General features: G+C 37.4%; 1 non-coding gene and 1 pseudogene across 1 annotated transcript; one reads left to right on the top strand and one right to left on the bottom strand.

Annotated features, from left to right (window-relative positions):
* The first annotated feature begins 13595 nt into the window (after positions 1-13595).
* LOC122100528 lies at positions 13596-15254 on the top strand (annotated as a pseudogene).
* Positions 15255-253800: 238546 nt separating this feature from the next.
* LOC122100532 lies at positions 253801-253907 on the bottom strand. Its single transcript, XR_006146191.1, has one exon. It is a non-coding gene; the product is annotated as a U6 spliceosomal RNA (small nuclear RNA).
* Between the last annotated feature and the right edge of the window lie 34451 nt (positions 253908-288358).

The raw sequence follows: 288358 nt of genomic DNA, 5'->3' as shown, positions 1-288358 counted from the left end.
AATACAGAGTATCTTGTAGGTATCGTTTTAGAACTCTAAAATCAATGACTAAACCAGCTCTGTCATTATTTTTATGTACCTCACAAATTGATAGGAATCATTGTATACAATGACCCAGATTTTCTTCAGCTAAGACATAGAATAAAGTATCTGGATTGGCTGCCTAAAAATAAAGCAATATCATTTCCCTATTTACATTATTAGTGTTAGTCCTGAAAATTCACCGTATAATATTTTAGTAATAAAATTATTTAGCAATTTTGTGATGATACAGAATTATTTGATGAATGGATCAAGAAAATGTGGTATATATACACAATGGAGTTCTATACCTCCATCAGAAAGAATGACATTGCCCCTTTGTTAGGAAATGGAAAGACTTTGAAAAAATTATATTAAGTGAAGTAGTACAGGTGCAAAGAAACATAGGTCCCATGGTTTCCCTTATTTGCCATAACTAAGATATGTCTGAGACATATGCAGAAAAGGTCAGATAAGTTGATGTTAGGTGAAATGAACCCCAAGATAAGTATTCAATTTTTTTTTCTTTCTTGCCATTGTTTCTAACATATTTACAGAATTATTTAAATTTACACAGTTTTAAGTTGTTTACTTCTCTGGAATGGTTCCCACACTTGTCCATTTTTAAATTAAAAGAACGTTTAGAATTCGATTGGATATAGGTTCTACTTGAAAACTTAAAAAAATGTAAGGTGGATGCCAATTCTCATTCCTGTAATCACAAGCTTATAATATCGTGGTTCCAACGCAGCCCAAGAAGGAAAGCCAGTGAGACTCTTATCTCCAATTAACCATCAAAAACACAAAAGTAAAGCTATGGTTGAAGTGGCAGAGCACTAACCTTGAGGACAATAGGTCAGAGAAAGTGTCCAGGACCAAAGTTTAAGCCCCTGGAAAGCTATACCCTCACCAAAAACAAAATCATACACAGGGCTGGGATTCAGCTTAGCAGCTTAACATGCATGTGTTTTGATCCCTAAAACAAGGAAAGGGAGGGATTGTGGAAGCGATTGGGGGAGGGAAGAGAGAAGGAGGGAGGAAAGGAGAGAGATAACTGCATATAGAAAAGAGGGTAGCTCTGCATAATAAATGATGTTCACTAGGGAAAAAGGTCAGGCAAACATTTTCTGTAAAGATCAGAGTAAGTATGTCCAGACTTTGGGAGCCACATGGTAAGCTGTCAGTATTCCATTCTGCTGTAGCAGTATGACAGAGGACACAGATAGAATGAATGCATTAAAACTTTACTAACATTCTCTGAAACTTGAATTCTATTTTTATTTGAAATATGGCTATTGAAACTGAGTGAATGTTTGGTTTTATGTATTTTGCTTACTTGAAGTATTGTCACTTACAGCTTTGTGGCTGGCTATTCAAGTGATTATAACATGTCTGGCTTCTGATGAAGTCTCTAAAGCACCTCAAAAGTCAGCCATCAATAGAAGCCATTGAAGTCACTCAGCTTTTTGGTAGTCACAATAAGAAAAACTAGAATAACAAATAAATAAAAGCCTACATTTAACAACACCAAGGGAGCTTTTATCAAAATTCAGCATAAATTATCTTGTATTTAAACCATAATCCTCAGATCAGCATTCTGAGTAGCTAGGATTACAGATGTGAACCACTAGCATGTGATTGTTAGTTTTCTTAAATACCAACACAGCATTGTATTTTATATTGGACTCATCTCCATTCCTGCACTCAGCCATCACTTGGACCTAAGAACTACTGTAATGGATGAGGAACTCTAGGCCTACTTTGTAGTTGGTAGGAAATACAAGAAGTAGAGAAATCAGATAGAACGCACCAAAAGAAAATAAATGAGGAAACTGGGTGCAGGTGGCTCACACATGTAATCCTAGCTACTAGTGAGGCTGAGATCTGAGGATTGCAGTTCAGAGCTAGCATAGGTAGGAAAGCTAATGAGATTCTTATCTCCAATTAACCACCAGAAAACCAAAAGTGGGCATTGGTTCAAATGATAGAGCACTTGACTTGAGCTGAAAAGCTCAGGGACAGCACTAAGACTGACAAAAAATTAAATAAAAGAAAACAAATCGGCGCCCATAGCCAATGGCTCACATCTGTAATTCTAGCTTGTCAGAAGTTTGAGATCTGAGGATCAAGGTTCAATACCAGACTGGGAAGAAAATCTATGAGATTCTTATTTCCAATTAAGCACTGAAAACCATAAGTGGCAATGTAACTCAAAGTGGTAGAGCACTAGCCTTGAGCACAAAAGCTCAGGGACAGGATCCAGGACCTGAGTACAAACCCCACACCCAACAAAAAAGGAAAACGAATGAGAATCCACCTTAAAGAAATAGCTAGGCGAGTAAAATATAAAGAATATCTTATTAAAAAACTAATTTAGGATATTTTGACTTAAAGGGCAGTATCATGAAAAGGAAAGACTGGGGTGGCATGTTATTTTATTTTATTTTAATTTACTTATTTACTTTGGGAGTGGAATAGGGCTTGAAATCTGGGCTGGGCACTGTGACTAAGCTATTATGCTCAAGTCTAGTGCTCTACCACTTGACCCAAACCACCACTTCCGCTTTTCTGGTGGTTTATTGGAGAAAAAAGTCTTACGAACTTTCCTGCCTGGGCTGGCTTTGAATCACGATCCTCAAATCTAAGCTCCTGAGTAGCTAGGATTATAGGCATGAGCCACCAATGCCTGGCTGGGATGATATTTTAGAGTACTAAAAACAAAAGAGACATAACAACATGAAATGAACCCTAATGAAAAATTAATTTGAAAATTTAATTTGAAAAATAGCAAGAATAATATCTGTCTCAAACAAGGAGATGTGTATCTGTATTTGATATAATAACAGTATTATGAAAATATCATTAATTTTCTTAAGTATAATGAAGGTATAATGGTCTATAATGGAAGAATATTCTTAAAATTTAACTTTGTTCCATAAGCTTCTGTGTGTTTATATAGGAACATACAGATAAAAAAGTAAGGAAAAAAATGTCAAAAATTTTAAAAAGAACCAAGGCACTTTTTTGGTGGCTTTATTTTATTATATATATATATATATATATATATATATATATATATATATATATATATATATATATTTTTTTTTTTTTTTTTTTTTTTTTTTTTTTACCAGTACTGGGTCTTGAATTCAGGTCTGCTTGCTCCTGCTTGGTTTTGTCACTCAAGGATAGCACTCTATTTTCTGAAACACAACTCTGTTTCAAACTTTTTATGCTTAGCTCAATATAAGACCCTAACTCTTGCAGGGTCTGGCTTTGAACCTTTATCTTCAGATCTCAGTATCCTGGCCAGTGACAATTACAAGCATGAGTGACCAAATGCCTGGCCTAAGTATGATTTTTAAGAACCAAGTATGTGAAGGACTGTGCTCACTATGATCAGAAAGGAGGAATACCTAGCCCCTGCCTACAAATTCACAGAATTTCTTGTTTGGGCTAGCTTTGAACCCAGCCTCCTGAGTAGCTAGGATAACAGATTTGAGCCACCATAACCTAACTTAATATGTGACTTTCAACTTCATAAAGGCATGATAGTTTTTGAAAGAGAATGAGTTCATTTTGGTGGTTTGCAAATGCCAAATTACTACAAAATGAAAAAAAAACATAATTTATTGTTATTATTAAGGTATTGTAAGGTGTTCACAATTCAGGAAATGTATACATTTCTCTGTTTCCCCCTAAAACCCAATGAAGAGATATTTTAAAAATAAATTTCTGAGCAAGGCAGCAGTGGCTAAGGCCTGTGATACTAGCTAGCAAGAAGGCTGAGATCACATAATCTAGGTTTAAAGCCAGACCCAGAAGAAAACTCAGGGAGACAATTATATCCAATTAATTATTTTAAAAAAACAGGAATTGTAGCTCTGTCTCAAGTATTAGAGCACAAAAGTCCAGGTAATGACCCAGAACATGAGTTCAAGTCCCAAGACTGGTTGAATAAATAAATAAATAAATAAATAAATAAATAAATAAATAAATAAATATATTTGGCCAATTACCTATAACCCTAGCTACTTAGGAGGCTAAGAGCTGGGCGTATATTTTCAAAACCATCCTGGGCCAGAACATTTGTTAATAATCTTTATTTCCAATTATCCATTAAAACCTGGAATGGGAGTGGTTGATCAAGTAGTAAGTGCTTACCATTGTACCCTCAGTTCCAGTCGTAGGATTGGCACCAAAATAAATAAGTAAATTTATTTATTTTTGAGTTTTGAATCTTAGTCAGCATGGTAGATTTTTTGAAAGTCTTTCAGATAATAATGATGTGCATATATGTTTATTAACTCAAAATTGAATTCATGCTGATATTTTCCTCAGTCATTTGAGTAATAAGTAAGCATTATCAAGTTTTTACTTGTTGAAATAGTTGTCATACAATCTCACTTTTCCATCATCAGTTCAAAAAGCCCAACAAACCTCTTTGTCTGGGTGCCAGCACCTAGAATGGAGTTTCTGGGCTGGGAAGGTGGCTCAGTGGAAGCGTGTTTACCTTGCATGCATGAGCCCCTGGGTTCGATTCCTCAGCACCACATAAGCAGAAAAAGCTGGAAGTGGCACTATGGCTCAAGTGGTAGAGCACTAGCCTTGAGCTGAAGAGCTGAGGGACAGCGACCCATGACCATAAATAGAGTTTCCCATACAAACTTCCTATACTGAACCAAGAAAATATCAACAAACTAAACAAAGGAATAACATAAAAGTAAACAGAAGTCTTCCAACAAGATAGAGCCCAAGCCCAGATGGATTCATTACTCAATTCTATAAAACATTTTATTTTGTCCAGTCTTAGGGCTTGAACTCAGGGTCTGAACCTGTCCCAAAGCTGTTTTTGCTCAAGGCTAGTTTTAGTACTAGTGGTATATCACTTGAGCAACCATGCCATTTCTGGCTTTTCTGTGTATGTGGCATTGAGGAATGGAACACATGGCTTTATGTATACTAGGCAAGCATTCTACCACTAACCCATCTTCCAAGCCCACTATAAGGCTTTTAAAGATGAAGTAATACTAATCCTCCTCAAGCTTTTCAGTGAAATAGATGCAATAGGGAGCAAACCCAAACTCATTCTATGAATCCAATATTACACTCACCCCAAAACTAGGTAAGGATCCAACAAAACAAGCGAATGAATGATCAATTTCTCTGATGAACATAGATGCAAAACTCCTCAATAAAATATTAGCCAACAGAACCCAGAAACAAATACAAGTCATAAAAATATGAAGATGTGTCTGCAAGGAGTCCTTAGCTGGGTTCAGCAAAGAGAGGCCAGCGCAGGTGGGCAGAGCACTTCCATAAAGCTGCCTGTGGTGGATAGATGGCTTCTGATTTGACATCGACAACAGAATAAGGGACTGCAAGTTCAATGAATAGTCTCTGGCCAGAGAAACAAGGTCAAACGCTTGTTTCTGTACTTCCAGTGGTTCCTGGTATTTCCAGCTGAGAGGACATCTTTCTGTGACCAGTGGGTGCCACAGCACCTTCTGCGGAGTCTGCGTGAGAGATTGTGTTGGACAAAGAGCTTCAAGGAAGAATGCTCCCAGGAAGGAGGTGTTGGTTCAAGGCTTCTCATATACTTGGCTGCACCTTTATAGCCTCTACCTTTATTCTTACTATATTCTTCTTGGCTGTACATTCATTGCCTTTATTCTCATTTTGGCTATTTTTCTATTGATCCACGAACAGAGCATGTTGTATTTTTCCAGTCCAATAGAGATGGCTTCTCTAAGTAATAAAGACTAAGGCCAAAGATTAAATGTGGGCAATCCCCCAATCAATCTATCATCTGATGTGACGTTGCCTCCAGAAACTCCTACAACTTCACAAGCGGTTTTACAGCTCACGCATAGTAAATATAGAGACTTAAATTTTTCAGATATGTCCAACAGACAAAATCAATAAATTAAACTAAGTTAGAAAGAGTTATCCTAGTAGTTTAGAGAGTTCTAAAAAAGAAGAGACCTCTGATTATATAAGAAAAAGAAGGATTCTCCCAACAGTTATGATTAAGTTTAGTCCAACTTACCTTATAGGGAATAGATGGTGTTTTCACACAAAATATAAAGTTAGTAACATATTTCCTGAACCAACCAAGAACCATTTCCTTATACAGGAGCTTATAAAGATGAAATTAGTTGGATAAAAATAAAATTAAAAAGAGTATAATGTAAGTACAGCCTTGTCTTAGGTTTGTTAATTATTAAACATAAAAAGGCTGAATAGATGATGTATTCTATTAAACAATATGCTAGACTTGTTTCGCACCACTTAGCTTAAACAGTTGGTGGGATAGTCATTAATTTTCATGTAATTCATCAATGCTTTGCCTTTAAAAAAAATTTGATTACGTGCTTAAATAAACAAAGAATCTATATCACAATCAAACACTGTATAAAAATGTTAATTCTCCTCAATAAAGATACACTCAGATGCAACTCTTTTGAGTCTGTGTCTGTTTGTCACTTCGCCGACTCCTTTGCCCACCTATCCCGAGATCCCTGTCCCATCGGTCCCAGTGCTCCAGCCGAGCTGGTTTGTCGCAGAGATCCAATAAAGTGAATGTTTGCCTAGGCTAGCCTTAAATCCTAATAATCCTCTCTGCAGCTAGCAATTCAAGTGTGAGCTACCATGCCTGTCCTAAATTTCTGGTGACTAAAACATATGAACAATGTTTTAATATTTATAATGTTGAATTTGGGGACAATGAGTGCTTTTACTTGCCTAGTTTCAAATTTCACCAAAAAACCCAAGTATTAACTTTTGGTTTCCTACATAACATTAAATAAGCAGATAAACTTTAAAAAGTAATTAACTATTTAATGAAAAAAAGCTAAACAATAATCATCCTTACCACTGTAACTTTGGCCTTAACAAATTGTCAAACATTGTTTACATCATAATTGTTTTTTCTGGGCAGTATTTTTGATAAACAGATCATTCCACCCCCAAGGTGGATGGCCAAACAGCCTATATCCACAGGAGTGAAAACCAGGCCATAGGCCAACACACTAAAGGAAGACATGGTCCGGAAGTATTGTAGGTGGCAATGTCCCAACATATGGGACAGCTTAAATAGAGCTTTTTCTTAGGAAAGATACTCTATTAAGCCATACCTCTTCTTCTGGGTTTATCACTGCTTAATTGTAGACAAGTCTCATGGACTTTGTTGCGTGGGCTAGTCTGAAATCATGATCCTCAGATCTCAGGTTCCTAAGCAGCGAGGATAATAGGCATGAGCCAGCAATATCTAGATTACTTATTCCTTTAATAAAAATAAAATGGCTACAGCATGGTTTAACAGAGAGCTTGAATCCTTTCCTGAGTCTTAGAGATCTTCTGACTAGAAGCAGAACAGCAAACTGACATGTGGGAAACTGAGTCTACCATATGAAACCATTTTCCAAAAGAGTATCTGGCTCATCAGTTTGGCTTCTGGACTCACAAAATTAACATTCAATTCTCCACTGAAGTAGAGGGTATCCATTGCATGCTCTGCAGCATCATAAATCACTTGCTGGTCATTAAAAACCCCTCTTTTCAATAGGAAATGCTCAAAAAATTCTGTTCACTGAATAATCATGACAACCTTAGGAGATGGGAAATACCAGTATCCAATTGTATATTGTGGTGCTTGAACTCAGGTCCTGTTCCTGATTCACTTTCTAGAACTCTACTTCTTGAACCACAGCTCCATTTCTGTTTTTGTTTTTGTTTAAATGGTCATGGAGCTTGAATTCAGGGCCTGGGGGCTCTCCCTGATCCACTTTCTAGCACTCCACCACTTGAGCCACAGCTCCATTTCTGTTTTATTTTGTTGTTGTTGTTATTCTTGCTAGTCATGGGGCCTGAACTCTGGGACTGGGTGCTGTGTCTCATCTCTTCAGGTTAAGGCTAGCATTCTACCATTTGAGCCATAGTGTACTTCAGGCTTTTTCTTCTTATGTGATTCTGAGGATTCCAACCGAGGGCCTCATGCATGCAAGGAAAGCACACTTCTACTGAGCCACCTTCTCAGCCCACTTATGGTTTTTGAGGGATTAATTGGAACTAAGACTCTCATATGACCTTTTCTGCCTGGGCTGGCTTTGAAACACAATCCTTCCATCTCAGCCTCCTGAGTAAGAGTGTAGGCATGAGTCACCTGTTCTTGGCTCCATTCACATTTGTATACAAGTGAATAAAGCTCAGTGATATAGTGTCTTCCTCTTTAACCAAAAGCAGGTAAGAAACCATAATTTTATTTGAAATTCAGTTGAATCTGAGTCTATATTCTTAACAACCAAGTTGTAAGTTATTTGATCTTTGCACGAGAGTGTTAGTAGATATAGAACACATGTCATGATTTTTCTATTTCAAATGGCCCGTGACAGATAGTTGGGCATGGTGGTGTAAGCCTGTAATTCCATCACTTGGGAGGCTGAGGCAGAAACACATTAAGTTCAAGGCTGTCTTGGCTATGTAGTGAGATGCCATCTCTGAAGGGCAGAAAGGAAATGGCTCCTGACTATATAAGCCTTAGCAATTACTTTCCCATCTTCTGTGTCAACAAAGAAAAGCCTAAGACTCTCCAAGGCCAAACAGAAAGCATGGCCAAAAAGAATTTCCCAAAATACCTGGATACCAGCTGTGTCGACTCACTCTTGGGCCAATACAGTGCCATCCAAAGGCATTTTTGAACAGTTGGATCTATGACCCCTTCTCCCTCTCTTCAGAAAGCACTTAAGACATTGGCAACTGTAATATTAAGTGACTAGCAAGTGTCACATGGTACCTGAAGACACTAATGGTTCATGGTATACATTCTGTGAATTAGAACTTATTAAGTTTGCTGCCAAAGCTGCAGCAGGTGCAGTACCAGTTGGGAGAGGACAGCAGGCTCCATAGCTTGAGCCCTATGACCTACTGAGTGCACCATTGAACCCAGCAGCCCTTCACAAAAGGCCAGGAGAGAAGGCTGGATTGACCTAGAACCATACCTTCCTTCTCAGGGGGCCACCATGGTTCGTGAGGCTCCTTTGGTGTGGCATGCTACCGTCACCTCACTTCTGCTTCCTGGAAGGATAAGTCTGACCACATGCCTGTGTCACTTCACTCCCACTTCCGGTCTGGGTGGGTAAGGCCATTTGACTGCACCACCTCACTCCTGCTTCTGGTCTTGGTGAGTGTGGGCTGTGGGCTTTCACCACAACACTCCTGCTTCTGGTCTGGCTGGGTAGTTGCCATTGTCTGTGTCACCTTACTCCTATGTTCCCTCTGGATGAGTGGGGGCCGCATGCCTGTGTCACCTCACTCCTCCTTCCAGTGTGAGTGAGTTGGGGCCTCATGCTTGTGTTACTTCACTCCTGCTTCTGGTCTGGGTGGGTCCAGATTGGCTTTCAGCTTCTTAATCCCTGTAGATGCTGTTTACCCGCATGGATTGCAGCCCAGGCAAAGCATGACATCAAGGGATTAGAATGGCACCTTGTTAGGTTTGAGAACTCTGTTATAAAATTGTGTGTGTGTGTGTGTGTGTGTGTGTGTGTGTGTGTGTGTGTGTGTGTGTGTATGCACATCATGTGTGTACCCGTGTTCACTGATCTTGGGGTTTGAACATAGTGACTGAGGTCTATCCCTGAGGTATTTGATCAACATAGAGCTCTACTGATTGAGGCACAGCTCAGCATACAGCTTTTTTGTGGTTAATTGGGATGAAAAGTCTACCAGATTTTGCTGTCTGGGCTGGCTTTGAACGACTATCCTCAGATATCAGACTTTTCTGTAGGTATTATGTATAGGTGTGAGCTACTGGAACCTCTCTCTTTGCTCAATTGCTATCCAGAGAGAAATGTGCATGGCAAGCATTCTGGAGGAAAAAGAATTGAATTCTTCCAATGAGCAATGGTGAAAATACTCAGGTTCTAGCCCAGTGTTGGTGGATCAAGCCTGTAATTCTATCAATTCAGGAAGCTGAAATCTGAGAATTGCCGCTAGAAAGTGTGTGGAGGACTGAGTCCTTAAGACTCTTTATCTACAATGAACCATCACAAAACCGGAAGTTGAACTGTAGCTCCAAGTTGTAGAGAGCCAACCTTCCATGAAAAAGCTCAAGGAAAGCACTCAGGTTGTGAGATCAAGCCCAGTGACTACAAAAAAAATGAGAAATATACCTGGGTATTCGGTATAAGTTTACCATTTTAAATATCACTTTCCCATTATATTTAGCTCTGTCATAGGTGCATGAATCAAAGGGGAATAAGAAGCTTGGCTAAAAAATATAGGCAGCATTGTGCGGGGGAGGAGGGCAATGCGTGCGTACATGCACATTTGGCAGTCCTGAGGCTTGACCCTAGGGTTTTCATCTCTTGCTTGGCTTTTTATCCATCAAGTCTGGTATTCTGCCACTTGATCTAAAGCTCTATTCCCAGATTTGTTTTTATTGTTAATTGGAGATAACGGTTGTACATACTTTCCTGCCTGTGGTGGCTTATTCTAAAACATGACTATTTTGAATCCTGCTGTAAAAAATGTGTGTGCACACAGCTCTACTATAACGCTGACTTAAATTTCTTCAGGTGTATATGTAGGATTTCCTGGGTGGAATTTCCACACTGATTTCTGTTGTGGTTACATTGATTCACTTAATTGCCAACACTGTGTAGAGTGTCTTTCCCCACCTCTTTGCCAGTATTTGTGTTTTCTTTGATAATAGGCATTCTCATTATGCAGAGATGGAACTTCAACATATATTTGATTTGCATTTCCTTGATTGCTAAAGACATTGAATATTTTTCGTGTATTGTGTAGACATCTATATTTAATTTGGGACCTATCTAGTCAATTCACTTACCTATTTATTGATAAGATTATTTGTTCTTTTCCCTTAATGTTCTTTGTGTGCTTCATATTTTGAGTCTATACATTCTAGACGTTAGGATTTCTTCTGTTACTCGAAAGGCAGGAGTTTAGGCTTATTTCACTTATTCTTACCAAAAGACACCTTCTAAGCTTCAAGTTATTTAATCTATGATTGATTTAAAAATGAGCTAACAGAATTAACTCTCAGAGTGACTGCCAACAAGTACAAGTTTTGAATTCAGAATTCAGTGTCTACAAAGAGAGATATATTTTAGTATTTTAAATAAAAAAGAGATGTATATTAGTATTTTAAATCAATAAAAGCTAATCAGCTACATTTTCTCAAAATATGTAATTCTAAATATTTCACTACTCTTCAAGGTAAAACTATTGCAAATTTTAGCACAAATTAACAATTTTACGTTCTATTTATTTCCTTGGCAATCATTCAAGCTAGCCAAATTAAAAAAAATACTATTTTGACCAGTTGCTGGTGGCTAACATCTGCAATCCTACTACTGAGGAAGCTGAGATCTGAGGATTTCAGTTCAAAGCCAGTCTTCAAGAAACTCTGTGAGACCTACTTCCAAAAAACCACCAGAAAACCAGAAGTGGTGCTGTGGTTCAAGTGGTAGAGCGCTCTCCTTGAGCTAAATAACTGAGGGACTGCCCCCAGACCAAAAGGTCAAGGCCAACAACCAACCAAAACAAACAAAACAAGAAGAAAAAAAGAAAAAAACCAACTGTATGAAGAGGAATAATCTCCAAGTTTTTATTCAAATTTTTAATGCTTGTGGCAACTGTTTTCATTTGGTAAAAAGTGGACAGCTTATATATGTCATTGTGATAAATTTGCTACTATGTGGTTGCTTTTCTCCTATTTATAGTTTTATTCATCTAACATTATTGAAGATGAAAAATCCATGAAGGGCAAGACATATTATTTGGCAAAACTAGTCAGTTAAAATGACTAGTACATTCTAGTACTTTGGCAAAGAAGCTGTCATTTTTATTCCCTCCCCAGGATTTGAACAATGAAAAAAAATGTCTTGACTTTTCCAAAAAGTGAGTAAGACAGCTCATATTGAAATAATTAGAAGATAGTGAAAAGAAAGTTTAGGGTGCATAATATGTTTAATTTTTAACCTTTCTCACAAAAAACTTCCAAGAAACTTAACACACATTTGTTGTAGATATTTATATCAAAGAGCCCACTGCAGGTGCCTGACACCTATAGTGTGCAACTCAGGAGGATGCGATCTGTGATTGAGATTGGAGCCAGCCTGGAAAAGCAATAATTGCATGGATGATGCCTCCTACTATTATATCATGTCTTTTCCTCCAATCCTCAAAGTGAAGCTGTCTCCCCACATGACCATCCTTCTGATTTATTGACATTAACTTTTTGATTTATGGTTTTCTCCAACAGCATGACATGTGCATGGAGGCAGGCCATTCACATCTGTATTCACATCTTTCTCTCTAGTTGCCTACAATAGTGCCTGGTCCTCAGTGCTTAGTAGTCTTGTGTGGAGATGAGCCTGTTCTGCTCATGAAATCTCAAAGTTCAATCAGGAAAGCTCATCAAGCTGTGGTCTTATGGTAAATCATCATTTCTTCTAAATATTATGTTTTTCTCCTTGTGTATCTAAGTCCACCTAAGGGTGAGATCAGTGCCTGACACCTATCGGTTGTGATAGCAAAGGTAGCTATGACATCATAGAAATTTATTGTGAAGCTTCAGGAAGACCTGATAACTGAAGCACCCAAATTGGTAGGTTCCCACATCCTGGACTACATTCCACATATCTGTAATCAAACCATCATTCATTCTTTGCTGGGCTCAGACTCATCATATGTTTCCCTTCTCTATTTAAACTAACGAAAAATGTGTTTTTGATATGTTATTGAATTATTGAAATGTGCCTCCAACCAAAAAAATAATTCCATTAGTGGAATGTAAATATAAGGCATGGATAAAAACAATCATAAAAACTCCTAGGGAAAAGATCAAAAGTGGCAGCTACTACAAAAGTTGTTTCTTAATCTCAGCACTGGTGTCTCACACCATAATCTTAGTATAATGTAAACTAATGAAACTTTTCTTTTTGTACCAGTCCAGGGGCTTGAACTCGTGGCCTGGGCTCTGAGATCATTTGATGAAGCCTAGCACTTTACTACTTGAGTCATAGCCACACTTCTAGTATATTTGGTAGTGTAGTGGAGATAAGAATTTCACCCACTTTTCTACCTATGTTGGCTTCAAACTGTGATCCTCGATGTCAGCCTCTTGAGTAGGATTACAGGCATGAGCCACCAGTCCCCAGCTAAAAGTTATTTTTGTAAGATATAAAAGTTTACTTATACAGGGGAAGAAAGGGGGAGGGCGACAGCGGTAGGGGAGGGCGAGGGCGAGGGCAGAGCCTGAGTGTTCCACACATCCCGCACCAGTGCCTCGTGGCACGCCCCACTCTCCTCCCATGGCTGGGACGGCTGCAGTCCTCTTGGTCCTCACGGTCCTCAGGGGCCTGTGCAGGAGCAGCGGCAGCAGCAGGCAGCCAAAGCGGCCCACCTACCCTGCAACCCAGGCCTGGCCAGCGCGACAGCAGGTGATGGAGTAGCTGGCCGCCAGTGTAGCAGAGAAGCACTGAATGAGCCAACCCTGCCGTCCCAGAGGAGCGCACTCCAGTGCCGCATCCATCAGGCCCGCCGGCTCAATGAGTGAACAGAGTATCTGTCAGGGAAGAGCTACTGCATTGGTTTGTGATGATGCCAATAAAAGTGGGTGCCAGCTGTGGTTCAACTGGGTTCAGCAGAGTTCATATCTATCACCATACAGGCAACAACACATTCAGAGTGCTTTGCAGGAAGATCCAGGATCATCAGTTGGTGTTCAGCTGTGCCATCCCCAAAGGATTAAAGTATAATCAAGCAACACAGACCTTCCACCAGTGGCGAGATGCCAGGCAGGTGTACAGTCTTAACTATGGCAGCAAAGCAGATGCTAATGTCTTCGCAAGTGCAATGATGCATGCCTTAGAAGTGCTGAATTCACAGGAGGCAGGACCAAAATTGCCTAGATAAAATTCACAACTGCCTGATCAAGTTCAAAATGGCCCATCCCAAGAAGAGTTGGACATGCAAAGAAGACAACTGCAAGAACAGAAACGTCAGAAGGAGTTGGAGAGGGACAGGCTGGAGAGAGAAAGAATGGAGAGGGAAAGACCAGAGAGAGAAAGTTAGAGAGAGAGAGGCTGGAGAGACTTTAGAAAGAGAGAGGTGGAGAAGCTGGAGCAGGAGCAGATGGAGCAGCTGGAGCAAGTGGAATGGGATCAAGAGAGCAGAGTGCCGAGTAATGCCACCTTTGCCTTTGTGGAGACCCCTGTAAACTCTGAGCTGGGAGACCCCTCTGCTTCTGAGCCAGGCTTTCAGGAAGCCTCTCAGCTGTAGGAGGCTCCAGCCCCACAGGGTGTTATGTTGGGACCACCTGCACCTCCATCTCCTCCAACACTCCCACCAGGTCCAGCCCAGGCCTCTGTATTCTCTCCTCCCCCAGAACCTCCTCCTTCAGCCCCACTGCTATCCTCTGGCCCTCCTCCCCCACGCCCTCTTCCTAATCAAGCCCCTCTCCTGTACCACCTCCTGCCCCTCCCTTCCTGCATCCGGATTTTTTTTAAGGATCCTTTTCAGAAGACAATCGTCCTTTAACTGGACTTGCAGCTGTGATTGCTGGAGCCAAGCTTAGGAAATTGTCACGGGTGGAAGATGCCTCTTTGCACGGTGTTCACAGATGTGAACTCCTTGTCAGCTAAAACAGACATGGGTGGTGGAAATGGACCCGTTCCCTTGGCAGGTAGCAGCTTAATGGAGGAAATGAGTCTCCTGATAGCCAGAAGGAGGAGAATGGCCGAAAAGGGATCAACAATAGAAGCAAAAAATGAAGAATCAGAACCTGTAACTTCTAAGGTCTCATCAACAAGTACACCTGAACCAACCAGGAAACCTTGGGAAAGAACAAATACAATGAATGGCAGCAAGTCACCCGTCATCTCCAGATGAGATTCTCCAAGGAAAAATCAGATTGTTTTTGACAACAGGTCCTATGAGCCATTATAAGTCCACACCCTTGTCCCAGCCCAGTGCTGACCGGGTCCAGACAGAAAGCCTTGACTGTGACACACTGAAGCAGGATATTTTAGATGAGATGAGAAAAGAACTAACCAAGCTGAAAGAGGAGTTCGTTGATGCAATCAGGCAGGAGCTGAGCAAGTCAAATACTGCATAGAGAAGCAAACTAAGCAGAGATAAGACTTGAATCTGGAGAAAAACAAAAATTCCTACAAACAACTGTCAACATCACCCCTACAGTTACGAGCTATCAGAAGAAGGTGGAAAAGGAGTCAAGGGAAAATCCCCATCCTCTGAAACCTTCTTAAGTTGTGACTCTGGCGATCATCTGTTTTCATCTCCGTTTGCTGCTGCTTTGACCTTTACTGCAGGATGAAAAGCGAGTTATGTATGAGTTTCCATAGCATTTATGCAGAAAATATAAACCCATCAGGCAAGATCGCCATGCATTGAGATATTTTCATGTTGAAATAAAACCACACATTTCCCACAAACCCACTGCTAAAATAAAGAGTAGAAAGGCTCATGAAGTTCTCCCACCCTTCCACATCCTCCCCTCTTTGAGTGCTGAGGAACTGAGCAAGCTCTGCTTTTGTATTGCATGTCTCTCTCTCAGGTTTGTCTTCCTATCGTATTTGGTATTCCATGACTAATTGAGATCAGCGCTATGTAGGTTTAGATCTTAAGATGAGGAACAAATAGAATTGTACATGTTTTCAAAGGATGACATTTACAAGAAAGTGTCTGTAGATGACCAGGTCAGTCGTGAGTGATTGTACAGTGATAGGAAGTCCAAGTTAGCCTTTAGTGGTTAAATAGAGAAGAGAGCATTAAGGACTTTCTTCAATTTTCAGCCTCCTGAATCTGGCATAGCTCTTCTCTCCAATTAACTTTCCCACAAAAGCTAAACGTTATGGTTAGTCCCATGTATGCACTGAGAGAGCATCTGAAATTCAATTTCTACTCCCAGGCCAAGCAAAAATGAAAAAATAATAAAAATAAAAGGAGGTGGAAGCAAGCACATATTAAAGTTTTAAAATGACCCAAATGTTGCTGGTCATGTGTGTAATCCTTACTACACAAGAGGCTGACATCTGAGGATTGCAGTGTCAAGTCAGCCAGGGGAGGAACCTGCTTGAGACTCTTATCTCCAGTTACACAGCACAAAACCTTGAGCTGTGGCAGAGGTGTTAAAAACACCAGCATTGATTGTGAAAGCTAAGATATAGGTCCCAGAGTCAGAGGTGAAGCCGCAGGATCAATAAAATTTTAAACGGAGAGAGGATGAATAGAGGATGAAATCTGAGGAGCATGCGTCAAAGTTAGCCCATACAAGAAAGTCCATAAGGCTTTCTCTCTGTGTGCATCTGTGTGCTATCCTATGGCTTGAAAATGTTTTGTTCAAAGATAGAGCTCCACCACTCCCAACTTTTCATTGATTAATTGGAGCTAAAAGTCTCATGGACTTTCCTGCCCTGGGTGGCTTTGAACCATGATCCTCAGATTTCAGGCAACTGATTCATTCGGGGCTTCGCATAAGGCTCATCTCCTATTAACTACCAAGAATTAAAAAAAAATGGAGTTGAGCTGTGACTTAAATGGCAAACTGGGTAATCACTTTTTAGGACAGCACCTAGGGCCTTAGTTCAAGCACCAAGACAAAACAAGTATATCTACAAGCTTTCCTTTGTCTCATTTGGTAAGCCACTAGTCTTGAAGGTAAAGCTCTGGCATTGTATCCAATCTCTGATTTGTAGCCCCATGACTAGCACATATACAATAAAAATTTTTAAAAAATGCAAAAAAAATTTTAAGTGGAAAAAAGAACATATTAACATTTTAAAATGAGCAATGGTTTTATGGTTCATGTGTATAATTGGAGTACCTCAGGAATCTGAAATCTGAGGATCAGTTTGTAGCCAGACTACACAGAAAAGTACATTAGAATCTTATGTCCATAAGCCAGAAAAAAAGCTAAAAGCTGAGCTGTGGAAGTTGTAAAATATTATCCTTGAGCCAAAAAGCTAAGAAACACAAGGACACTTGTGGTTCTGTCTTGTAATCCTAGCTACTCAGGAGGCTGAGGTATGAAGATCACGATCAAAGCCTTCCTGGGAAGGAAAGTTCATGAGACTCTTATGTCCAATTAACCACCAGAAAACCTTAAGTGACACTGGGGGTGAAGAACTCGAGCATTCACCTTAAGCTGAAGAGCTCAAAGACAGCACTCAGGCCAAGAGTTCAAACCCTACCCTCCGTAAAAATAGGTAAGAAACAGCAATGAGGCCCAAAGATTAGGTCTACTGACCGCAATAAAAAAGCATTGAGGTTGAAAGGAAGAGCTGGTTAAAAATATTAAAATAAGACAGAGGCTGGTTGCTTATGCCTGTAAATCCTAGCTACCCAGGAAGCTGAAATCTAAGGGCTGCAGTTCAAAGCTAGACCTACCAAATGTCCATGAGACTTGTGCATGTAATTACCAGTATGAGGAATTGAACTTGCCCTGTTTTACTCAAGGCTAGAGTCCTACCACTCCAGCATTTTGGTGATTAATTGGAGATAAGAATCTCAGACTCCGGCTGGGAAGTTGGCTCAGTGGTTGAGTGCTTGCCTTGCATGCATGAGATGTGGATTTGTTTCCTCAGAACCACATATACAAAAAAAGCCGGAAATGGTGTTGCAGCTCAATTGATAGAGCGCTAACCTTAAGCTGGAATGCTGAGGGACAAAGCCTAGGCCTAGAGTTCAGGCCCCACAACCAATGGAAAATAAAAGAACCTCAGACTTTGCTGCTCAGACTGGCTTCAAACCAAGAGCATCAGATTTCAACTTCCTTAGTTGTGCTGGGCTTTGCCTGAGACTTTTCAAAAAGAAAGAAGCTGGAAGTTGCGCTGTGACTCAGTTGGCAGAACTGAGCAAAATCTCTGAGGCAGTGGCCAGTCTCTAGATTGAGAAAAAAAAAACCATAAAAACTTTCAAAAATAAATAACACAATGTAATACAAAAAATGTTAATATGATGCAAAGGAAAACTATGTTTCTTTTAAATGCAGCAAACAAGAACACACTACAAAATTTCAAAATAATATACTGAAAGTAAGGGGAAAGGAAAAATTTTTAAAATTCATGCAAATATTAAATCTAAACTGACATGACCAAAATCTAATGTTATCAGAAACTTATCTCTTACTTTTCTCTCACTTGTAAATGCTTACAAGCAATTGTCCCTCCAGTTTCAGCACTAGTATGGTGATTTGGAAATGACCTTTCTATGCAGCCTTGTCTGAATAGGGATCTTCCTTCTTTAGCCTCGAGTTAAACTACAGCCACTGCCCTCATTTTAATTCACAAATCCTTTAAAACTCAACCTCAATATTCAAATGATAGGTCATATGTAAAAGAATGAATAAACATCAGAGATCCACCAGAGATCCTCTGAGGAATACAATCATAACAGTAGAAGAGCACCGACCACTCAAGGCAGGTAACAGAAGGAAGATTTAGCATTTCTTTTTTTGGATGTGCAGAGGGTTGAAAACAGGGCCTTATGATTGCTAGGAAGGAATACAATTCAGTGATATTAATTATATCCACACTACTTTGTAACCATTACCTCTGTTCGTGAACTTTCTTTTCAATAATGATGGAATCCACACAATCATTGAGTATTAATCACCCCCAATGGCCTGCCCCAGAAACTTTTAATCTCCCATTTTTCTCTTATGAAATGGTTTAGTCAATATATTTCACATAATAGATTATTTTTGTGTCCATCGATGACAGATATATATTAATTGCAGCCTTTTGTGGATGAGTCATCATTTATGCATACCTCACGTTTTATAAACCTATTCATCTGATAGACACTCCAGGTGTTTACAACTCCTGACTATTGTAAACATTGCTGATGTTATCGTTGGCATGTGAGCTATTGGTTTTTGTTTGCAGTTCTTTTGGGTATACAATGAGCAACGGAATTGCTGGGTCATGTGGTAATGCTATGCTATGTTAGAAGAATGTGTCAAATTCTAACATAATTGCTATATCACTTTCATCACCACAGAAATGTACAAATGGTCAGTAAAATGTACAAAAGTTTTTCAAATCTTCCACAGCTGTGCCCAAAAGGATCATTTTTTTTTTTTTTTTACTTTTTACTTGGTCTTATTTAGGCCATGCAGGTCTTGAACTATGTAGCATTGTCTAGAGCTGAAGTGAGAACAATACCAAATGCCACTGACCCAGCCTCCAAAAACATTTATTCTGGTAGTCATTTTTTCTAGAGATAAATTTTAGTGATTATATGCATGTTAACTCTTTTAAAATAAGGTTTTGAATTTTAAAATGACATATAATTGTAATGACTCTGTGTACCATCTTTATTATAAAAAAATATATTTACTAAAACTATAAAAAGACAAAAAGGGTTTGAACTATCTGAGTTAGATGTCAGCTTCCCAGCAGAAAAATACATTACAATCACAGTCTGATAAAGACTCAAGCGAAATAACACAATAAGAGCTCATCTAAAGTAAAATGAAGAGCAAGGACTGGGGCAGGAGTAGAGCACTTGCTTACCAAGCAGCCTCTGAATCAAAACCCCAGTACTGCCAAGGGATAAATAAAATATTAACACTTAAGAAAAGGTGCATATTATAGTATGATGGATGACATGGAGGTACACATCTGTACCTAGGCAGTAGAATTATGAAGTTAAGAACAGTCTTGGCTACATAATGAGACTCATCTTGAATAACATAGAATAAAATAAATCAAACTACATTTTTAAAGACTAAGGTGTAGTTTAAATATAATTCAAATCGTTTTGCATGTGCAAGGAACTGATATAATGCACAAAAATTATATGCTTTAATAACTACAATGTCAGTTTATCAGTGCAGTACAAGGTGCCCCTTGTCTGGAATCCATCCTAAGACAGTTGGTCCACCTGTCTTCTGGGATAGACTGAGGGCGTTGCTGGGCAAACTATATTTTGATCTCCATTCTTGGGTCCCACTTACAAATCTTTTTTTAGTAGACCCCCTACAAATCTCTCCCATCCCAATAACAGCCTCCTGGCTTTCAAGTGAGGTTATCTTTGATATCTCTTAGGGCTCTCCACTCTTGGCTGGAACTGCTCTGTTCCTAGGCCCAAATTCAGCAGCTTGTTCTGAGAAGAGTGGTAGCTATTTTGCTAGCCAACTCTGTCCTCTGCCATCTCCTCCTCAAATTAGTCTTTGGTATCAGTATGAATCTGCTCAGATGGTAGAGCCAACCTGGGCTGGCTTTGAACCCTGATCCTCAGATCTCAGTCTCCCTTGCACCTGGCATCATTTCTTCCTTCGAGGAATATTTCAGGGGGACAGAATAGCACAGCACCACATACATTTGTTAGGAATTGCCCCGGGGTGAGCCAGATGCTGAGACTCAAACCACTGACCTTGATATTGCCTTTGGTGTCCAATAGGATGTTGTTGGACTTAAGGTTGTGTGTGATTCTGTTTTGGTATAGGTGGTGAACAACACTTACAATTTGTATGATGAGCCTCCTGGTTTAATCCTCATATTGATGGCAGGATTTTCAGATCCACCCCAAGAGGTATCCCCTAATGGCCAGTTCCATGATGAGACATACATACTCTTCCTTTTCCATCACTTAGTACAACCTAATGATGTGTTTGTGCCGTACCGTCTTAAAAATGTTCACTTCATTCTTTATCCAATGATGAGGACTCTCACTTCTAGAGTATTTTAAATGCCACATCCTTGTCTGTGAGTTGGGGATGTGCCAGCTTCACTTGTCCATAGGTACCTTTGTGGATGAGCTCTTTCATCTCGTACTGTTCGGTGATCTCTTCCTTCAAGGAGCTTGAGCTTGATTCTTTGTGTTCTTCCATCCTTCTGCTATTATGGCAGGTAGCAACCCTACCTAAAATAAACTAAATAAAATATTGGAAAACCTAGAAACAGTAAAAAGAAATACCAAAATCCAAACAACAACCAGTCCCCACAAGCAAAACAATCAGCTTTGAGTCAGTCCAGCGGGTCCTCAAGCAAGATCTCCCAGATCTGTTAACTGACATAGGTTGGAACATGGTGGCTTCCTATATATCCTGCATGGCCTCACACCTTGGAGCAATCACAACCAGGCATAGTGATATCATGGAGGAAATGGACCAATCAGAGTCTGGGCCAGTGAGGTCCAAGAAATAGTGGACCAATCACAGCCTGCCAAAATTGACACTCTACCTCTTAGGCCTCAAAGACTGTTACTAAGGAATCCAGGTGGGTTTGAAGTTGCTCTGATCTTTATCATGGCATTTCTGAAACCACTAGGACAGTGGTCAAAATCCTCTGATTTTCTAGAGGACTACTGCATATTATAAATTGCTTCAGTGGTGACACTAGCTAATAGCCTCCATTCTTGATGGCCACCTTATCCTATGTCTTGTTCCAGCAATGGCCCTGCACAAGGCCTCCCTCCTTCTCAAGGACACCTGTGTCCTACAACTTCCTCCTGAGAGACAAGTTCCAGGCTGGATTTGAGCCACAATCCTCACAATTCACCTTCCTGAGTAGTTAGGATTATAGGCCTTAGCCATCGGTAGGTACGTAGCTCATCTCTTACATTTGGAAGAAGTATATTTGTTAGAAAGGTGGGTTTTCGATATGTCCTTTTAGCACTTTAAATTTGTTGCCCTTGCTGTCCAATAGTTAACCTATTTTCTCATAAGAAATTTTTCATAATATCATTGAAGGTTACTTGGGTGTGATGAGTTGTCTCTGTGCTTTGGGAAGTTTTCTGTCTTTATTTAATTAAAATGTGTCTTGGTGTGGACCTGGTTAATAATGTTAATTGACTTTTTGAGCTGCTAGATTCCTGCATAGAAGGGTTCATGCGTTCAATCAAAATTGGGAAGGTATTGGTTAGTATTCCTTCAAATACTATGTATTACTTTTTTCCCTCTGTATTTTAAACATATATATATTATACATATATATTCAAATTGTATATTTTAATATACATATACATACCTACATATTTATATTACATATACATTTATATACATACATTTATTATCACACAGTTTCCACTTTTGTGATTGTTCATGGTAGGAAGTTTAATTGATCTATATTAGAGTTCAAAGTTTTCCTCTTTATTTCTAGATAAAAGTATGCTTTTCTTGGCAAGGATATTGAAACAGCATCAAAGCACAGCTAGACTCTCTCTCTCTCTCTCTCTCTCTCTCTCTCTCTCTCTCTCTCTGATTTCCCACCTCTGTCAGGTTTTTGAGCACAGGGTCATTGCTTATTGGTTCTTCTAGTGTGTGCTGTGATCTTTTGCAATGTCATGATCTGATTCAAAGGCCACGAGGTCTGTACCTGGAAGTGGAGCTGCTCCAAAGTCAACCTGCATAGATGTTGCCTGCCCCTGTCTTGATGTCAGAGCCCCTGTATCCACTTGGGAGGCCTTAGCAGATGCCCCTTTGACAGGACTGTTGGCTAGTGACTGTGGACAGCACAAGGACAGCCTCTTGTTTTACCTATCAGAAGTCTGCAGTGGAGCCTGGGGGTGTTCTTCTGTTGGAGGATATGCTTGGAGCAAGGCAGGGGTTGAATAAGCCTCACTGTGGCCTGACTTCTGGGGCACAAAAAAGGTCAAGTATTTCTCTGGGCTCTTTTCAGAATATATAGGCAGGTTCGGGAGCAGAACCTGAGCTCAGGGGGCCCCTAAACACAGGATGGGCAATGAAGCTGGGAGGGGAAGGGCTGTCCAGGTTGGCACGGGGCAGATGATGAGCCTGTGTTAGTAGTCTGCTGGCTTACAAATGAAAAGTGATGCGTGCTTGCTACCCAGACATATCCCACTAAGACTGGTTGCACCAGAGAGTCCCATGCTTGTGGGGGAAAACAGCTAAAGACAGCAGTAGATGGACCAGGAGCAGTTGGCGCTCTTTGTGGGCAATTCAACACTGGCTCTGGCAGGGGGAATCTGAAGGTTCCCTAACTCTGCAGATCTAGGGATACATGAACCCAAGCAGACACCAGGCTTGGCCAGCTGCACACTGGGCAGGCTGGTAGGTGAAACCTTGCTGGTTGGCTTTGCAGAGTCCTCAACCTGGCACACCTGGCAGCACAAAAAACTGCCTAGCATCTCCTGAATCATAGAACTTGGAGACAGCACCTCTCCTAACTTGGACATGCAGTGTCCAGCTGTCTAGAAGCTGCTGTGGTCAGTGCAGGTCTGGGAGGAATGGCAGGTCTGCTGCTGGAGGGAGCAGATGCCCCTTCCAAGGCATCTAGGGGGAAGGGGAGCCCCTGGAAATAGGCTGGTCTGTCCTGCCCAAAGAGAACACCTCCAGTTTGTTTGACTGTTTGGTTGGATGGAGGGTCTCCCCTTGGGGACAGTGGTATTAGGAGACTGTGTTGTTGAGATTATCCCAAAATTAAACCAGTCGCTGAGGGAGCAAAAGAGTAAAGCTTGCTGAACTGCCCATGGCAGGTGGAGTTAAGATCATGACAGCTTCTCTCTTGAAAGATCCCGAGGCTTTGTCACCAGAAGACAAGTAACATCATGCTAGCATGGAGTCTAATGGTTTTAGGAAATTTATCAGAGAGTCTTACTTGGCTTGTATGTCACTCAATTGGGCTCACACTGGGTGGGAAGTTTGGGCTTTAGAGCTGGGCATGACAGCTTGATCTTTTTGATCCAACACCTTCTGGAAGGTGTTGGAATTTTAGGAGGTCTGAGTACATTATGAGATTATGTGTGTTCCTCTGAGCTTCATCCTTGGTTTGTGACAGGGATGAGCCCTCCCTTCCTGCTGTCATGGTGCCCTCAGGGTGTGGGTTGGTTTCTGGAAGGTAGAAAAGATTAATGTGCCTTCTAATCCCTGAGGCTCACTAGGAAGGGCTGTTGTTTGCAGGGAGGATTGTGTCATTGGGAGGTCTTTATGTTCTTTGAGTAAGGGAATCTACATACTTCAGAGCACATCTTGGCTTTCTCTCTAAATGTTTAATTTCTGTGGAAGACTGGTATCTAAAGGCCTAAAAGTTTAAGGCTACAGAGGCTTTCTAGGTTTCCAGACATATCCAGGGATCCAGGGCTTGTTCTTTTTCATCTTACAAAGACAGCTCTAACATCATCCCTTAGTCATGGTATACTGAGCCCTTTGGCTCTGGCATAAATGAGGAAAGACAGGCAGGGCTGTTGCTAAGGAAAGCAGACAGGGCTGCATTGTTGCTGAGAAAAGGCAGGCAGGCCCTCTCTTATTGCATAGTTTCATTTTATTTCCCATTGTTGGTAAATAAAGCCTCCTGATTGGACTTCAGGAACTGTCCACAATCATTTCTCCATTACTTTTCCCTGCTCTTACCATACTGCCTTTCCATTTAAATTCATTTTTACTTTTAATTTTTGTCAGAAGCAAAGAGGCAATTAAAAAAATCTATATGTAATGTTAATTTTTATTCTTTTTTTGGAGGGGGAAATCGTGGGCTTGAACTCCGGGCCTGGACGATGTCCCTCAGCTCTTCACCTCAAAGCTAGAGCTCTACCACTTGAGCCACAGAGCCACTTTCGGGCACTTTTCTGCTTATATGGTGCTGAGGAATGGAACCCAGGGCCTCATGCATGCAAGGCAGGCACTCTACCACTGAGCCACCTTCCCAACCCATAGTTTTTATTCTTGAATTACTAAAATTCATGCAGAACATGTCAATTCAAGCAGCATAAAATGGCAGACAGCATGAGTTTGATCTCTGTCCCTCTCCTGTGGCTCTCTTGCTCTACCCTAGGTTGACCACTCCTACTAGTTAGTTATGTATCTCTGCATTTAAACCAAATGTGCACAAAGGAGAAGCTATTAAAAATAGACTAGCCCACAGTTACCCAAGGTCCTCCAAACCTATCTTACTAAGAGGCCAAATTTCCAATTCATACTATGGAGAGTCAAACTTCTACACTCAGGTTCAAAGACCTGAACCAAGTCTGTGCTGGAACCACATGACTGAAGTTGGTAGCTCATTGTTCACTACGGAAGAAGTCTGCAATAGCTGGAAATCTGCTCTCTGCCTTTCCCACTAAGTCACAGTGTCAGGTATGAGAACTAAGGAGTTACACAGGCCATTTAGAGGTTACTAGACTTTCGTTTTAAGTTTTGTAATTCCAAGTTTCACTTCAGATCAAATATTGGGCCTGCACAGCAGCAGCCCAAGAGAAAATGATGTCCAGAACTTTTATAAGTGTCTCAGAATATTTGAATTTGCTTTTATTGATTTATCTTTTTTCCTACAATGCACACCTGTGGTCAAATAGGGGCTTTCTTACGGCTTAAGGAATTTTTTATAACATCACAATGAAATTGAAATACACAGCTATAACTCTTTCTCTAAAGGAATACTGATGGATTTGGCCGTAGGAGAGTTCAAGCTGATGACCTCCAATATTCTAGGCAGGGGTTCTATTACATAAGTTCCCTACTCCAACCTTTGTTTTTCACTTTGAGCATATCAGCACACTGCCTTATGGATTTCAAGAATGCAGATGTAAACTCTCTGTTAAGAAACTGTCTTTGGAAATGATGATGCTCTCTTTTCTCTCACTCTTATAGATGTTAATAACCCGTTTCATGGAGCTGTATGGCATAAGGCATTTTGCTACAGTATCAGATGATTCTGAAGTGATATCACTATTCTTTTAACATCAATCATTCTAGATTTAAAGAAAAAGACCTTGAATATCTTGAGTAAATTGATGAGGTCTTTAAAATCCAAAAGTTAGAGCAGCTGTTCAGATTTTGGATTCCATGAAGTATCCTACTGGATTTAATTTTTAAGTGAGAAAACAGCTGCTTTCATGACCCACCTAACTATAAAACTTTCTTGGTCTTAGTTACATTGCATTTTAAGGTAAATGACAAAAGTGCCAACTTATTGACTTTATAAGGGACTCAGGATTACATAATTAAGTAGTTGTCAAAATTTACTGAGTTGAATAGAGAACGCGCTTAATTTATATTAAAGTAGTAATGTATTGCCATTAATACAAGGATGGATTTTATTAGTAAATATTGAAAAGGAAAAAAAGTATTTCTATAGGGGATTCATTCTGGCAATAGTCACTTTGCAGTAGGCTGATCCTTCCTGCCTTCTTTCAAACGCATGTTATTGTTATATGTTATTATTCAAACGTGTGTTATTGTTTTAGTTCCTCTCAAGAGCTATAGGGCTAATCTTGGATTCCATTAAGAAAACACCAAAGTGCATACTGATATTATAACTTTTTATTTTTTTTTGTTGGTCATGGGGCTTGAACTCTGGGGTTAGGAGCTATCCTTCAGCTCTTCAGCTCAAGGCAAACACTCTACCACTTGATCCACAGTGCCACTTCCGGTTTTTTGGTGGGTTATTGGAGAAAAGAGTCTCACGGACTTTCCTGCATATTCTGGCTTTGAACCGTGATCTTCAGGTATCAGCCTCCTGAGTAGCTAGGATTGCAGACGTGAGCCACCAGTGGCCGGCTCTGATATTACGATTTTTAAAGTCCAAAAATGATCTATTGTATGTTTCCAACAATACATAAAGTCCATAACAAATAAAGACTTTAATGTTATTTTAAGCAGTTGTGTAAGGGGGTTATAATTCAACAAATACGGACACCTCATATGCCTTAACTAATTCTTTGAATTTTCTCTTTATTGTCAAGTTAAAAAAAAATCTGGATCCACTTTAGTGAAAATTTCCAATTGGACCCTTTGTCATGTACCCTCTGCACCTAAAAATACATAAGAATTCACTTTGTTTTTAAATTGTTGGAGCAAGTTCCAAGACCTGCACATATGTTGAATGGAAGCCACTGCTGTATGTTTGGCTCCTGCACATGGCCAGCGTTCTAACAGGATCACACATGAGGACATGGATAGTACTGAAGGACAAAATTTTGGGATCAAACACTAGGACCTGGCAGCCACTAAGGACAGAAGTCATTGGCTGATGCCCTTGTATTTCCTGCAACACTGCCATGGCTGTAGCAATGGCATCATTCTGTGCGCCTCGCATACCTGTAGAAACCTTGGCAACAGTCCTACAGGCTCAAGACTAAAAGAGCCAGTGGGTTCATGCCAACCTGTGATTGGTCCATTGCAGCCATTGTAGGTGGTCTCTGCAGTCCATTAAAGTGCTGAGATTTCCTGGTGACCTGCTGGACTCAGTTCTACATTGAGTGTGTGGTATTTTTTTTTATTTGGAGGGGGGCTATGTTTTGTTTGGGTTTGAGTATTTCCTTTTGGTTATTGCTCTGGGGTTGTTATTTGCTTAGCTAAATTTAGGTAGATTTACTTCTTGCCATCCTAGCAAAAGATGGGGGAACACAGTGAATTATCCTCAAGCTCTTAGGAAAAGGAGATTTTCACTGAACAAGACAGTATGAAGGAGATTATTGGCTACAGCAGGAGATTTTCCCTGGACAATACAGTGTGAAGGAGGAGATCATTGACTATGGTAGCTATGGATATGTAAAGTTGGCCTAGCACCACCTCATAGACACTAAGGTGGTAATGAAAATAATCCTAAAAGGAGAGTTCAACAATTGTCAGATCAAATATGAGATGGACAGGCCAGGATTGTGGATCAGTGGTAGATGTTTGCCTCGCATCCACAAGAACAGAAAAAGCTGGAATTGGTGCTGTCGCTCAAGTGGTAGAGCACTAGACTTAAGCTGAGGAGATCAGCCACAGTGCCTAGGCCCAGACTTCAAGCCCTAAGACCCACAAAAAAATAAAAAAATTAGATGGATATTATTACATTTTTCCATCACTCACACATGATTAGGTCATACCAGGTGAGGGAAAAGGATGAGCATAAATACCTGGCAGTGGAACTGACCATCTAGAGACCTCCTGACATATATGTGAAAATCATAACACCTATTCAAGAATGAAGTCACGAGATTGTTCAGATTGTGAGTACTGTGCATTACTTTAATGAATATATAAATGAACACTGAGACATTAAACCCAATAACATCGTTTTGGATGACAAAGGCAATGTGAAGGTCAATGACTTTAGCATGAGCATGAGGATTTCCCAAGGGTAGTTGCTGAAGGACATATTTGGTACCTTAATTTTGTCCCTATAAAATATTCCTGCATGGAAATTACAATGGTTGCAATGTAGACATCTGGTGTTTGGCAGTCCTCATTTGTATTCTATGGGGATGGCACATTTCCCATTTGAATATATGAATTTTAGCCAGATAGAGGTAATTGTCTTGGAGGTCACATACATTTCTCCATTCACTTGTCTCCAAAAGAACAAAATATTATCTTGAAACTGAAAACTGCAGACCCAAAGGAGAGGCACAGTATGGAACAAACAATAAAGATTGGCTCAACCAAGTTGAGGAATATTTCCTCTGTCCTGATGAGCTACTATGAAATAAGCTAAACCCTATTATTCTTGCACTCATATGTGATGGGGTACAGCCTGCCTGATATGTACAAATCTATATTGGACAGGACATTCAAGGAAATCATTAAAGTAGAATGACAGCAGTGAAATTAAATCAGTGCCTTCAATTGTTTCAGTGTGCCCATCTTCTGCAGATATATAGTATGTACATATGTATATATTTCACAAATATATTGCATATTAAATATGTTATATGTAATTATATATGCGTAAATATACATAATTTTGGAGATGGAGTTTCATGGAATTCTCTGCTTTTGCTTCAAGCCAACATTCTCCTCATCTGAGCCTCCTTAGGTGCTAGGATTATAGACTGGGGCCAGGCAAAACATTTCCTAATAAATGCAACAGAGAGCCTGTCTTTAACTTCCAAGGAACATTAGAAAGTGAAAGATAGTAGAATGATGAATGTAACATAAAAGACTTAAGTCCTTGCAAAATTTCCAAAACTTATTTCATACAAACATTAGGGGACAGTGTTACTAGATTTATCGTTTACAAAAAGATTAATAAAAACTTAAACACAGATACAGATCCCAGGTGGAAGTGTGAAAGTAAGTGGAAGGCCCATAAATTCAAGTCCTAGTACTGACCCATTACCATATATAAAATTAATTTTCAATGTGTTTTATTATAAAAATACTGTACAGAGGTGTTTCAGTTACATGAGCAAGGTAATGAGTACATTTCCTATCAAGCATTGTTGCCTCCTCCTTTTTTTTTCCCCTACCATCCCTTCCCTCCCACCTAAACAACTACCACTCCCAAAGTTGTAAAGGTCATTTTCAAGGTAGTGTCTTGTACATCAAATTTTTACAATGGGTCAACCTGTATCCTTAATTAACTATTTTGTGTTTTCCCTTACCGTCCCCGAATTAGAGAAGTATATGTACAAGATGCAGGTTACCAGAATCAAATATAGTGAAAACAGGGTTTATACCATAGGGGAGGAATATACAAAGCAACCAAAAATCACATGATACCTTATAAATAGGTTAGAAACAATATCAAGAAAGGAAAAACTCCTTGCTTCCCTATCTTGAGGTTTATTTCACTTAACTTCATCTTATCTAGTCATATGTACATAGATTTTGACCTTTTCTGCTTGTCCTAGACATGTACTAGTTATTGCAAATAAGGGAAACCATGGGACCTATGTTTCATTGGACATGCCTTACTTCACTTAATATATTTTTATCTCAAGACTTTCCATTTCCTAACAAATTGGGCGATGTCATTTTTTCTGATGGAGGCATAGAATTTATATATATATATATATATATATATATATATATATATATATATGACATTTTCTTGATCCATTCCTCTACTGAAAGGCATCTGGGTTGGTTCCATATCTTAGCTATGATAAATAATGTTGCAATAAACATAGCTGTGCTGGTAGCTTTAGTATGGCCTTATTTGTGATCAGTTGGGTAAATGACCGAAAGTGGGATGGCTGGGTCATAGGGGAGCTCTATGTGGAATCTTTTGAGGAAACTCCATACTGTTTTCGAAAGTGGTTGAACAAATTTATATTCCCACCAACAATGCAGTAGAGTTCCCTTTTGGCCACATCCCTTCCAGCATCTATTATTATATTTCTTATTTATAGCTATTCTAACAGGGGAAAGGTGGAATCTCAATGTTGTTTTGATTTGCATTTCTTTTATGGCTAGAGAAGTTGAACATTTCTTCATGTGGCTATTGGCCATTGTTATTTCCTCTTCAGAGAATTTTCTCTTTAAGTCTTTAACCCACTTATTTATCAGGTAGTTGTTTATTTGAGGATTTGTTGTAGGGGTATTTAATTTTTTGAGTTCCAAGCATGTTTTAGATATGGGACCCTTGTTTGTTGTATGGCTAGTGAAGATTTTCTCCTAATCCACGAGATTTCTATTGATTTTGCCAGCTATGTCCTATGCCATGCACAAGCTCTGCACTTTCATGCAATCCCCATTTGTGCAACCTTTCTTTGATTTGTTCTGTTTCTGGGTCTCTATTAAGAAAATTTCAGCCTGTGCCAAGGAGAACTAGGGTTTCTCCTATTCCTTCCAGTAATGTTTTCAGGGTGTGTGCTTTGACTCTGAGGTTGACAATTAATTTTGTAGGCCAGAACTTATTTTTTCCCCATCCTTTGTGTTCATAGGATTGTCTGTATTATGTGTAAACAGGCTGCTCTGCAAGGTATCTTTCCATGTCATACAGTAGGTATTACATGGCTCTATGTAAGTATTGTATAATGACATACAGCTTTCTAATGACTTACCTATAAAATCTATTAATGTTAATTAAGTGTCATGAAGAATGCCAAACCTCCATTTTTGTGTCCATCTCCGTCCTTGTTCTCCCTATTGTTTAACAGCTTATATCACACTCAGCATAACAAGCTGGCACATGGAACAGACATGAACTCGATGGATCCTAGCTGTGAGATGGCCCCAAATACAGAAAATATCAGAATCAAAGAGATTGAAGCAGTTGTCCAAGGTGCCTAGTTTATGAATGACTTCGGCTTCCAATGGTCGCACCTGCCTCTGTCGGAAGCCTGTTGATGGTCTGTCACCATCAAATCTCACACTGAAGTTTAACTTCTCAATGTAGCAGTGTCAGGAGGTGGAACCTTGAAGAGAGGTTTCAGTCATAAATAGATTAATGTTATCTCATCAATTCTGAAGGGACTAACATCATCCTCATTCTAGCACATGCCATGATGCCAAGGTCCTCTGTGATATGATGCACCTAGGGGGCCATAGCCCATGTGCTAGCATGCTATTTAGACATTGCATCCACTATTATTGTGATTGAAATAGACCTTTTTTCCGTATGAAGTATACAGCTTCAAGGATTTTGTTAAACCATGACAAAATGGACTGAGATGCTATTCTTTTTGTCTTTTTCATGGAACTGAGGAATAAACTGAAAGCCTTACACTTACTAGGAAATACGCTACCATTTGTGCCTGCATTTCCCCAACCATTTTTTTTTTCTTTTTCAGTTGGCTTTTTATATAGTTTTGTGCTAACTTCACTCAAGCCACCCTCATTACCCCATCCTCCTATACCTCTAACTCTCAATATCTGGGATTAGAGCCTGTGACACCACAATTTAACCCTTAGAATATACTATTCCTTTGGGGAAAGAGATACAGACCCCTGAAAAGCTTATGTGTGTTTGTTTGTGTGCTTGTGTGTGTGTGTGTGTGTATTCGTGAACTGGTCTTGATGATTTATTTTGTACTGAGGGTGAATCTTTCTGATGATTCTGCATTCTAATTCCTTTCACTGAAAAAGAAATGGTTCTCTGCGTGCTAGTGGCTCACAACTGTAATCCTAGCTCTTCAGAATGCTGAGATTTTGAGATAACACTGTTAAGCCAGGTGAGTCAAGAAAAGTCCATGACACGCTTATGTCCACTTAATCACCAAATATGTCAGAAGAGGAGCTGTGGCTTAAGTAATACAGTAATATTCTCGAGGAAAAAATAGGAATAGCACCTAGGCTCTTATCAAGGTTAAGGACCAGCACCCATACAAAATCTACAGATAACACTTGTGCTATTACAATGAGCTCTTGTGCTATTTAGAGTCACAATTATGTCTAATGGATTATCTGTACAGGACAGTTGCAGTAAAATTCTTGTATTTCTCCATAAGATATGTTCTCTCTGGACCATTTTTATGCTCCATTTTTGTCTCTGCAATGATGTCTTGATTTTGAAATAGAGGAAAAATTCAGTGATGAATTTGTTCTCTGCATCCCTCTCTCATCCATTATTAACATGTTCTCTCTTTTTATTTTTTGACAATCCTGGGGCAGGAACTCAGGGCCTGGGCATTGTCACTAAGCTTCTTTTTTGCACAAGACTAGCACCCTATGACTTGAGACACAGTGCCACTTATGGCTTTTTCTTTTTATGTGGTACTATGTAATTAAACCCAGAGCTTCATGCATGCTGGACAAACACTCTACCACTAAACCACATTCTCAGCCACATAATCTCTTTTTAAAATATATCTGTCATGTTTACCTCTGTCCCATCTCTGAAGTCACTGCCACTGCTCTTGAATCTATCCTCAGTTTTACTCCTAACTGCCTTTCATTCCCTATAACTGCTGAATTGTTTTCCACTCCACCAAAGGAACTATCTTTCCTTTTCTTAAATTTCACACTTCATTGGCTAAAAATCAAAGAATAACTCAACATTACCAGTGTCTGAAATTGAGGACACTTAGAATAGTAAATAGCTTTTTCTACGTAGGTTTTAAGCCGTGGAGCTTCAACTCTGGGCCTGGGCGCTGTCCATCAGCTCTTCAGCTCAAGGCGAGTGCTCCACCACTTGAGCCACAGTGCCATTTCCAGTTTTCTAAGTGGTTTGTGGGAGATAATAGTCTCTCAGCCTTTCTTGCCATGGCTGGCTTTGAACCGGGAGCCTCAGATCTCATCCTCCAGAGTAGCTAGGATAACAGGAATGAGCCACCGTTGCCCAGCTAATAAATAGCTTTTTATGTGTATCAAGTGATACACAAGTCAGAACCTTGGGATATCTTTTATTTTCCAGTCTGGGAAGGATCTAACCCCACAATATGCCCTGCTAGACAACAAAATTAAAGAGATTCTACAAATGTAATTAGTTCCCACAAGATTTGGGTGTGAGTTACTTCCAAGGAGTGAGTGCAAAATAAGGCCTTTCTAGAAGTCAGTGACGCCAACAGAATGAATCAAACAGTAAGGAGAATATGTTTGTCAATAAAGTATGGAGGTGTCTAGGAGCTGACAAAAGTGGTTGTATGATAGGGGACCAGAAACACAGACTCACAACCACAGATCCTAAAGCATACCAGGCATCCCTTAAGCTTGGAAGAGATCCCTACATTCCATGAGAGACTATAGCCTGGTGTCCCCTGGTAGAAAGTGAACAGCTGCTAGAGACAAACTACACCCAAGCTAACAAACTTATGTCCTACTATTGTTGGTATTTAATGGACAAACAAATACATTTGTGGTGATTTGCCACATATCATGACTAAATGAATGCATTTCTCAGAGTACTGGTGCCTCACACCTGTAATCCCAGCTACATAGGAGGCGGAGATCTGAGGATTCAGATTCGAAGAGATCTCAAGCAGCAAGCAGCAATATCTGTGATATTCATATTGCCAATAAAAAGCAAAAATACTGGAAATGGTAGTATGGATTAAGTAGTACGGCACCAGCCTTAAAGGAAAAGCTAAGTAAAACACAAGACCCTAAGTTGAAACTCCAATACCAGCACATACACAAAAAAGAATGGAAAAATGAGAGCATTTATTGAAGACCATTTGGTATTTTCTCTGCTCTGTGTAAAACTCTAACATCTCTCACACTTTTTCTTGTGCTTGAAGAAATTTATTAAAATCTATAACACCACCTTAATGATATCTAACTACACAACTACACAAACATGTTGGTCACACACTTTACAATATAGCATATTGTAATTGTTATTGCAAACAAAGTACCTTTCCTACTAATTTAATCTAATTAATCTCAGAAACTGGATTTGTATATTGATACTTCTCACAATACTTTATCTGAAATCAAACTTAAACTTCGTAACTCATCAAAAGGGAAAACTTATACTGTATCTTCAGGTATATTCCTTTCTGCCACTTTTCCTACACATGAAAATTGATTCCAGCACTTAAAAATCCTACATCCCAAATTAATAGAAGACTCTGGTTAAAAAAAAAAATTTAAAGTGTTTTCAATTTCTGTTTAATTTGGACAAAGTATTTAAAGATATCTTTGGACTTCCATAGATATATCATATCCAAAACTTCATCCATACCATATAAATAAGTTCCCTAAAGGCTGTCTATAAATTCACATAGATGTTGCTCAATTCACTAGAGCAAAAGAACTATAAATTCTGACTTACAACTATAAACATCCCATGACAATTTCTAGATCATTCCATTTTTCTCAGAACAATGAAGGCTGCCAAGAAACTCACTAATGGTGAGAGGAGAAAAAAGAGCAAGTTTTCAATGGCTGATATTTTACAAAAGCCTTATTTGCATGTGGGCACACACAGAAAGCTATACAATGTTCAGCGTTACGTGAAAAGAAAAGGAACTCACCCTACACAGAGAGAAAAACCCTTGGCAGGAGAAAGATAGACTGAAGAATTACCTGAATGAATGTCTTCTCATATATTTCCCTCAATGTGCTTCATTGAGTTTTCTCTGGGACTCAATGCTCAATAAGGCAGACCTCGGTCATCCCAGCAAAAGCACAGACAGCCAAGACTCAGGTAACAGCCATTTCTTTGCTCTCCCTGTGGAAACATCACCAACCGAATGAAAAATAAAGCAAAGTGGATTTCAGGGGCACATAAAGAGAACCATAGTGCTTTGGGGACAAAGAAAACATGTGTGTGTGTGTGTGTGTGTGTGTGTGTGTGTGTGTGTGTGTGTGTGTGTGTGTGTGTGTGCTTGTGTGCTTGTGTGTGCTTGTGTGTTGGTACTGGTACTTAAAATCAGGACTTGGAAACTATCCTTTAGGAACTACACATTAATACACTTTAGCTTCTTTGCTCAATCCTGGTGCTCTACCACTTGAGCCACACTCAACTTTTGGCTTTTTAGTCATTAATTGAAGACAAGAGCAACAAAATCTCTCCTGGCCAGGATGGATTTGAACCTTTATCCTCAGATCTCAGCCTCCTGATTAGCCTGAATCACAGGAATGTGCGCCATCAATGCTGGCATTAGTGACAGACCAATGTACTGATTTCAAGCCCCAATACCAGCACAAAAAACTGAAACCAAAATCATACATCATAGCCTATAAATATACTGATAGCATATGAAACCAATATAATGAAATGTGGAGAAATGTGAAGGACATCAGAAAATGATTATTATTATTATTAGCTTTTCTAATTCTTAAAAACCTAAAATTATTTATAATTTTAAAAACCTAAAATTATTTATTTATAAAATGTAAACTGACTACAGAAGGCCCTTGTACAAGGTGTATGTCTCAAATGAGATAGCAGATGAGGACAAACAGAAAATGCTAAGGAAAACAAATAATTTTAGAATTCAGTGATTATTACACAGAAAATATACTTGAGTATCTGTACTTTGAAACTGTTTCAAGTAAGCTACACTAATGACAAAAACTACTCTTCTTCTCATTAATACTCCTCATGAAAAGAGGTTTACTTTATTCCCTTTATCTAGGAATGCTATGAATATTTGATTCACTTTTCCCAAAATGACACTAAAGAGACTCAGTTTTTCCACAAATCCAAATTTTATATCTTAACACTTAAATCAAGTATATCAGGTATCTTCTTTGGGTTGGGAGTATTATAACAACTTTTAAGTTGTTCTTTTACCTTTGATGCCAGGGGGGTGTGTATTTTCACAAAAGAGGACAGGAAAACACTCAATAGATCACCTGAAGGCTGAAATCTGAGGATCATGGTTGAAAACCAGGTCAGGCAGGCAAAAAAGAGACTCTTACCTCCAACTGAAAACCAAAAAGCTGGAAGATGTGGCTCAAGTGAGAAGGTGCCAACCTTGAGCAAGCAAAAACAAAAGGAGGGGTGGGGACAGAGGACAGCATCCAGGGCCAAACTTCATATTCAAAGACAATCTCACATATACACAAATAAATCTGACAACAATTCAGTTAACATCATCTGAACTCCCTAATGAGAAGTGTGCATGAGAATTTAAAAATATTTCTATTTTTAAGAAACACATTTAAGGAGTTCTGGGAAGATGGGAGAGGAGAACCTGGAGGATAAACAAGCTCTCACATAGGAAGCAGTTTTAGTGTTCCAGTGAACACTCCTAAGCCAGAGAATTTCACCAAGTGTGCCATTACAGTACAGAGAGTTTGGCCAGAGAGGGAAAATCGAGGCAAGGAGACAGATCTGAGCACTTGCCAGAGGCCATGGCTGCTGCTGTGGCGGCAGCTGCAACGATGGCTGTAGCCGCCATACCTACAACACAAAGGGTCCGGGACAAAGGCACCAGAGGCAGCAGGTGAGTGAATTCTATTCAATACCAGCAAGAACTGACAAGGGGCAGATATCGTCATCCTGCAGATTGCAGACCAGAGACGACCCAGGAACCAAGACTGAAAAATTAAAAAGTAAAATTTTTTTTAAAAAATTAAAAAGTTAAAAAAAAGGTACAAAAGATTTCTTTCATTTTTTTGCGGGATGGGAAGATCCTATATCCCCTTGTGTCCATAGCCAGTATACTGTTGGAGTCTCTGGTCTGCTTGTGGTGTTTGGTTTTCCTGGGGCTTGATTGGTTACTTAAGTCAGTTTGTTTGGACAGGCAGAAAAATGCACTACTTTACCCAGGATTTTGTGATCCTCATCCCAGGCTAGTTCAGTGGGAGGGAGATCTGCTTTTTCGTTCTTTTTTGCATGACTTAATTGCTGTTCTGCTCATCCCCAGATATACCCGACATTGATTATTAGAACTTATCCCATGTTGTGTACACACATAATCCAAAAATTTATTACTCAATTCAAAACCTCTTAGATTTAAATTCCTTATTAGCAGTATTACCTCTTTATACCTATAAAATATTTTAAACATTTTTTATTTTTTAGTTTTTCATGTCTCCTTTCTATCCCTCACCTCCTCTCTTCCTATCCCCGTTCTCAGAATACTACTTCTTTAAACTTGCATAATTTTAAGTGTTTCACTTTTTAATTTTAAATTTTTGTTTTTCCATTTTTTCTTGTATTTTTTTCTTTTTCTTCTTGTTTTCTCTCTACTATCATCCTGTCCATCCATTTTCCTCTTTGAGATAAGTACTTGGTTAATTTCACTCTCCCTTTACCTTTCCACATCTCTAATCCTATTTTTACCCACATTTCTCCCTAATTTCTGCCAAATTCTTCTTTGCTGTTTGTGGACCATTAATACATAACTGTTTGATATTGAATAAATTGTATCTGTTGAATTAGATTGTATCTGCAGAATTTTGACTGTGCAACTAAGGACATTGGTTGATGGTTGCCTTAAAATAGTGTTCTACCACAAAGCTGGTGTTACTCTTATCCCAAATGGGCAGAACAAGCTGGAAAAAAACACAAGAAAAATGGCAAGTCCAGGGAGCTCAACTCCCACTCATTATAATCAGGGAGCAGAACAGATAATGAATAATCCACAAAAAAACTCTACAAATACTACTGGTAAACATGGTAAATGAAAAGATTGAAAACCTGCAAAGGACTCAGTGAGAGCATGATACGGAGAAAGAGAAGGCAAGCCAAAGATCAATAGAGGAATCTCATTAGCGTTAGGATGTTACTCAAAGACTGATACAGGAATTACATGAGCAGATTGAGAAGACTAAAAGAGAAATAAAGGAATTGTGTGAGCAGGCTGAGAACAGAAAAAGAGAAAATCAGGAATGGAGTGAGCATGCTGAGAACACTTAAAGGAACTACAGGAATTGGGTGCATGTGAGGAAGCTAATCAGAGTAATAGAGGAATTGAGAGAGTGGGACGAGAATAGACGAATATCAATAGAGGCATCCATGGAATCCATAAACAGAGAGCTCAAAGAAGTCAGGGAGACTACAAAGGGAATGCTGAATGGAACCCAACAGAATGAATAGGAGTCCAAGGAAACCATAACCAATCAACTAAGTGATTTGAGAATAAACACTGAACACCAAATTGAGGAAGTAAAATGGTTCATACAAGTTCTATAACAAAGATCCAACAAAGAACTTGAAGCCATAAAAGGCGACCAATTAGAAGGAATAGACAAAAAAAAAGTAGAAATTTTTGACTGTAGGTGAGACCATTCAGAAGATTGAATCTTGGGGATTGAAGACAGCCTGGATATTATAGATTAAGAACCTACAACCATCGAAGACAAATCCAAGATCTATGATAGATCTATTCAACATTTGGAAGACACCATCATAAGCATAATGGTTGAAGGCGAGCACCTTTAGACAGAAATTAATGGTCTAGGAAATTTTTTTTAACAGGATCCTAGCAAAGAACTTCCCAAACATGCAAAGAGATAGGCCTATTCAGATACAAGAAGCTTTTAGAACTCCAGGTATACCAGACCAGAAGAGGCCATCCCACTGTCACATTATAATCCATACAAGATCAATTCAGACCGACTAAAAGATCCTTAAAGCTGTCAAGGAGAAAAGATTAACAATCTATAAAGGGAAACCAATCAGAATCACCTCAGATTTCTTTTTTCTTATTTTATTTGTGAACATACTGTACAGAGGGGTTACAATTACATGGGCAGGATAATGCATACATTTCTTACCAAGCATTGCAGCCTCCTCCTTTGTTTACCCTTCACATCCCTTCCCAGCCTCCCCACTCCCATCCCACCCAACCCTTCTCCCCCACCCCCCGCACCGACCTTGTAAAGCTCGTTTTCGACATGACAACTTGTACTTCTTATTGATGCAACAGGTATACCTGTATCCTTAAACGACTTGTTTTTCCCCATCTCCTCCACAAGTTATACTGATATCAAATATAGTGAAAGCAGGGTTATACTGTGGGGTAGGGACATACAAAGCAACAAATAAATAATTTTATAAATGCATTAGAAACACATGCATGAAAGAAAAAAACATTAAAATACATATCTAAGGGTTCATTTTCCTAACATCACATTATCTGACCTTTTCCGCTTGACCCATACGTATACTAGATATTGCAAATAAGGGAAACCATGGGACCTACATTTCTTTGGGCCTGGATTACTTCACTTAATATAATTTTTCCAAGTTTTTCCAATTCCTAACAAATGGGGCAATGTAATTCTTTCTGATGGAGGCATAGAATTCCATTGTGTATATATACCACGTTTTCTTCATATACTGAGGGGTATCTGGGTTGGTTCCATATCTTAGCTATGGTAAATAATGCTGCAATAAACATAGTTGTGCTGGTAGCTTTAGTGTGGTCTTGTTTGTAAACATTTGGGTAAATGCCCAAAAGTGGGATTGCTGGGTCATAGGGGAGCTCTATGTGAAGTCTTTTCAGGAACCTCCATCCTGATTTCCAAAGTGGTTGAACAAGTTCACACTCCCACCAACAATGAAATAAGGTTCCCTTCTGTCCACATCCCCTCCAGCATCTGTTGTTAGAGTTCTTGATATTTGCCATTGTATCTGGAGTGAGGTAGTATCTCAATGTTGTTTTGATTTGCATTTCTTTTATGGCTAGGGAGGTTGAGCATGTCTTCATGTGTCTATTGGCCATCCTTCTTTCTTCTTCAGATAAGTTTCTCTTCAAGTCTTTAGCCCACTTATTTATTGGGCAGCTGTTTCTTTGAGGATTTGATGTTGGGGGATTTAATTTTTTGAGTTCCAAGTATATTTTAGGTATGAGGCCCTTATCCGTTATTTGGCTAGTGACGATCTTCTCCCAGTCCGTGGGCTTTCTATTGATCTTGCTAGCTATGTCCTTTGCCATGCAGAAGCTCTGCAACTTTATGCAATCCCATTTGTCCAACCTTTCTTTGATTGGTTGTGTTTCCGGGTCTCTGTTCAGAAAATTTTGGCCTGAGCCAAGGAGACCTAGGGTTTCTCTTATTCCGTCCTGTAATGTTTTCACAGTCTCTGCTTTGACTTCGAGGTCTTTAATCCATTTGGAGTTAATTCTGGTGCAGGGTGATATATAAGGATCTAGCTTTAGTTTTCTACAAGTAGTTAACCAATTTTGCCCGCACCATTTACTGAAGAGGCTGTCTTTCTTCCATTCTATTCTTTTAGATCCCTTATCGAAGATTAGATGGGTATAGGTCTGTAGGTTCATTTCTGGAATTTCAATTCTATTCCATTGGTCCTGAGGTCTGTTCTTATGCCAATACCAAGCTGTTTTGATTATTATAGCTTTATAGTAGAGTTTGAAATTTGGTATTGATATTCCTCCAGCAGTGTTTTTCTGTTGAGGAGCGTTTTTGCTATTCGGGGTTTTTATTGTCCCATATGAATTTTTGGATTGCCTCTTCTATTTTCTTGAAGAATGAGGTTGGAATTTTGATAGGTATCGTGTTGAATTTGTAGATAGCCTTGGGAAGTATTGCCATTTTCACGATGTTAATGTTTCCAATCTAGGAGCATGGGAGATTTTGCCATTTTTTAAGTTCTGTGTTGATTTCCTTTTTCAAGATTTTAAAGTTTTCATCATAGAGGTCCTTCACTTCTTTGGTTAAGTTAGTTCCTAGGTATTTTATTTTTTGTGGGGCTAATACAAATGGAGTTTCTTTCCTAATTTCAGCCACACTTTTCTCATAGTTGGCATACAGAAAAGGCATTGATTCTTGGGGGTTAATTTTATATCTTGCTACTTTGCCAAAGTTTTGAATCACCTTGAGTAATTTGGGAGTGGATTCTAAGGGATTCTTTAAATACAAGATCATGTCGTCTGCAAAGAGGGAGAGTTTTATTTCTTCTTTCCCTATTTGGATACCCTTTATGTCTGCATCTTGTCTTTTTTTTTTTTTAGTCGTGGGGCTAGAAATCTGGGCCTGGGCACTGTCCCTCAGCTCTTCAGCTCAAGGCGAGCACGCTACCACTTGAGCTACAGCGCCACTTCTGGTTTTCTGGTGGTTAATTGGAGATAGGATTCTCATGGTCTTTCCTGCCCCAGCTGGCTTTGAACCGCGATCCTCAGATCTCAGCCTCCTGAGTAGCTAGGATTACAGGTGTGAGCCACCAGCGCCCGGCTGCATCTTGTCTTATTGCTGTAGATAGGCATTATAATGCTAGATTGAAGAGCAGTGGAGACAGTGGACATCCTTGTCTTGTTCCTGAGTTAAGAGGAAATGGCTTTAGTTTTTCACCATTAAGTATAAAGCTGGCTGTCGGTTTGTCATATACAGCCTTTATTGTATTGAGGAATGTTCTATGGATTCCTAGTTTTTCCAAAACCTTCATCATAAAGGGGTGTTGGATCTTGTTGAAAGCTTTTTCTGCATCTATTGAGATAACCATGTGGTTCTTATTCTTGCTCCTGTTCATGTGATGAATAATATTAATTGATTTGCGTATATTGAACCAGCTTTGCATCCCTGAAATGAATCGTGTTTGATCATGGTGTATGATTTTTTGGATGAATTGATGAAGTCGATTAGCCAAAATTTTGTTGAGAAGTTTTGCATCAATGTTCATCAAAGAAATGGGTCTATAGTTCTCTTTCTTTGATGAGTCCCTGCCTGGTTTTGGGATGAGGGTTATGATGGCTTCATAGAATGTGTTCGATAGTGACCTTTCTCTTTCAATTTCATTGAAGAGTTGGAGGAGTATTGGTGTGAGCTCTGCTTTGAAGGCCTTGTAGAATTCCGCTGTAAAACCATCTGGTCCTGGACTTTTCTTAGCTGGAAGGTCTCTTATTGCTGTTTCTATTTCAATGCTTGATATGGGCCTGTTAAGATGGTTTAACTCATCTTGGTTTAGTTTTGGCATGTCAATATTTGCTAGGAAAAGATCCATTTCTTTCAAGTTCTCAAACTTATTAGCATAAAGTTTTGAGAAGTATTCCCTTATAATGTTCTGAATCTTGGTTGTTTCCGTGGTGATGTTTCCATTCTCATCTCTGAGTTTATTAATTTGGGTGTGTTCTCTTCTTTTTCTGATAAGATTTGCTAAGGGTCTGTCAATTTTGTTAATTTTTTCGAAGAACCAACCCTTTGTTTTGTTGATTCTTTCTATAGTTTTTTTGGATTCTAATTCATTTAATTCTGATTTAATGTTGATTATTTCTTTCCATCTACTGGATTGGGGTTTATCTTGCTGCTCTTTTTCAAGGAGGTTTAGATGTGTCATTAAATTGTTGGTTTCAGATCTCTCTAATTTGTTGATGTTGGAGCTCAGAGCTATCAACTTGCCTCTGAGTACTCAGAGTACTCAGTGCCTTTGCTGTGTCCCAGAGGAGCTGGTAATTTGTGTGTTCATTTTTGTTGAATAGCATGAACATTTGAATTTCCTTTCTAATCTCTTCCATGACCCACTCATAATTCAGCAGTGTTTTGTTCAGCCTCCATGTAATACCGGATTTTCTTTGGTGGCTTTTGATGTTGAGTTCTAATTTTATTCCCTTGTGGTCAGAGCGAATGCAAGGTATAACTTCAATGTTTCTGAATTTAGACAAGTTTGCTTTGTGGCCTAAAATGTAGTCTATTTTAGAAAATGTTCCATGTGCTGCTGATTAAACTTGTATTTTGATGCTGCTGGATGAAATGTTCGGTAGATGTCTTTTAAGTCTAGTTGATCTATGCTGCTGTTTAGATCTGCGATTTCTCTGTTGAGTTTTTGTCGAGTTGATCTTTCTAGTGGGGAGAGTGGTGTGTTAAAATCCCCAAAAATTAATGTCTTTGGATCTATATAGGAATTGAGAGAAAGGAGTGTTTCTTGGATAAATGTGGGTGCTCCATTGTTTGGTGAATAGATATTTAGAATTGTAATATCCTCCTGAAGGAGAGATCCCTTAATTTGTATGTAGCGACCTTATTTATCAATTCTCACGAATTTTAATTTGAAGTCTATTTTATCTGATATTAGGATTGCAAATCCCGCCTGTTTATGGGGGCCGTTTGCTTTGTAGATTTTGTTCCAGCCTTTAAGATTGAAACTATGTTTGTTTTTACGGGCAAGATGTGACTCCTGCAGGCAGCAGATAGAAGGGTCTGGTTTTTTAATCCAACTAGACAGTCTATTTCACTTAATTGGAGAGTTCAGTCTGTTAATGATAAGAGATGACTTAGAGGTATTTGGGAGTTCCTGCCATGTTATCCACCTTCTTGGGGGTAGCGAAAACTGGGTTCTTCCTATGGTTCTTGGATTCTCAGTTTCGGTGCAGTTTCTTGGCCTTTATTGTGGTCTTGTTGGTTTTCTATGTGTAGGACATCTTTAAGAATCTTTTGTAGGGCTGGTTTGGTGGAGATGTATTGTTTCAATTTTTCTTTGCTATGGAAGCTTTTTATTTGGCCTTCAGTTATGAAGGAGAATTTAGCTGGGTACAGTATTTTTGGTTGATAGTTGTTTGTTTTTAGGGCATGGCATACATCATTCCAGGCTCTTCTTGCTTTGATTGTCTCTGCTGATAAATCTGAGTTGATTCTAATTGTTTTCCCTTTATAGGTGATTAATCTTTTCTCCTTGACAGCTTTAAGAATCCTTTCCTTGGTTTGAGTTGATCCTGTGTGGATTATAATGTGACGGTGGGATGTCCTATTCTGGTCTGGTCTATTTGGGGTTCTAAAAGCTTCTTGTATCTGAATAGGCCTATCTTTTTGTATGTTTAGGAAGTTCTCTGCTAGGATCCTGTTAACAAATTTCCTAGACCACTAACTTTTGTTTCTAGGTGCTCCTCTACACCCATTATCCTTAGATTAGGCCTTCTGATGGTGTCTTGGAAGTGATGGATAGATCTATCATATTTCTTGGACTTGTCTTGGATGGTTGTATATTCTTTCTCTATAATATCTAGGCTGTCTTCAATCCCCGAGATTCGATCTTTTGCATGGTCTAACCTGCTGTCAAGACTTTCTACTTTGTTTTTTTTTTTTTATCTCTTTTCCTTCTAATTGGTCAGCTTTGATGGCTTCAAATTCTTTGCTGAAGCTCTTTTCGATCTTGTATGAATTTCATTACTTCCTTAATTTGGTGTTCAGTGTTTATTCTCAACTCACTTAGTTGATTGGTTATGGTTTCTTTGGAATCCCATTCCTTCTGTTGGGTTCCATTCAGCATTCCCTTTGCGGTCTCCCTGACTTCCTTCAGCTCTTTGTTAATGGATTCCATGAATGCCTTTAGTGATCTTTGTGTGTTCTCTACCTGGTCTCTCAATTCCTGTATTACTCTTTGATTAGCTTCCTCCCGTTCGTGGGATTCCTGCAGTTCTCTTTGAGTGTTCTCAGCCTGCTCACGCCATTCCTGCCTTTCTCTTTGAGTATTCTCAAGCTGCTCATGCAAATCCTGTATCAATTTTTGAGTAGCTTCCTCACGCTTATGATATTCTTGTATAAATTTTTGGATTGCCTCCTCTCTCTCCCTATCACTCTCATACAGAGTCCTTTGTATGTTTTCTATCTTTTCATTTATCATGTTTACCAGCAGTGTTTTTAGAGCTATTTGGGTACTCTCCTCTGGATTATTCATTATCTGTTCTGTCCCCTGATTAACAAGATTGGGAAATGAGATACCCGCATTTGCCCTTTTTCTTGTGTTTTTCCGGCTTACTCTGCCCGTTTGAGATGAAAATAGCACCAGTTTTGTGCTCGAACACTATCTTAAGGCAACCATCAACCAAAGTCTGAATTTGTACTGTCAATAGTCTACAGATACAATCTAGTTCAGCATATACATCTATTCAACATCATACAACTATATGTTAATGGGCTTCGAACCGCAGAGAAGAATTTGGAAAACCAGAAAATATTAGGGTTAGGGAGAGATGTGGGTAAAAAATAGGAATAGATTGGTGTGGGGAGGCACAGGGAGAGTTAAATAAGTCCTAATCTCAATGTAGGAAATGGGTTGGGTAGGATGAATGTAGAGAGAGAGAAAAAATGAAGAAAGGGAAAGGGAAAACAAAAGAGACCAGAAAAAATAGAAAAGTAAAAATTAATAATGTTATTGGTTATCAAAAACAATCTATTTAGAGAAGAACGTGTATATAGTGAGAGAAGGGGAGGGATATAGAGGAGATGTGAAAAATTTAAAAATAAACATGCTTAAAATATTATATAGGTATAAAGAGGTAGTACTGCTATTAAGGAATTTAAGTCTCAGAGGTTTTGAATTGAGTAATAAATTTGTGGATTAAGTGTGTACACAATGGGGTATAGGGTCTACTAGTTAACTACAGGTTTATCTGTGGATGTGCAGGACAAGAGTTAAGTCACATAAAGAAGAACAAAAGAGAGGAAAAGGTGAAAAGGATAAGAAAGGGAGAAAAAAAGATCAGAAGTTCAGTAGAGCTAAACAAAAAACAAAAAAAGATTAAAAAAGAAAAAAACAATAGAAAGAAGACAAGAAAAAAAAGAAAAATGCACATTCACGTATCCCTAAAATAAAAATTATAAGAGGAAAAAAAATTTACTGAAAAACAATTTTTTTTCAAAAAAGGCAAAAATTAAAGATTAATAAAAGTTTTAGAAAAGAAAAAAAAATTTATGTATAAGGTACCAAAAAAAAAAAAAGAAGAAGAAGAGAAAAAGTTCTTTGATATTTTTTTTGAATTTTTTTTGGGAGGGGTCGGAAAAATCCTGTATCTCCCTTGTGTCTGTAACCAGTCTCTTATTGGAGTCTCTGGTCTGCTTGAGGTCCTTTGGCTTGATTGGTTTCTTAAGTCAGATTGTTCCAACAGGCAGAAAAATGCTCTGCTTTACCCAAACTGCAAACTGCAGGATGAAGATGTCCGCACCTTGTCAGTTCTTGCTGGTGTTGAGTAGAATCTGCTCACCTGCTGCGTCTGGCTCCTTCGTCCCGGACTCTCTGTGGCTCAGGTATGGTGCCCTGCAGTCACCATTGCAACGGCTGCCGCCGCCGTGGCGGTGGCTGACAAGCGCTCAGATGTGTCTCCTTGCCTTGGCTTCCTCTCTCGTGCCTAACTCTCTGTCCTGTGATTGCACACTTCGTGTGATTCTCTGGCTTAGGACTGTTCACTGGAACTCTAAAACTGCTTTCTATGCGAGAGCTTGTTCAGATTCCAGCTTCTCCTCCGCCATCTTCCCGGAACTACAAACAATCTTTCATACACATATCATTGCATAACAACCTATGCATGCAAGTGCTAAAATGAAAAACAGTTTTAAATATTGACATGTTCTTTTATATTGTTAGGGCATCCATCATTTCAAATAGTCAATTTGTATAAGTTTTTATCCTGGCAGATTTCTGATGGATTGTTCATATAATCCTTGCTATTCAAAAGGCTGAGATCTGAGGATCAAAGTTTAAAGCCAGTCTGGGCACGACAGTCTGAGAGATTATTATTTCCAACTAAACACTGGAAAAATACAAGTGGACCTGTGGCTTAAGATGGCAGAGTACGATCAAATTGTTTAAATAAAGATACAGTTGGACCCATGGCAACAATGAGATGTACAGGATGTTATGTCGAAAATGAACTTTACAACTTTGGGGTGGGGTGTGAGATGGGAAGGGATAGTAAGGGGCAACAAAGGATGAGGCAACAATGCTTGATAAGAAATGCACTCATTATCTTGCCCATGTAATTGTAAGCCCTCAGTACGGTATTTCCACACAAAAAAAGAAGGGGTGTTCCTAAATCAAAACCATTGTCCCAGAGGAAAAACAAAAACAAAACAAAACAAGAACAACAAAAGCATTATCTCCCTAGGTAGATCATCAGGTGACCTCCAGTTCTCTCCTCTCTATAGCATGTTTGATGAAATGAACAACTTCACATTTCTATAAAATGGTCCTATATATTTCCTTCTCCTCATTACACACTATGTGAATAGTATAACGTTACATTTCTAAATGGACTATTTAATTTACTTATTGCTCTTGTTGTTAGATGCTATGTAGACTACAATTAATAACCATTAATTAGATATATACTTGGCTATATTACTTTGAAATATGAAGGTGAATGAACCTACCTGTAGGTAAAATAGCAATCATCACTATGTTTGAAATATATTTGCACAGTAAACTCATTTAGTTCATAGAGTTGAATTGAATTCAACTAATATATTTATGTGTTTTATTGCCAATTAATTTCTGCATACATGCCATCAAATTCGTTAAAAATCAACAGATGGATGCAATTATCCACAAGCATGAAAGCACATTGCTAAGAATGTTATGGTTGTTAATTATGAGAATAGAAAGCTTAGTTACTCTCATCAGAAAAATTGTTAGCATGGTAGTTTTTCATAACAATATTAGAAAGCAAATTCCGAAAGTTCACTGAGGAAACATCTATAGAAGCATTAAACATATTAAAAAAGTAATTCCATTCCATCTAATTAGTCAAAGAATTTGGCATTATGAATTGCTTCCTGCACAAGTGAGAATTAGATGGCCTCAGATGACTTAAAGCCATTGACATAGAACATGGTCCAATTTACACAGCTTTGTGTGAACTGGATCTGTTTTACACCTTCAAACTTAGTTACTTCTCACCTTTCTCTTTATTCTCCACTAATGTAGACAAATCAGCATGAAATCTCTAACACAGGCTGCAGTAAATAACACAACTGAAATGATCTTGCAGTATACTTGGATTAACTACTTTTTTAAGTAGTATCTTCAAAGTGTCAGCCTTCCTCTCTCTAACATAAGTTATAGTTGAAAAATATTTCTAACCAATTCCCATTAACTTTTCTGCTAAATTATAATGTAACATTAGGATGTTTTTCAATAGGTTCATGAATGAGTGCTTTGATTTATACAATGAGATACATACTGAAACCTTAGTATGAACTAGAGCTAGTTTCATAATAGGAAAATCAAACTATTATTTTCAGATAAAGAACAACAGGTGATCAGTACTCACACACATTCATTCACATTTATTAGTTCATGCAGTGATAATGGGGGATGAGTAAAAATAATCAGAGTAAGATTGTATGTGGAGAATAGGGTACTAATTTACATGTGTTAGTAAATAAAGTGAGTTAAAGATTCTATTGGAAAGAAGAGCAATCCAGTTTGAAGGAAAAAAAAACACAACTGTGAAGTGATAAAGAAGCATTAGGTAGCTTCCCATAGAGTTTTTATTGTAGTTTACATGAAAGAGAAACCATTAGAATGTCTTAAAGAGAAGAATGTCAAAATCTAAAGTAGAATTATACATGGTGGCTCATATCTGATGTAAACATAGCCACTCAAGAGGCTGAGTCAGGTCTGAGGACTGAGGTTAAAAATTAGCTCTGCAAAAAATTAAAAATACAAGTCCACAAGTTACTTGAGTTAATTAGGTAAAAGTCAGGTGTGGGTCTGTGGCTCAAGTAGTAGATGACTCAAGGACAAGAACCAAGTCCCAAGTTTAAGACCCAGTGTCTAGTGCAGATTTTAAAGACATATTTCCTTGAGAGAATTTTTGAAGGTAGATTAACACAATTATCTGATTGAAATGAATTTTTGGACGGAAGTTGGTAGGTAGGAGTGAGACTGGTGAACAACTCTCAGTGGTATTTACTGGTAGTTTGCATGTGAAATCTTGCAGAGATAGGTCAGAATTGGGGGTATGGACACTAGGCAAAATTGCAGTCATCATTCTATAGGGTGTTATAAATTTGGGATATGAAGATAAATTAATTTGTTTAGATTAAACTACTTATTAAAAGAAATAGCAACACCTATTTAACAAGATAGTCAATGAAAATTTTCCCCACCTCAAAAACGACCATCTTAACTACATCACAAAAGCTTATCGAACACCCAACAAGCAAGATCCCAGGAGAAACACTTCTAGGCACATAATAGTAACAATGATGGATCTGAATAATAAGGAAACAATCCTGCATGCAGCAAAAATGAAGAAGGAGCTATACTACAACGGGAAAAAAATTAGAATCACTGCAGATCTCTCCACACAAACAATGAATGCAAGAAAAGCCTGGGAAAGCACCATACGAGCCCTGAGAGCCAATAACTGCCAACCCAGACTGATATACCCGGCAAAGCTAGCATTCACATTCGATGGAGAACTGAAAACTTTTAATAGCAAAGAAAAACTAAATGAATACATAAACATTAAGCCAGCATTACAAAGAATTCTAAGAGGGGGGACACAACCTGAAGAAAGCAACCAGGAACTGGGACCTGCCCCAAACAGGCATTACTCAAAGTCTAACTGAGCAAGCACAGGAGGAAAGGAAAGAAGAAAAACTTAGGAAAACGGAATGGCAGGGACAACAATGCATCTCTCTATACTTTCTCTTAATATAAATGGGCTGAATTCGCCAATTAAAAGAAAACGAACTGAGGACTGGATCAGAAAACAAGACCCATCCATCTGTTGCCTTCAGGAGACCCACCTCTCAGCCAAACATACAAACAAACTCAGAGTGAAGGGGTGGAAAAGGATCTACCAATCAAATTCCCCCAATAAGAAAGCAGGTGTAGCTATCCTGATATCTGACAAAATAAACTTTTCATTAAAATCAGTACAGAAAGACAAGGACGGACACTACATATTAATAAAGGGAACAATCCAAGAAGAGGATATAACCATCATCAACTTATATGCCCCAAATATTGGTGCACCCAGATATGTTAAACAAATGCTCTCAAACTTACAGAATAAAATAGATCCCAATACGATAATACTAGGAGACTTTAACACGCCACTCTCACCAAAGGACAGGTCTACCAACCAGAGGATTGGCAAAGAAGCTACCGAATTAAGTGAGGCCATACTTCAAGCGGAATTAACTGACATCTACCGAGTATTTCACCCTAAAACAACACAGTACACATTCTTCTCAGCAGCTCATGGAACTTTCTCCAAAATAGACCATATCATAGTTCATTCAAGGAACTTAAGCAAATACAAAGGGATCGACATAATCCCCTGTATCCTATCTGACCACAGTGGAATCAAGCTAGCTCTCAATAACAAAGCATACCGCAGAAATTTCTCTAATACATGGAAATTGAACAGCACACTCCTTAACAAGGCCTGGGTAACAGAAGAGATCAGAGAAGAAATAAAGCATTTCCTACAACTCAATGAAAATGAAAACACCTCACAAAGAAACTTGTGGGACACAGCAAAAGCAGTCCTGAGGGGCAAATTTATTGCCCTCAGTGCCCACATCAAGAGAATGGAGACAGACCAAGTAAATAATCTCATGTTGCAACTAAAACAGCTAGAAAAACAAGAAAAAATGGGACCTAAAGCTACTAGACGAAGCCAGATAACCAAATTGAGAGCAGAGATTAACCAATTAGAAAATCAGAAAACCATAACCAAAATAAACCAAACAAAAAGCTGGTTCTTTGAAAAAATAAACAAAATTGATGGCCCGTTGGCAAGATTAATTAAAAAAAGAAGAGAGGAAACCCATATTAATAGGATTAGGGATGCCACGGGAAACATCACAACACGTACCCAAGATATCCAAACAATTCTAACAGACTACTTTCAAAAGCTATACTCTCTAAAGGAAGAAAATCTGGCGGAAATGGATGCATTTTTAGAGAAATACAAGTTACCCAAACTGAGCAAAGAAGAAGTTAACCAATTAAATAAGCCAATATCCTATAATGAGATACAGGAAGCTATCAAAAGTCTTCCAACAAAAAAAAGCCCAGGACCAGATGGATTCACAGCAGAATTCTATAAGACCTTTAAAGAAGAACTAATACCCATACTCCTCAAGCTCTTCAGAGAAACAGAGAAGGAGGGAGCTATCCCAAACTCATTCTACGAAGCCAATATCACACTCATCCCCAAACCAGGCAAAGACCCAACCAAAAAGGAGAATTACAGGCCAATCTCCTTGATGAACACAGATGCAAAGATCCTTAACAAGATTCTAGCTAACAGAATCCAGAAACACATAAAAAAAATAATACACTATGATCAGGTAGGCTTCATCCCAGAGACACAGGGATGGTTTAACATACGTAAGTCAATAAATGTAATCCAGCATATCAACAGAGCCAAGGTCAAGAATCACATGATTATCGCCACAGATGCAGAAAAGGCCTTTGATAAAATTCAACATTCATTCATGCTAAAAGCTCTGGAGAAAATAGGAATAGAAGGAACATTTCTAAAAACAATAAAAGCCATTTATGACAGACCAACAGCCAATATTATACTTAATGGGGAAAAGCTACAACCAATCCTCCTAAAAACAGGAACAAGGCAAGGATGTCCACTGTCTCCACTCCTCTTCAACATAGTCCTAGAACCCTTAGCCAGGGCAATAAGGCAAGAAAAAGACATTAAAGGGATCCGCATAGGGAAAGAAGAAGTGAAACTCTCCCTTTTTGCAGACGACATGATACTATACCTCCACGATCCCAAAAACTCCATCCCCAAACTTTTAGAAATCATAAGTCACTTCGGCAAAATAGCAGGATACAAAATAAACCCACAAAAATCAGTTGCCTTCCTATACACTGATAACGCACAGGAAGAGAGGGAAATAAAGGGAGCAACCCCATTCACAATAACCTCCCAAAAAATAAAATATTTAGGAATTAACCTAACCAAAGATGTAAAAGAACTATTTAATGAGAACTATAAAAAGTTAAAGAAAGAAATTGCAGAAGACACTAGGAAATGGAAAGACCTCCCATGCTCCTGGATAGGCCGACTTAATATAGTAAAGATGGTGATACTTCCAAAACTAATATACAAATTCAATGCAATTCCTATTAAAATCCCAATGACGTACATCACTGAAATACAGAAAACAGTCCAAAAATTTATATGGAACAACAAAAGACCTAGAATAGCCAAAACAATTCTAGGGGATAAAGACAATATGGGAGGGCTATCCATGCCGAACTTCAAACTCTACTACAGAGCTATAATCACAAAGACAGCATGGTACTGGCACAAAAACAGACCCGAAGACCAATGGAACAGAATAGAAGATCCAGATATAAATCCACAGGCCTACAGCCAGCTGATATTCGACAAAGGAGCCAAAGACATACAATGGAAGAAACACAGCCTCTTCAACCGCTGGTGCTGGGAAAACTGGGCAGCCACATGCAGAAAACTAAAAGTGGACCCCAGCCTATCACCATGTACCAACATCAACTCAAAATGGATTAAAGACCTTAACATTAAACCTGAATCTCTGAAACTACTGCAGGACAGAGTAGGAGAGACACTTGAACTAATAGGCACAGGAAGGAACTTCCTGAACAGAGTCCCAGGGTCACAACAAGTTGGAGAGAGACTCGACAAATGGGACTACCTTAAAATAAAAAGCTTCTGCACAGCTAAATCTATCGCAACTAAGCTAGAAAGACAACCAACTAATTGGGAAAAAATATTTACCAGCAATATATCAGACAAGGGGTTAACATCCTGTATATACAGGGAACTCAAGAAACTAATCCCTCCCAAACCTAACAAACCAATTACTAAATGGGCAAGGGAACTAAAGAGGGACTTCTCAGATGAAGAAATAAAAATGGCAAAGAAACACATGAGGAAATGTTCATCATCCCTGGTGGTGAAGGAAATACAAATAAAGACAACCCTGAGATACCACCTTACCCCAGTCAGAATGTCCCACATCCACAAATCAGCCAACGACAAATGCTGGAGGGGATGTGGAGAAAGAGGAACCCTATTACACTGCTGGTGGGAATGTACACTTATACAACCTCTTTGGAAAGCAGTCTGGAGGGTCCTTAGAAAGCTAAAGATTGACCTCCCTTACGACCCAGTCATACCACTTCTAGGCATCTACCCTGAACAACAGGAACCAATATACAAGGACACGTGCACCTCCATGTTTATTGCAGCACTGTTCGCAATAGCTAGGATATGGAAACAACCTAGGTGCCCCACCACAGATGAATGGATCCAAAAATTGTGGTATCTATACACAATGGAATATTATGCAGCCATTAGAAATGACAAAATAATGGCATTTGCAGGGAAATGGATGGAGCTAGAAGGAATCATGTTGAGCGAGGTAAGCCAAGAACGAAGAGACAAACGGTACATGGTCTCCCTCATAAGTGGATGCTAAATCCAAAAGGTTAGGTGATACGACAGAACTAACAGGACTTAAGAAACAAAGAACTCCCGCTCATCTGGTTGAACCACTACTAAATATCCTCATGCTGCTGATCACCAATATGGTATCTAACATGTGAACACTGTTATATATTACAGACTGTGGTAGACAATTTGCTCCAGGGAAGTTAGAATGAACTTGTGACTTTGAAATTATGTAATCATTTAATCACAATCAAAAAAAAAAAAAGAACCTCGGGGAAGGGAGGGAGGGAGGGGATGGTAGGGGGAAAACAATGGAGGGGGGTAACAATAAAAAAAAAAAAAAAGAAATAGCAAACTATTTTAGTATGAGAGCTCTCTGAAGGACATTTGTGAGATACTGAAAATAATGTGAAAATGAGGTAAGAACCTCCTTAGGTGCACGCTGATGACAGCAAGGGACTAATTAATATCCTGAGAAGCAGGACAGACAACTGCAGGTAGAGTTAATGAGCAGATGCTAGGAAAGGATACCCAGTGCCCAGGAGCAAACATGGCTACACACAGATGTGCTGGCACTTCCTTCAACCTTTACTTTTTTGATCAATATGGTATTCCAGATATAGGGCAGTTGCTAGCTTTCTTGGTGAGAATGCTGAGTGTTCTGCTGGGCACCAGTAGTTTACACCTACAACTCTAGCCAATTGGGAGGCTGAGATTAGAGAACTCTGACTCAGAACAAGCCCAGGCAGACAAATCCATGGATAGGACTCTTATCTCGGAATAAACAGCAAAAAGCTGGAAGAGCAGGTGTGGCTCCAGTGGGAGAGTGAAAGTTGTGAGGAAAAAGCAAAGCAAGGGTGTAAGGTCGTGAGCTATAACACAAGTATGGACAATAATAATAAAAATTCTCCTCCTCCTCCTCCTCCTCCTCCTCCTCCTCCTCCTCCTCCTCCTCCTCCTCCTCCTCCTCCTCCTCAACATCATCATCATCATCATCATCATCATCATCATCATCATCATCATCATCATCATCATCTTGTCTGAGAATTAAGGACAATAATATGATGTCAAAGGAGGAGGAGGTACAAAATAGGGATTAGGAAGATTCTCTGGCTGGATAAAAGCAGTCATTTTGTTATACTTCAACCAAGAGAATACTTAACTCAGTGATTATCACCATAAATTGTTAATAGTCAACGAAGTTGAAAACTTATACCTACCTCTACATTTTTTAAAATTGTATTGTCAAGGTGATGTACAGAGGAGTTATAGTTACACATTAAGGAAATGAGTACATCTTCACTTTTTAAAATATATTTTTATTCAAAGATATTGTACAGAGGGGTTACAGTTACATGAGTAACATAATCAGTCCATTTCCAATCAAGCATTGTTACCCTCTAATTTGTTTTTCCCCTACCATCCCTTTCCTCCCTACCTCCCCAACTCCTCCCTCCACCTACTCCCCACAAAGTTGTAAACTACATTTTCAAAATAGTTTCTTGTACACCTCATTGTTACAATGGATCATCCTGTATACTTATTTCATTTCAGCATTTTATTTCCCTTCCCCTCCCCAAATTAGAAAAATGTATATACAAGATACAGGACACCACAATTAAATTCAGTGACAATAGAGGTTATACCATGGGGGAAGAACATAAAAGAAACAAAAAAAATCACATAGTACATTAAAACAAACAGTGAGAAAGATAAAACCTCTTCTTTCCCTATCCTGGGGTTCATTTCACTTAGAATCATCTTATATGATCATAAGTACATAGCTTTTGACCTTTTCTGCTTGTCCTAGACATATTATAGTTATTGCAAAAAGGGAAACCATGGGACCTATGTTTCTTTGGGCCTAGCTTACTTCACTTAAGATAATTTTTTCCAAGTATTTCCATTTCCTAACAAATGGGGTAATGTCAATCTTTTTGATGGAGGAATATAATTCCATTGTATGTGTATATATATATAGATATATATTCATATATGTGTATATCTATACCACATTTTCTTGATCTATTCATCTACTGAGGGGCAACTGGGTTGGTTCCATATCTTAGCTATGGTAAATATTGCTGCAATAAACATAGTTTTTCTGGTAGCTTTAGTATAGCCTTATTTGTGAATATTTGGGTAAATGCCCAAAAGTTGTATTGCTGGGTCATAGGGGAGCTCTATGTGGAGTCTTTTGAGGAACCTCCATACTGCTTTATAAAGTAGTTGAACAAGTTTACACTCCCAATAACAATGTAGTAGGATCCCCTTTTGGCCACACACACTCCAGCATCTGTTGTTATTATATTTCTTGATTATCGCCATTCTAATTGGGGTGAGGTGGAATCTCAATGTTGTCTTAATTTGCATTTCTTTTGTGGCTAGAGAAGTTGAACAGTTCTTCATGTGGCCATTTGGCTACTTTTTATTTCCTCTTCAGAGAAGTTTCTCTGTTAAGTCTTTAGCCCACTTATTAAGGAGGCAGTTGTTTCTTTGAGGATTTGTTGTTGGGAGATTTATTTTTTTTTTGAGTTCTCAGTATATTTTAGATATGAAGCCCTTGTCTGTTGTATGGCTAGTGAAAATCTTCCACCAATCAGTGGGCTATCTATTGATCTTGCTAGTTAGGTCCTTTGCCATGCAGAAGCTCTACAATGTTGTTCAGTCCCATTTGTTCAACTTTTTTTTGATTTGTTTTGTTTTGGGGTCATTATTAAGAAAATTTTGGCTCATGCAAAGGAGTCCTAGAGTTTCTCCTATTCGTTCCTGTAATGTTTTCAGGGTGTCTACTTTGACTTTGAGATCTTTGATGCATGTGCAGTTGATTCTGTTGAGGGTGATATATAGATTTAGTTTTCTACAGGTGTTAAACCAATTTTGCCAGCACCATTTACTGAAGAGGCTGTCTTTCTTCCATTCTATGTTTTTAGCTCCCTTATTGAGGATGAGGCGGCTATAGGTCTTTGGGTTTATTTCTGGGTCTTCAGTTCTATTCCATTGGTCCTGAGGTCTGTTCTTGTGCCAGTACCAAGCTGTTTTGGTTACTATGGCTTTGTGGTAGAGTTTGAAATTTGGTATTGATATTCGTCCAGCACTGTTATTTCTTCTAAGAAATTTTTCTGCTCTTTGGGTTCTTTTATTGTTCCATATTAATTTTTGGATTGCTTCTTTAATTTCCTTGAAGAATGAGGTTGGAATATTGATAGGTATGTCATTGAATTTGTCAATAGTCTTTGGCAGTATTGCAATTTTCATGATGTTAATTTTTCTAATCCAGGATCATGGAAGGTTTTCCCACTTCCTTAGTTTTGCTTTAATTTTCTTTTTAAAGTTTCTAAAGTTTTCGTCATAGAGTTCCTTCCATTCTCTACATTAACTCATAGGTATTTTATTTTTGTGGGGCTATTACAAAAGGAGTTGCTCTTCTCATTATTGGCATACAGGAAATCCATTGATTTTTGAGGGTTAATTTTGTATCCAAAGTTTTGAATCAGCTCTACAAACTTGGGAGTTTAAAAGAACCTATGAGCTAGCTAGAGTGATAAGTTCATGGTTGCATCAGTTATGGATAAAAAATAGTAATAACCTCCCAACTATTTGAAGTACACTATATTTATGTCATAAATATCACAATTAAACACTTTTGCTAATAAAAATTATGAAGACATTTCTCCTCCATTAAAAGGTGATTCATTTAGTATAAGCCAATACAAACCAAGTAATGTGTGTGAAAAACCATGGGAAAATAGAAGTCAGTGAGAAGTTATTAAAGATCAACAAAATAAACATCCAAGCAGATCATATTATTTGGCATTTTATTAATACTCTAAACTGAGAAGGTAGACAGTATTGGAAATATTAGGATATTAGAATCAACAAAAAATGAAATGAGAATAATACCCGAGGAGAAAAAATGTAATTGCTATGCTATTGAATAAAGAAGAAGAGAGATGATAGTTTGTAAGTGACTGAAAAGGGTGAAGGGCAATTTAACATCCTGCATATATGAAGAACCAAAAAATTAAATACCAAAAATTATAAATGGGTAAATAATCAATGTACTTTCAAATGAAAAAAGTACAAATGGCCAGTAAATACACAAAGAAATGTACAATGTCATTAGCCATCAGTAAAAATGGGCAAATCAAAGCTACATTGAGATCCCATCACATCTCAGTCAGAATGGCTGTCATTTAAGCATCAAAAAAAGTAACCATTGTAGATTAGAATGTGGGGTGAAAAAAGACCTCTTTTTCATTATTGGTGCGAATGTAAATTAATTCAGGAATATACTTCACCTTTGTTAATTTAGATCTGGGTAAAGTTAGTAGGTTTAAGTGAATTGAGGACTTTTACAAATATCTCATAATTTTTGATGCGTTTAATAATTCAGAATATTGTAGAAAATTATAAGAAAAAGACATCTCCTTAATAATCAGAAGTTAACTCATACTTCCTCTTATATTGCTGTGGGTGTATGTGTAATTTAGTTGCATTAAACTGAAATAGCCACAGAATATAAAGTAATTAAACATGGCTTTTCCTGGGGTCTCTGAAATGCTGTGTACCTTGCAGGTTTCCTATTACCAAGACTTTCCAATCATGAGGACCAATTTCTTAACGTAAATGATTCTGTATTTACAGACACACACACACACACACACACACACACACACACACACACACACACACAAACCTTAATTTTGCAAAACAACATCATTTTTCCACATATTTTTAGCAGATATTTGACTACCATCACTGTAACTACATATAATTTGGAAACAATGTAAAAGCAAGAAATAAAAGTCATCTGAACAAAAGATAATAAAAAAATCATAATCAAAATGAATAAACTGTCCTGTAGCTTTCCCTTAGTTTTCATTTCATAAACAGAACTTTCCTATTGTTTTAAAGGTGTTCTTTAAAGGTGTTTTAAATGTGTTCTTACAATTTTTTCATACTTCATTATACAACAAATTGAAATATAGTAATGAGAAGAAAGGAATACAGTCAAAGATTTGGTATTTGTGATATGGCTAAGTGAAGCCATATCGCATTATACAGTTCTGTGTAACTCTCAGGGGTGGTAGAATTTACCTAGCTTACACACCAACTGTGACTAAACAAATCTCTTCTTTATTTTCCCCTGTAGGCTCCTTACCTATTCCACAATGAATACCCTTGGAGAGTAAAATGTTAATAGGAGACAGATTGCAGTTATCAAGGTATTGGTTTAATTCAACCCTTCCTAATTGGAGCCCAAGCAGCATTGCTCTGATAGATAAATAACTAGAAAAAAATAAAATAGCAACAAGTAAGACAGCATATGTTTGGAGGAGACAGGCTGCAAGAATAGAACATCCACATAGCCTCCAGCACCTGACCATGATGAAGGCTGTGAAGAGCTGATAACACCGGTTCTTTGGGGGCAGACACACTTACATTGGTCCCAAAGGCCAGAATTTAGATTTTAAATTAAATGGCAAACAGTTGCTACCAGTTGGAATGAAGAGGGCACTGCAGCAATCCGTGTAGTATTGGTATATATCTGTGACTCCATTTCAGCAGTCTGAAAAGTATCCAAGTGGGAAGATAAAATTCTGTGTAATCAGGTAGGGAAGTACACAGAATGAACTGCTCTGAAGCGCTGGCCAGGGGCAGCAAGGTGAGACAGGAAGGGGAAGAGGCTCTAAGGAAATCTAGGCCACCCCTCGGGTACCATTTAATCACAATGCCTCTGGAAACAGGTTATGATAACATTGTACACAGCAAAGATGACAGTTTGTACAAATAAAGCCTTGTTTGTTCTCAACTTACTTTAAAGATTGGGAATTTCCTTCCCCACTCTTGCTACAGTTATTTTATGATAAGCAATTCTGTTCTTCTGTGAAGTTCACTTTATCTGTGGCTTTTTCTCCCAACTAGTGGTGTCAGGATTGTCTAATGCTAGCAGCTTACGCTGTATTAAAAAGCTATGTGTATATCAGCGATCAAATCATTAGTTTTAAATGCAAACTATCTTTCTTGTTCTAATTTTTCCTAGTTATTTATCTAATAGATGAATCCATCTATAGGAATATTGAGTAAAATATTGAGTACTAGTCTCTATTCTTTATCTGGTAACTAGAAAATGAAGGAGGTGAAAGATATGACATCCATTTTGCATTTTTGAACCATTTCCCTAGGAACCAGTGAAAATTAAGAGGTCAAAGGAATGAATCATTTTTATAGTCAATATAAAAGTGCATTTGTCTACTATCAATGACATTTGCAACCATTTATAGGCTTTAATTTGTACAGCAATTGTTTCTTTTTTAAATCAGAAATACTCTTTCACAGTTGTAGTAGATCAATGCTAGAGGAATTCAGATCAAGATTATGCCTTATGACCCTTAACTAGACAGAATTTCCTTTCACATACAGACTTAAATAATACTATAGATTTTGTTGACAACTAAATGCATGTGATGAATTGTGGCCTGTCTTGAGAATCCACACCAAACAATGAGATGTCTTTTTTGTGTGTCTCTTCTATGGAGCAAGTACATATGCAGACTAGTTCTGAGAATTAACTTTGGAATAAAATTGTTTTTAAATCATTCTTTTGTGTTGTTGTTTGTTTTTATTGCCGAACTTGGGGCTTGAACTCAGGGCCTGGATGCTCTCCCAGAGCTTCTATTTTGTTCAAGGCTAGTATGCTACCACTTGAGCGAGTGCTACTTCTTGATTTTTCTGGGAGATTTATTGGAGATAAACATTTATCTGAATTAGGGAAGGGAAGGAGAACAACAAAAAGGTGAGACAAAGGACAAAGAGTAAACCAATGCAACCGTGATACTCATAAGAAAATATGTTGGAGATGGGGGAATAGAGGGGAAGAGAAAGTGGCAGAAAAATGAGGGAGGGGGTAATAAGTTCAACAAGAAATGTACTCACTACCTTACATATGTAAATGTAACCCCTCTGGCCATCACCTTGACAATAAAATTAAATTTAAAAAATGAAAAAAATGTCTCATGGATTTTCCTGCCTACACTGGCTTAAATCACAATCCTCAGATCTCTGCATCCTGAGTAGCTAGGATTATGAATCAACAGCAAGAGGCTTAAGTCACTCTTGTAGACATGCACTGCTGTGAGTTCTTGAGACAATTATTCAATTTATTCATGTTGTAGTGTTCTCATCCATAAATCACAAAGAATAATAGTAGTTAATGTATAATTTGTGAGAAGATTAAATAAGTAAATATGTATGTCTGTGTAATGTATGTGTGTTTATATATATAGATGTGCATATATAATGCATATGTGCATATATATACATACACAGGCCTATGCATTCATACATACATATGAACATACATATGCATTCTTATATTTTGAATTCATATATATTACATATGAATATTTATTTACTATACCCATGCACAAACAATACACGGACATAATGAGCACTTCACTCATGTGAACTCTTATTCCTGCAGTTTTCAGTATTTGTCCTTATTTATTTCATGGGCATCTCAGGCAAGTCTCCATCACCTTCCATCTAAGATTTTGCAATGAATTCCTCCCTAGTATATTCACACATTCTTTCCTCACCTTATATTCTGGCACAATTACCAGCATGACCTGGTAAAAAAATATTTGCTGAAATAATGAGCTGGCTATGTTCTCTGATTGAAGTTCTTCAAATTTCTCAGGTCTCCTTAAGAAGAAGTCAGTGCTACCCTAATAACACGAGTGTTGCTCAGAGATTTGACTGTATACTGAGTATTTATATTGATCATCTTTAACTAAATATTTCAGTCAAATTGAAAAATGAGTACCAGATTAAACAAATGATTACTGTGACTGTGAGAATGCCTTTCTTAGCATAGTGTGCTTAACTGTTGCATTATGCTGTTTATTTAACAATAAAGTTAAATGTATCCTTCTAAACTCATAATGCTTAAAATGTTCTCAATCCACCCTATCCATATATATTTTGTGTTTACCATCACCACATCATTAAAGCATTTTAGTGATTTTAAATGTTTTCATGTTGTTTTGAAATTGTTTAATGACCTCTCCACTGGTCTATGAAATATCTTACAATGTTAGATATGCTATTGCACAACTTTCAGACTCTATGTTAAAGGACCAAGCCATTGAACAAAGAAACTTAGTCTGCATGGTTCATAATTGTAAGGAGAAATGGAAATTCAACTTGGAGAAGTGATTGAGGAATGGTATTTGCGGAAGACAAGAAGACATGAAAAATTACCTAATCTTTGATGTGGGCTATTAAAATAATTAAAAATAGAGGCAACAAAAACCAATTGAATCAGTACCTCATCAATGCAGAAGGACAAATACTTACCTCTTCCAAAAACCCTGTATTGTACTATAGGCTTTTTTTGTTCTTAAATTGTTATGAATTTACAAATAATTAATGTATATATTTGAAGTAGTCAAAACATTACAATTACTTACTTTTTAAGATTATTACTCATTAACAGTTATTGAACAATAAGTAGTTACAGACAATTGTATAAAAAATGAATTTTACTGATCTTGGGACCGATGTCCTTAGCCATGTAGAAGCTCTGCAATTTCATGCATTCCCATTTGTCCAACCTTTCTTTGATTTCTTGTGTTTCTGGGTCCCTATTAAGAAAATTTTGGCCTGTGCCAAGGAGACCTAGGGTTTCTCCTATTCCATCTTGTAATGTTTTCAGAGTGTCTGCTTTGACTCTGAGGTCTTTGATCCATTTGGAGTTAATTCTGGTGCAAGGTGATATATAAGGATCTAACTTTAGTTTTTGACAAGTAGTTAACCAGTTTTGCCAGCACCATTTACTGAAGAGGTTGTCTTTCTTCCATTCTATTCTTTTAGATCCCTTATCGAAGATTAGATGGCTATAGGTCTTTAGGTTCATTTCTGGGTTTTCAAGTCTATTCCATTGGTCCTGGGGTCTGTTCTTGTGCCAATACCAAGCTGTTTTGATTACTGTGGCTTTGTAGTAGAGTTTGGCAAAGGACATAGCTCTAAGATCAATAGAAAACCCACGGATTGGGAGAAGATATTTTCTAGGCATAGAACAGAAAAGTATCCCATATCTAAAATATACCTAGAACTTAAAAAATTAAATCCCCCAAAAAGAAATTTTCAAAGAAACAACTGCCCAATAAATAAATGGGCTAAAGACTTAAAGAGAAACTTCTCTGAAGAGGAAAGAAGGATGACCAATAGACACATGAAGAAGTGCTCAACCTCCCTAGCCACAAAAGAAATGCAAATCAAGACAAAATTGAGATAGCACTTCACCCCAGTTAGAATGACTATAATCAAGAACTCTAATAATAACAGATGCTGGAGGGGATGCAGACAGAAGGGAGCCTTACTGCATTGTTTGTGGGAGTGTAAACTTGTTCAACCACTTTGAAAAGCAGTATGGAACTTCCTCAAAAGACTCTACATAGAGCTCCCCTATGACCCAGCAATCTCATTTTGGGCATTTACCCAAATGATCACAAACAAGACCATACTAAAGCTACCAGTACAACTATGTTTATTGCAGCTTTATTTACCATAGCTAAGATATGGAACGAACCCAGATGTCCCTCAGTAGATGAATGGATCAAGAAAATGTGGTATATATACACAATGGAATTCTATGCCTCCATCAGAAAGAATGGCATTGCCCCATTTGTTAGGAAATGGAAAGACTTGGAAAAAATTCTATTAAGTGAAGTAAGCCAGGCCCAATGAAACATAGGTCCCATGGTATATGTCTGAGTCCAGCAGAAAAGGTCAGAGAAGTTGATGTTAGGGGAATGAACCTCAAGATAAGTATTCAAAAATTTTTTAGCTTTTTTTTCTTTCATGCAATTGTTTCTATCATATTTATAAGATGATTTCTATGTTGCTTTGTATGTCCCTCCCCCACACTTTTACTGTATTTGATGTGGTATAATTTGTGGAAGGGAAGGGAAAAAAACAAGTCGTTTAACTTGGGATACAGGTGGACCCATTGCAACAATGAGATGCACAAGTCGTTATGTCGAAAAACAAACTTAACAACTTTGGTCGGGGTAGGGTGAGGATCGGGAGAAGAGGAGTATGTGGAGAGGAGTATGGGAAGGAATGGGATGGGGAAACAACGAGGAGGCAACAATGCTTGATAAGAAATGTACTCCTTATCTTGCCCATGTAATTGTAACTCCTCTGTATGGTATTCTCACAATGAAAAATTAATTAATTAAAAATAAAAAACACTTTTACTCATTACACATTGTAAAAAAAAAAAAGAATGAATTTTTAATGGCTTTTGTTAAATGTAGTCAAGTGCCATTAAAAAGCAAATTTTCCTGTTTATATATGGTTGATTTTTGTAAGCTTATACTACTAGAATATACATTGACTACTTGTCAAAATTAATTTTAATATTTGATTGAATGTTACCCATCTTTAAATGTTTTGTGCAAGAGAATATCTTTTCAATGAGTGATTTTGGATGCTTTTTCTTTAAACATGTATGATTTCAAGAGAGTTATAAAGCATTTACAGCTGTTCTTTAAAATTGTGCATATAAACAAAATTAGCTGGGACATAAAAAGGAGTACTTTAGTGAATGTGTATGTGTAGCAGAAAAATATAAAATTTATGTAAAATGGATGCTGTTTCTGGATAATTTTTTCATCTTTAGAATACTATGTATAATAGATAGGCTAATAAGGAACATATGACTTTTATCACTAAAAAATACACATTTTTATTGATGCATAAATTAAAATTTGTATATACATAATTATGTGTAATTGTTATATATCATGGAATTTTGAAAGATTTATATTCCAGGAAACCATCATCACTATCAGAAAAAATATTTTGCTCTAATATCAGAAAGTGTTTGCTCCTTTTGTGGTCATTCCCTGCTTCTCTCTGACTTAATATGTATTTATTTTATTGTATATTATCTTGCATCTTATTTATGTGCATAATTATATGTTATAAATTCATATATATAAATTCCTACAGTGGAGTCAAATGAGACAAATAAGTCTCCTTTAGACTTTCCACTCCTATGTAAAACATGAAACCAAACCGTACTTGGATTTCAAAAGTCATATTTTTATGAAGAGGAAAGAAAGCCTACTTGTACCACTAGATCAGTTCTTCTTCAGTAAACTAAATTCAGATCTATTTTTAGGTGAAAACATTTCCAGGACATGGCCAATTGCTATTTTGTGAATCATCACTAAGAAAACATATATGGACGCTGCATTGATTTCAACCATTTTTTATCGTGTATTTGTATATTTGGGTCAGTATTCATCTAGATTAAGGCACACTTTACTTCTCAAATGTTGTGTTTGGTCCCAGAGTCCCCCTGTTTTTGAGCTTATTAGAGGGTCATATAAATGAGACTAAAGATGATTCTCAGTGGATCTTTTTGATCTTTCTATGTAGATTAGGTTACATTATATAAAATCAATGATAGTTTAAAAAATCAAATTTCTTTCTCTGCTTTGAATGGCCCATTTAATAGTGCAACTCAAGGGTATTGTTGCAGGGTGATTATTGGCACTATCCTCCTCCTGTCTGAGGAGGTCCAGAAATCTTCAAGGCCTGAGATCATATGTACATGAGAAAATGAGAGGGAAAAACATCAAGAATTACTTTCAATACCTGAAAAATTATGAGTTTATTGTTTTGTTCCAAAAAACATTTTCAAAAACTTGCTTAGTAAAGTGTTTTGACAGGCAGTAGAAATTATAGGTAGGGAATTAATAGGATTTCTGAATTTAGCCAGAATATAATGCCTCTCTTTAATGTCTTATTAATATACTACAGCATTTTGACATCAACACAGGGGAAAAAGGAAACATATTTTATTTGAATTAAGACAGTTTTGCATTAATTTTATGTCAGAAGTATATGCAACTATCTACCATATGACATTAGGAAGAGGTTTTCATTAACCTATTGAACTGAAACTATCAATTTGAAGGTTTCTAATGATAGAATTGCTATAAGTTTAATTAAAAGGTAAAATAGGAGGGGAAGGAGGACCAGAAGTAAAAGGAAAATTATTAGTGAACTGAAAATTTATTGAAATGGCCATAGAGAAGCATACCAACAATACGCTTTCCAGTTAGTATTGTTCTGGTTTAGTTAGCAAAAAATGTATCTTCAAAGTAATAATTGATCCTTTTAAAGGCGTCTGTATCTCAGTCACTCTTGATTTTAGTGTCAAATATCACCAATCTCCATTTAGTCACTATTGCTTCTCTACAACACTCAAGTTTAGAGCACTTGTTTAAAGCATTTTTAGAAAACAGAGATATTGGCCGTCACTCTTCATGGAGTCTGTCCCTGTAATCTCAATGAAACCACTTTACTAATCCAGTTCATTCCAGTTCATTTCAGCAGGTATATACTAAGCACTTACAGGGTGGCCAACCGTGGGAGAGGGCAAGAAGATGAAACTAAACAGGAAAGCAAAAGGTCACTGCTCCTCTCATGGAGGATAAAAAATAATTTAAACAAGTAGAACTCCTCACAAATAGTGATAGGTGTTAGAAAACTAACACGATGTGGAGAAAGGTTGCCCATGTAAAGAGAGGGAAGACTTCATGTTGTGAGTAGAAGATAGCCATGAAAATGAGATGCAAAGCCAGTCATATATCTAAGGGAAAAAAATACTTGCTGGGAAAAGTATGTCCACCATCAAAGTTGTATTGTAGCAAGAAGATTTTTAAGTTCTTGGAAAGAAGCCAAGCCTAGGAGGGATTTAAAAAATCTAGTGAATAAATGGAAGGCTCAAGAAAGAAGAAATACAAGGGGAGGCCTCAAACTGTGATTCTGGGATCTCAGCCTTCTGTGCAGCTTGGATTACAGGCTTTAGCCTCAGGTGCCTGGTGTAATTAACGAATCTTTAGAATAGTCGAATTTTGTAACAATTGCTGACTGTAATTTTGATGTATTATAATCTACACTCTTTTATTTTACACTAATATACAAGCAATTCTGTAATAATATGATTGCTTATGTGGTATTACTTCATTAGCATGAAAACTGTTTTATCTATTTTCTTATATATATATATATATATATATATATATATATATATATATATATATATATATTTACATTTGTGACAGTATTGTGGCTTGAACTCATATCCCTATACTCACCCCTGGTTTTGTGATAAAGGCTGACATCCTACCACTTGAGCTATACCTAAGTCTCTATTGGTTAATTGGACATAGGAGTCTCAGAGTCTTTTTTAGTCTGGCCGGAATTGAATGACTGTCTTCAGATTTCAGCTTCCTGATTAGCTAGGATTACATACATGAGCTACCCATGTGAAAATCATTTGATATTAAAGAAACTTGTATTTTGAAATCTGGTCATTTTTACTCCAGGGTATCACAAGGTACTTTAATCTTCAACTTACAGAAAGGTCCATTCTTCATTTATATGTTCACTTAAATGTGTTCTGAAGATTTTGTGTCCTTAAAACTTATGTCATTTTACATATTACATGGTAATATTTTGAAGTACAGATGAGTACTAACTCTAGAAGACATGAAATAAAGTCTAGAAATAAGAGCCAGGTATTTCTTTTTTTTCAGCAACTCTTCTTGGTGAAGATAAAAGATTAGGGTTTATTTACATTTTTTCAAGTGAGAAAATTTATTTGAATATACTTTTAAGCATTTCAAACTTTATGGATATTCAGTTCACTTATGAGAAGTAAAGTCTGTATCTTATAGACAAATGTTAAGAAAAGTCAAACTTCAGAAAGATGGCAAATTGAATTTGATATTTTTCAAAGTACACATGTTGTATTATTATACACTAGTTTTTAAATATACGTGTTTTAATGCATATTGGCACCTATTTCCCTAAGTAACAAGTCTGTTTAGGTAGATTCTAAGAATTTAATAAAACACATTAGCAATTTATGTCATTTACGTCATTTGTTTTTGCATAGTTTTAAATATTAGAAGGAAAACTATGCATACAGAAGTCACTTACAATTCTTTCCATGGAAATTTCATAAATATTTTACTAGTGTTTTCAAATAGCATTTTTTTCAACTGCTGGTCAGTTACCAATTTTCAAAATATAGCCAGAAAATGACCGTGTTTTACTATATCCAAAATTACCTCCTTGTAAAGCACTTTGCCTTGGTTTACTAAAACTACAGTGAATATTTTCCCAATTTTAATCCTCACTTGCTAGAAGTTTATGTCTCATATTATCCAGAGATGAATACAAACTTTAAAATGAGTTAGAGTCGTACAGAACCTTACCCTTTATTTCTAGCCTACCTAAGTTCCAACTATTTGCTATCTCTGGCTCATCCTTTGTAATGTATAACAGTCCCTTGACTTAGCCCTATTTCTATTCTCCTTGTGTGGGGTCCTTTTCCTAATATAATTCATGCAAATTGTGTTTCTACTGAAAATCTCAGCTCAAACATTTTTTCCCTGGTAGTATAAATCCCCCTTAAAATTTCATTTTCCGTCATCTAAAAAGTCTATTTTAAGTTTGTTTTAATTCTTTTTCTTTGCATCAAATGTCACTAATATTACCATTTCCTAACTCCCCGCCCCCACACACACTTGCTTATTTTTACTTCTACCTCCATAAAATTTTAATTTCCAAATGAGGAAGAAAAAAATTATTAATTCTGGACACCAGAAAATTATGAGATCTTGAGGATTACTGTTGGGAACTGGCCTAGCCAAAGACTCCTGGGAGATTGTACACTATGCCCAGCTAAAAGCAGGCCTGAAGCTGTGGCTGAAGAAGAGCACCAGTGGAGATAACACGAGGAATGAGCATGAGGCCTTGAATTTAAACCCCAAGAACTACAATAAATTTATTGAAAAGAGATAAGAATATAGGAGTGTTATTATTTTATAAACCAGACCAAATTACTGTGCTTTTTGATCTTACGTGTACTATGATTTGATTATGTATTGAACTTCCAAATTCATGGAAGAATTAATCCAAGTCTTATTTCAGTGGCAAGAAGAGTATAGAAACTTTCTTCAGCTGTAATGCTTACCAATGAGGCATTAAGTAATAATTAGATTCGATTATTTTACTATAATGGACCTGTAACTATGTCTTGAAGAACATACGGATAGTAAAATACACACAGTTCCCTAGTGGATGTGGGAGCACAGGAGAGATTTCCCTTTGTAGTTTGGACATTGTATCTCTAGAATTGTGAGCCTAGAAATCCATAACTTTGTATATAATGATGCCTACCTCAGGTGTTTTATTACACTACAATATAATAATTTCATCCTGGAGGGAATATTTGTAAATCCACCTGAGTGGATGACATTTAATTTTAATGCACAAGTATTTGTGTAAAGAAACATTTCAATGACCAGTGAATGAGATATAAAATAGAAGTTGATAAAATGTTGCTTTACTAAATAACACATAAAATATGAAGTGGGGAAATATGTTAATGAATAAAGATACAGAAACTACTGACCTGCTTAAAATTATAGCATTCTGAAAAAATACAATTTAGTCTGATTGCCTGTTATGTTTTATATAAAATATAACTGTTAACAAAAAGCTGAAGTCATGTAATATAGTAATTTGCAGTACTGGTCCATTGATTAAGTCCCAGCTAGTGATATTAAAATCATATAAATAACTTTATAATATGTATGTTAATGTGTGATACTTCTATAATTTCTAATTAACAGGTATATTTGAGAGTTACTGCTTAAAAAACTAATTAGTATTTCCTAAAAGGTCTAGCTGCTAGTAGCACACAACTGTAATTCTAGCAACTCAGTGGTGGAGACTTTAAGGTGTACAATTTGAGATTGTTTGGGTAATCTGTGAGGTTCTTCCTACAAAACAAACAACATAAAAGAGAGATAAATATGAGGGTCATCACACGTTTTCACTGTATTTGATGTTGACAAAATTTGTGGAGGGGAAGGGAAAAATCAAATTGTTTAACAAGGAATACAGTTGGACCCATTGCAACAATAAGATGTACAAGATGCTATGTCAAAAACAAACTTTACAACTTTGGCAGGTGAGGGATTAGAGGGGATTGGGATTGTAGTCATCGAGGTGGGAGGGCAGGGATGGTACAGGATAAACAAAGGATGAGGCAAGAATACTTGATAAGAGATGTACTCATTACCTTGCTCATGTAATTGTAACCCCATGTACAGTATTTTCACAATAAAAAACTTACAAATAAAATATCTTTCTCAAAAAAATAAATATGAGAGTCAAGTAGTAGAGTGCCACAGCAAACAATCCAAGAGTTCATGAGGCCTTTAATTCTAATCCTAGTACCACATAAAAAATAAAAATACCAGAAGCCCAAGAACTCATACCATTCTTGAATAACACGAAAATAATTGTATTTTTTCTTGCACAAATGTTCCCAGCATTCATCATGATATCTCAGACACTATATTCCAGAGTTATGCTGAAGATACCCCCAGGTCCTTTTTATTTTACATTAAGTAGAACGTGGCTAATTTCTGTGGTAATAAAATATTCATGGGATTATCCCCAAACAATGTGTTTTGTCTTTTAGGTTATTTATTTATGTGTATATTTTTCCAAGTAGTGATTTGGGAACTTTTCTTCTTATTTTGTTGCAATAAGAGCCACTAAGTCTTCAAGATCATGAAGGTTATTTAGCAGAAAGAAAGAACAAAAAATATAGGTGATAAAAATAATACCTCTTGCCTGGGAGCTACTTTCTAAGAACACTAGTGAATGTTTGATACTGAAGGACATTGGACTCTCTTTATGTTATGGTTTTCACTCTATATTTATACCCTAGATTAATAATCATGTTTTTTTCTCAGAGGAAGAAAATCAAGACTTCTCTTTGGTATATCTGAGTTCTAAACATTTCTAACTTACTCCATCACTATTGTGGTATTTTTAAACTTCTACATCACTTCAGAAATATGAATAAGTAAACACAAGCCTCATGATATCAACCAGTAATCGGTTACTGAGATATGTCTTTAGTGACTGACAGGTTGGGAAACATATACTGTGTCTACATGGCAGGACCAGTGTGGTTGCATGGAACAGGTTAGTGTGAGATTTCATCATTTTAACTAGAACATCATGCAGTTTAATATTTATGAGAGAGGATGAATAGAATTGAGAGAGATGGAGGAAAATGACAGAGTCAGTGGCATTGATCAAGTAGCATCATACTCACAAATTGACATGTTAAAGTGAAACTCCTTGTACAACCACATAAATGTAATTTAAAAAATCAAAAGAGTTTAGTTCTAGATTTTTTCATTTCATAATTTCACACCTCAGTAGGCTGACACCAAATAGGTTGTCTACAAAAAACAGTTTAGGAGAGAGGCAAATCAAGTTTAATTACTTGGAAATGAGGATTTAAATTAAAGCCAACTTGCCTAAATGACGCCAGTGTTTAAACTTGAAGATACCAGATCTGATATGCTTGTTTACTATTGGGGCAGTGAGGGGAGAACAAAAATGGCCTTAATTTTTCAATTGCCTCTCAGGATAACTCATTTTACTTGGTTTGCCCAAGTAGCAACACATACTTGTGTGCTTGCTGTCTTGTTAGTTTCTCTGCTTTGTGTTGAATCACATCTGGCTCTCATTTTCCACTGTGTTGTAAGCCTTTGGACCTCATCTACTTGTGAGTTTAAATATCTTAGTTTTTAGAATGATAAATTTTATTTCATCTTCAAACTTGCAGGACTCAGAAAAAGTTAGCTTCATTTTCTTATTTCACTTTGATATGAGTCTTTACTTAGCTTGATCATGTTCCAACACACAACTTCAGTTTGTTTAACCACATTTGAGGGAGGCATGTACAAAGCCCTTTTGTAATTGTGTAATCACGTAGTCTGAAATCTAGACGCACACCCCCTTTCCCTTCCAGTTCTTTGATGTTACAGATTTTCGCATCCCACTCCGATGCTGTGGTGTCTGAGTACAGCAGCTCCTGTAGTGAGTACTGAGTATTTCCTTTAATTCTACATTGTGGAAGAAGAAATAAGAGTATTTGCAGGATAGATATCTTGTTTGACAAACCCTAAAACTTTATAAATGAAAGATGTACCTAGAGGGTGGTACAGTTGGTGCAAAATTGAGGATTTTTTGTTTCATTTTCTTTCATCCAATAGAAATAAACAAGTTCAAGATGAAAAGTCTTTATGTTTGCTGTATCATTCAGATACAATTGCCCATGGACAATTGGGTTTGACTTCTGATCTAGTCCAAACCTTGATTTTAAGGAGAGAGAAGTCTTTACAAAAGAAATAAAAACATCCCTCCAAGGCTTCTGAATAAGTTAACAATAAAACTAGGAAAAAGACTAGAAACAAGTCTAAATTCAAATTGAGCTTAATTCCTGTTACAAATTTCTATCACTGAATAATTTCTATTACTTTTTTGTTGTTATATACATATATAAAACATAATAACAATCCCGTGCACCTTTATACTTATTTTCCTATTTCTATGTAAGGTCTTTTTTGGTTATTTTATTTATTTTACATGAACTTGTATTTTTCTCTGTGTGTCTCTGAGAGAGAGAGAGAGAGAGAGAGAGAGAGAGAGAGAGTGTGTGTGTACTTTGCCAGTACTTTTAAAACTCAAATTGCCTCAGTTCTTGCCTGGCTTTTCCACTCACAGCTGGAGCTCTACCACTTGAACCACACCTCCACTTCTTGATTTTGTTGAATGAGATAAGAGTCTATTGGACTTTTCTCATCTGATTGGCTTAGGATCAGATCTCAGCTTTCTGTGTTGATGGTATTACAGGTATCAGCCAACATTGCTCATGTGTTCAAATATTTATTTTACTTAATCATTTGCCTCTTTTTATTATTGTCATTATAAAGGTGATATACAGATGGGTTACAATTATGTACATCAGCTGAAGAGTACATTTCTTTATGAAGAGTGTCATCACCTCTTTCCTCATTTTCTTCCAGGTTTTCCTTCCTGAACCCTGTCCCTCCCAAGTTGTATAGTTCGTTTTCAACATAGTATCTAGTGAGCATTACTGCTGCATTTGTTCACCCTTCGTCCCACAATTTCTGGATGCCCCTTTACCCTCCACAAGACAAATAAACTTATGTACAAGATACAAGGTACAGAAATCACAATGATAAACAAAGGATTGAAAACAAAAACTAAAAGCAAAATAACAAAATATAACCCTCTTTCTTCCATTTCTTGGATTTCATTTTGATAAAGATCATTTTTATATGGTCATATTGCCTTAGCTCTTGAGCCTTTGTGATTCTCTCCTAAGAATATCCATCACTGTGTGAATGTCTACGTAAAGTCTTGCATTATTTATCATATCCTAGTATATTTTTTCTCTTTTACCATCTATTGTTTTTAGTTGTAGATTTATAGGCACATTATAGTTACAACAAATGAGGGAACCCATGCAGCCTATGTTTCTTTGGGTCTGACTTACTTTTCTTAATATAATTTTTCCAAGTCTTTCCACGTCCTTACGAAGCCAAAAATTCCACTGTGTATATATACCCCATTTTCTTGACCCATTTGTCAAGGAGAATCTGGGTTGATTCCATTTAATACATTTGTTTCTTTTAATAAGATCACTAGGAATAAAGACTTTTCACTTCCTACATAACACAACTATTCTGAAGAAGCCATGAACGTATCATACAGTTATGGCCATAAGGGTGAACGTGTGATATAAGTCTGTTCCATCATTACATATAGCCATACCTGAGGCATTGCCTATGAGGATGAAATCTACCAACAAGAGAACTTCTTTGGAGATAAAGTATCAGGAGATCTGTCTGTTTACTCCACCTTCCTACCCTTTTGGTCAGGGTAATGTATTTTATGTGCTACCTCCACCTCATTTTCTATAATAGCTGAGACATAAACAAATCTTTCCTCTCTAACTCAGAATGGGACTGGTCTACGATGTACTTACTGAAACCATGGACCTCAGACACCAGGAATACAGCTTGGAAAAAAAAGAATGGCCCTGAGCAAGGTCACAGCCATGGGGATTGAGGACGAGCATCAACTTTGAACAAGTTTCCAGTGTAAAGACTGGTCACTGAGTTATATATAAACTCTGACACATATTTCCATGACCCCAGCTCCGTGAGGCAGTGTTTTAAGAGTAAGGAAGCCAGATGCAACACATTATGGAGAAAAAGACCCAATAAGAGGTAGAAAATGTCAGTTACTGTACCTTTATTTAGGATTTTTCAACCTGTGCCAAGGAGCTCTGGTGCTCTCCCTATCCTTTCCTGTAATATTTTCAGGTATTTGATCTTACATTGATATCTATGATGAATTTGGTATTGATTGTGGTACAGGAAGATATATAAGGATCTAACTTCAGTTTTCTATAAACGTATAGCCAATTTTGCCAGCATCATTTGTTGAAGAGAGTGATCCCGTAGTTCTACACCTGACATTTACCAAAAATAGCACAAACAAAGCCACACTAAAGCTACCAGCACAACTACTTTCACTGAAGCATTGTTTACCATAGGCAAGATGTGGAATCTATCCAGATTTCCTTCAGTAGATGAATGGATCTAAAAAATGTGATATACACAATAGAATTTTATGCTTCTATCAGAAAAAATCAAATCATCCCATTCAGAAAGAAATGGAAAGACTTGGGGAAAAATCATATTAATGAAGGAAGCCAGACTCAAAGAAACACAGGCTCCATGGCCTCACTCATTTGTAATAATTAGTATATGTGTAGCATATTCCTAGCAGAGGATCACAATAGCTCAATAGCTATGTACATATAACCATATAAAATGATGTTAATCAAAATTAGCTACAAGATATGGAAAAAAGAGGTTTTTTTTCTTTAGTGTACTGTTTGCATTTATTGCTTTTTTCTTTTACATTTTCCTTTGGCTTATTCCCTGTTGTCACTGTTTTTAATTTTGGTACCCTTTGTCTTGTATATAATTTATCCGATTCAGGGGGAAAAACTGAATATGAAAATGATGAGACAAAGGATAAAGGGTGAACCAACGCAACAGTGTCACTCACAAGACATTACATTGGATCTTTACAACTTGTGCAGGAGGGGAGTTGGGGGAAGGGAAAGTGGGAGAAACAAAGGAGGGAGTAACACTATTCAAAATGAAATATACTTACTGCCTTATTTAAGTAACTATAATCTTTACAATTTTTAGAAAAAACAAAAGAAAGAAAATGGCAATTACGCTGTTATAATCCCCTGAATTAGAACACTGGGAAAGTTAGGGCACTTTAAGAACCTAACAAATATACCTACACAAGTACATCCCGGTTCATACCTGGCTATGTGTCAAATATTAAGCAACATCAGTAACAGAGGAGAAAAGCAATGATGGCACATCTCTTCATAGAGAACTTCAGTAAAACCAAGTGAAGAAAAGATCATCCTGGGCAGTATGAAAGGGTGATAGTTCATCCTCTCTCTGTCCCTCAATACTAGAAAAGTACTCATGCATAAAATCTTCTTTTAGGTTTCTAGGACTGTAAGGTGCATTCAGATATCTAATATTAAATCTTAAGAGACTTTTTAAATTTGGTAACTAATTTCAAACTAAATGAGGTAATCTTTAAGGCAGTGAAGAGTGAACTTTGGAGTCAGTAGAATCAATGTCAAATTCACCTTGTCTACCCTAAAAATTTGCTGTTCCTATTTATTTACATTTTTTCTCCTATACCTTTGATTGCTTAATGTAGTTAAATATTTTTGGGGTCATATTGTACCTCAACAATTTGGTATCCAGTTCTCCCACTTGTTGGACAATTCTTCTGGGAGAACTTTATTGAGGACTCTTGTGAGTTCCATGATTCCTTGTCCTTCCCATACCAATGAGATTGGGGGCAAAATGGAATGAATAATAGGAGGAATTGAACCCTCAACAATGTAAACTTACCACTTATGTCAGGGAAATCTACCTGCTATATAATCTGAATTTTTCTTTTCTTGTCTTTTTTTTGCTCTTTAAGTTTTTATTTGTTTTTAGTGTTCAGTCAGCATTCTCTGCCTGGTCCATCCATGTGGAGAATGTGGAGTTTAGCCCTCATTGCTTTTTTTTTTCTTTTTCTATTCAAGGCTAGTGTTCTATATCTATATATACTCCTTGAGCCATACTTCTAGCTTTTTTTTTTTTCAAAAATTGGGCAAAGTAGCAGGGTATAAAATTAACCCTCAAAAATCAATGGTTCTTCTGTATGCCAACAATGAGAAAAGCGTGGCTGAAATCAGGAAAGCAACCCCATTTGGATTTTTCTTTTATATTTTTTCATCATTTGTGCAGATTATCCCTAAAAACCTACCATTTTAAATTTACCTCTATTTGAATTACTTCTATGATCCTGGATCAGTCTATAACATATATGCATATCAAAGTCCTTTCTTTGACAGAATATACCATAGCTGGTTAGTTGTGGAACCAATTTACTTCTCTTTCTCTTCACTAAAAATTTGACTGAATTTGTAACAATTGTTGTACATAATTATGACTATGTGACTCATTCTGGACTGTGGAACACGTTTGGGATAGATACGGGTCTCTTGTAAACTTGGACATAAATGCTTCAATATATGTTTAAACCATTTTCTATATTCTAGGTTTTTCATCTTTTGGAGGGATTTGCTGTACACAGCACAGACCTATAAGAGTGTATAGATGCAAAACAAAAAGGGACAATTGCTTTATCAAATTCAGAAGGCTGATTTTCCAACACTCACAGAAAGAGCATGAACAAAGCCTCTGAGACTTAATGATTTCAGCATTCTGACTGTAAGCAGAATTGGGTTGCATTTCTCCTCTAGTTATATTGTGTTCCATAAAATCAAAATATGTTCTGTACATTTAACTTTATTGTTTAGGCACAATCAATAAACACTTGAGAATTCTTTCCAAATTTATGATCTGTGGGACATTACCTGCCACCAGGGGGCAGCTTTACTTAGTGCCATCCATCAACCAAAAACTGTGAAGTGACTTGTTCAATATATAGGTCTCATAAAACTATCTGAATGCTTGTTCTTCGACTTCAGATTAATAGCCAATTGCTGTACAATTTTAAGATAAGCATGGATTAATTACTGATCTTGTTTTTCTTTCCAATCAAAACTGAGCAAAACAGATTCAGAAAATGTACCCTTTTTTGTAGAATTTATATACTTGTCATTTTACAGACTTGCTTTTGTGTCTATATGTATATAAAAATGTTGTTGCATATGTGCACATATATAAACATTTCTAGTCAGTATATATTTACATAATGAATGGTTGAAGATGTGAATAGGTCATTTTAGTCTCTGATAGCTGAAATGAGTCACCCTCAACTCCCAAATACACCTTTCTCAAGAAATCTAAAATTTTTATATATGTGTATGTATGTGTGTGTGTCCCTGTGTGTCTGTGTCTGTGTATTTCCATATGCACACATATTAAATACATAACAGAATTATGACCTACTATGCTTATACTGTAATTCTGGATACTTAAGAGGCTGAGATTGGAGGAACATGGCTAGAACCCAGCCCAGGTAGGAATATCTATGAGATTCCTATTCCCAATGAAACAGCAAATAGTCTGAAATGGATCTGTGACTCAAGTGGTAGAGAGCTAGCCTTGAACAGCGAAGCTCAGAGTCCTGAGTTCAAGCCTCAGCAACACACACACACACACACACAAATCTGTTCCTGTGATGGGCACTGGTGGCTTATCCCTACAATCCTAGCTACTGTAGAAACTGAGAAATTAGCCCTGTAGTTCAAAGCCAGCCCAATTAAGAAAGTCTTTGAGATTCTTTTCTCCAATGAATTAAAGGAAGTTGAAAGTGTAGCTCAAATAGTAGAGTTTCAGTTTTGCCTTAAAAAATCTAGACAGAGTGCAAATTCCTGAGTTTAATCATCAGTACTGGCACTAAAATTAAGTAAGTAAGTAAGTGCTCTTTAGAGCTTCTGTTTAATACAATGTAAAGCTTCTATTTAATGTAATGGTACACAAATGTCACCAGAGCTCTAGAGCAAATGTGTTATCTCCAGGCAGCTCCACAGATTAAGCTATACTACATGTCTCAAAGACAAAAGAGAAAAGAGCTTTAATTGTGGTCACGTTAGAAATAACTGATCAAAGTGTTCAGTTACCCCGGGCCTATCTGTGAAGGGCTGTCATAACTTTGACATTTTTTAAATTTTTTTATTTATTTTTATTTTTTTAATTTTAATTTTTTGTGAACATACTGTACAGAGGGGTTACAATTACATGGGCAGGATAATGCGTACATTTCTTATCAAGCATTGCAGCCTCCTCCTTTGTTTACCCTTCACATCCCTTCCCAGCATCCCCCCTATTGTAAATGAGTAACCAAAATTTAAAATTAGGGCTTTGTAGAGCTATTAGCTTTGAGAACGTGTTGTCTTCTCCAGCTATGATCTGCCTGACCATTGTCTCAGTCTTCAGGATGGATCTAGAGAATTCTGCATAGCTGTTAGCACTTGAGCTAGTGAGTAATCTGTGTCTCATAAGATGATTGTTTCTGCTGAGGGTGAAACCTGTTTCCATCCTGGGGCTATTGCTCTCCCTTGAGGAGAAATCTCATCATGGGAAGATTTGCCCCGTGACCCTTATGTTTGCTGACAGTTCTTTGTCATAAAGACATTTATCAATCACTGCAGTCATTCCTGAAATCTAAGGGAAATATTGAAGAAGAGACTTAAAAGGGGGAAAATTTTGAAGAGACTGAATGAAGACAGAGAGGGACAAAATGGAATTAAAAACTGATGAGCTGTTTCAAACACAGGTAAGTCATATTACAATTAGATGAGTGCCTCAAACTCCAATGCTTCAATGTTATATAATTCCATTATTGAGGCTTAATAAAAGAGCTTAAATCTGGGAGTCCCAATAGACAATGCAGTAATCCACAACTGAGTTCTTTCAAGGTCCTATCTATATATGTCGTGATGATCCCACCGACTGTTTAGCCTGAATGTAGAAAAATGGGCTGTTTCAGACAGAGCCAAAATTAACTTGGTTATCTTTTTGTCCCTTTAAATAGACATCTATTCTGAACCTTTGTTTCTGACCGAATATCATTGTGACTATTAAGTAACATTCTTAGGATGCATTGTTAAACTTAACAGACCAATGGCTTCTAAAAATGGAGTGTCAGGCTCTAAGCACAAACTCAAGGATTCTGTACATGTAGTCCACTAACCTGCTCTCTCTCTCTCTCTCTCTCTCTCTATACATATATATATATATATGTATAGAGAGAGAGAGAGAGAGAGAGACAGAGAGACAGAGAGACAGAGAGACAGAGAGACAGAGAGACAGAGAGAGGCAGAGAGAGACAGAGAGAGAGACACAGAGAGAGATGATATTACTAAAAGCAGGGAGAAGAAATGTATTACACAGCTGAAGAAGCCACAGGAAGATGGGAATTATGCACTTCAGCCAATCTTTAGCCACCTGAGATATAAGCTAGAGCTATAGGTTAAAATATGCAAAGAGGTAAGAGCTTATAGGAGAATGCTAGATGTAATGAATTAAAGGTCTCAGTTATGAGTATGGGCTGTTGACCATTATCTCATCCATATTCTTGGAGATTCTATAGAAGTGGCTATTGTTACTGGCATGACTTTAGTGATATGCACCAATGCCTGAAAGGTGACCTGCCCTGATATTGTAGCTGCTCTCTTCTTGTGGAATAGTTTATTCTATTCCATCCTTCCTTGCAATTTTCCTATCAAAATGACTGCTTAATGAAAGCACCACCATTTGCAAGAAACTGATTAAGTTAAGCAAAATCCTGTCAGAGGAATTATTCTCTCTAGGGCCTGAAGGTCTGCCTGACCAAAGTGACAGAGAGCCAGATGGGTAAGAATTATTTTTCTGATAAGTTCCTATTTTGGCTCAATGTTTGGTTGATTGCTCAGGTAAACATTAACATTTTTTTAAGTCAGCCAATAACAGAAGATTGTGAACCTAACCTCTGACTAATTATAATGATGGACAATAATGCACTAAGAAGTACCCACCCAGTACATTTTCTTATTCGGCTACTGTCCGTAGCACACCTTTCTGCAGGCATAAACTTCACCTTGTGAAGTTCTTTGGAGTTGATGTACTTAATCCTATGTGACATACAATATCCAGAGCTATTTCCTTGATTATTATTGTTTTTCTCAATGATGGGGCTTGAATTCAAGGCTAGGCACTATCCTTGAGCTTTTTTGCTCAAGGCTAGTGCTTTCCCACCTTAAGCCACAGTTCCACTTCCATTTTTGGGGGGTGGTTAATTGGTGATAAAAGTCTCACAGACTTTCCTGCTTGGGCTGGCTTTGAACCCCGACCTACTGATCACAACCTCCTGAGTTGCTAGGATTACAGGCATGAGCCATCAGTGCCAAGCCTGAAATTATTATTTTTTCACTATTTGGATTGTAATATTATAAGTTGGCTGAGATATTAACTAACTCTATTTGTATCGTGTTTTTTTTATTTTTTTTAATTTTATTTTATTTTATTTGTGAACATACTGTACAGAGGGGTTACAATTACATGGGCAGGATAATGCATAAATTTCTTACCAAGCATTGCAGCTTCCTCCTTTGTTTACCCTTCACATCCCTTCCCAGCCTCCTGCCTCCCCCCCAATCCCAATCCTTCTCCTCCCCTCTCCCGCCCCCTCCCCCGCACCGACGTTGTAAAGCTCGTTTTGGACATGACAACTTGTACTTCTCATTGTTGCAACAGGTCCACCTGTATCCTTAAACGACTTTTTTTCCCCCATCTCCTCCACAAGTTATACTGACATCAAATATAGTGAAAGCAGGGGTTATACCGTGGGGAAGGGACATACAAAGCAACAAAGAAATAATCTTATAAATGCGTTAGAAACAAATGCATGAAAGAAAAAACATTAAAATACATATCTAAGGGTTCATTTTCCTAACATCACACTATCTGACCTTTTCCGCTTGACTCATACATATACTAGATATTGCAAATAAGGGAAACCATGGGACCTATGTTTCTTTGGGCCTGGCTTTCTTCACTTAATTGAGATGAGAAAATTGATGGGATATTGACAAGATTAGAGCATTTCCTATCTTATATTCCCTGCTTCTTCTATACCAGGGGTGATTTTATTGAATGGAACTCATTACTCATCGTAAATATATTTCTCAGAGAATTATTTCTCCCTAAAATAGTGGCTTTTTGAACAGCACTAACTCATTGTCTTATAATCATATAGTGAAAAGTTTGGCATACATTGCAAATCTCAAAGTGCTAGTGACCTTGATTCATTTCTTATCTCCTTCTGTTTATCTCTGGCATTACTTCCCTACTGGTTATTTTCCTCCAACTTCAAAAATAACAAGTGTACACTAATTTCCTCACATGATCCGCCTGACCTGTGTTTCATTGTTACATCTCTTTCTGATCCACCAGCGTTAGATTCTCAACAATTAAGTTTTATAATTAGACTAGGCTCATCCCAGTTGTCCAGGTTAACTTTCCCATTTGAAGATGTTTAACCTTTGTCACATGGGCAAGGAAAATTTATCGTCACGTGCAAAGGAATTCACAGGTATGTGGGACTTACATATATATGTATCTCTGAAGAGCTCTTATTTCTATCTCCCACACAGGACCTTCTTAGCAATGGACAAGCTATTACAATACAATACAATTAAAAAAAGAAGTTACTGGTCAAAATTTCTAGAAACAGTTCTTTAGCTAGAAAATACTGAGGTTTATTAGACCCTTTCTGCTTGATTCTGCTCCCATCATTCTTCGTGAACTATAATCAGTTTAGCTAACCCTCTGAGAGCAGAGACAAGCACAGAAAAAGAGAAAACTAGAAATTACAGTATAGTCTCCAACCTGCTTACATTAGAAACTTCTATGTAAAGGAACAGATAATTCTTATTTGATTTGTTACTGTTTAATTTGGCTGCTTCATATAGCTTTTGGAAAAATTCCTAGTTAATGTATTCATCAAAGTAAAGCTGAGTTGGTCATTATAAAAGAGAAAGATCTATGGGGATTTCAGGATGCATTTCTTTTTTTAATTTTTATTTATTTTTTATTGTGAAAATAATGTACAGAGGGGTTACAATTAGATGGGCAAGATAATGAGTACATTTCTTATCAAGCATTGTAGCCTCCTCTTTTGTTTACCCTTCCCATCCCTTCCCAGCTTTCCTCCACCTCCACCACCAAATCCTCCCCCCCACCAAAGTTGTAAAGTGAGTTTTCGACATGACAACTTGTACTTCTCATTGTTGCAAAGGGTCCACCTGTGTCCTTATTTAAAGGACTTGTTTTTCCCCTTCTGTTCCACAAATTATACCGACATCAAATACAGTGAAAGCAGGGGTTATACTGTGGGGGAGGGACATACAAAGCAACAAAGAAAAAATCTTATAAATGCATTAGAAACAAATGCATGAAAGAAAAAAAAACATTGGAATACATATCTTAGGGTTCATTTTCTTAACACCTTATCTGACCTTTTCTGCTTGACTCATACATATACTAAATATTGCAAATAAGGGAAACAATGGGACCTATGTTTCTTTGGGCTTGGCTTACTTCACTTAATATAATTTTTTACAAGCCTTTCCATTTCCTAACAAATGGGGCAATGTCATTCTTTCTGGTGGAGGCATAGAATTCCATTGTGTATGTATACCACATTTTCTGATCCATTTTTCTACTGAGGAGCATCTATTTTGGTTCCATATCTTAGCTCTAGTAAATAATGCTGCAGTAAACATAGTTGTGCTCGTAGCTTTAGTGTGGTCTTGTTTGTAAACATTTGGGTAAATGCCCAAAAGTGGGATTGCTGGGTCATAGCTCTATGTGGAGCTCTATGTGGACTCTTTTGAGGAACCTCCATACTACTTTCCAAAGTGGATGAACAAGTTTAAACTCCTACCAACGATGAAGTAAGGTTCCCTTCTGTCCACATCCCCTCCAGCAACTGTTGTTATTAGAGTTCTTGATTTTTGCCATTCCAACAGTGGTGAGGTGGTATCCCAATGTTGTTTTGATTTGTATTTCTTTTATGGCTAGGGAGGTTGAGCATTTCTTCATGTGTCTATTGGCCCTCCTTCTTTCTTCTTCAGGGAAGTTTCTCTGTAAGTCTTTAGCCCACTTATTTATTGGGTAGTTGTTTCTTTGAGGATTTGTTGTTGGGGATTCAATTTTTTGAGTTTCAAGTATACTTTAAAAACTTGAAAAAGGAAATCAAAACAGAACTTAGAAAGTGGAAAATGCTCTCATGCTCCTGGATGGGAAAGATTAACATCGTGAGAATGGCAGTACTTCCCAGGATATCTACAAATTCAATGCGAAACCTATCAAAATTCCAACCTCATTCTTCAAGGAAATAGAAGAGACAATCCAAAAATTCATATGGAACAATAAAAGACCCTGAATAGCAAAATCCCTCCTCAACGGAAAGAATACTGCTGGAGGAATATCAATACCAAATTTCAAACTCTATTATAAACCATAGTAATCAAAAGAGCTTAGTACTGGCCCAAGAACAGACCTCAGGACCAGTTGAATAGAATTGAAAACCCAGAGATGAACCCATCGACTTATAGCCATCTAATCTTCAATAAGGGAGCTAAAAAATAGAATGGAAGAAAGACAACCTCTTCAGTAAATGGTGTTGGCAAAATTGGTTAACTACTTGTAGAAAACTAAAGCTAGATCCTTATATATCACCCTGCACCAGAATCAACTCCAAATGGATCAAAGACGTCGGAGTCAAGGAGGCACTCTGAAACATTATATGATGAAATAGGAGAAACCCTTGGTCTCCTTGGCACAGGACGAAATTTTCTTAATAGAGACCCGGAAACACAACAAATCAAAGAAAGGTTGGACAAATGGGATTGCATGAAGTTGCAGAGCTTCTGCATGGCAAAGGACATAGCTAGCAAGATCAATAGAAAGCCTATGGATTGAGAGAAGGTCTTCACTAGCCATACAAAAGACAAGGGTCCTGTACTTATTTTATTGGGCTTTGTCTTCAATTTTGTAAAGAACTATATTATTTGGGGTCTCCCTTCATTCTTTTATGTTACAAGTAATTCATTTATTTGTTTACTTATGAATTTATAGGCCCAATTTAGCTAGCACAAATGAGAGAAACTATGTAACCTGAGGTTCTCTAGGACTAGCTTACTTAACTAATAATATATATTTGAATATATATATGTATATATATATACATAATTGTAGTTATTATAGTACATTATTTTTGCTTTGAGTCAGGAGAAAAAACAAACAGAACATTTTACTTTTTACCAAAAATTTTACCAGTTAGAAATAACAATCACAAATACAAAATAATGACAGTGGAACAATCTCTTGAAAAATAATGAAAACTCAGAGAACCAAGTTGAGAAAAATGTTAGTAACTCAAAATATAAAATACCTTAATATCCCTGCAGAAAGCAGGTAGTTAAATATATTAGTATGTTACTCCAAATCATTCAGAACTTGCTACTAAAACATGACAATATTGTTTTTATATAAAATATAGATATAAAAAGTCGAGCTCTGAAAAAAATCTCAAATATGTCTGTATAATAAAGTTTATTCCAAAGAGGGAAATGCAACAGTTTGTTTCATATGATCACAAAGATGGAGAGTAATCTTAGATATTTTCTCCATATTTAATTGACAAATGTTGCTTGATTCTAAATTTCCTGTAGCATTTATAAGAGGTAAATTTTGTAAAGGTTTGTTTAAAGAACTATTACTAATGCTAGTGGAATCATTAAAGAAAGGAGTAACTTGCAAAAGAATCTACTAGTGTTTATAATTACCTATGTGGATTATAGTTATGCTATAATTTTCACATAGTGAGTGAAGAAAAACTCCTTGTGTTTCTTTTAGATAATGGTAAGGTTAGAACTTAAATAACATTCCTATTTTATTCAATTATATTTACATAAATCTATCTTAAAATTAAAATTTTAATATTGATAATGACTCTGACTATTTAATCAACATAATAAGGTAATTAAGCCAGGTGCAGGTGGCTAATGCCTTTAATCCTAACTATTTAGGAGGCTGAGATCTGAGGATAATGGTTCAAAGCCAACCTGGGCAGGTAAGTCTGTGAGACTCTTATCTCCAATAAACTACCAGAAAACTGGAAGTGGTACTGTGGCTCAAGTGGTAGAGCACTAGCCTTGAGCTAAAGAGCTGAGTGACAGCCCAGAGTTCAAGCCCCATGACCAACAACAACAAAAAAGAAAGGTCATTATTTATTATTGTCTTCATTATAAAGGGAAAAAACCTTAGAGTTAAGATTGATTCTAAAACCCACGCTAATATATCATTGACTGAATATCTTGTTATAGTTTATTAATGCCCCTAGATTTCTGTACATAAAGTTCTCCTGGATAGACAATTATGATGATATTATTAACTTACATCATTTACCAGTTCTGCATACAAGACTCCAGAAGGTGCTAAAATTGTTTCTATTGAATCTCTGGACACATGAGTAGTCGTGTATTGGTAAACTGGATTTTTATGCAGTGTTTCCAATATTTAGTCACAGATAATTCATCTTCTCAAGTTGTGAATCTTGTGAAATCAGTTATGAAGTGTCCAACTGTCAGTGAGCAGGGTTTAAGCACAGTTAAGAAAAGCATTAGCATAATAGAAATAAAAAAAATCCAAGAGAAATGGGGTACAGGTGGCTCACATCTGTAATTCTACCTACTCATGAGGCTGAGATTTAAGAATAACATTTCAGAGCCACCTGGAGTAGGAAAGTCAATGAGTCTCTCATTTCCAATTAATCACAGAAAAAGCTGGAAGTAGCTCTATGGCTCTAGCACACGAGTCTTTATTAAAAGGAGCTCAGGAACAGTGCCCAGGACCAGAGTTCTAGTCCCAGGACTAGCAGAAGAGGAAAAAAGAAAAAGAAGAAAGAAAGAATAAAAAACGTAGAAAAGAAAATCCAAAGAATTGTATGGACCAATGTTCGACAAGACATATACTCTTTACTATGTAACTGTAACCCTTCTGTACATTACCTTTAAAACAAAAGTAAAATTAAATACAAACGAATTGAATGGAAAGAAATATAAATAAGAATTTTATCTTTACTAATCAAGGTAACCTATTTTCCTTTACCTCCCACAGATGCTTATATGGGATAGATAAATGTTCATTTATTTTAGTTTGAGATTCTTATTTTTTGTTGTTCTAAGAAGGCTAAAGTCCAATTTTCTTCTCACATTATATTCATCCCATTATAAATCCATACTATATATGACTTGGGATAGCATAAGAAACAAATGCAACATCTCACTCCACTTGGGAAAATTACGTAATAATGGAATCTCTACGTGGACTTAGTTGGAAGAAGCATAAAGATTGACTCAAATGTTATACACAATTTAAAGTGCTATTGGATCACGCACACACATGCACATGCACACACACACACACACACACACACACACACACACACACTCCAAAGAAGTGCTGGCTTACATAATGCAACAGAGGAAAGATAAATCCCAGTTCTTGTTTTCAAAGAAATTTAGACCACAGTCTATTGTTTCTGGACCAGTGATAAAGCAAATGACCGTGGCTGAGCCTATAGAGGAGAGCAATGCTATTCACTTCAATCCAGATAGGAAATAGAGGGGGAAAATGCCCATGGACCAGGTACAAACTCCAAAATCATGCGTCTAATGACCCACTTCCTCCACTTAACTTCCAACCTTTTCATGACCTTCTGAACGGATATCATCAGCGAGAAACTACATGTTTAACACACGAGACTGTGGGCTGGGAAGAGAGGGCATGCATTATTCAAATTATAACCCCCAAGATAGCAATGGGTATGTGATAATAGAATAGATAAAGCAAATGTTTTAATTCTGTTTTTTTTCTATGCATTTAAGGAGATCGCTTATAAAACATATGTTGGCCAGGAATAAAACAGGTGGTCAGCTTAAAATGCTACTAACTTGTTGACTTGCAAAAGGACTGAGAATAGCTACCTCTAGTGGTTCATGCCTGTAATCCTCGCTACCCAGGAGACAGAGAGCTGAGGATCTCTGTTAGTAGCCAGCCCAGGCAAGAAAGCCAGTGAGATACATTAAAAAATAAAAATAAAAAATTGATGATATACAAAAGAGTTATAGTTATATAAGTCAAGTTTTTAATACATTTGAACGGTATCACCTCTTCCCTCATTTTCTCCAAATTTTTTCTCCTCCTCAACCCTCTTTCCCCATAAATTGTATAGTTTTCAACAGAGTTAAGTAAGTATCACTGCAGATAAAGTTTACCCTTTGTCCCACCATTTCTGTGCTTCCCTTTACTCTCCCCAAATCAGATATATTTACATACAAGAGAGAGCATTTTGAAGTAAAAAAAACACAGAAGATGCAAAGCAGAAAGAAAACAACAACAAAAATGCAAAAAATAAAATCCTTAACCACTATAAACTCCAGAAGCATAGCTGTGGTTCAAATGGTGGAACACTGGCCATGAGAACAGAAGCTCAGGACAGTGCTGAGACCCTGAGTTCAGACCCAGGACCAGTACAAAGAAAAAAAGGAAGAAAAAAACAACAGTACTAAGAGTAGAGGATCAGAAGATTGACAGCGATTATCATAATAAAAAATGTACGAGACATTACACAGTCCTGGATGGTAAGCTACAGATAGTAGAAGAGACCAATCTCCTGAAAGAAGCATAATATGATTACCGTGTAAAGTATTATTTTTTCCCAATCCTTCAGGGAGATAACTAATAATGCATTCTGACTGCTCAGGTTATTAATGGAGTCCTGCCCATGGTTCAGCTTAGGCCATGAATGCACTTACTATTTGTGTTCACAAGCCCTAAAACTACAATTGAGATTGACATACATAGTCTTTGGTACAGCTTCCCCATTTATTTCCTTGTCTGAGATAAGCTTTCTCAGATAGCAGAACACAAGAGAGAGAGACTGAATCTGCCATTCTATGATGTCCATAATAGAATATAATAATGCACCTTGGAGTAAGTAGAGTGAATGAGCAAGGTGCTTGAAAGATGCAGTAATTATGGTCTCAGTCATCTACTTGATTCACCGAAGGGGAACCTAAGAATGTAGAGGGATTTGAAGGATGACCTGTGTCATTTACCAGTTCAGAGAGGCTAGGCCTGATTACTCTTCTCATATGTAGTTTTTGCTATAGCAGACTATTATGATCTTCAGTGTCAGAGTTGGTGAATGTATTTTTATTATCAGAAGAAGGGCTTAGAAGCAGCTCATATTTATATAGGACATTTAAAATTCACCTTTATCATTTCCCTCATGCAGGTTCTACTGCCTCTTCTGACCCCCATCATTTAAACGTAGTAAGAAATTTAGACTATTTGGGTATGTAGTAAAATGTCAGAATGATCCACTACATTTAATACTTTTAAGCTACATGATCAAGAAATACCTGACACAATAGAGGCCCTAGTAAAGACAAGTACATTCTGGAGATCAACCACTTAAAGGTAGACACATCATGTTTACTGCAAGCAAGCAACATTTCCCTTCAAAATCTCCATAATCATGCAAATGGATAAACTGACACTGCAACTAGTATGTAGTAATTGAAAATTTAATTTTCAAGAATGAAAGTTTTATGAAAGAGATGAAATAAATAATTTGAAAACATAGTATTTGCAAAATTTGTTTTTCTAAACAGAAAACATTAAGATTTGATTCCTTGGTTTCAAAATGATTCTCTATTAAATTATACATTTTAATGGCTGAGAGTCTCAGACATTTCTGGTAGTTGAATTTGATTGCTTATGGTATTAATCAATGTATAAAATCAACTTCAAATTCCATTCAAATTAGAATTGCTTGAAGGAATAATAGAATTTAAGATTCTCCAAAAGAAAATAATTAAACTGTTAAAAATCTTTGGCAAAATGAATTAGCATGGTGAATTATTCTAACTTTGCGGCAGTTAAGTGATTTGATAGCAGCTTTTGTGCATGTCAAAAATAATGGATTAATATGTGTAGAATATATACTTTTAAAAACCTAATTATTGTCAGTTTGATAGGCTAAGCTAATCACAGAAAGCAGTAAGGGTGATAATTTAAACTGAAAGCAATTCCCAAATAATTAATATTTTGTTCTATAGTAGGTTTTTCCCAGCACCTTAACTTCCTTATTGCATTTTTCTACTCTTTAGGTAAAATGTGCCATAATTTACATTTCAGTCATCTTTTAATCAACTTACTTATTGAAATATTGTTTCCACTAATTGTCATGTTTTTAAACATTATTCTTTTTTCCATTTTTATCTATTATCTCCTGACTTTATCTTTTATGATGCTTATTGTACACAACAATCATCAAAATATTTAAAAAGTTGTCTTTCGAGCAAAAAAGAAAGTCATAGTTTTAAATCACTAAGAACAAATATGTACATCATTGATATAACTCCATCACAACTTTGATGCTATGTAGATCTATTTATTTATTTATTTATCTATTTCTCTATCTATTTTTTTGTTGTGGGGCTTGAACGCTGTCCTTGAACTCTCCATCTCAAGGCAAGCTCTCTACCACATGAACCACAGCACCACTTCTGGTTTTCTGGTGGTGTATTGGAGATAAGAGTCTCACAGACTTTCCTGCCTGAGGTGGCTTTGAACCACGATCCTCAGATCTCAGCCTCTGAATAGCTAGAGATACAGGCATGAATAGCAAGGAATACAACACTGGCTGGATTTCTTATACATTAATACATGTTTATAGCAACTTGTAACAGAGTTTACCAAAACAAACATTTTGAAGAATGTGTTTGCCCTGCACCACCTGTTACAAAGGTATACAGTTATGTAATGTAAATGTATAGTCTAATCAATATATGAAGTTTTCTAAATTAATAAAATTTAGCAGTTTATCTAATTTATTTCACTCAGCAGCTATTCTCTTTAACTCATGAGGCATTTGGTTGGAAATAAAACAGAGAAGCAATGACTCTCAAGTCATGACACAATCGTTTTGGTGAGGTGAAAATTACCTTAGAAATTTAGTTTCAGTAAAATATAATCATACCAAAGGTATGATAATTGTCTTCAGTTTTCTTCCCTTCATTACTGTAGGTGGTTAAAAGAGCATCTCACACTGTTGTGGAGAGTACAATGTAAAATGTCCTACTGTGTGGATTTTTAATTAAATGTTCTCCCAAACATTATGATTCTTCTTTATGAAGGAATTGTAACTCTACTGAAAGCTATTTTAGAATAGGACCATTTAGTATGATACAAATTTTAACTTTGGGTAACATTTACATTTTATTTACGATATATTGTAATTTATAGACATTACTCATTTACAGATGTCTGACTACTTAAAAGAACAATAGAAATTGGTACCGTTTTCAACTGTTCATTGTATTTTGTATACAAGAAGCAGCCACAGTACTAGTCAACATACCTGAGGCAGGATTTTTAACAAAAATCAATTTATGTATTTGATTTTGGTACCATGCATCTTGTATATACATTTATCTAATTTGGAAAGAGGAAGGGGAGTAGCAAAATTCTAAAACAAAGACCCAGGATGACTCATTGCAAAAAAGTTCGATGCTCACAAGACACTATGTTGGAAATGACCTTTACAACTTACAACTTTAAGGGGGAAATGGGGGAAGAAAAGGATAGTAGTTGAAAAAAAAGGAGGGGTAACAATGCTCTACAAGAAATGTAATCATTACCTTCCTCATGTAATTGTAACCCCTCTGAACAGTATCTTAAAATAAAATTAATTTAAAAAATCAATTTATGGCTGTTTTCAAACACTTAAAATTAATAATTTTAATAATTGTTAAATATGATCATTGGTTATACAATATATATTACAATGAAATTAATTTGCATTAGACATCTTATATTTGCAATTTAAATATTCTTAAAAACTGAAAAATATGGCTGGCTTCTTTCCTTCTTTCTTCCCTTTCTTCCTTCCTTCCTTCCTTCCTTCCTTCCTTCCTTCCTTCCTTCCTTCCTTCCTTCCTTCCTTCCTTCCTTCCTTCCTGCCTTCCTTCCTTCCTTCCTTCCTTCCTTTCTTTCTTCCTCTCTTTCTTTCTTCCTCTCTCTCTCTTTCTTTCCTTCTTCCTCTCGCTCTTTCTTCCTCTCTTTCTTTCTTTCTTTTATGCTTTCTTTCCTTTCTTTCTTTGCTCAATTCCTCTGCTAATAGCTTTGCCTTGATTACTAAGCTCTGACTAAAAACTGTCAGTTAAAAGGAAAAATAACCCCACAATTTCTCAATTTGAGTGATAACTGTATCACAGTTTGGACAATTTCCAACACAAAGACATTTTTAATGTCTTTTCAAAAATGGAGGAAAAACTATTTATTTACATAAATATAAGTAAGTAGTTGGTTGAGTTTTTTAGATTAAATATTCTAGAGAGGACATACAAAGCAACAAAGAAAGATTATTTCTTTGTTGCTTTGTATGTCCCTCCCCCACAGTATAACCCCAGCTTTCACTGTATTTGATGTCGATATAATTTGTGGAGGGGAAGGGGAAAAACAAGTCGTTTAAATAAGGATACAGGTGGACCCGTTGCAACAATGAGAAGTATAAGTTGTCATGTGGAAAACGAAGTTTACACCTTCGGTGGGAGGGGGGAGGATTGGGTGGGGGTGGCGGAAGGAGGATGGGAAGCGTTGGGAAGAGGAAACAAAGGAGGATGCTACAATGCTTGATAAGAAATGTACTCATTATCTTGCCCATGTAATTGTAACTCCTCTGTACAGTATTTTCACAATAAAAAAAATCCTGAAAAAAAATTTTCTATAGAAGAAAATGAGTTTTCTTTGTTGTCGAAGTTATCCTTTTGCTTTTGTGCATTTGTAATCTGTTTTAAATGTTCAAATATTTTTGAGCATACTAAGTATATAATATAGGAGCATATATATGTGTATATATATTACTGGAAAATCTCTTTTGAATTAACATTAATCAATGATTTGTAACAACTCAGAAAATTCATGTTTCACAAAATAGTTTTTAGATATTTTTCATATATATTCTGCCTATTTTATAGGAAATGTTTAGTCTTAAATGCAAATGTAGCATATTTGTAAAATTAAATAAAGGATAGTGCAAAAATAAGCTCTCATCTACTCTTACAGAACGAACTCTAAATACATGAACAATACACAGCTTTTTAGGGTACTATGTTTTATTTCTTCATATACAATTTGAGAATAGCTTGAAGTCATGTAAATAGGTCAGTTGTGGAGTTATGTAGCTTCTGGCCCATAATCAATACATCTCTCAGCAACATCATCCTTCCAAATGTTGCCTTTTTATTGACAAGTGTACTGATTTTCTGATTAATGTACAACTCTTTTATTGGCATCTGCTACAGCAGACATAATTTTCATGTTTGTATGATCAATAGTTCCATAACCACTGAGATTACCCACTGTTAGTCTGAATAGCTATATCTGTAGGGAATTGTATATTTCTTGATAAATCCAGGAAAGACACTGTAAATATTATCAAAGCAAAGAAGATTCATGTTCTCTACAGTGCTCGATTATATTTTCTTCTCAAATAAAAGGGGAAAAAACAGGAAACAAAAGCAGCAGGAAAGAGAATCTTGAAAGCAATTCTCTACAGAGGAAGAGACTCAGTAATTGCTGTTTATCTAAGGATAAACAGTGAGTGCATATGATAATTTCCCATATTTAAAAAAAATTATCAGTCTAAATGTGAAAACCGTTCTAACCAAATCTAGTTACAACAAGGTTAAACTCTGATGGTAACAGTAATTATGAGATCAGTAACAGTTACCCATTAAATACAGAGCCCAATAATGATAGCTTAAATATGATATAAATGTGATAAATTTGTACTTAGAAATTATAAAATTTTCAGTTTTGCTTAATATATGTTTTCCTTCACTATACTAAATGAGACATAAAGATCAAGTGGGGATTTGTTTTAGGTTTCCAAGATTTTTACCAAATAATACCAATCATTATTAACCAGAATACCAAAACTTTAAAGCAAAATATCATATAATTCTATCAATGTTAAAAGAAGATGAGCCACATTTTACCACCATTTGTTATTGAAATAAAATCCTGAGACAATAAGATATTGTAAGACTTTATATTTGTTGGGAAGATATCTATGGAAACTTCAGTGAATGTCTCACTTAACAGGATACCATAAAGAGTGGAATTCCTATCTGATCTCAGGATAAAGACTTATTGTAATCCTTCAGAACTGTTATTCAAGCATCAGACAGCAATAACACAAAACAGGAAAAAAATTGTAAGGAAGTGGAATGACGTGAAAAAAATTGTATTAAACAAAGTAAGCAAGAGCCAAAGAAGTATAGATTGTTATAGGTTGCAGTTTTCCTCATTAATGGTAGCTATAATTTTCCTCTAAATCTACAAGGAAGCACACTAAATTGTGTGTGTGTACTTGTGTGTGTGTGTGTGTGTCTTCACACATTGAACACAAAGGAGGGTATGAATAAGAAGAGATGTCAAAAGCTCAACAGCTATGTGCATATGACCATGTTAAATAAGATTTTATGAACCCCAAGAAATGAACTCCAAGAAAAGGAAACCAGAGTAATTCCTTTTAGTTTCTATTACTCCTGTTTTTGCTTTCTTTTCCTTTGTCTTGCTTGTTTGTTTTTATTTGGGAGGGTAAGACGGCACAGAAAGATGGAACAAAGGGTGAATATAAACAGTGGTCTCACGAGACAATATCTGGAAATGAAATGTACATCTTGTGAGTGGGAACAAGAGGGAAAAACTGGATAAGAGCTAGTAAAGGGGAGACATGGTTCATAAAGAACTACACTGATTACCTGACTTGTGTAAATATAACTCCTTTATCAGCTGTACAATATCAAAATATAAAATAAAAGGTACATGTAGAACAAAAGGATAGGTCATAATAAACATTTTATTATTCACAATTAATGCAATTATCTGTCATAACATAGTACCACAAGCTGTATGGTATTTTCTTTTATTTATTTATTTCTTATTGTGAAAATACTGTACAGAGGGGTTACAGTTACATAGGCAACATAATGAGCACATTCCTTATCAAGCATTGTAGCCTCCTCCTTTGTTTCCCCTTCTCATCCCTTCCCATCCACCCCTCCCCCTCCCACCCAATCCTCCCCCCCACACCAAAGTTGTAAAGTTCGTTTTCGACATGACAACTTGTACTTCTCATTGTTGCAACGGGTCCACCTGTATCCGTATTTAAACAACTTGTTTTTCCCCTTCCCCTCCACAAATTATACCGACATCAACAGGGGTTATATTGTGGGAGAGGGACATACAACGCAACAAAGAAATAATCTTTTTTTTTTTTTTAAATTTAATTTAATTTTATTTGTGAACATACTGTACAGAGGAGTTACAGTTACATGGGCAGGATAATGCGTACATTTCTTACCAAGCATTGCAGCCTCCTCCTTTGTTTATCCTTCACATCCCTTCCCAGCCTCCCCCCTCCCCCCCTAATCCCAATCCTTCTCCTCCCCCCCCCCCCCCGCACCAACGTTGTAAAGCTCGTTTTGGACATGACAACTTGTACTTCTCATTGTTGCAACAGGTCCACCTGTATCCTTAAACAACTGGTTTTTCCCCATCTCCTCCACAAGTTATACTGACATCAAATATAGTGAAAGCAGGGGTTAAACTGTGGAAGAGGGACATACAAAGCAACAAAGAGATAATCTTATAAATGTGTTAGAAACACATGCATGAAAGAAAAAAAACATTAAAATACACATCTAAGGGTTCATTTTCCTGACATCACATTATCTGACCTTTTCCCCTTGACTCATACATATACTGGATATTACAAATAAGGGAAACCATGGGACCTACGTTTCTTTGGGCCTGGCTTACTTCACTTAATATAATTTTTTCCAAGTTTTTCCATTTCCTAACAAATGGGGCAATGTCATTCTTTCTGATGGAGGCATAGAATTCCATTGTGTATATATACCACATTTTCTTGATCCATTCATCTACTGAGGGGCATCTGGGTTGGTTCCATATCTTAGCTATGGTAAATAATGCTGCAATAAACATAGTTGTGCTGGTAGCTTTAGTGTGGTCTTGTTTGTAAAAATTAGGGTAAATGCCCAAAAGTGGGATTGCTGGGTCATAGGGGAGCTCTATGTGAAGTCTTTTGAGGAACCTCCATACTGCTTTCCAAAGTGGTTGAACAAGTTTACATTCCCACCAACAATGAAGTAAGGTTCCTTTCTGTCCACATCCCCTCCAGCATCTGTTGTTGTTAGAGTTCTTGATTTTTGCCGTTCTAACTGGAGTGAGGTGATATCTCAATGTTGTTTTGATTTGCATTTCTTTTATGGCTAGGGATGTTGAACATTTCTTCATGTGTCTATTGGCCATCCTTCTTTCTTCTTCAGAGAAGCTTCTCTTTAAGTCTTTAGCCCACTTACTTATTGGGCAGTTGTTTCTTTGAGGATTTGTTGTTGGGTGGTTTAATTTTTTGAGTTCCAAGTATATTTTAGATATGAGACCCTTGTCCGTTGTATGGCTAGTAAAGATCTTCTCCCAGTCCGTGGGCTTTCTATTGATCTTGCTAGCTATGTCATTTGCCCCGCAGAAGCTCTGCAACCTTATACAATCCCATTTGTCCAACCTTTCTTTGATTTGTGTTTCCTAGTCTCTATTCAGAAAATTTCGGCCTGAGCCAAGGAGACCCAGGGTTTCTCCTATTCCATCCTGTAATGTTTTCAGAGTGTCTGCTTTGAGTTCGAGGTCTTTGATCCATTTGGAGTTGATTCTGGTGCAGGGTGATATATAAGGATCTAGGTTTAGTTTTCTACATGTAGTTAACCAGTTTTGCCAGCACCATTTACTGAAGAGGCTGTCTGTCTTCCATTCTATTGTTTTAGCTCCCTTATCGAAGATTAGATGGCTATAGGTCTGTAGGTTCATTTCTGGGTTTTCAATTCTATTCCATTGGTACTGAGGTCTGTTCTTATGCCAATACCAAGCTGTTTTGATTACTATGGCTTTATAGTAGAGTTTGAAATTTGGTATTGATATTCCTCCAGCAGTGTTCTTTCCGTTGAGGAGCGTTTTTGCTATTCGGGGTCTTTTATTGCTCCATATGAATTTTTGGATTGCCTCTTCTATTTCCTTGAAGAATGAGGGTGGAATTTTGATAGGTATTGCGTTGAATTTGTAGATAGCCTTGGGAAATATTGCCATTTTCACGATGTTAATCTTTCCAATCCAGGAGCATGGGAGGTTTTGCCATTTTTTAAGTTCTGTGTTGATTTCCTTTTTCAAGATTTTAAAGTTTTCATCATAGAGGTCCTTCACTTCTTTAGTTAAGTTAATTCCGAGGTATTTTATTTTTTGTGGGGCTATTACAAATGGAGTTGCTTTCCTAATTTCAGCCACACTTTTCTCATTGTTGGCATACAGAAAAGCCATTGATTTTGGGGGGTAAATTTTATAACCTGCTACTTTTCCAAAGTTTTGAATCAGCTTGAGTAATTTGGGAGTGGAGTCTATGGGATTCTTTAAATACAAGATCATGTCATCTGCAAAGAGGGAGAGTTTTATTTCTTCTTTCCCTATTTGGATCCCCTTTATGTCTGCATCTTGTCTTATTGCTGTAGCTAGGCATTCTAATACTAGATTGAAGAGAAGTGGAGAGAGTGGACATCCTTGTCTTGTTCCTGAGTTAAGAGGAAATGGCTTTAGTTTTTCACCATTAAGTATAATGCTGGCTGTAGGTTTGTCATATACAGCCTTTATTGTATTGAGGAATGTTCCATGGATTCCTAATTTTTCCAAAACCTTCATCATAAAGGGGTGTTGGATCTTGTCGAATGCTTTTTCTGCATCTATTGAGATAACCATGTGGTTCTTATTCTTGCTCCTGTTGATGTGATGAATAATATTAATTGATTTGCGTATATTGAACCAGCTTTGCATCCCTGAAATGAATCCTGTTTGATCGTGGTGTATGATTTTTTGGATGAATTGTTGAAGTCGATTGGCCAAAATTTTGTTGAGAAATTTTGCATCAATGTTCATCAAAGAAATGGGTCTATAGTTCTCTTTCTTTGATGAGTCCCTGCCTGGTTTTGGGATGAGGGTTATGATGGCTTCATAGAATGTGTTCGGTAGTGAGCTTTCTCTTTCAATTTCATTGAAGAGTTGGAGGAGTATTGGTGTGAGCTCTGCTTTGAAGGCCTTGTAAAATTCCGCTGTAAAACCATCTGGTCCTGGACTTTTCTTAGCTGGGAGGTCTCTTATTGCTGTTTCTATTTCAATGCTTGATATGGGTCTGTTAAGCTGGTTTAACTCATCTTGGTTTAGTTTTGGCATGTCAATATTTGCTAGGAAATGGTCCATTTCTGTCAAGTTCTCAAACTTATTAGCATAAAGTTTTGAGAAGTATTCCTTTATAATGTTCTGAATCTTGGTTGTTTCCGTGGTGTTGTTTCCATTCTCATCTCTGAGTTTATTAATTTGGGTGTGTTCTCTTCTTTTCCTGATAAGATTTGCTAAGGGTCTGTCAATTTTGTTAAGTTTTTCGAAGAACCAACTCTTTGTTTTGTTGATTCTTTCTATAGTTTTTTTGGATTCTAATTCATTTAATTCTGATTTGATTATTTCTTTCCGTCTACTGGGTTGGGGTTTATCTTGCTGCTCTTTTTCAAGGAGGTTTAGATGTGTCTTTAAATTGCTAGTTTCAGATCTCTCCAATTTGTTGATGTAGGAGCTCAGAGCTATAAACTTGCCTCTGAGTACTGCCTTTGCTGTGTCCCAGAGGAGCTGGTAATTTGTGTGTTCATTTTTGTTGAATAGCATGAACATTTGAATTTCCTTTCTAATCTCTTCCATGACCCACTCTTGATTCAGCAGTGTGTTGTTCAGCCTCCATGTGATACTGCACTTTCTTTGGTGGCTTTTGGTGTTGAGTTCTAATTTTATTCCCTTGTGGTCAGAGCGAATGCAAGGTATAACTTCAATGTTTCTGAATTTAGACAAGTTTGCTTTGTGGCCTAAAATGTGGTCTATTTTAGAAAACGTTCCATGTGCTGCTGAGAAAAACGTGTATTCTGATGCTGCTGGGTGAAATGTTCGGTAGATGTCTGTTAAGTCTAGTTGATCTATGCAGCTGTTTAGATCTGCGGTTTCTCTGTTGAGTTTTTGCTGAGTTGATCTATCTAGTGGGGAGAGTGGTGTGTTAAAATCCCCAACAATTAATGTCTTTGGATCTATATGGGATTTGAGGGAAAGTAGTGTTTCTTTGATAAATTTGGGTGCTCCATTGTTTGGCGAATAGATATTTAGAATTGTAATATCCTCCTGAAGGAGAGATCCTTTAATTAGTATGTAGCGACCTTCTTTTTCTCTTCTCACGAATTTTAATTTGAAGTCTATTTTATCTGATATTAAGATTGCAACTCCCGCCTGTTTATGGGGGCCGTTTGCTTGGTAGATTTTGTTCCAGCCTTTAACATTGAAAATGTGTTTGTTTTTACGGGCAAGATGTGACTCCTGAAGGCAGCAGATAGAAGGGTCTGGTTTTTTAATCCAACTAGACAGTCTATGTCGCTTAATTGGAGAGTTCAGTCCGTTAACATTAAGAGATAGGACTGAGAGGTATTTGGGAGTTCCTGCCATGTTATCCACCTTCTTGGGGGCTGCGAAAACTGGGTTCTTCCTATGGTTCTTGGATTCTCAGTTTGGGTGCAGTTTCTTGGCCTTTGTTTCGGTCTTGTTAGTTTTCTATTTGTAGGATATCTTTAAGAATCTTTTGTAGGGCTGATTTGGTGGAGATGTATTGTTTCAATTTTTCTTTGCTATGGAAGGTTTTTATTTGGCCTTCAGTTATGAAGGAGAGTTTAGCTGGGTACAGTATTCTTGGTTAATAGTTGTTTGTTTTTAGGGCATGGCATACATCATTCCAGGCTCTTCTTGCTTTGATTGTCTCTGCTGAGAAATCTGAGGTGATTCTAATTGGTTTCCCTTTATAGGTGATTACCCTTTTCTCCTTGACAGCTTTAAGGATCTTTTCCTTGGTCTGAGTTGATCCTGTATGGATTATAATGTGACGGTGGGATGTCCTATTCTGGTCTGGTCTATTTGGGGTTCTAAAAGCTTCTTGTATCTGAATAGGCCTATCTTTTTGTATGTTTGGGAAGTTCTCTGCTAGGATCCTGTTAAACAAATTTCCTAGACCATTAACTTCTGTTTCTAGGTGCTCCTCTACACCCATTATCCTTACATTAGGCCTTCTGATGGTGTCTTCCAGGTGTTGGATAGATCTATCATACTTCTTGGACTTGTCTTGGATGGTTGTATGTTCTTTCTCTATAATATCTAGGCTGTCTTCAATCCCTGAGATTCGATCTTCTGCATGGTCTAACCTGCTGTCAAGACTCTCTACTTTGTTTTTTATCTCTTTTCCTTCTAGTTGGTCAGCTTTGATGGCTTCAAGTTCTTTGTTGAAGCTCTGTTTTAGGTCTTGTATGAATTTCTTTACTTCCTTAATTTGGTGTTCAGTGTTTGTTCTCAAATCACTTAGTTGATTGGTTATGGTTTCTTTGGACTCCCATTCCTTCTGTTGGGTTCCATCCAGCATTCCCTTTGTGGTCTCCCTGACTTCCTTCAGCTCTTTGTTAATGGATTCCATGAATGCCTTTAGTGATCTTTGTGTGTTCTCTACCTGGTCTCTCAATTCCTGAATTACTCTTTGATTAGCTTCCTCCCGTTTTTGGGATTCCTGCAGTTCTCTTTCCTCCCGTTCGTGGGATTCCTGCAGTTCTTTTTGAGTGTTCTCAGCCTGCTCACGCCATTCCTCCCTTTCTCTTTGAGTATTCTCAAGTTTTTCACGCAAATCCTGTATCAGTTTTTGTGTAGCTTCCTCACGCTTATGATATTCCTGTATAAACTTTTGGGATGCCTCCTCTCTCTCCCTATCACGCTCATACAGAGTCCTTTGTAAGTTGTCAAACTTCTCATTTATCATGTTTGCCACCAGTGTTTGTAGAGCTATTTGGGAACTCTCCTCTGGATTGTTCATTATCTGATCTGACCCCTGATTATCAAGATTAGGAATTGAGATACCCGGATTTGCCATTTTTCTTGTGTTTTTCCGGCTTACTCTGCGCATTTGAGATGAAAATAGCACCAGTTTTGTGCTAGAACACTATCTTAAGGCAACCATCAACCAAAGTTTGCATTTATACAGTCAATAGTCTACAGATACAATCTAGTTCAACAGATACATCTATTCAACATCAAACAACTATAGGTTAATGGGCTTCGAACCGCAGAGAAGAATTTGGAAAACCAGAAATTTTTAGGGTTAGGGAGAGATGTGGGTAAAAATTAGTAATAGATTGGTGTGGGGAGGCACAGGGAGAGTTAACTATGTCCTAATCTCAATGCAGGAAATAGGTTGGGCAGGATGCAAGTAGAGAGGGAGAGAAAAAGAAGAAAGGGAAAGGGAAATGAAAAGAGACCAGAAAAAAAAATTAGAAACGTAAAAATTAATATAGTTATGGAGATTGAAAGACCATCTATTTAGGGAGGAATGTGAATATAATGAGAAAACAGGAGGGAGATAGAGGAGATGTGAAAAACTTAAAAAATGCTTAAAATATTATATAGGTATAAAGAGGTAGTACTGCTATTAAGGAATTTAAGTCTCAGAGGTTTTGGATTGAGTAATAAATTTGTGGATTAAGTGTGTACACAATGGGGGATGGGGTCTACTAGTTAACTATGGGTTTATCTGAGGATGTGCAGGACAAGAGTTAAGTCACATACAGAAGAACAAAAGAAAGGAAAAGGTGAAAAGGATAAGAAAGGGAGTAAAAAAAAGATCAGAAGTTCAGTAGAGCTAGACAAAAAACAAAAAGGTAATTAAGAAAGAAAGAAAAAGAGAGAGAAGACAAGAAAAGAAAGGAAAACGTACATTCACGTATTCCTAAAATAAAAATTATAAGAGGGAAAAAAAAGTTACTGGAAAACAATTATTTTTTCAAAAAAGGCAAAAATTAAAGATTAATAAAAGTTTTAGGAAAGGAAAAAAAAAATTTATATATATAAGGTACCAAAAAAAAAAAAAAAGAAAAAGAAAAAAAGAAAAAAGAAAAGAAGAAAAAAAAGTTCTTTGATTTTTTTTTTTTATTTTTTTGGGAGGGGTGGGAAGAATCCTGTATCTCCCTTTTGTCTGTAACCAGCCTCTTGTTGGAGTATCTGGTCAGCTTGAGGTCCTGTGGCTTGATTGGTTTCTTAAGTCAGTTTGTTCGAACAGACAGAAAAATGCTCTGCTTTACCCAAGATTTTGAGATCCCCCTCCCAGGTTAGTTTAATGGGAGGGTGATCTGCTTTGAGAATCACAAAAGAGGGGTGATGAGGCTAGGTTCTGGTAGAGTTGAGGCCTTTCAACAAACAGTAGCTTTTCCCTGGGGCTATTTTGTGAAAAATTCACAGAGCCCACCCTGGAGCCATTCTCAGGGTTTCTGTTTTTCAATTGATTGTGGAGGCTGCTAGAGGGAGGGGCAGCCTCTGGCTCTGGTTACCCAGTGAGGAAAGCCACTCCAATGGCTGGTGCCTGAGCTGGGTGACTTTTCCCTGGATGGAGCTGAGTGTGGCAGGTCACTTTGCCGTTAAGTTCTTGTGACCTGTTATATGACTCGTTTTATTCCAAGGCCTGAGTTGGAGCTAGCAGCTCCTCCGAGCTTTGTCGGTATCCAAGATGGAGATCACCGGTGCTGGGGGGGGAGGGGTGGCCTTCCCTCCTCTGCTCCCGTAGAAGGAGTGAGGATGTCGGGCTTCTACTCACGCCGAGTCTTGGATCCTGGGTCGTCACTGGTCTGCAAACTGCAGGATGAAGATGTCTGCTCCTTGTCGGTTCTTGCTGGTGTAGAGTAGAATCCTCTCGCCCGCTGCGTCTGGCTCCTTCGTCCCGGACTCTCTGGGTGAGCGCTCAGGTATGGCTGCGGCAGCGGTCGCCGCCGCGACCCTGCCGCTGCCGCCGCCGCGGCTGCTGGCAGGCGCTCAGATGTGTCTCTTGTCTTGGCTTCCCCTCTCTTGTCTAACTCTCTGTCCTGTGATGGCACACTTCGTGTGATTCTCTGGCTTAGGACTGTTCACTGGAACTCTAAACCTGCTTTCTATGCGAGAGCTTGTTCAGATTCCAGCTTCTCCTCCGCCATCTTCCTGGAACTCAAGAAATAATCTTATAAATGCGTTAGAAACAAATGCATGAAAGAAAAATAAACATTTGAATACCTATCTTAGAGTTCATTTTCCTAACATCACCTTATCTGACCTTTTCTGCTCAACTCATAAATATACTTAATATTGCAAATAAGGGAACCATGGGACTTATGTTTCTTTAGGCTTGGCTTACTTCACTTAATATAATTTTTTCCAAGTCTTTCTATTTCCTAACAAATGGGGCAATATCATTCTTTCTGATGGAGGCATAGAATTCCATTGTGTATATATACCACATTTTTTTATCCATTCATCTACTGAGGGGCATCTGGGTTGGTTCCATATCTTAGCTATGGTTAATAATGCTGCAATAAACATAGTTGTGCTGGTAGCTTTAGTGTGGTCTTGTTTGTAAACATTTGGGTAAATGCCCAAAAGTGGGATTGCTGGGTCATAGCTCTATGTGGAGCTCTATGTGGACTCTTTTGAGGAACCTCCATACTACTTTCCAAAGTGGTTGAACAAGTTTACACTCCCACCAACAATGAAGTAAGGTTCCCTTCTGTCCACATCCGCTCCAGCATCTGTTGTTATTAGAGTTCTTGATTTTTGCCATTCTAACTGGGGTGAGGTGGTATCTCAATGTTGTTTTGATTTGCATTTCTTTTATGGCTAGGGAGGTTGAGCATTTCTTCATGTGTCCATTGGCCATCCTTCTTTCTTCTTCAGATAAGTTTCTCTGTAAGTCTTTAGCCCACTTATTTATTGGGTAGTTGTTTCTTTGAGGATTTGTTTTTGGGGGATTTAATTTTTTGAGTTCCATGTATACTTTAAAAACTTGAAAAAGGAAATCAAAACAGCACTTAGAAAATGGCAGAAGCTCCCATGCTCCTGGATGGGAAAGATTAACATCGTGAAGATGGCAATACTTCCCAAGGCTATCTACAAATTCAATGCGATACCTATCAAAATTCCAATCTCATTCTTCAAGGAGATAGAAGAGGCAATCCAAAAATTCATATGGAACAATAAAAGACCCCGAATAGCAAAAACGCTCCTCAATGGAAAGAACACTGCTGGAGTAATATCAACACCAAATTTCAAACTCTACTATAAAGCCATAGTAATCAAAAGAGCTTGGTACTGGCACAAGAACAGACCTCAGTACCAATGGAAAAGAATTGAAAACCCAGAAATGAACCTGCAGACCTATAGCCATCTAATCTTCAATAAGGGAGCTAAAAAAATAGAATGGAAGAAAGACAGCCTCTTCAGTAAATGGTGCTGGCAAAATTGGTTAACTACTTGTAGAAAACTAAAGCTAGATCCTTATATATCACCCTGCACCAGAATCAACTCCAAATGGATCACAGACCTCGGAATCAAAGCTGCCACTATGAAAACCTTACAGGATGGAGTAGGAGAGACTCTAGGTCTCCTTGGTGTATTGTATTTTCTAAGTGTGAAATCTATCTTTTACAATCATGGAGTCTAGAAGTCTACCAATAAGTTGTATTCAGAAGCACTCTTTGCCTGCCACTCACTTTCTCCATCCTCCCTCCATCCCTTCCTTCTTCCCTCCCTTCCTCCCTTCTTCCCTTCCTTCCTTTCCTCCTTCCTTCCTTCCTGTCTCTCTCTATCACTCTCTGTCTCTGTCTGTCTGTCTGTCTGTCCATCCATCCATCCGTCTGTCTGTCCGTCCGTCCGTCCGTCCGTCCGTCTGTCTGTCTATCTGTCTGTCTTTCTGTGTGTCTGTGTGTCTGTCTGTGTATCTGTCTGTGTGTCTGTGTGTCTGTGTGTCTGTGTGTCTGTGTGTCTGTGTGTCTGTGTGTCTGTCTGTGTGTCTGTGTGTCTGTGTGTCTGTCTGTCTGTCTGTCTGTCTGTCTGTCTGTCTGTCTGTCTGTCTGTCTGTCTCTCTCTCTCTCTCTCTCTCTCTCTCTCTCTCTCTCTCTCTCTCTCTCTCTCTCTCTCCAGTCCAGGGGCTTGAACTCCAGGCAAGGGCAGTTTTCCTGACCTTTGATGCTCAAACCTAGTGCTCCACCACTTAAGACAACTCACTTAAGTATTTTTGGTGTTTAACTGCAGATGAGAGTCCCACAGACTTTGCTTCCAAGGATGGCTTAAAACCATTATTCCCAAATCTCAGCTTCCAAAGAAGCTAGGTATAGGCATGAGCCATTACTACTTGGCAAAATTTAGTCTTTAATTTTTAACAAATACCAATATCAGTCTTTAATAATGAGAAATATTCAGTATTCATATACACTATAAAGTAGAGCAAATATGTTGTGAAAATCATAATAAATTTTAAACAATGGAATTGTCTTTAAAGTAAAATCATGAAAAGATTAAGAAAATAAATTAATCAAGAAAAGTAAAACTATTACTTTTAAACTATAAAAACCTCAATCACAGATTTTTATATCAGTTAATAAATAATAATCATATTCTTAAAATTTGAGCAAATTTGTAATGAGAAGATCGAAAAGCTAAAACTAAGATATAATCTATATTCTCTATTTATAATAAATTCCTTGTAAAAATAAAAATAAAAAAATAAATTCATTGTGATGCAAGTGTTAAATTCTACAATCCTTTCTTAGAAAGGGACATGATTCCTGATACCTACTCCCTTATTTCTTTCTATCTTTTGGCCTAATATCATAGAAATTTCTTAAAATTTCCATTTAAATATTATTTTACTTGGAGATGTTTAAAACCAGTGCCATCTGAGGAATTCTAAATGCCTTTAATGTCTCTCAAAATCTGTTGAAATAGTCATAGGCATTACAGCTTCTGCTTTTCTCTAACCTAAATACTAAGGGAATGATAGTTCAGTGTCTTCCTGAGCTGACATACAGATAAAACTTCAAGTCAAAATTTATTATACTTGTTCCCTAAAATTAGGTTTAATGTGTTTAATCAATATAAAGACAATACTAGATTTTGCCCATATTTACCCTAGTTATTCTATGTTATTTGTTGGTCAAAATAGCATATATAAGCAACAAATCTATGTTCCTGTAAGATTTTCTTTAAGCTAGATTTTTTTAACCTAATGTCCATTCCAGTCCATGAACAATCTGTGATGGCCCCTGTCTCTGTTCATCTGAGAAATTTAGAAGAGCAGCACATTCAAATGTCTTTCCCTTCCCTCTAACTCCTATCTGGCACTCTAGATTTCTAAAAGGTACTGCCCTTGAATGTCCCCTAGTAACTTTTATTTGGTCAGTCATGGGGCTTGAACTCAGGTCGTGGCAGCTGTCCCTAAACACTTTTGCTCAAGGTTAGCATTCTGCCACTTTACGCCACACTGTCACTGAAGATTTTCACTTCTGACTGTCCTGCCTGGGCTCTCAGCCTCCTGAGGAGCTCGGATTACAGATGTAAACCACCAGAGCCCAGCTCCCTCAGTAAAATTTTGTATTTATTTCTACAGACACATTGTTACTAATACTGGAAGATAGAATCAGATTTCGTTCCTAAGGAAAATGGAACAAATTAACACAATTTCACTGGAACAAACATACCTCAGAACATAGGTTTTTATTTCAAATTGCACCTTTTTACAACTACATATGGATCACTATACAGGTTCTCAACACAGTTCCAAACGTGTGAGATTGGGTCAATCTTGTACTCAACATTCTCTAGTAACTCATTTTATTCAGAGTAAAACTAAAGGCTTACATTTACTGTCAAGACCTTAAAAGATTTACCATAGTTTTCCTGTGATAACCTCTACTTTTGTTTTGTATTGTTTTGTTTAACAAATTGTCTGTACTTAGAGAATATTGGTTTTTCCTGACTGCTTTACTTTTTACCCCTGCAATCTTTTCCCCATAGGTTATACACGTAACAACTTCATTCTACTTACAAACATGGATTTTTGCAAACATGGTTGTACATATCTGTAATTGTTAGCCTTGGGAAGCTGGGACAGTAAGATGGTTAAGTTACTACACTAGAAGTGAGATCTTGTCCCAAAACTAAATGAATAAATAAAACAAGATAGGAAAACCATGATTGAAATCTGATGTTTTGTGTTTTCTTCCCTGCTCAACCTTTTGAGTACTAAATTTGCTACTTCTTATCTCTCAGGTGCCTTTTTGTGCTCTTTAATTCGTTCTAGTCTATCTCCTTTTCCAATAGCATTTACTATTTTCTATCATTGCATATTTATTACTGATTCTTTTCCTGTTTCTCTCACCACATATATTTAGATCCTATAGGTACATAAAACACTGATTGCATCATTATTGGTTACCAATAATCTAGAAATGTGTTTGGTGCCTAGAACAGATTCAATAATCATGAATAAAATAAATAACATTAATATAAACAAGTTCTCTTTGGCCTTTTCTATAAAAAAATCTTCAACAGATGTCTTAACTTGGACCAAATCCTCCTTCTTCTTAATGCTTCTATAAAGAAGCACAAACTGTGTTTTTTTCTTTTACTTCTTTTTTATTGTTACCGTAAGGTGATATACAGAGGGACTGCAGTTACAAAAGTCAGATGATGAGTACATTTCTTTTTGAACAGTGTCACCTCTTCCCTTATTTTCTCTGTTTTTCCCTCCTGACCCCCTTCCCTCACAAGATGTGTAGTTCATTTTCAGCATAGCATCTAGTGAGTGTCACTGCTGCATTTGTTCACACTTTATCCCACCATTTCTGTGTTGCTCCTTTCCTTCCCCCCAAAAGATAATCTTAGATATTAGACAAAAGGTACAGAAACAAAAAACAGTGGCAAATAAGAACAAAAACTACCAAAAATGCTCTTTTTTCCATTTCTTGGAGTTCATTTCGATAAACATCATTTTATATGATCATATGCACAGATTAAGTGAGCCTTAGTGATCGTGTCCCAAGAATATCCTCCTTTGATCCCAGCATTTGAATGTTTAAAGTTTTGTATAATTTATTATATCTAAGTATATATTTTTTCTCTTTTACCATCCACTGCATGTAGTTGTGGACTTACAGGAACATTGTAGTCACAAAAAATGAGGGAAATTGCAACCTTTTTGGGTCTGGCTTACTTCACTTAATATATTTTTTACCAAGCCAACAGAATGGGAGGAGATTCTTACTAATTATATATCAGACAAGGGCCTTATATCTAAAGGATACTTAGAGCTCAACAAATTAATCCCACTCCTAAAACAATCCTCAAGGAAAAAAACACACATTGATAAGTGGCCTAAGGACTTAACAAGAGACTTCTCTGAAGAAGAAATAAGAATGGCTCATAGACACATGAACAAATCCTCAACTCACCCTTCAAACATTACAGGAAGCAATAAGAAAAAATCCTCTTTGAACAGGCTGAAATTTTCTTTTCTGTTTTTTTTTTGGATGGAAATCATTTTTTATTGTGAAAATACTGTACAGAGGGGTTACCATTACATGGGCAAGATAATGAGTACATTTTTATCGAGCATTGTAGCCTCCTCCTTTGTTTCCCCTTCCCATCCCTTTCCAGCCTCCCCCACAATCCCACCCAATCCTCCCCCGACAAGCAAAGTTGTAAAGTTCGTTTTCGACATGACAACTTGTACTTCTCATTGTTGCAACGGGTCCATCTGTATCCTTATTTAAACGACTTGTTTTTCCTCTTCCCCTCCACAAATTATACTGACATCAAATACAGTGAAAGCAGGGGTTATATTGTGGGGAAGGGACATACAAAGCAACAAAGAAATAATCTTATAAATGCATTAGAAACAAATGCATGAAAGAAAAAAAACATTTAAATACATATCTTAGGGTTCATTTTCCTAACATCACCTTATCTGACCTTTTCTGCTTGACTCATACATATACTAAATATTGCAAATAAGGGAAACCATGGGACCTATGTTTCTTTGGGCTTGGCTTACTTCACTTAATATAATATTTTACAAGCCTTTCCATTTCCTAACAAATGGGGCAATGTCATTCTTTCTGATGGATGCATAGAATTCCATTGTGTATATATACCACATTTTCTTGATCCATTCATCTACTGAGGAGCATCTGGGTTGGTTCCATATCTTAGCTATGGTTAATAATGCTGCAATAAACATAATTGTGCTGGTAGCTTTAGTGTGGTCTTGTTTGTAAACATTTGGGTAAATGCCTAAACGTGGGATTGCTGTGTCATAGGGGAGTTCTATGTGGAGTCTTTTGAGGAACCTCCATACTGCTTTCCAAAGTGGTTGAACAAGTTTACACTCCCACCAACAATGAAGTAAGGTTCCCTTCTGTCCACATCCCCTCCAGCATCTGTTGTTATTAGAGTTCTTGATTTTTGCCATTCTAACTGGGGTGAGAGAGAACCAGAAACACAAAAAATCAAAGAAAGGTTGGACAAATGGGATTGCATGGAATTGCAGAGCTTCTGCATGGTAAAGGACATAGCTAGCAAGGTCAATAGAAAGCCCATGGGTTGAGAGAGGACCTAAACTAGCCATACAATGGGCAAGGGTCTTATATCTAAGAAATAACTGCCCAATCAATAAGTGAGCTAAAGACTTAAAGAGAAACTTCTCTGAAGAGGAAGTAAGAATGGCCAATACACACATGAAGAAATGTTCAAATTTTCTGTCCATAAAAGAAATGTAAATCAAAACATTGAGATTCCACCTCACCCCAGTTAGAATGGCTAGAATCAAGAACTCTAACAACAACAGATGCTGTAGGAGATGTGGCCAAAAGTGAACATTACTTCATTGTAGGTGGGAGTGTAAACTTGTTCAACCACTTTGAAAAGCAGTATGGACGTTCCTCAAAAGACTCCACATAGAGCTCCCCTATGACCCAGCAATCCTACTTTTGGGCATTTAGCCTAATGATCACAAACAATGCCATACTAAAGCTACCAGCACAATTGTGTTTATCACCGCATTATTTACCTTAGTTAAGATATGTAACCAACCAGATGTCCCTCAGTAGATGAATGGATCAATAATATGTGGCATATTGCTGGGCGCCAGTGGCTCATGCCTGTAATCCTAGCTACTGAGGAGGCTGAGATCTGAAGATCTCAGCCTTGGTTCAAGGCCAACCCAGGGAGGAAAGTCTGTGAGACTCTTATCTCCAATAAACCACTAGAAAACCAGAAGTGGCTGTGGCTCAAGTGGTAGAACACTCGCCTTGAGCTGAAGAACCTGGGGTAGTGCTCAAGCCTAGAGTTCAAGCCCCACAACTGACAAAAAAATGAAAAAGAAAAAAAATGTGGCATATTTATACAATAGAATTCTATGCTTCCATCAGAAAGAATGACACCGCCCCATTTGCTAGAAAATGGAAAGACATAGAAAAATTATACTAAGTAAAGTAGGCCAGGCCCAAGGAAACATAGATCCCATGTTTTCCCTTATTTGCAATAACTAGTATATGTCTAGCATAATCTTACCAGCCAGGTATAAAAGGTGAAAAGCTATGCATGTATGACCATATAAGATGGTATTAAGCAAAATGAACCCCAAAATAGGAAAACAAGGGGTTTTTTTCTTTGTTGCTGTCATTTTTAAAATATTAAAATGTACTATGTGAGTTGTTTGTTTCTTTTGTATATTCTTCTCCTATGGTATAACCCCTGTTTTTAGTTTATTTGATTCTGATGCCCTGCATCTTCTATATACATTTTTCTAATTTGGGGAGGGGAATGGTAGAAATAAAATGCTGAAACAAGGATACAGGTTGATCCATAGAAACAATTAGATGTACTATGTTGAAAATGAACATTACAACTTTGTTGGGGAGAGGAGTTGGGGAGATCGGGAAGAAAAGATCATAGGGGAAAACAAATGAAGTGGTAACAATGCTTCAGAGGTAATGTACTCATTACCTTACTCATGTAACTGTAACCCTTCTGTACAGTATCTTTACAATTAAAAACATATTTATATAAAAAAGAATCCTCAACTTCTTTAGCCATAAAAAGAATGCAAATCAAAACAACATTGAGATTCTACCTCACCCCAGTTAGCATGGTTATAATCAAGAAATGTAATAACAATAGATGCTGGAGAGGAGGTGAGGAAAAGAGAACCATACTTCACTTTTGGTGGGAATATAAACTTGTTCAACCACTCTGAAAAGCAGTATGATGGCTCCTCAAAAGACTGACCATAGATTTTCTTATGACCCAGCAACTCCACTCAAGGGCATTTATCTCATAGACTACAAATAAGGTCACACTAAAGCTGTAAGCACAACCATATTCATTGCAGCATTGTTCATCATAGTCATGCTATGCAACCAATCTAGATACCCCTCAAAGGAGGGATGGAATAAAATGTGGTATATATACAAAGTGGAATTCTAATCATCCATCAGAAAGAATGATAGTGTATCATTAGTACAAAAATGGAAAGACTTGGGCAAAGTGATTTTAAGTCAAATTTAAGCACATAAGATGAATCCTTTACTTTTGTTTACATAAAATTCTTTGATCATATTTAACTTGTTTTCTGAAGGAACATTTGACATATAAGCTTTTACATGATGAATATTCAATTATTTAAAACATCAGACTTACATACAGGAAATAGATGAAGCTAGTGGTCATTCAGGAGTCAAATTCTATAGAATTTGTAAATAAAATGTTCATTTAGAAAAAGCAGTGAGTGGAATCCACCAGGGTAATATTAAATGCAAACTTATTTGGATTAGAAAATATTATGTTATTTTTGTAATTAATCAATTTGATATTTCACATATGTATAATTACAAATTGATTGTATTGATATCCCTTTTAATAATTTTGGGTAAAGAACAAAATGAACTTTAAATGAGCTCTTAAACTCCATATACAGACGAAATGCTCCAGGTATATTTCACCACACTCTTCTAACTTTCTATGTTAAAATATAAAAACATGTTTTCTCCTTTTGGTCCATTTGGAATCTTGTAAGAAGGTAGCTTGAGCCTCTTAAAAGTAGATGAGAAGCCGGGCGCTGGTGGCTCACGCCTGTAATCCTAGCTATTCAGGAGGCTGAGATCTGACGATCACGGTTCAAAGCCAGCCCGGGCAGGAGAGACCGTGAGACTCCTATCTCCAATAAACCACCAGAAAACCGGAAGTGGCGCTGTAGCTCAAGTTGTAGAGCGCTCGCCTTGAGCTGAAGAGCTGAGGGACAGTGCCCAGGCCCAGAGTTAAAGCCCCATGGCCGACCAAAAAAAAAAAAAAAAGTAGATAGAAGAAAAGTTAGCATATATGGATTTTACTACTTATTTTATATATTTTGAGATTTCCCTTTTAGTCTCAAAAAATGGAAAATAAATTCAACAGTCTTCATTCTTTTTCAAGCAACCATTCTCTCTAAACATTAGAACCATTCTACATAAGTGGAGAAACAGTTTCAACATTTTCTCTCACAACTCAGGGAGATTTCTTAAGAAAAATCAAGACTTCCACATACATCTTTTTCCTTTTGAAAAACCTAATGCCACTTCTTAAGTGACTTATAAAATACAAGGTTTAATATCTAAGTCAGATGACAAAAATGGTGAGAAGATGTTTTATCTGTCAGTGTTGAGGTACTAACTATATTTCTATGGGTCTATAATAGATCCAGAGTTAAAGGTAACTGAGCTATGTGAGCTTCTACAGAGAAAAATGGACCAGTCAGAACACATCAGTCTTAGGGTATTCTTCACAAGGAATAATGATGAGGTTTCAGAGAAGGGAAAAAAATCTCATTGCAAATTAAAATATTAGCTTCTTTATTTTAAGGAAGAAGCAGCGCACAAAATTGCAAGGCCCAAAATGTGAAGAATGACCTTAAACTGGAGTTTAAATTCAACTTAATTAAATCAAGCCCGGTGTGTCATAATCTATAGGAGAGTTGAGAGATGGGAAAAGTGAAGGAGGTTCAAGCTGGGGCAACTGGCAGGGGGGTGCTTCACTCAAACAAAACAAAGATTATGTTAGCTTCAGGCAGTTTGAACTCAGTAAGGCAGCAAAGTCTGAGGTCACCAAAGAATATGATTATAGTTTGAGAAGGAAACAGCAAAATTTTCTGATGACTTCCTTGCCAAAAAATACTAATAGTTGTTATATAGATTAGTTGTTATATATTAATAGTTGTTATATAGTGATATATATTGAACTTCAATGTCCACTTATACATAGCTCAGCACTCCTGAAAGTGACCAACGAGTAAAATAAACCAGCATTTGTAACTCAGTGAGTTCCAGTACATAACTAGCGTTCTAGCAAGAAAAATTGTCACATTATCATCACGATTATATGTTGCTTAAAGATTGTCTGGGAATCTTCTCTATGCTAAATTTTTGGATAAACTACCACATTATACTTTCTTCTTCACAATGTGGTTAGATACTTGACATAAATTTTAACATGATTTTATAGCCTACACAGGATTTACTTCATAAGTAGCAGTAACAAAAAATAACTTTATGTCAGTTGCTCAAGACAGCAGTCCCAGCTACTCAGGAGTTTGAAATTTGGGAATCACAGTTCAAAGCCAAGTGGTGTAGAAAAGATCTTGACAGCTTTATTTCTAATTAAGTAACAATAAGCCTGAAATGGAGTTGTGGCTAAGTGATTGAGTACTAGCTTTGGGGAGTGAACGCCAAGGGACAGGGCCTAGGCACTGTGTTTAAAGCCCCAGTACTTCCTTTCCTCACCTTTAACTAACTTAGTTACAATTATATAAATATTAATGTATAAAATTAGTCATTTTCTGCAAATAGCTTAAAAACAATTATACTTTGTATATTTTTAATGGTTCTGTTAATAATGTAAAGAAACTGAACCCCAACAGCTTCTCATCACTACATACATGGCTTGATTTATTATAATGTAACTTACTATGCAAATGATCCTTGTTTTGTTTAACACCATCCTCCATCCATTAGTATTAAAAACATGTTTTCACATGTCTTCTGATGTGCAGCAAACTTAACTAGCAGCACTTGAGAATACATAGTGTGTTTAAAATTAACAGATTTGTCACAAGGTGGAGGTGGTCACACCTGTAATCCTAGCTACTCAGGAAACTGAGATGTAAGACTCCCAGTCCAAAGGCAATAAGGCAAGAGTGGCCTTGAGACTCTTATCTCCAATTAACCACCAATGCCAGAAGGTTGATTAAGTGGTAGAGCACTAACTTGGGCCAAAGGGGTCCAGCGTCAGGCAGGAACAGTGGCCAGGATGTAAGTTTAAGTCCCAGGAATGGAATTGTGTGTGTGTGTGTGTACACACACATATATTTATATATATATATTTTTTATTATGTGCACTTATATAGATTGGCACTATATTTAAAATGGGATCATATACATATAAAAGGCACTATATATACACTATATATACGCACCATACTACAGTACATATAAAATAAATATACAATATATAAAAGTATATAAAATATATAGAGGACATACAGTGCATGTACACTTTATTTGTGAGATGAATATACACAATATGAGAATTACATTTTTCACACTTTCTATATTTATCATTTATTTTGATATGTTCGAATTTCCTTATATCCTTAAAATTTCACACTTACAAAATAACTTTTTCCTTACTATTTACATATAACATTGAATGTAATGTTTGGAGTAAGGCTCAAGAAGTACAGCACTGGCAGAAGACTTGTACAAGAAGAGTTGTACAAGCAGTGCATTAAAAAGCATCTGCAAAATATCAAAATCTATGAAACAGTATGTGTGAATTAATACATATAAGAAAAACACAATCCAACAATTATGAAAAAAGTTTATTACTGCTCTCTGTGAAGTTGATATTCAAACAACCAAGCAATATTGGGTCCATAAATATCTCCCATCATTCTCTCTTTTTGCCCCTCCTCCATGGCTGTTCTCTCATCTTTATTCACACTTGTCTTCATTTTGTTTGTTTTTTAAGTTGTAAGTTCATGTATAAAATAAAACACAATATTAATCTTTCCGAGTCTGGCTTACTTTGTTTAACATGATTTCCAATGCCATCCTTTTTTCTGCATATAGTCTAATTCTATTTTATGACTAAATAATACTGTATTTCTCTCTCCATATATATATGTGTGGCATATACCGCACACACACTCACACACACACCCACATACTATAACTAATTTTTATGTGTTCATCCATTGTTGGGCACGTTGAAGTTTTCATAACTTGGTACAGTGAATTGTGATGCAATTTAAGGGCAAAATAGTCTCACTCTAGTGCACTATAACCCTGAATGGATTAGACACCCTTTGAGGGACCTTTCAGAATTTTCACAAGCAAAATGTTAGATTTGTAAAAAAGTTTATGTAGGTCGATTATGTGACCAGATTTAAATCTGTAGTAACACTCAAGAAGAATTTTGGCCTTACATAATTTAAATAATTAACTCTGAACTTGGAAGAGACCTCTTTTGGCAATATTAACCTTACTACCCATCAGTTTATGTGATTACAGTAGTTGATGTGGTCAGTTGGGGAGGGAGGAAGCTGTGTATCAAGTGGTAGAGCATGAGCCTTGAGCAAAAGGAAAGCCCAGGAACAGTGCCCTGGTCCTGAGTTCAAATCCCAGAACTTCTGAATGCATACTCATTCACATGCACTCACACACACACTTGCACACACACACACAATCGCTAAAGTTGGGAAATTATTGCCAACATTTTTGTGATAGAAGTTGATAGAACTAAGATTTTATTCCAGATATACATAATTTGAAGTTGTGGATTGTTCTCAGATACCTGAAGAAGAACTTGATGCAGCATATAATTTAATAAACATTCGAATCTGTGTTGAAAATGGACTAAATAGAATTGAATCTCTAAAGCTTACAAACTGTGTTATGATTACCATTTTCCCCAATTTATGCAAGCAAATAAATGCTTTCCAACTGAGGAAATTAGTTGAGATACAATTAAACGCCTTTAAATGTTTTTCAGAAATTGAGGATACATTATTCTGGATATTGATTTACTGACTCCTACAGTAAAGGAGAAAGAAACCATAAAACCAAGAAGCTCTCAAAGAGATGACAAATTGGAGACTTAAGTGATTGATGGTTTAGGTAAATGAACTGGAAATTTTTAATTACAAGTACTCACTCTCACAGGTAAGTGGTTTTGTATGATAATCCTGACCTCTAGTTCTTCATTACACATAAATTTAATACGAAATATTTCAAAGTTATTACATGGCTGTATGTGCATGAACTGATATGTGTGTGTCTGTTTCTATGCATATGTTATAGTTAACCAAATACTGTGTGAGAACATGTTTTAGCAAGAAAAATCCACTTGCAGACATATAGATTAATATATGGGATAAAGACTTAACCTCTTAGAAGAAGAATTAAGAATGAGAAATAGACAAAACTCTCTCCATTAAAGAAATGTAAATCCAAACAACAATGAGATTCATCTCACCCTGTTGCAATATCATGAAAAAACAATCAAACACAGATACTGATAGGGATGTGGCCCAAAGGAAACTGTATTACACTGTTGGTGGGAATGTAATCTTGTTCAAACACTTTGGAAAACACCATGGAAATTGCTCACAGAACTGAATGGTGAACTACCTATGATCCAGCAATTCCACTTATGGGCATTTATCCAATAGATCAGAAACAAGGACACACTGAAACTACTAGCCCAATCATGTTCATTATTGTATTGTTTACTGTAATCAACATACAGAATCAGCCCAGATGCCTCTCATTGTAAAAAGAGATCAAGAATTTTATATGTATATACAAATTATATATATATATATATATATATAAAATTTTATTGATCCCAATTTACAAGTATATATGTATGTATATAATCTATGTATATATATGTATGTATGTATATATGTATATATACATACATATATGTATGTATATATGTATGTATACATACATATATGTATATATATATGTATGTATACATATATACATATATATACAAAAATATATATATACATACATAATAGAATTCTGTTCATCCATCAGAAAGAATAATATTGCACCATTCTTAAGGAAAATGAAACACTTAGAAATAATATTAAGTGAAATAAAACAGTCCCAGAGAAACTTATCTAGCATGATTTTCCTCATTTGTGGTAGATACAAGGTGCCTATAAATGTAAAAGTAAACACACTAGATGATATGGAAGGAGGTACAAAAGAATTGTCTGAAGTGTCAGAGTCCATGGAGAGTGAAAATACTATAATTCTCTTAAAAGACTAAGTCAAAACCAAACAAAATAAATATCAGTAAATGTGTAATGAAAGAGAGGTCAGTAGGAGGAAATGTGAGAGGGGTAGGAATTTGAAGGGGAAAGTACAGGCAAGAATCCATTGTATACTTCCCAAAATTGAAACATACAAAGCAAAGGGAAGTGTGAAATTGGGGTGAAGATGTAGAAGTGGTAACACAATTCCAGGTTCATTGTACAATAAACTGCTTTCTTAAATGCCAAGTAATTCCATAACATAATATTGAGATATATAAGGATTTGGAGGGTTGGATAAAAATGTTGAAAGGCGTGGCATTGATCAAGATGCTCTGTATCCACACACTGTTTCAGTGAATGGCAACCCCTTCATACAAATAAACATAATGCAAATATTCAAAAAATTAATTATGATAGTTGAATAAAGAGTTGAATCTCAATTCAAATCCCATTTAAAAATATTTTCAACCTGGGACTTGGAGAATAAAATTCAAATAATAAAATTTTATGAACCCTTTTATCAGAATTTGTGAAATTTAAATATAAACTGCTTTTCTTTTTGTCAGCCTTTGGGCTGTTAGAATATTTCAAAGTAAGTGGTTTGAAAATATCAGGAGTATATTATCCAATATCAGGGAGCTTAAACATTGATTATAAAAATGGTAATTCAAAGCAATTATTGGTCTTTTTTGGGGGGAGGGCGGTGCGGCCTGGGGCCTGAACTATGGGCCTGGTTGCTGTCCCTCAGCTCTTCAGCTCAAGGCTAGAGATCTACCACTTGAGCCACAGTGCCACATCTGGCTTTTTCTTTTTGTTTATGTGATGCTGAGGAATTGAACTCAGGGCCTCATGCATGCAAGGCAAGAGCTCTACCACTGAGCCTCTCAGATTCACCCACTACTATACTAAATTTTTTCCTAAGTTTAATGCAAAAACTCTGTAATTCTTTGATAAAGTACAATGATTCTTAGAATGATAAAGAGTTGGAGTAAGAACATCACCTTCAGTTCTGTAACATTTTGTCATTACTACCCTCTCAAAATACTCCAGTATTTATTAGTAGTCACTTCCTTTCATCATTTCAACCTACCCTCCCCTTGAGCAGCTATTATTTCATATTCTACCTCTACAAATGGGCCAATTTTAAAAAGCTCATATAATTAGAAAATGTAGTCTATTTTATCCATTTCTCCCACGTAATATTACTATTTGCAAAGTAAGTCCATGTAAATTTTTCTCATGGATAGAGTATATTGTTTTGTAAGCATATGAATAATCCTCAATGGGCATTTCAATATTTTATTGTATGTTATTGTAAAAGGTTTTGCTATGTATATTCTTGTATATGTGTCTCATTGAACATATGTTGAAATCTATTTTTATATAAAATTATGGTTCAAAATGCTGGATCTTAGAGGCAACTCTATGTGTAATATTTTAAAGATTGCCAGTATGTTTAACTGAATATATCATTTTAAGTGCCAAGCACCATTGTATAAGGATCCCAATTTCTACATAATGGTTGTGCAGGGCTATCTTATTTTTTCTATTATCACTAATCTCTATATGTATGCAATGTATAGCTATGTTATGATCTTTCCATATGTTCCTTTGTTGTTTTCACATTACTATAGAGATACGCATTTGGTTTTTTTGATAACTTTTTCAGGATAGTTATAGTATTTCTTTGACATTAATATGCTCTTAATATATTTTTGATTCAAGTCTATTTAAATAAATGCATATGTATGTACACTATGTGTACATATGTATAGATTCATACTTATATTTGTATAAATACAAATACCTATATATACATATATACGTATATAAAGATGTGTACATATATATATAGGCATATACGTATATTATTATTTTCATTTGAGTGTAAGTTATCATTTTACATTATTTGCCAAACATGTCCTTTTTTTATTTTACTTTATTTTATGTTATGGTTAAGATGTTGTACACAGGAGCAGGGCGCCAGTGGCTCACACCTCTAATCCTACTCTGGAGGCTGGGATCCAATGATCGAGTTTCAAAGCCATCCTGTGCAGGTAAAGTCTATGACACTCTTTTCTCCAATAAATCACCAGAATACCGGAAGTGGCTCTATGGCTCAAGTGGTAGAGCTCTAGCCTTGAGCTGGAGAGCTGAGGAAGAGCATCCAGGTCCAGAGTTCAAGGCCCACTACCACCACCAACAACAACTACAATAAAAAGGAATACTGACTAAAAAAGCAATAGTATTAAGCAGTCTTAAAGATAGACCCAAGTCTAACATTTTAGTATTATCTTACATACCAGCAGCCTTCTAGTCCAATGAGCCATTAGCCCTCAGAATGTTGACCAAATTTCGTAGTTTATTTACACAATCACTGTAAGTATGTATTCTCTCATCTATCTTTCTTTCATTTCACCACAGAATGTGTATTTATTCTTTATATCATACTTGAATACCAAAGCCTTTGTTGTATATTAATTGTATGAAGAAATCTTATTGAAATATTTTACACTCGCACATATTGATGAAGGGCCTGATTAACCCATTTCTCTTTCTCCATTCCCATTGCCTTTTATGTTTCAACTGTTTTCTGTGAATTTCTTTGTGCTATCTTCACACATCGTCAAAATGTGTTAAAGTGTGTTCACCCACTGACATTGAAAATTATACTATACTGAATATAAAAGCAAAAATCTAAATAAATGGAGACATACAATTTTTTTTTTTGGGTCCGGTCGTGGGGCCTGAACTCTGGGTCTGGGCGCTGTCCCTCAGCTCTTCAGCTCAAGGCTAGTGCTCTTCCCCTTGAGCCACAGCGCCACTTCCGGCTTCTTTTTTCTTTTTGCTTATGTGGTGCTGAGGAATCGAACCCAGGGACTCAGGCATGCAAGGCAAGCGCTCTACCACTGAGCCAACTTCCCAGCCCCGAGATATACAATTTTTGTGGATTGGAGGATACAATTGAGCAAACATATAAATTGTCTCCTCCCCTTTTTATCATCATTCATGGGGCTTGAAATCTGGCCCTGGGCACTGTCCCTCTGCTATTCATTTCAAAGTGAATGCTCTACTCATTGAACAATTGTGCCACTTCTAGTTTTCTGGTGGTTAATTGGACATAAGAATCTTACAATCATGTTCCAGCTGGCTTTGAACGGCAATGCTCAGATGTCAGCCTCCTATGCAGCTAGAATTAAAAACAAGAGCCAAGAGTGGCCAGCTTCACAGTTTTATTTATGTTTATGAAAATTTCTAAAAACATCTGACTAGCAATCTTTGACTCACTGACAAAGAAAGATAAACTGTAATATATTTCTCTGTCAAATTTTAAAGGTGTAAGTTTAAAATTGTTATATTTGTAGAGAAAAGATTATACAGCTCAATGGGTCTGTAGGGCACCAGATTAGATCCACATAAATATTATCAAGGAATATTTAATAAAGGTTAAATCAAATATTTGTGGAATGACATTCTCTTTAATAAATGGTGATAGGTTAGACAGAATTTGGGCAAATTAAAAAGTGAACATTGACTTACACATAACAATTTATTCAAATATTAACTTCTAGCAGGATTAAAATGTATATAAAACAAAAAGAGTGATGAAAATGAAAAACAAAGGAAGATGTCTTGATAATTTTGGAGATGAAGCATTCTTAAATTTGGCATTAAAATTATACAAAATGAAAATGATATAGTTGAACTCAATAAAAGTATAGAACAATTTAGTCTGTGAAAGCTCATATACAAGTAGTGAATAGAAGTTATTAGCAGATGACTCATGTATCTCATCCTAGCTACTTGGGAGGATGTGATTTTAGTATTGCTGTTTGAAGGCAGCCCACAAAATAAAGTCCCTGAGAATCTTATTTTTTTAATCAGCAAAAAGCCAGAAGTGAGGCCCGACTCAAATGGTAAATTGTTAACAAATTGCAACAAATCCCAGGGACCCTGAGTTCAAGCCCCAGAAACATACGTACATTTACAAAACTAATAATAGTAATAATAATATGACGATGATGATGATGATGATGATGATGATGATAATGATGATGAAGGGTACCCATAGTCAAGGATAAAATATTTGCAAATCCTATACCTGAAGAATGCCTTAAATCTAGATTCCACATAGAACTCTCAAAACCTAATGTTTAAAAGAACATCAATTAGAAACCAGCAAAATACATCTTGTGAAAAATAAGCACAAGAAAAGCATCATCAGTCATCAACTAAATGCACATTAAAACAAAAATGATATCATAAAACATGTGTGAGAATTATTTCATGCAATACAATAATGACCATACTAAATGCTTTCAAGAGGGGCTGGGAAGATGGCTCAGTGGTAGATCACTTGCCTTGCATGCCTGAGGCCCTGGGTTCGATTCCTCAGCACCACATAAGCAAAAAAGAAAAAAGCCGGAAGTGGCAGTGTGGCTCAAGTGGTAGAGTGCTAGCCTTGAGCTGAAGAGCGGAGGGACAGCGCCCAGGCCCAGAGTTCAGGCCCCACGACCGGACCCCCCCCAAAAAAATAAATAAATGCTATCAAGAAACCGAGAAACTGGATGCTGAGTGGGGTAGTGCATAGTCACAGGCACTGTGACTACTCTTTCACATATTACCCAAGAGTCAGGTTTCAACACAAATGACTACAATGAGATTGTGCAAAAGAGATTGCGACTTTTCCCTCTCATGAATCAAAATTCTGTCAAATGATTTCTGTCTTCCAGATATTTACATATTTCTCATGATCTTTTCTAATATTTTGTCTTCATTACTGATGTTCATAGTACATTTTTGTGGTTGTCTTGTGTGTATATCTCATTTATAGGGCTTGAACTCTGTGTTTACTGGTCTCCCTTGTATATTTTGCTCATGTCTGATGACACTCTATCCTTGAGCCACATCCTCACCTGCTACTTCTTGCTGGATAATTGGAGATAAGTTTTCACATTTTTGTCTGTTTGGACTGACGTTGAACTAAAATATTCAGGTATCAGCCTCCTGAGTTCTAGGATTGTACACATGAATGGCTAACACCAATCTTTGCTTTACTGTTATTTTAATTATGTGGTAGAGGAAAGTGGAAGTATATTTGTGTTAAGTGTGCAATTTTCAAATACAAGTTTGAATCAACTTGATATAATGTAACTGTTATCAATTTTAAAAGTTAAATCAATGAATATTACACATTCCCACAGAAATACAATTGAAAAAAAGGCATAATTATTTTCTTAAAATAAGTAATGGAACCATGAATTTCTTTCATTTTACAATTCATGTTTTATATAACTTTAATTAGCAGACTTCTATGACTAAAAGTAAACATATTAATTGTATAACACAAGAAGCAAAGTGATTATAGTTAAGAATAGATATTTCCTCACAGCCAGAAGATAAGTTTTAGAGCATTCTCACGAAAAAGAAATGTTACATGCAGAAATTAATGGATATGATGTACCTTGATCATCACACAACATATAAATGAATGGGATTAGCACTCAATACTTCATAAATATGTAAAAATAATTATGTAGCTAAGTGCCAGTGGCTCATACTTGCAACCTTAGCTACTACGGAGGCTGAGAGCTGAGAATCATGGTACAAAGCCAGCCTAGGCAGGAGAGTACGTGAGACTCTTATCTACAATGAGCCACCAGAAAACTGGCAGTGGCTCAAGTTGTAGAACACTAGTCTTGAGATGAACAGCTGAGGGACAGTGTCCAGGTCCAGATTTCAAGCCCCATGACTGACAAAAATTAAAAATATACAGTTACAAATAAACACATATTTTGCCATAAATGTTAAAATATATATTCTAAAATTTTTTAAATCCTCAATAGATATACTAGTTTATATAAATATAGAGAAGTGGGTTCTGGATTTAGTTGTCATTGAATCAATTTTGTAACACACATTTCTCACTCAATTCATATTTGTATGTTTATATACCTTAAGTATAATTAACTGATACGTGATAGGCAGTTCTGTTTTAGGAATCTACCTTGACATTCTAACATTAACCCTTCTACCCTAAAAGCAATATGCCCTCCAACCTTGTCAGAGGTTTCATCTCATTGGATCAAAAAGGTATAAGCCAAAACCATTGTTTGGAACAACTGTAACATTTTACATGTATTTCACTTAGTTTAAGAACCAAAACATTCAATTCATCTTAACCATGCCAGTAACAGCAAAATGTCTTCTGAGCTTTTCAGTCTCTTAAGAGATGAAAATCTTTAATTATACACCTATTTTTTTCTGTCAAACATCTTATATCTTAAGAAATTTTTGGGTAATCCTGTGTTCTTGATTAGAAGACAGGAACAAAGGTAATAATGAATATAGCCAAAGAAAATACTTGAAAACAATTATAAAAGCAATTACAAACCCTCCTGTTTTCACCGATTTCAATGACAATATACGTTAAAGTATCACGTTTTTTTTTGCATTTAAAGAGCAATAATTAAACTTTTATTATCAGTGAAAAAGGGAACAGAAAACTTTGAAGACAGCTTGACTTTGAACAATCCAAGATAAGCGTAATGGATTTAACTTGTTTTTCTATGTATTTGCCAAAATAATTGAAAGCAACAACCAAAGGCAGGAAAACATCTAAGCCAAAGCAGTAAAGTTTTATCTATAAAATAATTTTGAGGGTCTGATTCTTTCAAAGTCAGGTTTCAAAGAGGAAAGTATATTTGAACAAGAAAAAATATAAAAATCCTTTATTAATGTTTATCATATCATGACTAGGGCTTCTCATTTTGGAGAAGAGGAAAGATATGAAAAACTTCAAGACTGTTTAACTATTCCCCAAGATCATTCTTATTTATCTGCTATAGCGATGGAAGTAGGCTTGGTTACTATTAGTATCATGCTTGTTTACATTTAGAAGCATTGTTTGTTTCTGGGTTATAAGCTACAAATCTTGAGTATTAATAAAGGGTGATTTCCTAAGAGAAGAAAGTTTTTGTGTAATCAGACCTAAAATATTAAAGACAGCATAGTGGATACTATTTTCTATCTATTTCACAATCTTTAGGTACGTCAGCGTTACTAGACTTAGTATTCTTTTCCAGTTCCTTTTATACGACCTGTCCTAAATTATAATACATATTAACGGAATGAAAAAGTAATTCCATCTTAAGAAAGTCCCATTGCAACAAGACGTTATGTTGAAAAACGAACTTTACAACTTTGGCGGGGGTGGGGGGCCGGGGAGCGATCGGTGGGCAAGGATGGTAAGGAGGAAAAAAGTGGGAGGCAACAATGCTTGATAAGAAATGTATTCATTACCTTTCTCATGTAATTGTAACCCTCTGTAATGTATTTTCACAAAACAACTTATTAATATTAAAAAAGAATGTCATTTAGGACTCTGGGAATGTGGCTTCATGGAACAGTTATTGCTTAGCATGCATGAACCTGGGTTCAATTTCTCAGTACCACATAACCAGAAAAAAAAACACTGAAAAGGGTGTTTTGTCTCAAGTGGTAAAGTGCTAGCTTTGATCAAATTTAAAAAAAAAGAGCTCAGGAACAGTTCCCTAGCCCTGATTTCAAGCCTCAGGTCTAGCAAAAGAGTCATTTAGCTAGTAAATGCAAAATAAAAAACCCATAATTGGAATATATAATTGCTCCTTCCAACTGATACCTAACAATAGTCCTTAAATCATGCATGGACTTTACCTATATTAGAATACTGTGTTGAACAAAAAAAAACACTTTTTTTTAATAGGTCATGGCAATTAATACCTGGAATGAGCTTAGATATCAAGTGAAGATTAATCCTGGAAATTCAAAGATGCCAGGCTTTTGAGTGGTCACTGCTAATCACAATTAGAAGGGTAGTATAAGTGAGATTTGGAAAACTTTTTGGTAAGTCATGGTACCAAAAAGGCAGAGATTCATTTATTGTTTTGACAGAAGAGAAGGAATAACTCCAGATGGAAAAAAATAAATGATAATAATAACTAAGTTATACCACAAACTGTTCTAGAGAGCCATTTTTGGTTATTGAACAACTAGTTATTTACTAGGCTTATTCCTCATTGCCGTTGCAATATAATCACTTATGCCAGTTGTTAAACTGTGTGTGGTAAGTTGTATATCCTTCTATGCTGCTCTTTCATACATAATCTCCTTTGCTTTCTAAAAATCTCAGCCTTTATTTCTCAATGAACAATTTCTGATACTAAGTCCACATAGGGAGACAACAGAGGATGCTAATGTAAGAGTCCCATAGCTCATGAGTCACAATGTAACAACATAGTAAAAGAGGACATATATATTGCTACCTCAAATTTTCTGAAAAACTGCAATGTCATCATTTGATTCAAATTTCCATTATTTGTGTACAGTGTCATTAAGTGCACATAAATGCAAATATGATCCGAGTGTTGGTGGTTCACCCCTGTAATCTTAGCTACTCAGCAGGTTGAGACCAGACGATTGTATTTCAAACCTAGCCTGGTCAGGAAAGTCCATGAGATATTTATCTTCAATTAGACACCAGAAACCCGGAAGTGGTGCTTTAACTAAACTGGGAGAGTACTCAACTTGAGCTGAAGAGCAAAGGGACAGTGCCCAGGATCCGAGTTGAAGCCCCAATACCAACAGAAAAAGGACAAATATGACTTTAATTTTCCCTAAGAGGAATGACGAAGTCAATATAAATCTTCACAAGCGGAGAAAATAATTCCTAAATAGTTCAGTGCACCTTTTGCTGAGTTAAGTTATGGCTTCTTTGCTGGACATATTCTCTTCTTTTAAAAATTGTCAAATATTAGCTTTATAATAAACTTCACCAAAATTTTCTTGGTTCAAAAGAGAAGTCCATACAGTTTATGTAACTTGGATTTAAAAATATCACAAAACCAACACAGACAGGAGAGTCTGTCAAACTCTTATCTGTAATTAAACACCAAAAAAGCCAGAAGTGGAGTTGGCTCAAGCAGTAGAGTCCTAGCTTTGAGGGCAGGTGGGCAGGAAAGACACTGTTCAGGGACAGGGCCCAGCCTCTGAGTTCAGGCCCAAGAACCAGCACAAACTAAACAAACAAACAAGCAAACAATAAAATAACACATTTTTCTTTGGGACCATCCTTAAAGCACTGGTTTACAAAGACGCTCCTTTTGCTGATCAGACTCATTGGATCTTGCGTTTTTGAATCCTTGTAGCTATGGAGAACTCAGGAGCAGATTAAAGGAAAGGATAACTGACTCCTGCAACAAGAGAATCATGTCAGGAGTGAAATATCTATGAATAAGGCACTATTAAAGCTCCATGTCTTTGTTTCTTTGCTGAAGAACACTTTTAAAACAACGTTATTCCCCTAAATCACCTTATCTGACCTTTTCTGATTGACTCAGACATATACTAGTTGTTGCAAATAAGGGAAACCATGGGACCTATGTTTCTTTGGGCCTGCCTTACTACACTTAACATAATTTTTTCCAATACTTTTCATTTCCTAACAAATGCCATTCTTTCTGAGGGAGGTAAAGAATTCAATTGTGTATATATACCACATTTTCTTGATTTTAGGGGAATGAACCCCAAGATAATTATTCAAATTTTTTTTCCTTTTATGTAATTGTTTCTAATGTATTTCTAAGATGATTTCTTTGTTGCTTTGTATGTTCCTCCCCCACAGTATAACCACTGCTTTCACTGTATTTGATATTGGTATAATTTGTGGAAGGGAAGGGCAAAAATAAATCGTTTAACTAGGGTTGCAGGTGGATCCATTGCAAAAATGAGATGTACAAGTCATTGTGTGGAAAAACAAACTTTACAAATTTGGTGTGTGGGGGAGGATCAGGTAGGGGGAGGGGAGGTAGTATGGGAAGGGATGGGAAGGGGAAACAAAGAGGAGACAACAATGCTTGATATGAAATGTACTCGTTATCTTGCCCATGTAATTGTAACTCCTCTATACGGTATTCTCACAATAAAAATAAAAAAGAAAAGAAAAAAATAAAACAACGTTATTTCCTTTTCATCTATGCTGGCCTTTAAATGACATATTGTTTCCTTTTGTAATACTCTCAACTAGAATTTCACAGACAAGTCTTATATGAGTGAAGAACACACTTGAAAAATTCAGGGACAGAGTTTCCTTCAAGCCTTAGATTTTTTCATGTACAGTAAAAACTAAAGCACAAATTAACTTGAACTTTGTCATTTCTCTGTGTTCAATTATCAAAGACTTAGCATAGTAGAAACTATTTTCTAGCAATATCACAATCTTTAGATGAAGATTTTGTTTCCCACTGTTCCAGGGGACCCATTTTTGTTAACTTTTTTTGACCATCTAGTGATCCTATAACATCCTATACTGTCCTGGGATTGCTGTATCTTTACTGGATTCTCTAATTTCTGTTGGAAAGTTAGGAAGGATAGAAAATTGAGTTACTGTTTCCGTTTTACCTTATTTTTTTATTACCTTAGAAACTGTAAATCAAAATAACATAAAATATCTTTATAATATTAGGAGACAGATTTCATTTCTACATGCTTACCTTAACCTTCTACATAACTTTAGTAATTAGTGATCCCCAAATGTGAAAATGAAGATAGGGAGCTTCTTATTTAAATATTATTTAGAATTTCAAGACTTCATTAATGCAAGGTCCTTTGTAGTATGCACATCATACATGTGTAAAAAGATAGTGGCAAATTTTTCTTATTCTCAGAAACTAGGACATGTGGTATTCTTGTAGCTGCATCAAGAAAAGGCTGTAGTTGAGATAGTTTACTAAACCAAATCTGCTGTAAAATATTTCTACAAGTTAATTCACTTGAATAATCTGTATTTATCATTTTACAGTTCTAAAGGACAGAAATCTAAAAGAAATCTCACTAGATTAAAATTGAGCCATCTACAGAGCTAAAATATTTTTCAGATGATTCTAGTGGAAAAGGCATTTACTTCCTGTTCCGCTTTCCAGAAACTTCAGAATCTGGATTGTTATCTTTTCCTTTAACTTCTAATGTAGCATCTTTGCATCTTTCTGATGGCTCTCACTTAATCATGTCCCTTTGAACTACCCTGGGACTTTTGAGTATACTTTCCCCATCTGATAATTATTCAAATTTGTGTTCCTTGGGTAATGAAAGGTGATTATTTTACAAACTTATATAAAATGTAAATCTACATTAGATGGATTAGATATTTTGGGACTATAGATATTTGGGGAAGATATTTTACTGCCTACCACAATGAGTGTGTAAGCATTCTTTCTACTATAACCTGTTATCCTTTCATTAATTTTGAACAACGTATTTCTTCAATGAACTATAACTAGAAAAAAATTAGTTCCTGAAAGCATTTAATCCTGATTAAAACATTGTCATGTACTAGAAATCTTAAATGTCAGAGAGCAGCTGCTGAAGCAGTTCTGGCATTATCACTTTTTGTATATTCTGCTTACAATCTTCTCTTTTCAAGAGCATTTGATTGTTATTATCTTGGAATTATGGTTAATAGTTATTTGACTGCTATTTTTAAAGAATGTACCACCAATACTGGTTCTCTTCCTCTAACTTTTTTACGTCTAAACTATTTCTGAAAGAAACATATCTATTTGAATTACATGAACTGCTTATTGATTTGTGGAGAGGAAAAGAAGAAAAAAGATGTCCCTGTGTGTGTGCCATGTCGAAAATGTACCTAAAAGCTATTTATCTTAATACCATATATTTTTCATTTTGTTTAAATTCTGATAAAAATTTAGCCTTTCAACTCACACAATGTTAACGCAGTCTTTTGTCATGCCTCCCAAAAGCAAACAACAAATTACTATTTACTTTAAATTTTTAAAATTTTTAAAATTATTATTTATTTAAAGAAAACTATATTTTAAAAAATTAGCCAAGGCAAATGGTTTATTAGATATTTAGAATCCTATTCAGACTCTATTGTTGAAGCCAGAAAAGGGGAAAATAATGTTTTCATGTTTTTCTTCTTCCTTGAGCCACTCTGATTTACTTCATCTATTTCTGAAAGAATAAAATTCTGGCTTTGAAATTTTTGGTTGGTATCCACAATGTTTCATTCTTCCTTTATTAATAGGAGAATTTGGAGAAAAAGGAGAAGAGGAAAAGAGAAGTGAGAAATCTAGATTTTTTTTCTTACTCATCTCAATCACAAGGTCTGTATAATGATTGTGGATACCAGATACAGTCCTCTAGAGTGATTAAACACATTTATGGAAAAAATTAACCCCTCAAGTGATCACACAGAGAATACTTATTTATTAAAATATGTAATAGCACCAAGCAGGATGTGTTAACTGTTAAGTATTTGTTTAGTATTTCTTAAATTCCGATGTGCTGTAGTCAACTATCATAAAGGTATACAAGAATGGTAAGTAACTGATATCAATATAATATTCTAATATTAGCTTAATTCTTGCTGTGTTTGAGTTTTGCCTCAATTTCACATGCTATATTCTTCCAGTATATAAGTTGAAAGAAAATTCCCTCTGGAAATATGCTATTTTTATAGCTAAGTGGAAAGAAGTTAGCTCTTAGACACAGACAATGGGATAGAAATCTTCCCCTAGAAATAGCCTTTGATCACTTCTGGTTCACTTTTGTAAGCTGAAGTGGGTCACCGACCCATCTTGACATTGCAGAGTAGAGGTAAATCTCACCTACAGGAAGCTGCTGCAGGACAGACTAATATATGTCAAGATATGCAACACTTGAGATGAAGAGGAAAAAGAAGACAACGATAATACAATCAGTCATGCTTGCCATCACATGTCTCTGCAGGAAGGATACTATTATGTACCTTTGTTTCTAAAACTACTGAGATTGAGTTCCGGGAAGATGGCGGAGGAGAAGCTGGAATCTGAACAAGCTCTTGCATAGAAAACAGTTTCAGAGTTCCAGTGAACAGTCCCAAGCCAGAGAATCACACCAAGTGTGCCATCACAGGACAGAGAGTTAGTCAAGAGAGGGGAAGCCAAACAGACACATCTGAGCAGCTGCCGCTGTGGCGGCAGGGTCGCAGCGGCGACCACCGCCGCGGAGGCATACCTGAGACGCAGTCCGGGACGAAGGAGCCAGACGCAGCGGACGAGCGGATTCTACTCAACACCAGCAAGAACCAACAAGGAGCGGACAACTTCATCCTGCACTTTGCAGACCAGAGACGACCCGGGATCCAAGACTCCGCGTGAGTAGAAGCCCCACTTCCTCACTCCTCTGGGAGCAGAGGAGGGAAGGCCACCCCTCCCCCCCCAGCACCGGTGATCTCCATCTTGGATACCGACAAAGCTCGGAGGAGCGGCTAGCTCCAGCTCAGGCCTTGGAATAAAACGAGTCATTTAGCAGGTCACAAGAACTTAACGGCGAAGTGACCTCACAGACTCAGTTCCATCCAGGGAAAAGTCACCCAGCTCAGGCACCAGCCATTGGAGTGGCTCTCCTCACCGGGTAACCAGAGCCAGAGGCTGCCCCGCCCTCTAGCAGCCACCACAATCAATTGAAAAACAGAAACCCTGAGAATGGCTCCAGGCTGGGTGCTGTGAGTTTTTTTTCACAAAATAGCCCCAGGGAAAAGCTACTGTTCTTTGAAAGGCCTCAACTCTACCCAGAACCTAGCCTCATCACTGCATCCCCCTCTTTTGTGATTCTCAAAGCAGATCACCCTCCCAGTAAACTAACCTGGGAGGGGGATCTCAAAAACTTGGGTAAAGCAGAGCATTTTTCTGCTTGTTCCAACAAACTGACTTAAGAAACCAATCAAGCCACAGGACCTCAAGCTGACCAGAGACTCCAACCAGACTCTGGTTACAGACAAAAGGGAGATACAGGACTCTTCCCACCCCTCCCCCCCCCAAAAAAAAAAATCAAAGAACTTTTTTTTTCTTCTTCTTCTTTTCTTTTTTTTTCTTTTCCTTGTTTTGTTTTTTTTTTTCATGTTTTGTTACCTTATATATATATAAAAATTTTTTTTGCTTTTCTAAAACTTTTATTAATCTTTAATTTTTCCCTCTTCTGAAAAAATAATTGTTTTCCATTAACTTTTTTTTTTTTCCTCCTCTTATAATTTTTATTTTAGGAATACGTGAATGTGTGTTTTCTTTTCTTTTCTTGTCTTCTTTCTCTTTTTCTTTCATTCTTAATTATCTTTTTGTTTTTTTCTAGCTCTACTGAACTTCTGATCTTTTCTTCTCACTTTCCTATCCTTTCCATCTTTTCCTCTTTGTTCATCTGTATGTGACTTAACTCTTGTCCTGCACATCCTCAGATAAACCCATGGTTAACCAGTAGACCCTATCCCCCATTGTGTACACACTTAATCCACAAACTTATTACTCAATTCAAAACCTCTGAGACTTAAATTCATTAATAGCAGTACTACCTCTTTATACCTATATAATATTTTAAGCATTTTTTTAAAGTTTTTCTCATCTCCTCTATGTCCCTCCCTTTCTCTCAACATATTCATATTCCTCTATAAATAGATGGTCTTTTAATCTCTAAAATAACATTAATTTTTACGTTTCTATTTTATTTTCTGGTCTCTTTTCATTCCCCTTTCCCTTTCTTCTTTTTCTCTCTCTCTCTACTTACATCCTACCCAACCTATTTCCTGCATTGTGATTAGGACATAGTTAACTCTCTCTGTGCCTCCCCACACCAATCTATTCCTATTTTTTACCCACATCTCTCCCTAACCCTAATAATTTCTGGTTTTCCAAATTCTTCTCTGTGGTTCGAAGTCCTTTAACATATACTTGTTTGATGTCGAATAGATGTATCTGTTGAACTAGATTGTATCTGTAGACTATTGACTGTACAAATGCAAACTTTGGTTGATGGTTGCCTTAAGATAGTGTTCTAGCACAAAACTGGTGCTATCTTCATCTCAAATGGGCAGAGTAAGCCGGAAAAACACAAGAAAAATGGCAAATTCGGGTATCTCAATTCCCAATCTTGATAATCAGGGGTTAGAACAGATAATGAATAATCCAGAGGAGAGTTCCCAAACAGCTCTACAAACACTGCTGGCAAACATGATAAATGAAAAGTTTGACAACGTGCAAAGGACTCTGTATGAGCGTGATAGGGAGAGAGAGGAGGCATCCCAGAAGTTTATACAGGAATATCATTAGTGTGAGGAAGCTACTCAAAAACTGATACAGGATTTGCGTGAACAACTTGAGAATACTCAAAGAGAAAGAGAGGAATGGCGTGAGCAGGCTGAGAACACTCAAAGAGATCTGCAGGTATCCCACGAACGGGAGGAAGCTAATCAAAGAGAAATACAGGAATTGAGAGACCAGGTAGAGAACACACAAAGATCACTAAAGGCATTCATGGAATCCATTAACAAAGAGCTGAAGGAAGTCAGGGAGACCACAAAGGGAATGCTGAATGGAACCCAACAGAAGGAATGGGAGCCCAAAGAAACCATAACCAATCAACTAAGTGATTTGAGGACAAACACTGAACACCAAATTAAGGAAGTAAAGAAATTCATACAAGACCTAAAACAGAGCTTCAACAAAGAACTTGAAGCCATCAAAGCTGACCAACTAGAAGGAAAAGAGATAAAAAACAAAGTAGAGAGTCTTGACAGCAGGTTAGACCATGCAGAAGATCGAATCTCAGGGATTGAAGACAGCCTAGATATTATAGAGAAAGAACATACAACCATCCAAGACAAGTCCAAGAAATATGATAGATCTATAAAACACCCGGAAGACACCATCAGAAGGCCTAATCTAAGGATAATGGGTGTAGAGGAGCACCTAGAAACAGAAGTTAATGGTCTAGGAAATCTGTTTAACAGGATCCTAGCAGAGAACTTCCCAAACATGAGAAAAGATAGGCCTGTCCATATACAAGAAGCCTTTAGAACCCCAAATAGACCAGACCAGAATAGGACATCCCACCGTCACATTATAATCCACACAGGATCAACTCAGAACAAGGAAAAGATCCTTAAAGCTGTCAGAGAGAAAAGGGTAATCACTTATAAAGGGAAACCAATTAGAATCACCTCAGATTTCTCAGCAGAGACATTCAAAGCAAGAAGAGCCTGGAATGATGTATGCCATGCCCTAAAAACAAACAATTATCAACCAAGAATACTGTACCCAGCTAAACTCTCCTTCATAACTGAAGGCCAAATAAAAACCTTCCATAGCAATGAAAAATTGAAACAATACATCTCCACCAAACCAGCCCTACAAAAGATCCTTAAAGATGTCCTACACATAGAAAACCAACAAGACCGCAATAAAGGCCAAGAAACTGCACCCAAACTGAGAATCCAAGAACCATAGAAAGAACCCAGTTTTCACAGCCCCCAAGAAGGTGGATAACATGGCAGGAACTCCCAAATACCTCTCAGTCCTATCTCTTAATGTTAACGGACTGAACTCTCCAATTAAGCGACATAGACTGTCTAGTTGGATTAAAAAACAAGACCCTTCTATCTGCTGGCTTCAGGAGTCACATCTTGCCCGTAAAAACAAACACATTTTCAATGTTAAAGGCTGGAACAAAATCTACCAAGCAAACGGACCGCATAAACAGGCGGGAGTTGCAAACCTAATATCAGATAAAATAGACTTCAAATTAAAATTCGTGAAAAGAGATAAAGAAGGTCGCTACATACTAATTAAAGGATCTCTCTTTCAGGAGGATATTACAATTCTAAATATCTATTCGCCAAACAATGGAGCACCCAAATTTATCAAAGAAACACTACTTTCCCTCAAATCCCATATAGATCCAAAGACATTAATTGTTGGGGATTTTAACACACCACTCTCCCCACTAGATAGATCAACTCGGCAAAAACTCAACAGAGAAACCGCAGATCTAAACAGCTGCATAGATCAACTAGACTTAACAGACATTTACCGAACATTCACCCAGCAGCATCAGAATACACGTTTTTCTCAGCAGCACATGGAACGTTTTCTAAAATAGACCACATTTTAGGCCACAAAGCAAACTTGTCTAAATTCAGAAACATTGAAGTTATACCTTGCATTCTCTCTGACCACAAGGGAATAAAGTTAGAACTCAACACCAAAAGCCACCAAAGAAAGTCCGGTATCACATGGAGGCTGAACAACACACTGCTGAATCATGAGTGGGTCATGGAAGAGATTAGAAAGGAAATTCAAATGTTCATGCTATTCAACAAAAATGAACACACAAAATACCAGCTCCTCTGGGACACAGCAAAGGCAGTACTCAGAGGCAAGTTTATAGCTCTGAGCTCCTACATCAACAAATTGGAGAGATCTGAAACCAACAATTTAATGATACATCTAAATCTTCTTGAAAAAGAGCAGCAAGATAAACCCCAATCCAGTAGACAGAAAGAAATAATCAAAATTAAATCAGAATTAAATGAATTAGAATCCAAAAAAACTATAGAAAGAATCAACAAAAAAAAGAGTTGGTTCTTCCAAAAACTTAACAAAATTGACAGACCCTTAGCAAATCTTATCAGAAAAAGAAGAGAACACACCCAAATTAATAAACTCAGAGATGAGAATGGAAACATCACCACGGAAACAAGCAAGATTCAGAACATTATAAGGGAATACTTCTCAAAACTTTATGCTAATAAGTTTGAGAACTTGACAGAAATGGACCTCTTCCTAGCAAATATTGACATGCCAAAACTAAACCAAGATGAGGCAAACTATCTTAACAGGCCCATATCAAGCATTGAAATAGAAACAGCAATAAGAGACCTCCCAGCTAAGAAAAGTCCAGGACCAGATGGTTTCACAGAGGAATTTTACAAGGCATTCAAAGCAGAGCTCACACCAATTCTCCTCCAACTCTTCAATGAAATTGAAAGAGAAAGCTCACTACCGAACACATTCTATGAAGCCATCATAACCCTCATCCCAAAACCAGGCAGGGACTCATCAAAGAAAGAGAACAATAGACCCATTTCTTTGATGAACATTGATGCAAAACTTCTCAACAAAATTTTGGCCAACCGACTTCAACAATTCATCCAAAAAATCATACACCACGATCAAACAGGATTCATTTCAGGGATGCAAAGCTGGTTCAATATACGCAAATCAATTAATATTATTCATCACATCAACAGGAGCAAGAATAAGAACCACATGGTTATCTCAATAGACGCAGAAAAAGCATTCGACAAGATCCAACACCCCTTTATGATGAAGGTTTTGGAAAAATTAGGAATCCATGGAACATTCCTCAATACAATAAAGGCTGTATATGACAAACCTACAGCCAGCATTATACTCAATGGTGAAAATCTAAAGCCATTTCCTCTTAACTCAGGGACAAGACAAGGATGCCCACTCTCTCCACTTCTCTTCAATCTAGTATTAGAATGCCTAGCTACAGCAGTAAGACAAGATGCAGACATAAAGGGGATCCAAATAGGGAAAGAAGAAATAAAACTCTCCCTCTTTGCAGATGACATGATCTTGTATTTAAAGAATCCCATAGACTCCACTCCCAAATTACTCAAGCTGATTCAAAACTTTGGCAAAGTAGCAGGTTATAAAATTAACCCCCAAAAATCAATGGCTTTTCTGTATGCCAACAATGAGAAAAGTGTGGCTGAAGTTAGGAAAGCAACTCCATTTGTAATAGCCCCACAAAAAATAAAATACCTAGGAATTAACTTAACTAAAGAAGTGAAGGACCTCTATGATGAAAACTTTAAAATCTTGAAAAAGGAAATCAACACAGAACTTAAAAAATGGCAAAACCTCCCATGCTCCTGGATTGGAAAGATTAACATCGTGAAAATGGCAATACTTCCCAAGGCTATCTACAAATTCAACGCAATACCTATCAAAATTCCACCCTCATTCTTCAAGGAAATAGAAGAGGCAATCCAAAAATTCATATGGAGCAATAAAAGACCCCGAATAGCAAAAACGCTCCTCAACGGAAAGAACACTGCTGGAGGAATATCAATACCAAATTTCAAACTCTACTATAAAGCCATAGTAATCAAAACAGCTTGGTATTGGCATAAGAACAGACCTCAGGACCAATGGAATAGAATTGAAAACCCAGAAATGAACCTACAGACCTATAGCCATCTAATCTTCGATAAGGGAGCTAAAACAATAGAATGGAAGACAGACAGCCTCTTCAGTAAATGGTGCTGGCAAAACTGGTTAACTACATGTAGAAAACTAAAGCTAGATCCTTATATATCACCCTGCACCAGAATCAACTCCAAATGGATCAAAGACCTCGAACTCAAAGCAGACACTCTGAAAACATTACAGGATGGAATAGGAGAAACCCTGGGTCTCCTTGGCTCAGGCCGAAATTTTCTGAATAGAGACCCGGAAACACAACAAATCAAAGAAAGGCTGGACAAATGGGATTGTATAAGATTGCAGAGCTTCTGCAGGGCAAATGACATAGCTAGCAAGATCAATAGAAAGCCCACGGACTGGGAGAAGATCTTTACTAGCCATACAACGGACAAGGGTCTCATATCTAAAATATACTTGGAACTCAAAAAATTAAACCACCCAACAACAAATCCTCAAAGAAACAACTGCCCAATAAGTAAGTGGGCGAAAGACTTAAAGAGAAGCTTCTCTGAATAAGAAAGAAGGATGGCCAATAGACACATGAAGAAATGTTCAACATCCCTAGCCATAAAAGAAATGCAAATCAAAACAACATTGAGATATCACCTCACTCCAGTTAGAACAGCAAAAATCAAGAACTCTAACAACAACAGATGCTGGAGGGGATGTGGACAGAAAGGAACCTTACTTCATTGTTGGTGGGAATGTAAACTTGTTCAACCACTTTGGAAAGCAGTATGGAGGTTCCTCAAAAGACTTCACATAGAGCTCCCCAATGACCCAGCAATCCCACTTTTGGGCATTTACCCAAATGATCACAAACAAGGCCACACTAAAGCTACCAGCACAACTATGTTTATTGCAGCATTATTTACCATAGCTAAGAAATGGAACCAACCCAGATGCCCCTCAGTAGATGAATGGATCAAGAAGATGTGGTATATATACACAATGGAATTCTATGCCTCCATCAGAAAGAATGACATTTCCCCATTTGTTAGGAAATGGAAAGGCTTGGAAAAAATTATATTAAGTGAAGTAAGCCAGGCCCAAAGAAACATAGGTCCCATGGTTTCCCTTATTTGCAATATCTAGTATAGGTATGAGTCAAGCGGAAAAAGGCAGATAATGTGATGTTAGGAAAACGAAACCTCAAATATGTATTTTAATGTTTTTGTTTCTTTCATGCATGTATTTCTAACGCATTTATAAGATTATTTCTTTGTTACTTTGTATGTCCCTCCCCCACAGTGGAGCCCCCGCTTTCACTATATTTGATGTCAGTATAACATGTGGAGGAGATGGGGACAAACAAGTCGTTTAAGGATTCAGGTGGACCTGTTGCAACAATGAGAAGTACAAAATGTCATGTCAAAACCAGCTTTACAATGTCGGTGGGGGGGTGGGGGGGTATGATTGGGTGGGATGGAGGGGGGAGGCTGGGAAGGGAGGTGAAGGGTAAACAAAGGAGGAGGCTGCAATGCTTGGTAAGAAATGTATGCATTATCCTGCCCATGTAATTGTAACCCCTCTGTACAGTATGTTCTCAAATAAAATAAAATAAAATTAAAAAAAAAAATAAAACTACTGAGATCTTCAAATCATGTCTTTAATGCTTGTATATTACTGGAATTAGAGAACATTTTAATACTGAGACAGCATAAAATCTCAAAGAAATCTGGAGAAATCATTTCAATACTACATCTTGTTCTACTAGGATATGAAACGTTTTTATATTCAAGACTTGATACTAGTAACTTTTTTCCAGAACTGGATTTTGTTAATATATGTGACTATCCACCAGAATAAATGTCTTCATTTATCCGCATCTTGTACAGACAGCATAGTTAAGCAGATGTGGGAGTTCATCAGTAGCACTTTTGAAAAATGCAAAAAATGTGGAGTGGGAGCCAATATGAATATTTTTCCAATATCACCTTCCACATCCTCTTTCTTCCTTCCTAGGAAACAACCCAATCAATAAAAAGGCTTAGTTTTTGGCTCTTCAACTTGAAAGTGGAAGCAGAATGTTATGGATGTCAGAGATGACTGTTCATGGTTTTTTACATAATAATGTCACATGCAACAGCCCTATGAGTCCTGCAGGACTTAGCATTGTACTTCCTTAGTGATGTGATAGGAATGTCAGACTTACAGGACTTAGTATTGTTTTCCATTTCCATTTTTACCACCTAGCCTACATTATAATACATAGTAATGGAATGAAAAAGTAATGCCATGTTAAGAAAGTCATTTAGGGTTCTGGGAATGTGGATTCATGGTACAGTGATTGCTTAGCATGCATGAAATCCTGGGTTCAATTACTCAGTACTACATCAACAGAAAAAGAAATTGTGCTGTGCCTCAAGTGGTAGAGTGCTAACCTTAAGCAAAAAAAAAAAAAACAAATCTCAGGAAGAGTTCCCTGGCCCTGAGTTCAAGCCCCAAGACTGGCAAAAAATTCATTTAGCTAGTAAATGTCAAATAAAGAACCTACACTTGGAACATATAATTGCTCCTTCCAACTATGACATAACAATAGTTCTTAATTCATGTACTTCCCTATATTAGAAGATTGTTTTGAGGAAAAAAAAAACGTTTGTTTGTAGGTCATCGCAATTAAAGTCAGGAATGTGCTTAGATATCAGGTGCAGATTAATCCTGGAAATTCAAAGATGCCAGGCTTTTGAGTGGTCACTGCTAATCACAATAAGAAGGGTAGTCTAAGTGAGATTTGGAAATCTTTTTGGTCAGTTGTGGCACCAAAAAGGCACCAGCTAATTAATAGTTGTGATAGAAGCGCAGGAATAAATCCAGAAGGAAGAAATAAATGATAATAATTACTAAATTATACCAGAAACTCTTCTAGGGAAACATATTTGTTTATTGAAGAACTATTTATCAACTAGGCTTATTCCTCACTGCCTTTAGCATTCTAAATCACTTAGGCTAGTTCTTAATCTCTGTGTGACAAGTTGTATCTCATTCTATGTTGTTCTTTCATATCTGATCTCCTTTTTTTTCTAAAAATCTCCGTCTTTCTCTATTTCTCTACTAATAATTATTTATTCTAAATCCACTCACGCAGACATCAGAGGATGCTATAGTAAGACTCCAATAGCACATGAACCATTAACGTACCAACATGGAAAAGGATGGCATATTTATTGCTACCTCAATTTTTCTGAAAAGCTGCAATGTCATCATTTGATTCAAATTTCCATTATTTGTGTACAGTGTCATTAAGTGCATATAAATGCAAATATGAGCCGGGTGCTGGTGGTTCACCCCTGTAATCTTAGCTACTCAGCAGGTTGAGACCAGACAATTGTATTTCAAACCTAGCCTGATCAGGAAAGTCCATGAAACATTTATCTTCAATTAGACAGCAGAAACCCAGAAGTGGTGATGTAACTAAACTGGGAGAGTACTCAAATTGAGCTGAAGAACTGAGGGACAGTGCCCAGGATCCGAGTTGAAGCCCCAATACCAACAGAGAAAGGACAAATATGACTTTAATTTTCCCTAAGAGGAATGACAAAGTTAATAGTAATCTTCACAAGCAGAAAAAATTTTCCAATATGATTCAGTGCACCTACTTTTGCTGAGTTATTTAAGTTATGGCTTCTTTGCTGGACATATTCTCTTCTTTTAAACATTTTCAAATATTACCTTTATAATAAACTTCACCTTATGTTTCTTGGTTCAAAAGAGAAGTCCATACAGTTAATGTCACTTAGCTTTCTTACTATCTCAGTTCAAAGCCAACCCAGGCAGGAGCATCTGTCAAATTCTTATCTCTAATTAAACACGGAAAAATCAGAAGTGGAGTTTTGGCTCAAGCAGTAGTGTACTAGCTTTGGGGGCATGTGGGCAGGAAAGACACATGTTCAGGGACAGGGTCCAGCCTCTGAGTTCAAGCCCCAGAAGCGGCACAAACTAAATAAACAAACAAGCAAACAAAAAATTCATATATTTCTTTGGGACCATCTTTAAAACACTGGTTTGAAAAGAGGGTCCTTTTGCTGATCATACTTACTGCATCCTGCTTTTTGGAATCCTTATTGCTATGGCGAACTCAGGACCAGAATAAAGGAATGGATATATGACTTTTGCAACAAGAGAATCATCTCAGGAGTTAAATATCCATGCATAAGACATTTTAAAACTCCTTGTTTGTCCCCGTCTCCCATGTCTTTGTGTCTTTGAAGTAGAACACTGTAAAACAATGTTATTTCTTTTTTTCTATGCTGGCCTTCAAATGGCATATTTTTTTTTTCCTTTTGTAATACTCTCAAGTAGAAGTTTATAGAAAAGTTTAATGAGTAAAGAGCACATTCGAAAAAGTCAGGGACAGAATTTCCTTCAAGCCTTGGATTATTTTCTTGTACAGAAAAAATTAGAGCACAAATTAACTTGAACTTTGTGATTTCTCTATGTTCATTTTCTCTCCTGGATTCAGTTTCTACTTCTAGTAAAAGTTCCTTAAAATGAGTGTTTTCTGGCTTCATTGAAATAGCCCAAAGACATCTTTGGACATGAGTTAACACGTGTTTCAGAGACAACTTATTAACAAGAAAACATGAAATTTACATGGCTTATAAAACATTATCCATGCACATATGGCCATATAAGACGATGTTAAGTGAAATGAACCCCCAAATAGCAAAACATCTTGTTTTTTTCTTTCTTACTACTGTTTTTAACGTATCTAACATGTATTATGTGATTTTTTTGTTTCTCTTCTATTTTCTTCCTCAATGCTATAAACCTTTTCCACTGTATGTGATGTCAATGACCTGCATCTTGCATATAAATTTTTCTAATGTGGGGAGAGGAAGGGAAATAAAATGTTAAAAGAAGTATACAGTATGAATCGTTGTTAAAATGAGAATAACAAGACATTATGTTGAAAACGAATTTTACATCTTGGGGATGGGAGGAGAGAATTGGGGTGGTGGGGAGAAAAGGGATGGCAGGGGAAAAACAAAGAGGAGGTAACAATGCTCGTTAGATAATGTACTCATTAAATTACTTTTGTAACTCTAACCCCTTTGTCCACCATTTTCACAATAAAAAACATGAGAAAAAACATTATCCTGGAGTATATTAAGTTCAAATTTCCTAAGTGCTCTGGGAAGAAGATTCTCAGAAACATTTTTAGTCAGTGTTTGTGTTGTGCATTATTACCCAAGTATACATAAGTTAAAAGAAGGTGAAATAATAGGAATAGGAGAAAGAGAAGTTCTGTGTTTAAGTATAATGGTTCAATACACTATAGAAGACTATGCAAATAAGACAAGTTTGAAACAATAAAGCCAAGGCCAGTATGTAGACTTATGGAGAAAGCATTACTCCTAAGTGGAACATGAAGGATGAGGCCACTGTCTTTCTTCTACTAGCTCTAAATCATGGTAGCTAATCATTCAAATTTGTAAAAAGGAGAATGGAAGAATAATTCCAGTTCCAAGCAAGTCAGATTTAAGAGCATTGACTTAACTGGAAAAAAAGGCCATATTGAGAGAGCAGGAATTATACTAGCAATGAACTGGTGGCTAAGATCACATTTCTTTTTCTTTTTTTCTTTTGTTTTTGTTGGTAGTGGGGCCTGATCTCTGGGCCTGGGCACTGTCCCTCTACTCTTCAGCTCAAAGCTTGTGTTCTACCACTTGAGCCACAGCACTACTTCCACTTTCCTGGTGGTTAATTAGAGATAAGTGCCTCAGAAACCTGCCTACTTCTGCTGGATTTGAACTGCAATCCTCAGATTTCACCCTCCTGATTAGCTAGGATAGTAGGCATGAGCCACTGGCACCCTGCTTAGCATTACATTTCTAACAGTGTACACTCAGCATATGTAATATGTATGTTCATCTATCTTTATATGAACTCAATTTAAAAATCTGGGCTACAGCTTAGATTTAACACTCACAAAAATGTTTGCAGTTCCAAAGTTTATACTACTGGAGAAATACAACCTAAGAATGTAAAGGAGCCTGGGAAGTTCAGTTTGCATCCAGCCTGGACAGAACAGTCTTTGAGACACTATGTATAACTAACCAGCCAAAAGATGCATTGGAAGAATGGCTCAAGTGATGGAATACTATTTATGAGCAAGAATGCTGAATAAGAGTTTGAGGTTTTTGTATACATATATACTTACAAACATGCACATACACACATAGGCACTTATATGTTCAAACATACATATATAACAATTCTCAGATTGTGTAGAAAAGTTAGAAAATAATAGAAAGTATGTCCCGAGTAAGACTAGAATCAAGTGATAATTTTTAATATTTGAAAGTCCTCAAATGAAATTTCCCCCCAAAAGCTTGAGAATATTACATAGGTGGGAACAGAGATAGTAAGAAACTCAAGTCATCATTAATAAATTATACTTCAACAATTCTTGGAACATTCTACTTTGGGCCTTTTTCTTCTTTGCACATTCCTTTTGAGTTCATGGTTGCTCTATTTCTATTTTATCTGTAAAAACTGCTAAGAAAATGGTTCAACTTCCACTTCTTCTTTAAACACGCCCAGTCTATGTATGAAGGTACATTGTCCATGTTAAGCAATAGGTAGTACTCACTCTCTGAGGAGAAAAGTTCCACAGTTTAAACCTATGCCCACATTAGAGTGTGTAGAATTTAAAGCATTTTGAGACAAACAGTGATATTAGAATTGACAGAATGTCCTTAGGGACATTTCCTTGGAGCTCATTAGTTTTCCCAGGAGAAATATAAATATCCACAAAATTTGGAGCTAATTAGTTAAGTATCTGAATTAAAACTAGATGTTGTGTTAATACAAGTCACCACTGTATTATTGTTACTTCAGAATCCTTCACTACTTCGCAATATGTATGAGAAAATGTAAGAAAGGCATTAAACACAATATATTATCTTTTTAAGCATTTAACCCAAGTGGTGAGGGTAATGTCTGAACTCTTCCATTCAATAAAAGCTTGAAGTTTATTAGAGCACTTCCTACATATAAGAATTTGTGGCAGGTTGATTGATAGAGTTATTTCAGCATGGAGATATCCTTAAAAAGAACTACACTTAAAAAGAAAATGTGGCAGTTATGATGTGTCAATGCCTATTGAGGCATTTTCTATTCTAAAGAAGAATCAATTTGAGGAGTCTTCACTCACATCCATAAAGCTCTATGTTCAACCTAATACCTGGTGTTACTTGTCCTACATTTATAATGAGTAGGTGATAAAATATACAAACATATCTTTATACAAACCTTCTTTATCTCTTCTCACGAATTTTAATTTGAAGTCTATTTTATCTGATATTAGGATTGCAACTCCTGCCTGTTTATGGGGGCCGTTTGCTTGGTAGATTTTGTTCCAGCCTTTAACATTGAAAATGTGTTTGTTTTTATGGGCAAGATGTGACTCCTGAAGCCAGCAGATAGAAGGGTCTTGTTTTTTAATCCAATTAGTCCGTCTATGTCGCTTAGTTGGAGAGTTAAGTCCATTAATGTTAAGAGATAGGACTGAGAGGTATTTGGGAGCTCCTGACATTTTTTCCACCTTCTTGGGGACTGCGAAACCTGGGATCTTCCTATGGTTCTTGGATTCTCAGTTTGTGTTCAGTTTCTTGGCCTTTATTGTGGTCTTGTTGGTTTTCTATGTGTAGGACACCTTTAAGAATCTTTTGTAGGGCTGGTTTGGTGGAGATGTATTGTTTAAATTTTTCTTTGGTATGGAAGGTTTTTATTTGGTCTTCAGTTATGAAGGAGAGTTTAGCTGGGTACAGTATTCTTGGTTGATAGTTGTTTGTTTTTAGGGCATGGCATACATCATTCCAGGCTCTTCTTGCTTTGATTGTCTCTGCTGAGAAATCTGAGGTGATTCTAACTGGTTTCCCTTTATAGGTGATTAATCTTTTCTCCTGACAGCTTTAAGGATCTTTTCCTTGATCTGAATTGATCCTGTGTGGATTATAATGTGACAGCGGGATGTCCTATTCTGGTCTTGTATATTTGGAGTTCTAAAAGCTTCTTGTATTTGAATAGGCCTATCTTTTTGCATGTTTGGGAAGTTCTCTGCTAAGTTCCTGTTAAACAAATTTCCTAGACCATTAACTTCTGTTTCTAGGTGCTCCTCTACACCCATTATCCTTAGAATAGGCCTTCTGATGGTGTCTTCGAAGTGATGGATAGATCTATCATATTTCTTGGATTTTTCTTGGATGGTTGTATGTTCTTTTTCTTCAATGTCTAGGCTGTCTTCAATCCCCGAGATTTGATCTTGTGCATGGTCTTACCTGCTGTGAAGGCTTTCTACTTTGTTTTTTATTTCTTTTCCTTCTAGTTGTTCAGCTTTGATGGCTTCAAATTCTTTGTTGAAGTTTTGTTTTAGATCTTGTATGAACTTCTTTACTTCCTTAATTTGGTGTTCAGTATTTATTTTCAAATCACTTAGTTGATTGGTTATGGTTTCCTTGGACTCCCATTCCTTCTGTTGGGTTCCATTCGGCATTACCTTTGTGGTCTCCCTGACTTCCCTCAGCTCTTTTTTAATGGATTCCATGAATGCCTTTAGTAATCTTTTTGTATTCTCATCCTTCTCTCTCAATTCCTGTATTACTCTTTGATTAAATTCCTCCCGTTCTTGAGTTTCCTGTGGTTCTCTTTGAGTGTTCTCAGCCTGCTCACGCCATTCCTGCCTTTCTCTTTGAGTATTCTCAACCTTCTCACGCAAATCCTGTATCAGTTTTTGAGTAGCTTCCTCATGCTTATGATATTCCTGTGTAAACTTTTGGATTGCCTCCTCTCTCCCTATCACGCCCATACATAGTCCTTTGTATGTTTTCAATCCTTTCATTTATCATGTTTTCCAGAAGTGTTTGTAGAGCTATTTGGTAACTCTCCTCTGGATTATTCATTCTCTGTTCTGTCCCCTGATTATCATGAGTGGGAGTTGAGATACCTGAACTTGCCATTTTCCTTGTGGTTTTCCGGCTTACTCTGCCCATTTGTGATGAAATTAACACCAGTTTTGTGCTAGAACACTATCTTAAGGCAAGCATCAACCAAAGTCTGTATTTGCACAGACAATAGTCTGCAGATACAATCTAGTTCTACAGATACATCTATTCAACATCAAACAACTATATATTAATGGGCTACGAACCACAAAGAAGAATTTGGTAAACCAGAAATTATTAGGTTTAGGAAGAAATGTGGGTAAAAAATAGGAATAGAGTGATGTGGGAATGCACCGGGAGTGTTTAAGTCCTAATCTCAAAGCAGGTAATAGGTTTGATAGGATGAAAGTGGAGAGAGAAAAAAAAGAAGAAAGAGAAAGGGAACAAAAAGAGACCAGAAAAAATAGAAAGGTAAAAATTAAAAATATTAGACAGATTCAAAAACAAACTGTTCAGAGAAGAACATGAATATAATGAGAGAAGGGGAGGGATATAAAGGAGATGTGAAAAACTTAAAAATAAAAGTAATTAAAATATTATATAGGTATAAAGAGGTAGTACTACCATTAAGGAATTCAAGTCTAAGAGGTTTTGAGTTGAGTAACAAATTTGTGGATTATGTGTGTACACTATGGGAGATAAGGTCTAATAATCAACTCCGGGTTTATCTGAGGATGTGCAGAACAGCAATTTAGTCACACAAAAAAGAACGAAAGAGAAGAAAATGTGAAAAGGATAAGAAAGAAAGAAAAAAGATCAGAAGTTCAGTAGAGCTAAACAAAAAACAAAACAAAGCAAAACAAACAAAAACAAGAAAAAAATAAAGAAAGCGAGAAAAATGCACACACACTTATACACCTAAAATAAAATTCTAAGAGGAAAAAAATTAGTAGAAAACAATTTTTTTCAAAAAAAGTAAAAATTAAAGATTAATTTTTATAAAAGGTACAACAAAAAAAGGTTCTTTGATTTTTTTAGGAGGGGTGGGAAAAATCCTGTGTATCTCTTGTGTCTGTAACCAGCTTCTTGTTGGAGTTTCTGGTCTGCTTGTGTTCCTGTGGCTTGGTTGGCTACTTAAGTCAGTTTCTTTGAACAGGCAGAAAAATGCTCTGTGATCTTCCTCCCAGATTAGTTCAATGGGAGGGAGATCTGCTTTGAGTATCACAAAAGAGGGAGATGGATTTTTCCTCAAGTTTGGAGATGCTGTGTTGAGGCTAGGTTCTGGGTAGAGTTGAGGCTTTTCAGCAAACAGTAGCTTTTCCCCGGGGCTGGTTTGTGAGAAATTCACATAGCCCAGCCTGGAGCCACTCTCAAGGTTTCTGTTTACTGAATTTCAATTGATTGTCGAAGTTGCTAAAGGAAGGAGCAGCCTCTGGCTCTGATTAACCCGTGAAGAAAGCCTTTCCTGGGGCTGGCGACTGAGCTGGGTGACTTTTCCCTGGGTGGAGCTGAGTCTGGCCGGTCAGGTTAGGCTCTTGTGACCTGCTAGATGACTCTAGATTTATTCCAAGGCCTGAGTTGGAGCTAGCAGCTCCGCTGAGCTTTGTCAGTATCCAAGATGCAGATCTCCAGTACTGGGGGTGGGCAGGGAAAGGGTGGCCTTCCCTCCTCTGCTCCCTGAGACGGAGTGAAGATGTCAGGTTTCTACTCACGCCAAGTCTTGGTTCCTGGGTCGTCTCTGGTCTGCGAACTGCAGGATGAAGATGTCTGCTCCTTGTTGGTTCTTGCTGGTGTTTAGTAGAAACCACTCTCCTGCCACGTCTGGCTCCTTTGTCCCGGACTCTCTGTGATTCAGGTATGGCGGCTGCAGTCGCCGAAGCCACCGTTGCCCCGCCGCGGTGGCTGCTGGCAAGTGTTGAGGGCTGTCTCCTTTCCTATATTTTCTCTCTCTGGCCTAACTCTCTGTCCTGTGAAGGCACACTTGGTGTGATTCCTTGGCTTAGGACTGTTCACTGGAACTCTAAAACTGCTTTCTATGCGAGAGTTTGTTTAGCTTCCAGCTTCTCCTCCGCCATTTCCCAGGAACTCTCTTGTTATTCTTATTGTATGTAATCTATCATCATTTATTACTATGAATTCAATGTGGGAATCTAGCTTTAAAGGTGTCTAAAATTTCTTCCTTTTCAATCAGAACATTGTCATTATCATGATATGCTGTGGTCATCATCATCATCTTCATCAAAATTATTATTAGCATCAGAAGTGCTAATTATTGAAAGTCTGTTTTGTGTCTATGATTTTATTATTTGTCTTTTTATTAATATGTTTAATGTCACCACAATGAATGCATCCATATTAAAATTTTGAACAAATAAAGAAACAAAAAACTAAACCATATCAGATAGCTTGACTATGTGCATATAACATATTATTGAATAGATTTTTGAAGCATTGCAAATTCCTAACCAATATGAATTAACTTCCTCTCTCCCCATCACTACACACAAATATTTAAGAGTTTCAACAGAAATTTTTCAAGTGATATATTGTAAGTGTTACTACAATATCAAATGCATATCTAAAATTTTCATGAAAGTAATAAACTCTATTTGCTATTGAATTATTAGTTATTTTATTCTAAGAAAGTTTTAGAAAAATAGACTACATATCTTTGAAATGAAAAAGGTCAAAATAGTAGCATAAAAGTTTTAGAGAGAGTCTGTCCTCTTTGTCTCTCTCTGTCTCTCTGTCTCTCTCTCTCATATATATATATATATATATATATATATATACATTATGTGTAGAAAGATATATTTTTAAAGATTATTTGTCAGAAATATATACATATATCTAAATTTATATGTAAAATGATATATATTACAGTGAAAAATATTAAAACATAATCAATTTTTTTTAATTCATCAAACCAAATGCCAGTAACTCATGCTTATAATTCAAGCTATTCTTGTGCTGAGATCCTAGAATTATATTCGAAACTAGTCCAGACAGAAAATAATTTGTTAGATTCTTATCTCCAATTAACCACTCAAAACAGAAATTAGCTCTGTGCCTCAAGTTGTAGATTGCTTTCCTTGAGCATAAAAATGCTTAGGGACAATGCCCAGGCCTTGCAAACAACAACCACAGCAAGAAAATGTATCACATTAATTTCCCAAAAGCATCTTTTAACTGCTGTGAACATTTCTTAGAAACATGAATATATTCCCTTGGAAAATGTTAAGTTAAAATGTATACAATATTTATGTCTATGTTAAAGACAGGACTATTTAGATTAAGATATTTAGGTAATGATCAGGAATTAAGAATAATGACGGGTAGGTAAAATATTGGGACTGGTCTTTTACTCTATTTTACAATAGTAATAAAATGATATTTTTGATGATTATATAAAATTACTCTTGCTTGTTACTTGAATTTTAATAAGTGATAAATGTTTTTAAATGATTTCCAATGCAAAGGAGTATCAATGTAGAGTGTCAGATACAGAAGCCAGAATACAACAACGGGACCAAAAAATGACAGATATGGAAAAATCACTCAAATTATGCCAAAGGGAAATTCAAGAGAAAGCACATAGTGCCAAGAAATTTAACCTTCATATAATTGGAGTGGACGAAGGTGAGGAATATCAAAGCAAGGGAATGCAACACCTATTCAACAAGATAATCAGTGAAAATTTTCCCCACTTCAAAAAAGAACATCTCACCTACATAACAGAAGCATATAGAACATCCAACAAGCAAGATCCCAGAAGAAACACTTCTAGACACATTATAGTAAAAATGATAGGTCTGAATAATAATGAAACAATCTTGCATGCAGCAAAAATGAAGAAGGAGCTATACAACAATGGGAAAAAAATTAGAATCAGTGCAGATCTCTCCACACAAACACTGAATGCAAGAAAGGCCTGGGAATGTACCATACGAGCCCTGAGAGCCAGTAACTGCCAACCCAGACTGATATATCCGGCAAAGCTAGCATTCACATTCGATGGAGAAGTGAAAATTTTTAATAGCAAAGAAAAACTAAATGAATACATAAATATTAAGCCAGCATTACAAGGAATACTAAGAGCGGGGACACAATCTGAAGAAAGCAACCAGGAACTGGGACCTGCACCCAGACAGACATTAATCAAAGTCTAACTGCGCAAGCACAGGAGGAAAGGAAAGAAGAAAAACTCTCAGGAAAATAGGGAATGACAGGGACAACAATGCATCTCTTTATACTTTCTCCTAATATTAATGGGCTTAATTCGCCAATCAAAAGAAAAAGAACTGCAGACTGGATCAGAAAACATGACCCATCCATCTGTTGCCTTCAGGAGACCCACCTCTCAGCCAAACATACAAACAAATTCAGAGTAAAGGGTTGGCAAAGGATCTACCAATCAAATGCCCCCAGTAAAAAAGCAGGTGTAGCTATCCTGATATATGACAAAATAAACTTTTCATTAAAATCAGTACAGAAAGACAAGGACGGACACTCCATATTAATACAGGGAACAATCCAAGAGGAGGTATTACCATCATCAACTTATATGCCCGAAATATTGGTGCACCCAGATATGTTAAACAAATATTCTCAAACTTAAAGAATAAAATAGACCCCAATACAATAATACTAGGAGACTTTTAACACACCATTCTCTCATCAAAGGACAGGTCTCCCAACCAGAGGATTGGCAAAGAAGCTACCGAGTTAATTGAGGCCATACTTCAAGGGGAATTAACTGACATCTACAGAGTATTTCACCCTAAAACAACACAGTACACATTCTTCTCAGCAGCTCATGGAATTTTCTCCAAAATAGACCATATCATAGTTCATGCAAGGAATTTAAGCAAATACAAAGGGATCGACATAATCCTCTGTATCCTATCAGACCACAGTGGAATCAAGCTAGTTATCAATAACAAACCATACGGCAGAAAAATTTCTCTAATTCATGGAAATTGAACAGCAAACTCCTTAGCAATGCCTGGGTAACCGAAGAGATCAGAGAAGAAATAAAACATTTCCTACAACTCAATGAAAATGAAAACACCTTGCAAAGAAACTTGTGGGACACAGCAAAAGCAGTTCTGAGGGGCAAATTTATTGCCCTCAGTGCCCATATCAAGAGAATGGAGACAGATCAAGTAAATAATCTCATGTTGCAATTAAAACAGCTAGAAAAACAAGAAAAAATGGAACCTAAAGTTACTAGACGGAGCCAGATAACCAAATTAAGAGCAGAGATTAAATAAATACAAAATCAGAAAATTATAGCCACAATTAAGCGAACAAAAAGCTGGTTCTTTGAAAAATAAACAAAATTGATGGACCGTTGGCAAGATTAATTCAAAAAAGAAGAGAGGAAACCCATATTAACAGTATTAGGGATGCCACGGGAAAAATCACAACACATAACCAAGATATCCAAACAATCCTAACGGACTACTTTCAAAAGTTATAATCTCTAAAAGAAGAAAACCTGGCAGAAATGGATGCATTTTTAGAGAAATACAAGTTGCACAAACTGAGCAAAGAAGAAATAAACCAATTAAATAAGCCAATATCCTACAACACGATACAGGAAGCTATCAAAAGTCTTCCAACAAAAAAAAGCCCAGGACCAGATGGAATCAGAGCAAAATTCTATAAGACCTTTAAAGAAGAACTAATACCCATACTCCTCAAGCTCTTCAAAGAAACAGAGAAGGAGGAACTGTCCCAAACTCATTCTACGAAGCCAATATCACACTCATCCCCAAACCAGGCAAAGACCCAATCAAAAAGGAGAATTAATGGCCAATTTCCTTGATGAACACAGATGCAAAGAACCTTAACAAGATTCTAGCTAACAGAATCCAGAAACACATTAAAAAAAATCATAGACTATGACCAGGTAGGCTTCATCCCAGAGATGCAGGGATGGTTTAACATACATAAGTCAATAAATGTAAGCCAACATATCAACAGAGCCAAGGTCAAGAATCACATGATTATTGCAACAGTTGCAGAAAAGGCCTAGAAGAAACATTTCTTAAAACAATAAAAGCCATTCATGACAGACCAATAACCAATATTATACTTAATGGGGAAAAGCTACGACGAATTCTCCTAAAATCAGGAACAAGGCAAGGATGCCCACTGTCTCCACTCCTCTTTAATATAGTCCTGAAACCCTTAGCCAGGGCAATAAGGCAAGACATTAAAGGGATCTGCCTAGGGAAAGAAGTAGTTAATCTATCCCTTTTTGCAGACAACATGATAGTATACCTTCAGGATCCCCAAAACTCCATCCCCAAACTCTTAGAAATCATAAATCACTTCGGCAAAGTAGCAGGATACAAATAAACCCACAAAAATCAGTTACCTTCCTGTACACTGACAATGTACAAGAAGAGAGGGAAATAAAGGGAGCAATCCCATTTACAATAACCTCCCAAAAAATAAAAATATTTAGGAATTAATCTAACCAAAGTTGCAAAAGAACTATTTAATGAAAACTATGAAAAGTTAAAGAAAAAAATTACAGAAGACACTAGGAAATGGAAAGACCTCCCATGCTCTTGGATAGGCAGACAATATAGTGAAAATGGCAATAATGCACAAATTAATATACCAATTCAATGCAATTCTTATTAAAATCCCAATGATGTACATCTCTGAAAAGCAGAAAACAGTCCAAAAATTCATATGTAACCACAAAATACCTAGAATAGCCAAAACAATTCTAGGGAATAAAGACAACATTGGAGGTATGTCAATGCTGCATTTCAAAATCTACTACAGCATGGTACTGGCACAAAAACAGACCCGAAGACCAATAGAATAGAATAAAAGATCCAGAAATAAGTCCACATGCCTACAGTCAGCTGACATTTGACAAAGGAACCAAAGACATACAATGGAAGAAACACAGCCTCTTCAACCATTTCTGCTGGCAAAACTGGGCGGCCACATGCAGAAAACTTAAAGTGGACCCAGCCTTTCACCATGCACCAACATCTACTCAAAATGGATTAAAGACCTTAATATTAAACCTAAATCTCTGAAACCACTGCAGGACAGAGTAGGAGAGACACTTGAACTAATAGGCACAAGAAGGAACTTCCTGAACAGAGTCCCAAGGACACACCAAATTGGAGAGAGACGACGAATGGGGCTACCTTAAAATAAAAAGCTACTGCACAGCTAAATCTATCGCAACCAAGCTAGAAAGACAACCAACTAATTGGGAAAAAATATTTACCAGCAATATATCAGACAAGGGGTTAACATCCAGTATATACAGGGAACTGAAGAAACTAATCCCTCCCAAACCTAACAAACCAATTACTAAATGGGCAAGGGAACTAAAGAGAGACTTCTCAGATGAAGAATTAAAAATGGCAAAGAAACACATGAGGAAATGTTCATAATCCCTGGTGTGAACGAAATGCAAATAAAGACAACCCTGAGATACCACCTTACCCCAGTCAGAATGTCTCACATCCACAAATCAGCCAACAACAAATGCTGGGGGGGGATGTGGAGAAATAGGAAACCTATTACACTGCTGGTGGGAATGTACACTTATACAACCACTTTGGAAAGCAGTCTGGAGGGTCCTTAGTAAGCTAAAGTTTGACCTCCCTTACGACCCAGTCATACCACTTCTATGGCAATTCCGGGTATCTCAACTCCCACTCATGATAATTAGGGGACAGAACAGATAATGGATAATCCAGAGGAGAGTTCCCAAATAGCTCTACAAACACAGCTGGCAAACATGATAAATGAAAAGATTGAAAACCCACAAAGGACTCTATGAGCGTGATAGGGAGAGAGAGGAGGCAATCCAAATTTTATACAAGAAAATCATGAGTGTGAGGAAGCTACTCAAAAACTGATACAGGATTTGCGTGAGCAGCTTGAGAATACTCAAAGCGAAAGGCAGGAATGGCTTGAACAGGATGAGAACACTCAAAGAGAACTACAGGAATGGCATGAACGTGAGGAAACTAAGCCAGGAGTAATACAGGAATTGAGAGGGCAGGATGGAAAAACACGAAGATCACTAAAAGCATTCATGGGATCCATTAACAAAGAGCTGAAGGAAGTCAGGGAGACCACAAAGGGAATGCTGAATGGAACCCAAAAGAAGGAATGGGAGACCTAGGAAACCATAATCAATCAACTAAGTGATTTGAGAATAAACACTGAACACCAAATTAAGGAAGTAAAGAAGTTCATACAAGATCTAAAACAAAGCTTCAACAAAGAATTTGAAGCCGTCAAAGCTGACCAATTAGAAGGAAAAGAAATAAAAAACAAAGTAGAATGTCTTGACAGCAGGTTAGACCATGAAGAATTAATTAAATTTCTGACAGGACAATATCATCACTGTACAACTCGCTTCTATACTCTAAGTTTTAAATTACTATCTAAGTATGTGCATTAGATAGCTATAGAGGAAAAACTAGAAGCCACACTGGTGGCTCATGTGTTTATCCACGCTAATAAGAAAGATGAAATCTGAGGATTGTGGTCTGAAACCAGACCAATCAAAAAAAGTTCCATTAGATTCTGATTTGGACGTAACCAGCAAAAGCTACAAATGGAGATGTGGGAAAAGCAGTAAAATTCTAGGCTTGAGAAAACTAAAACAAAAAAACAACAAATTCTGGGACAGAGACAGGCCCTGAGTTCAAGCCTAGTATTTGCACCAAACAAATGAATGAATTAATTAATAAAAATAAATTAAGTGGTGAGGCCACATGTGGGATTGAAGACAGCCTAGATATTATAGAGAAAGAATATACAACCATCCAAAACAAGTCCAAGAAATATGATAGATCTATCCAACACTTGGAACACACAATCAGAAGGCCTAATCTAAGGATAATGGGTGTAGAGGAGCACCTAGAAACAGAAGTAAATGGTCTAGGAAATTTGTTTAACAGGATGCTAGCAGAGAAGTCCCCAAACATCCAAAAAAAATAGGTCTATTCACATACAAAAAGCTTTTAGAACTCCAAATAGACCAGACCAGAATAGGACATCCCGTTGTCACATTATAATCCACACAGGATCAACTCAGAACAAGGAAAAGATCCTTAACGCTGTCAATGAGGAAAGATTAATCACCTATAAAAGGAAACCAATTAGAATCACCTCAGATTTATCAGCAGAGACAATCAAAGCAAGAAGAGCCAGGAATGATGTATGCCATGCCCTAAAAACAAACAACTATCAACCAAGAAAACTGTACCCAGCTAAAATCTCCTTCATAACTGAAGGCCAAATAAAAACCTTCCATAGCCAAGAAAAACTTAAACAATACATCTCCACCAAACCAGCCCTACAAAACATTCTTAAAGATGTCATACACATAGAAAACCAACAAGACTGCAATAAAGGCCAAGAAACTGCACCCAAACTGAGAATCCAAGAACCATAGGAAGAACCCAGTTTTAGCAGCCCCCAAGAAGGTGAATAACATGCCAGGAACTCCCAAATACCTCTCAGTCCTATCTCTCAACAGTAACGGACTTAACTCTCCAATTAAGCGATTAGACTTTCTACTTGGATTAAAAAAACAAGATATTTCTATCTGCTGCCTTCAAGAGTCACATCTTGCCCGTAAAACAAACACATTTTCAATGTTAAAGGCTGGAACAAAATCACCCAAGCAAACGGTCCCCATAAACAGGCGGGAGTTGCAATCCTTATAGCACATAAAATAGACTTCAATTTAAAATTCGTGAGAAGAGATAAAGAAGGTCTCTACATACTAATTAAGGGATCTCTCCTTCAGGAGGATATTACAATTCTAAATATCTATTCGCCAGACAACGGCGCACCCAAATTTATCCAAGAAACACTACTTTCCCTCAAATCCCACATAGATCCGAAGACATTTATTGTTGGAGATTTTAACACACCACTTTCCCCACTAGATAGATCAACTTGGCAAAAACTCAACAGAGAAAACACAGATCTAAACAGCTGCATAGATCACCTAGGTTTAACAGACATCTACCGAATATTTCACCCAGCAGCATTAGAATACACATTTTTCTCAGCAACACATGAAACATTTTCTAAAATAGACCACATTTTAGGCCACAAAGCAAACTTGTCTAAATTCAGAAACATTGAAGTTATACCTTGCATTGTCTTAGAACACAAGTGAATAAAATTAGAACTCAACACCAAAAGCCACCAAAGAAAGTCCAGTAACACATGGAGGTTGAACAACACTCTGCTGAATCACGAGTAGGTCAAGGAAGAGATTAGAAAGGAAATTCAAATGTTCACGTTATTCAACAAAAATGAGCACACAAATTACCAGCTCCTCTGGGACACATCCAAGGCAGAACTCAGAGGAAAGTTCATAACCCTGAGTTCCTACATCAACAAATTGGAGAGACCCGAAACCAACAATTTAAAGACACATCTGAATCTCCTTGAAAAAGAGCAGCAAGATAAACCCCGGTCCAGTAAATGGAAAGAAATAATTAAAATTAAATCAGAATTGAATGAATTAGAATCCAAAAAAACTATAAAAAAGAATCAACAAAACAAAGAGTTGGTTCTTCGAAAAAATTAACAAAATTGACAGACTCTTAGCAAATCTTATCAGAAGAAGAACAGAACACACCCAAATAAATAAACTCGGAGATCAGAATGGAAACATCACCACAGAAACAACCAAGATTCAGAACATTATAAGGGAATGCTTCTCAAAACATTATGCTAATATGTTTGAGAACTTGGCAGAAATGGACCTTTTCCTAGCAAATATTGACATGGCAAAACTAAATCAAGATGAATTAAACCATCTTAACAGGCCCATATCAAGCATTGAAATAGAAACAGCAAAAAGAGTCCTCCCATCTAAGAAAAGTCCAGGACCAGATGGTTTTACAGAGGAATACTACAAGGTCTTCAAAACAGAGCTCACACCAATAATCCTCCAACTCTTCAATGAAATTGAAAGAGAAAGTTCACTACCGAACAGTCTATGAAGCCATCATAATCCTCATCCCCAATCCAGGCAGGGACTCATCAAAGAAAAAGAACTATAGACCCATTTCTTTGATGAACATTGACGCAAAACTTCTCAACAAAATTTTGGTCAATCGACTTTAACAATACATCCAAAAAATTATACACCTCGATCAAACAGGATTCATTTCAGGGATGCAAACCTGGTTCACTATACGCAAATCAATTAATGTTATTCATCACATCAACATGAGCAAAGATAAGAACCACATGGTTATCTCAATAGATTCAGCAAAAGCATTCGACAAGATCCAATACCCCTTTATGATGAAAGTTTTGGAAAAATTAGGAATCCATGGAACATTCCTCAATACAATAAAGTCTGTACATGACAAACCTACAGCCAGCATTATAATTAATGGTGAAAAATTGAAGCCATTTCTTCTTAAATCAGGAACAACACAAGGATGTCCACTCTCACCACTTCTCTTCAATCTAGTATTAGAATGCCTAGCTACAGCAATAATACAAGATTCACACATTACGGGGATCCAAATAGGGAAAGAAGAAATAAAACTCTCCCTCTTTGCAGATGACATGATCTTGTATGTAAATAATCCCATAGACTCGACTCCCAAATTACTCAAGCTGATTCAAAACTTTGGCAAAGTAGCAAGGTATAAAATTAACCCCCCAAAATCAATGGCTTTTCTGTATGTCAACAATGAGAAAAGTGTGGCCGAAATTAGGAAAGCAACTCCATTTGTAATAGCCCCACAGAAAATAAAATACCTAGGAATTAAGATAACCAAAATGTGAAGAACCTCTATGATGAAAATTTGAAAAACTTGAAAAAGGTAATCCAACAGAACCTAGAAAATGGCATAAACTCTCATGCTCCTAGATTGGAAAGATTAAAATCATGAAATTGGCAATACTTCCCAAGCCTGTCTACAAACTCAATGAGATACCTATCAAAATTCCAACGTCATTTTTCATGGAAATAGAAGTGACAATCCAAAAATTCATATGGAACAATAAAAGACCCCGAATAGCAAAAGCGCTCATCAACAGAAAGAACGCTGCTGGTGGAATATCAATACCAATTTCAAACTCTACTATAAAGCCATAGTAATCAAAACAGCTTGGTACTGGCAAAAGAACAGACCTCAGGACCAATGGAATAGAATTGAAAACCCAGACATGAACATGCTGAGCTATAGCCATCTAATCTTCGATAAGGGAGCTAAAAAAATAGAATGGAACAAAGACAGCCTCTTCAGTAAATGTTGCTGGCAAAATTGGTTAACTACTTGTAGAAAACTAAAGCTAGGTCCTTATATATCAACCTGTACCAGAATCAACTCCAAATGGGTCAAAGACCTCGGAGTCAAAGCAGACACTGAAAACATTACAGGATGGAATAGGAGAAACCCTAGGTCTCCTTGGCGCAGGCCGAAATTTTCTTAATAGAGACCGGGATACACAACAAATCAAAGAAATTTTGGACAAATGGGATTGCTTGAAGTTGCAGAGCTTCTGCATGGCAAAGGACATAGCTAGCATGATCAATAGAAAGCCCAAGGACTGGGAGAAGGTCTTCACTAGCCATAAAATGGACAAGGGTCTCATATCTAAAGTATACTTGGAACGCAAAAAATTAAATTCCCAAACAACAAATCCTCAAAGAAACAACTGCCCAATAAATAAGTGGGCCAAAGACTTAAAGAGAAACTTCACTGAAGAAGAAAGAAGGATGGCCAATAGACACATGAAGAAATGCTCAACCTCCCTACCCATAAAAGAAATGCAAATCAAAACAACATTGAAATACCACCTCACCCCAGTTAGAATGGCAAAAATCAAGAGCTCTAATAACAACAGATGCTGTAGGGGATGTGGACAGAAGGGAACCTTATTTCATTGTTGGTGGGAGTGTAAACTTGTTCAACCCCATTGGAAAGTAGTATGGAGGTTCCTCAAAAGATTCCACATAGAGCTCCCCTATGACCCAGCAATCCCACTTTTGGGCATTTACCCAAATGCTTACAAACCAGACCACACTAAAGGAACCAGCACACCTACATTTATTGCAGCATTATTTACTATAGCTAAAATATGGAACCAACCCAGATGCCCCTCAGTAGATGAATAGATCAAGAAAATGTTGAATATATACACAATGGAATTCTATGCCTCCATCAGAATGAATGGCATTGCCCCATTTATTAGGAAATGGAAAGACTTGGAAACAAATGTATTAAGTGAAGTAAGCCAAGCCCAAAGAAACATAGGTCCCATGGTTTCCCTTATTTGCAATATCTAATAGATGTATGAGTCAAGAAGAAATGGTTAGATAATGTGATTTTAGGAAAATGAACCCTAATATATGTATTTAAATGTTTTTTTTTTCCTTTCATGCATTTGTTTCTAACGCAATTATAAGATTATTTCTTTGTTGCTTTGTATGTCCCTCTCCCACAGTATAATCCCTGCTCTCACTGTATTTGTTGCCAGTGTAATTTGTGGAGGGGAAAGGGAAAAAAAGTCGTTTAAATAAGGATACAGGTGGACCCATTGCAACAATGAGAAGTACAAGTTGTCATGTGGAAAACGAACTTTACATGTTTGTTGCGGGGGCGGGGGGGGGGGAGGATTAAGTGGGGGGGTTGGAGGGAGGCAGGGAAGGGATGGGAAGGGGAAAAAAAGGAGGAGGCTACAATGCTTGATAAGAAATGTATTCATTATCTTGCCCATATAATTGTAACCCCTCTGTACAGTATTTTCACAATAAAAAATAAATTAAAAAAAAGAAATAATGTGCCATTTGAAGGCCAACATAGAGCAAAAGGAAATAATGTTGTTTTAAACATGTTCTACTCCAGGGACTGGGAAGGTGGCTCAGTGGTTGAGTGCTTGCCTTTCATGCATGAGGTCCGGGTTCGATTCCTCAGCACCACATAAGCAAAAATAAGCCAGAAGTGGTGCTGTGGCTCAAGTGTTAGAGGGCTAGCCTTGAGTTGAAGGGCTGAGGGACAGCGCCCAGGCCCAGAATTCAGGCCCATGATTGAACCCCCCTCCCCCCAAAAAAAAGTTCTACTGCAAAGAAACCAAGGCATGGAGGTTTTAAAGTCTTATCGATGTATATTTCACCGGTGAGATGATTCTCTTGTTGCAGGAATCAGTTATCAATTCCTTTAATTTAGACCTGAGTTCTCCAGAGCAAGAAGGATTCCAAAGAAGTATCCAGTGAGTATGATCAGGAAAAGGAGCCTCTTCTCAGATCAGTACTCCTTTAAGGAGAGTTCCAATGAAATATCTGGGTTTTTTCATTTGCTTGTTTGTTAAGCTTGTGTTGGTTCTTGGGCTTGAACCCAGAGGCTGGACCCTGTCCCTGAACAGTTTTATTTCCTGCCCACCAGCCCCCAAATCTAGTATTTGACTGCTTGAACCAAAACTCCACTTCTGGCTTTTTTGCTGTGTAATTACAGATAATAATTTGACAGACTCTCCTGCCTGGGTTAGCTTTGAAGTAAGATAATAAGAAAGCCAAGTGACATCAACTGTATAGACTTCTCTTTTCAAACATGAAATATTAGATGAAGTCTATTTTAAAGCTAATATTTGACAATTTTTTCTTTTTTTATTGTGAAAATACCGTTCAGAGGAGTTACAATTACATTGGCAAGATAAGTACATTTCTAATCAAGCATTGTTTCTTCCTGTTTGTTTCCCCATCCCATCCCTTCCCGTACTACCCCCCTCCCCCTCCTGGTTCTCCCCCCCCACAAAAGTTGTAAAGTTCTTTTTTCGACGTTACGACTTGTACATCTGATTGTTGCAATGGGTCCACCTGTATCCCTAGCTAAACGATTTGTTTTTAGAGAATATGTCCAGCAAATAATCCATCACATTACTCAGCAAAATTAGGTGCACTGAATCATTTTGGAATTATTTGTATTGCTTGGGAAGATTATTGATCTTTTCGTTCCTTTTGGGGAAACTTAAAGTCATATTTCACCTTTTTTATTGGTTGTGGGGCTTGAACTCTGATCCTGGGCGCTGTCCCTCAGCTCTTCAGTTCAACTTGAGTGCACTACCACTTTACTTACAGCACCACTTCTGGGTTTCTGGTGGTAAACTGAAGTTTAGGGTCTCATGGACTTTCCTGAGCAGGCTGACTTTGAACCACAATCCTCTGGTTTCAACCTCCTGAGTGGCTAGGATTACAGGTGTAAACAACCAGCACCTGGCTCATATTTGCATTTATGTGCACTGAATGACACTGTGTTGACAAAGAATGGAAATTTTAAACAAATGATGACATTGCAGCTTTTTAGAAAAATTGAGATAGCAATAAATATGTCCTCCATTTCCATTGTGTTTCATTAATGACTCATGAGCTATGGGACCCTTACATTAGCATCCTCTGACATCTGTATAGGTGAATTTAGTATCAGGAAATGTTCACAGAGAAATATAGAAAGACTGTGATTTTTAGAAAGCAAAGATCACCTATGAAAGAACAGCCTAGAAGGAGATACATTTATCACACAGAGATTAAGAACTAGCCTAAGAGATTTAGAATGCTAATGACAATGAGGAAAAGCCTAGTTGACAACAAGTTCTTCAATAACCAAAAATGGTTCTCTAGAACAGTTTCTGGTATACCTTAGTTACTATCATTTATTCCTTACATCTGCAGTTATTCTTTATCTTCTGTCACAACACTTAATTAGCCTCTGCCTTTTTGGTGCCATAACTGACCAAAAGGTTTCAAAATCACACTTAGACTACGCTTCTCTTTGTGATTAGCAATGACGACACAAAATCCTGGAATCGTTGAATTTCCAGAATTAATCTTCACCTGACATCTAAGCACATTCCTGGCATTAATAGCTGTGACTTAATGAACAAAACTTTTTTCAACACAGTATCATAATATAAGTACATGAATTAGGGACTATTGTCAAGTGTCAGTATGGAAGGAGCATTAATATTTTGCATTTACTAACTAAATGTTTTTGTTTTGTTTTGTTTTTTGTTTTTGTTTTGCCAGTCCAGGGGCTTAAACTCAGGGGCAGGGAATTAGTCCTGAGTTTTTTTGTCTTTTTTTTGCTCAAAGTTAGCACTATACCACTTGAGGCACAGCACCACTTCCAGATTTTTTCTTTTTATGTGTTACTGAGGAATTGAACCCAGGGTTTCATGCATGATATGCTATCACTGTACCATGAAGCCACATTCCAGGAGCCCTAAATGACTTTCTTAAGATGGAATTACATTTTTATTCAGTAACTATGTATCATAATTTTGGCCAGGTGCTAGAAATGATGTTGAAAGCAATACAATACAATAAGTCCAGTAAGGCTGGATCAACAATGAAGAACTGTCATGGTCTAGCCAGGGCACAGAGGGACTTATCTCATGGAGCTGTTTCAACAGGCTGAGCAAGACAACACCTGACCTATAGCCCACCTCCAGAATGAGAGGGCCACCTTGGGTTCTAGCCACATGGGGATGCCGAACCCCCTCCTCCAGCACCCATTCAACCAGTTCTTGTGAAAGACGGAGAGAAAAAGTCACAATTACAATTAAGAAGGTTGCTGGTGGCTTAGAACTCTAATTCTAACTACACAGGAGGCTGAGATACGAGGATCATGGTTCATAGCCAGCCCTGGCAGAAACGTCTGAGACTCTTATATCCAAAGCACCCCCAGAAAACCAGAAATGGTGCTGTGGGATCAAGTCGTAGAGTGCTAGCCTTTTGCTGAGGAGCTCGGGAACAGTGCCCAGACCCAGAGTTCAAGCCCCACGACTGACAAGAAGTGGACTTCCTACCACCAGAAGTCTACTGAATAAGAACCATTGTCTTAGGGAGCATGGTAGGGAATCAGGCTGAGCTTCCTGTGAAGTTGAAGTCATAAGTAGGTCACCTGGCTTCTCTGTGCCTCAGTTTCCCTAGCTGCAAAACTCCACAGAATGAAGGATCCCCTTCCTCATGGGGATAGGGTAATGATGAAAGAGCGCCATGTTTTGTTTCATAATCCCACATCTGTTGCACGATTAATAGAAGGCCCCATTGGAGCCCTTTTCGTGTATCTTCTTGTCATTTGCTCACAGAACAGCAGAGAACCTTATCTGAAGGCTGCTCCCTCTGTGCCTAGCCGTGTTCCAGAAATCCCTCTGCATAACAACTGTCCTGTGAGGAAAATGAGGTCTGATGGTTTCAGCCCTACCCAGAGCTTCACCTATGGTCAAGAATCCGCTGCTGTGGACTAAATGTTGGGGATAAGCCATCTAAATTGATGACTGCGCATGTTGCTACATGTCTAGCATCCCAACTACAGAGGACCATGCCTGGAGTAGCATACCTGTCACAGATAGGGGGACCTCGATCGAGCCCAGCCAGAGCATATATTGAGTCTCTGTTTCAGAAATGCCCAAGAAGAAAGTTGGCTCCTCAGAGCCTGGGAAAGGAAACAAGCAGGGGTCATGGAGCCCCCAGGGGGGGGTCTGACCTCGGTAGGGGTGGTTTGGGGGCGGTCACTCACCTGTGCTCCTGGGAGAAGCTGCTGGAGGCTGCTCCAGATGGGCCGAGCAGTGATGGCAGTGGTATTGTGGACAAATGGGCCCAAAGTAGAGAACCAGGTCCAGGGATCAGTTGGGGCTTAAATCGGGCTGGCAGCACGACATTGCCTGATATTTGAAATCTTGAAACTTAGGAAAGGGGGAAAGGGGCTGGGGCGTGGGCAGGCATCTCAATTTCCTGCTATACTCCGAAGTCACCTTGAGTCTCTTCCTCACCACTCAAACACCTCACCTTCCTCAACTGCTGGTAGGGGTGTAAACAAACAGTAGGAATCCTGGTGCTACCTGGCAGCATGGAATGTGGGCGTGGCCACCATTCTTGTATCCCATTGGTCAGAAAGAACCATGAAAGAATGGGGGTATGGCCAGAATCCTGTGATGCAAGCAGCATGGGCAGAGTCAAGAAGTTAGCATCTCCCCAGCCCTTTTCCCATGGAAGAATGTCAATTCAGTTGGAGACAAGAGGGTGACCAGCCTTAACCGGATGGCTGCACAGATTATTGTCTATGTCTGTTTGTTGCCAGTCCTGGACCTTGAACTCAGGATCTGGGCAAAGTCTGTGAGCTACTTTTGCTCAAGGCTGGCTCTCCAAACTGGAGCCACAGCGCTTCTGGCTTTGTTGTCACTTAAGTTAGCAAGGGGTCTCAAGGACTTTCTTGCTTAAGATGACTTCAACCATGATCCTCCAATCACAGCCTTGTAAGTATCAAGGAGGACTACTGAGAGCCACTGGTGCCTGCTTAATCATTGGTCTTGCTGATGTTCTTGGACAAACTGGTTAGTTCCCTATCCTTGGGTTTAAGTGGTGGGAGCTGTAGCCCACAGTTCGAATACTGGTCCTGCCACCTCCAAATGGCAGGAGATCCAAAAACCTTACTCCTGTCCATATGATTACCAAAGGAATGTGATGTGTGTCATGATTGAATGAGCAGTTCTTGAATGATTTCAGTATGAAATTATACACAATTATATTATAGGACACTGATAGATGTTAGTTAATATTTTATTGAGCATTTAAACAATCACATTAATAAAATGGAAGCATAATGAAATAACTAAGAATTGGGTCTCACATACTATAAAGGTGCCATTTTTCTTCCCGGACTGGTTTTGGAACTCATGGTCTTGGTTATTCTGATGCACTATGTGGGAAGGGAAAGCTGGTTTCCGTGAAGTCAAGAAATTCAAGTCTGTTCCTTAGGCCAGAAATAGATCCCCACCACTAGAAAACATCCTATTCATGTACAATTTACATATATGATTTATATTTATAAACATATGTTGACTATATTTCATTCAGTGCAATTATTTATTTTTTTGTTTTATTCATGCATTGAACATTTATTTTATTGACTATTATGTCACATAAAACATTGATTATATGGGCCTGGGAAGGTAGCTCAGTGGTAGAACACTTGCCTTGAATGCATGAGGCCCTGGGTTCGATTCCTCATAAGCAAAAAGAAAAAAGGCAGAAGTGGCGCTCTGGCACAAGTGGTAGAGTGCTAGCATTGAGCTGAAGAGCTGAGGGACAGCTCCCAGGGCCAGAATTCATGCCCCACGACCAGACCTCCCCAAAAAAAGCATTTATTACATTAATTACATAGGATATATGTCTGCATATGTATTCCACTTCATACCTGACACCCAGGACTTTCACAGAAAAGGAAAACATGTGTCACCATCAGCTTCTTATTCCACAATTCATTTTTTGGCAGTGCTGGCATCTGAACTCATGGCCTACAAGCCTACAAGGCCCAATTCATGAATGGGTGTGTGTCAGCACTCCAACCTGGGGCAAATTGAGCCGACAGGTTGTTCCCAGGACCTGATATCAACCTCCAGTGGTTAACAAAATAATAACATTGATATGCAGATGGCAGTACGTTAATAAATATATATATCTTTATCGAGTGTAAGAGATATCTATACATTATTCAGTTATATAGATTACATTCCTACCAATTCCTGGGTTTTAATTATGCATCAATGTAATTAATATAATTGTTTTCATCCTTAATGAAATCAGTGTCCTGAAATTATTGTGTTCTTGTAAGTAATAATATTCTCTTAATGCTTCATAAATATTAAATGAAGTCTATCAGCCTCCTGAAATGATGCTGTCTAATTTTATAGGAGCATCATTCACGATCAACTCATTCAACCGTGACATTGAAAACATTCCATTGTTATTCCTATGGATGAGGGACCATTTTCTTAGTATCTCCTGCCATTGGTTGGAGTCAGGACGAGGACTCGAAATCAGGGACTATGTTGCCACATGGGCCTATGGCCTCCCCAATAGTCTGGCAGACTTCAGCAATGCAAGATGAAGTACACTTTGCAACAGTGTCATTCAGACCCATAAGGGTCACCGTGCAAAGGAAGAAAACATAAACAGGCCACATTTTTCTGTGCATTGCTTTCCCTGCAAGGCCTAGGGGATCTAGGATCCCAGGAGCAACTATAGGTCTAGAGACTGCACCCCAGCCTAGGGTGAATGAAGCTGAGCAGAGTTGCTACAACCTGAGTTCAAGCCCCATATTGAGAAAAGTAAAATTTAAAAAAAAAAAGCTCCCTGGCTTGCAATTCATGCCGTTTACTCTTCTAGGTTTTGGATTTGAACTCAGGATGTGGGTAAATCTGCAGCAATGTGGATGAAAGGGAAAATCACTGTACTTGAAGATAAGAAAGTCAGGCCTGTTCACTAGTCCTGAATTCAAGCCCAAGCCCTGGAAAACATACTAATTATATACATTGTAAAGATAGGATTTATACTTACCTGTAGATGTTCAGTCCATACATGTTTGGTGTGGTTGTTCCTTATATTTTTTGTTTTATTCATTTATTTACCATTGATTGTACTATGATGAAACCTATTCTGTTTATTTCATTGATGACATCCTATCACAGAGCATCTAGATTTGTAGAAATGTTCTCTACCTTGCCAGGATTCTCAGGATCACCCAGGATATTCAGAAAAAAGGAAAACAAGTTTCACACTTGGCTTCTTACTCCACGATCCACTTGTTGGTAGTGCTGGGATCTGAACTCAGTGACTAGTAGGACCAATTGGCCAATAAGTCAAGGTTAACACACCAACCTGTGATCTGACATTGATCCCCAAGGTGGTCCACTATAGTAATAAATTCATAATTTAAACATACAATCTATATTGACATATATCTATCAATAGCATACGGTGTTTAGTGAACTTCTTATTTTGTATCTACATCATGGAGGTATTGTGTATTTTACTAAGTATGGTGACAGGTATAACTGTGCTGACATGGATGACAAAAGGTTCCTATGGTTATAGGCTTGTCTATGAATTCCCCTTCCTAGTTGATACTCAGGACTTTCACAGGAGAAGAAATCGTGTGCAACAACTGGCTTCTGACATCAGGATGAATCTTTTGTCAGTGCTAGGATTTGAACTCAGGTGTGGGTAGCTCTGTTGCACTGTGGGGAAAGGGGAAGCTCTCCATCCTTGAAGACTAGAATGTCAGACCTGGTCCAGGGCCTGATTTGAAGCCCAGCACTGGACAAAATAACAAGCCTACTTTTTTAAACATAGGACCCCTCTTTACCTACAGGTGTGGTATGCATCTTGCATTCAGTGTAGTTATTCTTTTTATTTTGTGTCTTATTCATTGATGTATTGTGCATTTTATTGAGTATAGTGACAGATATAACTGTGCTGACATGGATGACAACCTATTCCCCTGGCTATAGGGTTGCCTATATAGCATTCTCCATCCTCAATGACACCCAGGACATGCACAGAACACGAAAACATGTGCAACCCTAGGCTTTCCACATCAGAATGAATCTTTTGGCAGTGCTGGAATTTGAACTCAAGGCCAAGCAGGCCCAATTGGTTAATGGGTCATGGTAAGCACACCAGCTGTGAGCCTCTAAGGAGCTAGACCATACCCGGGACCTGAGATTGATCCCTGGTAGGGGCCAATATAGTCATAAATTCATAATTAAACAGAGGATCTATATTTCCAAACATAGGTGGGCAGCATGTTGCGTTTGGTGTAGTCATTCTCTTTATTTTGTGTCTTATTCATTGATGTATTGTGTATGTTCTTAAGTATAGATTGACAGATATAACTCTGGTGCACTGGATGAGGACCTATTCCCATGAGTATAATTTTGCCTATACCTTCTCCATCTAGCAGAGACCCAGAATTTGTGCCGCACAGGAAAACAGGTGCAACAACTGTCTTCTCACATCAGGGTGAATTTTTGGCAGTGCTGGGACTCGAACTCCGGGCTTAAGAAGCCCAACTGCACAGTGGGTCCACGTGATCACACCTTACTGTGAGCCAGTAAGGAGCTGGTAAGGAGTTGTTCCCAGGAACTGAGATCGAGCCCTAGTGAGGCCAAAATAGTCCTCAATGCATCATTGAAACATGGGATGTATATTCACATCCATGTGTGGACTGCATCATGCATTGAGTGTACTTATTGTCTTAATTTGTACGCTATTCATGAATGTATTGTGTATTTTCTTGAGTATATGATGACAGGTATAACTGGGCTGACATGGATAACAACTTATTCCCATGACCACAGGGTGGCCCATGCATTCGCCATCCTAGCTGGGACCCAGTACTTGCACAGGAAATGAAACAGGTGTAACGAATGGCTTCTGGCATCAAGATGAATCTTTTGGCAGGGCTGGGATCTGAACTCAAGCCTAGCAGGCACCATTGGTGAATGGTTCCACATGAGCAGAACAGCCTGTTAGCAACGAAGGAGCTAGGCCTTCCCAGTACCTGAGTTTGAGCCCCCCTTGGGGGAGAGTTGAGAGCACAATAGTCACCCATCCATAAGCTGAAGGTAGTATGCAAATAAGTATATATTTGTATAGAGTAGGATTAATGGTGACCTATGATGGAATCCAATCTGTGTGACTACTGATTCTTTGATCTTTCCTGATGCCTCCATTTCATGACTGTGATTATTATTGTCACGCTTCATCAACTCTCCTTTACAAATAATCTATACCCCATGAGTCTTGCCTATCATTTCCTACTTGCATCATCCACGAAGTACTCATTCAATGATGAGATTGGTAGCATTCCATGACTCTTCCTAGGTCCAGAAATGAGTATCTCAGAATGTCTTGCCATTCCCTCTTCATAGGGGGGCTGAGTTCAAGCCTCATGCCTGGAAAAGATACTCCTTATATACATTTTAACGATGGGATTTATACTTCCATAAAGATGTTCAGTCCATATTGTGTTTAGTGTGGTTATTCATTTTATTTCTTGTTTTATTCATTTATTTACCATTTATGTTATTGACTCTGATGACACCTATACCATTTATTACATTGCTTACATCCTATCACATAAAATCTAGATTTTAGATGTGTTCTCCATCATATCTGGCAGTGTGAGGATCTGAACTCGGTGTCTAGCAGGCCCAATTCATGAATGGGTGAGTTTCAGCATGGCAGCCTCTAGACAATGAAGCTGTCAGGTGTTTGCCCAGCACTGAGATCAACCCCCAAGTTTGGCCAAAGCAGCAATACATGGATAGGCAGACGGTGGTATACAAATAAATATATATTAGTAAAGAGTGCCAGAGCCGTCTATCTATGATTGAATGACAACTACTATGTTCCTACCAATTCTTAGGTATTTATTATCCCACCATTGAAGGAATATTATCATTTTCCTGCTTAATAACATTAAGACCAATCAGCATTCTAGGATTATTGAATCCAATTTTAGACAAGACTGATGCATGAACTACTCTTTTAATCAGTATTCCTACGCATAGGAATGAGTCTCTTGTGATCTCCTGCCATTGGTATCAGGACTGGGATTTGAACCCAGGGCATATGTTGACAGGTTGGCCTATGGCTTCACTGATAGCCCACCAGCCATCAGCAAGGGCAGGTCAGGTCCACCTTGCAGCCATGTCATTCAGACTCAGGATGGTTACTGTCCAAAGAAAAAAATCATAAAACCCCAGCCCTCTACAGCTTGCCACTTTTTGTGCTTTCCAGTTTTTTTTTTCTACCTGCAAGAACTCTGGGCCTAGGATCTCAGGGTCAGCTATGGGACATCCAAGCTGAGGCAGAGTTTAAACGAACTGAGTTCAAGCCGCATGGTTGTAACAACAAAAAAAAAAGAATTAAAAAAAAACATTATTTAAGTAAATTAAAAAAAAATAAAGCTCCCTGGTTTGGAATTTCTGCCAGTTTTCTTTCCTAGCCTGGGATTTGAACTCAGGGTCTTGGTAAATTTGTAGCAATGTGAGGGAAGAGTTGCCACAGCTTGAGTTCAAAACCAATCAAAAATGAAAAACTAAGTCACTGACCTCGGCAGGGTGAGGTAGTTGTGGAGATGGGAGGCAAGTGATGGTAGGGGGAAAACAAAGGAGGAGTCAACAATGCTCAATTGGAAACGTACTCATTACCTTGCTCCTGTAACTCTAACCCCTCTGTAAAACAATTTTGCAATAAAAAAGTACAAAAAAGAGAAACAATATAGTTCTCAGAGAAGCACTTTAGAGGTAAGGAAAGTATGTCTGAATAGCTGTACAAAATTCTCCACTGCTTTTTTTAAATGTTCAGTATGGAACTGAGTAAACATGATTGCTTCCATTAAAAAAAGTAAGTCACGGTCGAAACTGGGGCCAGTATTTCTGCCATTGCTAGGATTTGAGCTCACCATCCAGGTAACTCTTACACCATGGGTGAAGGCGAAGCTCATTGTCTTTGAGGAAAAGAAATTCAGGCTAGAGTTCCCAGGGCCTGAATGAAGGTCCTGCAATTGAAAAAATATTTCAATACATGTGTAATATATGATATACACTTATGTATGTTAATTTCATATTATGATTTTATTATTGATTTTGTATTTTATTTTTCTTTGATTCATTAATTGATTGATTATTGAATTTAGCATATTATACACATAATATTTATTACATTTTACACACCTATAATAAAATTCTATGCAACAATTTAGGACATTGACTCATTTTTCATTAATATTTTATTAAGTGTTGAAACATAATACATAATTAAATGGACGCATTTGTCACAGTTTTCACATGTTTAGAGTCTCTTCCAAGTATGAGCTTTGTCCAATCTTTGGACTTCTTCCTATTGGGATTTCTTTAGATGATTTATAGTCAGAAACCTTTTCCTGAGGATAGTCAAGTGAGGGAAAAAATTGAAAGGATGGAGCTAGAAATGTGGCTTAGTGGTAAAGAGCTCGCTTAGCATGCATGAATGCCAGGGTTTGAATCCTCAGTGCCACATTCTCAGAAAAAGGTAGAAACTGTGGAGTGGCTCAAGTGGCTAGCCTTGATATAAAGGAGCTCTTACCTAGCTCTTACCTAGGCCCTAAGATCAAGCCCCAGGACTGTCAAAAACAATAGACCAGATGCCAGTGTCTCACACATGGAACTCTAGCATCTCAGGAGGCTGAGAGATGAAGACCACCGTTCAAAGACAGCTTAGCCAAGGAAAGCCTGTTAGACTCTTATCTCCAGTGAACCACCCAAAGACCCCATGTGGCGCTATTACTCAAGTGGTAGAGTGTTCGTCTTGACCTGAGGGGCTAAGGGACAGTGCCCAGGCTTGAGTTCAAGACACACTATTGGGAAAAAAGTGAGGGTTAATCCAGGTACTTTTCCTATTTGCTAATTATGAGATCATTCTTTGGAAAATGAACACTGATGTATACCAGAATTGGAGTCAGAGCTTAAGGTTCAAGTGTAACACATCCATATGCCCAGCCTCTCAGACTCTAGCATTGTAATCGTGTGTCCTACAGGGTTCTGAAAGGTCCAACGTTGAAAGGCTTAATATGCTCCCCAAGCCCATTGTGACAGCAGTTGACTTGTACTGTCAAGGTCATTACAGCTCTGAGCCTAGCAGAGCACCAGTAGTTCAGGCGTGTCACCCAAGCTCAGGAGACTGAGGTGTGAGGATCACAAGGTGAAGCCAGCCAGGGCAGGAAAGTCTATGAGACTCTGACTTCCACTTCTGAAAGGTCAGATGTTCAAGAGCTTCCTGTGTTTCCCTTGGTGATGAGAAGTACTCGTACTCTAAATGTTCTTGGAATTCTTGAGCTATAGAAGCAGGAAAGAAACATTGACCCATCTTGGGTTCACATGAAGTTCTCAGGCTCCAAACCCTAGCTCCATTAGCCAAAAGAACTCCAGTGTAACACTGTAATTGAAGGACAGAGAACAGTTTCAAAAGCCAGGCTAGGTGCAGAGACCAGGCCTACAGGATTCGGAGGCAGAATGTACACATTCAACAGATAAGTGAGCAGCAAAACCACTTCATATATTCCAGGCAATGCCAGCAATGGGAGGAAAACTAAAACACTTGTTAGAGTTACACCAGGGTCAGGCTTTTCTCAGCCTCTTCAAACAATGACTAATTAACATTCTTCCCACAAGTGAAGGGAGAATCAGGCTATCTTAGGTTACCATTAGAGCCAGTTTAGTCGGGGAGAGGGGAGGAACAGAGTAGAAAAACCCTGCTCTGTGGTCTTAGGGAGTGGGTTTTTGACTCTCCATCTGTCAGATTTGAAGGCCCTTCTTCTACCTCTGCCAGTCTTTTCTCCTTCCTTCGTTCTCCACATAATTAAATCCCCAGACCAATTAGAGTCAGGGTTGTTTCTCTTCTTTCTCCAACCATCTGAGTTAGAACCTGGCTCTGTCCAATTGGCTCGGTGCCCTTGGCTGCCTGAGAAGTGGGAAAGAGAGAGTCTTCTTGCTCTATGGTTGTGTGAAGCCAATGCTGGTGTCCTGGCCCACTGCAAAAGGCCTAATGTCTGGGAATTGTTCCCTTCTTTCCTCCTGAAATCCAAGACCAGATTCATCTATCATCTTCCTATCTATTATCTATCTATCTATCTATCTATCTATCTATCTATCTATCTATCTATCTATCTACCTTTCTATCTATCCTATGTCTGTCTATCTATCTATCTACCTACCTACCATTCTAACTAGGTATCACTTTGCCAGTTCTTGGGTTGAACTCAAGGCCTGGGCACTGTCTGTAGCACTCTACTACTTGAGCCACAGCCCCAATTGTTGCTTATTCTGTGTATGTGCTACTGAGGAATCATACCCAGGGCTTCTTGCATGCTAGACAAGCACTCTCTCAGTAATCCACATTCCCAGCTCCCTCATCTTTCCTTAATGGTAGTTTTTTGGGAAAGTATGTTGCCATTTTACCTCCCCAAGTTTAATTTTCTGAATACTGGATACTTCTATGAAACCTGGTCTTCTTTTCCCCTGCCTAGTTTGTTATGGTTCCTGTATTGGCCTCATAACAAAATGTAACTAAAGGCTCCTGAGAGCGTCAGTGTATCATATAAGGACACAGGCCTGGAACCCTGGAAGAGAAAAGCCATGGGCCTGAAATGAAGAGAATGATGCAGTATATGAAAGGAGCATATCTGAAATAAAAATCAGTAAAATAAAAGGAGAAGCACTGCATAAGGTCTGTTTGCATTCAGGGAGTTAATATACAGACATAAGTAGGTAGGGCACTGATACATAAAATTGGCCTTCTCTTTTTGAAAATTTTTTGTGGACATCCCAGTGCTTAACCTCAGGGCCCAATGCATTCCTCAGCTGTTTTTCCCAAAGCTGAGGCTTTATCACTGCCACAGCTCCACTTTCAGCACCTCCCAGGCTTTCCTGCCTGGTCTGGCCTGTGTCTCCTTCTCAGCTTTCTCTCTCAAAGCTGGAACTCTGCCCTCTGGACCACTGTTCCACTTCTGGTTTTCTGGTGATTTAATGGAGATAAGAGTTTCACAGAATTCTTGCTCAGGCTGAATTTGAACGGCGATCTCCCAAACAGGATTCAAGCGGCTTTCCTCAGGGATACACCAAGGAGTCCCTCCACACAATCCCTTAGTCTAAATCTCGAGAGGCACTAGAGAAAAAGAGATACATGAAGATGCTTGTAGTGGGTTCTAGATACTTAAGGTTGTCGACACACAACACTCATAATTACTAGATCATTTTATAGACAAAAGGAGTAATGCAGACAGTATGAGGATCGCTCCAGGTTTGGTCTTCTCATCTTGAGAGAGCAAATTCACTGCAGCTCAATGATAAGTGACAGAATTGACATGTCCTGTGGACATTTGCTCCCAAATCCTGTGACACTCATTTCTCACTTTTGGCTTCAAACATGTGACCCAGAGGAGAAGATGAGGAGAGAAAATCTTTCTCAGGTAAACCAGCTCTAAAGAACATTGGGTAGTTAATTTATATATTCAAATCATTGGAATGACCCTGCTAAGAAGTCAGATTGTCCAGATTAAAAATGAAGAAGAAAAGAAAGAAGGTGCCAGTGGCTTCTCACTGTAATCCCAGCTCCTCAGAGGGTGATATGTAGAGAATCTGAATTTTATTCCAGCCAGATTAGGAAAGTCCATGACACTTATTTCTAAGACATCACAGAAAAACCCAGAAGTGGGGATGTGACTCAAGCTTAATGCATTACCCTTGAGCAAAATGAGCTCAGGGACAAGTTCTAGGCTCATAGTTCCACCACAAGAACTGCCCCCTCAAAAAGAGCCTCTACTTCCATGTCTTTGGGTATGTATGGATGTATTCCTATAGGTGAAGCTGCAGAGTAGCTATGATGAATGGCACCAAACTAGGTAATGTGTATTCAATAAAATGATTTCACAACAGAGACTGTTTTCATGATAGTGCATGTTCCGGGGCTCCCCTCACTGTTCCCAGTGTAACCTGAGGGTTTCTCTGCATTCCAGGCCTGCTGGAAGAAGTCTGTCTCATTGTCTGGACAGGAAGACAAAAGGCCTCAGTCCTGTACAACTGTGTAGCAAACAACTCCGTCTGGGTCAGATAGTGAGGATGAGTGTGGGTGGGCTCTGAAGTTCAGGAGAAATAGGTCTCTTTGTACTCCAAACTATTTCTCCAGTGCTCTGGTTTGACAGGAAGCCTTCATATGTGCCACCTTCTGTGACAGGCAACGTCCTGTGCACTTATCCTGGTTTTGTGAGGCTATATTCCAGTGTTCAGATACAGTGCTCAATATAATTCAAGAATCCTTCTGGTGGACAAGTAGGGCATTGAGCCTAATGAAATGTTTCATTGCCTGTGATGATGGGCCTATGATGCCTCTCCTAGGTTTCAGGAAGCTTGGGAAATCCAAGCATATATTTGGTATCACAAAGCTTCCTGTCATCTAGGGCTGGTGAACCTCATCAGGTTTTGAAACATTTGACCTCTCCTAGTTGGGCCCTGGGTGGCTAGGTTTTGGGGTTGAACACAGGGCTTGGGTGCTGACCATGAGCTCAGTGTAGAAGCCTGGTGCTTTACCATTTTGTGTAACAGCATCACTTCTTGTCTGTGTATGTATGAGTGTGTGTGTGTGTGCGTGTGTGTGTGCGCACGCGTGGGAGAGGACACATACACGATTCTTGGAGGGTGAACTCAGGACCTGAGCACTGTACTTAGTTTCTCTTGTATGAGTATAGCCCTCTCCTACTTGAGCCACAGAGCCACTTCAGGCTTTTTTTTTAATGACTGTGGTCCTGAGAAATCAAATGCAGGGTTTCATATTTGCAAAGCACTCTACCCCTAAGGCACATTTCCAGCCCTCTACTTCAGGTTTGTTTGTTTGTTTCTATCTTTTTTTTATTGTTGTAGAAGATGATGTCTGGCTTTGGGTGCTGTCCTTGAGCTCTTCAGCTCAAGTCTTGTGCTCTATCACTTAAGCCAAATGCCACTTCAGCTTTTCTGGTGGTCCATTGGATCTAAGTGTCTCAAGGACTTTCCTGCCCATGCTGGCTTTGAACCATGATCCTCAGATCTCATCCTCCTGAATAGCGTGGATGACAGACATGAGTCACAAGCACCTAGCTTCCACTTCAGGTTTCTTAGTGGTGAATTGGTGATAATAGGCTCATGAGGACTTTTGTGTCTGGGATAGTTTGGAACCCAGGTCCTCAGATCTCAGCTACCTGAAAAAGCACGATGAGAGACCTCAGCTATAGACCCCTAGGGCTGTTGCCTCTCCATGTAATCAATTTTATTGTTTTCATCCTTAATGAATTATTAATTAAATCAACCACTGTTCCGAAACTATTGCGTCCATGTAATTAATACTATTCTTTGAATATGTCAAAAATATTCATTAAAATCCATTGGCCTCCTAAAATCACTCTATTTATACAATAGTATCCAGAAAATACTTATTCAACCTTGCCATTCATAATCTTCTGTCGGTATTCCTACGAATAGGAAGGAGATTCTTAGGATTTCCCGCCTTTGGTAGGGGTCACGACCGGGCTTCAAACACAGGGCCTATGTTGCCATGTTGGCCTATGGCTTCCTTGGTAACCCGCCAGCCTTCAGCAATGCCAGGTTACCAACATTTTTCAACAGTGTCATTCAGACAGGATGGTCACCTTGCAAAGAAAACAAATGTAAAACCGGCAGCCTTCTGCAAGTTGCCAGTTTTTTTCTTTTTTTCTCTGTCGCATTAATTATTTTTTTTCTTGTCAGACTTTGGGGCACAGGAACCCAGGTTCGGCTGAGGGTCCAGTGGCTACACCCCAGCCTAGAGTGATCAAAGCTGAGTCAGAATTGCCACAACATGAGTTCAAGCCCTGTGCTTGACAAAATAAAAATACATACATACATACATACATTAAAAATATTTTAAAAATAATGAGGCTCCTTGGCTTGGAATTCACACCATTTTTTCTGCCAGGCCTGGGAATTGAACTCAGGGTCTGGGTAAATCTGCAGCACTGTGGGGGATGGGGAAGATCACCCTTCTGGAAGACAAGAAATTCAGGCCTGTTCCTAGGGCCTGAATTCAAGTCTTAGTCCTCAAAAAATTAATATTCGTATATATTTTAAATATATGATTTATATTTACCTACACATGTTTACTGCATATTGTGGTTAGTGTATTCATTTTATTTTGTGTTTTCTTTATTTCTTATGTACTTTAGTGAGTATGATTACACTTATAAAATTTTTTGCATCCCATTATATAAGACATAGATGTGCCTATGTATTCTACATCATTCCTGAATCCCAGAAATTTCACCGATAAGAAAAACAAGTGGGACAATTGGTTCTCCACAAGGATTAAATTTTGGCAGTTTTGTGACTTAAACTCAGGGCCTAGCAGGCCCACTTCATGAATGGGTAAATGTTAGCACACCAGTCTGATGCAAGAGAAGTTGGCGGGCAGAGGAACTGAGATCAAGCCCTAGGAATGGCCAATATAAAAACAGATAGATGTTTAGATTGCAGTTTGTGTGTGTGTGTATGTGTGTGTGTGTGTGTGTGTATTTAAAAATGTGTATGCATCTATAAATGTATACAGAGAGAGAGGCAGATAAACATTTATTTAGACTCTAGTGTATAACCCTATATAAAGGGTGATCTCTATATCTTATTTCTATATATTATATTACTACCAATTATTTAGTATAAAATTATGCCTCCATTAATCAATTATAGAAGAAGACTTATAAAGTATTAATCAATGACCTATATTTATTGAATACAATCTTAAACTGAAATGACTAGCTAATTAGTAATTCAGTTAGTACATTTCAAACATTCTATTAGTGTTCCTATAGATAGGAATAAGTTTCCTAGGATCTTCACCCATGTGTAGGTGGCATCCCAGGATTGAACTCAGGGCCTAGGTGTCTAGGTTGGGCTCAGGCTTTACTGAGAGCCCTTAGCCTTCATCAATGCAAGCTCACGTACAATTTTCAAGCTGAGTCATTGAGACCCAGGAGGGTCACAGTGCTAAGGAAACAAAGGTAAAACTGTTGTGTAAAACTTCCTGATTTTTCCTCCTCCATTTTTGTTGGTTTGTTGTAATTTTGCCAGCGCTGGGAGTTGAACTCGGTCTTAGGATCCCTGGATTATCTGTGGGTGTAAAAGCTGCACCCCAGCCTAGGGTAATCATGGTTTAAGACACAATAAAATGCTTCCTTGAGCAAAAGAAGCTCAGTGAAAATGTCTAGGCTCACAGTACAAGTCTCAGGATATGCCACAAAAAAAAGAGCCAGTAACTCTATGTGTCTGTGTATGTATGCATGTATTTATATCATTGAACATCCGAGTCTCTATGAAAAAATGTACCCAGCTAGGAAATTTGCTTTGAATAGGATGATTCCATAGCACAGCAAGTGCTTTCAAGACAGTGCATGTTCTGGGGCTCCCCTTATTGTTCCCAGTGTAGCCTGAGGGGTTCTCCATACCCCAGCTGCTGGAGGAAGTCTGCCTCATTGTTGGAACAGGCAGACAAAAAGCCTCACTCCTGTATTGCTGTGTAACAAACAACTCATCCGGGCCAATTATTGAGGATGTGTGCGGGCAGGCGCTGAAGGTCAGGAGAAAAAGGCCTCTTTGTACCCCAAGCTATCTCTCTCCCCAGTGCTCTGTTTTTTTTGTTTTTGTCTTTGCTTTTTGGTAGGTCATGGGGCTTGAACTCTGGGCTTGGGCGCTGTCCCTGCACTCTTCAGCTCAAGGTGAGTGCTCTACCACTTGAGCTACAGATCCACTTCCGGTTTTCTAGTGGTTTATTGGAGATAGGAGTCTCATAGTCTTTCCTGCCCAAACTGGCTTTGAACCATGATCCTCAGATCTCAGCCTCCTGAGTAGCTAGGATTAGAAGCATGAGCCACCAGCCCCAAGCCCAGTGCTCTGTTTTGACAGGAAGCCTTCATTTGTGCAACCTCAATGGCAGGCCAAGTTCCTGCACTCATCCTGTCATTGTAATATTGTGTTTCAGTGTTGAACCAAACTGCTAACATTAATTCAAGAGTCCTTCTGGCAGATAATTAGGGAGCTGAACCTAATGAAATGATTCATTATTGGCAATGGTGCCTCCGTGTGTGTGTGTGTGTGTGTGTGTGTGTGTGTGTGTGTGTGTGTGTGCTTGAACTCAGGACCTAACCACTGTACCTGAGTTTCTCATGTCCAAGGACAGCACTCTACCACTTGAGTAACACAGCTACTTCAGCCTTTTTTTCTAGGGATGTGGATCAAACCCAGGGTTTCACACATGTAAAGCAGTCTACCCCTAAGAAACAATCCCAGCTCTCGACTTCAGGTTTCTTTCTTTTCTTTTAAGTTGGAGGAGTTCAAGTCTTGGCCTGGGTGTTGTCTCTGAGCTCTTCAGCTCAAGTCTAGTGCACTGCAACTTGAGCTACAGCACCTTTTTAGGCTTTCTGATGGTTTATTGGATATAACCATCTCAAGGAATTTCCTGCCCACGCTGTCTTTTGTCCGTAATCTGGGATAATTTTTTTAACTCCATAATTTAGTGACTTTAATTTTGAGAGCAGAAATTAACAAACTTTTTGAAAATTTCATTAGAATATTTTAAAATCACTTTCAAAAGTATTTTTAAAAGGTACTTTAAAGTCCTTGGATAGAGATGTGCTCATTTCCAGATACAAACATCACTCTGGCATCATTACATCAAGACTAAAGGAGCATCAGAGCCACTCAACCACCATGGGGAAAAGGTACCAAGATCCTCAGCTTCCTGAGCAGGCAGGATGATAGATCTCAGCTAAAGAGACCTAAGCCGTGACACTTTGCTGCAAGGGGGTCCTTGGCTCCACATAGTAGAACGTTAGCCATGAACCCAAGAAGAAAGTCAACACCTAGGCTCTGAGTTCAAGGTTCATGATATAGAAAACTAAACCAAAATTGTCTACAGGAGACAAGTCACTAGAGCTCAGTATATACATAAATTTGGCCCTGCCTTTGGGACATATCTGAGCCTCGACTTTTTCATCTGCACAATCATCTTACTTGTGCAGATCTTATAAGGACCAGATGAAAGAATACAACTGGTGAAGGACTCAACACATAGTACCCTGTGAATGACTCAGCACACAATACCCCATGAACAACCCAGTAACCCGTGAAGGACTCAACACCCAACACCCAAGGAAGGACTCATAACATAGCTGTATCCCACAAATTGTCATTAGATTTAGGGTGCTTATCACCATTCTTTCAGATACAGGTCACAAACTGCACAAGTTCACATCTAACAGTTTAGAGGGGTGTTTTTTTTGTGGGGAGGGCCATCAGCCTAGGAGATTTCACTCATAGGTTGGAGGTACTGTCCTAAGACCTTTTCCTCAAGGCTAGAGCTCTACCACTTTGAGGCGCAGCTCAGAGTCTAGCAGATTTCCTGGCAGGACTGAGTTTTCAACCCACCATTGTCTGATCTCACCCTCTGAGCAGCTAGGGGTGAGCAAGCAGTATCTGGTTCCATGATGTTGGGTTGCAGCTGTTGACCTCTGGCTAAGTCAATTTAGATGGCAGCTATCATCTTCAGACTACCAACATGATCTGTGAGGAGGTATTTGAAATCCTGGCCTTCTATTCTTGCAGTTAGAACATTCTAACTTGTTTCTGGTGCCAGTCCTGGGGCTTGAGTAAGGGCCTAGACACAGTCCCTAAGCTTTCATGCTCAAAGCCAGTGCCCAACTGGTTGAGTAACAGCACCACTTCTGGCTTTTTCTGTGCATGTGATAGTGTGGAATCGAACCCAGGACTTCATAAATACTAAGCGAGCACTCTACTACTGAGCCCCAGGAATGACAAGTTTAGAAATATATATATAGAGAGAGAGACTTTTACATACATATATATATATATATATACATATATATATATATATGCATGTGTATATGTATAAAACAAGACAGAGATGTCTGTATCTTATTTAATTATATATACGATATTACTACCAATTATTGATAAATTATCCCTTAATTTATTTAAGTATTATGGTTGAATACATAACAAAGTATTAATTGTAAATTAGTTAATGTACTATAATTATTGTGTATAATTTTATAATGTAATCATACACTATTATGTAATTGCTACTTTACAACATTCCATTCATATGGATGTATATTGGAATGCGTTTCTTAGGATCTCCTGCCGTTGATAGGTGGCAGACCTAGGATTCATTCGCCTGGCCTAGGTAGCTGGTTTTGGCTATGGCTTCCCTCATAGCCCACCAATGTTCAACAGTGCAAGGTCATGTACACTTTATGGTCCCTGATATTTAGACCCAGGATGGTTGTAAAGGAAAAAAAAATGTAAAACCGTCTCCTGGAACTTCCCAGTTTTATCCTTCTCCTTTTTTTTTTTCCCGGTACTATTTTTTTCTTTCTTTTTTTTCGGTTTGGAGCCAGAACTCTGGGTCTGGGTGCTGACCCCAAATTTTCAGCTCAAGGCTATCACTTGAGCCATAACACTACTTCCTGCTTTTTTCTGCTTATGTGGTGCTGAGGAATCGAACCCAGGGTCTTACGCATGCAAGGCAAGCAATCTATAACTGAGCCAACTTCCCAGCACTTCTCCGTTTTGTTTTGTTTTTTTTTTTTTGCCAGTCCCAAGATTTGAACTCGGGTCCTAGGATCTCAGGATGGACTGTGGGTCCAGACGCTGCTCCCCATCCTAGGATGATCGAAGCTGAGGCAGAGTTGTCATGAGCTGAATTCAAGTCCTAATCCTGGCCAAAAGAAATTAAGGCCCTTGCTTGTAATTTTCATCATTTTTCTGGCAGGCCTGAGATTTGAATTCAGGGTCTAGGTAAACTCTCTGGCACTGTGGGGCAGAGGAAGCTCACCGTCATTGAAGACAAAAATTTCAGCCCAGTTCCCAGGGCCCAAATTCAAGCTCCAGCACTGATAAAAATAATATTCATATATGAGATCTATTTACATACATGGGGTTACTCCATATGGCATTTATTACCCTTATGTTTTATTTTAGTTTATTATATATATAGTATTTATTATATTTATTACATATTATCACATGGATATATTTGCATGTGGATTATACATCATACTAAGATCCAGGACTTTCACAGAGAAGGAAAAAGTATGTGTCAAAATTAGCTTCTGACTCCACATATAAAATTTTGGCCATGCTGGGATTTGAACTCACAGCCCACAATGCCAAACTTATAAATGGGTCAGTTGTAGAACAAAAGCCTTTGGCAAACTTAGCTACCAGCCAGTTCTGAGAACCTGGGAACAAGCCATAATTGTGACTGATATATATAGATATAGATGTAGATGTAGGTATAGATATAGATGGTTAGATAAATGGATAGATAGATGTGTAGTTTGCAATATATATAAGAGAGAGACAATGTGAGGATATTAAATTATATATATTGTGAATTATTATTAAATTATGCCTCCATTTAATAAAGTATCATGGTTGAATATTTATTAAAGCATTAATGTAAAAGTAGTCAGTATTCTTTAATTGGGATAATCATACCATGGTGCTAGAATGGAAGACATAATCCACTACTTTTTTGTATATCCATATGAATGGAATGTTGTAAAGTAACAATTACATTAGTATTGTATGATTCCATTATAAAATTATACACAATAATTATAGTACATTGACTAATTTGCAATTAATACTTTGTTATGTATTCAACCATAATACTTAAATAAAGTAAGGGATAATTTATCAATAATTGGTAGTAATATCATATATATAATTAAATAATATACATGAACTAACTGCAAATTTAATTGTTATTTTTATAACATTCCATTAAGCATTCACATGAATAGGAAAATTTTCTCAAGATATCCCTCCATGTGTAGGTGGGAGTCCTGGCATTTGAACTCCAGGCCTGGGTAGTTTACTTCGAAATGCAAACCATTAGAATGACACTGTGAAGATTTCATTTTGTCACAATGAAAAAAAAGAACAGGAAGAAAAGAAAGCCAGGTGTCAGAGGTTCCTGCCTGTAATCCTAGTTCTTCAGGAGTCTGAGAGGTAGAGAATGCCAGTTTGAATTCAGCCGGGACAGGAAAATCTACAGCACTCTTTCTTCTGAGGGATCACAGGAATAAAAGATCACCATGAATGGGGTTGTGGCTAAAGGGCAGAGGGCTACCTTTGAGCAAAATGAGCTCAGAGACAGTGCTTAGGTTCATAATACAACCCCCAGATGTGCCAAAAAAAAAAACCACACAAGTAACTCCATGTCTCTCCTTGTATGTATGCATGTATTTCTATCTGTGAATGTCCAGAGTCCCTATGATGAAAGGCACCCAGCTAAGGAAATTTGCTTTAAATAGAATGATTTCATAGCACAGAGAGTGTTTACAAGACAGTGCATGTTCCTGGGCTCTCCTCACTGTTCCCAGAGTAGCCTGAGATTTTCTCCACGCCCCAGGCTGCTGGAGAAAATCTGCTTCATTGTTGGAACAGGCAGACAAAAAGCCTCACTCCTGTACAGCTGTGTAACAAACAACTCCTTCCAGGACAATTAGTGAGGAGGAGGGTGGGCAGGCTCTGAAGGCTAGGAGAAAAATTCCTCTTTGTACCCCAAGCTATCACTCTCCCCAGTGCTTTGTTTTGACAGGAAGCCTTCCTTTGTTCCACCTCCCTTGGCAGGCCAACTTCCCTGTACTTATCCTGTCTTTGTTATATTATGTTCCAGTGTTGAAATAACCTACTACAATTAATTCAAGGGTCTTTCTGGCAGACAATAAGGGTGCTGAACCTAATACAATGATTCATTATTGGTAACAGTGCCTTTCTAGATTTCTGGAAGCTTTATAAATCCAAGCTTCCTGTTATTTAGGGCTGTTGAAGCTCATCAGGTTTTGAAACCTTTGACCTCTTCTATATGGGCCCTGAGTGGCTAGGTTTTGGGGTTGAACACGGGGCCTGGGTGCTGACCATGAGCTCAGAATTTTACAATTTGGTATCACAGCTTCAATTCTGGTATCTGTGTGTGTGTGTGTGTGTGTGTGTGTGTGCGCGCGCGCGCGTCTGTGTGCATGTGTGTGTGTGTGCATACACTTGTCCTGGAGCTTGAACTCAGGACCTGAACACTGTACCTGAGTTTCTCCTGTGCAAGGATAGCACTCTACCACTGGAGCCACACAGCTATTTCAGGCTTTTTTCTAGAGATGTTTTACTAAGGAATCAAACTCAGGGATTCATACTTGCAAAGTACTCTACCCCTAAGACACAGTCCCAACACTGCACTTCAAGTTTCTTTCTTTCTTTTCTTCAAAGTTGGAGGAATTGAAGTCTAAGCCTGGGAGCTGTCCTTGAGCTCTTCAGTTAAAGTCAAGCACCCTACCATTTGAACTACAGCACTCCTGCAGGATTTTGGTAGTTCACTGGAGAGAAGCCTCTCAAGGAATTTCCTCCCAGCCTGGCTTTGGACTGTATTCCTCAGCTCTAAGGCTCTTGAGTGGCTAGGATGACAGATGCAAGTCACCAGAGCCCAGCTTCCACTTCAAATTTCTAAGTGGTGAATAGGAGACAATAGACTTATGGGACCTTTTGTGTCTGGGATTGTTTGGAACTGAGATCATCATATTTAAGCTTCCTGAGTAGGAAGGATGATAGACCTCAGCTACAGATACCTAGACTGTAACACTCTGTTGCAAGGCGGTTCTTGGCTCCACGTGGTAAAGTGCTAGCCATGAGCCCAACAGGGAATGGTCAGTGGCTAGGCCCTGAGTTGTAGGTTAATGACTGAGAAAAATAAACCAAAACAATTATCTGCAGGAGACAACTCACTAGAGTTAGGTACATACATAATTTTGGCCCTGACATATCTGAGCCTCAAGTTTCTCATCTACACAATCAATCATCTTACTTGTGGAGCTCTTATAAGAAACAGATGAAAAAATGCACCCTGTGAAGGACTCAGGACACAACACCTCCTGAAGGAATCATCACATAGCTGTATCCCACACACTGTCATTAGAATTAGGGTGTTTTCATCAGTATTATCATTCTTTCAGAAACACATCCCAAGCCACACAAAGTTCATGTATAATGATTTAGAGGGTTGGCTTTTTTGGGGGGAGGTGGAGTCAGACACGGAGATTGCACTGAAAGGTTGGGGGTACTGTCCTAAGAAATTTTGCTCAAGGTTAGAGCTCTACCACTTTGAGCCACAGCTCAGACTTTCGCAGACTTCCGGCCAGGGCGGGTTTTAACCCCAGCAGTGTCAGATCTTAGCCTCCAAGTATATTGGATGACGGGTGAGCAAGCCAGCAGCATCTGGTTCTGTGGAGCTGGGTTGCAGCAGTTTATCTCTGGATAAGTCAGGTTAGATGGCAGCTGTCAGCACCAGACTCAAGGCTTGCTCTGTGATGAGGTATTTGCAGTGCTATCCTTATATAGTTGCAGTCAGAACATTCCATCTTTTTTTGGTACCATTCCTGGGTCTTGAGTAAGAGACTAGACACAGTCCCTAAGCTTTCATGCTCAAAGCTAGTGCTCGGCTGCTTGAGCAACAGCACAACTTCTGGATTTCTGTGTGCACATGGTAATGAGGAATCCAGGGCTTTGTACATACTAGGCGAGCACTCTACAACTGAGCCCCAGGAGTGACAAGTGTATAAACAGATAAATGTGTAGATTCGTAGATAAACAGACAGACAGACAGACAGACAGACAGACAGACAGACAGACAGACAGACAGACAGACAGATAGATAGATAGATAGATAGATAGATAGATAGATAGATAGATAGATGTAGATGCATAAAACAAGAGAGAGATGTCTGCATACTATGAAATTGCATATACCATATTTCTCACCATTATTGGCAATTAAATTATTCCTTCCTTTTCAAAGTATCATGATTGAATACATAATAAAGTACTAATTGAAAATTAGTCAATGTAGTATAATTGTTGTGTATAATTTTTATAATATAATCATGCACTACTAATTTAATTGTTACATTTATAGCATTCCATTTGTACGGATTTATATGGGAATGGGTTTCTTAGAATCTCGCCATTCATTAGAGGCAATCCGGGGATTCGACCTCCATACCTAAGTTGCCAGTTTTGGCTATGGCTTCCTTAATAGCCTGCCAAACATCAGCAATGCTAGGTTATATTCACTTTCTGGGCCTTGTCATTTGCATTCAGGAAGGTCACAATACAAAGGAAAATAAAAGTAAAACCACCTTCTTGAACTTCTCAGTTTTATGCTTGTACTTTTTATTTTTTTCCCAGTCCCAAGAATTGAACTCGGGTCCTGGGATATAAGGGTGGGCTGTGGCAAAGATGCCAAGACCTGAGTGCAAGCCCTGTGCTCGGCTAATAATAATAATAATAATAAGGCCCTGGTTTGGAATTTGCACCATTTTTCAGAAAGCCTTGTATTTGAACTCAGGGTCTGCATAACTCTGTGGCACTGTGGGTGAAGTGGAAAAGATCACCGTCCTTGAATACAAGAAATTCAGATCAGTTCCTAGGGCTTGAATTGAAGCCCCAGCTCTGGAAAAAGTAATATTAATATATAAGATATATTTACATACATAGGTATACTGCATATGTTGTTTATTACTCATATATTTAGTATTATTACATATACATGTTTCTTTTATTACATCATATCACATAGGATATATTTGCATATGGATTATACATGATATTGAGAGGACTTTCACAGAGAAGGAAAAAAAATGTGTCAACATTGGCTTCTGACTCCAGGAATAAATTTTTGGCCATGCTGGGATTTCAACTCATGGCCTACAATTGCCAATCCAAAAATGGGTCACAATCTTAGCACACCAGCTTCTGGCAAACTGAGCTGCCAGGAAGTTCTGAGTACCTGTGATCAATACACAGGTGTTCCCAATAGTATATACATGCATAGAGAAACAGGGAATGTGCGGATATTAAATTGTATATATATATGTATATATATATACACATATATATATAATACCAATTATTAGTTATTAAATTATGCCTCCATGTAATACTTAGAAAAGCATTAATTAAAAATTAGTCAATATCCTTCCATTAGGGGAATCATACCATGGAGCTAGAATGGAAGATATAAATCCAATAATTTTTGTGTGGCATTCTAAAATAGAATCATGAATTAACTAAAAATTTATTTGTTACTTGTATAAATAACATTCCATTAGCATTCACATGAATAGGAATGAATTTGTCAGAATCTCCTTCCATTTGTGGGTGGCAGTCCTGGAATTCGAACTCCAGGCCTGGGTAGTTTACTTCGGATGCAAAGCATTGGATTGACACCGTGAAGATTTCAGATTGTTACAATTACAAAAAAGAACAAGAAGAAACGAAACCCAGGAGCCAGGGGCTCTTGCCTGTAATCCTAGCTCCTCAGGAGGCTGAGATGTAGAGAATACAAATTTGAATTCAGCCAAGGCAGGAAAGTCTGCGACACTCTTATTTCTAAGAGAACACAGGAAAGGAAAACATGAATAGGGCTGTGACTCAAGGGCAGAGCACTACACTTGAGCAAAAGGAGCTCAGGGACAGGGCCTTAGCTCATAGTACAAACCCAGAACTGCCCCTTCCCCCAAAAGGAGGCAATAACTCCATGTTTCTGTGTATGGATCATGATGGATGGATGATGGATATTCAGCAGATTGCCCATGCCCCGCCCCCCAACCTGGGCAAGCAGGGAAAAACCCTCAGAGACTACTAAGTCTGAGCCAGCAGCATGAACAAAGCATTCTTCTCTGCCATTTAATAATTGAAGTCTTATATTCTGGCTGAGGTGTCCCATCGGGACACATAGCAGACAGTCACTGCCTCCAAGGGGACAACAGTTCCTAGATTGTAGGAGTTGTCGAAGGTTCTGGCTCCATATTCTCTATCCCTCTGTAGGATGTGAGCCTAGACCTCTGGGGCCTGGTGGCTGTCACTAATTAATCATTCCTCATTGCTAAGTCATAGGCTGGTCCCAAATCTTGGCAAAGATATGAAATAGTAAGCTATTTCTATGCCAAAAGAGGTATGCCAATAAATCCCACTCTCATAGAAATGGGATTTGGGCTGCGAATGTGGCTTAGTGGTATAGTGCTTACCTAGTATGCACTAAGTCCTGGGTTCGACTCCTCAGTACCACAGAAGGAGAAAAAGCTAAAAGTGGCAATGTGGCTTAATTGATAGAGTGCTAGCCTTGAGCAAATAAGCTCGGAACATGCAGAGAACCTGAGTTCAAGCCCCAAGACTGTCAAAAAAATGAGCCTGGTGAGACATATTTTTCTGGGACTCAGAGGAGGGCCGAGGATATAGGTAACCAGTAGGGTAGAGGGCAGGTGCTGGTGGCTCACCCCTGTAAGCTACTCAGGAGGCTGAGATCTGAGGATCCCCATTGTAAGCCGGAAAGTCTATATGAGACACTGTTCTCCAATTCAAAACCTAAGAAGCCAGAAGTAGAGCAGTGGTTCAAGTAGGAGAAGGCTAGACTTGAGCACAAAAGTTCAGGGATAGGATAGCATCCAGGCCATGAATTCAAACCTAGGACTGGTACTCACACACACACACACACACACACACACACACACACACACACACACACACACCATGATAGAGAATTCGCCAGTCAGCCTGCACAACTTCCATTTCTAGCAACTCAATATTTAAAAAGAGGGAGAAGGGAAGGAAAGACTTGCTCCAGGAGGTGATATAACCAGGGCTAAAATTCCACAGGACTTCTAAGATGTGGATACAGGACAGAGAGCCTCAGGAAGAAGTTACAGCATGGGCAAAGGTCCTGAGGTATGCTGTAGAACAGGTAGTATGGGTGGAATGAAGGTTCTGTGGCTAGAGAAAAGTCTGGCAGGACGTTCAATGCTGGGTCAACGTTTGTACTTGAGTCACAGGGCAGAGGGTGGGGTCCCAGAATTAGGCCCAGGGGGAAGATCAACTTGACTTTTCACCATGGACCCCAGCCATTTCCTGTGGCTGGAAGCCACAGCTCCTGACCCTTAGACCTCCTTTGCATGGAGGAGTCAGGGCAAATGCAGGGAAGGACCCTTGCTTAAAAAAGGTTCTAGCCCAATGCCAGCAGTGGCTCAACCCCTGTAAATCCTAGCTACTCAGGAAACTGAAATCAGAGATCATGGGTCAAGCCAGCTCAGGGGAGGAAAGTTAGTGAAACTCTTCTTGCTGATTAACTACCAAAAGCCAGAAGTGGAACTGTGGGTCAAGTGGTAGAGTGCTAACTTTGAGGGAAATAGTTGATACCAGAGCCCAGACTCTGAGTTCAGGCCCCAATACTGGCACGAAAAAATAAAGAAAAGCTTTCAGGAGCTCCTAGTACACTGTGGTGAAAGGCCAGATCAGCAGGGCACTGGTGACTTATGACTGTCTTCCTAGTTCCTCAGGAGGCTGAGATGTGAGGATTGCCGTTCCAAGCCAGCCTGGGGAGGAAAGTCTTGGACACTCTGACCTCCAAGGAACCTCCAGAAAACCAGAAGGGCTCTGTAGCTCAAGTGGTAAGCTGAAGAGCTGGGGGAAAGCGTTCAGGCCTAGAGTTCAAGCCCCATGACCAACCCTTGGCCTGCTTGGACCTCGCTCTGTGGCTCTAGGCAGAGTACTTTCCAGTGGGCCCCTGAGGGTCTCCCAATGTCTAGGTGTTGTACAAGTCTTGAGAGCAGTCTGTTTGGAGGCCATTGCCTACAGAACGGGCCACAGTACTAGAGAAGGGTCAAGTCTTTGGGCATGGAGAACATCACAATGGCATGTCATGGGTGCAATGTGGATCTGCGCAGTAGTAAATCGACGTCTCAGACCATGGTTCTGGGCCAGGAGGGGCAAGAGCTGCAACATGTCACACCAGGTAATACCCGCTCTTGGCCTAGGGTGGAACAGATCTGCTCTGGCATCAGCACTCAGAGTGAGCAAGAGTCAGCTTAGCCATGGTCACTTCCCCCAATTGAACTCTAGAAGATTATGGCAAGGGGCCTCATGTCCCCCATCTGGCCACCAGAGAGCAGGAGTCTCTCTCCATAGGGATTGTCCCTGTGAGTTGTGTTACTCTTGCTTCCCTGGGGCCACCATCTTGCTTCAAAGACATCCTGGACAGGAACGTCCTTGAGAGTCTTACCTACAATTAACCATCAAGTTAACCAAAAAGCAAGTGGGGCTGTAGCTCAAGTGGCAGAGCACTACCTTGAGCAAGAAAACTCAGGGATAGAGCCTAGGCCCTGAGTTCACATACACACACACACACACACACACACACACACACACACACACACACCACATGCATGCAAAATCAGAAATTTTGACACTGCTATCTTTAGATATTCTCTACCTTTTCCCCACTAAGTCTGATGGCTGTTGGCCTAGGCGTTTGATGCATCCAACACCATCTGGCATCTTTAATTTTGGGGAACAGGATGGCTAGAAGGTCAGTCTTCCCCCATCCCAGCTCCTTGATTGGGTCATGGTCTACCCAAGCCCCTTTTGGCTCCTTTTACAGACTTGCCAAGATGCCTTCAAAAGGCATCACATGCTGGGCACTGGTGGTTCATACCTGTCATCTGAGATACTTAGGAAGCTGAGATCTGGAGGATCATGGTGCCAAGACAGCCTGGGCAGGAAATTGTGTGAAACTCTTCTCCTCGATGCCAGACTTGAGAGAAAGAGCTCAGGGACAGCGCTCAGGGACAACAACAACAAGGAGAGGCATTGCATTTTGGCTTTGGGATTAGCATGGGCCAAATATAATTGGAATTTTCAAGTGCTCCAAGACAAAGCAGTACCTCCTTTAGTACCATGCTCCTCCATCTTTTCTCACACTCTGGCCTTGGCCCTGCTTTGGGTCAGCATGGCTTTGGCTTGATGGGAGGGCTCCAAGGAGGAAGATCCCAGAACAATTGCCCCAGCTCCTTTCCCCTGCTCACCCTGCTGCTTTTGCCCTTTGCCCTAGACCTTCTTTCTGGAATCTATGCATGAGGTCATCACCGCCACCATTGTGGTGAGTGGTGGGTCCAGCCTAACTCGGGGCAGTCAGAGGTGGAAGTCGGTCTGGGACTAGGAGCTTCTACCCTGTGTGTGGGCTAAGGACAAAGCTGGCCTTTATTTCATCCTGAGCATTGAAGTGATAGGGAGACAGTGTAGACTCCACATTGAATCAGGTAATATTGGAGTCTAGAGGACCACTTGTGTAGGTTAAGCTGTGGGGCTCAGGGGACTATTCTTCTTGGTACTCCTCTCTCGGGACTCCCTCTCCCTCTCTCATCCCTAAATGGTAGAAGAGAAACTTCAACTAAGGGGGTCAAAGAGGGGGCAGGGGAGTATTTCTCTGTGAACCATACTTGTGTTTCATATTCATCCTAGTCTCTACTTCCTATTTATCTGAGGAATGGCCATATGTGTTTGGGAGGGGGGATAATCATCCTAGCTGAGAATGTGGCTCAGTGGTAGAGTGGTTGTCTAGCATGCCTGACAACCTGGGTTCAATTCCACACAGAAAAACCTGGAAGGGGAGGTGGGGCTCAACGGGTAGAATGTCAGCTTTGATCAAAAAGAGCTCAGAGACTGTAGTCAGGCCCTGAGTTCAAGCCACAGGACTAGAAGAACAAATCTTTGTTGTAGGCGTTTCTTCCCCTTGAAAACAATTTATTGTTTGGGATAAGCATAACATGGGTCTCTTCCCTGGCCACCAATGGGCCATTAGATATCCCTTGAATTTGGGCTGCTTCCGCAAGATGTGAGAATGCAACAGCACCAGTCCCAATCACTAGCTTTAGCTTTACAGGCTCAGACATCTGCAATGACTGAGGCTATTACCCAGGCGCTGGCAGCCCAGGGCCGAGGAACACCAAGATCATCGGGGAGAGGGATTTGAAGGGTGTAGGGTGCAATTTCCCCCCCAGCCGTTTGGCAGGGGGATTGTTGTAAGCAGTCCTTCTTAAAGTGTCTCTCTTGCAAGTCCCTCTCTCTGATGATCAACCTCAACAGGTGATCTGGACAGTGATCGGCGCTGACAATGCAGAAATCATCAGTAGACCACAAGAGAAGCTGTACCTTTGACCTGGAGGCCTGACCTTCATTTTGATCACCACCCTTTGTCATTATGTATGGACCATCTAATATTTCTGTAGGAGCAACTTATTTTAATGTTACCTGCTCTAACTCTTCTTTTACTACTTGCTTATACAACCACCTTTTGTTATGCTTTCCTGTGAACTAGTCTAAAATCTGCTCCAGAACAACCCCCACCTCTGGACTCTGAAGTGGCAAAGACTGCTATCCCCCCTGACTAATGCTAAAGGGCTGCTAATGACATTGCTTGGCCTGGGAATGCTTTTGCTGATTGTTTTTCTATGCCTTACTTGCACTATACGTGCACTGCAAAACTGTTATGAGCTTAGCCAGCCTGTTACATAAGATCAAGCTCCAAGTGAATTAATTTCCCCAGAGAGGAATCGCAGCCAGAGATGGGTAAGAGGGGATGTCAGTCTGGCCAACCTAAGACAGGCCTTCAGCTTCGCTCTGAAGTTCTTGATGACGGGTCAGGCACACAAGGTGATCCACCCAACCTAAGATAGGTGGGTTCGCTTCCTTAAACAAAGACAGGGGAGATGTTGGGAGCCATTTGGAGCTTAAAGTAAAGCTCAAAGTCATCTTGACCCCTGTGCTCGCGTAAAGGCACGTACAAGGAACTGGCTTACTTAAAAGACACCAGGTGCCCAGGATTGCTCTGCTATGTCTGCAGTTTGTTTTAAATTTTCCTTGTTTTTCTGTACTATAGTAGAATGGCCTGAGTGTGGAGGCCCACGAGGATGCACCATGTTGCATGTGTGGAACTCCCAATACCCAGGCTGCTCCCAGGTCCTGAAGAGGATGACCTTATGAGATACTGACTTTTATATATGCCCAGGAATTAATTGAACTGCTTTGGACATTTCTAACTGTGGTGGGACTGATGTTTATTATTGTGCTAGGTGGGGATGTGAGGTAACTGGGATGGGCTCTTGGATCATGCACAAGGGCCCTCCCTATCCTTGTCTGGCGAATCTCACCACCCAGACTTGCCTCAAACCCCCTGCATGGCCAATGCTATCCTTACCAATGGAATCCTTTTTAAAAACCTTTACAGAGGAGGGAAAAAGATAACTAACTTGGAGATGGGTCTGCCATTAAAACGAAAAAGAGGGAATCTATAGAGCACATGGGCAGCAAAGCTGGTGCTGATAGGGAGTTGAGTGGGCAGAGCCCGATTAGCTTTACAGTATGTAAGCAGACCATGGAAGCTTAGGTGCATGATAGGGTGTGACCTTGACAGTGATTGGTTCCTCTTCCTCCCTTCCCATGCCACCCGCTCTTTTTTGCTTTAAAAACGGCTTGCTCTGTGTTAATAAACGAGTTTTCCTGCTTGAGTTGACTCCCTGCTGCATCTGACTGTCTCCTGGGATGAGGGAGGCTGGGGAACAGATGAGTGGCCACACTTACCTTTCCTCGGACCCTGACCGTCTTTTGTGGGATGAACGAAGACCCGACAACATGGTAGATGGGATTCCAACACAACTAGCCATATCTCCTACTCTATCCAAATAGGTATTTATTAGCATACTAGCTTCAGCTTATGAATGGATGAATATTGTGCCCCACCCCCACCCCGGTGCTCAATCTCAGGTCTCAGGAACACCCTAGCTCCTTAGTTGCTCCCAGGTTGGTATCCTCACCTAGACCCTTTCACCAATTGGGCCTGCTAAGCTCTGAGCTCAAATCCCAATACTGCCAAAAGATGAATCCTAATGTGAGAAGCCCATCGGTCCACCTGTTTTCCTGTCCTGTGAAAGTCCTGGGTCTCAGGGAGGATGGAGAATTCTATATAGGAAACTCTATAACCATAGGAATAAGTTGTTATTCGCATCGGTACAGTTATGTCTGTCATCATACTCAATAAAACACAAATGCATCCATGACTAAGACACACAGTAAAAAGAGTAACTACACTGAACTCAAGATGCATTCCATACATATATGTAAATAGAGATCCTATGTGAAAAATAGGTGGGTACATTATTTTTTCCAGTGCGGGGGCTTCAATTCAGGACCTGTGACCTGGCCTGATATTGTAGTCTTCAAGGATGATGAGCTTCCCTTTCCCCCAGAGTGTTATAGATTTACCCAGACCTGAGTTGGAATCCCAGCTGTGGCAGAAAAATGGTGCGAGTTCTGAGCCAGGTTGCATTATTATTATTATTATTATTATTGCCAAGGAAAGGATTTGAACTCAGTTTGTGGTAACTCTGCCTCAGCTTCAATCACTTCAGGGTGGTGGGCTGCCATGGGCCCATAGCCGATCCTGGGATACTAGGCCCTGAAATCTTGCAGGAAAACACACACACACACACACACACACACACACACACACACACAAAGAGAGTAAGATAGAGAGAGAGAGGGAAAGGGAGAAAGAGAGAGGAAAGCCGCAAGATTGATTTTTACATTTTGTTCCTTTCCAAGGTGACCATCCTGGGTCTTAATGATATGCTTACAAAGAGTACTTCACCTTGCGTTGGTGAAGGATAGCAGGCTATCGGGGAAGCCATAGGCCCATGAATCAATGTAGGCCCTGAGTTCCAGTCCTGGTCCTGATACCTACCAATATGTGGAATTCCCAAGACACTTGTTCTTACGTTTCGAAATACCGATGGGATGTGAGCAAACTCATGATTGAATGATAAGTTTCTGACTGCATCAATCAGTCTAGTCTAAAATTAGATGCAATGATCCTATAATGCTGATTTATCTTAATGAATAGTCTATTCAGCATGAAAAGAATCCTATTCCTTCAATGGTGGCATAATAACTACCTAAGAGTTGGTAGGAACGTAGTTGATATACTTGAATCCTAGGCAGATGTCTCTGGCACTCTATACAAATATATATTTATTGGTATACTACCAAATGCCTATCCATGTATGGCTATTTTGTCCACCCTGTGGCTCGATCTCAGGGTCTGAGAACTGCCTGGCAGCTTCCTGGGCTAGAGGTTGCCGTGTTGACACACCCATTCATGAATTGGGTCTGCTAGTCCCTGAGTTCAAGTCCTAGTACTGCCAACAATTGGATCATGGAGTAAGAAGTGGAGTGTAACACCTGTTTTCCTTTTTTCTGAGTGTCCTGGGTGTCAGACATGAAGAAGAACATGTCTACAAATATAGATATATGTGATAGGATGTCATCAATATAATAAATGGAATGTGTGTTATCACAGTCAATAAAATAAGTGGTAAATAAATGAATAAAACAGAAATACAATAAATAACCACAACAAACAGGATAGGGACTGAACATCTATAGGTAGGTACAAATCCTATCTTTTCAATGTGTATAATTAGTGTGTTTCCCAGGCCTGTGGCATGAATTCAGGCCTAGGGTGCAGGTTTGACTTTCTTGTCCTCAAGCATGGTGAGCTTCCTTTTCATCCACAATGCTACAGAGTTACTCAGACCCTAAGTTCAAATCCAAAGCCTGGCAGATAAAACGGCACCAATTGCAAGCCAGGGAGTTTTTTTGGCCAAGCAAGGTCTTGAAATCAGGTCATGGCAACTCTGCCTCAGCTTCCATCACCCTAGGCTGGGGTGCAGCCACTGAAACCACAGACGATCCTGGGATCCTAGACCTCCAGGCCTTGCAGGGGTGGGGGGAATGCAGAGAAAATAAGTGGTGGGATGGCCTTTTTAGATTTTGCACCATGACCATCTGGGTCTGAATGACACAGCTCCAAAGGGTACTTCAACTTGCATTGCTGAAGGCTGGTGGGCTACTGGGCTATTGAGCCATAGTCCTGCAGGGCAATATAGGGCTAGAGTCAAATCCCAGTCATGTCACTTCTGGATGATGGGAGATCCTAAGAGACTCATTCCAATCTATAAGAATGACGATGGAATTTTATAAATATCACGGTTGAATGAGTTGCTCGTGAATGATACTCGTATAAAATTAGACATCATGGTTTCAGTCGGCTGGTTGATTTTATATAATATGAAACATTAAAAGAATACTCTTTCTTACAGGGATTCAATGATTTCAGGACACCAATTTACTTAAGAGTTTAGTTATTTACAGAGGGGTGACAATTACATGGGCAAGATAATGAGTACATTTCTGATCAAGCATTGTAGCCTCCTCTTTTGTTTCCCCTTCCCATCCATTCCCATCTTTCCCCCGCCTCCTCACCCAATCCTCCCCACCCCACCTTCACCACCCCACTCCCGCACCAAAGTTGTAAAATTAGTTTTCAACATAACGACTTGTACATCTCATTGAGGATGAAAACAACAACATTAATTACATGGAGGAATAATAATACCCAAGAATTGGTAGGATAATGGATAGACATCTCTGGCACTCTATAAAGCTATATATTTATTAGCGTACTACCATCTGAGTGTCAATCTGTTCTTATTTTGTCAACCACTGGGGCTCTATCTCAGGCCCTGGGAACTTTCTGTCAGCTCAATTTGCCACAGGAGGGCATGCTGACACTGACCCATTCATGAATTTGGCCCTGTAGGCCATGAGTTCAGATGCCAGAACTCCCAAACAATGAATTGTGGAGTAAAAACCTGATGGTGACACATGTTTTGCTTTTCTGTGAAAGTCCTGGGTGTCATATATGAAGTAGGATACATATGCACACCCATATCCTATGTAATCAATGTAATCAATGTTCTATATGCTATTATAGACAATAAAATAAACAGTCAATACATGAACAAAACAAAAATAAAATGAATAAATATACTGAACTCAATATGTACATACATATGTCTGTAAATATAAATCATATATTTAAAATGTATATGAATAGGATTTTATCTAGCGCAGAGGATCGATTTCAGGCCCAAGGAACAGACTTGAATTTCTTGACTTCAAGGAGGCAAGTCTCCCCTTCCCACACAGTGCAACAGAGTTACCAAGACCATGAGTTCAAATCCTAGTCCTGGCAGAAAAATGGAATTTCTATGCTATATGACACCCAATTCTTAGGTATTTCATTCTTCCTCCATTTAATGAATGTGATTGTTTAAATGATTTATAAAGTATTAACTAAAATCAATCAGTGTCCTATAATATAATTGTGTATAATTTTATACTAGAATCATTCAAAAACTGCCCATTCAATCATGACATACATCACATTCCATTGGTATTCATATGGATAAAATGAGTTTCTTAGGATCTCCTGCCATTTGCAAATGGCAGGACCAGGATTCAAACTGTGGGCTCCAGCTCCCACCACTTAAACCTGAGGATAGGGAACTCACCGGTCTGTCTAAGAACATCAGCAAGACCAATGATTAGCTAGGCACCACTGTCAGCAGTCCTCCTTGATACTTACAAGGCTGTGAAAAGAGGGTCATGTTCAAAGTCACTCTAGGCAGGAAAGTCCTTGAGACCACTGTCCAACTTAAGTGGCAACAAAGCCACAAGAAGAGATGTGTGTCTCACGCTAGCCTTGATCAAATGCAGCTCAAAGACTGTGCCCAGATCCTGAGTTCAAGGTCCGAAACTGGCAACAAACAGACATACACAACAATTTGTGCAGCCATCCAAGTAAAGCAGGTCACACTTTTGTCCCCAACTGAATTGGACAGAGTTCCCTTGGAAAGGGTCTGGTGAAGCCACTGTCATCTTTACTCCACCCATTTTGCCTGCATCACAGGATTCCCGCCACAACCCCATTATTTCATGGTTCTTTCTGACCAATGGGATTCAAGAATGCTGGACACGCCCACATTCCGTGCTGCCCTGTAGCACCAGAATTCCCTCTGTTGGTTGACACCACTACCGGCCATTGAGGAAAGTAGAGGTGGCTGAGTGGTGAGCAAGAGATTCGAGGCAACTTTGGAGTAGGTTAGGATATTGACCTCTTAGTCACTGAGTGAGAGAAGGGAGGATTTCCCAGAGCCTGGGAATGTGGCCAGCCCATCTTTCCCATCACAGCTCTCAGATGTCTGAAACAAGATTCCATGAGAGAGCTTAGGACGAGAACTACTACAAGAACACCAGCATAAGAATACTCCCGTCAGATCTGCAACATTCAACAAAACGAAGAACATGAAAAAGGGAGGGAGGCTCAAGACAAACATCATCTTATAAATATGATAGAAACAATTGAATAAAAGGAAAAAAAAAACAAAAAAATTTGAATACTTATCTTGGAGTTCATTCCACTAACATCAACTTATCAGAACTTTTCTGCTTGACTCAGACATATACTAGTTATTACAAATAAGGGAAAACATGGGACCTATGTTTCCTTAGGCCTGGTTTACTTCACTTAATATAATTTTTCCAAGTCTTTCCAATTCCTAACAAATGGGGCAATGTCATTCTTTCTGATGGAGGAATAGAATTCAATTGGGTATATATACCACATTGTCTTGATCCATTCATCTACTGAGGGGCATCTAGGTTGGTTCCATAACTTATCTATGGTACATAAAGCTGCAATAAATATAGTCGTGCTGGTAGCTTTAGTTTGGTCTTGTTTGTGATCATTTGGGTAAATGCCCAAAAGTGGGATTGCCGGGTCATAAGGAAACTCTATGTGGAGTCTTTTGAGGAACCTCCATACTGCTTTTCAAAGTAGCTGAACAAGTTTACACTCCTACCAACAATGCAGTAAGGTCCCCTTCTGTCCGTATGTTCTCCTGCAGCTGTTGTTATTATAATTCTTGATTATAACCATTCTAACTGTAATAAGGTGGTACATCATTGTTGTTTTGATTTGCATTTCTTTTATGGCTAGAGAGCTTGAGCATTTTTTTATGTGTCTATTGGCCATCCTTCTTTCCTCTTCAGAGAAGTTTCTCTTTAAGACTTTAGCACAGTTATTTATTGGGCAATTGTTTGAAGATTTGTTTTGGGGGAATTTAATTTTTTGGGTTCAAGGTATATTTTAGATATGAGACCCTTGTCTGTTGTATGGCTAGTGAAAATCTTCTCGCAATTCGTGGACTTTCTATTAATCTTGCGAGCTATGTCTTTTGTCATGTAGAAGCTCTGCAATTTCATGCAATCCCATTTGTCCAACCTTTCTTTGATTTGTTCTGTTTCTGGGTTTCTATTAAGAAAATTTCAGCCTGTGCCAAGGAGACCTAGGGTTTCTCCTACTCCATTATGTAATGTTTTCAGAGTGTCTGCTTTGACTCCGAGGTCTTTGATCCATTTGGAGTTCATTCTGGTGAAAGGTGATATATAAGGATCTAGCTTTAGTTTTCCACAAGTAGTTAACCAATTTTACCAGCACCATTTACTGAAGAGGTTGTCTTTTTTCCATTCTATTTTTTTTTAGCTCCCTTATGGAAGATTAGATGGCTACAGGTCTTTAGGTTCATTTCTGGATTTTCAAGTCTATTCAATTGGTCCTGGGGTATGTTCTTGTGCCAGTAAAAAGCTATTTTGATTACTATGGCTTTGTAGTAGAGTTTAAAATTTGGTATTGATATTCCTGCAGCACAGTTCTTTCTGTTAAAGATTGTTTTTGTTATTCGGTGTCTTTTATTGTTCTATATGAATTTTTGGATTGAGTCTTCTATTTCCATGAAGAATGAGATTGGAATATTGATAGGTATCCCATTGAATTTGTAGATAGCCTTGGGAAGTTTTGCCATTTTCACGATGCTGATTTTTCCAATCCAGGAGCATGGGAGTTTTTCCCATTTTCTAAGTTCTGTTTTGATTTCCTTTTTCAAGTTTTTAAAGTTTTCATCATAGAGGTCCTTCACTTCTTTGGTTAAGATAATTCCTAGGTATTTTATTTTTTGTGGAGCTATTACGAATGGAGTTGCTTTCCTGATTTCAGCCACACTTTTCTCATTGTTGTCATGCAGAAAAGCCATTGATTTTGGGGGTTTAATTTTATACCCTGCTACTTTGCCAAAGTTTTGAATCACCTTGAAGAATTTCGGAGCAGAGTCCACAGGATTCCTTAAATTCAAGATCATGTCATCTGCAAAGAGGGAAAGATTTACTTCCTCTTTCCCTATTCGGAACCCCTTGATGTTCACACCTGTTATTATTGCTGTAGTTAGGCATTCCAGTACTAGATTGAAGAGCAATGGAGTGAGTGATCATCCTTGTCTCGTTCCTGAGTTTAGAGGACATGGCTTTAATTTTTCAACATTGAGCATAATACTGGCTTGAGGTTTTAATATACAGCCTTTATTGTATTGAGGAAGGTTCCCTGGATTCCTAGTCTTTGCAGAACCTTCATCCTAAAGGAGTGTTGGATCTTGTCAAATGTTTTCTCTACATCTATTGAGATAACCATGTGTTTCTTATTCTTGCTCCTCTTGATGTGAAGAATTATGTTATTTGATTTGCGTATATTGAACCAGCATTGCATCCCTGAAATGAATCCTGTTAGATTGTGGCGTATGATTTTTTTTTGATGAATTGTTGAAGTCGATAGGCCAAAATTTTTTTGAGAAATTTTTCATCAATGTTCATCAAATAAATGGGTCTATAATTCCCTTTCTTTGATGAGTCCCTGCCTGATTTTGGGATGAGGGTTATTATAGCTTCATAAGATGAATTTGGTAGTGAATTTTCTCTTTCAATTCCATGAAAAATTTGAAGGAGCATTGGTGTGATTTCGGCTTTGAAGGCCTTGTAGAACTCTGCTGTAAAACCATCTGCTCCTGGGCTTTTCTTAGCTGGGAGGTTTCTTATTGCTGTTTCTATTTCAACGCTTGATATGTGCTTGTTAAGATGTTTTAACTCGTCTTGATTTAGTTTTGGCATGTCGATATTTGCTAGGAAAAGGTCCATTTCTGCCAAGTTATCAAACATATTAACATAAAGGTTTGAGAAGTATGCCCTTATAATGTTCTGAATTTTGTTTGTTTCTGTGGTGATATTGCCATTCTCATCTCTGAGTTCATTTAGTTGGGTGTGTTGTCTTCTTTTTCTGATAAGATTTGCTGGGGGGGGTCTGTCTATTTTGTTGATTTTTTCGAAGAATCAACTCTTTGTTTTGTTGATTCTTTCTATTTTTTTATTCTAATTCATTTAATTCTGATTTAATTTTAATTATTTCTTTCCATCTACTAGATTGGGGTTTATCTTGCTGCTCTTTCAAGGAGGCTCAGCTGTCTCATTAAATTTTTAGTTTCAGATCTATCGAATTTGTTGATGGAAGAACTCAAAAGATATAAACTTGCCTCTGAGTACTGCCTTTGCTGTGTTCTCTTCTTTTTCTGATAAAATTTGCTGGGGGGTCTGTCTATTTTGTTATTTTTTTCGAAGAACCAACTATGTTTTGTTGATTTTTTCTATTTTTTTATTGTAATTCATTTAATTCTGAATTAATTTTAATTATTTCCTTCCATCTACTGTATTGGGGTTTATCTTGCTATTTTTCAAGGAGGCTCAACTGTCTCATTAAATTGTTAGTTTCAGATCTATCTAATTTGTTGATGTAAGAACTCAAAGATATAAACTTACCTCTGAGTACTGCCTTTGCTGTGTCCCAGAGGAGCTAGTATTTTGTGTGCTCATTTTTGTTGAATACCTTGAACACATGAATTTTGTTTCTAATCTCTTCGATGACCAACTAGTGGTTCAACAGTGTGTTGTTCAGCCTCCATATGTTACAGGACTTTCTTTGGTGGCTTTTGGTGTTGAGTTCTGATTTTTTTCCCTTGTGATCTGAGAGAATGCAAGGTTTTACTTCAGTGTTCCTGAATTTGGAAAAGTTTGCTTTGTGACCTAAAATGTAGTCTATTTTGGAAAATGTTTCATGTGCTACTGAGAAAAACATGGATTCTGATGCTGCTGTGTGAAATATTCGGTAGGTGTCTGTTAAATCTTGTTGATCTCTGCAGTTGTTTATATCTGCGGTCTTTCTGTTGAGTTTTTGCCAAGTTGATCTATCTAGTGGGTATAGTGGTGTATTAAAGCCCCCAACAATTAATGTATTTGGATCTATATGAAATTTGAGAGAAAGTAGTGTTTCTTGGATAAATTTGGATGCTCCATTGTTTCGCGAATAGAGATTCAGAATTGTAATAACCTCCTGAAGTAGAGATCCCTTAATTAGTATTGAGAGACCTTCTTTATCTCTTTAACTAATTTTAATTTGAAGTCTATTTTATCTGATATTAGTACTGCAACTTCTGCCTGTTTATGGGGGCCGTTTGCTTGATAGATTTTGTTCCAGCCTTTCACATTCAAAATGTGTTGTTTTTATGGACAAGGTGGGATTCCTGAAGGGAATAGGTAGAAGGATGTTCCTTTTTAATCCAACTAGACAGTCTATGTCGCTTAATTGGAGAGTTAAGCCCATTAATGTTAAGAGATAGGACTTAGAGGTATTTGGAAGTTCCTGCAATTTTATTCACTTTCTTTGGGGCTGCCACAACTGGGTTCTTCCTATGGTTCTTGGATTCTCAGTTTTTGTGTGGTTTCTTGGTGTTTATTGTGGTCTTGTAGGTTTCTATGTGTAGGACATCTTTAGGTATCTTTGTAGAGCTGGTTTGGTGGAGATATATTGTTTCAATTTTTCTTTGCTATGGAAGTTTTTTATTTTACCTTCGGTTATGAAGGAGAGTTTATCTGGGTATAGTATTCTTGATTGGTAGTTGCTTGTCTTTAGGGCATGGCATACATCATTCCAGGCTTTTCTTGCTTTAATTGTCTCTTCTGAGAAATCTGAGGTGATTCTAATTGGTTTCCCTTTATAGGTTATTGATCTTTTCTCCTTGACAGCTGAAAGATTTTTTTCTTGTTCTGATTTGATCCTGTGAGGATAATAATTTGACAGTAGGATGTCCTGTTCTGGTCTGGTCTATTTGTAGTTCTAAAAGCTTCTTGTATTTGAATAGCACTGTCTTTTTGCATGTTTGGGAAGTTCTCTGCTAGGATCTTGTTAAACAAATTTCCTAGACCATTAACTTCCGTCTCCAGGTGTTCCTCTACACCCATTATCCTCAGATTAGGCCTTCTGATGGTGTTTTCCAAATAGAATTGAATAGCTATATCGTATTTCTTGGATTTGTCTTGGATGGTTTTATGTTCTTTTTCTATAATATCTAGGCTGTATTAAATCCCTGAGATTCGATCTTCTGCATGGTCTAACCTACTGTTAAGTCTTTCTACTTTGTTTTTTAATTCTAATTGGTCGACTTTGATGACTTCAAATTCTTTGTTGGAACTTTGTTCTAGATCTTGTAAGAACTTCTTTACTTCCTTAATTTGGTGTTCAGTGTTTATTCTCAAATCACTTAGTTGATTGGTTATGGTTTCCTAGGACTCCCATTCCTTCTGTTGTTCTCCACTGAGCATTCCCTTTGCTGTCTCCCTGATTTCTTTCAGCTCTCTGTTTCTGTATTCCATGAATGCCTCCATTGATTTCTGTCCTTTATCATCCCAATCTCTCAGTTCCTGTGTTTCTCTTTGATTAGCATCCCCACGTTTACACATTTCCTGAATTTCTCTTTGAGTGTTCTCAGCCTGTTCATGACATTCCTGACTTTCTCTTTGTCTATTCTCAGCCAGCTCACGTAATTGCTATCTATCTGTTTGACTGACCTCAACCTGCTCACACAATTCCTGTCTATCTCTTTGACTGATCTGAACCTGCTCACACAATTCCTTTATTTCTCTTTGAGTGTTCTCAATCTGCTCACGAAATTCCTGTATCAATCTTTAAGTAGCTTCCTCAAGCTAATGAGTCTCCTGTATTGATCTTTGGTTTGCCTCCTCTCTCTCCCTATCATGCTCACACTGAGATTTTTGCAGGTTTTAAATCTTTTCATTTACCCTGTTTACCTGTAGTGTTTGTAGAGCTTTATGGGAACTCTCCTCTGCTTTATTCATTATCTCTTCTCTCCTCTGATTGTCACGAATGGGAGTTGAGAACCCCGGGCTTGCCATTTTTCTTGTGTTTTTCCGGCTTGTTCTGCACATTTGGGATGAGAATAACACGTTTTGTGCTAGAACACTATTTTAAGGTAAGCATCAACCAAAGTCCGTAGTTGCACAGTCAAAATTCTGCAGATACAATCTGGTTCAAGAGATACAATCTATTGAACATCAAACAACTATGTCTTAATGGCCTAAGAACAGCAAAGGAGAATTTGGCAACCAGAAATTATTATGTTTAGGGAAAATGTGGGGAACAATAGAATTAGAGGGATGTGGGAAGGTGAGGGAGAGCGGAGTTAACCATGTCCTCATCTCAAAGAGGGAAATTAATTGGACAGAATGATAGCAGCGAGAGCAAAAAGACTAAGAAAAAAAGAAGAAAGAAAAAAAGACACAAGAAAAAATGGAAAAACAAAAATTTAATATTAAAAAATGGAACCCTTAAAAACTGCAAGTTTGAAGAAGTAGTATTCAGAGAAGAATGGGTATGGGATGAAAGGAGGGGAGGCATAGAAAGGAGACATGAAAAACTAGAAAAATAAAATGTTTTAAAATATATGGGTATAAAGAGGTAATACTGCTATTAAAGAATTTAACTCTAAGAAGTTTTGAATTGAGTAATAAATTTCTGAATTAATTGTGTACACAATGGAAAATAAGATCTAATAATCGACGACGGGTATATTTGATGTTGAGCAGAACAGCAATTAAGTCATCCAGAAAAGAATGAAAGAGAAGAAGTGAAAAGAATGAGAAAAGAAAGAAAGAAAGAAGGAAAGAAAGAAAGAAAGAAAGGAAGGAAGAAAGAAAGGAAGGAAGAAAGAAAGAAGAGGATCAAAAAGTTCAGTAGAGATTAAAAAATAAGCACACACACATATTCACCTAAAATAAAAATTATATGAGAAAGAAAACAATAAACAATAAAAACGAAAATTTAAAAAATAATAAAAATAAGGTACAAAAACAAAAAGAAAGTTCTTTGATTTTTTTTTTTTTTTTTTTTGTCAGCTGGGAGATGGGAAGATTCTGTATTTCCCTTGTGTCTGTAACCAGCCTCTTGGTGGAGTCCCTGGTCTGCTTGTGGTTTTTGCTTTTCCTGTGGCTTGATTGGTTACTTAAGGCAGTTTGTTTGGGAAAGCCGAAAAATGCTCTGCTTTACCCAGGATTTTGTGATCGTCCTCTCAGGCTAGTTCAGTGGGAGAGGGATCTGTTTTGAGTATCGCAAAAGAGGGAGATGTCTGTTTTCTCTTGTTTGGAGATGCTTTGATGAGGCTAGGTTCTGGGTTGAGCTGAGGCCTTTCAGCAAACAGTAGCTTTTTCCTGAGGGGCTAGTTTCTGAGACACTCTCAGAGCACAGCCTGGAGCCTTTCTCAGAGTTTATGTTTACTGAATTTCAATTGACTGGCTAGGCTGCTGTAGGGAGGGGCAGCCTCTGGCTCTGTTTACCCAGTGAAGAAAGCCACTCCCAGGGGGCAGATTTCCACTGCCTGGGGTGGGTGACTTTTTCTTGGGTGGAGTTGAACCTGGCAGATCTGGGCAGGTTCCTGTGACCTGCCAGATAGCTGTCTTGTTTTCTCCCAAAGCCTGAATTGGAACTGGCAGTTCAGCCAATCCTTTGTCAGTATCAAAGATGGAGATCCTTCCCTCCTCTGATCCCTGAGAAGGAGTGAGGATGTCAGGCTTCTACTCATGCCGCCAGAGTCTTGGTTCCTGGGTCGTCTCTGGTCTGCGATCTGCAGTGTGAAGATATCTGCTCCTTGTCAGTTCTTGCTGGTGTTGAGTAGAAACAGCTTGCCCGCTGCATCTGGTGCCTTTGTCCCAGACCCTCTGTGTTGCAGTTATGATGGCTACGGGCGCCACCGCTGCTGCCGCTGCCACAGTTCCTAGCAAGTGCTCATATCTGTCTCTTTAACTTGATTTTCCTTCTCTGGCCAAACTCTCTGTCCAGTGATGGCACACTTGATGTAATTCTCTGGCCTAGTACTGTTCACTGGAACACTAAAACTGTTTTTATGCTAGAGCTTGTTTAGCCTCCAGCTCCTCTTCCGCCAACTTCCTGACCTTATCTTATATTCTTATTTTATATTCTTGACATTTTTTTCTATACTTGTAGTTAATATTCCATGACAGGCTAAGTGTATTATATTGGATATATGAAAGTAAACTGAATGCTTATTCCATTAATCCTTTGCCACTTGTCTAATACCAATATAAAATATCCATGTGTTTGAAGTAATGAAAATAACAACAGATATAAGCAAGATAAATCAATCTGTTGTAGACAAGTATTTTCACCTTTATTTTGAAAGTTGGTCCTTTTTTACACTACAGAATATTCTTGAGAAAATGTGCTCCAGGCTCCACAACTGAATAATATTATGGTTTGATCTATCATAAGAGAAGGAAGGAAGGGGAACCTTCCTTCCAAAAGTTTGATCCTAGGAATTTGATGTGCTTTATGGTGCCTACTTGGAAATGAACAATTTTCACAGTCAACCTTGGAAAGCCATCTTGATAGACAACTTCTGTAAGTGGTTACAAAGCATTATTGATGGCTTTGCAAGGATGCCTGATTCCCTCATTGTGGGAATATTAAAACAGGAATTTAGTAAGCTGTTCTTTGTATCTTTAGAAAAACCCATTGACTCTAGGCCAGGGGATCACAGGGGCCAAGAGAAACTACTACCTTGAATAGTAATCCTAGACCTCTAAACAACACACACACACACATAAACACACACACACACACTAACAAACACACAAAAAACACTCCAGTAAGCACAGCCAGGCAAGGTTGCCATCACAGCCTAAATGAAGTCAGGCAAAAACAGAAGCTGAGAGTCATTTAGCTGATAACTAAAATATTTTTTATGAGGCAAACTCAAATGAGAGTCCAGAGAGAGAGTCAGAAAAACTGATCAGAGACACTAAAATTGGTCACACAAAGATTGGAAAGTAGAATTCCTTGTAGAACAAATAAATCATAGAAAGCCTTTGCATGTAAGAACAAGACAGCCTACCAAATTCCAGAAATGCACATTTTTCTTAGAAGTCAGCTTAATCAATTATCAATGGAAATCTTTGAATTCTTAAATATTTGAACATATGTGGGAGAAGGCTGAAGAGAAAGAAAATGTCATCATTCTCTTAGGAGGTCCAATATCACATTAGGAAGTAATCCAGCACAGCCTTGTAATAAAAAGAAAACACAATAATTCCAAATGAGGGTTTTATTTATTTTGATGTAAAAGTTCTTAAATTAGGTGCTAGCAATTACCATACAATTGATCCAGTCCCCTAGCTGAGTTGATATTGACTGCAGTATTCCCACATGAAGGAAAAGAGAAAATTTACAAATGTCTGATGAAATGCGTTAAAGGTGAAGTGTTCTAATACTAATATCTGAGGTTTAGACACAGGTGAAAAGGGCAGGGCGATTTTCTTTTCTAAAAATCCCTCATTTTTTCCTGGTGCCAGTGGCTCACAGCTGTAATCCTAGCTACTCAGGAAGCTGAGATCTGAGGACTTCAATTCAAAGACAGCCTGGGCAAGAAAGTCCATGAGACTCTTATTTCTATTTAACCCCCAGAAAACCAGAAGAGGCATTGTCTCTCAAGAGGTAGAGCACTCACCTTGAGTTGAAGAGCTCAGGGACAGTGCCCAAGTCCAGACTTCAAGCACCTCAAACAACAACAACAAATCCCCATTTCATGGTCTGCCCACATCTTCTCCTAACATTCAACGAAGAGCCATTTTATCACCTACTACCTTTAAGTCCTAAACTAGCTCCTGGAAATAGATTGATTTGGTATCTTATATCAAACGGTTCATATTTGCAGAAACAAATACCAGCAGTGGTAAATTTTTTCCAGTCCTTCAATTCTGGGCCTGGGCCCTGAACGTGGATATACTGATAGCTTTCATGTGAGACTGTTTGGTATTGATTGGATTACTGCCCATGTGAGAAATTACTGGGTCTTAAAGGAGATATAGGTTTAGTCTTTTCAGGAAACTCCATACTGCATTCCACAATAGTTGAACCACTTTAATTTCCCACCAACAGTGTAATAGAGTTCCCAATTGGCCAGCATTTGCTATTGTTAGTTTTCTTGGTAATGGCCATATTAACTGGGACGAGGTTTATTTATAGATTTGTATGCACCTTCTAGTTTCAATAAATGAATGAATCCCTGAACCCTATATTGCTCTGTGTCTGCATTCCTTTCTTTTTTCTCTTAATATAATTTTCCCAAACCTTTCATTTTCCTTACCACTGGTGAAAAGTCATCTTTCTGATAGGTGAATATAATCCCATTGTGTGTGTGTGTGTGTGTGTGTGTGTGTGTGTGTGTGTGTGTGTGTGTAAGATGACTATAGGCCCATGAATTCATTTCTAAGCATTCTGCATCATCTGTAATTTTGTAATTCCATATTAAAGTTGGACTGCTTTCTCTACTGCACTGAAGAATTTTGTTGGGATTTTGATGAGTATTGCACTGCCAATTGTTTGGGGGAAGTATTGCAATTTTAAAAATGTTAATTCTTCTAACAAGGAACATTGAAAGACATTCTATTTCCTTGAATCTCCTTCAATTTCCCTTTTTATATTTTTAAAGTTTTCACATATAGGTCCTTCACAATTTTAGTTAAATTAATTAATTCCTAGTTTTTTTGTTTTGTTTTGTTTAGATTTGATTTGTTTCTGAGGCTAATACATATGAGGTTGTATTTGGATTTCAGCGTGGATCTTCCCATTGTTGGTAACAGAAAAACTACTGATTCTTGTGGTTTTTATACACTGCTACATTGCTGAAGCTTAGCATCACCTGTACTAACTTGAGAGAGGAAGCCACAGGGTCTTTAAATACAGGGTCATTTCATCTGTAAAAAGGGATAGTTTTACTTCTTCCATATTTGGATCTGCTTTATGTTTTTCTCTTGTCTATTGTTCTTGCAAGAAATTTGACTACCATATTGAAGAGTAGTAGAGAGAGTGGACATTCTTGTCTCATTCCTGATGTTAATGTCTTCAGGTTTCCACCGTGAGGTAAATGTTAATTATCTGTGTCATATATATACTCAGTATTATATTGAGGAATGTTTCATGCATTCCTAGCTTCTCAGACCTTTTAATCATAAAGCGGTATTGGAGCTTGTTAAAAGCTATTTCCACATCCCTATAGACGATCGTGTGTTTCTTGTCCCCGCTTCTGCTGATAGTTTGTATTATGTTTATTCACAAGAATATTAAATCCACTTTTATCAATGTTGAATCCTATTTGATCATACCATATGATTTTTTTGTTAGTTGCTGAAATTGGTTAGTGAGAATTTTATTAAGAAGTTCTGCATTAATGCTTATCAAAGAGTTGAGTTCATAGTTCTCTTTCTTTGTGAGTCTTTATGTGATTTGAGGAGGAGTCTAATTCTAGCTTCATAGAATGTGTTTGATAATGTGTCTCTCATAGATACTAGATGCATGCATCTTGGTTTTTGATACTACTATCTAATCTATGTCTTCTATTTGCAAATTTAAGTTCATTGATATTGAGAGTTCAGACAGAAATATCTGATAAGTTCTGTTATGTTATACACCTGTTGTTAGGAGGTGTGACTCGTCTACTCTTAACATATTTACCTTGTTCTCTGGTAGGGAGCATATTATATAACCAGTTCCTCTTCTTCTTGATCTTCTGTATGTTGGATATATTTGATTATATTCTATCCTGATAATTTGATGGACATTCGTTGTGTCAAGTTTTCTTTGTCATGAAATATGTTTATATATCCTTTAAATGTAAAGGAGAGTGTGGCTTGGGACTATATTCATGGTTGGTAGTTGTTTACCTTTAATGTTTGTCATATAAAATGCCAGGCTTTCCTTTTTACCATATCAGCTAAGAAATCTGTATTTATTCTGACTGTATATCCTTTATAAATAATCAATCTTTTCTCTATGGCATCTTTAAGAATCCTTTCCTCAATCTTTAATAATCCTCTAATGGATTATGATGTCATGGTGGATTGTTCAGTTCTAGAATTCTGTTTGGTTTCTACAGGCTTCTCTTTTCTGAATGAGCCTAACTCGCTGGATGTTTGAAATGTTCTCTGCTAGAATTCTGCAATATTCTTCCCATCCATTTAGTTTCTTGCTCATCTCCTCCTTGATACCTATCTCCCCGAAATATGATCCTTTAACTGAGTCTTGAAGTTCTGGCAAGATCATTTCTTATTTCTTGGATTTGTTCTAAATGATTATTTCCTCTTTCCTATTATATCTATTCTGTCTTTGACCCTGAGATTATCTTCTATGTCATCAATTTGCTGTGGAGACTTTCTAATTTGTTTTTGATTTCCCTGTCTTCTAATTGGTCATTTTTTTAGGGATTCTGTCTCTTTATTAAAGCTTTGTTTTAGGTCTTGTGTGGGCTTTCTGTACATTTTTTCTTTGGTTGGGGGAGATGTAAGGCTTGTTTTCTTGGCTGTGTCTTCTCTCATATCTTTTAGCTAGGCATCCATTTTTTCTTGGACTCCCTTGCTTTCTCAGAATTTATTTATCTTTCTGTTTGAAGTCTCCATGAATTATTTTGCTAATGACTGGTTGGTCTCATCTTGTTCACAATTTCCTTGTAAAAGTTTTCTATCTTTCCATTAATCACATTTTTCTGCAGTATCTGTAATACATTTTGATAACTATTTTCTACATCCTTGATTGTCTGTTCTAATGCCTGGTTATTTACTGTGTGAATTATACTACTTTGACATCACTTTTCTTGTATTTTTCTTATTTGTTCTGTCCATTTGGAGGGTTTCTTTTGGGGGATCTATGATATTAATAGGTGACTATCTATGTTCTTGGTTGATTTTCAGGGTCTTGGTTTGGTTGCCTCTTGTGATTTGTTTTTCTGGAATTGCATTTTTGTCGAGTCCATTAAGGAATAGAAATCAGTTGTGTTGAGATGTTGTGATGTTAATATTTGTGGTTCCAGTGACCATATGGACTGTTCAGTGGTATGGTGAATTGTCTATGTGTATGGATGTGGCTCTCTCTGGTGTATACTTCTGTTCCTGCTTTTTTCCATGTTGCCCTTTTATTTCCACACTGCACATGTGGTTTTGAATGTGCTGCCCAATGTGTTACTGGCTGGCACCTTTTCATAGATTTCTGTTTTCTTGTGAAGACAGAATAAAATCTTCTTATGAAATGTATGTCTATAATTATGTCTATATTTATAGCTGCATATCTATAATTATAGCTGATTTGATGTGACCCTCTAGATGTGGAGTACCTGCTAGGACTCTAAATCTCTGTTTCATTAGAGATTGCTAGGATAATTTTCTGTTGTTATTCTGTCATTGTTTTTCCTCTCCCTCAGATTTATTTTTATATTTTGGATTTTTTCACATAATTTAGGATTTGTGATTGTTGTATCAGGTTATTTTGTTTTCCTGCTTAGACTACTTTGAAATAGTGATTTCAGCCTTGTAAGAAGAAACAGAAAAAGACAGAAATGTATGTAATTAAATAGAGAGGAAGAGAAGACATTTAAACCTATTTACTACAAGTAAATTAATATTAAGCAAAGCTATTGAAAATAATTACTTATTTACTCTTCAGAGGATGAGTATAGTACTCTTGGATTTCTTGGAGGAAAAGACTTTAGACTCATTACAATTGATGACTTACATTGAAATTACTGGCTAAACGTTCTTCTTCAGAAAGAGAAAAGCTCCATTACTTCCATATTAGTATTATAAAATCATAAAAGCTGCATGTTGAATTGTTTTCCCTTTGCTATTTTCAATTCTATTCTTCATCCTTTATGTATCTAGGGTTTTGAATGACTAATTCCTTAAATACCTATATTGCTTATATTGTGTTGTAAATCTCAATAATATAAATATGAATTTATCTGTGAGTCACATCTTGAGCTACATTCATACGAAATTTATGCAGTCTCAAGCAAGAAACCTGACTTTTTTACTCTATTCTATGTTTTAATCAATAAATCCATTCTCTTTAGATATGCCTTCTCAGCTTTTAAATTGCTCCAGTAAACATCATGTGTTTCTAGTACTTTGACTGAAGTAAATATAAAGTTTGGAACATGAAGACAACTCCCCTATTATCACTTTAAAGTAAACCCTTGGGGATTATTTTATATATAAAAATAAAAAAGTGCAATGTAATGTTTATGCATGAGTAATATAATGGTTAAGTCAATTAGGCACAAGAACTACCATAGCAATTTTCAATTAACTTAAAGGCATCAAAATATTGTTTTCATGAATATCACTAATTTTAAAAAATGACTAGTCAATACAAAGTTTATATTATATTTGAAGTTTACAAAATGAAAATTACACTCAGATTTGCTGTCAATATCCTGTTTCCAGGAATACATTTATTCAGAAAAAGGGAAAAAAAATAAGGGTTTGTCACATAGAATGAAAAATGTAGAAGCAGACTGTCTTTCGGTAAGATGTTAAGTACCAAAAAATCGTGTGATTTATTCAAAGATATTATACATACTCATAAGAGAATTTGTGATCAGAAGTGATAGGTAAGCAAAGTAACTGAAAAACTGTATGCTTAAATTGAGCTTTCAATATAGGATGACAAGTTTTCAATAAATGAGCCTATTATTCTGTATCTATAACACACATACAGCATTCTACATTTTCCCACATACTCCCATTCACTTAGGTCAGTTCCTGATCGATATTCTTCTATTTCATGATTTCAATTCCTTCTAAAATAAAAAGGTGGGCGTTTTTTTGTCTCTAGATGCAATACAGTAGTATGAGTTCATGGAGTTTGACTTGAATGTCAAGTTTGAAGATATTGTATTCAGGGTACTCTTAATTGGCCTGAAGTATATAAAGATACGCAGTATACTAAGAACAAGGCACTTGAATTCAGGGAAACATACAGGTCCAGGCAAGATCCTGAAGCAAAGAAAAGCAAGGGAGCACAAATATCAATCAACTATACTTACAAATGAATGGAACTGATCTCTGATGTGTCTAAGTGGCAGCTCTATGTGTTTGTGTGTGTGTGTGTGTGTGTGTGTGTGTGTGTGTGTGTGTGTGTGTGTCAGTAGAGAGAGAGAAAGAGAGACAGACAGAGATAGAATTTAGTGTGGCTTCCATATTTACAGTACATAGAGCATTACTTGTTAGGGAGGAGGTGCTCATATCAGAGCTATGATACTACTGTCATCACTTTACTGCAAAAAAACTCTTGCTTAATCTCTAATTAAATTGGGAAAATAAACTAACATCTTACACGATTGTTTTGACAATTAATTAGTATACTGAAGGCCAAAGGGAGGAATTGGAGATCAATATAATATTTTTCCTCTCTTCTAAATATTACACTGAAATAGATGTAATTTCAGGAGTCTCCTGCCATGTACTTCTTGTTGAATTACTAATATGCTTAATAATATGAAACATGTCTTAGAGAAATAGATCAGCCAGCAAGCCCAAAGAATTTGTGATTAGATTGAGCTTTTGAGCAGGGTTGCCACAACTTTTAGGAATGTAATTCCTTCATATGTACTTCAAATTTTGTGGTTTTCCCTGTGTGATTAAATGGCAAGAAAGTACTGTAGAAACAAGAATTCTTGTTCAGCCAAGTAGAAAGTGCTCATGTTCCCATCCTCAAGTTGCAAATTTCCATTCCCTATAGACTCTCTGTTAGAGTGCTTCCATTTAATACATTTCAGCACTTCATCCTTCCCTGTGGGAGACAAGAAAAAAGATAATTTTGTTTGAGTATTAAATTATGTAAATTAACATGTACAGGCATGATTTGTATAATTACAGAAGTTTGTAATAAATATAAGTAGGGATCATTTCACAATAAAATTATAATTAAAATCACGTAATAAGACTAGAAGTCACAGAATTTTGTGCATGAAAAAGTACATTAGATTAAATGCAGAATTTCTATTTTGAGATAAAATTTATATTAAAGTATAATGCACTTTACCTAAGGTTTGAAACATTTTATTGAAAAATATATTTCCTGGAAATATTTTTGCTTCATAATTTTAGGGATATCGTTGGACCCATTGTAATAATGAGATGGACAAGACGTTATGTCGAAAGAAGAACTTTATAACTTTGGCTGGCGAGGGTGTGGAGATGGGTAAGGATGAGAAGGGGAAACAAAAGAAGAGGAAACAATGCTTGATAAGAAATGTACTTATTACTTTGCTCATATAATTGTAACCCCTCTGTACGATATTTTCACAATAAAAAAATTAAGAAGAAAATGTGATTTATCTCCAATTTAGAAATCTAGATAGAAAATTTAATTTAATTTAACCAAAAATATTATTGAGTATAAGATTCTTATACTCTGTACATTCTTCAAACTGAGATCATCAAATATGGTGAATTAGAAATGATTAATCTCTGTTTGACCTATGTTAGTATTATTTACAATTTGAGTGAAATGTTTAAAAAGTAGTATTTATTTTAGTAGCTCTGAAGAGACAATAACTGATATAATCAAAGGCTAAAAATGATTAGATTTAAAATTTAGAATTCAGGAAATGTTTTTGACCACACTGCTTACTGGAGCCTTCACAAAAACCTCATGAGATAATTTATATTGATGAAGCAAAAATCCCACACTGGTTACTGAAGCCTTCACAAAAACCTCATGAGACAATTTATATTGATGAAGCAAAAATCCTAGAGTTTAGACATTTACGAATAGAAAAATCATGTCATTCTGAATATGTAGAGCTACATAACAAACATAGAAAATTTAGCTTTTGAATATCTGAATATACTAATACATTTAATTGCAGGATAAGTACTTGTTCTGGAAGGAGATAAAATTGCATTTATTTTGAAAAGTAAAGCTAAGTATTCATTTGAATAAAAGACAATGTTTAATATATCACTCATCCAAGACACAAGATGTACAGTTCATTGTTTTTCATGCCTATTATGTTTTCTAAACTTCAAACAATTACTAAGTAACTGCTTTATATTTTTTGTAATGGAATCTTATTTGATAAATTTTTATCCAATAAGTTAAATAATTGGCCAATACCAATATAAATTATGCATGAACAAAGTTTAGAACAAGTATTCCTTTCACAAAACATATCATGGTTCTCTTCAAGAACACTGGAAGGCAGTGTGTCATTTATTTATTTTTAGTTATTTTATTAATGGTTATTAATTTTCAGAAGTGGCTGTTTGGTTATTCTCTTTCCCTAATATACTCCCTCTATTTCCTTTTTGTTACTCCTTCCTCCAAAAATCTTGTTTTTTACATAAAATTATATCTTTATATATGCACATATAAACTCATTTGGAAGATTTAAGTTAAACTGCAACTTAATTAAAGATGTACAGAGGATTAACAGGATGAACAAAAACGAGTATTTTTTGTTAACTTCTGAATTGAACTATTATTATTATTATGGTTAGGGTTAGGATACCAGACAGAATTAGAATTAGGGTTAGAGAAATAGCAAATTTGGGTTCAACCCAGGATGACTTATTGCAACAATAGTACTCACAGCACACTGTACTGAAAATGAACTTTACAGCTTGGGGAGAGAAGAGTGATGGAGATGGGAGAGGGAAGGGATAATTGGACAACAACAAAGAAGGTAGTAACAATGATAAACAAGAAATGTACTCATTACCTTACACATTTAAATGTAATCCCTCTGTCAGCCTCATTACCTACTCAGGAAGCAGATTTCTGAGGACCGCAGTTCAAAGCCAGCCCAGGCAGGAATGTCTGTGAGAATTTTATCTCCAATTAACTACCAGGAAACCAGAAAGTGGTGCTGTGGCTCAAGTGGTACAAGCTCACACCTTGAGCTAAAGAACTCAGGGATAGTGCCCAGGCCCAGAGTTCAAGCTCCAAGACCGACTAAAAGAAAAAAAAATGTGTTAAATGTTAAGTAAAGCTGAACTTTTTTAGGTTCTAGGAAATCAGGAAAATCTGGGATAATAGAAGTACAGTGTATTTCATAAAATCAGGATTTGAGAACAATGGGTATAATGATTCCTCTTATGGAACAAGATAGGTTCAGAGATAAGAGTGAGAAAATCTGTAGGGTTTAGGAAAACCTGCAATTTATTTCGAAGCAGTGAAATTTCAGTTAGGATTGCACAAAACGAACATTTTTCATAAATTTTAGAATTGGGATACGATTAATGGCAAGGATATGGTTAGGATTCCAGCCATGGTTAGGGTTAGAGTGAAGGAGAAAAAAAATGAGGGTCAAATTGAAGGTAAATTTTAATATAAGCCTGGTAAGAATTAGATTGAATGTGAACTAGAGTATTGCTATTAATATTAGAATCTACTTGCAATATTCAATATACCAGTTAAGATTAAGTTTAGGGTTAGAAAATGACTAAGATATTGGAAAAAAATTGAAACCTATGTTTGGAAGGCTTATTTGAATCAAGTTAGGATGAATGAAAACTAGTGTAACACTAACTAGTTAGTGTTAGTATTGACATATAACTTGGATTAAAATCAGGGTCAGTATTTTGTTCTGATTATGATCAGTGTTATGAATAGTAAAGTTTTACTATAAAATTAAGTTTTCACTGACAAATACAAGCAAAAATGTGAACGTGAATAATAACTAGAGCATTATCATTGTATTTATTTCTCAGTGATCATTCTTGTAATGATTAATGAGAGTTTTCCAGCCAGGTTTAGGTTGAGAGTTAGCGTTAAGGACTAGGTGATATGTAAATCTGAAATTGTTTTAGGATACAGTGGTTCAGGAAAAGGTAGGATTAATAGAAACTACAGTATTTTTCCTGGTAAGAGAATTTGAGGACCAGTAATATAATGGTTCATGTTAGGGAACAAGATCACTTCAGAGGTAGAGTCAGGAAATTTGTTGGAATTAGGGCAAATTGAAACTCATTTAAAGAGTGCAAACTGGAATATTCATTACAATGTATAAAAACTAGAGTATTTTTAATATTAATTTTGGACTATTAGTAGGTTTGAGAATTAGGTTTCAGTTCCAGCTGGGCTTAGTGTTAGCATTAGGGAAATGGAAAATTTAGGGTCAAACGGAAAGTAAATCTTTGAATAACAAGTCAAGATCGAATTAGGATGAATATAAATAGGAAACTGCTAATAATATGAGAATTAGGGTATGATTAATGTGAGGGCTAGCCTGAATGTTGGGTTAGAAAAATGGCACGATATTGAGTAAAACTAGAAACTATTTTAAGAAAGATGAGTTGAATCAAAGACAGGATGTATAAATTTAATGTACTTTTGTGGCTTTTAGAATACAAAGGCAATTGGTTCTAGGGTTAGGGTTACTTTTCTAATTAATGAACTAATTAAGTAAAGGCACAATTCTTTCATTCTTACAAACCAAGACAGTCACAATTTGGGGAAATAACAATTTTGTACATGAAAATGTGTCTTAAAATATTTTCCAACCAGGATTAAATAATAGTGAACAGGGTATCATTCATTAAAATTAGGTAAGTTGATGATAAAACTTTCAAAAATATCCAAACACATAAATTGGAACTCAGATATGTTATTGGGAAAACAGATACTTGCTCTTGCTGGGAAATTGTGTGTGTGTGTGTGTGTGTGTGTGTGTGTGTGTGTGTGTGTGTGTGTGTGTGTGTGTATGCACCCACCACACTACTCCAAATGAGCCCTGGGCCCTGTCGTTAGCTTATTCTGTGGAAGTATGGCACTAAACCACATAGCCACAGGCTTTCTTCTGGCTTTTTAGTAGTTATTTTGAGATACATATCTCATGGATTTTCCTGTCTGGACTTAATCTTCTTATCTCCAGCAATCCTTGGGTTAGTGTTACTGTGGGTGCTACCACAAAATGACAGTTCATTAAACTGGGAGCAATATGGAAGTACTCGTGCAATATATGAAGTAACCAGTTCATTAATGTGGGAGTAACAGTATCACATTAGATTGCCTTCAAAACACATTATTTCTGATGAGTTTAACTGAAGCCCAAAGCATAATCCAAACCTATTAGCCACACTGTATGAAGTAGCACATATTCATGGTTTAGAATATGTACAATGAATTAAATCCTGAATCAAAAGACTTTGTTGGTTTTGCACCAAAGAAATAGAGTGTCATTGAAATGAAGTCCAGACTGGAGGCCTGTAGCGAGCAGGAGAACATCTGCTTAGTGTGTGTCCAACCCCCAGGACCATAAAGAAGTAGAAGAGAAAGTGGAAAGGAAAGGAGGAGGAAGGGGTAAGAAAGGAGGAAGGGCATAGCAGGAGGGAGAAGAGGATCAGACAGGGAGAAAGTAGAGGTAGGAGAGATGGAAGAGGGAAACAGGACTTGAGAAGAGGAGCAGAAAAGAAGGCAGGAAGAGGAAAATAAATGCAATATAACACCAAGAGTTGTTGGAAAACATTTTGCATAAGCGATCTGCATATGCATGGCAGGATTATTTTCTAATCAGAGAGACAGCTAGCACAGTGACAATATGGGTGTTACCTGTTGCTCAGTCATTTTATTCTCTTTCTTCAGTGAGGAGTTCAGAAGAAATGCTGAGTTCGGTGTTTTACAGATATACTTCAGGAATCCTTTTTCATGAATCAAACAATGGAAAGAACTAAATGCAACTTCCCTTAATTAAAAAAGAATAGAAGCTATATTTATTTGTATTACTATGCATGAACAAATCCTGAAGATTTCTGGTTAATTCAGAGGGCCCCATGCAAAAATACAGGACAAGAAGAAAGTAAAACTCTTTTTAAGGTATAATCGGTTATCATTGCTGAAAAGTTTTACTGGACGTTTTTCGTTTTTCTTTTTCTTTTGTTTTTGTTTTTGCCAGTTGTTCATTGCTCCAAGGCTGTGCCCTGGAGCACTTTCCAAGTCACCACGTGAAACTCCATTTCTGTAGTCCCTGTGGGTGTGGGTGCCCCCTCAGGTAACCCGTTGAGATGTGTGGCCAACTCCTTTACGGTGGATGTGCAGTGAGTGATGTGTGCGCATGCTCCCCAGCATTGCCAGATGAGTCCCGCCCACCCTTCTCACCTAACTTCCCAGTCTCAGTTGCTCCATTTCACCCAGGAACTGGCAGCCATGGGTCTGTAGTTGAGGACACTGCTGCCATCTCCTCCTCCAGCTCTGCTGGTGGTACTGGTCTTCTGTGCTCCTGAGTGCATGGCCCATCCTACGGAGACTCTGTTCTGGGGTCACTGCCTGCCCCCACAAGTGCGGGGTGGGGGACACCATGTTTGTATACTGCACAGTGAATGGGTAAAGGAAGGCTAGGCATGAAGCCTGCCCCCTTGGGGCCAGGCAGCCCAGCCTTGGTTCACCTCATCAGTCTTTAAGGGGGTCTGGGTACTGGAGCCATGTGTTGGCCCCTCTGTCAGCTTGCTTGTGCCAGCTGCAGCAGCTCAACAACCTGGAACCCCTTCAGGATCTCTGTGGACCTCCACTTTCTGGTCCTTGTCGACTCGATACAGGGCCAACCCTTCATATGCCAATCAGTGCCAGAGAATCCTGGACTTGCAGCACACCAGCTGCAGCACCAGGGGAATGAATCCCCTCTTGCTTTGCTGTGTAGCCTCCTCTGTCGCCCTTCTGGCCCACATGGGTCCAGCTCTGGGTGCCATTCTAGGGATACTCCATTTGGAGGCAATGGGCTCACCCCCTACCCTTGTTGCTCTCCAAAGCAGGAGAAAGGGCTTGGCCTTGGAAGTGTAGGCTGCACAGATGGTAGCCAGGACTTGGCGTCTGCCCTGCCTTCCCCCCTGGCTTTGGCACTGAGTCTGGGTTGCTTGGTTTGGTCACTAATGGAACCTTGTTGGCTACAGCCCACCGGAAAGGTCCTGCAGCTGCTGCAGCAGCTATGCGGTGTCCTGGACCCCCTTAGGGTCACCACATGGACCTCTGATGGGTCTACTTGGGCGGGGTGTGGTTTTCATCTCAGGACTCCCATTAGGACGTGCCACTCCCCTTCGTGGTACTGCAAGCAAGAGGTGCCACAAATAATTTCTACTTTCTAACATTTTCCTTCACTGAGATAAACAGAGCTTGGAGATTTAAATAAGTTTTATAAAAACAAAATATATAACCTATATCACTTCAACTTTTTAAACTACTGTAGTATTTTTTTATCCAGTAGGAATTGTGTCTGTAATTACTTATTTTACATTTGAACGTAACTAATGTAATGTATTTTGTGTGTATTTTACTATTCTAGTATAATTTCATTTGCACTACTTACAATTTTTTTTCAAATTCTGAGATTTAATCAGGTGTTTATGGATAAGAGTTTTGTTGTACTTTTATTTCAGTTTTCCATTATGGCCTTATGAATACAAACAATAAAATCCATCCTTGCTAGTATAAAGTTCAATAATTTTGGACTAGAGACTCAAGGATATAGCATTACATATCATATAGTAATGTGTATCACTTTGTTTAATACTGCTCCATAAAATAATTAATAATTCAGGTGGCAGCCACTTCATCTGGCATGCATGTCTGTCTGGTGAAGTAGGATCCTAGTGGCAGCCTGCCCATATCGGGCCATTGCGCGCACCTCGCCTGGGACTGTGGGAGAAGATCAGGGTGCAACTGCTGTTCAGCTAGGGCAGCAACACGGCAGCTTCTGTGTGAATGACAGTGTCACTGACTCACATCTAACACATGCCTGCCCCGTGGGCTTGGGCCCTGAGGATCAGCCCCTGGGAGCACACACACACCGCGGGGCAGAGGGCGCCTACCTAAGAAGGTGTGCAGACCAAACAGAAACCACTCTGCAGATTGGCTGGTACAATATTTATTCTTCTTAGAGCAGGGGACAATTCTGCTCTGCTGTGGGGAGAAAACAAGAAAGACAGATCCAGGCGGGTGAAGCCATCTTTTTGTACTCAAGCTGGCAAGGAAACTCCTCCATGCACTCTCCAGCAGGCTCAGGAAGCCCTTCCATGCTCCTTGTCCATGGAGTAGCAGCCAGGGACACTCACGTCTGGTACTCCTGGCTGCTCTTTTGGGTTTGTTTGTTAATTTATACAAACAGTCCCTCCCTCAGACAGCAGAGTTACTCTGGGTTTTGTAAAACGTTCTGCATCTGAGCATTCCCAATGTTTGGTTTTTGCATTGTTTCTTGTAAATGCTTTGTGAAATTTGTGTTTTAGGTGTTGAGGTGCGAGAGAAGGAGCCAGATTATGAACATAATTTCCTACCAGTCTTTCATTTAAAAAAGAAAACAGATTCTCTATAAAAATGCCTATCAGGAAATAAATTTGAGAGGGGAAAAAAAGGCTGCTTTCTCATAAGATCAAAATATGCTAGTTTTATATGCATATTTTATGCACTCAAAATACAATTAAGTAACACATTATCTAGGAACAATTGTCCAGAGCTAAGAGTTAAGTGTCTGGGAGCTAGAGGCAGGGTGTTTGTGAGCTTTATCCAAAGGGAGGGAAGAAATATAAAATTCATAAATGACTTTGTAGAATCAAGGTGGCAATACAAAATGATTGTCACAATAAACTTCTTTGCTATTCTGGGTCTTTTATTGTTCGAATTTTTGGATTGCTTCTTCTACATCATTGAAGAGTGACATTGGGATATTGGTAGGTATCACATTGAATTTGGATATAGCCTTTGGCAGTATTGCCATTGTCATGATGTTAATCCTCCCAATCCAGGAGACTGGGAAGTTTCCCACTTCCATAGCTCTGCTTTAATTTTCTTTTTCAGGTTTTTAAACTTCCCATCATAGAGGACCTTCACCTCTTAAGTTAACTCCTAGGTATTTTATTTTTTGTGTGGCTAGTAAAAATAGGGTGCTTTCTTAATTTCAGTTCGGGTTCGGGTGTGGGTTTTTGGTCGGGTTCGCCTTAGGGTTCGGGTTCGGGTCGGGTTATGGTTCGAGTTCGAGTTCGGTTTCGGGTTGGGTTCGGGTTTTGCTTGGGGTTCGGGTTCGGGTTTGGGTTCGAGATCAGGATCGGGTTCAGGTTAGGGTTCGGGTTCGGATTCAGGTTCGGATTCCAGTTCGGGTTCAAGTTCGCGTTCAGGTTCGGGTTCGGGTTCAGTTTCAGATTCGGGTTTGGTTTCTTATTCGGGTTAGGTTTCGGGTTCAGGTTCAGGGTCGGGTTGGGGATAGGGTTAGGGTTAGGGTTTGGGTTAGGGTTCGGGTTCGGGTTCGGGTTTGGGTCCGTGATGGGGTTTGGGTTCGGTTTTGCGTTCGGGGTTGGGTTTGGGTTCGGGTTTGGGTTAATGTTAGGGTTAGGCTTAGGGTTGGGGTTCAGGTTGGGGTTTGGGTTAGGGTTCGGATTCGAGTTCGGGTTCGGGTTAGGGTTTGGGTTTGGGTTCGGGTTCGGGTTCAGGTTCGGGTTTGGGTTCGGGTTCGGGTTCGGGATAGGGTTCGGGTTCGGGTTCGGGTTCGGGTTTGGGTTTTGGGTTGGGTTCGTCTTAGGGTTCGGGTTCGGGATGGGTTAGGGTTCGGGTTCGAGTTCGGGTTCGGTTTCGAGTTCGGGTTCGGTTTCGGGATCGGGTTCGGGTTCGGGTTAATGTTAGGGTTAGGCTTAGGATTATCGTTCGGGTTAGGGTTTGGGTTAGGGTTCGGGTTAGGGTTCGGGTTCTAGTTCAGATAGGGTTTCGGGTTCGGGTTAGGGTTGGGTTTGGGGTTAGGGTTCGGGTTGGTTTCAGGTTCAGGTTAGGGTTTGGGTTCGGTTCAGTTTCGCTTTTGTGTTCGGGTTCAGGTTCGAGTTCGTGTTCGTGTTTGGGTTGGGTTCGGGTTCGGGTTCAGGTTCCGGTCAGGTTCTGGATCGAGTTCAGTTAGGGTTTGGTTCGGGTTCGGTTTCGCGTTGGTGTTCATGTTCGGGTTCGGGTTAGGGTTTGGGTTGTGTTCGGGTTCGGGTTCGGGTTCGGGTTCAGGGACGGGTTCGGGTTAGGGTTAGGGTTCGGGTTCGGGTTCGGGTTAGGATTCGGGTTAGGGTTCAGTTTAGGGTTCGGGTTCAGGTTCGGTTAGGGTTCGGGTTCAGGTTTGGTTATCGTATTGGAATACAGGAAAGCCTTTATTTTCTTAGGGTTAATTTTATACTCTGCTAGTTTGACAAAGTTTCTGATCAGCTCAAGTAACTTGGGAATGGAGTCCATGGGTTTCATTATATACAAGACCATGTCATCTGCAAAGAAGGAGAGTTTTACTTCATCTTTTGCTATTTGGATCCCTTTAAGATTGCATCTTATCTTATTGCCCCAGCTAGCATTCTAATACTAAGTTGAAAAGGAGTGGAGAGAACAGACATCCTTATCTCATTCCTGAATTTATAAGAAATGGGTTTAACTTCTCACCATTAAGTATAATGCTGTCTGTAGGTTTGTCCCTTCTTAGCAGAAAGAACAGCACTAGAGCAATATCAGTTCCAAATTTCAAACGCTACTAAAAAGCCATAGTAATAAGAACAGCTTGGTTCTGGCACAAGAACAGACTTGAGGACCAATGGAGTAGGACTGAAGACTCAGAAATGAACCCCCTGACCGATAGCCAACTAATCTTTGTCAAGGGAGCAAAAAAAAGAGAATTGAAGAAAGACAGCCTTTTGAGTAAATGGTGTGGGCAAAATTGGTTAAACACCTGTTGAACTAAAGCTGGATCCATATATAACACCCTACACAATAATCAACTCCAAATGGATGAAAGACGTCATAATAAAAGAGGGCAACATTAAAACATTATATGAAGGAATAGGATAAACTAGGGCTTTTTAGCACATACCGAAATTTTCTTAATAGAGCCAAAAACAAAGAGTAAAGAAAAATCAGTTAAGAAATTCATTCCTTAATTCATCTCTTTATGAAACAAGTAATTTACTATTACAAGATGAGATGGAATTATAAATTCCAAGTACTGATACAGTCTGTATTTAATAAACATATTACAATAGTCAATAGAAAGAAATCAAAGAAAGGTTGGATAAGTGGGATTGCATGAAACATGAGAGCTTCTGCAAGGGTCATAGATAGCAATATCAATAGAAAGCATACGTTCTATGAGAAGATCTTCACGAGGTATAAAAAGGACAAGGTCTTATATCTAAAATGTACTTAGGACTCTAAAAATTAAATCCCCCAACAGCAAATCTTCAAAGAAACAACTGCTCGATAATTAAGTGGGCTAAAATCTTAAAGAGAGACTTCTCTGAAGAGGAAATAAAAATGTCCATTAGACACATGAAGAAATGCTCAACTATTCTAGCCACAAAAGAAATGCAAATCAAGACAACATTGCGATTGCACCTTACTCTAGTTAGAATGGCTATAATCAAGAAATTTAATAACATGTTGGAGGGGATGTGGCTAAAATGGAATGTTATTTCTTTGATGATGGGTAGTGTAAACTTGTTTAACCACTTTGGAAAGCAGTATGGAAGTTCGTCAAAAGACTCCATGTAAAGTTCCCCTATGTCCCAGCAATCCCATTTTTGGGCATTTAGGAATTTACCCAAATGATCACAACCAAGGTCATACCAAAGTTGCCTGTGCAACCATATTTATTGCAGCATTATTCACCATAGCTAAGAGCTAAGATATGGAACCAACCTCGATGCTCCTCAGTTCATGAATGGATCAAGAAAATGTGACACACACACACACACACACACACACACACACACACACACACACACACGCATACACACACACTGGAATTCTATTCCTCCATTAGAAAGAATGAAATTGTCACATTTGTTAGGAAATGGAAAGACTTGGTAAATATTATATTAAGTGAAGTAAGCCAGACCCAAAGAAACATATGTTTCATGGTTTCCCTGGTTTGCAAGGACTAGGACATGTCTAGGACAAGCAGAGAAGGTCAAAGGCTATGGACGTATAACCATATAAGATGAAATTAAGTGAAAGGTACCCCAAGTCAGACACACAAGTGATTTTTTCTTTCTTGTTTTTGTTTTTAGTATACTTATAATGCACTATGTGATTCTTTTGTAGGTTCATCCCCCCATGGTATAATTTCTGTTTTCAGTGCATTTTATTCCAGTGTTCTGCATTTTTATATACATTTTTGTAATTTGGGGAGTGGAAAGGTTACAGCAGAATGCTGAAATGGGGTTGCAGGTTGACCCATTGGGATGATGAGATGTACAGGACAGTTTGTCGAAAATGAATTTAAAATGTTGGGTAGGGGTAAAGGAGGGAGGAGTTGGAGAGTTGGAGAGGGAAAGGATAGTAGGGGAAAAACAAAGGAGAAGGTAACAATGCTCAATAGGAAATGTACTCATTACCCTACTCATGTAACTGTAAACACTCTGTATAGTATTTTTATAATAAACAATATAAAACTCTCTTTCTGGTATAGATTTCCAGTGCTGTCCTCAGCATTGCATTTTTTGCCTTTTCTGGCTGTGGTTAGGTCCATCTGCCTAGTGGATCAGTAGTCTTCAATGCTTCTTGGTCCTGAAGTGGCACTTGGATTATCCAGTGATGGTTGGAGCTAGGCCAAGGACAGGACAAAACCACTTCCAGGGCATGGCTTCTTCATCCCCGCCCCTCCACGCAACTAGGATTGCAAGCAGAATTTCTCTGAATTTAACTCCAGAAAACAAACACTGAACCAAAAGGCAAGGTCACCAAACACCTCCACTCTTCCCCCCATTTCTTCCTTTCTTCCTCCTTGGGAAAGTACAAAATAATTTTGTAGGTTTTGGCAAACACACAAATTGCCCATCACCTCCACTTTAAAACTAGGTTTAAAGTCACTAAGTCATGTAAACGGATAATGCCGCACTCATTATTCTGGACAACAACTTCAGGTTGTTTGATGTTTTAATTTGTTGTTGTTGGTGGTGGTAGGAGGGCCTGAACTCTGGGTCTGGTTGCTGTACCTGATGAGCTTTTCAGCTCAAGGCTAGTGTTCTACCACTTGAGCCACAGAGCCATTTCCACACTTTTCTGCTTATGTGGTGCTGAGGAATTGAACCCAGGACCTCATGCATTCAGGAAACGCACTCTACCACTGAGTCTCCTTCCCAGCCTTAATGCTTCAATTCTTTAAATTTTATTTTTGTTAGTCCTGGGGTTTAATCTCAGGGTGTTAACATATCCCTGAGTTCTTCTGCTCAAGTGGAGCCCTTTATCACTTGAGCCACAGTGCCAATTCCTGTTTTCAGATAAGCGTCTTTCAGACATTCCTGCGTCTTTCAGACATACCCACACACATACACACACACACCAACACACATGTACACACACAGATTCGCTGGCAATGTTGTATCTTAAATTCTTATCCAGAGATTGGGCAACAGCCCACTCATTTGTGAAGGTTTTTTTCCTGATTATTTTGAAGAAGGAGAATAGTTCATGGGACAAAGATGACAAGACTTTAGTGAGGAATTCCTTATAAACAACTAGCTTATAAAAAAAAAAAAACAGGAGCACAGTTTTTATATTTAAAGCTTACATTCCTTCCACTATAGTATTTTTCTATAATAATCATTGAATTATCAGAAGACAATGTAACATCTCTCCCCCCCTCCCTCCCCTCTGTCATAAAATATGACAAAAGTATCAAAAATACTTTCTTATCTTACAAGAATGTACATCTCTAAAAATGTCTGACAATATGTGTAAGGTTTATTTTTCAATACTTGTATGATTTTCCCACCTTTAAGTACTTACCTTTTTTCCAGATGACAGCACATTGTGGCTTCAAGGGTAAACAAGATTAGGAAACAAAAAACTAACAAAGTCCTAGGATGTAGATGTCAAAAATAGATGCAAGAAGTACATGGCAGGCTGAGAGGACCCTGAGAGGCAAAATGATTTCTGCAGGATGAGAGAAATAGTGACAATAAGGCATGGATCTGACCTAGTAAGTGTTCCTTGAGGTTGAGAGCATGCTGATTCTCAGGCCTAGCTAAGGATGTTGGGATTTGACAATGTTCACATGTGTATAGAGTGATGTGGGAGGGGAGATTTCAATCTCCAGTATGTCTTTGGGATGGTCTTATTTGAGCAAGCAGCTTAGATCATTGGGCGCTGAGAGATGACACTCTCTACCTCACAATGGAATAGAATATGGAACTCTGAGAGCCAGGCGACTGTAACTGACAGTCAGCTCATGCCAGCTCAAGTGGCCTGTAGCTCAGGAACAAGAAAGATGTTCCTGTGTTGTTTTCAAAGTTTAAGAGACTCAGGTCTTAGACATGATAGGTGTGAGTGCCTCACTCAATGCTGCAGACATTGGATCAGTGCCAAAACATGAATCCATATTCTCAGGCCTTTTTATAAGAAGAAACCAAGGAAATCACAAGGCATCTTAGGCCAGGTATTACTATGACAGCCCACAGTACAACCTTCTTCTTGTGTGCTTTTACATGTGTATACTGAGAAAATATTTACTGTGTACTTTTCAATCCACTCTATTACTCATTTTGAAGTATACTCCTAATTCCATGGTTCAAAAATCCATTGTTTTTACCACCTCAGTGTGACAGTGAGTCAGCCCAAACCCTGAATGTGCCTTATAATATAGGGAGCTTGGACTCAGGGTTGTTGGAAATGCTGGTAAGGGACCTGGTCCCTGCTTACCAGAAAGGTGATCTTTTCTATGTTGGAAACATCCTTCACCATTATAGAGTAGGAGACAATGGAGCAGTTGCTGGATATTGTTTAAAAAGTGAGTGTTCTTCTGTCAAACAGAGCTGATGAGACACCCTGGCAGATTTTTGGAATATTTGGTACCTCTCTGAGACTGTTTCACTGGGGTCTGATCACAGGAGCTTGTCTTGAGACAAAGAAGTTCACTCCCTGGCTAACTCCTTAGGACTGGTCTGCCAGAACATTTCATTTGCCTCAGAAGCTAGTGGAGCCTTAGCAGTTTGCTTGCTGAGAGACTAGGATTAAAGGAATGAGCCAGTGGCACCCAAGGTCCACTTGGAGGCCTTTGAAGGAATATAGAGAGAAGAAAGAATGCAACTTGAGCTTGAATTTGGGGCCTGAGTGCTGTCCTGTTCGTAACACTCTGCCATTTGAGCCCCACGTCCAGGTCTGGCCTTTGGCCAGTTAATTGAAGTATCTTTAGAATTTTACAAATTAGACTGTTTCAAACTATGATCCTCAGTTCTCTCACTCCTGTTTAGTAGGATTAGAGGCATGAGCCATTGTGCATTTATTTGGATAGATGCATATTAGCATCCTCACAGAATTTCCTTGAAATTGTGTAGACATATCTCGAGTTTTTGTCTGTCATGTTTACATTACTCTGTGGGATTTAACCAGTCCCATGTGTGTCCTGTTAGTTCAGAAAAAGGAGAAGCACAGAGTTATTCTCATTCTCTCCTCCCATTGGTACAGATCCTTCTATCGTAACTGAGAGGAAGATGAGCAAGATGAAGAAGAAAGTGTATGTTGGGACAAAGAGAAATTCTGGCCTTGAAAAATTGGCATCTTTGAGCTTTTTGATTCAAAGTCAACATTCTTCTTTGCATACCAGTTGTGATTTTCACCAGAGGGTTGAGGCTTAGCACTTCAGTGGATAGCAGATTACACATTGTGGATGCGGTTGTTGTTTTGGGCTCTCATGGATGACAAGGAGGTCTGTGTATAACAAGTCAGTTTCAGTGGGGAAACAAATTTCTCCCCTATCACGGGGAGAATTTTAGAGTATTGTATTTGGGAAATTGTGAGGAGCATCCTGCTTGCAGGAGTCTCTTCCCACCTCCCAACATGCATGTCCAGCCAGAAAAACGCTATAGGCTCAGGATGTGGAGGGCGGGCTCTCATTTTCCTTGTCTGCCCACAGCATGGTTTGTTCTATCTTTCCTATGTGGATGGACTTCCACCATGATGATTTCTATGAGCACAAGTACCATGACACCATGAAAGAACTTACGCAGTATGTCAAGCTCAACATGCCCTCTTCAGACTTGCTCTTCTGCTCACATATTCTTCTGTAGCAGCTGAAGGAAAGCATGATCCTTGAGACCAAGAAAAAGAGGAAGAAGTTCTTATTTAGATGCCTCAGAGCTGGTGAGTACGGATGGAATCTGGGTCTCTAGGTCTGTGCCTGATTGGCCAAGAACGCTTTGTACGCACCAGCTTGAAAAAATGTCCTTTTATTGTTATTCTTTGCCAGGTAATATCTGTTCTCCTTTTAAAAGAACTTGGAAGTAATCGCTCATTAGAAACACCCTACCTTCTCATCAGTGTTCAGTCCAAACTCAAGTTCTACAGCTTCCCCAATTAAATCTTCATGAAAGTTTAGTCACACCTTAACTTCTATAGTTCTAAGACTCCTGAAACTATTTCCATGCTCAGGTTTGCATCACCGTAGAACAACTCCTGCAGAACTCCAGATAAAGAACCCATCAGTGATGTCATCTATGGTGACTGATAGAGATCGGAAGCCATCACTAATCTCCAGAAAGCATGTGAACATAGATTGCTTTTTTTTAATTTGTAGAAAGGCCCAAGGAAGTTTTGAGTCTTGTGGACATCTCACTGGTTCTGAACACCACATGTGATGCAGGTGCACCTGCACATACAACCAAGGAAGAAGATGATCCAGAATGTCTCCCATTGATATTCACAATCCACCTAGATCGGCGCCAAACCAGTCAAAAAGACTCGAGTGGTGTGCAGGGTAAATGTGTGCTAAAGGAAAATGACCCCAGTCTATGTTCAGGAAAACCAATAAGAGAGGTCCAAAATCTAGATTCAGTTGAGGAAAGAGAATCTTTCCTCACAGAATACCCAGACCAATCTATCCTCCTGCAGGGGATCCAATTTCCAATTAAGAAATTAGAATCTGCCCCTCCCTGGACTCAGGAAGAAAACCCTGTCTTTAATGAGGAAGTAAATCCCTTCGAGGACTCAGAGGCAGAATTTCTGCCTGAAGGCAACTTAGAGGCCAATCTAGATTTAGAGGTTCCATTCCCCCTTCCTGGAAAAATCTTCATTTCTCTTTTTGTTCTGATTGTTAATTCTATTTATTTTTCTAACTTTATTGAAATGTCAATGTTTTTGATATATTGTAGATTTATGAATCCTAAATATGTTTCTTTTTAAGCCTACAATCTGAAGCATCGTGCATACGTGTGCTGTTGGGGGGAAAACACAGAGTGACAGGGGCCTGAACAAGAGAGCCTACTGTGTATACAGGGAACTGTTAAATACACAGGGAGCGGCAAAGAAGCCAGGCCATGCCTGGCTGTGGTGATAAGGGGGATAGAAAAGGTTTTGGACAGCAGATAAAATGTACTAGAAAGCTATTCTCTCAATTGGGACAAATGACAAAATATTTGTAGTGGTATGTGGGAAACTCTTCCAACAGTGAGTTCAAATCTGTATACATTTTCTTTGTGCTTTGGGTAAATATGGAAGAAAAATTTGGCTCCAATAATACAAAAATCTACTTATGGTTGATATTTGACAAAATATATAGGAAATATGTATAATGAAAAGTAAAAACCATCATCAATAGAAGAAAGAAGGCTTACATAGATGAACAAACACAAAATCAGGAAGGAAAATGACACAAATCAGTTGTATGTAAGTACATGTTATATTCTTTTTTTTTTTTTTTTTTTGGGTCCGGTCGTGGGGCCTGAACTCTGGGCCTTGGCGCTGTCCCTCAGCTCTTCAGCTCAAGGCTAGCGCTCTACCACTTGAGCCACAGCACCACTTCCGGCTTTTTTCTTTTTGCTTATGTGGTGCTGAGGAATTGAACCCAGGGCCTCACGCATGCAAGGCAAGCGCTCTACCACTGAGCCAACTTCCCAGCCCACATGTTATATTCTTGATGTTATATATAGTATATTATATAATATATAAAATTGAATATGATTTTTCAAACTACAAAGTCATGTAAATTTTTAGTCTTGAGTAATTATTTCACAAAATATTAGTGTAAAATATTTTTGGGGAAATACAGCTATAATTTGATTATAATTGTATGATTATATGAATATTCATGTGTTTCTAGATCTAACATTGATTATAAATAGATGAATAAACATATACATATATTTGTATATATCTGTCTATGAAGTGAATATAATGAAACTGACTACGCTATGTATAAAAATGCAGCTATGAGTTGAGTCCATGAGACTCAGGCCTGTAATCCTAGTGATGTGGGAAGGTGGGTTCTGAGGTTTAGTCTCTCTTACCCCCAAGGCCTTAGATTTTCAGAGGAGGCCTGGGCCCTTCAGTGTAGCAAAGAGACACATATGCAGTGGGATCACACTCCCCAAACCCAGAGGAAAGTCAGTAAAAATCAGGACAAGCCTCTTATGACACTCTACTCAGTTTCTGTACCAAGATGGCCATCTGTAGAACATCAGATAGAAAGTAGGCATTCCTTCCAAAAGGGTCTAAAAAGAGCCTTCTGAACTATAATCTCTGACTATACTGAGTTAAACCTTACTTCCCTTTCCAAGCTGCAAACACATAGAAATATGGCAAGGGCTCAAGAGTGATGGACAACGACTTACAAATACATAAATTTATATACTCTGTTTCCGTAATTCAATGACAAATCACCAAAGCATGTCTTGAATTTTTTTTAAAGGAAATGAAAATACATTCTGAGTGTATCAGGAACTGGGTGACAGTTTGGTTGTTGAATTGTTGAATGCCCTCCTGGGCAAAGGAGACACATATAAGGAAGAAATTATGTGGGGGTGAATGTCCTCACACAGCTTCACAAAATAATGGCTATAACTTCTATGAGGTCACAGCCACCTTTGCCATAACAACAAATAGGTGTCAGGCACTGGTTTTGCCCTGAAGTGGACTCAACAACACCAACAGGCATGACTTACTAGCCACCAGACTTCATCTTAAAGAGCTGTCCTGACCAGAAGCTGAGATAAATTGAACTGGAGAAGGCTGATCTCCATGTAAGACTCCTGAACACTAAGGATTAGGCACTATTATAGGTATTGGAGAAACAGATGTGAGTGTGGCTCTCTCCTCACCAATTTCATGCTGAAACGAAAACCAGAAATCATAATAATTACTATAAAGCAGAGACATGACATTGGTGATTTTGTAGCAACAACTTCACAGTGAGGATGGGAGGAGACAACCCTGAACAAGAGATAGTTGATATGAAAGCCATCATCCAGGCAATTATCTAGGAGCAAGTACTCCAGGCAGTAAGAACAGCAAGTACATTCCTCCATTGATGGAAATGGACCTGACTTGCTTCAGAAAAGGAAAACAGCACTGACTTGCTTGCTTGTGAAGTAAGAATTGAAATGTACAATGAAGAAAAAAAAAGTCAGAAATGAAGATAGGAATTAATTCGATAGATATGGGATACTATGGATTACAAGAAGAAAAGTTCTGATTTTAGTATAAAACTGACATGACCCACTGGAACCAAAGTGCTAAAATAGCAGTCAGACACATCTGATTCACCGAAAGTATACTTCTAAAATGTGATTCTAGCTGGGCTCTGGTGACTTACAATTGGAATCCTACTTACTCAGGAGGCTGATATCTGAGGATGAGTTTTAAGGAAGTCCGAAGAGGAAATTTGGTAAGATATGTCCAATTAAACAACAAAAATATGGATATGAAGCTGTAGTTAAACTTGAAGATCACTAGCCTTAAGGAAAAAACTAAGAAACAGCACTCAGTCCTTAGGTCCAAATCCCAGGACGTCAAAAACAAAGAAGCCAACAAATAAAATTAGGTGCTCAGTCATTCATCACTTAGCATTCCAGTTCAATGTATTTGGTATGAGTCTTGGAAATTATATCCTTAGCAAATTCTCTCCCCGGATATTTTGCTTCATTACCAACTTTCAAATCCCTGGCAGCACCAATGTCTCCTCCCAGTTAGCATAGCAGTCAACCATTGGAAATTTGAAGATATATTTTATTAATCATAAGAATTCTGATCATCTTTCAACATACATCTAATGAGTAGTAGCAGCCACATTCCACTATTCTGAATGTTTATTATCTTCCTTTGAGTTAATAAGCATTAAAGCTTAAAAATTCTAGAGTGGTTATCAAATTAATTCAATAGTCATCATTCTTCCACCCAATCTTGTAACATATGTTTATAAAAGGAGGGAATATTTGAAAGTGTGTACATGATACCTTCTATGTATAATAATCTCAAGAAATAGGATTTTACAGAAACATCCTGATTGTTTTGCCAAAGGAAAGGATAAGAGATTTAAATAAGCCACCTAACATCTCAGAAGGAAGATGTTATTGGCTTTAGAACAATTTCGTAGAACTGTGGAAATCAATTTCAGAAATTCCAGAGGCAAAGGGTATTATTCAAATCACATTATCATGAGGTACAAGCAGTCTGTCTAGATCAACCTTCCAGGAAAAAAGTCAATGAATGAAAAGCAATGCTTCTAAAACAAGCCGGTTGGTGGTGGTTCATGCTTGTTATCCTAGCTACTTAGAAGTCTAAGATGAATGGATCCCAAGTCAAAGCCTGGCCAGGAAAAACCTTCCTGTCTGCAACCAGCACACAGGAAACATTAGCTCTGTTCCTGAAGCCCAGATGGATGGCCTTTGACAACAGACATCCAGACACACAACAACACCCCTGTTTGAAATAGTATCAAATACATTCACATAATATCTCTTGTTTGGAAGATAATGTTTAAAAGATGTATCAAAGACAGTTCAAAAAGGCATTTAAAAAGGCAGTGAAATTGGAAATATATACCCACTGACTGAAATGTAACCTACTGCCAGAATAATGTTAATGGGGCTAGAGGCCCATTTGGTAACTTATCCACTCAAACATCTTTCCTCAAATCTTGTCAGCCTGAACAGTGAGACTTTTGAATGCAAGGAATGTGTGTGAGCAGATAGCTTGTAAAAGTAATAATGAAAAGCTAGGCATTGGAAACTCAGGCCTGTAAAAATAGCTACTCAGAACCCTGAGATATGAGGAAATCAGTTCAAAGCCAAGTGAGCAAAAAAGACTCTTACCTCCATTTAAACAGTAAATACAGAAAGCTGAGATATGCTTCAAATGGTAGAGTGTTAGCATCGCATATAAAAGCTAAGCAACAGTACACAGGTCCTGAATTCAAACCCAGTACTGCCTCTCATACATAAAATAATCATGATTATACCACAGTATAAAATGCACATGTTAACAAAGGATGTAGATGAATGGGATGATGACAGCAATTACCTCACTGTTAGTCTCAACCATTCTGTAGAGTATAGCCCAGTCTGTGAAAACCCATAGTTGAAATCTTTCCTCAAAATCAGCAGATACATCCTCATTTCCCTCTGCACATTTATATAATGTATACACACATATAAGGGCTATATTTTCTAACTAATTTTCTTTTTTATTGCAAAAATACTGTACAGAGAAATGCACAATCTTACACACATGCTTCAGAATTATGTTTTTTTTTGGGGGGGGGGGTCTAGTCATGGGGCCTGAACTCTGGGCCTGGGCGCTGTCCCTCAGCTCTTCAGCTCAAGGCTAACGCTCTACCACTTGAGCCACAGTGCCAATTCCGGCTTTTTTCTTTTTGCTTATGTGGTGCTGAGGAATCGAACCCAGGGCTTCGAGCATGCAAGGCAAGCGCTCTACCATTGAGCCACCTTCCCAGCCCCAGAATTATGTGCCCTTGTTTAGGTTCCATAGGGAGCACAATATATTCAGCCTCTGGATCATTGTTGTAATCTTAGCTGTTCCCAAGGATGGGATCTGAGGATCACAGTTTGATGCCAATCCAAGCTAATAAATCCTCAAATTCTTATCTGCAATTAAGTAGAAAAAGCCAGAAGTGGAGATGTGGTTAGAGTGGCACAGTGACAGCATTGAGTAAAGCAATCTAAGCAAGACCTACAGACCCTCAGTTCAAGACTGAGTACTGGCCCACTAGTACTTCAATAGCCAACCTCCCCCAAACACCAAACCAAAAATATGTCAAAATATTTTGTAACTTGTGAAGCAAAATCCAATGAGGCAACGGAGTCAGAAGTAGTCCTAATATTTCTGTTTAGACTTTTTGCTCAAAGGTGACACTCTACCACGAGAGCAACATCTCCACTTCTGGATTTTGGTTTCTCAATTGGAGAAATATCTCAGATTTTTCAGTATAGGCTGCTTTAAACCAGGATCCTCCGATTTTTACCTCTAAAGCAGCCAGATTTTAAAATATGAGCCATAGTTGGACAGCAAGTACACTAATATTTTTTGCATGTTTGAATGAATTTTAGAGTAACGTATGTTACTTTTGAGAATGTAGGAAAATAGTAATTAATATTCAAGAGATTTTAAAGCATACAAAGCTGAGAATAGAATTTAGCTGAGAATAGAATGGAGTAAAACAAAATTACCTATGACAGTTTTCAGTCTGTGCACAGAAATGATTGCATTGTTGGAGGCCAAGGCCATCAGATAGCTGAGCTCCAGCTGACTGCTATGCTCATGAGGACAGCTAGTGCTATTCACAAGAATGTGATGTTATTGGATGGCAGGGATCAGCTTCAAGTTAAGAACCTGAAATATTTCTATTGATCTAAAAGTGGAAACACACCAGGACAAGAATGTGATTAAAAGTGCTGAATGCAAAATCCATTGAGTCCAAGGAAGACAGAATAACTTTCTATATCTGAAAGAGTATTCTCTCACCAAGAATCCTGAGCCGAATATGGTGGTCAATGTTTGTAATCTCTGAACTTGAGAGGAAGATTTAGAAGTTAGCTTGAGACCAGCCTATGTTTTAGGCCAACAGAAGGACACATAGTAAAATGCTATCTTAAAACAACAACAACAAAAGTCCCAATAACTGGGAATGTGGTTAGTGGTAGAGTGCTGGCCTCCCATTCATGAAGCACTTGATTTGATTCCTCAGTATGACATAAGCAGAAAAATTGGAATTGGTACTGTGGCTCAATTGGTAGAGTGCTAGTCTGCATCAAAGAAGCTAAGGGAGAAGGCCCAGGCCTTGATTTCTAGCCCCAGCGCTGGCAAAATTAAACAACAACGACAACAACAACCAAATGCAAAATGCTGTTTGTTGAAATAAATATGTTGAAGATTGTTGATGTTAACTAGAAAATTGTGATGTTGCCATTCATAATGAATTTTGTTAGGAAAAAGTAAAATAAATTATTGAAATATTATCTGGCATTAGACAGGACATAGTGAGATCTAAAAATGATTGCTGCCGATGGTGACTTGACACAACTAACATTACAGATACACGTTCTAGATTGTAATTTTTTTCTCTTTTTTATTGTGAACATACTGTATAGAGGGGTTACAATTACATGGGCAAGATAATGAGTACATTTCTTATCAAGCATTGCAGCCTTCTCCTTTGTTTACGCTTTTCACATCCCTTCCCAGCCTCCCCCACCACCACTAAAGTTGTAAACTTCATTTTTGACAAGACAACTTGTATGTCTCATAGCTGCAACGGGTCAACCTGTATCCTTAAATGACCCGTTTTTCCCTTTCTCCTCCACAAATTATACCGACATCAAATATAGTGAAAGCAGGGGTTACACTGTGGGTGAGGGACATACAAAGCAACAAAGAAATAATCCTATAAATGCTTTAGAAACAAATGCATGAAAGAAAAAGAACATTTAAATACATTTCTAAGGGTTCATTTTTTTAACATCACATTATCTGATCTTTTCTGCTTGACTCATACATATACTAGATATTGCAAATAAGGGAAATCATAGGACTTATGTTTCTTTGGGCTTGGCTTACTTCACTTAATATATTTTTTTCCAAGCCTTTCCATTTCCTAACAAATGGGGCAATTTCATTCTGATAGAGGCTTAGAATTCCATTGTGTGTATATAACACATTTTCTTGATCCATTCATCTACTGAGGGGCATCTGGGTTGGTACCATATTTTAGGTATGGTAAATAATGGTGCAATAAACACAGTTGTGCTGGTACATTTAGCGTGGTCTTGTTTGTAAACATTTGGATAAATGCCCAAAAGTGGGATTGCTGGGTCATAGGGGAACTCTATGTGAAGTATTTTGTGGAACCTCCATGCTACTTTCCAAAGTGGTTGAACAAGTTTACACTCCCACCAGCAATGAAGTAAGATTCCCTTCTGTTCACATCCCCTCCAGCATCTATTGTTATTAAAGTTCTTGATTTTTGCCATTCTAACTGGTGTGAGGTGGTATCTCAATGTTGTTTTGATTTGCATTTATTTTATGGGTATGGAGGTTGAGCATTTCTTCATGTGTCTATTGGCCATCCTACTTTCTTCTCCAGAGAAGTTTCTCTTTAAGTCTTTAGCCCACTTATTTATTGGGCAGTTGTTTCTCTGAGGATTTGTTGTTGGGGGATTTAATTTTTTGAGTTCCAAGTATATTTTAGATATGAGGCCCTTCTCCATTGTATGGCTAGTGAAGATCTTCTCCCAATCTGTGTGCATTCTATTGATCTTGCTAGCTATGTCCTTTGCCATGCAGAAGCTCTGCAACTTCATGCAATCCCATTTGTCCAACCTTTCTTTGATTTGTTGTGTTTCCGGGTCTCTATTAAGAAAATTTCGGCCTGCGTCAAGGAGACCTAGGGTGTCTCCTATTCCATCCTGTAATGTTTTCAGAGTGTCTGCTTTGACTGTGAGGTCTTTGATCCATTTGGAGTTGATTCTGTCGCAGGGTGATATATAATGATCTAGCTTTAGTTTTCTACAAGTAGTTAACCAATTTTGCCAGCTCCATTTACTGAAGAGGCTGTCTTTCTTCCATTCTATTTTTTTAGCTCCCTTATTGAAGATTAGATGGCTATAGGTCTGTAGGTTCATTTCTGTGTTTTCAATTCTATTCCATTGGTCCTGAGGTCTGTTCTTGTGCCAGTACCAAACTGTTTTGAATACTATGGGTTTATAGCAGAGTTTGAAATTTGTTATTGATATTCCTCCTGCAGTGTTCTTTCCGTTGAGAAACTTTTTTACTATTTGGGGTATTTTATAGTTCAATATGAATTTTTGGATTGCCTCTTCTATTTTCTTGAAGTTTGAGTTTGGAATTTTGATAGATATCGCATAGAATTTGTAAATAGTCTTTGGAAGTATTGCCATTTTCACGATGTTAATCTTTCCAATTCCAGGAGCATGGGAGGTTTTGCCATTTTCTAAGTTCTGTTTTGATTTCCTTTTTCAAGTTTTAACGTTTCCATCATAGAGGTCCTTCACTTCTTTGGTTATGTTAATTGCTAGTATTTTACTTTTGTGGGGCTATTACAAATGGAGTTGCTTTCCTAATTTCAGCCACACTTTTCTCATTGTTGGCATACAGAAAAGCCATTGATTTTGGGGGGTTAGTTTGCTACTTTGCCAAAGTTTTGAATCAGCTTGAGTAATTTCGGAGTGGAGTCTATGGGATACTTTATGTACAAGATCATGTCATCTGCAAAGAGGGAGAGTTTTATTTCTTCTTTCCCTATTTGTATCCCCTTTATGTTTGCATCCTTTCTTATTGCTGATGCTAGGCATTCTAATACTAGACTGAAAAGAAGTGGAGAGTTTGCACATCCTTGTCTTGTTCCTGAGTTAAGAGTAAATGGCTTTAGTTTTTCAATATTAAGTATAATGCTGGCTGTAGGTTTGTCATATACAGCCTTTATTGTATTGAGGAATGTTCCATGGATTCCTAATTTTTCCAAAACCTTCATCATAAAGGGTATGTTGGATCTGATTGAATGCTTTTTCTGCATCTATTGAGATAACCATGTGGTTCTTATTCTTGCTCCTGTTGATGTGATGAATAATATTAATTGATTTGCGTATACTGAACCAGCTTTGCATCCCTGAAATGAATCCTGTTTGATCGTGGTGTATGATATTTTGGATGAATTGTTGAAGTCAATTGGCCAAAATTTTGTTGAGAAGTTTTGCATCAATGTTTATCAAAGAAATGGGTCTATAGTTCTCTTTCTTTGATGAGTCCCTGCCTGGTTTTGGGATGAGGGTTATGATGGCTTCCTAGAATGTGTTCAGTAGTGAACTTTCTCTTTCAATTTCATTGAAGGGTTGGAGGAGAATTGGTGTGAGCTCTGCTTTGAAGGCCTTGTAGAATTCCGCACTAAAACCATCTGGTCCTGTACTTTTCTTATCTTGGAGGTCTCTTATTGCTGTTTCTATTTCAATTCTTGATATGGGCCTGTTAAGATGGTTTAACTAGTCTTGGTTTAGTTTTGGCATGTCAATATTTGCTAGGAAAAGGTCCCTTTCTGCCAAGTTCTCAAACTTATTAGCATAAAGTTTTGAGAACTATTCCCTTGTAATTTTCTGAATCTTGGTTGTTTCTGTGTTGATGTTTCCATTCTCACCTGTGAGTTTAATTTATCTGGGTGTGTTCTCTTCTTTTTCTGATAAGATTTGCTAAGGGTCTGTAAATTTTGTTAATATTTTCGAAGAATAAACTTTTTGTTTTGTTGATTCTTTCTTTAGTTTTTCTGGATGCTAATTCATTTAATTTTGATTTAATTTTAATTATTTCTTTCTGTCTACTGGCTTGGGATTTACGTTGCTGCTCTTTTTCAAGGAGGTTAAGATGTCTCATTAAATTGTTGGTTTCAGATTTCTCCAATTTGTTGATGTAGGAGCTCAGAGCTATGAACTTGCCTCTGAATACTGCTTTTGCTGTGTCCCAGAGGATCTGCTAATTTGTGTGATCATTTTTGTTAAATAGCATGAACATTTGAATTTTCTTTCTGATCTCTTCCATGACCCCCTCATGATTCAGCAGTGTGTCGTTCAGCCTACATATGTTACTGGACTTTCTTTGGTGGCTTTTGGTGTTGAGTACTAATTTTATCCCTTTGTGTTCTGAGAGAATATAAGGTTTAACTTCAATGTTTCTGAATTTGGACACGTTTGCTTTGTGACCTAAAATGCGGTCTATTTAAGAAAATATTCCATGTGCTGCTGAGAAAAACATTTATCCTGATGCTGCTGGTTGAAATATTCGGTAGATGTCTTTTAAATCTAGGTGATCTATGCAGCTGTTTAGATCTGTGGTTTCTCTGTTGAGTTTTTGCCGAGTTGATCTATCCAGTGGGGAGAGTGGGGTGTTAAAATCCCCAACAATTTATGTCATTGGATTTATGTGGAATTTGAGGGAAAATAGTGTTTCTTGAATAAATTTGCGTGCTCCGTTGTTTGGTGAATAGATATTTGGAATCGTAATACCCTCCTTAAGGAGAGATCCTTTAATTTGTATGTAGCTATCTTCTTTATCTCTTCTCACAAATTTTAATTTGAATTCTATTTTTATCTGATATTAAGATCGCAACTCCGGCCTGTTTATGGGGCCGTTTGCTTGGTAGATTTTGTTCCAGCCTTTAACATTGAAAATGTCTTTGTTTTTAATGGGCAAGATGTGACTCCTGAAGGCAGCAGATAGAGGGATCTTTTTTTTTTAATCCAACTAGACAGTCTATGTCGCTTAATTGGAAAATTAAGTTAATGTTGATAGATAGGACTGAGAGATATTTGGGAGTTCCTGTCACGTTATCTACCTTCTTGGGGGCTGCAAAAACTGGATTCTTCCTATGGTTCTTGGATTCTCAGTTTGGGTGCAGTTTCGTGGCCTTTATTTTGGTATTGTTGGTTTTCTATATGTAGGACATCTTTAAGAATCTTTTGTAAGGAGATGTATTGTTTCAATTTTTCTTTTCTTTGCTCTGTAATGTTTTTATTTGGCCTTCAGTTATGAAGGAGAGTTTAGCTGGGTACAATATTCTTGGTTGATAGTTGTTTGTTTTTAAGATATGGCATACATCATTCCAGGCTCTTCTTGCTTTGATTGTCTCTGCTGAGAAATCTGAGGTGATTCTAATTGGTTTCCCTTTATAGGTGATTAATCTTTTCTCCTTGACAGCTTTAAGGATCTTTTCCTTGGTCTGAGTTGATCCTGTGTGGATTATAATGTGAGGGTGGGATGTCTTATTCTGGTCTAGTCTGTTTGGAGTTCTCAAAGCTTTTTGTATCTTTTTGCATGTTTGGGAAGTTCTCTGCTAGGATCCTGTTAAACAAATTTCCTAGACCATTAACTTCTGTTTCTAGGTGCTCCTCTACACCCATTATCCTTAGATTAGGCCTTCTGATGGTGTCTTCCAAGTGTTGGATAGATCTATTATATTTCTTGGACTTGTCCTGGATGGTTGTATGTTCTTTCTCTATAATATCTAGTCTGTCTTCAATCCCCGAGATTCGATCTTCTGCATGGTCTAACCTGCTGTCAAGGCTTTCTACTTTGTTTTATATTTCTTTTCCTTCTAAATTGTCAGCTTTGATGGCTTCAAATTTTTTGTTGAAACTTTGTTTTAGATCTTGCATGAACTTCTTTACTTCCTTAATTTGGTGTTCAGTGTTTATTCTCAAATCACTTAGTTGATTGGTTATGGTTTCCTTGGACTCCCATTCCTTCTGTTGGGTTCCATTCAGCATTACCTTTGTGGTCTCCCTGACTTCCTTCAGCTCTTTGTTAATTGATCCCATGAATGCCTTTAGTGATCTTTGTGTATTCTCAATTTGCTCCCTCAATTCCTGTATTACTCTTTGCTTAGCTTCCTCCCGTTCATGCCATTCTAGTAGTTCTCTTTGAGTGTTCTCAGCCTGTTCACACCACTCCTGCCTTTCTCCTTGAGTATTCTCAAGCTGCTCATGCAAATCCTGTATCAGTTTTTGAGTAGCTTCCTCATGCTCATGATATTCCTGTATAAACCTTTGGATTGTCTCCTCTCTCTCCTTATCACCCTCATACGGAGTCCTTTGTAGGTTATTAATCTTTCCTGTATTGACCTTTTGTTTGCCTCCTCTCTCTCCCTATCATGCTCATTCAGAGTCCTTTGTATGTTTTCAATCTTTTCATTTATCATGTTTGCCAGCAATGTTTGTAGAACTATTTGGGAACTCTCCTCTGAATTATTCATTATCTGTTCTGTCCCCTGATTATCATGAGTGGGAGTTGAGATACCCGGACTTGCCATTTTTCTTGTGTTTTTCCGGCTTACTCTGCCCATTTGGCATGAAAATAACAACAGTTTTGTGGTATATCACTAACTTAATGCAAGCATCAACCAAAGTCTGAATTTGCACAGTCAATGGTCTGCAGATACAATCTAGTTCAACAGATACATCTATTCAACATCAAACAACTATGTATTGATGTGCTACGACCCGCAAAGAAGAATTTGGAAAGCCAGAAATTATTAAGGTTAGGGAGAGATGTGGGTAAAAAATAGAATAGAGTGATTTGGGAAGGCACAGGGAGAGTTAACTTAACTAAGTCCTAATCTCAAAGTACGAAATAAGTTGAAAGAGAGAGAAAAAAAAGAAGAAAGAGAAAGCGAAAATAAGAGACCAGAAAAAATAGAAAAGTAAAAGTTAAAGATATTATACAGAACGAAAACAAACTCTCCAGAGAAGAACTTGAATATAATGAGAAAAGGGGAGGGATAAAAGGAGATGTGAAAAACTTAAAAATAAAAATACTTAGAATATTATATAGATATAATGAGGTAGTACTGCTATTAAGGAATTTGTCTTAGACGTTTTGAATTGAGTAATAAATTTTTGGATTAAGTGTGTATAAAATGGAGGATAGGGTCTAATAGTCAACTACGGGTTTATCTGAGGATGTGCAAAACAACAATTAAGTCACATAAAGAAGAACGATAGAGAAGAAAAGGTGAAAAGGATAAGAAAGAAAGAAAAAAAGATCAGAAGTTCAGTAGAGCTAAACGAAAAACAAAAAGAAAATTTTTTTTAAAAGAAAGAAAATCGCACACACACATGTATCCCTAAAATAAAAATTATAAGAGGAAAAAAAATTACTAGAAAACATTTTTTTCAAAAAAGATAAAAATTAAAAAAGCTTTAATAAAAAAAAATTATAAAAGGTACCAACAAAAAAAAAGAAAAAAGAAGTAGAAAAAAACAGTTCTTTGATTTTTTTGGGAGATTTGGGAAAAATCCTGTATCTCTCTTGTTGGATTCTCTGGTCCGCGTGTGGTTCTGTGGCTTGGTTGGTTTCTTAAGTCAGTTTGCTTGAACAGGCAGAAAAATGCTCTGCTTTACCCAGGATTTTGAGATCCTCCTCCCAGGTTAGTTCAATGGGAGAGAGCTCTTCTTTGAATATCACAATAGAGGGAGATGGCTTTTTCCTCAAGTTTGGAGATACTGTGATGAGGCTGGTTCTGGGTAGAGCTGAGGCATTCCAGCAAACAGTAGCTTTTCCCAGGGACTAGTTTGTGAGAAACTCACAGAGCCCAGCCTGGAGCCACTCTTAGGGTTTCTGTTTACTGAATTTCACTTGATTGTCAAGGCTGCTAAAGGGAGGGGCAGCCTCTGGCTCTGATTACCCAGTGAAGAAAGCCACTCCTAGGGCTGGCGCCTGAGCTGGGTGCCTTTTCCCTGTGTGGAGCTGAGTCTGGCAGGTCAGTTAGGTTGTTGTGACTTGTTAAATGACTTTAGTTTTCTTCCAAGGCCTGAGTTGGAGCTAGCAGCTCCGCTGAGCTTTGTCGGTATCCAAGATGGAGATCTCCAGTACTGGGGGGAGGGAGCTGTGTCCTTCCTTCCTCTGCTTCCTGAGAAGGAGTGAGGACGTCAGGCTTCTACTCATGCTGGGTCGTCTCTCCTCTGAGAACTGCAGGATGAAGATGTCTGCTCCTTGTCGGTTCTGGCTGGTGTTGGGAAGAATCCACTTGCCTGCTCCGTCTGGCTCGTTGGTCCCAGAGCTCAGATCTGTCTCCATGCCTCGATTTTCCCTCTCTGGCCTAGCTCTCTGTCCTGTGATGGCACACTTGGTGTGATTCTCTGGCTTAGGACTATTCACTGGAACTCTAAAACTGCTTTCGCTGGGAGAGCTTGTTTAGTCTCCATCTTCTCCTCCGCCATCTTCCCCTTGATCTCGCTAGATTGTAATTTTTTAAGGATACAATAGTGAGTTTTATTCTTTTTCAAAGTAATTTTACTGCCGGGGGCCAGTGGCTCACACCTGTAATCCTAGCTACTGAAGAGTCTGAGAAGTGATGGTCTCTGTTCAAAGCCAGTCCAGGGAGGAAAGTCTGTGAGACCCTTATCTCCAACTAAAGGTTCAGAAAATGTGAAGTGGCACTGTTGCTCAAGTGGTACAATGCTAGCCTTGAGCTGAAGAGCTGAGGGACAATGCCCAGACCCAGAGCTCAAACCCCACAACTGACAAAAAATAATAATAGTAATAACATTAATTTTATTGTTACTATTAAGGTGTTATATATAAAGTCTACCATTTCATAAGTTTGTTTCTTTGCTCAAAGAAACACATATGCATCTTAATTGCCAACAGCCAGGATTTGGCCATCTGCTTTCCAGCTGATCTCTGTGTTTAGAGGCAATGTGTAATACAAAGCAATACAAACCAGTTCTGCGTATGAATAATTGTTCTCTACACATCCTAAATATCAATGATGATAACATGAAATAAAAAATCCCTAAGTTTAAAACATTCTTCTAGACAAGTTAAAGAAATCCTGAGAACAAGTATTTTTAGAATAATTTCAGAGAGCTAAATCTCTGGGCTTAGGTTATGTCTCTGAAATTTATTACTCAAGGCTAGTACTTACACTTTGAGCCACAGTGAAGTTTCCACTTATCTCATGGTTAATTGAACAGAAAAGTCTCACCAACTTTCCTCTTCAAGTTGGTTTTGAACTAGGATCTAGCGATCTCAGCCCTCTGAGTAGCTAGGATTATAAACAGCTGTCTAGAATAATGGCTTACTTGAGACAGAAGCCAGTTAATATTAATTGTCAATCATGTTTAACTTTGTAAAATAAACTTTACTGAAATGCCTTACAGAAGAAATAAGGAATAAAATGTGTGTGTGTGTGTGTTACAAAGTTCTTGCTAAAAGATACATATTTTACTTGTTTTTTTTCTTTCAAAATTTGTGTTTTCCAGAATCATATCTTATCTTTCCTTGCTGTTTCTTTAGTTTATTTCATACATACCCACAGCTCCTTCAACTATCATTTCGTTATGTGAAGAGCTTGCACATATCTATTTTCAGTCCAAATTCCTTGTATGCATCTATCATCCACATATTCAACTGCCATAAAAACTTGTGAAACAATAATCACCTCTTTCCATTACTGGATATTAATGTGTATGTAAAATTTAGGAAAACAAAGAATAACATCACTAAATATAACTAGATTTTAATAGTAATGTTAAACATAAATTCAATGTTGATTATTTTCTGAGCAATTTAATAAAAACATCAAGGAAAAGAAATCAACTATTTTGAGTGCTGATATTGTGGTTTAAACTCAGGATCTTATCTTCTCACTTAAGCTTTTTCCCTAATGGGTGTTGCTCTATACATGAAACGCAGCTCCCCTTCCAACTTTATTTTGGGGATTATATAGAGATAAGAATCTCATGGAATAAAAAATCAGTTGTGTCCCTATCTTGGGGTTTATTTCAATTAACATTATCTTATATGGTCATATGGTACCATGTACTAGTTACTACAAGTAAACTATGGGACCTATGTTTATTTGGGCCTGGCATATTTCACTTAATATAATTTTTTTCACATCTTTCCATTTCCTTACAAATGGGGCGATGTCATTTTTTGATAGAGGCATAAAATTCCACTATACACACACACACACACACACACACACACACACAGACACATATATATATATATATCACGTTTTCTCTTTTTTACTGGGAAAATACTGTACAGAAGGTTTGCAATTACATGGACAATGTAATGAGTACAATTCTTATCAAGAATTGTTGCCTTCTCCTTTGTTTCCCCTTCCCATCCCTTTCCATCTCTCCTACCCCGTGTCCCCCCACCCCAAGCCAAAGTAGTAAAGTTCGTTTTTCGACATAATATCTTGAACATCTCATTGTTGCAATGGGTTCACCTATATCCCTATTTAAACAATTTGGTTTTCCCTTCTCCTCCACAAATTATACCAACATCAAATACAGTGAAAACAGGGGTTATATGGTGGGGGAGGGCTATAAAAAGCACCAAAAAAATCTTATAAATATGTTAGAAACAAGCAAAAAAAAGAAATAAAATATTTGAAGCCTTATCTTGGGGTTCATTTCGCCTCACATCAACTTATCTGACCTTTTCTACTTGTCTCAGACATATATTAGTTATTGAAAATAAGGGAAACCATGGGAGGTATGTTTCTTTGGGCTTGGCTTATTTCACTTAATATAATTTTTCCAAGTCTTTCCATTTCATAACAAATGGATCTATGTCATTCTTTCTGATGAGGCATAGGATTCCATTGGGTATATATACCACATTTTCTTGATCAGTTCATCTACTGGGTTGGTTCCATATCTTAGCTATGGTAAATAATGCTGCAATAAACATCATTGTGCTAGTAGCTTAGTATGGTTTTGTTTGTGAACATTTGGTAAATGCCCCAAAGTGGGATTGCTGGGTCATAGGATCTCTAAGTGAAGTCTTGGAAAAAATTATATTACGCGAAGTAAGCCAGACCCAAAGAAACATAGGTCCTATGTTTTCCTTATTTGCAATAACTAGTATATGTCTGGGACAAGGATAAAAGTTCAAAAGCTATGTATATAAGACCAGATAAGATTATGTGAAGTGAAATGAACCCCAAGATAGGGGTTTATAGTCAACCATGTGATTTTTTTGTTTCTTTTATGTTCCTCACCCATGGTATAACCCCTGTTTTCACTGTATTTGATGTCGGTGTCCCGCATCTTGTATACACATTTCTCTAGCTTGGGGAGGAGAAGGGAAAAAACAAAATGTTTAAATAGGGATACAGACTGACCCATTGTAACAATGACATGCATAAGAGAATATGTTGAGAAAAGAAGTTTACAATTTAGGCAGGGAAGCGGGAAAGAGGGGAGAGGCGGAGTGAAGTTGTGGAGGTGGGAGGGAAGGGGGGTAGGGACAAACAGAGGAAGAGGTAACACTGCTTGATAGAAAATGCGCTCATTGCATTGATCAAGAAACTATAACCCCTCTATACAGTATTTTTACAATAAAAACTTTTTCAAAAAAAATAAGGTGTCATGTACACCAAGTATAGTAGTCCACTTCTATAATCCCAGCTGATTGGGAAGAAGAAATGACAAGGATCATGGTCTGAGGCCAGGCCACAAAAATAACTGCCAAGACAGCCATCGCCCATCTCAACAAATGAGCTGGAAATCGTGATTCACATCTGAAATTCTAGTTAATTATGTGGGAGGCATAGGTAAAAAAGTCTCAGTCAATCTAAGCTCACACCTGTGCAAAAAGTTCAAGACATCAAGCAAATAATATGGACTAGAAGTATGGCAACAGTGGTTGAGCTGCTTGGTGCTATACAACAAAAGTTCTGTATAGCAAGCAGAGAACTCCTGGATAGAACCCTAGTAATACCCCTCTCTCCCACCAAAAAGCCTAAATAAGTTTGTCCTATTTGAACATCTAATTTCAAGGCCATTGACAGATCAGGGATGGTGATATTCTCTTTAAAATTAAGTATTCAAAAGTGACAGTTATTTAGGCTTTGAAAGAATTGAAAAGGAAGGAAAATGCATGCGAGTTTTGTTAGCTCCATAATTCTTGAAAATATAGAATGCATATATCCATGTATGTATGTATATACATGTATGTAAATATATGTACAACTAGTTCATCTCTTTTCTGTGTAGCTAATGGTACAAATGAATCTGCACAATCACTACTCAAAGGCATGAATAGAAAAAGAGAAGGAGCAAAGAACTCATATTCAGGAATCTATGGCTAGCCAATAACCCTGAAAATCTTTTACATCAGTTTGCATGTGTCAGTTACTGCAGTACAGGGACAGTAAATGCCTAGGAGTAGAGTTGATGGATAATATGGAAGTGGGTAGTCAAAAGAGAGGTGAAGGGAGAAAAGGTAGAATGAACAAGAGGAATTGGAGGAAGTGCAGAGAGGAATCCAGTAAATTTCCTACAAAATTAAGAAGAGTGAAGGAAGATATTCATAGAGGAGGGATGGATGACAATGTTGAAAGGGTTGGCATTGATCAAAGTATACTGTACACATTAACTGCTTTGTTTAATGATAACTCATTATTTTTTTATTTTTTATTTTTTTATTTTTATTTTTTGTGAACACACTGTACAGAGGGGTTACAATTACATGGGAAGGTTAATGCGTACATTTCTTATCAAGCATTGCAGCCTCCTCCTTTGTTTACCTTTCACATCCCTTCCCAGCCTCCCCTCCCAATCCTCCTGCCTCCCTCCCCCCGAACCAACATTGTAAAGCTCGTTTTCGACATGACAACTTGTACTTCTCACTGTTGCAACAGGTCCACCTGTATCCTTAAACGACTTGCTTTTCCCCATGTCCTCTACAAGTTATACTGACATCAAATATAGTGAAAGCAGGGTTTATACTGTGGGGGAGGGACATACAAAGCTAGAAAGAGATAATCTTATAAATGCGTTAGAAACAAATGCATGAAAGGAAAAATAATTAAAATACATATCTAAGGGTTCATTTTCTTAACATGATAACTCATTATTTAATGATAACTCAAAATAATGGTTAAAAATCAGGTCCCTAAAATGTTATGCAATTAGAAGCAAAGCATGAGAATGTGCTCAGATCATCTCTAGTGTCTATAAATCTTTTTTCTTTAGGATGAGTTTTAGAACAACAGTAATGATGCCTGTCATCTGAAGAAAATTTAATGATTTCCAGCTATTTAAAATAATCATTTTGGGATATATGGCTCAAGTGGCATTGGCTACCTTGTGAGCAAAGTTCTCAGATATTGAATTCAAGTCTTGATCTCAAACATAAGTAAAAACAATCAATAAAATCAAGCACTTTCCTTGGCACTGGTAGCTCATGCCTTTAATTCTAATTTTAATCAGAAGGCAGAGATCTGGGGATCTCAGTTCAGTATCAGCTTGGATAGTAAATCTGTGCGATTCTTGTCTGCCAAAGAAAGCTGGAAGTGGATTCGTGGCTTGTAGCCTACAGCATAAAGCTCAGGAATAGAACCCAAGCCTTGAGTTAAAGCCTTAGAATAGTGCATATATATATATATATATATATATATATATATATATATATATATATATATATATATATATATATATATATACACAAATGAAGTAAGTCAACTCAAGTTCTCAACTTCCATTTCCCTAATCTTAACTCTAATGCTGGTCAAAACCCTAAGAGTAACCTTGATGATAATAGTAACCCAATCCTAAAATTAATGGAAATTACTCGAGTTTAGATACATCCTTACAGATACCCATTGTGTTTGAAATGATTTGCAATTAGCTCCAAATCCTACAGATTCCCTAACTTGGACTCTGAAATCTATCTTGTTCCCTATTAGGAATCATTAACCTCAAATTCTCATATCATGAAAAATACCATAGTTTCCATTGATCTTAACTTTTACTGAACTCCTGTATATCCAAAAAGAAGCTGCGGGTTTACTTAAAATCTACTCTACTTCCAAACCCTAACTATATATCTAAACCTTACTAGAAACCTAACTCTAAATTTAACCCTCTTGAACCCTGAATAGGAAAATTAGGGAAACTGTAGTTTTTGTTAAATTTTGCACTTACATTACTTGAAAGTGTTAATAAAAACTCAGTTTTACCTTAAATCTTACACTTCTCTAACCCTAAGCCTAAACTGAATTAGGAAATAAACCTAAACCTAGAACTAATGGCCTTTGGAGTCTAAAAGCCACTCAAATACAATAGTTTTTATTCATCCTAACTTCAATTCATCTCATCTTTCTAAAAATAGCTTGTAGTTTCACTCATTATCTTGTCTTTATTGTAACTCTAACCCTAATTCGAATATTGATGTTAACCCTCACCCTAATCGTACTCTAATCTTAATATTATCAGCAGTTTTCTATTTCACGTTCATCCTAATTCTAACTCTACTTGTAATTCGAAGATTTACTTTCAGTTTGACCCTAAATTCTCCATTTTCCTCATGCTTACTCTAAGCCTAGCTGGAACTAAAACCTAACTTTTACCCTAATGATAATCCAATTCTAATGTTTAAGAGAAATACTCTAGTTTTTAATCATTCTAATGAATAATCCACTTTTCACTCTGGAAATGAGTTTCAGTTTGCTCTAATTCCCACAAATTTTCTGACTCTACCTCTAAAGTTATCTTGTTCCCTAACATAAGCCATTATATTACTTGTCCTCAAATTCTCTTACCAGGAAATACTGTAGCTTCCATTTATTCTACCTTTTCCTGAACCACTGTATCTGAAAACAGTTTCAGATTTACTTACCATCTAGTCCATTACTTAACGCTAACTCTCAACCTAAACCTGGCTGGAAAACTCTCATTAACCACTACAAGAATGATCACTGAGAAATAAATATAATGATAATGTTCTAGTTACTATTCAGCCTCGCATATTTGCTTCTACTTGTTAGTGAACACAATTTTATACTAAAACCTTTCTTATATATAAATATAATCAGAAGAAAATACTGATCCTAATCTTAATCCAAATTATATGACAATACTAACACTAACACAAGTACAGTAGTTTTCACTCATCCTTCCAAACAAAGGTTTCAATTTTTTCCAATATCTTAGTCATTTTCTAACCCTAAACTTAATCTTTCTTAACTGGAACATTGAGAATAACCATCAGCCTAATTTTAAGTAGATTCTAATATTAATAGCAATACTCTAGTTTGCATTCATTTTAATTCTTACCAGGCTTATATTAAAATTTACCTTCAATTTGACCTTCATTTTTTTCTCCTTCACTCTAAGCCTAACCATGGCTGGAATCCTAACTATAACCTTGACACTAATCGTATCCCAATTCTAAAATTTATGAAAAGTGCTCATTTTGTGCAATCCTAACTGAAATTCCACTGGTAATTCTTGAAACAAATTGCAAGTTTTTTGTAAACCTTACAGATTTTTTCACTCTTAACTCTGAATGTATTTTGTTCCATAACAAGAATCATTATACCCATTGATGTCAAATCCTGATATTATGAAAGACATTGTACTTCCATTATCCCAGCTTTTCCTGAATTCCTAGAACATAAAAAAGGTTCAGTTTTACTTAATATTTAACATTTCTTTTTTTTTTCTTTTTGTCAGTCGTGGGGCTTGCACTCTGGGCCAGGGCATGATCCCTGAGTTCTTTAGCTCAAGGTGTGCGTTTAACCAATTGAGCCGCAGCACTGCTTTTGTGTTTTATGGTGGTTAATCTGAGATAAAAGTCTCATGGACTTTCCTGCCTGGGCTACCTTTGAACTGTGATCCTCAGAAAACAGCTTCCTGAGTAGCTAGGATAATAGGCGCGAGCTACTAGTTTAACCCATTTCTTTACTCTATCCTCAACCCCGGTTAACCAGAAACCTAATCCAAATCACATTCTGATTTAACACCAAATGGTTAATGTAAGGAAAATTGTCTAGATTCTATTCAATTGCACATTTTTTTGGCTTCTACTTCTTATTTGAAAACTAGAATTTACCTTAAAGCTTATCCTTCCCTAACCCTAACCGGAACAAAAAAGTATCTCAAAAAAGTATCTTTAAACCAAATTATATCCGAATGTTTAAAGTAACACAGACTGGTTTTCATTCATTCTTCTTAAAATATGTGGCAGTTTTACACAATGTCTTACATGCTTTTTTCATCCTAACCCAGCTTTAACTGGCACACCTTGCCTAATCCTAAGCCTACATATAACCGAATCATCATGTTAATAGCAAGCTACTTTTTTTCACATTTATCCTAACTCTTGCTCAGCATTTAGGTCTAAATTTTACTTGCATTTTGAACATAAAATGTTAAGTGTTTTTCTATTTCTGTCAGGTTTTATTTTTCATTATTTTTAAAAAACTTTATTTTGTTGAAAAGTTGCTTTAAAGAGGGATATGTTACATGTGTAAGGTAAGGAGTATGCTTCTTGCTGAGCATTGTCACCCACTTCTTCCTTGTTCTCCCACTATTCCATCCCTCCCCACATCTCTTACCCCTCCCTTCTCATGGTGTAAACTTCATTTTCAACATAGTGTCTTGTGAGTATCATTGTTGCAATGGATCATCCTGTGATGAACCTAAATTTTCTATTTCTCTAATCCTAATTCTAATTTTGTCTGGGATCCTAACCCTAACCATAATAATAATGATAGCTCAATTCAAATTTAACAAAAAATATTCAGGTTTCTATTCATCCTATTAATTTACTGTACACCTTGAATTAATTTGCAGTTTAGCTTAAATCTTCCAAATTAGTTTATATGCACATGTATAAAGATGTAATTTTATGTGAAAAACAGAAGATCTTTGGAGGAAGGAGTAATGAGAAGGTAATAGAGGGAGGATAATCAAATATGTGAAATATATTATGGAATTGTCACTTGTGACAATTAATATACATTAACAAAATCACTAAAAATTAATAAAGAACACACTGCCTGCTAGTGTTCTTTAAGAGAGCCATGATCTGTCTTCTGAAAAAAAAAAAAAAAACTTGTGTTAGATAAATTTTGTCCATGCATAATTTATATTGTTGTCCAATTATTTAACTTAATGAATATAAATTTGTCGAATAAGATTCCATGACAAAAAATATAAAACAATTACTTAGCAATTGTTTGAGAAAAAGTTATTGTCATGAGTTTTAGGAAACGGAATTGCTATTTCCCCACAAAGCAATGAATTAGGTTTACAAATCTAGTATTTGTAGTAAGTTTAGAGAGAATAATTCACATGAAAAACAATTAACTGTACATCTTGTTTCTTGAATGAGTGATATTTTAAACATTGTCCTTTATTCGAATAAATACTTAGGTTTTCATGTCAAAATAAGTGCAATTTTATCTCCATTCAGAACAAGTACTTACCCGGCAATTAAATGTACCAGCATATTTAGGTATTTAAAAGCTAAATTTTCTATGTTTTATATGCAGCTCTACATAATCAGAATGACATGATTTTTTTATTCATAAATATCTAAACTCAGATTTTTGCTTCATCAATATAAATTTTCTCATGAGGTTGTAGTGAAGGCTCCAGTAACCAGAGTGGTCAAACCATTTTCTGAATTCTAAATTTTAAATCAAATCATTTTTAAGCTTTGATAATATCATTTATTGTCTCTTCAGAGCAATTAAGCTAAAACAAATACCACTTTTTAAACATTTCACTCACACTGTAAAGAATATTAACATAGGTCAAAAAGAGACTAATTTATTTCAGACCCATCATATTTGGTGATCTTAGTGTGAAGAATGTAGAGAGTAGAAGGTCCTTATACTCAATAAATAGTTTTGATTAAATTAAATAATATATCAGGATTTCTAATTTGGAGATTAATCACATGGAAACAGGAAAATAATAAAAAAATTATTTTGGGATCAACAGAAAAAGATATTTGTGCACGTAACCACAGTTGCTTTATTAGTTTGTAGTTGAACACTGGACTTCGATATATATCTTGGCTGTTGTTGTGAATAATGTGAATAACAATGAACTACAGATACATTTATGAGTTACCCAGAGAGAAATAATCACACGATTGGTGTGTCAGATGATATTTCAACGTTGGTTTTCTTTAGAAAACTGCATACTACTTTCTACGACGAGAACACTAACCTGTATTTTGACCAAGAGTTCAGAAAATTTCCTTTTCTCCACAGTGTCGCAAACCAACATTATTACCTTTTGAGTTTTATAAAGGGCAGGTTTTTTATTGTGTGCAGTATCCAAGACTGGCCTTACACTAAAATCCTTTTACTCCAACCTCCAATCCCTTGGAATTACCAGCCTTTACCACCACACCTGGTTCCTTGGATATTTTTGACAAGAGTTATAATAGTTAAGAGGTAGTATCATAGTAATTTTGAATTGCATTTCTCTCATGACTTCTGCTCACAAAGCATTAAGCCAGCATAGAAGTTGTATCAAATACAAATTTGTAAATCCACAGGAGATTTTCAGGGCTTTTTTGGAAAATATGTCTATTCAGAACTTTTGTCCATTTTTAATCAAGTTTCTTGTTAATCTCATCTTCAATCTCTCTATAGAAAATCAATAATTAATTCAAGGTAGTAGAAAGGAAAAAAAGTAAGCAGCTCCTAACATTTTTAAATTTTTAAAAACGTGATATTGCTTTAATCATTTTCTCTTAATGGTTGAGACTATATAACTCAATTTAGTTAGACCTTTTACAAGGCTATATATATTTTATTTATTTTACTTTGATTGTTCTTTCCAAAATCTGCATGACTGATTTCACTTGGTTTCTTTCAGTCTCATGTAGTTCAGATTTCAAACTGAAGAATAAATGGAAGGAAGCAAAGAAAAAATATATTTCCCCTCATCTGATGATGCCTCAACAAGAATGAGGAAAGTGTTCATCCTTCTAAGGACCTATGATAGAATATCAAAAAGACAATTTATTCTTCTAGGTCTTCCTTATCTTTGCGATGTAACTTAAATGATGTAAAACACAATATACTGTTTTATCAGTTTTGCACATACTCATATGGATTTCACCTCAGTCTACAACATTCCTTTATCGTTCTGTCCCTGATATTTTTACACTATCACAACATAAGATAACCAGCTTGATTTACAGCATGAGAAGTTATCCACCTTGCTTCCTTGGAAGCAGAGCGTGGTCAATAGATATTACTTCTGGTTGCTCACACTACATGTAATGGTTTCTGTACTACTTATCACATTCTATTTAGTATTTAAAAAAGAATGCTGGCTAAAATCCAAGCTCATTGATAGGTTTATGTTAAGGGTTTCACAAGTTTTATTTTCTTAATTCTTAAGATAACATTTGCTATAATGCTAATGTTATTACCAGTTTAGTGTTGGGAAAATTTGTAGTTAAAGATAGTCAGTGCATGGCCCAAAGACACACACAGTGAGGAAGGATATGAGTCAAAGTTTCCAAAAGTCTTTCAGTAATACCAAAAAGGTGGGTAAAATCTCTCCATTCTCTTACACTCTCAATTCAATATTCATATTGTCCAAGAAATAATAACATAGCAAATATTGTCCATAGTGATTGTTTTTTTGTCACATTTTGTCTTCAATACAGACTGTGTGGGTGACATTGGGTTATCATGCACAGAGCTGAGCTTACAAATTGAAGTCTGAAGACAGCCAAATTTCTTCTGTCCCACAGTTCCAGTTTCTTTTTTAAAAAGTACTAAAACTTTTAAATATCATCACTTACTATCTTTTAATCTCCAAATGAATTAAATCGGCATGTAATCACTCCAAAAGGCTTTCAAATTAGGTGATGATAAAATAGGCCCCCATGAAATAAATTTTCTTTTATTTTTAAAATTATTCTAAATGCCTTGTGCTGGCTGGTCACACTTATATTCCTATCTACTCTGAATATTTGCTCAGGACACTGAGATCTGTGGATAACACTTGGGAGCCAATCAGGGCCAAAAAAAAAAAAAAACTTCATTGAATTATTTTTCAAAATGTTTAATGAATTAGCAAAGGGCCAGGAATTTAGATGTAGCTTATATAGTAGCTCACCAATCTAGATAGGAAAGGCCTAACAAGACCTTGAATCCCTGATTTTAAACTCTGAGCACGCCAATATATATACATGGCGTGTGTTCGCATGCATGCGCGTGTTTGCTTGTGTGGTGCTGCACTCACACACACTCATTTATTCAAATTACCTCCATCTCAGTGTTCTGCATTAATTTCTTTGTTATTGATATTATATGGGTAAAATAGAGGAAATAAACTCTTCCATCTCAGAACATTTTTATATGTTTTTATTCTAATAATACTGTGCAGAAGGGTCACATTTACATGAAAAAGGAGACTAGTACATTTCCTAACAAGCACTGTTACCTCCTCCTTTATATTTCCCCTACCATCCCTTCCCTCCCACCTCCACAAGTACACTCCCCTCCCCCTTCCTTCCTCCGTCTAAATTGTAAAGTTCATTTTGCAACATAGTGTCTTGTGCATCACATTGTTACAATGGGTCAACCTGTATCCCTATTTGAGCATTTTTTCCCTTCCACTCCCCAAATTAAAGATGCATACATACAAGATGTAAGTGCACCAACTTCAAATACAGAGAAAACAGGGATTATAGCGTGGGGAGAAACATACAAAGAAACAAAAAAATGACAAACCACATTATAAGTATGTTAGAAACAATAGCAAGAAACAAAAAACAACTTGGGTCCCTATCTTGGGGTTCAATTTCTTTAACATCATCTTATCTGTTTATATGCACATATATTTTGAACTTTTCTGCTTATCCTAGACATATATTCGTTATTGAATATAAGGGAAATCATGGGACCTATGATTCTTTGGACTTGGCTTACTTCACTCAATAAATTTTTTTCCAAGTCTTTCTATTTCCTAACAAATTGGACAATGTCATTCTTTCTGATGGAGGCATAGAATTCCTTTGTGTATATATACCACATTTTCTTAATCCATTAATCTAATGGGGTCATCTGGGTTGGTTCCATATCTTACCTATCATAAATAATGCTACAATAACCATAATAGTGCTGGTAGTTTTAGTATGGTCTTGTTTATGATCATTTGGGTAAATCCCTAAAAGTGGGATTACTGTGTCATAAGGGAGTTTTATGTGGAGTCTTTTGAGGAACCTCCATACTGCTTTCCAACGTAGTTGAACAAGTTTACACTCCCACCAAGAATGCAGTACAATTCCCTATGGCTACATACCTTTCAACATCTGTTTTTGTAAAAATATGGAACGCTCTATGAATTTGCATGTCATCTTTGTACATGGGGCATGCTAATCTTCTCTGTAGCATTCCAATGTTCGTGTATGTGATGCTAAATTGAGCACAGAACATTTTTTATATATAAAGTATAATTTTTATTGATTTTATTAAACTAGACAATTCAACAAAAAGTAAGTTCAAAAGAATTGTTGTGAAATTTTAGAATCATGTATTTCATACATAAGCACACATTTAAGAATAAAATCAAGATAGACATGCCAAAAACAAAATAATTCCAGATATTTGTAGTTCAAGAGATGTGTAGGAGGAGGAATTCAATTATTCTATGCAAGGCACCTGTCAAAATGAACATTGCAGCAAGTGTTAAGGTTTGTTAAACGTTTTAATATTTTAAATATGCTTAATTTTGGGATTTTGCTTATATATGCCAAAAATAGGACTGTTTGGCAGGTATAAAACTTTTCTGTAAAGTATTTAAGATTTATGGTAGCAGACATTAAGTACTAAGTATATACATTTCAGAGTTTAAGGAAACTTTATTAATGAGAAGTTGCAAAGTCTTTGTGTAAAGAAGCAGAGTGAAGAATTAAGAGTTTAACTACACAGTTTCTGTTAAAACTTTAGGGATTCCTTACTTTATTTGTTAGCAAGGAATAAATGATGATAAAAGCCATAATGTACACATGCATGTTACTATTTACACACATACACATACACATGTATACATGCACACATGGAGAAAGACACATAATTACAACCAACAAAAGTTTCACCAGTTTTTGAATATGCCTTAAACGGAATACTTGGAACAATATATGTTGAAGATGTATTTACCTCTAAGAGTTCTTTTACCACTCCTCTTATCTCTTAAAACTGGTAGTTTTAGAGAGATTTGACTTACAAAATGCAGTACAAGTGATAGCAAGTCACTTGGAAATCTCAGTAAGTATAAGTCATATGGTGTCTCCTGCTCCTCACGGAATGCTTACTCTTGTAGACACTCTCAACAACCAAAGTAGCAGGAGAATACCCTGGTAAAGAGTAAAGTTAAATGTTAAAGTTAAAAAGAGTAAAGTTTAAATGGCATCCTTATTGAGCTCGTTTTCCAACAGCCAGCATGAATTCCTTGGCAGATGAGTGAGTCCTCAGAAAACTGGACTCTACATTTAACTAACCCATGTGAAAATTCTTATGTGAGAAATGCTGACTGGGGTCTTGCTGATTTCCTGGCCAACAAAATAAGAAAAAAGGAGTATTTTTAATGTTTTAAAGTTTGAGAATAATTTGTAGCCTGTCAATAAATGTGTAGAACACAATTATACCAACTGACAAAAAAATGAGGGCATTTCATTTATTTGCTCCTGGAATTGGCCAGTGATTTTAGATGTGTCTACACAAAGTAGAATCAGCATAAATCAATCCAGCATTTCTTCGTTTAAGATATAAGGAAAGGATACTGATTGACCCATTGTTACAATGAGATATACAAGACACTCTATCAGAGGGTGGGTGAAGAGGGGAGGTGCGGAGGTGTGAAGGGAAGGGATGGTAGTGGAAAAACAAAGAAGGGGGTAACAATGCTCAATAAGAAATGTACTCGTTACCTTACTTATGTAACTGTAACCCCTCTGTACAGTATTTATAATAAAAAATATATATTAAAAAGATACAACAAAAACTTCTATACTTATATGAAGTTGTATTTGTCACTCAATATAAGTAAGGTATAGGTTTTAGGACCACAGGCTTATTACTTTGGATACTCAAAATCTTTACATGAACACAGTATATTATTTACATTAGAATCTACCCACAAACTAGTACAGTACAATTGCTATGAGAATTTTTACTACATTCTATATTTGTAATGAAAACTAAAAGTATGTGCACTATCAACAGATACAAATTTTTTCAGATAAATTTTGTATGCAGTTTGTGGATGGAATTTGGAGAGCAATTTTGAAAAGCACAAATTTTATGAAAAAATCCAATCTGCAAATTGTAACAAGGAGCTAATACAGCATCATTGAATAGTATGGAACTTCAAGGAGAAGTACTTGAATTGAGAAAATATCAGAAAGTGTAACAACCCAAGGAATTTTTGGAAATGCAGCTACTAGATTTCTCATGTAGAGCTTTCATAACAGTTTTTGAAGCACAAATCAGAACCTCACTGAAGTGTAGATGGTTTTCCCTCAACTTTCTGTCGTGAACAGTCATTATCAATCAACATATAGCTAATCTTGAATAATCCTCTAATAAAATGTTGATGGAGTGTTTATATGCAGAAAATCTCAGAAGGCTAACTTTTTCCAATTAGGACAGTCTGTATTCTATGATCCAGCTGAGAGAAAACTAGGTAAGCATCCATTTACAACTTTCTGAATAATTCTGATTTTGCCCCCATCACTTATCTACACATACCTGTGCCTGAGTGAAATGATTTTAAAAGAATTTATCATTTAAAATTTAAATTTAGGGTACCGGGAAGATAGCAGAGGAGAAGCTGGAAGGTAAACAAGCTCTCACATAGAAAGCAGTTTTAGTACTCCAGTGAAGAGTCCTAAGCCAGAGAATCACACCAAGTGTGCCATCGCAGTACAGAGAGTAAGGCCAGAGAGGGAAAATCCAGGCAAGGAGACAAATCTGAGCACTTGCCAGCAGAGAGTCTAGGACAAAGGCTCCAGATGCAGCAGGAGAGAGGATTCTACTAAATACCAGCAAGAACCGACAAGGAACAGACATCTTCATCCTTCAGATCGCAGACCAGAGATGACCCAGGAACCAGACTCTTGTGTGAGTAGAAGCCTGACTTCCTCACACCTTCTCAGGGAGCAGAGAAGGGAAGGCCACTGCCCACTACCGGAGATCTCCATCTTTGATACTGGCAAAGGCCTGGCTGATCAGCTAGCTCCAACTCAGTCCTAGGATGAAAACAAAAAGTCATTTAGCAGGTCACAGGAACCTAACCTTACCTGCAAGGTTCAGCTCCACCCAGGGAAAATTCACCCAGCCCAGGCCTGCGCCAGCCCCAGGAGTGGCTTTCTTCACTGGGTAAACAGAGCCAGAGGCTGTCCCTCCCTACAGCAGCTTAGACAATCAATTGAAATTCAATACCAATAAACCCTGAGAATGGCTCCTGGTTGGGCTCTGTGACTGCCTCAGAAGCTAGCCCCTCAGGGAAAAGCTACTGTTTGCTGAAAGGCCTCATCTCTGCCCAGAACCTAGCCCCATCACAGCATCTCCAAACTAGAAGAAACAGCCATCACCCTTTTTTGTGATACTCAAAGCAGATCTCCCTCCCATTGAACTAGCCTGGGAGGAGGATGACAAAATCCTGGGTAAAGCAAAGCATTTTTCTGCCTGCTCAAACAAACTGACTTAAGAAAACAACTAAGCTACAGGAAAATCAAACACCATAAGCAGACCAGAGACTCCAACAAGAGACTGGTTATGGACAAAAGGGAGATACGGGATCTTCCCATCTCACCCCAAAAAAGCAAAGAACTCTTTTTTGGTACCTTTTATTAAAATTTTTTAACATTTTTAATTTTTAATTAAAAAATTGTTTTCTATTGACTTTTTTTTCTTCCTCTTATAATTTTTATTTTAGGGGTATATGTGTGTATGTGTGTGCTTTTTTTCATTTTTGTTTAGCTCTATTGACCATTTGATACTTTTTTCCTTTCTTTCTCATTCTTTTCACTTTTTCTTCTCTTTCATTCTTTTTTGCTTGATTTAATCATTCTGCTCATTCTCAGATATACCTGTATTAGATTATTAAACCTTATAACCCATTGTATACACACTTAATCCAGAAATTTATTACTGAATTCAAAACCTCTTAGACTTAAATTCCTTAATAGCCGTACTACCTCTATATACCTATATAAATTTTTAAGCATTTTTATTTTTTAATTTTTCATGTCTCCTTTCTATCCCTCCATTTCTCTTTTCCTATTCCCGTCCTAATCTGAATATTACGTTTTTAATTTGCATAATTTTTGTGTTCCACTTTTTAATTTTTAATTTTTGTTTTACTATTTTTCCTTGTCTTTTTTTCTCTTTCTTTTTTCCCCGGTCTCTACTATCATTCTATCCAACCTATTTCCTGCTTTGAGATTAGGACTAAGTTAGCTCTCCCTCTACCTTTCCAGAACCCTCTATTCCTATTTATACCCACATCTCTCACTAAACCTAATAACTTCTGATTTGCCAAATTCTTCTTTGCAGTTTGTAGCCTATTAATACATAGTTGTTTGATGTTGAAAAAATGTATCTGTTGAACTAGATTATCTCTGCAGGCTTTTGACTGTGCAATTACATATTTTGTTGACGCTTGCCTTAAGATAGTTTTCTAGCACAAAAGTGGTATTACCCTCATGTCAAAAGGGCAGGATAAGCAGGAAAAAACAGAAGAAAAATGGCAAGTCTGGGTATCACAACTCCCACTCATGATAATCAGTGGACAGAACAGATAATGAATAATTCAGAGGAGAGCTCCCAAAAAACTCTACAAACACTAATGGTAAACATGGTAAATAAAAAGATTGAAAACCTGCAAAAGACTCTGTGTGAGCATGATAGGAAGAGAGAGGAGGCAAACCAAAGATCAAACAGGAAGCTGATGGGCGTGAGGAAGCTACTCAAAGATAGATAAAGGAATTGCATGAGCAGCTTGAGAACACTCAAAGACAAATAAAGGAATTGTGTGAGCAGGCTGAGATCAGTCAAAGAGAACTACAGGAATTGAATGAACGTGAAGAAGCTAATCAAAGAGTAATACAGGAATTGAGAGAGCAGGATGAGAATAGACAAAGATCACAAGAGGCATTCATGGAATCCATAAAGAGAGAGCTGAAAGACGTCAGGGAGTCCACAAAGGGAATGCTGAATGGATCCCAACAGATGAAATGGGAGGCCAAGGAAACCATAACCAATCAACTAAGTGATTTGAGAATAAACACTGAACACCAGATTAAGGAAGTAAAGAATTTCATACAAGATCTAAAACAAAGATCCAACAAAGAATTTGAAGCCACAAACACTGACCAACTAGAAGGAAAAGAAAAAAAAAAGTAGAAAGTCTGGATAGTAGGATGGACCATGCAGAAGAATCCTGAGGATAGAAGACAATCTAGATATTATAGAGAAAGGACATAAAATCATCCAAGAAATATGATAGATCTATTCAACATTCAACCCTTGGAAGACACCATTAGAAGCCCTAATCTGAGGATAATGGGTGTAGAAGAGCACCTAGAGCCAGAAGTCAATGGTAAAGGAAATTTTTAACATGATCCTAGCAGACAACTTCCCAAACATGCAAAAAGATAGGCCTATTCAGATACAAGACGCTTTTAGAACTCCCAATAGACCAGGCCAGAACAGGACATCCCATTGTCACATAATAATACCCACAGGATCAATTCACACCAAGGAAAAGATCCTTAAAGTTGTCATGGAGAAAAGATCAATCATCTATAAAGGGAAACCAATTAGAATCACCTCAGATTTCTCAGCAGAGACAATCAAAGCAAGAAGAGCCTAGAATGATGTAAGCCACGCCCTGAAGACAAACAACTATCAACCAAGAATACTTTATCCAGCCATACTCTCCTTAATATTTGGAGGTCAAATAAAACCCTTCCATAGCAAAGAAAAATTGAAACAATATATCTCCACCAAACCAGCCCTACAAAAGAATCTTAAAGATGTCCTACACAGAGAAAACCAACAAGACAACAATAAAGGCAAAGAAACAGCACCCAAACTGAGAATCCAAGAACCATAGGAAGAACACAGTTGCCGCAGTCCCGAAGAATTTGCATAAAATGGCAGGAACTCCCAAATACCTCTCAGTTCTCTCTCAACATTAACGGGCTTAACTCTCCAATTAAGTAACAAAGTCTGTGTACTTGGATTAAAAAGCAAGATCCCTCTATCTGCTGCCTTCAGGAGTCACATCTTGCACACAAAGACAAACACATTTTCAATTTTAAAGGCTGGAACAAAATCTACCAAGCAAAGGCCCCCATAAACAGGAAGGAGTTGCAAGCCTAATATCCGATAAAATAGATTTTAATTAATACTAGTGAAAAATTCACTACATACTAACTAAGGGATCACTCTTTCAGGAGAATATTACAATTCCAAATATCTATTTGCCAAACAACGGAGCACCCAAATTTATCCAAGATCACTACTTTCCCTCAAATCCCACATAGATCCAAAGACATTAATTGTTGGGGACTTTAACATATAACTTTCTCCAGTAGATAGATGAACTTCGCAAAAACTCAACAGAGAAAACTCAGATATAAACAACTGTATAGACCAACTATATTTAACAGACATCTACTGAATATCTCACCCAGCAGCTTTAGACAATACGTTTTTCTCAGCAGCACATAGAACATTTTCCAAAATAGACCACATTTTAGGCCACAAAGAAAACATGTCCAAATTCAGAAATATTGAAGTTTTACCTTGCATTCTCTCAGACCACAAGGGGATAAAATTAGAACTCAACACCAAAAGCCACCAAAGAAAGTCATGTAACACATGGATCCTGAAAAACACACTGCTGAATCACTAGTGGGTTATGGAAGAGATTAGAAAGAAAATTCAAATGTTCATGATATTCAACAAAAATGAACACACCAATTACTAGCTCCTCTGGGACACAGCAAATGCAGTATTCAGAGGCAAGTTTATAACTCTGAGTACCTACACAAATAAATTGGAGAGAGCTGAAACCAATTTAATGAGACATCTGAGCCTCCTTGAAAAAGAGCAGCAAGATAAACACAATCCAGTAGATGGAAATAAATAATTAAAATTAAATCAGAATGAAACGAATTGGAATGTAACAAAAATAGAAAGAATCAAGAAACCAAAGAGTTGATTCTTCGAGAAAAATTAACAAAATTGAGAGACCCTTAGCAAATCTGATCAGAAAAAGAAGAGAACACACCCAAATAAACTCAGAGATGAGAATGGAAATATCATCACAGAAACAACTAAGATTCAGAACATTATAAGGGAATACTTCTCAAAATTTTATGCTAGTAAGTTTGAGAACTTGGCAGAAATGGACCTTTTCCTAACAAATACTGACATGCCAAAACTAAACCAAGATGAGTTGAACCATCTTAACAGGCCCATATCAAGCATTGAAATAGAAACAGCAATAAGAGACCACCCATCTAAGAAAAGTCCAGGACCAGAGGGTTTTATAGCAGAATTCTACAAGGCCTTCAAAGCAGAGTACACACCAATACTCCTCCAACTCTTCAATGAAATTGAAAGAGAAAATTCGCTGCCGAACAAATTCTATGAAGCCATCATTACCCTCATCTCCAAACCAGGCACGGACCCATCAAAGAAAGAGAACTATAGACCATTTCTTTGTTGAACATTGATGCAAAACTTCTCAACAAAATTTTGGCCAAGCGATTTCAACAATTCATCCAAAAAATCATATACCATGATCAAGCAGGATTCATTTCAGGGATGCAAAGCTGGTTTAATATACTCAAATCAATTAATATAATTCATCACTTCAACAGGAGCAAGGATAAGAACCATATGGTTATCTCAATAGATGCAGAAAAAGCATTTGAAAAGATCCAACATACCCTTTATGATGAAGGTTTTGGAAAAAATAGGAATCCATGGAACATTCCTCAATACAATAAAGGCTGTATATGACAAACCTACAGCCAGCATTATACTTAATGGTGAAAAAATAAAGCTATATCCTCTTTACTCAGGAATGAGACAAGGATGCCCACTCTCTCCACTTCTCTTCAATCTAGTATTGGAATGCCTAACTAGAGCAATAAGACAAGATGCAAATATAAGAAGGATCCAAATATGGAAAGAAGTAAAACTCCCCCTCTTTGCAGATGACATGATCTTGTATTTATAATATCGCACAGAGTCCACTCCAAAATTACTCAAGCCGATTCAAAACTTTGGCAAAGTAGCAGAGTATAAAATTAACGCTCAAAAATCAATGGTTTTTCTGTATGCCAACTATAAATAAAGTGTGGCTTAAATTAGGAAAACAAATCCATTTGTAATAACCCCACAAAAATAAAATGCCTAGGAATTAACTTAACCAAAGAAGTGAAGGACCTCTATGATGAAAACTTTAAAAAACTGAAAAAGGAAATCAAAACTGAACTTAGAAAGTGGCAAAAACTCCCATGCTCCTGGATTGGAAAGATCAAAATCGTGAAAATGGCAATACTTCCCAAGGCTATCTACAAATTCAATGTGATACGTATCAATATTCCAACCTCATTCGTCAAGGAAATAGAAGAGGCAATCCAAAAATTCATATGGAACACTCAAAGACCCTGAATAACAAAAATGATCCTTAACAGAAAAAACAGTGCTGGAAAAATATCAATACCAAATTCAAATTCTACTACAAAGCCACAATAATCGAAACAGCTTGGTACTGGCACAGTACCAAGTACTCAGGACCAATGGAATAGAATTGAAAACCCAGAAATATACCTACAGACCTATAGATATCTAATCTTCGATAAGGGAGCTAAAAAATAGAACGGAAGAAAGACAGCCTCTTTAGTAAATGGTGCTGGCAAAATTGGTTAAAAACTTGTAGAACACTAAAGCTAGATCCTTATATATAACCCTGTAACAGAATCTACTCTAAATGGATCAAAGAACATGGAATCAAAGCATACACTCTGAAAACATTACAGGATGGAATAGAAGAAACCCTAGGCCTTGTTGGCACAGGCCGAAATTTTCTTAATAGAGACCCAGAAACACAACAAATCATAGAAAGGTTGGACAAATGGGATTGCATAAAGTTGCAGAGCTTCTGCACGGCAAAGGACATAGCTAGGAAGATCAATAGAAGGCCACACGGATTGGGAGAAGACCTTCACTAGCCATACAACGGACAAGGGTCTCATATCTAAAATATACTTGCAACCCAAAAAATTAAATCCCCCAACAAATCTTCAAAGAAACATCTGCCCAGTAAATAAGTGGGCTAAAGACTTAAAGAGAAACTTCTCTGAAAAAGAAAGAAAGATGGCCAATAGACACATGAAGAAATGCTCAACTTCTCTAGTCATAAAAGAAATGTAAATCAAAACAACATTGAGATACCACCTCACCCCGGTTAGAATGGCTATATTCAAGAACTCTAATAACAACACATGCTGGAGGGGATGTGGACAGAAGGGAACACTACTGTATTGTTGATGGGAGCGTAAACTTGTTCAACCAGTTTAGAAATCAATATGGAGGTTCCTCAAAAGACTCCACATAGAGCTCCCATATGACCCAGCAATCCCACTTTGGGTATTTACCCAAATGTTCACAAACAAGACCACACTAGAGTTTCCAGAACAACTATGTTTATAGGAGCATTATTTACCATGGCTAATATATGAAACCAACCCAGATGGCCCTTAGTAGATGAGTAGATAAAGAAAATGTGGTATATATACACACTGGAATTCTATGCCTCCATCAGAAAGAATGACATTGCCCCATTTGTTAGGAAATGGAAAGACTTGGAAAAAATTATGTTAAGTGACATAAACCAGGCCCAAAGAAACATAAGTCCCATGGTTTCCCTTATTTGCAATAACTAGTATATGTCTGAGACAAACAGAAACTGTCAGACAAGTTGATGTGAGGGAAATGAACCCTAAGATATATATTCTAATGTTATTTCCTTCATGTTATTGTTTCTAACACATTTAAAAGATTATTTCTTTTTTGCTTTGTATGTCCCTCCCCCACTGTACAAACCCTGCTTTCACTTGTACTTGATGTCGGTATAATTTGTGGAGGGGAAGGGAAAAAACAAATCTTTTAAATAATAGGGATACAGCTGGACCCATTACAACAATGAGATGTACATGTCATTATGTCGAAAACAAACTTTATAATTTTGGTGGGGGGGGAGGGTTGGGTGGGGAGCGGGGAGAGGACGGGATGTTATGGGAAGGGGAAACAAAAGAGGAGGCTACAATGCTTGATAAGAAATGTACTCATTATTTTACCCATGTAATTGAAACCCCTTTGTACAGTATTTTCACAACAACAAAAAAATAATTTTAAATATGGGATGAAATTTGTTCCAATAATGCATTGCATTAAGGTATTTAGGAATAACTTAAAGGTGCATAAGATTTTTTTTTTTCTTTTTTGGAAATGAAAGGATATTGGAATTTGGTTCTCTATATTTTTTTTAAATTTTTTGTGAACATACTGTACAGAGGGGTTACAATTACATGGGCAAGATAATGAGTGCATTTCATATCAAGCATTGCAGCCTCCTCCTTTGTTTACCCTTCACATCCCTTCCCAGCCTCCCCCAGCCCCCCACTCAATTCTCCCCCCACATGCACCAAAGTTGTAAAGTTCGTTTTCGGCATGGCAACTTGTACTTCTCATTGTTGCAATGGGTACACCTGTATCCTTAAACGACTTGTTTTCCCCCGTCTCCTCCACAAATTATACCGACATCAAATATAGTGAAAGCAAAGGTTATACAGTGGGGGAGGGACATACAACGCAACAAAGAAATAATCTTATAAATGCGTTAGAAACAATTGCATAAAAGAAAAAAACATTTAAATGCATATCTAAGGGTTCATTTCCCTAACATCACATTATCTGACCTTTTCTGCTTGACTCATACATATATTAGATATTGCAAATAAGGGAAACCATGGGACCTATGTTTCTGTGGATTTGGCGCTACATTTTAAGCAATTTGCTTAATAGAATAGGCAAAATAAAATTTACATTTGCAGCAGACTTGACACATTAAATTTTGTATATTGAAAGGGAAACAATCCTCAACAATATGTCAATTTTCTCTTCTTATTTATCTCTAAAAGTTTATGCTTCTGGTCTCTTAATATTATAACTTCAAAAATTGTATGTTTAGCTAGTTGTACAAAGGGGTTTTGTTTCATCATGTCAATGTTGAATAAAGTGTATGTACATTTCAATATACAGTGCATCTGTATCATTTTCTAGCTTCACATTTTTCTTCCTTCCCTTACCCCAACCCCACCCTATCCCTTCATGTTTCCTACTTATATTCTGACATGTGTACATTGAATGTTATGACTGTATTAGTCCACCATTTACCTCTCCATTCTTCTACCCTACTCCCTTTAGCCCAGATCCCTTTTTAAGACTTGTTTCAACTTCATGGTATTTAGTTAAATATCTCTACTTTGGCGTTTGTCTATGGTCTTCCCACATCCTCTCTTCCACATAAATGAGTATATTTCTCCACATTTCTAATCTCTGATTGGCTATGATAGATCTCCTTTACTATTCACCTTCTGTCCTAAATTTAGTATTGGACTTTCAGGGCCATCCGATAGAGCATTTTCATTCTCTACACACTGAAGATGGGAGGAAATAATTTCCATGCTGTCAGCATTATGTTATCCATCATGAATTCCCATCGCTTATCACTTGAGCAGTCTAAATATAAAGTCATTTTTTCTGCATTATATTCACACAGTATAAGTGAATATCAAGGGTAATTTACCTAGTATTGGAAGTTTAGGGACGATCTTCAATTTCTGATGATAGAAGCAGGAATCGGTTTTAATTTTCAGATTCCACTATGTAGTGAGCCCTGCATTCTTCTAAATTTTCGATAAATTTCGAGTTACTTTTTGTTAATAATTTAAAAAGTTTTATTTCAGTATTTGAAATACTGCCCCAATTATTTTAAAAGTTTCACAATAAGTTAGACTGAACTTTTTCCTCCCATCATGTTCCCCACTAGTTCAGGTTAAGTCTCCTTTCGCTTTATTTTTTGAGAGACCAAGGAATGAGGTAAACAGAGAGATGATCATTACTCAGATTATCTCCTTCCTCTTCTGTTTCTGCTATTTTTGTTGAGAGGAAGACTGGAGCAGGGTACAAGAGTGATGCTTGACTTCACCATACAAGGGAGCATTCCTGGCATGTCAATTATTGTTTCTCAGAATCACTGAAATTGCTTACTCTTGCCTTCTCTCTGACAGTAACCTAACTGTGGCTTACTTGGTGCAGAGGAAGCACACTAACAGGTTATTACCCGTAAATTGATATTTTATATCTCAGCTTACTACTACCAAAAATAAAAAGCTTTGGCTACATAAATGAAAAGGTAGTGATTGTCCAACAAAACCTTTGTGAGGAGTAGACAATTCTACTCAGCTACCCCCTCATCTCGTATCCTCCCTTCCAGTCCCCTCCCCTCATTTAACCTCCCTTCCTTTCTTCTTTCTTTGTGTCTCTCTCCTGCATATTCATCTCTATCTTCTCTCTTTTTCTCTTCCAGTAGCAAGTGCTTTGGTTTATCAGAAAACACATAAATAATTGAACAAATATTCTTTTCTCTTCTTTTTGTGATTTTTTATTCTTAAGAAGTGAGTTCTAGCACAGCACCAGTGGCTTAAACCTAGATAGTTGATAGGTTCAAATTTGACAATTGCAATTCGAAGCTATTCCAAGTAGATAAACCTAAGAGATTCTTTTCTCCACTTGTGGTAAATGGAAGAAGTGAAGGTGTGGCTCAGGTGGTATAGAGCAAACATTGAGAATTGAAGCCCAGATAGAGCTCAAGGCCAGGAGTTCATATCCCAGTACCAGCACAATATTAAAAAAATGAGTCCTTTTTCTTTGAAAAGGGATATTTCTCCAAAAATTCACACCCAGGACAATTTTCAAGGTCCAAGACTCTTTTTAAGGCTCTTTCACATCTTAAACTGATGCCTCTGCTTGATTCATATTATGGAAAATAGGAGTCACACTACATATTAACAAGTATGCACATTACTGAACAGTTCTTACCATTTTTAATGTAAAGGATGCATAGGAGAAGAATTCACCTCACTTGGGTTAGTTAGGCTTCACGCACTGACAGACTTTTGCTAGTAAATGAGGGTCTGTTTACATGTAAAGAAGTCTATATAGATGGTTTTCTAGGAGAGAGAACAAGCTACCTGTTGCCAAGTTTGAATCAGATTAAGTTTATTCCTATGATATGGTAAAGAGAAGCTCATCTCATACAACAATATGCAGACAGTAATTTCAAAAATGTTAAAAACCCATGTCTATGTTTTGAACAGCTAAGTTTTCACAAACAAAAAACAGTTTATTGTGCCAAGAAAATATAAGTTAGGCAATAGGAACTATATTAAATATAGTTAATGGCTGAGTGCTATGTGTACAAGAGTTCTGTAATCACAACTAAACTATAAATTTTTTCATAATGTCCCTAACAAAAATCTCTAAGATAGGCCTTGCTAAATCTGTCATAGAGGGCTGTGTTTATGCAATTGTCAGGTTTGTTTAGGGTCCAATATCTTCCACAGTCGCTTAGGTTGCAAACTGCTCTGTCTGGAAACACATGCTGTCTTGCTAGATACCTAAGGGATTTTTGTGCCATTGTGAATATTTATTGTTTTTCTTCTTGTAATTATACCTGTCAGTGTGAAGTCCTTTCATGACAAGAATAATAGTTTCTGTACCCTTTGTTACACTAACAAATCTCAGATATAAGTATAGTTGGGTGCCCGTGGCTCATGCCTATAATCCTAGCTACTCAGGAGGCTGAGATCTGAGGATCACAGTTCATTGCCAGCTCAGGCAGGAAATTCCATGAGATTCTTATCTCCAATAAACTACCAGAAAACTGGAAGTGGCGTTATGTCTCAAGAGGTAGAGCTCTTGCCTTGAGCTGAAGAGCACTTGGACAGCACCTAAGCCCAGAGTTCAAGCCCCATGACTGACCAAAAAAAATATCACTATCTCTCTATTTCTCTATCTATCTTTCTATCTTTCTATCTATCTATCTATCTATCTATCTATCTATCTATCTATCTATGATGAGATGAATTACATTTAAATATAAATCAATATTTGTTATACACATTTAAAATATAAGTAAATATATGATGTATTTGTAATATATACATATATTTACATATATAAGATCATATTATATCTGTATGCTTATAAATATACTTGTAATTTATATCCAAAGAGTACATCTGAAGATTTTCGGGAAAGTGTAGAGTGTCAAAAGGGTTACTACTGACCCACCATACTTTCAATCATTTTTTATACTTATTACAATGTCTGGAGTACTAAGACAGAATGATTATGAAACAGAGTTGTTGTTTTATTCCTTACGATTTTGGATTAGAAACATCTACTTACTTGGTATAAAACCTACCCAAATGTGATCTTGAAATCACAATTCACAAACTGGACATATACATCAATTTAGCAATTTACAGGTCCCAAACTTTTATTTGAATCCTGTATCTCACATACATTCAGTTTCCTTCGAGTCAGCTACATGTACAAACATGCCTAGATTTTCATGCTCACATACATCCACATACTCACATGACATATTAAATGTAACATTGTAATAAAAATGATATATGTACTGAAAAAAAGCACCTTTGTCAATATAATTAAATTTTATTTTTAAATACAATGCATTATTGAAATACTGATGAAAGAGCAGCTGAGATATGTTTCAAATAGTAGAGTGCCTGCCTAAAGAGCATGTTTCTTATTCCAAACATCATTATTTCTATCCTTCCTTCTTCCACATAAAAACACATAAATAAGTACAGAATTAACTACATGTTCCTTAATCACTCATTGAAGAGAGAAACTGTAATATATATATACATATATATATATATGTATATACACACACACACACAATGATATACTATTTAGCCACACATAATTATGAAATCATATCATCTTCAAGAAAATAGAATGGGAAACCTTCATATTAAAGCAATTAGCGGTACTGTGAAAAACAAATATTAGATTTCTCATATACAGACTCTAGACCCAGAAAATAAAATGAATGACCCAGGTGTAAAAAATGGAATTGATTAAGTTTTGAAAAAATAAGAGAGGAGATGAAGAGAAATATTGTGGAGTAAATATGTTCAAATATTTCGTAAGTTAGTATGATGGTATAATAAAATATAAGTATAAAAATAGGATAATGAAATTACTAAAATGAATAAAATGTAACAAGCTACATTATGTGGACATATGTGTATAACACAAGAAAATACTTTTGTGAAATTAATATTTGCTAATAAAAAGTAAAATTCATTCCAGTTGTTATAGATTCATATTTTAATTTCCATTTTTAGCTCAGATATTTCCCTGATAATGTAAAGGAGAAATAGGTTTTGCTCATTTAGAAGGACAATCTTGTCCAATTAGCATTAAAGTAATCTAGATAATTACTGTCAATGTGAAATTGTTCAAATTATTATATTAGAATATTTCTGATTGACTCTTCAAAATGTTACCCTATAGGTATATACTTTTTGCTATTTATTGAATATTTTTCTACTCAATTACTATATACCATTTTCTGAATGCAGTTTGGTATATGTAACTAGGATATATTACACCTGACCAGGAAATCAATTATTCAAACAGTTTTTATCAAAAATGCCTATAACGAAATAAAGAGGTAAATACAAATTATGTATATTTGAAGACAATACTTGCTTAGTCCTCTTCTCACATTCTTCATTCCCTTCTTTTTTTTTTTTTTTTTTTTGTCGGTCGTGGGGCTTGAACTCTGGGCGTGGGCGCTGTCCCTCAGCTCTTCAGCTCTTCAGCGCTCTACCACTTGAGCTACAGCGCCACTTCCGGTTTTCTGGTGGTTTATTGGAGATAGGAGTTTCACGGTCTCTCCTGCTCGGGCTGGCTTTGAACCGCGATCCTCAGATCTCAGCCTCCTGAGTGGCTAGGATTACAGGTGTGAGCCACCAGCGCCCGGCTCTTTATTCCCTTCTTGAGAATAATACACATTGTAAGGAATACTTAACATGTTTTAGAGAAATTGGTTGACTTTAGACGAATGAGTTACTCTTTGCTGCATTTTGGTTTACTTTATATCCAGAAGAGCTAAATTCTTACCTTATGATTTTCCTTAGACTTTATACTCAGGTTTAACCTCTGATGGGTGACAGAAAAAGGTATAAACATTTTTTAACAGTGGCTAAATTTAGGCTGAGGAATCTAGGTACAACTTTACTAATGCAGATAGGACTCATCAGTCATAAGACCATGATATCAAAATGTTAACCTGTGCTAAATGTTAACCTGTGCTTCCTGAAATCATGCTTATGAGATTTTGTGTATTATAAGCAGTGATTATTAGCATTTGTTTTGTAAACAACATCATTTCATTGGTTAGGAACTGAAGTGAGATATTATACCCAGAACAAAATTTAAGGAGGCATCCAAAATTAGTTACCAAGATATAAATCATTTAAAACAATGCTTTAAAAATGCAAGACAAAGGAAATAATTTATGAAAAAAGCCAACATTTAAAATAAATACAGAATCAGTATGACTGATTTTTCTTTTTATCCCAGTTGCAATACGGATTGTATGATGACTTTTCTAGTTACATGTTTAGTTAGGTCTTGATATTTAGTTGGAGAAGTTATATTCTTTCATATATTCATTTGTCAGATCAAAGAGGAAATGAATTCCATGCCAGAGTCAACATCCATAATAATATTACAGTTGTATTGTACTACTTTGCCAAAGTTTCGAATCAGCTCGAGTAACTTGGGTCTTCTTTGGATCTAACTAATTAGGTTTACAATTTAGTGAGTACTAGATTTTGACCACCATTTATTAAAATATTAAATTCCAGAAACTACTACTATTCTCTTTTCATGAGATTTTTAATTTCATTTATATGATGTGCTGATGTTTTCCTTCTGATAATCCACATTCAGTCTTCTAAGAACCATATAATTTGGAGTATTTTTCAATTATGTACACTGCTCAGATTCTATTATTTGTGCATTTTGTTCTTGTTAATTCAGAAGTATTTAGTGCTCATTATGGATATTTTGGAATTACTAATTGCATTTCGGAATTTTTAAGAATGTTATGATTTTTGTGATCTAATTCTGTAGCATTTTTTCTTTTAAGTATGTGCAGATCTTACTTTACATACAGTTACATTTGTTTTATTTATTTATTTATTTATTTTTTGGGTCCGGTCATGGGGCCTGAACTCTGGGCCTGGGCACTGTCCCTCAGCTCTTCAGCTCAAGGCTAGCGCTCTACCACTTGAGCCACAGCGCCACTTCCGGCTTTTTTCTTTTTGCTTATGTGGTGCTGAGGAATCGAACCCAGGGCCTCGAGCATGCAAGGCAAGCGCTCTACCACTGAGCCACCTTCCCAGCCCTGTGTTACATTTGTTTTAAACAATTTGATCCATTCAAGGGATTTTCTATATTAGGTTGATCCAGATGAATTTAATTACAAATTAACACAACCTTATTTCTGAGAGGCATTTATACTTATAGCTCTACTTAAATTAACATGTGTTTGAAGGTTTTGTAGTTTAAAAAAATAAACTGGGCACAACATGCTTTTGTTCCGGGGGAAGTTCCAATTTGTTGGTTGTTTTTCCAGCTGTGATGACTTCAATATATGTGTGCCTTTTAGTTCAATTGTTTTGTGCCTATATTTTGTTTCATATAACAGAAAATACAAAAAGAATCAGATATTTAGAACTTTTCCAAATAGAATTCTAAGAGAGACACTTGAAGTTTTGTGACAACTGGGAAAAGGGACGTCTTCTTAGTGGAGGGGTTAGCAGAATAACAGAGACATTGTTTGAAGAGATTAGAATTCTGCCACTTCCTGTCTCACTATTTCCAATGGTATTACTTCAACGTATTTAGTGGAAAGAAAATAATTTTGTCTGTATGAATTCACAATTTTTGGTTTAATTGGGCCACACAACACATTCATATTTGATTTTACCTGTAAAATGTTTTCTCCTTAGTTTAAAACCACAGATGTGAATTTATCATGTAAAATAGCACCTGGAATTTACATGAAATGGTCCAGACTATTTAGAATGTAATGATTATAGTGTGTGAGATAGTATGTAATAATTGATTTTGGGGAAAGTCAATTACAGTGTTTTTTTGTGAAATACTGAGTAATAGAATTATATTTGATTCTATAAAAAACTTCATGGTTACATCTAAAAATAACTCAGTTATAAGCTAATACTGAAAAAATAAGATTGTTTACTGGAAAAAACTAGAAGTTTCAATAAGCTTGCTTTTTAAAAATTGACTTGGATCTGGACTTTGGTGGCTCATGGCTGTAATCCTCGCTACTCAGGAGTCTGAGATCTGAGGATAGTGGTTGAAAGCCAGCCTGGGCAGAAAAGTCTGTGAGACTCTTATCTCAAATAAACCACCTTAAAACCAGAAATGGCACTGTGGCTCAAGTGGTACAGTGGTAGCCTTGAGCTGATGAGTTGAGGGACAGTGCCCAGGCCCAGATTTCAAGGCCCACAACCAACAAAAAAAAATTGACATGGAGTTTTACTATATTATTTCATGATTTTTTATGAGTGGTTGTTCAGTGAAAATGTCATTGGTTTTTATATTTTGTGTTGGCATAAAATGAGACTACTATTGTCTTAAATTAATCAAAAAAATTCTTATTCTATGACTGCATAAATTTTGTGGGTAATGGTTAAAACCAAGTAGCCTTTTTGAAATAAAATATTTATATCACCCCCCCCAAAAAGAGGAACAAAATAAAATATATGCTAGAAACTTACTCTGTAAATCTTCATGGACTAATAGCCTGTCAGTTTGTTTTAACTTTTAATCAAAAATTAAAGTAATACTGGATAATATGAACCCATTTAAATTTCTTCATCCTTGTCATTTAAGATTCACTTTAAAAAGAAGTTCAACAGGTGAGTGTTTTTTCTTTTACTTTTCCAAAGAAATTATCATTTCATCATTATAGTGTATAGCACAATATACCCAGAAAGCATTTCTTAAGGAAAATGATTTTTCCCATTCTTTGGTTTGCTTCAGTCTGTATTTAAACTGCATACCACAACTTACCCACCCTATTGTCTGTCTTTTCATTTGAAACATTTCAAAAGTTTTCCTTCCCTGGTGTGTCAACCAGCAAAGTTTTACAAAACAGCATGCTTTCATTAATTGTACTTTCCAAAATATATCTCACAAATGCCAACAATGAAACACAATTTGAAAAATCTTTGGACTTTTCCACTTATAGTGGAACAATCAATTTTCATACTCCTTAGAACCAGCTGTTTACAGGCATTAATTGCTCTGTCAGTTCCATGCTTTACAACAGCTGCATTTGACAATGTCGTACATGTTAATTTGTTTACCACATCTGGTTTGTTTTCAGAAAGGACTGTATTCATGGAAGATGGTAATAAATGAGTTTTACAATTATGTAGTTTAATAAGGCTCTGAGTTGTGGATATAGAACATCCATTTCAGTGACTACATATTTAAATTAAATCCCATAAAGTATATTCCTTCAATTTTCTGGGTAAAGTGTTCTACAATCTAGGTATTTTTAAAGAAGTATTATATGTTGTTTCCTTAGTGACAACATAATTGGAGGACTTAAAATTTTATATACCATGGCCATCTTAAATGAGGTAGATGAACTTGGGTGGCCATGCAAAACTTTTGGTAAGTAAGGTATGTGCTCTACCACTGAGCTACCTTCCCAGCCCTTCATGCACGGAAAACTTTTGGGAGAGCATGAATATTTGAATCTTGGATACGATTTCATTGGGAATTGTGGCAGACTTTCATAGTATAAGAAGAAAAATGAAAGGCCATACTAAATTTTATTTTGGATCCGGTTGTGGGGCCTGAACTCTGGGCCTGGGCATTGTCACTCAGCTATTCAGCTCAAGGTTAGCGCTCTATCACTTGAGCCACAGCGCCACTTCTGGCTTTCTTCTTTTTGTTTATGTGGTGCTGAGGAATCTAACCAAGGGCCTCATGCATTCAAGGCAAGGGCTCCACAACTAAGCCACCTTCCCAGCCCCACTAATACTTTTCTCTGTTACATTGTTATATTAGTTTATTGAAACGCACACATACACACATACAAACACACAGATACACACATTTGTAGTATAAAGACCCACTCCGTCTGCAAGAAAATATTTTTAATAGCAATTCCATAAAATATTTAGTCTGCCGAGTTCTGATTAGAATTTACAGAAATATCTACTTGCGTCTTCCCCTGGAAGCCTGGATGGGGTTTTTGTTTTCTAAGCCAGTGCTCAACATACAATCTGAACTGGAACTCCATTTGCCCTGGTGGTTAATTGGAGATAAGAATCGAATGAACTTTGGTATGCACGCTGGATTTGAACTGTGATCTTCAGATCTTAGCCTCTTAACTAGCTAAGATTACATCCTTGAAGCAGCAGTGCCTACCCATGTTGCATATTTTGTGTAATTCAAATTTTCAGCATTGTATCGATGCTCCTACTACAATATAAAAAAACTTAAACTAGTTTTCACTGTATTTGATGTTGGTATAATTTGTGGAGGGGAAGGGAAAAAGCAAATTATTTAAATAGGAAAACAGGTGGACCCAGTGCAACAATGAGATGTACAAGATATTATGTAGAAAAATGAAATTTAAAACTTTGGCTCAAGATGGGAGAAAGGGTCAGGAAAGGGAGATGGAAAGGGATGATAAAGGGATAGAAAGGAGGAGGTAACAATGCTTGATAAGAAATGTACTCATTACATTGTCCCTGTAATTGTAACCCCTCGGTATGTTATTTTCACAAAAAAACTTAAAACATAATAAGGATATTTGTAAAGTATATAATGAAGGAAGAATTTTCATCCTTTACACAATCTATGCAAAATCTATGCTAAACTATCTATATTTTACTGTACCTTTCCTGCAACGAGTTTGATATAGTTTAATACCTGTCACGCCATTTCTCTATAATCTACTGGAGATTTAATTTTTCATGTATGTATGTATATGTATATGTCTACCTGTATATGTTCCAATGTGGATCATCAAACTTGAAACTTTGCTTTTTTTTTTTTTTTTTTTTTTTTTTGCTGTTCAGCAGTTAACCTGGTCGATCTGTGACAATATCTGTGCTCATTCTGACCATTCCTTTATTTACCACACCATGAGCCTTTTAAAATCAGCTTTATTTCCAGAGATGATTACCAATTATTCCAACGAATATACACCCAGAGAGCTTTAATAAAACAAGCTTTAAGGAAGGAAGATAACATGAAGTGACAACTACAAAATTTCTACAGAGACCTGACATCTTTCACATTTTTGCCTTCCTCCTGATACTTAAGCAAGCATTTACTAACACCATAAATAATACTGCAATTATAACTTAAAGATCAGTGCTTTTCCAACCTGAAGCCTTCTTTTCCATGATTTTTGACATTATATTTTGTGAGACTTTTTTGATTGTGATGGGATTCCATCCATAACAAAACCATGTATATCAAGAAAGCCAATATTTTCAACTCAGAGTCCTAAACAAAAGAGGGAGAAAATTAAGGTTAGCTATATATGTTAAGCACAAATATAGGCAATAGCAAGATGTTTTGAAATTGTATACTTTTACTGGATAAAGTGGCTCAAATCTATAATATTATCGACTTGGAAAACAGAGCTTAGACAATTCCAGTTCCAGGCAAAATGTTTTATGCTTGTGTTAGGAGGACCTCAGTCCAAGCAGGCCCAGGCATATTGATACTACTTCAAAATAAGCAATCAAATTTAATCTGCAGGTATGGTAGTAGTAGAGATGCTGTTTCACAAGTACAGGTTTTGAGTTTAATCCTCCAGTAGCACTGGGGATTTAAATGTGGCATGTCTAAGCTCAAGACTTCATAATTGTCTTACAAGCTCTAATAAAACCTTTACCTCTTTTGCTATTTTTTAAAAGTATAACCGTAAGTTCCATGCCCCAAACAAATAATTTCATATTAGAGATTTTCTTCTATCTATTAAGCAATATGTTACGTCTCACTGAAATCAGACTAAAGATAAAAAACCCATTGTCTTTCAAAGTGACTGCATATGGAAACAGAATCTAAAAGGGAGCATTTAAGTTGAAGTCTACTCCAAGAGAAGCAGAATGCCGTGAATATGCCAAGGAAAGAGGAATCAGAAGCCAACTCTAATCTTGGAGTTCAAATTCCTCCAACTCAGAGAAAATGTATTTACAATGTTAATGCTACCCAATCTATGGTAGTTTATTATTGCAATTACTAGCAAACATGTGGAATCTATAAAACACGAAAAGTCATTGACTCTTCTGATCCAAGACTCATCTCTATAATCCTAGTGATTAAGAAGTATGAGACTTGGGGGATAATGGTTTTTCAGGCTGGTAGGATAGTACATGAGGTTGTATCTCAAATTAATGACAAAAATTTCTGGGCTGGAGCATGGTTCAAATAGTAGACCGACTATAGCTAGCAAAACAAAAATGAGAGCATGATGTATGTTAAAGCCCCAAACTGGCAGAAAGAAAAAGTCCTTAGAAGAATACTATAAGAAGCAGAATTATGAATAGGAAAGCAGAACCAAAAGAAATAAACTTGTTGATATAGACAAAGCTTCTCAATGTGAAATATGGCACAAACTCTAATATTTAGAGTTTTCCTTCCTATACAGTAGAAATAAATGGCATTTTTACTTGACAAAACTAAATATAAATCTGTATGCAATAATCACATTACTTTTATGGTTCCATAATTTACATTGTTTTCCTAAATATTTCTCGAATAGTGTAGCTTTTGAAAATCAATAAATGTTGCATTTTCATATATGATTACATATCCTTCCAAGTGTTGTCTAAAATTGATCTACACTGAAATGATTGTCATTGACATCTTTCTCAAGATATACTTTCAGCTGACCTTCCACAAAACTCATAACCAAAATATAACTTTTTAGTTTGTTCATGCAAACATAGGAATATAAACATGTCTCCGAAGAAAGACAGCTTCTTCAGTAAATGGTGCCGGCAAAATTGTTTAACTATATGTAGAAAACTAAAGCTAGGTCCTTATATATCACCCTGCACCAGAATCAACTCCAAATGGATCAAAGACCTTGAAGTCAAAGCAGACACTCTGAAAACATTACAGGATGGAATAGGAGACACCCTAGGTCTCCTTGGCTCAGGCCGAAATTTTTTGAATAGAGACCCGGAAACACAACAAATCAAAGAAAGGTTGGACAAATGGGATTGCATAAAGTTGCAGAGCTTCTGCAGGGCAAATGACATAGCTAGCAAGATCAATAGAAAGCCCATGGATTGGGAGAAGATCTTTACTAGCCATACAATGGACAAGGGTCTCATATCTAAAATATACTTGGAACTCAAAAAATTAACCCCCCAACAACAAATCCTCAAAGAAACAACTGCCCAATAAATAAGTGGGCGAAAGACGTAAAGAGAAACTTCTCTGAAGAAGAAAGAAGGATGGCCAATAGACATATGAAGAAATGTTCAACATCCCTAGCCATAAAAGAAATGCAAATCAAAACAACATTGAGATACCACCTCACCCCAGTTAGAATGGCAAAAATCAAGAACTCTAACAACAACAGATGCTGGAGGGGATGTGGACAGAAAGGAACCTTACTTCATTATTGGTGGGAATGTAAACTTGTTCAACCACTTTGGAAAGCAGTATGGAGGTTCCTCAAAAGATTTGACATAGAACTCCCCTATGACCCGGCAATCCCACTTTTGGGCATTTACCCAAATGTTTACAAACAAGAACACACTAAAGCTACCAGCACAACAATGTTTATTGCAGCATTATTTACCATAGCTAAGATATGGTACCAACCCAGATGCCCCTCAGTAGATGAATGGATCAAGAAAATATGGTATATATACACAATGGAATTCTATGCCTCCATCAGAAAGAATGACATTGCCCCATTTGTTAGGAAATGGAAAAACTTGGAAAAAATTATATTAAGTGAAGTAAGCCAGGCCCAAAGAAACATAGGCCCCATGGTTTCCCTTAATTGCAATATCTAGTATATGTATGAGTCAAGCGGAAAAGGTTAGATAATGTGATGTCAGGAAAATGAACCCTTAGATATGTATTTTAATGTTTTTTTTTCTTTCATGCATGTGTTTCTAACCCATTTATAACATTATCTCTTTGTTGCGTTGTATGTCCCTCCCCCACAGTGTAACCCCTGCTTTCACTATATTTGATGTCAGTATAACTTGTGGAGGAGATGGGGAAAAACCAGTTGTTTAAGGATACAGATGGACTTGTTGCAACAATGAGAAGTACAAGTTGTCATGTACAAAATGAGCTTTACAACGTCGGTGCAGGGGAGGGGGAAGGGGGGGAAGGAGAAGGATTGGGATTGGGGGGAGAGGGGAGGCTGGGAAGGGATGTGAAGAGTAAACCAAAGGAGGAGGCTGCAATTCTTGGTAAAAATGGACGCATTATCCTGCCCATGTAATTGTAACCCCTCTGTACAGTATGTTCACAAATAAAATTAAATTAAATTAAAAAAAAGTTAATTACTTTAATCTGCTGTCATTGATGAAGTATAACTAATAGAATTATATATATACCCTGAGGGAAATAAGACACTTCCTTCTAAATACAGACTTGCAGGCACACACTCAATCACACACATACACACACACACATATATTTACCACTCTGACTCAGGTTAGATTCCTGACATTGGGTGTCAGCAGTGATCTAATAATCAAATTTTCCTGCCCAGACATAAAATACATTCATAATTCCACACAGACAAAAACACCAGATCATTCAAAATAATGAGAATATTTAACAGAACCAACCAGCACTTGAGCCATCTACTCCCCGATTTCATTCATTCATGATGATGCATTTTTCATATCATAATTTAAAATAATTTTGTCTCTGATTGGCAGAAAAAATATGCTATCATATAATAGAAATTGTAGGTAAAATTACTTGTAATCTTTAATATATCTTATCAAAGACTTCTGTTTCCTTCTTGCAGAGTGTTTCTGGCATTTTGCCTTAATATCTATAATTAAATTACAAAGGACATGCCATATACCTTAATTCATTTTTACTAAAGGTTATGCTATGGAGTTGAATTAGATTTGTTTGCTTATTCTAAATTAAATATTCTCAACAACTTGAATCGAATCATTGTTTATGTTACTCCTAATCCATTTGAAATATCAAATAGAACTGGAAATTCCCCTCGGCAATGATTTGTGAATGTCATTAATGGTTGTGGAGGGATGAAGGATTTGAATTATCTAGAGTGCATTAAAAATGGCACTGTTATTCAATGGGCTGATCATTTAAAGTGTGGTGGTCTTATTTCATCTAAGAAGATAACAGTACGCTTTTCATCACATTCTTGCCTGCAAAGCAGTAGAATTATTTCCTTTGTACTGTTCATGTCCAGCTGCGATATTAGCGAAACCTACAAACAACTGCAGAGCTGTATTAGCTGCTCTAGATTTTGAAATTTTCTTACTGTAGCCCTTGTGATTTGAGCCCAGATTCATGGGATAGTCACAGAATCCACAATACCACAATAACAAAGCACCAAAATATACAAAGACCACTTGCAAAATGAGGTTCAATATTTTCTTTGTTGTTTCCTTTTTTTGATTGTCTTTTTATGAGCTAAGGGTGTTTCTCATTATTTTTTATGTGACTTAAATAAATTTTCCAGATTTTTCAAATAAAATAAAGAGATATAAAGGAGACCTATTTAGTCACAAAATACAGCTAACCATTTGCGTGATTTTTTTTATTCTAATCCTTCTCTCAGTTATCTTCAAATAACATTGAGATGAGCCTAGCATATGTGTAAATTGACATATGTATAAAGCACACAGAATTCTGGAATCTTTGGACTGTGATTTCTATATAACTTCACTTAGAAAAGAAAATTGTCACTTGTTTCATGTCTTAAGTAATCTACTTAAAACAAGTTTTATTAATTTTACTAATAGATGTCATAATCTATGTTACTGATGCATTGCATAAGTATTTGATTCCTTATGTCCACTGAATTAACATTACATTTATTTTATTTTTTTACACATGAAATAATGACATTCTTGAGGATAAAACATACCTGTTTTTCATTTTGGTTGCCAAAATGGAATTATTAGATATTTGGAACATTTAAATCTGAACTTTCAAATTTCACTAGTACTTGAATTGTGTTACTTACAAATTTAATATTAAAATAAAAAGTATCATTCAATAGAAAGCAAAATTATGTTATCACACCTTAATCCCTGAATTGAGTTCATGATAAAAAGCAATTAGATTTATATAACAAGATATACATACTCAAATGAACTATGAAATATGGAAACAGAAAACTTCTTTTGGTTTTGTGTTTGTTGTTGTTTATAGTTTGTGATAATTCTGTCTTTTTTGCCTTATGCCTGGTATATTCATTGTATGTTTTCAGGAAGGTGAGGGGTGGGCACAGAGCTTTAGGGAAAAGAGTGGAAAATTGCAGCAGTGGAGTTCATTGAACATTGATGAAAGTGAACTATTTAACACATGGGTGGGTACAGGAGGGTGAGACTGGGAACAAGTGTGGGAACTGAAGACATTTCATAAAAGAAAACGTTCTCCTTACCTGACCCTTGTAATTGTAATCCATCTATAAATCACCTTAATAAGAACAACAGAGTAAATTTCTGTTAAAATAGACAAAAAAATGTTGTTTCTTAGAATCCTAGAAGTTTGTTTTGTTCACTGGTTTGAGCTGGTTGAGTCTATCTGTGAAAATAGCTACATTGACATTCATTGGGCAAACTTTTGAGCTACTAGTAGATAGAAGTCAATTATGATTGTATGTTTTTTGAGACTGATTCATTTATTTCTTTAATCTAATTTGTATTATTTCTGTCTATTGGTTTTTGGTTTTGTTTTTCCTGTTTTGTCAAAGACTTAGTGGTGCATCATTTGTGCTGATTTAAGATTGTTCTAATTTGTTGATGTACATAATCAAAGTTATAAATATTCCCCTGAGTATTGTCTGTGCTGCTGCTATGTTCCAGAGGAGGTAATATTTGTGTGTTCACTTCCACTGAATTCCACAAACGTTGGAACGTCCTCCATATCTCTTCAGTGACTCACTGATGATTTAGCAATGTGTTCTTCAGTCTCTGTGAGTTTCAGAATGTTATGTGATGCCTTTGGATGTAGAGATCTAATTTGGTCCCATCATGGTCTGACAGGATACAAAGAGTAATTTCATTTTTATTTTTGAATTTTGAAAGCTGCTGAGTGGAATATATCTTGTGACACTGGTAGGTGAAATACTCTGTAGATATCTGTTAGGTATAGCGTGTCAATACAGATACTTAGCTCTAAAGATTTTTCCTAAGTTTTTACCTGAATGGCCTGTCCAGAGGTAAGAATGATTTGTTCAAGCAACCAACAATTAATTTGGATGTATGCATGTTTTTAGGGTAATTAGTATTTCTCTGATGAATTTGTGAGCTCTAGGATTCAGGACATTGATATTTAGAATTGTTATATCCCTCTGATGGAGAGTTTTCTTTGTCAATATTTAATGTCTTTCTTTGTCTCTTTTTACTTTCATACCACTTTTATTTTAAAGCCAATTTTATCTAATATTAGTATAGCTACTCTAGCCTGTTTATGAGGTCCATTTTTAATTTGTAAAAGTGATGTACAGAAGGGTTACAATTACATAAGTCAGATGATGAGCACATTTCTTTTTGAACAGTGTCACCTCTTCACACATGTTCTCCCAGTTTTTCCCTTTCAACCTCCCTGTCGCATAAGTTGTATAGTTCATTTACAATGTAGTGTCTATTGAGTAGCACTGCTGCATTTAAGCCTTTGTCCCACCATTTCTGTATTCCCCCTTGCCCTATCCAAACGTACATATAAGACCAAAGGTGCAGAAATTTAAAAAATCGGCATCAGAACACTGAAGGAAAAAGCAAAATAATAAACAAACTCTCATAATCATTTCTTGGAGATCATTTTAATGAACATTATTTTATATAATAATATTCGTACAGCTATTGTTCCTTTGTGATCCTCTCCAAAGGGCATCCTCCTTTGATCTCACTGTATAAATGTTTAGAATCCCATAAAATTTATCATGTCCAAGTGTAATGTTTTCTCTTTTACCATCCAACTGTGATTACTTGTAGAATTAGAGGCACATTCTTCTACAACAAATGAGGGAAATTAGGCAACCTATATTTCTTTGAGTCTGTCTTTCTTCACTTAATATAAGTTTTGTCCAAGTCTTTCCATTTCCTTATGAATGGTGTAATATCATTCTTTCTGAATCAATAGAATTGCATCATACTGAAGAGTTTCTACATGGCAACGGGAAAAGATAGCAGGATATATAGAAAGAGAACAGAATGGAAGAATATTTTTTCTAGTTAAGCATTAGACAAGTGTTTTCATAACTAACCCATATTTAGAGATCAAAAAGTTAAACCCAACAAAAATAAACCCTCAAATAAACAAGAACCCAATTAATATATGGGATAAACACTTAAAGATAACTTCTTAGAAGAAGTAAGAATGAAAAATAGATACATCTCTCTCCATAAAAGAAATGTCAATCCAAACAACACATATTCATCTCACCCCTCTTACAATGTCATTATGAAAAAACGAACAATCACAGATATTGATAAGGATGTGGCCCAAAGGAAACTCTATTACACTGTTGGTGGGAATGTAATCTTGTTCAATCACTCTGGAAAATACTATGAAATTGCTCACAGAAATATATAGAGAGCTACCTACCTATGATCCAGCAAATCCACTTATGGTCGTTTATCCAATAGAGCAGAAACAAGGCCACACTGAAGATACCAGAACAATCATGTTCATTATTGCATTATTTACTGTAGCCAACATATGGAATCAGCCCAGATGCCTCTCATTGTAAAAAGAGATCAAGAATTATATATGTATATATAAATTATATATATATATCTAATTTTATTTGTCCCAATTTACAAGTATATATGTATTTACATAAATGTATGTATACAAACATATATACATATATATATATATATATATATATACAAACATATAAATGCATACATAATGGAATTCTGTTCATCCATCATAAATAATAATGTTGCACCATTCTAAAGGAAAAATGAAACACTTAGAAATAATATTAAGTGAAATAAAGCAGACCCAGAGAAACTTAGTTTGCGTGACTTTTTCCTCGCTTGTGGTAGATAGAAGTGTCTATAAATGTAAAAGTAAACACACTGGATCGTATGCAAGGTGGTACAAATGAATTATCTGAAATGTCATAGTCCATGGAGAGTGAAAATACTATAATTCTCTTAAAAGGCTAAGTCAAAGCCCAACAAAATAAATACCAGTAAATGTGTAGTGCAGGAGAGGATAGTGGGGGGCAATGTGAGAGGGGTAGGAAATTGAAGGGGAAAAGGATAGAATACAGGCAAGAATCCATTGTACACTTCCCAGAATTGAAATATACAAAGCAAGGGGTAGGGTAGTGTGAAATGGGGGTGAAGATGTTGAGGTGGTAACACAATTCCAGGTGCATTGTACACATAAACTGCTTTGTTAAATGGCAAGAAATTCCATAACATAATATTGAGATACATAAGGATTGGAGTTGATTGGTAGGGGTGGATAAGACTGTTGAAAGGGGTGACATTGATCAAGATGTACTGTATCCATACACTGTTTCAGTGAAGGGTAACTCCTTTGTACAACTAAAGATAATGAAAATATTCAAAAATTAATTATGCTAGTTGAATAGAGAATTGAACCTCAATTCAATTCCCATTTAAAAATATTTTTAACCCGGAGACTTGGAGAATAAAATTCAAATAATAAAACCCTATGAATCTTTATTATCAGAATTTGTGAAATTTAAATCAAAACTTTGCTTTTTGTCAGCCATTGGGCTGTTAAAATATTTCAAAGTAAGTGGCTTAAAAATATCAGGAGTATATTATCCATATTCTAGAAGCTTAAACATTGATTTTAAAAATGGTTATTCAAAGTAATTCTTTGTCTTATGGGGGTCTACTTTCTGATTCATTATAATCTGTTTGCTGGACGTTCACATGGCAGAGTAAATATATTGGGATTCTTTCGTCAGGATCATTATTGCAAGGTCACCTCTGAAAGGTTGATTCTGATGTCACCATACAGAAGAATAGAATTTTAACATGTGTATCTGGAAGGAGTTACATTGTCCAAACACTTTGCTACTTTTGTTTTAACTCAGTGTGGTGTACATTTGGATATTATTTCACAGAACATAATAACTCAAGGACAAGATTATATCATGTAAATTATGTGAATGATTCTTATTACAATGGGAATAATTATAGTGATGGCAAAGTGAAGTATGATTGTTTAGTGGCTCGTGAATCACATCATAGGTAACCACGTTAATATGGTAAAGCCTTTCTAAGGCCCTTCTGATGTATTTGAACAATCTCCATTGAGTTAATTGCTTTCAGAAATATTCGTTTGTGCCAACAAATACAGATCTCCATTCATTTAATTACTGTCTGCTATTAGGACTCCCACAAACACCAAAATCAAAGTATGCTAATTTCTCTGATAAAATACATAATAAAATTGTTACAATTAATATAATATAAAGACTAATATGAATATCATTGTAATTACTAGTATTCACATTATATAATATATTGACATCCCTTGGTTACCTCAATTTTTAGAATATTTATAACTAAATGTAAGTTGTTTGCAAATAATTATTTGATGATTTATGGAAAATGAGAAAAAGATTTGCATACATATTTACTACAGATGCAAACAGATTCACCTGGTTATTTCTGAACCTTCATTTGTTGGTTTCATTCATGCGTGGGGAACATTCAGAGAAATGAAAATTGTAAACTTGCATTTACTAAAGGGTTAATTACAAATTTATGTTGGGCTAAATAGCACATTTTATGAATTAAATTGTTTTTATCCCTTCCTTCCTCCCTCCCTTCCTTCGTTTCTTTGATCCTTCATTCCTTAATTCCTTCCTTTTTTTCCTTCCTTCCTTCTTTTCTTCTTCCCTTCCTCCCTCCTTCCCTCCATCCTTACCCCTCTCTCTCTTTCTCTCTTCCTTCCTTTCCTTCCCTTCTTTCTTTCATTATTTTTCTTCCTTTCTTTCTTTTTCTCAGACTATTTCTTATGGCTATAAAAAAAATACCAACTGTTATACTCCAAGGTGTTATGAGTAATTATAAATATACTATATTAATATTAATTTTAATAACCTATGTTATATCTTAAGACAAATTGTAACAAAAACAACTTCACAAAATTTCAGGATATGTAACAAATATTACTTTCCATGATACTGTTTATTTCTTCAAACTAAAATAAGAATTTATACATAATATCGTGTGTGAGTTGTTCTTGTGATTTGAACTCCAGACCTATCCCTTGATTTTTTTCCTAGCAAGGACAATGCTCTAACATTTGAGCCACAACTCCACTTCTGGCTTTGTGTGTGTGTGCGTGTGTTGGGTGTGTGTGTGATTAATTGAAATGCGACTCACAAACTCTTGCCAAGTCTGGCTTTTTTCCCCTCTCCAATCCCCCAACATCCCACACCTGGAAAAAGTTGTAAAGTTCGTTATGGGGCATAATGACTTGTATAGCTCATTGTTGCAATGGGTACAACGTATCCCTATTTAAAGGTTGGTTTTTGCCCATTCCCTCCACAAATTATACCAATAACAAATAAAATGGAAGCAGGGGTTATACCATGGGGGAGGGACATACAAAGCAACAAAGAAATAATCTTATAAATATGTTAGAAACAATTGCAAGAAAGAAAAAAAAAACATTTCAATACTTATCTTGCGGTTCATTTCACCTAACATGAACTTATCTTAACTTTTCTGCTTGTCTCAAAAATGCACTAGTTATTGCAAATAAGGGAAACCATGGGACCTATATTTTTGGGCCTGGCTTACTTCACTTAATTTTTACCAAGTCTTTCCATTTCCTAACAAATTGGGCAATGTCATTCTTTCTGATAGAGGCATAGAATTGCATTGTGTATATCTACCACATTTTCTAGATCCATTCATCTAATGAGGGGCATCTGGGTTGGTTCCATAACTTAAATAATGTTGCAATAAAAATAGTTGTGCTGGTAGCTTTAGTATGGCCTTGTTTGTGATCATTTGGGTAAATGCCCAAAAGTGGGATTGCTAGGAAATAGGGGAGCTCTATCTGGAGTCTTTTGAGGAGCCTCCATACTACTTTCCAAAGTGGTTGAACAAGTTTACACTCCCACCAACAATGCAGTAAGATTCCCTTCTGTCCCAATCTCCTCCAGTATCTGTTGTTATTAGAGTTCTTGATTATAGCTATTCTAACTGGGCTGAGGTGGTATCTCAATGTTGGGTTGATTTGCATTTATTTTTTAGCTAGAGAGGGAGAGCATTTCTTCATAAGTCTATCGACCAGCCTTCTTTCCTCTTCAGAGAAATTTCCCTTTAAGTCTTTAGCTCACTTATTCATTGGGCAGTTGTTTCTCTGAGGATTTGTTGTTGGGGGATTTAATTTTTTGAGTTCCAGGTATATTTTAGATATGAGACCCTTGTCCATTTTATGGCTACTAAAGGTCATCTCCCAATCCGTGGGCTTTCTATCGATCTTGCTAGCTATGTTCTTTGCTTTGCAGAAGCTCTGCAATTTCATGCAATCACATTTCTCCAAATTTTCTTTGATTTGATGTGTTTCTGGGTCTTCTGGGTCTCTGTTAAAAAAATTTTGGCCTGTGCAAGGAAACCTGTAATGTTTTCAGAGTGTCTCCTTTGACTCGAGGTCTTTGATCCATTTGGAGTTGATTCTTGTGGCGGGTGATTTATAAGAATCTAGCTTTAGTTTTCTACAAGTGATTAACCAATTTTGCCAGCGTCATTTACGGAAGAGGCTGTCTTTCTTCCATTCTAATTATTTAGCTTCCTTATAGAAGATTAGATGGCTATATATCTGTAGGTTCAATTCGATTCCATTGGTCCTGAGATCTGTTCTTGTGCCATTACCAAGTTGTTTTGATTACTATGGTGTTGTAGTAGAGTTTGAAATTTGGTATTGATATTCCTCCAGCACTTTTCTTTCTGTTAATGATCTTTTATGCTATCCAGGGTCTTTTATTGTCCCATATGAATTTTTGGATTGTATCTTCTATTCCTTGAAGAATGAATTTGGGATATTGATAGGTATTGCGTTGAATTTGTAGATAGCTTTGCCATTTTCATGATGTTGATCCTTCCAATCCAGGAGCATGGGAGTTTTTGCCACTTTCTGTATTCTGTTTTGATTTCCTTTTTCAGGTTTTTAAAGTTTTCATCATAGAGGAACTTCACTACTTTGGTTAAGTTAATTCCTAGGTATTTTATTTTTTGTGGAACTATTATGAATGGAGTTGCTTTCCTGATTTCAACCACACTTTTCTCATTCTTGACATAAAGGAAAAGCCATTGATTTTTGAGGGTTAACTTTATACCCTGTTACTTTGCCCAAGTTCTGAATAAGCTTGTATAATTTGGGAGTGGAGTCAGTGGGATTCTTTAAATAAAAGATCATTCCATCTGCAAAGAGGGAGAGTTTTACATTATCTTTCCCTTTTTGGATCCATTTTATGTTTGCATCTTTTCTTATTGCTGTAGCTAGGCATTCTAATACTAGATTGTAGAGGAGTGGTGAGAATGGACATCCTTGTCTCGATCCTGATTTAAGAGGAAATGGCTTTAGTTTTTCACCATTAAGTATAATGCTGGCTGTAGGTTTGTCATATACAGCCTTTATTGTATTGAGGAATATTCCCTGGATTCCTAGTTTTTCCAGAGTCTTCATTACCAATGGGTGTTGAATCTTGCCAAATGCCTTTTCTGCATCTATTGAGATAACCATGTGGTTCTTGTCCTTGGTCTTCTTGATGTGATGAATTTTATTAATTGATTTGCGTACATTGACCCAGCTTTGCATCCCTGAAATGAATCCTGTTTGATCGTGGTGTTTGATTTTTTGCATGAATTGTTGAAATTGATTGGCCAAAATTTAGCATCAATGTTCATCAAACAAATGGGTCTATCATTCTCTTTTTATGATGAGTCCCTGACTGGTTTTGGGATAAGGGTTATGATGTCTTCGTAGAATGAGTTCAGTAGTGAAATTTCTCTTTCAATTTCATTGAAGGGCTATTGGTTTGAGCTCTACTTTAAAGCCCTTGTAGAATTCTGCTGCAAATCTTTCTGGTCCTGGGTTTTTCTTAGGTGGGACTTCTCTTATTGCTGTTTCTATCTCAATGTTTGATATGGTCCTGTTAAAATGTTTTAACTCATCTTGGTTTAGTTTTGGCATATCATATTTGATATGAAAAGGTCCATTTCTGACAAGTTCTCAAACTTATTAGCATAGTTTTGATAAGTATTCCCTTTTAATGTTCTGAATCTTGGTTGTTTCTCTGGTGATGTTTCCATTCTCATCTCTGAGTTTTCTTCTTTTCCTGATAAGATTTGCTAAAGGTCTGTAAATTTTGTTAAGTTTTTGGAAGAACCAACTCTTTGTTTTGTTGGTTCTT

The sequence above is a fragment of the Dipodomys spectabilis genome, unplaced genomic scaffold (assembly GCF_019054845.1).
Source record: "Dipodomys spectabilis isolate Male_0828 unplaced genomic scaffold, ASM1905484v1 ptg000583l, whole genome shotgun sequence".
In the NCBI taxonomy this organism is placed as follows: Eukaryota; Metazoa; Chordata; class Mammalia; order Rodentia; family Heteromyidae; genus Dipodomys; species Dipodomys spectabilis.
This window is presented reverse-complemented; position numbering and strand designations above follow the sequence as displayed.